Raw genomic sequence first — 278,163 nt, 5'->3', positions numbered from 1 at the left:
ACATCCATATGCATTTAGTAAAAAGCGGTTATTATAATATTACAAACAGACAACCCAAATTTATTTATTAAAATTTCTAATTCGTTTACTTTGAGCAAGCAAATGTTTTGGTTGGACTAGTGACGTATATCTAAGCGTCTCGTTTGCAATCTGACAACACTTTTCAACATCCTACCACCAGGGAGCTCGTGAGATGTTTACATATTTAATATATCCATCATTTTATTTTTATTTTTCAATTAGACTGTCAAACCAGTATATGGTAAGCCAACCAAGAATATGTACACTTACATTAGAAGACGTAAAATATCCACAGGAACTGGTTAATATTAGGTACCACCACACAAACACATCTCTGCTCTTTATCATTATTATTTATCAGTCATGTTTTGTAAGATTGAGATACTTTCTAGTTGGATTGCTCATTTTTAATCAAAACGTCTCCTACAGAAAGTAATAGAGACATAGTAGAGCAAGTACAGAACCTCAATGATTGATACAAAATGATTTACATATTGCCTAACTTTCAATCCCTATGAAAAAAAAATGTCATAAAACTCATAAAAAACATGGACAAATTCTAGACTGAAATTTCATAGTCTCTCATAATCGGTATGAAAATTCGGTCTGAAATTTAAAAAAAAATCCATAGGGATGTAGCAATGTATGTAACTTATTGCTTATATTGACTACTAATATTTAGGAAGGAACAAAAATGTATCTAATTTAATATAAATAGTAATTTATATTTTTAACAAGCTGCCCGGACTTCGTTCTGTCAAAAGTTAATAGTAAAAGTATATAATTTTTTTTACTTTAACGTCGGGTACATTTTACTATATTCTTAGAATTTTTACTATGTTTTTGTAACCCTCCTCTCATAGATAGTTGCAAGGAGAACAATTGTTACATTTAATATATCAAGTACCCCACCCTATTTACTCTGAATTGAATTATTCTCTTAATAACTTAAATTTTATTATAATTTTATTTTGAAGTAGTTAATTATGATTGATTGTTCGATTTTCTACTACTGTAATATAAAATCTTTGTAATTAAAAATTATTTTCTACTTTTTAGTTCGATTAGCTATAACAGCGTGGTTTTTTAGTTTTTTTTAAACTATCATTTATTAATTTTGTTAAGGTTGCCGTAAAGCACTCCTTCCTAAGTTTCCACCCATTTCCTAAGTTTGTAATATGCCTAATATTAAGATGTGGCAATTTTTAACTTTAAATTGACTGTTACGTTTGCTTTCTTAATTTTTTTTGTTAGTTTTTTTTTTCAAAATGTAGATTTTTTTCACGTTTTTAGGTGTTTAATATATAGGTAATAAATATTTAGATAATAAATATTCAGAAAATATTTTTTTTTTATTTTTTTTTATTTGGTAAAGTGAAAACAAAAGAAAAACTAAATAAAACCACCATAAAAAGATTGTGTCTATTCCATTTATTTATTTCACAATCATCATAAATTTGCTTACTACACTATAATTATGTTCACAAAATTCGCATGATGGTAAACTTACGTAACATTAATCGTAATTGCATTTAGGGAGAATAACAATTAAATGATAATCCACAAATTAAAGTTTAAACATCGTTACATAGCTTAAACTTTATAATTTCATAGTCAATAAGTAGGTATTATACATCAATTTTAGCCAAATAGTCTAAGTTATAATTTTTAAAATTAGAATTTATAACGGAACTTTTTTTAAGAAATTGATTTATCAAATGTATTAGAACAGATTAAATATGTTCATAAAACGTAACAAAATTGTTTTAAGTGTTTTATCAAAAAATTTATCCATTAAAATCAAGTATTACATTGCTTAAATATCACCAAAGAGGCTATTATTTTAATAACATTGAATAAATTGACTAATTAACATAGTGATATTTTTTATATTCTACGAAATTATATCAATAAATGAAAAACATTTTTGAAAGCCAGTCACGAAAAAATGAGAATTCAGAAAATAGTTATCAGTTCATTAGTTAAGTTATAAAATATATATTAATATAACATATTTTTAAATTGAAATTTGATAGTGTTCATGTTTACACTTTTTAGTTATAATATCCATGTTAATGACTACTACCCACGTTAATGAGTTACATATGTGTGAAGTAAAATATGTATGATCCGACATTTTATAGACCTTTACCTATTATAAATTCTATAGATATTACTAGAATACCTATCACGTTCAAAGTATGTTATATAATTTACTCACATTACAATTAATTTTATAACCTTTTTTGATATTTAAATGAATAAAGTTATATGAGTTTGCTTTTGATAAAACTGCTATTTCAATTTTTTTTTTATTATTGAAAGTGAAAGTTTAAGAAATATTTTGTGACTGAATGCGTACAGTCAAAACAATTTACTATTTTATATAACGACACATAATTGTATCTTTAATAGGTAACAAACAGAAAAAATGAAAAGTAAATTTATTCTAGATCATTTTTTAAATGTATTATGTACCAATACCAACTTTTTAAAATCATCTTTCGTGTTTCGGACAAAAAAAAAATTATGCCAACAAGAATATTAATTCAAACTTTAATTTGTGATAAAGGATTATGCTATACAAAAAAATAAGCTTAGAATAGTCACTTCCTAGATATATAAAGATAAAATCTATACAAGTCGTATTTAAAACAAAACCCCAGCCTTTATAACGTAATTTTTTTTTTTTTTTTTTTAATTATATTTTCTTATAATTGACGATTGGACTCTACAATAAATGCAATCTGAAGTTATTTAAAATTTAACAATGTGTTTAAACAGTCGAAACAATTTTGTAACAAAATAAGCTTGTTTAAAAAAAATAACCGTCATCTCGCAGCCATTTTGTTTTGAATCTTTGTCAACTACAAAAAAATATGTTTTTTAAAGAGTTTTAATACCTGTTTTAGCTTATTTAAGACGTGTACTGCTAGAGTATCGTTAGTATTAATAATAAGATCAAGCTTATTTCGTTAACAAATTTTTATAATACATAATTTTTTTTTCAAGCGCAATTTCATAATTTACAACTTCTCAATGTAGTATCCGTCGTTGGTCAATCTCGATCGCCTATAGTTGTCCATCTGAAGAAAAATACTTTTTTTTAGTACTGGTTACTATATTTATCTTACAAAAGGTTAGTTTCCACTACAGTAGAAAATTGGAGAAATTTCGAGTAGCGAGTGCAACGAATACAGTACATGAGTAAAATGTATATCATATCAATTGGACCACAAAAATTGTTAAAAATTATAAATACCTATTTTTAGCCGGTAAATTAATGTCTAGTCTCCTCAAACCTGTAAATGACCTATATCAAATACCCTGATTACACATTATACAAGTATCTATTAGACGTTTTATATTACTCACGATGTAATATTTTTTATACTAGTTATTAGCCCGATATTTTAGACATTCATAAACACCGCATCGTAAGTTCCCTTAGAATAATTTCGTTTACTTCCTTGTTAAATATTTTTTATTCGGTAAAGAAATTTTTAACTTTAATATATGCATATACAAAGTGCGCACAAGATTACAAAATAAAAAATACGATACCGAAAATAATTTTTATGTTTTTTGTTTTACTGAAGTCGGTATCAACTTTAATTTAAACATAATTCCAATTGCTAATTTCTTTAACAAAAAAGGTCGAATTATTTTTGCTGTTATTGCTAAAATATACATCCATGCCTTTGTGACAGAAATTACTAATTTGAAATCAAAATAATAATTACAAAAACGCAACATTCATTAATGCATATTCAAGCATTAATTCTTGCAATGTATTTAAAAAATTAATAAAATATATATATTAAAAGGTGTAACAGAATAAAGGTAATATTTTTATATAATATACGATACTCGATACCATTTGAACATTATCATTATACGTTTAAATTTTTTGTCTTAATTTTTTTTTAACTTTATACCCTTATTTAAAAATTTAAAATTAATAACCGTAAAAATAATTATATCGATAGTAGAAATTTTTAGTCCATCAAATAGTATGGTAGGTAAAACGCTGATCACGTTCTTATTTTTTAAATTCTTTAAATCGGAGGCACACGCATAACCACAAGAGGATTGTTTCTAGTTTAATCGTATAACTTAAAACCTCGATGTGACCAAAGAGAATTATTTTTTATTAATTTTAAAAATATTTAAATATGAAGAATTCAATTAAATGTCTCCCAAATATAAAATTTTAAATATTATTATAGTTTTTTTTATTTAATAAATTGTATCCAATGGTGTTCCTACCCAATATTTGAGAATATTCCGTAACTTCATTTTGACAGCGTCTCTCACGTTATTCTCCTCCCTGTCGTACACACCTGTAATAATTAATATATTATAAATCGTCAAAATAAAACATACGAGTATTTGATGTCATCTATACTATTATTAAACATCTGAAGAATTTGTTTGTTAAAGCGCGGTTATTTCTGTATCTACTGGTTCGAATTGTTTTTTTTTTTTTTGGTTAGTCTATTTTCAGAGAAAAGCTATAGACTATATAATAATTCAGTACATTCTTTTCCTTAAATAAACATAGGTGCAACCGCAAGACGTAACGCGGCATAAGTTACTGTACTTGAAAATGGCTCGAGAGCACTTAGGCTAAATTTTTATTCCAAGTTTTTTTTTTAAATATCATTTAGAATTTTCTTACGAAATGAAAAATTTAAAAAACGAAAACGTAACGAATATTTAAATTTCACGCGCTTTACAGTTCGCAAGACAGGAAAGCAAGTATTACAAGAGTCTGTAGAGTAATAATTATGATACTTGGTTTATTTGTTTAGAACGTTAAATATAGAAGCTAATATAGGAACTTTATATAATCTTTAAGCTATAGGTTTTAAGGTTGGCAATGCGCTTACGATACTTCTGATGTGTCAAACGTCTATAAGCTACAGTAATCGCTTACCATCAGGTGAGCCGTACGCTTGATTGCCGATCTAGTAGTATAAAGAAAGAGAAACGGTGGCTTTTTTTACATCGCAATCGAAAAATTCTGAAGAAACTAAATCAATTTTTAACACCATCAGTAAGGCAATTATAGATTAAAAAAATATAAGCAAAAAAGATCACGCTATGGCTCATAGAGGCGGAAAAGAAACCATTAATACTAACCAATCCGATGAGTATGAAAACTCATTGTGATACAAAGACGAATATCTAAGACTGAATAGAGTTTTGAAAAGTTTTGAACTCCAGTGTAGAGTTAGTGGCAAATAAGTCACACGACTTCATAAAGTCATAAATTTCGTCATAAAATCAATTCGCTCGTAAACACATCCTTTAAGGAATGATGGCTTTCATTGTTATTTCCACTTATCGCCTTTTAATGCCAGATTACCGTCAAAATTTATATTATCATACCGTATCGTAAATTGTTATCATCAGGTTATAATATACTTAAGATGTACATAAAAATCAGTTTTAAAAATATGTATTAATATTAAGTATGTGTAAAATATTTCAGCCTTTACATAAATAAAGAGATTATGCCTCAAACATATATTTTTGACCGCGGAGCAGCAATTATATAAAACTGTAAAATTGTAGACTAAATAAGCTCAAAAAATAAATTCGTAGCAACATCTGTACGTCAAAAATAAAGAAACTTTAATCAAAGTAATTAAATTTACTATAATTAATAATACTTAAGTACAAAAAAAAATACTGGAATTTGCTACAGCCATATCAGAGCAATATCTCTGATACTTCTGAAAATAATAAAGTACCTCCATCTCTGATAGGAATGATGTCGTCTCCAGGCAGGATTCCATAACCAGATTGCGGGTATATGGGGTGAGGCGGGGTCTCTTCCTGTCCTAGTTGTGGACTGTCAATAACATCCGAATTCGCTTGCTGTTGACAAAACATTCAGCATAAAGTTCCATATGTATTTTAATTTGTTTTGTATTTTGGGATACCATAACTATACTAATAAATGATATATGATTATACTGCGAAAACTACTGAACCGATCGGAATAATACTTATACCATAAGATGCAGCGTGTTACGGAGAAGGTTTTAATATATGTTATGTTGGTGATTACTTATCGCTTAAAAATATTTAAGGACAAAAGTCGCTAGTATTGTTATGTATAAAATTTAATACAGAAAACTATAGTTAACAGCAGGAATAGAATATTGTGCGTTGAACCCTTATTTTAGTTCTATATTTTATGGATGCAGATATAGATATTTCATAATCATCATTTCAGCCTATTGCAGTCCACTGCTGGACATAGGCCTCCACAAGTTCGCGCCAAAAATACGTGAACTCATGTGTGTTGCCCATAGTCACCACGCTGGGCAGGCAGGTTGGTGACTGCAGGGCTAGCTTTGTCGCACCTAAGACGCTACCTGTGTCTTTCAAAGCTAGCGGTTAGATGGTTATCCAGCCATCGGTCGGCTTCTTAAGTTCCAAGGTGGTAATGGAACCTTGTTATCCCTTAGTCGCCACATACGACACCCACGGGAAGAAAAACGGTGGATATATTCTTTGCTTGTGCTGCGTGGCTATAGATATTTAATGAGTACTAAATACTTTTTCATTTTATTTATTTTTAATTTTTGAAATGAACGCAACTTTTTTAGTTTGCAACCCATGAACGATGCCTAAAACGATTCCCACTGTCACTACGCGCTAATATCCATGCCATTACTTATAATACATTGAAACATTGATTGATTTAGCCAGTAAGATGCCATTGCTGGGCACGGGTGTATTCTTTTTTATACGAAAAGACTAAATTATTGATTCAAATGTATTAAGTAAATTATTTATATTGTTTTACAATAAATAATTGTGTTTACTTGCAAACGAAAAAACCGACTTCAATTAACATCGACAAGTAATAGAACTTAAGCATTCAAAAAATAGTACGAAAACAATATATATACTAGATCGTTCAATAAGTCCCGAGACTAACCTGGAAATGGCGCATATATTAAAAACTCTTTTGATTTTTAAAAAGTACTGGCTATCAATACAAGAATATGTGTCAAATTTTTAAAAATGGAACAATAAAATTATTGATTTTGAAACATTTAAGTGACGCTACGGTTGTAATTTCGATACAATGAAAAAAAACGAGTTTCGCGTGTTGATACAACATTGTTTTTTAATGGGAAAAAATACCGTTGAAGCACAGCAATGGCTTATAAAATGTTATGCAGGATCAGCTCCCTCTAAAGCAACCATTTGTCGGTGGTATGCCGACTTCAAAAGCGGTCGCATGGACACCAATGATGGGGAACGCTCAGGTCGTCCAAATGAAGCAGTGACTCAACAAAATATTAACCAAGTCCTCAAAATCGTATTGGAAGATCGGAAGGTAAAAGTGCGAGAGATAGCCGAGATAGTGAAGATTTCAGCTGGTAGTGTTTTCACTATTTTACATAAAAATTTGGCCATGAAAAAGCTTTTTTCTAAGTGGGTGCCGCGTTTGCTTACAACTAATCAAAAGGAACAACGTATCAATGATTCAGAGCGATGTTTGGCGCTGATGAATCATAATAAAAAGGATTTTTTTACGTCGGTATGTAACAATGGATGAAACCTGGATATACCATTTCACTCCGGAATCCAATCGGCAGGCAGCAGAGTGGAGAGCGGCTGGTGAAAGCCGCCCGAAGCGTCCAAAGACTCAGAAATCGGCCGGTAAGGTTATGGCGTCTATATTTTGGGATGCGCATGGAATACTTTTCATCGACTACCTTGAAAAGGGGCAAAACATAAATAGTGACTATTACATGTGCTTATTGGAGCGATTGAAGTACGAAATTGCGGATAAACGGCCTCACATGAACAAAAAGAAAGTGGTGTTTCACCAGGACAACGCGCCTTGTCACAAGTCCGTGAGAACGATGGCCAAAATTAACGAATTGGGCTTCGAATTGCTTTCTCATCCCCCTTATTCGCCAGACTTGGCCCCCAGCGATTACTGGCTGTTTGCAGACCTCAAAAAAATGCTTCAGGGTAAGAAATTTGACTCAAATAGTGAAGTTATCGCAGCAACGGAGGCTTATTTTGAAGCAAAGGACAAATCGTTCTACACACATGTGATAGAAAAGTTAGAAAAGCGTTGGAGGGACTGTATCGCTCTTGGAGGAGACTATGTTGATGAATAAAAATTAATTTTATAAAAAAGACCTTTTTTTAGTACTTAGTCTCGGGACTTATTGAACCACGTGTTATATGGAGTCATCAAATTAGCTATACTCAGTAAAAATGTATGAGGTATGAAACATAAAAAATAAAGTCGAATTTCTTTCATTTTTAAAATATCCTTTTTTGAAGTCTGTTTATAAAGAAAATTGTTTGTTAAAATTACAATAAATCTATTGAAAATACCTCTTATGAACTAAATAAATTCAAAGTGTACCTAAGTTAATAAATAACTAACAAATTTGTACAAAGTTTAGACCTGCGGCACCGATATATGTATACACATCTTAACTCGTAAGCCTCGTTTGTTGGTTTGTTAACAAACTGAGCAAGCAGCCTGCAGCGTTTATGGGCAGGACTGCATAGAAACGAAACTACAAACAAACAGAATTAGCTAAGTACATACTAAGTGGCCCACTCGTGTCTGATTTAAAGTTACGCATGTTTTTTCATGTTTTGATTTGGTTGTAAATAATTTTAGCGTTTTTTTTTGCTATTTATAATTCTAATATCACATACACTATTTCTGTATTTATTTGATAAATAAATAAACAAATAATAAACTAATACGTATATTTCAACGTTCGTATATTCGTTATACGTATATTCGTTATTTATATATTCTTATAATTTTTTTTTCTATTTTGTATATTTCTCTTTTTAACACAAAGTACCTGGGTGACCGAGCTTAGCTCAGTATTTTTAGTAAATTGTGTTTTTTGGAAGTCATTTTTAAATACGAAATACATATTGATAAATGATAGATCATTATTTTTATTTTTTCTTGTATACTGATTAGTTTTTTATTTATTTATTAAGAACTAACATTAAAAGATATAAAAATTACGTAAAACTTTTTGATAGATCCGCATTAAAAATTTTTGTACCTCATTAAAATATCTAACAAAGAAGGTTCTTAGGTTGAATACTTTTCGTGATTATACCAAACTTATCTTGCTTTATTAACATTTAAATTAACCGGCTAAAACATTTCAAATTGTTTCTTTCAACAAGCGACTAGAAAAAGTAAAGTAAAACATCTTAAGTTCAACGGTTATACTTAAATAGCTTAAATCCTGTGTCTGGGATTGTGAAACACAAACGTCTTAATCGCGACTAGCACTTACGCTTCAGCCTGTAATATCCCACTGCTGGGTATAAGCCTCTTTTCCTATGTAGAAGAAGGATCAGAGCTTAATCCACCACGCTGCTCCAATACGGGTTGGCATACTCCCTAGTATGAGTAACGATCGCTAACAGGTGTACATGATAACAACCGGGATCGATGGTTTCGTGGGCCCTAGCACGGTCATCAAAAACATTTGTATATAAGTCGTGGAGCTTTAAGCATAAATGATAATGAGCTATCACTACACATGCATTTGACGAGTCGCCCATAGCCTAGCAATGCCACCCATAGCCCATAGCATGCAAAGTTTCCGAATTTAGTGGAAATTTCCAGTTGGCAATCACCGTAAGCGTCTTATACAAATACAAACGTTTGTCACAAAAGTAAAACGCATTCGCGAATAGCGCAGCAGATTACAACTAAAGCCTATTGTTGCACTAGCGCTTAAATAATAATTAAACATTCTTTCTAGCAATATAAAAACTTATATTGCTAGACAGAACGTGAAAGAAATATTATCATAACTTACATCTACCATATTGGAGTCACCGGATCGTTTTCCATGACCGCCGAAACAGGAGTGACCGAAAGCGGAGCAGCCACCTGCGGAGTAAATTAAGTATTATTTATTTTTTTATTTCAATTTTTAATTTTTTCCATGAAGACCACTTCTACTAAATTATTTTATTTAATTAAAATTATACGTACACTAATATTGAAGATACAAACATTACTTGCATTAAGTTTTCACTACAAGACGTTTATTAACAAGTAGGAGCAATAATATACAGAAGTAAAATTAATTATAAATCCAATAGCTCGTTTGCGCAGTTTGTAGTCTTCTGCTCTATGGGTTGCGGGTTCGATTCCAGCCTGAGTCTGGGTGTAATATTTGTATTTATATATTTATATATGTAATATTTCTATGTATATTCATAAAAAAAGTATTTAGATATATCAGCCGGCTGTTACCTATAACACAAGCAGTAAGTTGCTTACATTAGGAACAGACGACCGTGTGAGTATGTTACAAGGCTTTTTTTTAGTTAACTCTTACCATGACACATGGAAATCGAAAACAAAATAATATAATCAATGAATTCCTATAATGTAGATATTTTAGTGTCAATTGTTACTCATGGCCTACATTCGTCAAATAATTTTACGCTATAATATGCCAAGTCACGATACACGTAATAATTAAAATAAAAACTAGCGTTTAATAAAATCAATTCGCTTTGTCACCTTATGTAGTTACATTAGTATTCTTTGGGTGAAAGCAAATTCAGCTTTTCAAGAAAAACCTACATTCACACAAGTATTGTTCCTACATTTTGCCCTAGAAATTATTTAATTCTAATATCTATAACAAATAAATTCGACCCAGTAAACTTTTTAAACTATTTTGTGACTTTATGTCGTTAATCTGGTCCAATATATTACAAATTTATTTCATTGTACAGCCAAAAACAATACCTTTAACATAGAAACGTTAAGAAAAAAAACACAAAAATATAGGCAGTCTTATCGCTAAAGCTAATCATAAGAAAAATGATATGAAAAGGAATATAGCGTAAAGAATAAAAAAATGTCAGTATAAAGCAATAAAAAAAATAATTAAAAAGTGACCCCAATAATACAATTTGAGATTAATTTCCCAAGTCTCAAACATCCATTTATTTTTATTATAAATTGACATATATTGAGATTTTACTGAGAGTAGAGTAGTAGTATCTTTACTGTAACATATATGCAAGAAAATAATTTAATTTAAATTATTGTACTGTAATTACAACTAAACATGTAGTACATTTCCTTTCGCAAACCTAGTGAAAATTTAGTTGTCACGTACATCGAAATATAAAAATTTCTTACAATATTTCTTTGCCACATAAAACAAACATGAAAAATCTCTTTTCTTTTTTATATTCCGAAAACATGACGCAGGTATTCTAAAGAATCAATCGAACCCCTATAATAACAGAAGTCAACGTAGCGTTAGTATCACATTGTTATTCCTCCCATAACTTGAACAGTATAAAGAGACCAACTAAGCATATCCAATAAAACACTAAAAATAACAATACTTACCATTTTATTTATTTAAAGCATTATTTTTCACTTCTCTACATTTTGTCGAATTTGATTTTTAATGGAGTCGATGCTATCAAAAGTTTGACTAAGGAAAATTTATTTGATTTAAGTTTTCTAATAACAAGTATAAGAAAGTAATACTATGGACTTATTTCCGATTACTAATTTTTTTTTCTTATTTGATTTTATTTTTATTTTTTATTTTTATAGATTAGTGATCGTATTTTTACAGCCTTAGTTTTTGTAAATTTATATAGAGTTACTAAAACAAAACCATGTCTTCAAATAAAACTGATAACTTATTCTAACGTTATAAACATTGTATTCTATGTTTAGGCTTTTAAATTAGTATATTAGTATTTCCGTGTAACCAGTAATATTTATTTAAGCTGAACTAAAATAAAACCCTGCCCAACTCTATTCAAAATCACACACAACCAAAAATTCCCTTACAATACTTAACGCTACATATAAAATCGAGTAAATTACGTTTATATTATTTTAAGTAACTTAACTGAGGTAGAGCACAGCAGGAAATTTCCTGCTCAAAATATGGAGCAGCCTGGCTGAGGTAGTACCTCGACCTTCCAGAAGATCAGAGCTAAATAATGCTATTTTTAAGCAGTGTTGTGCTCCTGTGGTGAGTAAAGTGACCAGAGCGCCTGGGGGGAATTGGGGATAGGGTCGGCAATGCGTTTGCGATGCTTCTGGTGTCCCATACATCTATAAGCTACGGTATTTGCTTACCATCAGGTGAGCCGTGCGCTTGCTTGCCGACCGAGTTACATTTAAAAAAAAACCTTTATTTGTTAGAGCATTTTAAAACTACTTCTCAAGTGACTATAGTTTCAAAAATAGACTGAGGGATGGTCTGATATTCGAATATATGTTATAAGGATTAATTAGCACAATTTGAAACATTAGATATCTATATAATTTTGACGCCTTAATTACAATTATCCGCAAACGAACATAAACATTTTAATCTAATAAGTATAAAATATAAAGGAGAATTTAAAAAAATTTAACAGCAGAGTTTCTTGTCGAATCTTCTCTGCAGTATCTACATTCCGAATCAGTGGTAGCTTCACTTTAAACAACTAATTTATTAAAACAAATAAGTCATAATTTATAAAATAACGATTCAAAGGTCCCTTTGAACCCTACTTGAAGTCTTGGTAACTTTTGATTTTAAATTTAATAACACTTTAAAACATTATCCAAAAATTTATAACACAGTTGATAACCTGAACGCTTTCAAAAATACCCGTATGCTCATGGCAGTCGTTTGGATACAAGTCGTTCGTTTGGGTCAGTTTGCTTAGTTTATTTGGTGACGTGTGACCTTTGTGGACAGCCGTTGTTCGGATCGGTCAAACACACCCTAATTTTGCTATTGGAACTATTGGCTTTTGCCTTTGTAAGGATATATTGCCACGTTCATGAAATTCGACTTACATTCTAATATGGAATTATGACTCCACTTCATATTAGTAGGTTTTGAAATGAAACTTTTTTTTAATCTTTGCGATTTGAAACTGGATGAAACGAAAATGCGACAAGAAAGAAGCAAACACATAAATGTATAGGAGAGAATGAGATAGAAAACATTACACAGTACGGCGACTTTTCAGAAGTTTGAAATCGACTTTTACTTCCGTCGTGTGTAAATTACACACACACGCTTTTTTACCTGCTGTAATAATTTAAATGAGCTCAAAATTGAAATCTGTTGTACTTTTTCTGTTACGTATTGTAAATCTATACTTATATTTTAAAAAGAAAGCATGTTTTATATTTATATGTATATTAAAAAATCAGGAGTTTGTTGGTGTTTTTACTTAAATGTACTAAAACATTTTTTTTTCGACAGTCGACTAAACCCTGTTTTTAAGGCTACTTGACGTAGCTAACGTGTGCAAAGCTACTAATATTTTTTTTCAGACATCCAGACATCCATATTTTTGTTAGTTACATTTTTTTCTTAAAACTATGTTAGTTTCAAAATTACAATACTTAAAATTAAAATTAAAAATCAATGCCAAAATTCAATCAAAACTAGAATTAAAATCAAAAACAAAACAAAAACAGTAGTAAAATTCAAATTGAAATCACAATTAAATTAAAATCAAAATCCAATTAATACTAAATTTAAATTACAGTTACAATTACAGTATTTAAATATATTGTTTGTTAGTTTTTTTTTTTTGCGTAAATCTCTTAGTATACTAAAAATTCTTTATACCAAATCAAACTGTGAAAGTTGTTTTCTTTCCACGATCTATTTTTTTTTCAATAACGTAACGACAATGTAACGACATTTCACTTAAACCAATATTAGCAAATCGGATTGCAGGTACATAAGCTAATGGATGCCATACGCTCTGAAACAGTTAAATATACCTGTTAGATAACAAAGTGCAGTGATTTGTACACAACACTAATATCATAAACATTTCGAAGTGGACGTAGGCAGTGGATTAGCTCTAACGAACCCTAGGCTTAATCTTTTCAAGTTTAGTACAATTTATAAATGTTAGCGTTTAAGATTTAACTATTTTAGTAATTTTCTATATAAGTATCATGCTATTTATATTATCATTTACTTTTTGAAAGCCTTTGTAAACCTTCTTATAACAGTAATTTTGTTTGCTCGCAAGCCAAAAAAAACGACTACAATCACATCGACAAGTAATACAACGTAGGTAGACGAAAAAATAGTCAAGTAAATACGCGTTATCAAAGATTACTTAGAAAGTAATCATCAATTCTCGATCAAATTTAAAATGGAACTACAATTTTTAATATCATATCAAAAATCGACAGTTCCGTTTCGTTAGCGTATCGGTGCTTTAGCCAATTAAGCTATGGAACGATGTAACCGCTAGATCGAAATTTTTGATATGATACGACACGGTACGTCGGAGATGTAGGTTCGATCCCCGCTGGAATGGTCGATTTTTGATATGATATTAAAAATTGATTAGAATTTCCTTATGTGTGGGTAACACAAAAATAAATCATACGAATGGAACTACAAAACAAGTATTAGCTTTGGATTACAATCAGAATCATCAAAATCGATTTAACCAGTGAAAAATTATGCTCTATAATACAACGTAGGTACGTACGCAGTAATAGGTAGGTAATGTAGGTAAGATTTTTTTTTATTATTATTACAGCCTATACAGTCCACTGCTGGACATAGGCCTCCACAAGTTTACGCCAAAAATAACGGGAATTCATGTGTTTTGCCCATAGTCACCACGCTGGGCAGGCGGGTTGGTGACCGCAGGGCTGGCTTTGTCGCACCGAAGACGCTGCTGCACGTCTTCGGCCTGTGTATTTCAAAGTCAGCAGTGTAATAATAGTAGTAGTAGTAGGTAAGATATATCTCGAAAATTACTTGTCAAATCTCAATTAAATTAAAATGGAAACATAGTGGAATCCTTTCTCTTTCTATCCTCACTAACTTATATCTCCCTCTTAACTTTTTTGTCACAATTTTCGTAACGCTCTCGTCACGCATTCGAAAGCTAGCGTGCGTAAAGAAATTTTATTTCAAAACCTTCCTTTGGAAGTCAGTTAAAAATTACAGTCAAATATCTACCAAAACTTGCAAATATCAATTTTATCGCATATAATAACAGTAAATTTTAGATTTTCCGGATTCGTATGTAATTCATACCTAACACCACGATGTAGCCAAATATTTTAATCCTCAAACTCTATATAATGTAAGCAGTCACAACCCTAAGCGAAACACGACAATCGTAAAAGCTAGATAACTGATTTAATGCATTAATTTATGACACTAGTTATTATAGAAAATGAGAGCCCTATAAAACGCTACCACTTATAACTTGTCCCATACCATCACATTCGGCTGAACTCGCCACGAGAGTTGAAACACGTTGTATGATTCAAGACCTATGTACAGTTTAGTCATAACGACGTAACTGGTAAGGTCAAGATTAACTGGAGGATCAAGCTGCATATTGACACAGTCTAAGTCGAGCAAAATAATTCAAGCATGTTCCATGTTTGTTCGTAAAATTGTATCATGTTTACATATGTATATATACTAGTGACCTCTGTTTCTGTTCGTCCATATTTTTTTACATAATAAGTAATCATCAACATATATACTAAAACCTTCTCCGAAACACGCTACATCTTATGGTATAACAAGCATTATTCCGTTCAGTTCAGAGTAGCTTTCTCAGTATATCTAAACAAAAAAATCGACTCTCCATTTATTATTATACTTAAGTACTCATATCTTTACACATACACATACATCTAAAGTTCCTTTGTATCAAAAAGAACCTAATAACTAAAGCTATTATTACTGAATGCTGAATTATATCAATGATTATGTGTGGATTGAGTGACGCTGTATTTCATACCAAATAAAACCAATTTTAAGCCGTATAATATAGTGAAATTCGATAGTGACAAAGAATAATACATTAACGACTTTAATCTGTTGGGTATCGTTTATCCGCAACTGTTTAATACGCATATCACAGAGCAGCAATACAATAGGGATATATTATGTGTAATTACCATATAATATGTGAATATATACTGCACTAGTAGAGTAATGCGGTCACCAACCCGCCTGCCCAGCGTGGTGACTATGGGCAAAACACATGAGTTCACGTTATTTTTGGCGTAAACTTGAGGAGGCCTATATCCAGTAGTGGACTGTATAGGCTGTAATGTGTATGTAGTGTATGTGAATATGTTTTTTTTTTAGTAATTGGGGAGTCTTCTTCCTATTTTTCTCTGCAGAACCTACATTTCGAATCGGTGGTAGCTTCACTTTTAACAGTTAATAATTTAATTTGTAAAATGATGATTCGGTTGTTGTTTTGCTTAAAATTATTTTTCATTTTAATTTTATCACTTGTATGCATGTGTTTGTTAACGTATCTATCGAACGGTATCGTATATCTTGATTTTGTATTTTAAATGGTTAAATTGAATGGCACATTATTTACATTTTACGACTACGAGATGGTTTTGTTTTATTTCCAGGTTTAATTCTTTACACGCTCGGGGTTTCATAGCGCGGTTTCTGTGCCCTATACACCTGTAACGCAAGAAGCGTAACGAAAGCGTTGCCAATCCTAACCAGGCTCTAACAAAGCGCATCCCCAAGGAATCTTTTTTTCAAAATCTTAGCTATGACAGAAAAGAAAATAAATGTTAACCGATTCTCAAGCCGGGTAGACTATGCACATTAAAATTTCATAAAAATCTGTCCAGCCATTACAAAGTAGTATTATAATTAACATTGTGACACGAGAATGTTATATATAAGATTACTTGGATATAATCTTCTGGAAGGTCAAGAACTGCCATAATCAGCTGCTCCACATTTTAGCAAAATATTTCGTGCTGAGCCCTACCTTAATAATAATAATAATAATAATAATATAATCGGTTAGTAACTATAGTAATTAATATTCGACATAAAATAAGCAAATAATCTTTCCACTTCATACATAATACAGATAAAGTAACAATTACATAAGAAAAGAGGAAAAAAATACATCTCAAAACAATCACAAGTTTAGTTGAAGATGTTAAGAACAATCTTTTCAATACTTCAAGTGTTTTTGTTACTCGTATTACCAGAGACTACATACAACACAACCTTTGAGTAGATGGAGATAGCACGCGTTTCGTATTAAAAGTTAAGTCAGGTTTTTGTCACACGCACTCAATCTAAGATATTATGTCCCTTTCTTGTAACAAACTATAATCGTATATAAAAAAGACTAGCAGTACCCTGCAGTTTTACCCCTTAATTTGAGTGAAAAAAATAGCCTATAGCCTTGCTCGGTAAATGGGCTATCCAACACAAAAAGAATTTTTCAATTCGAATCAGTGGGCTTACTCTTGAAACTCAATCCTATTTGAAATAGGATTTTTGATATAGGATTAGGATCGAGAACTTATCATTCGGTACTCTTGAACACTACACTAGCGCACGATTTGACTCAATTACAGTGGAATTTTATGTAACTAATAGAAATTGGGATTTCTCGATCTTATACATTTTTTGCACTCTTGACGTTGACTATCGACCTGGAAATCGTGTTTGGGATCGAATTTACTCGATTCAATAAAGTTAACTTTTTAGTGTTCGATTGTGTATCTTAAAGTGTTTTTTATTAAGTAATGGTGAGACTGGCGCTTATTTTTAACATATAAACTATGTATTTTTTTTATATTATCAACAATATCACAATCACAGTATTTATTAAAATAGAACTAAATACTTAACAATTAGCTTTTTATCCTCTTTTAACCTAAGGTAGCAATTTTTAGATATAAATCACAGTATTTAAGCCTCTCATATCTTTTGTTTTAACTATATTAATAAGCTTTTGTGTTCACGAATTTAAGCTTAACACTGGTAAAATTGCAGAAATTATTACAGAAGTAAATAAAGAAAGAAGATAAGTTAATTATAAATATAAATTAAGAAAATACGTAACTGAGATAATTTGAAATTTAGAAGTCTCAAAATTGCGCCAGTCGTGAGCTTTTTTTAACAGCAACACACATTATGCCAGAATGTATAACATATCTTGCGTTTTTATGCTTAAAAAAATCAGTTTTAGGTTTAATTTAAGGAATTACAATATAATAGATAATAATTAATTATTGGAGACACATTATAACTTAAAAAACCTAAAATTTCATGAGTTGAACTTTATTTTCTTCTTATTTTTTTATTATAATGGCTACACCGGAAACCGATCGTCAATTCGATTCCAATTTCAATTCAATTGAAATCTCGATTTGGTCAAGAGTACCAAAATATTATAGATTGGAACCGGAACTGTATTGAATTCGTGTTTTTGTGAGATTGGGATTGAAGTCAAGAGTAAGCCTACAGTTCTGCCTGAGATGGTGTATCGATTATTTTAGTGATAGCAGCTGTTTGAATACACTCGCTTATTATTTATTGGTTTTAATTTTAAACAACATTTGTTAAACGTATTCAAATTGCTTACATATTATTTGTGGTACACCCAGTCAAAAGTTATAAATGAGTTGATACATAAAAAAAATAATAGTCCAATTGAGAAAATCGTATTTTTTTTTAAGTCTGTGAACAAACCTCTGTCAATTAAATAATGTTCACAAATATTACTTTGGATGACAACATGGCAGCACTAAGTGATTGGGAACCTTAAAAGCAAATAACAAATTAAACTTTACGGGTTATATGAGTAAAATTTGAAAATATCGTACATAATATGCAAATGTCTTGTTAAATCACAAAGGTACGCAAATTTTGACGTGACGAAACAAACGAACAATGTATTACTCTCATTCGTTTCATATATACTTGTTTGTTATCCACAAACATATGTAATATCAACTGGAAAGAATTTATATAACAGTAGAAACAATTAATTTAATTACTGGGAACAGTAAAAATATGTCTGACTGTAATATAGTATGTGTAATTTAATACGTTTTACTATCTTACTACTGGCAATGTGTTTTTATTTTTATACAACTAGCAATTAGCAATTACCGTAGCTTATAGACGCCTGCACCACCAGAAGCATTGTAAGCGCGTTGCCGACCCAATCCCTATTTCCTCCCAGGAGCTCTTCAGGAGGTCAGCTTACTCACCAACAGTAACACAACACTGCTTGCAAACATTATTATTTAGCTGTGATCTTCTGTAAGTTCGAGGTACTATTCCAGACGGGCTGCTCCATATTTTAAACAGGAAATTTCCTACTGTGCTCTAGCTCAGTTGTATTATAGATATAATATAAATGATATTATTTTTATACAGCAAAAAATACAAACACAAAGAAAGAGAAAAAAAAATAACAAAAGTGGGTCTTATCGCTAAAAAGCGATCTCCTTAGACAATCTTTGAACAAGGAAAGTAACAATAATAAAGCAAATTGCTGTAGCGATAACAATTGATATTGCAACAACCTCTTCTATCGCCATCTAACCTGCTTCTTAAGTGTCTCAGATTTTTTACACGAAATTCTTCACGGTAAAAAATAAGGTAAATCAGTATAGCATTCCTTTAAAGCCTGTACCTTTAATGTAACTAAGAGTTCTAGTAGAATTTAAATCTATCACATATTCATTTTTTTTTGTGGATTTTATTATTTATAGCTGTGCCCGCGACTTTGTCCGCGTAGAATTTTACAAAATAGTTATTGTTGAGTTCGCAGTTATAAAAAAAAACTAAAATAAAAGTATCTCCTTATTACATCAGCTATATGCCAGTGAAAGTCCCGTCAAAATCAGTCCCACCGTTTCAGAGATTAGCTAAACAAACAAACAGACAAATAGACAGACAAAAACTTATAAAAAATGTTATTTTGGTATATGTACCATGTAAACATATATTAATTTAGGAAAAAGCAATTATTTTAATATTAAAAACAGACACTTCAATTTTATTTATTTGTACAGTTTACCTTCAATTCATAAAAGTAACGATAGATAGAATTTGAAACAATTAAATTATATCAATGGCAAACGGAGCAGTGTTCTTAGAACAGTAGTAGATGTATACTTATAAATATTTTTTTAGTAATTTAACTTATGAGAAATTCCATATTAACGTATTTTTAAAAATGTGTATTTTATTTACCAATACATTTCTATTCATTTGTTTGAGTTCTATTTTTAAAATATTGCCGTAATTCATTAACTCGTCACAAGAAAACGCAAGAAAAATAAATGACTTTACTCTCAATTCCCATCTCAATTATTAGATCCAAAGAGGAAGCTGGCAAACCTCTGCCTCCGCTGTCTGTTATAAATTATTGAGGATCTATTTTTGAAAACATTTTCACAATTACTAATTTATTTTTCCGACGAGGAAAAACATGTCATTTGGCAGCTTAAATATTATACCTTCTAGCTTCTAAATCAAATGCAAAATGGTCCCTAAATATTTCCAAAATATCTTCGATATACTGAATTGGACGTATTACAATTTTATTAAAAGTATAAATATAACAAATTATTAATTATTAAAAGTATAAATGTTACTAGTATAGTTGGGCAAAGAAGACGAAAACACAAAACAACAATTTTTAATGCTTACCTGTATCACGTGCTAAACCAAAGTTACTCACAACACAAGAGGTCAATCTTATGTAATTTACCACTCTTACAAACTTAAGTAAAGTTAAAGCGAACTAGCTTAAACGATCTTTAAACAAGCATCAGCTGCTAACTTACGGAAGGCAACCGCTGAAAACTTGTACATACAACTACAGATAAGTACGTGTCTTAATGTTTTATGTAAAAACAAACACGCATCACCTAAAATCCCAAAATAAGATTGTATATCATAATGAAGGTACAAACGAAATTTCAATTAAAATTAAGAGTGATTAATTTTGAGTGAGTTGATATGCTTGAAGCTACGATTGTTGTTGAAGTAACAGAAAAATTTTGATCGTTACTTAACTGGAATATTTTTTCATCTTGGTGTGGTTCAAACTAAAAGTGACTCTATCACCTCCATAGTAATCATAGATGGATAACTGACGGATTCAAATACGGATTCATTAGTTTAAATTGTAGAATTCGAATTTAGAATAAGCTTTTTTCAGCTATTCAGCTTGATTAATTAAAATACCTATACGATCAATCGGTACTATAAAATATTATTTTTAGACATTACGTAAATTTACGAAAAGAAATAGAAGAGATTTTTACAAGTGAAAAGTAACAACAACATACCGCATAAAAATATAACGAACCAAAAATAAATTCAAAAATAACCTTTAAGAGTTTTCACATCCATTATTTTGTTTCCACAAATAGATTGAAGTAACAATATCCAAAAACCGAATTCGGTTTTACCATACACTTGGAGTAATTTTCAGCGAACTGAAAAGGGTCTAATCAAGAAAAATGCGCGAAAACATGTATTGATACGAGTACATTTGGAGATTATTTCTTTTGTTAAAATTCGTTGAACACGCAACGTAACATTTCATGCAAAACACGTTCTTCATTCTTTTGATAATCTATATCGATTGATTTTTTTTTTTTTTAATTTATCTCAGTTTGTACAAAGTAATGACCATAAATCTTAATTAAAAAGTTAACTCTATACATACATTTTTGTTAAATTTGTCCCATTTTGTAAATATTATGACAACGATTACACTTGTAATATAAATAAATACATTAAAACAAACAATCAATTTAAAAAAGCGTCTTCGGTGCGACTAAGCCAGCCCTGTGGTCACCAACCCGCCTGCCCAGCGTGGTCGCTATGGACAACACACATGAGTTCACGCCATTTTTGGCGCAAACATGTGGAGGCCTAGTCCAGCAGTGGACTGCAATAGGCTGAAGTGTGTATTTGTGTGTTTATATTAAAAAAAAAAAAAAGATTCTTTATTATAAAATTTTTAATTTTTTTTAAATCAATCGAATGACCATTGCATAAGTTTTAGTAAGAAGTAAAACTTCAAAATTGATTTAATGAAAGTTATTCGTTATATTTGCTTATAATGTGAGCAATATATTTCATATTCTAGCAACACTTACCAGTATATCTAAAATAGCAGGCTAGGTCTGCAGCGCACTACCTTCTACGGTTACCACTTATCAGCTGAACCATACCTTTTTATACCTCCTCAATATTATAAAAATCCAGAATCAAATGAGTTAAGCCGTTTTATAATAAACTGGATACTTACGTTTAGCGTTGACTCCGACGGTAATCACTAGTAAAGCAATGACACAGAATGGCAACAGGTTTTGCGCCATTTTTACCTGTAACAGAATTTTCTTCTTAAAAAATCATTATTATATTATGAATTCCATTTTAACCTTACATACCAGTCTATGCTTTCATTTGTCTATTAAGTCAATATATATATTTTAGATAATAATACATCGATTTCCATGAAAATTTGCATATACATATATCTTATAACATACACACAGGGTCGCCTGTTCCTATGTTAAGCAACTTAATCCTTGTGTTACAGGTAACAGCTGACTGTGATAGCTAGATAAATTTTTTTTAATAACGATACATAGAAATATACATAAATACACATAGTACACCCAGACTCATACGGGAATCGAACCCGCAACCCGCGGAACAGAAAGCAGAGTTACAAACTGCGCCAACAGGCTTATTCAAGTTAGCTTACAACCCTGGACAGGTGTAAAAACCTTAGTATTTTAGGAAAAAAGAATAATCGTTACAGAAAAACCATTAAACAATTTCATGTGTGAAACTAAAAAGATTGTAAGTTTTAACAAAAAAAAAACTTGAGAAAGAATTATTCATACACTCTAATCATCAATAAAAATTTGATAAAAATACATTTAAAAAATTATAATGTTAATGTACACTTAATAATTCACTGAAGATAAAGCCGGCCTTAGCTAATGTAATTAGTGATTATTTAACCTACTAAAATTTAAAGCACGTGTGCATTATTTTTGCCTAAAATAAGGCATTTCAATGGTGTATGATACAGTCTATGGTTGAGTGAGGAACGACGTGTGAGGGAAGGTTATGACGGAAACCAAACCCAATGAAAGTCGATCTAACACTAAGTTTATTAAGATTATTTTGACTATATATAGGCAAGTGTACAGACGTAATTCGTAGCAAATAAATAACAATTTCATTAGAAATCTACATCAGTCAAATAACTATTTCGTAAAAAACAAGCTAAATTAAGGAGGTTATTAGTTTGGAAGACATTATATTATTGCATTGCTATATTATATATTGCTCAATGTGCGTTAATCCGTACAAATGGAAAGCTCAAACTTAACTTGAAATTACTAACGACGATTTTATTTAAAAAAAAAACAATATCATCCGAAACAATATTCTTGTATCTTCCGTGATTTTCATAAATGATTGCTAGTAAAAATTATTAGTACTGTTTATTTCATTATCATCATCATTTCAGCTTACCGCAGTCCACTACTAAACATAGGCCTCCACAAGTCCGCACCAAATATGGCGCGAACTCATGTGTGTTGCCCATAGTCACCACGCTGGGCGGACTTTGTCGCATCTAAGACGCTGCTGCCCATCCTCGACCCGTGCATTTCAAAGCCAGGAGTTAGATGGTTATCCCGCCATATGTCGGCTTTATCAATTCCAAGATGGTAGTGGAACTATGCTATATTTAAATAATAATAAAATTTGTATACATCACTAAATAGTATAAAACAAAGTAGATTTCCGCTCTCCGTATGTTTAGATCTTTAAAGCTACGCAACGGATTTTGATTCGATTTTCTTTAGCATACTAAATATAGTGATTCCAGAGGAAGGTTTATATACATACATACATAATATAGTAGAGGAACTCTGGTAGTTTCAAAGGTTTCTAATTTGATGTCTTAAATAAACACATTTTTTGTGTTTACATTGCAAATATTAATTTTATATTTAGTATCAGCATTGTAACCGTACAAAGCCGGTGCGGGTCGCTAGTATTATAAATAAGCTATATTTAAAAAAACATTACAAAAATATTGTAATTATAATCAAATTAAAAATCAATCGAGTCTTTGTTCAACGAGCTTTGATTTAATAGGCTTCATACAAAACAAAACGTAAAAGGAAAATTATATATTTTTAACAAGTTATTTTAACCACCACAGAAAATTAAAAAGTTTTTACATCAAAAGGTAATACTTTGTAAATAATAACGGCCGGCGCTTAGATTATTTATTTTAGTTGAAAAACTTTGAAAATAGTATATGTATGAAAATGTAATCTTGTGTAAATAAAAATGCAAAATGTATGTACGCTAACTTCGGAAAAGCGTCAAATTGAATAATTTTTTTTATTCGTTACTGTCAGGACAAGATTAATAGAAAAAAAAATTAAAGAACATGATATTCATAAAAAAAATACACACGGTAAAAAGCAAACGGTAGAAAGTTCACCGCATTAGTTAATAATAATGATAAAACCAAAAAGTCAGCATAGAATATACACTAACTTTTTATACATAAAAACTATATTATGTATGTTACTTTATGCAAAGAATGTATGCGATAAAACTATGTGTTGTTATAACGTTCTAAGTCAGAACAGCATAAAAGTAATAAATCATAAGTTTCAATGCAACGCCATCTAAACATTATCGAAAATTAACATGAGGTAACCATGTGAAACCATGGGTGATTAACATTTAAAAACAAATAAGCTTCTTGTTTTACTTAAAACAGAAAAAAGTTGTAGAATACAAAAATAATTAGATAACAATTGTAAAGTTCTCATGTCTGTATTTCTGATAGTCAGTCTATTGCAGTCCTTTGCTGGACATAGGCATCCCCAAGTTCGCGCCAAACATCCCGGTATTTGTAAATTTTTACGTGTCCACCTAAATACGTAGAGACTTTTACTGAAATATTGTTTAAATGAAGCAATATGATGAATTTTCAAAATATTGTTATTATCATCTTTATTAATCATTTTCATTGATTATTATCTTTAATTATCAATTCACAATACACATAAACTCGAGATCCATTATGCTATCAGACAGATCAAGTAGTTTTCACGGCACTTAATCAATATGTGTATTTAAAATACAAACAAGCATTCTTATTTGATCGACTAAAATTCGAATCTGGACATTTCATATTTTAAATATTCAAAATTATCGTAAACTTAAATTACTAATTTAAAATAAAATATTGTATCATATATTTAATTTTTTACATACATATAAATACGATATAATGAGGTAGGGCACAGCATGATAATCCTGCTCAAATTTGGAATATTCTGTATTTGAAAATACGTCAACCTTTCAGAAGATCACAGCTAAGTAATACTACTCTCAAGTAGAGTCGGCAACGCGCTTGCGATGCTTCACAGACGTCTGTGGGCTACAGTAACTACTTATTATTATTATTATTTTATACTTTATTGTACACCACAAATAAATTATAAACAAAGCATAAAGATAGTTACAGACAGTGAAGTACAATGGGCGGACTTATGGCTAATTAGCCATTTCTTCCAGACAACCCATACATAGAAAGGAAACTTATTATATAAATTGGGTAGGTGGTGTAGATGTATAATAAACTTACATACAAATGTCTACATTCAAATACTTATAATAAAATAAAGAATTTATTATTATCATTAGCACTATCATAAAAAATACATAAATAAATAAAAAGAATAATAAAAATATATATATATATCAATTAACTACTTATCAGGTAAGCCGTACACTTTTTGCAGAACTAGTCGTATAAAAATAGAAAGAGCTAAATGAAATAACGGAAATATCTTGTAACTCAGGTTACTTTAAAATTATTAAGCAAAGCCACGATCATTGCTAGTAGTCTATAAAATGAAGTTTGTCTCTGGTTCGAGACCAGAGCTTATCCAACCGATCACTTCAAAATGGCCGCCAGTTAGAATTCCGAACGTAACTGAGTTTTACCGCCAGGGAATTTGATTATACGTACAACTTGGTATTATTCATACCGTATTATATTTTATTACTATAAATTAATCTAAATGTACTTGTACCGAAAAATATAAGTACTTTTTAGGAACATTTATTTCCGAACCAATATTAATAAGAATTCCTTTATAAATATATTAAAATTAAAATTAAAAGAAAAACGAACTTTTATTTTAAATGCGATAAAGTATTAGCTTTATCTTACTGCTAGAGTATTACTATTAAAACTTTACTATCAATATTAAACATAATTACACAATTTATTTGATTTTTTTTTTTGTCGTACCAACTTAGAAACCTTTGTGGGCTCATGCACAACACTGCTGAAGATCATGGCATGATCAAATGCATACTTTACGATTCTATAAAGGACATACAAATAAACAAACACTCATTTTTATATATTTAGATAAAAGCTTATCGCGAGATTTAAGACCATAACCTAAGATGAAAAATATTTCATCCATTAAGTAGATGGGTGAAGTTTGTTTCTAGTTCAGATCACCTACGACTAAACATTCTCAACACTGCTGATTTAGTCATGCATGACGTACAAAAAAGGACACGACCAATTAATAGTAAGTCTTACTTTAAAAGATATATAACTCTTAAACTATTACTAATAGTAAGAATGTTATGTATATAATTTATATTATCTGTTTATGATTAAGAAAGAACCGTACTCACTATCACCTAAGTAACTATTATCACAAAACTAACACAACATATTAATTACCGTCTGTGTAGACTTGACAATCTGCTTGTTATCCTACTCAAATATGATCTTCTTAATTATTTATACATTATTTAAATATTAGCATAAAAAATTAAATTAGAACTAAGTTAATATCATAATTAAAAATAAATAAAAAAAAAACTATTTTTTTTTTCATAATAATCTGTTAAGGTTTTTTTTCTTGGAATGTCAAATAAAATTTAAAAAAAAAGTATCTTTTTTATTTTTTTTATTTTTTATTATTTCCTGCCAAGTATTTTTTTCTGTCATTTACTAAAAATTGAAGTTAACAAGAACAAGAACACGTCGTTCATATTGACCGATTAAATCAAGCTGGAAAGAGAGAATATTTAAAACGATTTAATTGTTCAAGGGGCGTTGCTAAGTGACAGCAATGAGTCACTATTTTCTTAACTAGAATACGGGAGATTTCGTATTTATCTCTTCACACGCCAATAAACAAGTCCCTACTTGACGTTATACTTAAAGTCTTGAAAATCTAAAATCAGACTAAAGACGTTTAATGTTCTAAAATAATGTCTTCATAAAATCACCGATACCGCTCGTTTCTCACATATGATCATATGACTGAAAAATAAAACCACAGTTGTAACCCCGACGTGAACAAGTTTGAATATGAATATATCTCGTTTTTAAATCAACTGAGTGTTCTTATTTTCTATTCGCTTGGTCTTTGTACCTCGTTCCCTAAACCGGTGATACTAGGAAGCCCAATAAGGCCAACAGCATATACACATTTAAAAAACGGGAAAATAAAACGATTAAATCAATATATACATCTAGGATTAATTCTTTGAAAAATGGATTAAAGTGGTAAAAGACATTTTTAATCTCAAACTCCACCACTGACTCACTCTCTCACTCTTCTCATTTTTCTCTCTTAATGTATACAGCAACGGCTCCCTTATCTCTTTATTTCTCTTTTTGCATAATATTTGTGTGTGTTCTTGAAATACACGATTTTATTTTATCATGTGGCAGTGATTGTCTTACAAAAAGGCATGTTTTGGTTGCTACTAAGAGCACAAAAATTAATAAAAATAAAATTGAACGCAAAATTTCTTAAAACGATACTAAAGACTATATATTATGTAATAATAATCGTATAATGTTAAAACTTACTTGACGGCCTTCATACATTAACTTAAAATATATATTTCAATATTTTCCATAAAAATCATAATAAAGAATCAACAAAGCCCAGTTGATAAAACGCTAAAAGTTAACATGGCAAAAGTTTGGGCACTTGATTGAAATAAATGAGGCGAGTTTACGTATGATGACTTCATTTACTTAAATGTTAAATCCCAGTGGTTACCTATAAGACTGATGTCAAAAGTTATGTGTTAAGTAAGGACGGTAACGAGTAGTCACAGAAAGTACTCGTAGCTGTTGTAGTGGCGGTTACATGACGATTTCCTGACATGGGGTTGTCCATTAATCACGTGAGACTTAAAAGGGGGGGGGGGGGTTGGAGAAACATCAATACATATCACAAGAGGGAGGGGGTGTCTATATTGATATATCACGAGAATGTAGTTACGTCGCGCGATTTCTGAACAAAAAAAACAACCAACAATAATAAAATGTATATATATATATATATATATAATGTATGTTCGGAGATAACTTCGTCGTTTATGAACCGATTTTGATAATTCTTTTTTTTGTTGAAAAGAAGATATCCCAAGGGTAGTGATATGATAATATGATAAGGAAACCACGATCTGTTGATTAAATCCCAGAGAAATCGAGGGGAACCCCCGAAAATCGAAAGTGACGACTAGTGCGTTTATAAATTTTTTTCGTCTACTTACGTTGTATTTCTTGTCGATGTAATTGAAGTCAGTTTTTTTTCCTTTGTTAGCAAACACAATTATATTAATTTTTAATATCATAAATGAACTAAGTTCACCACGAGGGACCTCTAGTTACACAATATATGTAGTTGAGAAACTTCCTTCGTGAGTGTTCCACTCTTATCACAAGCATTCCTTTATTTTTAAATGAAGTTAAATATAGTTCTAACTTTCTCGAAAAACTTTGAACCGTACATTTAATTATATTTAGAGCTTAAAATATAAAAATGAAAGTAATTTGTACTAACTACTTAGGTATAGGTTACGCTCTATTTTTGAACGCAAATCCGCCGGGAGTATGAAAGAAACATTTAAAAAATTCTAGCTGACTCGGCAAACGTTATCTTGCCGCTAAACGCTATTTAAAAATAGGGGTTGGTGGTAGAAGGGTGAAAATTTAGGGTTGTATGTATTTTTCAACGCCAAATCATAATAAAATAAAAAATAAATAAATTATCTAAAAATTTAAAAAAAAATTAGGGGTGGACTACCCTTAACATTTAGGAGGATGAAAAATAGATGTTGTTCGATTCTCAGACCTACCCAATATGCACACAAAATTTCATGAGAATCGGTCAAGCCGTTTCGGAGGAGTTTAACTACAAACACCGCGACACGAGAATTTTATATATTAGATAATATAACAGTTACAGAATATTTCAAATTATACATAATATACAGTTTACATGTCATGCACAAACCACTAACTACAATGAATAAGATTGAACAAAACCGTCTATTTTTGTTTTAACATAATGCCTAGTTATATATTTCGTAATATTTATTTTGATCACTGTGATACTATTTTGCCCATATTCTTACTTTATATTGTAATATACTATTGTATCATAGCACTGTTGGTTTGCCAGTAAAATAAAATAAAAATAAAAAGTTATTAGAATGTGTTAGTAACAAATCGAAATTTTATCTTGGCACTAGCTGTGTACCCTGTGGTTTCATACGCGTCAATTTGAGGAAAAAATAGCCTATACCTTTCCTCGGTAACCAAAAAAAATATATCAATTCAAACCAGTAATGGACTTTAGTGCATTTAAACAAACAAAGAAATTTCCAGCTTCACAATATTAGTACAAAGATTGTAACCTCGACCACGCCGATCAATCTCCTTCGTGTATTCTTCATTCTATGTGACATTGTCGAAATCATCTGTGCTCATTTTGGCACTGTTGAAAGTTATTAACCCTAAAGAAGAATAAGAATATCGGTATAGATATATACTGCTCCTAAGATAGATGACTTAATTCCTATTTTAGGTAATAACAAACTGTTATATTATTATTATTATTTTTTTTTGAAACAAACGTAAAGTGAATAGCATATTGTAAAAGTTGTGACATTTTATAAATCGATGTCAATAAAATTAATTAAATTAATAAATAACTTAATTCATTTTTAATAATTTAAAAAATTATGTGGTGTCAATGGACACCAAGTAGAAACGAAGTTCCTTCGGATAGTATAGAAGCAACACAATTTGAAAAAAAAATGAATTTTATATCTAGTTCTTGATTTTTTTTTTAATTTTGTTGATTGATTTTTAATTAAGTACATAAAATTATTGAGGAAATTTAGTATTTTAGAAAATAACAAATATAGTAAAATAGTCAATCAAAATAATAATAATAATTCAAACCATTACTTAAGTGAAATAAAAAAACATATATCTTTATTTATTTATGTCGACAGTACAAAAGTTTACTAGTAATATTTTAGTTTTACAAACGTCATATTATACAGTCGTGTGACTGATATTACGTCACTTCCGTTATATATTTTTCTTTCGGTTTTAGTATCACTTTTTTTTCAGTTCGGTCGCCCAACCAAAGGTCAAACCTGCCGTAAGGAACTTCGTTCCAAAAAGAAAAATAATTAATTCGTCTCTAAGTATTTTTATATATTTCAACTCATTCACGAATTAATTTGACTAAACTTCAAATATATGATTTTTAAGTTCCGGAACTTGCTTTTCTAATTACCCATTCCAGTTTTGGAGTAGTTGGTCAAAAGTATATAAGCTGACCTTGGTCTCACGGGGTCATAACGCGGAATGTGTTTTTGCACAATGCATTTGTTAATTAACTTGACACTTCGTCTTTTCTCTAAGGACGAGTTACAATATATTATAACTGGACCGTTTGTGTTGTTCTAAGGCGATGAGTTTATAAAAAATAACTAAATAATAACCTATTTTTTCTACGGTCTTCAAAAGTCTATTGAGATGTTCTAGACTCCCACAGCTGAAAATAGACCTTTAACGTCTAAATCATAAATCATAATCAACAAAGAAATTTGATACGTTTTTAAGTTTTACTTAAAAAAGGAAAAATTGTGGCCCTCAAAGATGTATTTCGCTCTAGTCGCCTAGTTACGGATAAACGTGACGACATTTTTGAAAAAGTGGAGCTAGATCGACATTTGAGTAGTTAAGGTATACCGATGATATATGAAGATCTGAGAATTTACCATAAAACAGATTCCACCCATTTGAAAAAGGCTGGCTATACAAAAAAGGTCTATGTACGGGTGCCACATGAACTCACTGAAAGCCTAATGGACTTAACTGAAATGATTACTCATTTGCAATTATCTCTTAAGACGTAACAATATCGAACCATTTTTGAAGAGATTGATCATAGGTGACAAAATCATATACGATAAGAATAACGAAAAAGATCGAAGTCAAAGATCGGTCAAGCTGCACAGACAATCGCAAAACCCGAGTTGACACGAAATAAGCCGATCTTGAGTGTATAGCGGAAGAGCATCATTCATTATGAGCTTTTACCGCCTTATAATTTAATAGTTCAATAAACAAAATGTATACTGTATAGCAATCAAGATTTATAAGACCTGATACCTTAAACGATCTTACAATTGCAATGCTTAAGAGAAAATTGATTGATGTGCTGTTGGAGAAGATGTATTACGATGTTAATAACTTTTTATTACCCTGAATTTAGAATACTAATTTAACGACCTTAAAGATAATTATTTAAACGTGACATTTAATAAACATTTCAACTATTGTAATATTAATTAGATAGTTTTAGTAATAAATTATATCATATATTAATAATGTATAACTAATTCAATGATAAATAGTCTATTGTTAATAATTTAAAAAAAATATTGATTTGAACCTCATTAATATTTGTACCTTGTACAAGTTCAATACCATGTTCTTGCAAATAAACGTTTATTCTTATTATTATAATGCCACTTATGTACCTTGGAAATTTAATGTTATGCCTACTTAAGTACATATTAATATTTATCTTTTATATTTAAGTTACGCTAAGACCTTCCTAACAGAAGCTTACAATTTTCTTATACCAAACTTTTATTTATTTATTTTCCTACATCTAATATTACAGGCATAACCCAATTCAACTTAAAAACTTGATAAACTTAAATCCTTTTAAACAGCTAAAGGTCAAAATAGCGTTAATTTAAAAACAATTTACTGTATAGTAAAATTAAATTTTAGACATAATTTTATATTCTAAAAGGGGTCACACGGTGAACTTAGAACGAAAGACTAAAAGTTACTGATTTGGCGTTTTAGTAGAAAGTAAACAATTAGGAAAATACATATATGTAAAGAGCAATATTTGCTTGTTCATATAAAATTAGAACTAAGAGATACTTCCTATATTTATGTTATGATTCGGAGAATTCTTCTGCAATCATTACTCTCAGTGTGTTATTTTTATATTAAAACTAGCTGTGCTCGCGACTTCGTTTACGTGGAATAGTTACTTTAGATGTTCAACTTGATTCTTTAAATTAGCATAACTTTTTTATTTATGAACCGATCGACATGAAACATTAAATGTTAATCTTTCCACAATATATAATTAAAAACCACATCTAAATCTGATAAGCCGTTTCTGAGATTAGCGGGCACAAACGCACAGACAAACACAAAAATTCTAACAATCATTGTTTTGGGTGATATAATGGTCCAATAATATTTTTTCTCGTACATCTTAAATGTACAGACAGCGACCGTTACATTTTTATTAGATGTATTGATTACCCAATGAATTTGTTAACACCAGTAGAGTGCATTACTTTATTTTATTTTTATATATCTAAGTATACCTACTTTTCAAATTGAACCAGCGACCAAATTGTTTTTTTTTTTTTTTTTTAATTGAGGTATATTGATATTTATTCTTTAAACTTTGTTTTTACAAACATTATTCTGACCATAACAAAACAAAAAAAGACTTATATATCATTCGGAATTTGTGCGCGTACATACTTTTTGGGCAATTCATATTTATTAATAGAGAATATACACAACAAATACACATAGCCTTAAGATTGCGTAACACAATGGGCGGATACAAGGTTTTTTAGACATTTCTTCCAGACAACCCCAATTACTACATCGTCATTTTTATATTATAGATTCATAACTGCATAATATTATGAAAGAATAAATCACTTATTACGACAGTGATTGTACCACTAATTTTACTGTTGTCTAAAATAAAAATACGAGTACTCATCAAAGGACCCCGCACAATTTGTATGGAAAATGGCTCTCGGCTAAATTGGCTGAAATTTTGCATAGGGGTAGTTTTCAATATGCTGATCAAAAGTCTCAAGGGGCACAAACCCCCAAGTTCAATCCACGACCCTCTACAACCCCCCAAGCCCCCCAAAATGCAATAATCGAAATGTTGAAAACTACCCCTATGCAAAATTTCAGCCAACTTAGCCGAGAGCCATTTTCCATACAAATTGTGCGGGGTCCTTTCTTACTTTCATTTATTTTAAAATATTATAAATTATTGTACCTGCAACAAAATTATCTTTTAAAAGTATTGTTAGCAGTGAAACTTAATAACTTTTTTTGTTATGAAAAAAAAGACCGATGTACAAATTTTAAAGGTAACTAAGTAATATAACACTCTTGATGGAGGATACGCATTTAACGTCCTAATTGTATTTGACTTACATAAACAACTTACTCATTAAGGCGGTTTACGGTAAAAGGTTTAGGTATTTATTACGCTGTAATTAATTCATTAAATAAAAGTTGAAAATAAATGATTTTGAATTTTTATGTATAATAAAATCCACTTTTTCTGACTTATTTAAATTACCTTAACGTACATATATAATTATTCAAAATATTAACCATAATGAGGTTTTAATTTATCTCAGTTAAATCTTCGTTCTGATCGTCTACTCTGACTTTCTCGTTAAGTCTGTCAACTGACTCAGTCAACGGGGCAAAATGGTTTTCCCTTTGGCAGATAGGATTAGTATCAAGTTACATAATTCAAAAATTCTTCTCTACCCACTGAGGTATCACGGTTCACTAAATGTACAAGAAAAGAGTTATCAAAAAAACTCATGCATAATAGCTAATATTTTTTTCAATGGTTGATAACATCTTCCCATACAAACTAACTCCCAAGAGTTTTTGAATACTTGAAATCGTAATATCAAAGAAACGATACGAACTGTAGCGAAAGTAATACATTATTTATATGGAAAATAAAAAAATATACATATATAAACTTTTGATGAAACTTCTGCATAGTACTACCATTTTCCTTAAATATATTACTAACTTAACTCAGAAACCTTTGTGGGCTCATGCACAACACTTTGCTGAAGATCATGACATGACCAAATGCATAGTTTGCGATTCTATAAGGAAATACAGACAAACATTCATTTATATATATAGATCAAAAAAAAAAAAAAAATAACTTTATTCAAAGAGGCTTAAAAGCATTTTCCTATTGTCATTTTTGAAGTCTCCTAGTGAAACTACTATCGATTCAGAACGTTGATTCTGCAGAGAAAAATTGCCATATAAATCGGCAGTTACATTTTAAAAAAAAACCATAAAATATTCACATATAAAGCTATTACATATAAACCCTATTGTACTGCTGCTCTGTGTATTAAACAGTTACGGATAACGCTATTTGACGGATCACGATATCCAACAGATAAAAGCCGCTAATGTATTGTTATTTTTTACCGTCGAATTTTACTATGCAGTGAAATTATATAATATACAGGGTGTCCCAAAAAGTAGTGATAAGCGGAATTCCAGAGATAGGGCACCCCTTGGGGTATCCGAATCACCCCTATGTATGTTCAGCGATTTTGCATAGTTTTCGAGTTATGAATTTTTTTATATGTTTTTGAGAATTTTCCACCTGAACAACTTAAAAAAATTCTAAAAAAAATAATTGAAGACTTTTTAGAATTTTTGTTTTTGTATCTAAATAGTCATGAGCTGTAGCTTCCCGCTTAAAAGATTCAGCTTCTTAACTTTGATGGAAATTGTGAAAATCTAAGTGTAAAGTGAAAATTTTACGTTTTGAGAACTATGACTTCAATTTTCAACTTAGAATTAAAAATCTAAACAGGCGATTTTATGGTTTTTAATTAAGTTTAAAAACTTCTCCAAAGTCTCAGCTTTCATAATCATAAATAAAAAGTTGTACTTAATGGGGCTACTTTTGCTAAAATTTGTCTTCAAAGACATCAAGATGGAAAATTCTTAAAATTACCAATTTGAATAAAAAAAATTTTTTGCTCAATTTATTATTCCTTTAAGGTTAAATAGTTTTGTCGGCGCTCTAGCTGGGTCATACGTATAGGATTCGTGCGGAGGAAAATGATAAATCCGTAGACTGAGTGATATGGTTCCAAAACGATGGTGCTCCATGCCACTTTGCAAGAATAGTCAGACAACATTTAACAGAAAGATTTAGAGACAGATGGATCGGCCGTGGAGGGCCCATTGCATGGCCGCCGCGGTCCCCAGACTTGAATCCAATCGATTTCTTTGTCTGGGGATATTATAAACAAATAGTTTACGCGAAAAACATTAGCAACGTAGTGGAGTTAAGACGAAAATTGAGACAGGCAGAACAAACAATTAAAAACAACAGAATAGCATTCGTAAGACTCAAAGAAACCTTTTTAAGACGATGTAGAACATGTATCGAGCACGAAGGTCGACATATTGAAAACTTTTTATAATAAATAATTTTAAGACGATTACTTTTCGTTTTATTAATTAAACCTAAATAACCTCCAAATGTTTATTAAATCTTCGATCTTAGTTTTCTTATCATCTTTTGGTTGGTTAACAGACTAATTAACTCTTACGAATGCTATTCTGTTGTTTTTAATTGTTTGTTCTGCCTGTCTCAATTTTCGTCTTAACTCCACTACGTTGCTAATGTTTTTAGCGTAAACTATTTGTTTATAATATCCCCAGACAAAGAAATCGATTGGATTCAAGTCTGGGGACCGCGGCGGCCATGCAATGGGCCCTCCACGGCCGATCCATCTGTCTCTAAATTTTTCTGTTAAATGTTGTCTGACTATTCTTGCAAAGTGGCATGGAGCACCATCGTTTTGGAACCATATCACTCAGTCTACGGATTTATCATTTTCCTCCGCACGAATCCTATACGTATGACCCAGCTAGAGCGCCGACAAAACTATTTAACCCTAAAGGAATAATAAATTGAGCAAAAAATTTTTTTTATTTAAATTGGTAATTTTAAGAATTTTCCATCTTGATGTCTTTGAAGACAAATTTTAGCAAAAGTAGCCCCATTAAGTACAACTTTTTATTTATGATTATGAAAGCTGAGACTCTGGAGAAGTTTTTAAACTTAATTAAAAACCATAAAATCGCCTGTTTAGATTTTTAATTCTAAGTTGAAAATTGAAGTCATAGTTCTCAAAACGTAAAATTTTCACTTTACACTTAGATTTTCACAATTTCCATCAAAGTTAAGAAGCTGAATCTTTTAAGCGGGAAGCTACAGCTCATGACTATTTAGATACAAAAACAAAAATTCTAAAAAGTCTTCAATTATTTTTTTTAGAATTTTTTTAAGTTGTTCAGGTGGAAAATTCTCAAAAACATATAAAAAAATTCATAACTCGAAAACTATGCAAAATCGCTGAACATACATAGGGGTGATTCGGATACCCCAAGGGGTGCCCTATCTCTGGAATTCCGCTTATCACTACTTTTTGGGACACCCTGTATAAAAAATATTTAGGTTTAGTGGTAAGAGATACATTTAGTTTTAAAGATATGATACATTTCTATATGCAAAAATGAATCGATAGTTTATTAAGGTGAAATAGATCCTTAAATCAGAGTTCAAAATCAGATGTCAGTAAGAAACGGAGACTAAGATTTGTCGTGATAAACTAATAAAAACTATTATATTCATTATTAGAACTAACATTCTGCGAATATTCCATATATGAATACAATCAGGAGACATTCAATTAAACCGTATATTATATACCATTTATAAGCTAGATACAAAAAAAAACAGTCTAATAGACGCAGTAATTTCTGTTGAACAAATAATTTGTTCCTAAAGTATTCCTTTCTCGTGAATCACTCTATCTATTAATGAAAACCGCATTAAAATCCTTTAAGTACAATTGAAGTCGCGAATACAGTTCATCTATAAATAAAAGTTACACATTGTTTTATTTTTGAAGTAAAACTTCATTACGTACGCATGACTTGGGGGGTGAACGCATGACGAGAGTTTTACGAAAAATGTGATCCGGTGGGGCAACCGGAATTTGAGAGAGATATAAGTTTTTTTTTTAATGACAAATAGGCAGGCATTTGACCACAATCTCACCTGATGTTAAGTGACGATGCGGTCGAAGGTGGAGCATGCCTGCCTAATAACAGCCTATTCACTCTGGCCTTGAAGGCACCCAGATTGTATCGTTCGGGAAACACAGACGCGGGCAACGAGTTCCATTCCTTAGCTGTGCGCATCAGGAAAGTAAGTGCCAAAGCGTTTTGTAGGTGTCATATCGATGACATAAGGATGGAACGATCGACCGCGCCTTGTGTCCTGATGGCGGAAGGTTGTTGGAGGAATTAGATCGTGCAGTTCCTTCGCACACTCACCGAAATATGTTCTGTTGTGAAAATAGATAGAAAGAGAGAGTTACGTTTCGTAAGTTTTACTTCAGTCATCTGGTCCACTGTCTGTGGCACACTCGTTTTTTATTCAATATTGATCGTCTACGTTAAATTGTACTTTATAAAATGTTATACATATGATAAATAATAAAACGACATGTACTTTTTCATAATATTTACCTATGTCATGTTTTAATGGATTGTCGATGTCAATAAAAAGCTACAAAAAACATAAAAAGGGTCCTTAATAGTTTTAAAGACCCGTTCTATCGTACTTTACTCACTACTGCTATTTTATCCAATTATGCTACAAATTTTTACTGCAATAGGAATAGCAAGTGTCAATTTACAATTTTAATAGTTTTAAGGAATAAATTGCAATCGCATGAGAGAGCTAACAGACAATTTTCATTTTATTTTAATTATATTAATCGTAATAATTTGATCGATAATAAAGTTCTGGACATTTTTAAAGAATGTTCATCTCTTTCTTCCCTCCTTTCATTACCCTATAATCTATATATGTATATAAAATAAACCTTACTATTATTTTATGTTTTATATCTATTTTTTGAGTGCAATAAAGTATATAATAATAATAATAAAATCAATTTCTGTTCATTTGTCTCGCTAAAATAAGAGAATGGCTAGACCGACTTGGCTAATTTTGAACTTGAAATATTTGTGGAAACTCAAGGCAGGTTTAAAAGGTGAGAAAATTAAATAAGTAACGGAAAATACTAAAAACAACAATTTAATTTTCCAATACGAAATTTTCCTAGCTGTGAGAAGAAAAAAAATTCAAAACAATTATTAAAAATTATATTAAGTAAATTGATTACGTGTATAATGTAACACAGTTGTGTTACATTAAATGTAGATATATTTTTTAATAAGTTTTGACCACATTTTTCACAAATATATATATATATATATATATATATATATATATATATATACATATATATTTATTAGCTGACCCCGCAAACGTTGTTTTGCCATATATGTTATTAGCCCCTTAATCCCCCCTTCTATAGCTTAGGGATATGAAAAATAGATGTTGGCCGATTCTCCGATTTACCCGATATGAACACGAAATTTCATAAAAATCGATCAAGTCGTTTCGGAGGATTATGTTAACTAACATTGAGACACGAGAATTTTATATATAAGATATAGGTGATACGGAGTTCACTGAATCATCTAGTTCGAAATATAAATACCTTCACTTCAAGATAAAAATCTGAGTTGTCTAGAAGAAATGGCTGCCCATTGTACTTCACTGTCTGTAGCTATATCATTATGCTTTGTTTGTAATATATTTGTGGTGTACAATATAGCATAAAATAAATAAAATAAATTAAAAACTTGTAATAATACTTTAAAAAGCCATACTGTTCTACTCACGTTGAATAATTTTTTGACGTAAAAATATAACTTACAAGAAATATATGTATCGTAACACAAAAGATCATTTAGCTCAATATGTTTCAAAATACGTAAATTAGTTTAAACGGTGTTGTAGTCATTAACGCCTACATTCAGATTATAGCCTATAATCACCACATAAATATGTTCCAACATAAAATGTTTTAAAGATATGTATAATTGATCTTCTGATTACTCGTTTCAAAGTTTTAATGGTAGTAGAATTAAACTTTTCACGGAAATATAACATGAAGAACAAAGTAATTTGACAGAAACTATTACTAATTACAAGAAATATATATACACTAGCTGCTGCACGCGACGTCGTATGCGTGAACGCTATACAGCACCAAAAATACCTACGATTGTATCTTTTAAAATAACATTAATTTACCCGTTTCTTATTTACATTTCATATCTACAGAAAAATCTCATAGATGGCGCTGCTTTAAAATTGTCTTGTCTACTTATATTCATTTAATTATGTTTATCATTATTCATTTAATTATATTTATGTGTGAAGCTAGCTTATATAGCATGGTTATTAACATAATAACAACAACATCCAAATATGCGTCGTTGGATTACACGTTGTACAGAATGCGTTGAGAAAATAAAGGTTCGATGCTCGTTCCTGGTAGGTGATAGTATGATAATATGTAGCCTATATGTTGACCCGACTTCTTAATAATATTCGTGTCAAATTTGAAGTAAATCCATGCGGTACTTTTTGAGTTTATCCCGGACATACATACAGACCAACAGATAAACTGACAAACAGACAAAAATTCTAAAAACTATATTTTTGGCTTCGGTATCGATTGTAGATCACACCTCAAGTATTCTTTAAAAAAAATATTCAAGGTACAGTTTTGACTTTCCTACCATTTTATTACATGTATCCATGTATGCATTAATGCATCTTATATACATTTTAAGCTTCGTTGTTAATAGCTAGAATTCTTGTTCTAGCTAGAATAGAAACTGTGTGGTTACGGCATTAAAGAATATAGCCACCCCCTCTTTTAACGTGGATGTCATAAGAGGCGACTAAGAGATAACACAGTTCCTCTACTGCCTTGGAACTTATAAAGCCGACCGATGGCGGGATAACCATCCAACTGCTGCCTTTGAAATACACAGGCAGAAGACGGGCAGAAGCGTCTTCGGTGCGACAAAGCCAACCTTGCGGTCACCAACTCCGCCTGCATAGCGTAGTGACTAAGGGCAAAACAGATGAGTTCACGCCATTTTTGGCGCGAACTTGTTGAGGCCTATGTCTAACTGTGGACTACGATAGGCTGTGGTGATGTTACTAGCTAGCACTCACGACGGCTGAATTTCATAAGAAATTATTAGCCACATTTGAAGCCCTTTTTCGTAATAAAAATGTAATGTGTCCTACTCAATCTTTCTACCAACTTTTATCAAAATCCGTTCAGTGATTTAGACGTGAAAACGTAACAAATAGACCGAATTACTTCTACAAATATAATAATAGCGTGGATTGTTTGTATGTATTAATAATAACCATTGGTACCTACATCTTATTTTCGCATTGTTCTTTTATTTATATTCTTTGCCTAAAGGTTGTTTGGAAGCGATCGCTCTTTTAGAGTTAATTTTGCCTTTTGTAACATTAATACGTTTTTGATATTGTTATACTATTTTTTTACGTTTATTTTTTGGTATATAAGAAATAATATTTATAATTTTGTATATATATGAATAAAGTTACATGGGATTTTTAGGGCACATTTAAAATTATACTAAGAAAATATCAGTGTTCTAACTTACAAAAGTGCAAAGGCGGTCTTATTAAAATAAGTGATATCTTACAGACAAAGAGCTGACAATACAAAAAATGTAATGTTATGAAGTTTCATAATGTAAAAAAAATGAAAGATTCCATTCTTTCAATTTGTTTGGTATTTTCAAAGAAATCTATACATGAAAGAAAGTTTGTTGAACATGAGCGTATTATGCATTCATATTTTATTAGAATATATAAAGACGGGATAGTGTAAATGCGAATAACTGTTGAATAATTCTGCGCATCTGACAATAGCAGCGTATAATAATTTTGTTCTTATACCTTTAACTATAAGGGTCATTATACCGAATCTTATTATTCGTTATTTTACAGGATAGTTATGAAAAAGGCCACTTATTTAGATTGTATTCAGAACTATTTGTTTCGCTAGCAGTTAATATATATTTTTGAAGGGAATAATCGGCTAGACATAAAAAATGTTCATGAATTATATTGAGAATCGGTATATATGTACATTATATACTGAGCTGTAGATAGGAAAATTTTGTTGTGTAACTTTATGAAACAATTACAATAATTTTGACAATTATATATATATATATATATATATATATATATATATATATATATATATATATATATATATTGTAATAGAATTAGAAAATCGTATTTATAAAAATTTCATATCACGATGGTTGTAGGTAGTCGCACTTCGCCGAAACGGCTCGATTGTTTTTTTTTTTTCAATAATATTGTGGTAGATATGAGAATAAGAAAGTACTGCATTCAGCTAGGTGATTAGGGTGTATCCTGATTTTTGGAGTTTACTCCTTAAAAATCGGTTTTCATATAAAGGCTTCTGGGATGAAAAAAAATGTGAGGAGTAAAATCTAATGAACGAATGACCTTGTTAAGTTTTTTTTAACGCCATCTATCGGATATTGGATATGACTTTACGACGTTTTCTAATTGATTCATTTACCATTTCATATGGTGGCAATCTTTTTCTTAGACTATTAAGCATTTTTTGTGCCTACTTTACTTTTGTGTAGTCGATCTGAAGGAGTAAACTCCAGTTGTGCGTCGGAGCTGACACATACGCTTTTTTTATATAAACTTCACTCACTATCATTCATGAAAGTTTCCAAGACATGATATCATTATTTGTTGAGTCAACAATTTATCAGAATGTAGCATTGGCTATATAATGTAAAGTTACGACTCATGGTAAGGTAACAAGAACCATTTCGTTGGAGATGAAACCACGAGGAAAATCTACTCATTGAAATATATTTTTGTATAATAATGATTATTATAAACGGCACAAAAAAACCTAAATTTAATTATATTTTTGTTTGTAACATGATATTTTCCCAATTATGATCTAGATTTTAATAATTATTGTGTGATGAGAAGGGAAAAAAACATTTATAATTATTTCTGCTCTACTGTTTAAAGGGTATGTAGTGACGTCATTGCACGTTGTTGATGTCGTAATTTTGTTATTTAATTTTTATAACAAATTCTCTAGAGATTTGTGGCATCATGGCATATTTAAACTATTACTCAGGATATTACATATTATAATTGTTATTTAAAACGAAATGGCTTCCTATTAAAGATTACGTACAATGTACAGCCTAAGAAATTTATTGTAAAAATTATTTGAAGTCTAAGCTATCTTCATTTAGCTTCAACGCTCACTTTAAAACACAGTTTCACAGATAATCGTTCAAGGTATCTAACGTAGGACGGTATCCAATAGATAAATGTATGTGATGTATTTTTCTATTTAACCGATTTCCAAAAAAAAGGAGGAGGTTCTCAATTCAACTGTATATTTTTGTGTATTTACCTCAGAACTTTGACTGAGTAGACCGATTTTGATTATTTTATTTTAAATTGAAAGATGATGCGTTTCATGTAGTCCCATTTAAATTTAATATAGAAAGGACAAGTACTTTTCGAGTTATATCTAATAATGCGTATTTGTTTAACTACTTTTTCGTCGACGTACGCTACATTACACTATAACTTCTTACTGAGTGGATCGATTTTGATGATTCTTATTCGAAAGTGGATGCTTGTCTTGTGTCACATATCGAGTAATCTTTGATAACGCGTATTTACTTGACTATTTTTTCCTCTACCTTCGTTGTAATACTTGTCGATGTATGTTTTTTTTTTCATTTGCCAGTGAACATAATTATTTGCCCTTCTCATTCTAATTTATTTGTGGGATATTTTTATTCGCAATATGAATTCGTTAATTGAGTTGAAATATGTATAAATTTTACTAAACACCAATAAAGCAAACTCCATGCATATCAATTATTTACTACGATATTAATATTAAATATTAGATCTTATTAATATTTAAATTATACCATACAAATCGCGCTGAGTCAGCGTCTTCTATATATGGTCCAATGATTTGTAGCAAAATATTCAACATTTTTTTTTTAAATATATCAAAAATCGACCGTTCCAGCGGGGATCGAACCTGCATCTCCGACGGACCGTGTCGGTGCTCTAGCCAATTAAGCTATGGAACGATGTACTCGCTAGATCGAATATAAAATCATCATATCAAAAATTTCGATAATTGAAAATTCGAAAAAAAATGTTTAGAATTTTTTAATGTGTGGGTAACACAATAATAAAATCGTACAAAGCAAAATTTTAATTTAAAAATCTGGATAAATGACCTTTTTACCCGAATAGAATATTTAAAATCGGAGCGGTATATCTTTTACTTAGCTCAAAATTAAACTAAGTTCGAATGGTTAGCCGCCATTCCTCAGTGGAGCAGTGATTGAGCTCCACCATTCTCCTACATGGAGGAAGAGACCTATGCAAAACAGTAGAATATTAAAGGCTAAATCGTGAAACTAAGTATCAGGTTTTTTCAGCATCAAGTCGTGTTAAAAATATCTAAAAAACGTTATCACTTACAAATCACATCAAAATTATGATGATACTAAAATTATAAAAATTACGCTTCAGCCTGTAATATCCCACTACTGGGCATAGGCCTCTTTCTCCATGTAGGAGAAGGATCAGAGCTTAATCCGCCACGCTATTCCAATGCGGGTTGGTGGATATATTACCTACTATGAAGAACGATTGCTATCAGGTATACATGATAACAACCGGGACCGACGGACGGCTTAATGTGCTCTCCGAGGCACGGTGGGGAGACCCACAAGGACTGCACAAACACTCAGACCACGGCAAACATCTCTATGGCCAATAAAAATGTCTGTCATGTGCGGGGATCGAACTCGCAACCGCCAGCGCAACAGGTACAATCCATGACTGTAACCGTTGCGCCAAATGGGCGAAAATTATAACAATTATATTTATATAATGAAACAACTGTTTCGGATTTCATTGCGGTTTATTAATTTTTTTTTTAAATGCCCAACGTTTCGAATACTTTACAGCAACCATGGTATCGGACCGATTAGAAAACAATAAACTATATCTATAGTTTAACATCAAAGTACGTTAAAACTACTAACTAAAACTTCTAATTTTGAAGGTTTTTTTCTTTTCTTGAATTTTTATAAAGTATATTTAGGATTTGAATTGCAATTCAATTAATGTTTTTTTAAACTTTTAAACATCCACACTTGACTGTAACGATTGACTTAAAGTTTTATGTTACGATTATTAAAATTAGTTAAGGAGTGTAAAGAATGCATAATTCCTATACGTAATTTAAGTATAAATTTTCGTTTTATTTTGAATCTTTGAAAAATTAAATTGAAATTTATTTAATATTTTACTAAGAAAAGTTATTATATTTTTAAATCACGATATTTGAAACCACCGTAACTTGAGGAAAACTTTACCGATATCATATATCTTTTTTATCATTACTAACATTATATTGAAGATTCACAAAAAATAAAACATTCAGAAAATTACGTATTACACTAAAAAAAATTCGAAACCTTTACAGTATTTAAATTTGTGGCGTTAACTATTTCTTTTAAAACAGGTCAAAGTCTATTGAAGTAGTAAGTAAATACATAATATTACATTTCAAATTTAACACAAATTACTATCATTATTTTGTCTGAACATTGAACATGTGTCTATTGTCTTAAGGACTACATAAAATATACAATGTTGAAGCGATAAAAAGTGATATAAGTATGAAATATTATTGCATATAAAAACAGTAGTTAATAAAATCGTTCAACGATATTTCCACAAGAAACGTAAAACATTATTTGGAATGTCGAAACATTTGGCGCTCTGTTTAGAAAATTCTTTTAATAAGTTTTTCTTTTAATTTCTTTGATCGTATTGGAAACTTTTTGAATTATATTTTAATGTATGTTTTATTTTGTTCAAAAAAAACATAAGTTTAAAAATTAAGTTAACACTAAGTAAAGTTATCGTTGCTCTTGTTATAGTTATATTAAATGTTGCATTACTTTAGTGTTAAAAATATTAATAATTACAAAATGAATGAAACCTATAACAGATTCTTGAATTAATTTAGAGTAAAACCAATTAAATTTTTATTTCATAAAAAATGTTTAGTTACGTTATGTGAAAGTGCTATCATTGTTTCTTTATAACTTATTTCATTAGTTTTTTATTGATACATTTATGTAGATAATTAATATAAGTTTGAAGTAACGTTTTTTAACTGTCGTCTTATGAAAAAATTTAAAAAATTTAAAACTTTTCTAAACTTAGTTTCTAACAGATTACGTTCGTAACTCTTGAAACGGCGCACGTCTCAAAATATAAATTATTGTTGACTAAAACCAACACTTGAAACTTTATTTTAAATATATGTTTTCAGACGGAAAGGCCTTTAACAATAACATTTACTTTGTATTTGGAAAAAATGCATTCGTCATTTTTAATGAAATTAGTAATTTCGAACCTAATGTTAAATAAATATTTTAAAATAAAAAAGACTACCTGAATGCAATATTTCATCTTTTTAATTGTTTAAAATATTATTGAAAATTTCTGTTTTATCGTAATTTTTGTTACGAAATATTTAATTACTTTATTGAATAAATCAGCCCACCGTGTGTTAATAAATGCTAAAGATTTTTAATTATTATTGCTACTTTTTAAATTTATTTATTTAAAAAAAATATTGCTAAAGTACTTACGTCTTCAAGTTCAGGTGCAGGATCAGATGTGGCCACGTAAACGCGTGTGGAAGAGTGCGCCTGGGCGGGCAGAACGCGCGCTTTTAAGCTCACGCCATAGACATAGGAACGTTGATGACAGAGATCTTACAAAAGAAGATAATCTAGTAATAATTATTATTAAGGGATTTTTTTATATGTACGTTATTGAAACAAAACTTTCACGAATTATGATTATTATTATATTGGTATAAATCATTTTTTTTTTTTCTATGTGTATGTTACTGAACGGAATATATTTACTATAATTTGACGACGTGTTAGCGCTGCGGTCACAGCACTGACTTTTGTGTATTGGACGAACCGACCGACCGATACAGTATAAAATCCTACTGGATGCTGTTTGTACAAATATTCCAGTTAGGATGACTGTCCTTGTGGGTCTACCCACCGTGCCTCGGAGAGCACGTTAAGTTATCGTTTCGGTTATTATCATAAATACCTGACAGCGACCGTTACTCATAGTAGAACATATCCACAAACTCGCATTGGAGAAGCGTGGTGGATTAACCTCCAATCCTTCTATTACATGAAAAAAGAGGCCAATGCCCATCAGTGGGATGTTACATGGTGAATCATGATTCCTTTTATTTAAATTGTATTTCAACTATTGATAGCCTCTAATCTATGTACATCAAATAGCTAATTTTGAACGTAAATAAAAAAACAGTATTCAAATTAGTATATAAAACAATTAAAACATACTTTTCTTTTTCTTTTCAGTTTTATTTTAGTTTTATAAATATAAGTGCATCAACACTATACAGTAAATATTTAGTTACTAAAAAAAATCAATCATAGGAAAATAAAAATTAAGTTAAGTTTAAATCTAAGAAATATACACCCGCGTCTATATAATTCTAAGCTCTCGATCCCGCCCTACAGGCCACGATTTGTTCGGATTTAAGCCTCAGAGCGGTGCGAGAGAGACAACACGAAACCCTACACCCATCTCACTCGCACCCAAACTCACATCAAGTTATTAAACTTGCAATCAGTTGATTATGGTGTTGTTTTCAACTTTATTAAAGGAAGCACTCGAATCTTTTTAATTACGACCTCACAAACATGTACGTACATGTACATACATTTGTCGTCGTGAGTGTAATTAGTGTTATGATCGGTTGCTACACAATTTGTTTTCGTAAAGCAGTGATTTTAGTGGGAAATAATAAGATAAGGAATTACTGTAATTGTTTATAGATTAATTTGATAATTTTTAAGTGTTTACTTGAAATATATCTGAATGAGAACAATTTTTAATAGTAGTTTTGACTAAGGGAGATATTTGGGTAAATAAAATAATACAGATTTACTGTCTGAGAAAAACTTATCAAAATATATTTATGATTTTTTTTTCAATTTTCTTCGCTCTCATCTAAAGATGTCTTGCGATAAATTTAGTTAAAATTATTATTAAAAAATATATATATTTACTTGTTATAAATATACTAGCGACGCGCCTCGGCTTCGCACGGGTGCAATGTTGATACTGAATATAAAATAAATATTTGCAATTTAAGCCCAAAAAATGTATGTATTTCCGACATAACATTAGAAATTTCTAAAACTATCAGTATTCATCTACTATATTATGGATATATTATACATATAAACCTTTCTCTCAAATCACTCTACTTACTAAAGAAAACCGCATGAAAATCCGTTGCGTAATTTTAAAGATATAAGCATACAGACAGCAGGAAGCGACTTGTATTAAACTATATAATGATGTATTTTTACTTATTCATTATGATTGATATGATTGTATTGATATTTTTTCCTCTACACTAAAAATATTTATAATAAAACGGTAACGAGTCCAATTCTTTTTTTTATTTGTTCAAAAATATAAAAAACACATACTTAACACTTATACATAAGCTTGCCACGAAAAGTCACAAGAGCTTATCCGGACAACCCGAAATTTCTGGATATTGAAAAAATAAAGAAAGGAATATAAGGTATATTTTTTTTACCTAAACACGAGAACCTGTTGGCTAGCAAATACATTAAAAATTATTTTTATATGTTACTATAAATACTATAAAAATATTACAATATACATTTATATATCACAGTACAGTCGGATATAGGAAATATTATAATATAATAGGAATATTGTTTTCATTAAGATGATTCTAAGGTGGTCAGGATTTAAATGTTATTTATTTTTTGAATTCGAAATTTATAGTATAAGAACACAATACTTATTACCGATAATTGAGGAAATAGTAAGTTATAATTTTTGAACGTGTTCTTATTCATCTACTTTATTTATTGATATCACTTCTTTCTTTCGACTAATATCTCAAAATTACGATACAGTCTTTTTTACAAGATACACACTTTAAAAAAGAAAATATTAATGTTGAAATATAAGTATAATATATATATAACTAAAAAAATATTTTTTTTCAGTTGGTTTAGCGTGATACGACAGAAAAATATATATTAAATTTTGTTACTTTAGTGTCGATAAAATTATTCTCATTCACACCGACAAGTGCAAAATATTAATAAATAAATAAATAAATTCTACACACTCAATATTAAAATGAAACAAGCGTATTCGTTATAAAAGACAAATAAAAAATGTCTCGAGCACGTGGTAAGTTAAAGACGTAACGAATTTTCATGATTTAAATAAGGGTTGTAAAGACTATTGTTGACAATTTATTCCTTATGTGATGAAGCTATATACTTATAATAAGGAGCTTTGTTTAAACGTAACAATAATAATATATTCCTGAAATTCTCAAACTTTTGTCTTAATAATTGTTTTTGCTCGCAAATGAAAAAAACCGACTTCAATTAGGGTCATTGCGCCTGTTCGCGTCCACCGCCCAATTCGCGTCCATTTTACGGATCTCACTTTGAAAAGTCTCGAAATTAAGTATACTAAGACACCAATAAGTCGAAAAATAATTACCGGCTAATACCTCAATGTATAAGAGGCACGTACGCATAGGCAAAAGTTCCGTGTGTCCAAGCAATCCTGGGTAAAAAAAAATAGTTAGTGAGGGCTGTTCAACAAGAGAGCGCGAAGGCACGGAATAATGAGAAGAAAATAGTGGGCAGCGGTTCGTTTGAAGGTGAGTCTTTTATTGTTTTATGTCTATTTTGGATACATAGCTGTTTCTAGGCGTTGGTTATGATAAAAGGAATTATAATAATTATGAATTTGCTTATTTTTTTTATAGTTAACAGTTAAAATAAGGTGGACGCGAACTAATAAACCGAATTTATAAAACTTCCACTTTGCGTCCGCAATGGACGCAAACTATACCTAAAGGGATTAATAATAAAACTAAATCGCGTCCATTTTTTAAATTAATTCTATAAGTTTAATACATAAAACTAAAAGTTTAATACCTATTCTACTTTGAATGAAATAAGTAATTTCTTTCTTATTTTTTTCTGTTTAAGATGAGTTCTTTGCAGATAAGAAAGAAGATGGAAAAAAGAACATACACAGAGGAAGATTTAAGGGAAGATTTGCATGACATTCAAGAGAAGAAGAAATCGGTAAGACAGGCACCTATGCAAAAATATGCTATTCCGATATTGGACAAAATCAGTGGGTGCAGACCAAGAGGGTACAAAACTTATCTACACAAATAAATAAAATTGGAGTGTCTGTTTGTAATATTAAAGTAACAGCTTTTTACTAAATGCATATTGATTTATACACGGTACATATACCAAAATAAGCAATCTCTTTACTGTACTGCCCTAATAAGAAGTCAGCTTGAGTATAATGCGGTAGTATGGTCTCCACATGAAGTCAAATACAGTCTCATACTGGAACGTATTCAAAATAAATTCACCAGGTTTCTTTACCATAGGCTTTATGGCGTGTATCCCTTGTATCCAACATTGTTTGTATTGGGCATGGTTGGATACAACAAGTTGGAGACTAGGAGAGAACTGACTCTGGCAACTTATATTTTAAAATTATTCCGCGTTGTTGTCAATAATCCAGGGGTACTGCAGTGGGTAGGTTTGAGCGTACCCGACAGGTATCATCTACAACGCGACCGAGCTTATTTGCAGTACCTCACGGCAGAACCGAGCTAGTGCGCAACGGCCCCCTTGATCGTTCAGTCAGAACGCTGAACTTGGTGGCTGGTGGCGTGGTGGACACACTAGACTTTTTTTCTTGTTCGTAGAGTGAATTCGCAAAAGTTACTTTGTATATAATATGTTATGAGAAATGAATTTAATATTTTTATATTTATTATTGTTTTGTTTTTAGTATTATGTTCAAGTCAGCTAATTCTTTTTTAATTATAGTTTAACATTTTTTCTTTTTGCTTTTTGTCTCCTTTACTATGTCAAATGAATTGGGTTATGCCTGTAATATTAGATGTAAGAAAATAAAATAAATAAATAAATAAAAACATTTTTTAGAATTTTTGTCTCTCTGTCTGTCTGTCTGTTTGCTCCGGCTAATCACTGAATCGACTGGACTGATTTTGACGTTACCATCTAGATAGCTAATGAAATAAGGAGTAACTTAGGCTACTTTTATTTTAGAAATTTATTTATTTTGTAATTCTACGAACAGAACAATATTTTTTTATTATAATTATAATTCCACGCGGATGAAGTCGCGAGCACAGCTAGTATCAAATAAAACCAAGTAACGACGAAGAAAACAGCGGTATTATTAATATTTAATGCGAATGGAGATATGTGTCCACCTCGTATTTTGTTTCCATAATTATTATTAATCAAGGCTGATCTTTGTGGTGATGTGTGCTTACGGCATCAAAGAATATAAACACTCTCTTCCCGTGGGTGTCGTAAGAGGCGACTAAGTTCCACTACTACCTCGGAACTTAAAAAGCCGACCGATGGCGGGATATCCATCCAACTGCTGGCTTTGAAATACACGGGATGAAGACGGGCAGCAGCGACTTCGGTACGACAATGCCAGGCCTGCGGTTACCAACCCGTCTACCCAGCGTGGTGACTATGTGCAAAAAACAGGAGTGAACTTGTCGAGGCCTATGTCCAGTATTCGACTGCGAAAGGCTGCTGTGATTGTAATTGCAGGCTGATCTTTAGCTTGCTTAGATTCTTTTAAAATTCACAGAACAGATAATTGTTGAATTTTAAAAGTGAAATTACTATTTACTGACTACATAGGTACCTAATTTCTTTTTTAATTTTAAGTTCTATCAATGTTTAGAAGAATAAATAGGTGTATTATTTTCTTTATAGTGATTTATTAATGTTAATATGTTGATTTTTAAATAACTATAATTCTGCAATAAATAAATTATTAAAATCCAATCTCTCTTTACATTATCATAAAAATATCACCTCTTTATTCCTTTTCTAAGCTGGTGGACGCGAAGTGGTCCAGCGGGTGGACGCAAATTGGATTTTATGGACGCAAACTGGGTAAATCGCCTAATTCTGAAGTTTGTATTTAAATAAAATAATAACAAGATGTTTCGAACAAAACTGAAAATTAATCTTTAAATAGACTATATAATGAATACAGTAAATAAATTTTTCATCGAAATTAGTGCGGCTACATTTTTATTTTCTTCTTCAAACTTGCCAACTGCACTAAGTGGACGCGAACAGGCGCAATGACCCTACATCGATCAGTCAAATAACGTAGGTAGACAAAAAATAGTCAAATAAATATGCATTATTAGAGATAACACAAGAAGTACTGGTCAGATCTCAATCAAATTTAAATGGGACCATGTGACAAGCACTAACTTTTGATTTCAAAAGTTTTTCTGAGATCAATTTACCCATCAATAAGTACATAAAAAACAGTCGAATTGAGAACATCCTCCAGTTTTTAAAGTCGGTTTAAAATAACATAATTCGTTGCAGATTAAGAAATTATATAAAAAATCGTAATCTGTGTCTAACACGATACAAAATATTTTATTATTTATTTATTATTTTATTTTATACTTTATTGTACTCCACAAATATATTACGAACAAAGCATAAAGATAGTTACAGACAGTGGAGTACAATTGGTGGACTTATGGCTAATTAGCCATTTCTTTCAGACAACCCAGACATAAAAAGGAAACTTTTTATCAAAATTGCGTAGGTGGTGTAGATGTATAATAAACTTACATACAAATGTCTACATTCTAATACTTATAATAAAAAAAAGCATTTATTATTATTATTATTAGTATTTTTATAAAAAATACATAAATATTTTAATTAAGTTATAAGCCTAGACCAATTATTATTATTCAATTAATTTTGAGCCATGGCTTATTTTTCATATGCCTCTACCTACCTTTTTTAAAAAATCGAAGCACTTTCTATTGCGCTGGCAATTGCATGTTCGATTCCGGCTAATTTAAAAAACGTGTGCTTTAGATCACATGACTGGAGCAAAACTTCTTAGCTCCATCTATCATACATCTTCCTCTTATCTTCCGTTCACTTCGCCCGAAAACACTTTTCATAACGCTCTCGTTATTCATTCACCAACTTACTTCCCAAGTCAAGCCTGGGCAAAGAAGTTTTACTTCGAAAATTCTTATAGGCCATGCAGATATTTCTCGTAGTCTAAGCGTTTGGGTTTGTGTGTTCTGTGTGTTTTTGAACCGGCATTATTATGATTACGACAATACGTAAATATGGCAAAGGGTGTCCCCATTTAAAAGATCAACGTTTAATCTCCATTAAGCTGTAATTATTGACAATTTACAAGTAATACGTTAATGCTTCCTTTATGGTTGGCAAAACTCGTAACTATCTGGGCCCTTTTCAGTAAATAAGATTAGTTATTGAAAGGTTACGTGCCAAGGCTGTAATATCACCATCTTAGGCCACCTTATAAGCTACTATCAAGCTTAAATCGCTTGCAATAAATAAAAAAGTGTGTGTGAGAATACGTATACTATCATAAAACGTGTTTAATATAATATACTATCTTCATATACCAAGAAAGTTAATCTTCCACTTGATTACTGCTACGTGGGCCGGCACCTTGCTATCAATTGAATCTTTATCACACAACATTGCTAATTATAATGAAATGTTTGTATTATCGTTTAAATCAGTTTATTAAAAATAGGTTTTGCGTTTGACTGCGTTCTCTTCTTTTTGTTTTTATGTTTGTTACCAAATAACTTTTTGCTGGGTGTACCGATTATGATTGTTCTTTTTTAATCAAATGGCGATGCTTGTCATGTTGTCTCGTATTTTTTTAGGCCCTAATAATGCGTATATAATCAATATTTTTTCGCCTATGTATATTGTAACACACATTGCTTGTAGAACGCTTCAGTCTATAATATCCCACCACTGGGCATGGGCCTCTTTCCCCATGTAGAAGAAGGATCAGAGCTTAATCCACCACGCTGCTCCAATGCGGTTTAGCGGATATATTGCCTTCTATGAGTAACGATCGCTATCAGGTGTACATGATAACAACCGGGACCGACGGCTTAACTTGCTCTCCGAGGCACGGTGGGGAGACCCACAAGGACTGCACAAACAAACAACTTCAAAACTTGCTTGTAGAACGATCAAAAATATTGTTTTAACTAGTATATATAAAAATAGTTATTTATAGTTATTTTGTACAAAACCCTTTTTTCTAGAAAATAATGGATTAATATTATTCTTAATTTACGAATCACAGAAACTAAACCGTTATTTCGAACCTTAAATAATATTTACCTTAAAGAATATATACACAAGGACATTAATTAATTTATTGTAATATTTAATAAAGCGGAGGATTTAATAGGAAGGGTAATGTGTAACGAGACATTAGGATTTAGTGTTGATTAAATATTGTGACTAAGTTCAGGTTGCTAGATAACACTTGGTACATTACCTAAGGTTGTAGTGTACCAAATGTCTATATGTAATTTTTTTTTTTAAATTCTATCGACGTTGAATATAATTTGCTACCTTAACTTTTTTTGTGAATCTATATTTTTATTGACATTCGTTTAGTGTGAGTATGGCTTATTCATACCTAATAGCGAAACATAAAAATAAATAGTTTTATTTCATTTCATTATTAGGTGTCACGATTAAATCCAAGTATTCACGAGAGATGCCTTGTCGTCAACCAAACGTCTTTGTGTTAATGTGATCAACCGTAAAAGTTTAGTTATCCAAAGTAATAAAGGACCAACAAATCGATACTTGCTGGTAAGTAATTAATAACTAATTCGAACTGGAACAATTTACTAGTGATCATATATTGCTTTGCTTGCAAGGAATATTAATTTATTTGTTTCCGTTTGTTAAGATTGTTCTAAGTTGTACTTCACACGTTGCAATATGCTAAACAGGCGCACATAAACACGCGTATTTTTTTAAGTCATTACATATTATAAAACAAAGTCGCTTCCCGCTGTCTGTATGCTTAGACCTTTAAAACTACGCAACGGATTTTGATGCGATTTTCTTTAGTATATAAGAGGAAGATTTATGTGTATAATATGTGTTTAGTAGAGGAACACTGATAGTTTTTGCAACTGTGCAAAGCCGGGCAGATCGCTAGTGAATATATAAAACACTAGCTGTACCCTGAGAAGTAACTCGTGTTAATTTGAGGGAAAAAATAGCCTATATCTTTCCTCGGTAAACAGGCTATCCAACACAAATAATTTTTCAATTCGAAACAGTAGCTCCTGACACATGCAGTTTTGTAATTTTGTGTTTGTAGTTGTTGTGTACACACAGTTTTGTAATTTTGTGTTTGTAGTTATTGTGTACACATACAGTTTTGTAATTTTGTGTTTGTAGTTATTGTGTACACGTACAGTTTCGTAATTTTGTGTTTGTAGTTATTGTGTACACGTACAGTTTCGTAATTTTATTTCTAGAATTGATTTAAAATCATTTATAATGTTCACCATGAAGTCTCGTACCTGGAGTCAAAAGCATAATCACTAACCAAATGGACCAGTTATGTCAGTCTTTTCAGCCTATTGCAGTCCACAGCTATACATAGACCAGTCATAGTAAGTATACATACAAACAAATCATACAAACTGAAGTTTCGCATTAATACTAATAAAGTCGTAAATCTGAATACAGATTCAACAATATTGTTCTATCATCTAAGTACATACAAATATTATTGTATTTAAAGTAAAACTAGTTTACATTGTAACGTACATAGTACGTAGTGTAGCAAAAATTAGTGTACATAGATTTTTAATTATTTCTTTGAAGGCACTATGTAGTCAATAATTAAGTCAAAAATATATTTTTTGGATATTACTTCGTAGAAAATGATATAAGGCCTGAGGTATGAAAGAAATATGGGAAGTTCCATCATGTGAAACAGTAACGCTGACCTTTCCTAATGGTGATATTTAACCGCGGTTTCTCTTGTGTTTAAGAGAGAAAAATATATTTTTAAATATCGTTCTTAGATAATAAAGATGTGTTAACTTAGTGACGCTGTATTTCATTCAATTTTGTACTAAAACACAGTTTGTATACTATTTTCAAAAGAGTAACTGCGGAGTTTCTTTCCGATTCTTCTCCTCAGAATCAACATTCCGAATCGATGGGAGCTTTACTTTAGAAATGCTACTCCAAGGTCCAAGTGATTCGACTGCAAACGGCACAAAGATGTGATTTGGAATTAGTGACGAATATTTGTGCCGTTTAGTCGTTTCAGCTTTTTCCGCTGCGGCTCCCGCTTTTAAGGCTGTTTCCCTAACATGAGACGGAGCAAGTGTGTCAACGCAGGTTGCGTCCCACAAAAGCGCCCGTCCCCTTTCCCAGGGAACCAACGTCAATCCATCAGGTCTCTTGCCATCATTGCAACTAATTCTAGTAGGCTCGATAAGAGTAATAAGATAATAGTCTGTAACTAATATCTTTATGGTTTGTGTGTAATATATTTGTGGTTTACAATAAAGTATGAATAAATAAATAAAAATTCCAGTTCATCTCGAATGAATCATGTGTTCTATGACTAACCCTAATAACTCAAATTCTAAACTGTGTTTCAGCTTAGTTTCTAAATTATTGACATATTTTATTTCTTATCAATTTGAAGTCAACAAGCGCAGTCCAAACGATGCAGTATTTCAAACTTTGCTCGTGATATGTTATAGTAACTCCACTTGCGTTCGGTTAATCTAAATACATATATTTGAACCAGCTTAAATTCTCAATACAATAGTCCATTTGCTGTTTCTGATAATAAAGACAAGCTTAGTTTTAGTTGTGTAAACTGTTTCAATGTTTTAAAAGTTGTGACTTCATTATTTTTCATTTATATAGCCTTACTATTTTCAACTACAATACAATTACATAATATAAAAAATGACTTAATTCAATTTTAGATCTTTTATCTGCAAAAATAGAATGATTTACTAAATGCATGTCTAAGCGCAAAACTCGGAATTCGCTTGATCTATTCGACTTATTTTCTTTAAAGTTTGCTTTTTGTGATGTGTTTACGGAATGATATTATCAAGAAATTTTACACAAGTTATAATAAACTCCAAAAGCAAGAAAAAAGTGTGTGTGTCAGCTCCGACGCACAACTGGAGTACTTCAGATCGACTGTCTAAATAGGCATAAAAAAGGCTTACTAGTCTAAGAAAAAGATTAATACCATATCAAAAGGTTAATAAACGAATTAAGTAACGCCATCTAACCTAACACGGTTCAGATAGATGGCGTTACGAGAAACGTAACGAGGGCATTCGTTCAGTAGATTTTACTCATTCAATTTTTTTTTTATACGGAAGGTCTTTCATGAAAAACGACTAAGGAATAAATTTAAAAAAATGGTTCATATATACATTTATATACATGCTAGAAGTGACACCCACGTGTCCGCTCAAAATATAAATCATATCTCTAAATAGAAAACAATCTGTCAGTTCTTCAAGGCTTACAAATGACCACCTCAGTTTCTATTGTACTTTCCTTTCTGTACAAGATTCCATGAAAGCAGATCATAAGTTAGGAGAAAATGTTTCACTTGAGTAGTATTTATAGAGTTGTCACAAAATATTATTAGTAGTTACGCTTTATTTCAATCCCACTAAATTTTACTCACGTTAACACTTGGTTATTGTTTCCGTTCAATCTATACTAATATTATAAAACTGAAGAATTTGTTTGTTTGTTTGTTCAGGAACTACTGGTCCAATTTGAAAAATTATTTCTGTGTTAGATAGCCCATTTATCGAAACAGTCTATAGGTTATATATTATCACGCTTAGATCAATAGGAGCGGAGCACCAATGAAAAATGTTTCAAAATTGGGTATTTTTTCCTTTTAAGAGCTACCGCTGCGTGCGCTGCGTAAACAGTTTAAGTGCGGGTTAAAGTTAGCGTTAGACCAAAGTACCTTTTATACGCGGACGAAGTCGCAGACGGAAGCTAGTTACTTATATTACTACTCTCGACTGTATATTTAATATTATCGCTTCAGTCTATTGCAGTCCACTGCTGAACTTTGGTCTCCATAACTTTACGCTAAACTTCCAGGTTCTCCGCTAATTGTAATGTTCTCATATGTAATGTATTTATGTATTATACATTACATATGAGAACCTACATATCTTTTTGCAGAGTTTCTAGCTCAGAACATTACTGATATTTAAAAAACATTATAACCGTTAGTAGAAAATAATGTATACAAAATGTAGTGAATTAATTCCACTAGAACAGCCATCGTACCATGGGCGTACCCACAGTGGGGCAAGATGTGGAATTTACCCCATCTTAACTAGTAGTCAAAATAATAGGTATTTTAGATTTTAATAAGGTAATTTTAGGTATATTTAGCCAAAACTTTGCAAGCTATTATTCTGACTTCTATCTCCTACTTTCAATATTATACAGTCAGTAATTATATGGAATGATTACTTAAGTCTTTAAGCTTTTTAACATTTATCGCGATATTTTTAATAGCAGGAACGTGATTGTATTCAGTGTTTTAATCTGATTCAATAAGTTTTTAGTAAATAATGACCGAACAAATAAAAGCGTATATCTTTAAAATTTTAATACGAATTATTTCCAGCATCTGTATTTTTATACAAAAACTAACTTTTTACTGCGGCTTCGCTCACGGACTACACGATTTTAGCTGTTCCATTTTCTTCTCAATGATAACATAATATTTTACTAGTGAATGAATTTTTAAAATGAGTTTATCCTCAAACAAAATAAAAATCAAATATTTGCTTTATATAATATTAAATATTGAATACTTGGGTTAAAATCAAAATCAACTTTATACCTGATACCAACGGTACGGTCTCAATGTCTGCTAGACTCTTAAGTTGTTATTTTGTATATAAAAGCAAAATAAGATAGCCAATATTAATACGGTCATTCAACTCCCTCATTGAATACACTGCACATAGATAATATTGTTCCTTTGTAGCGTATAAAACTATGCAGTGATTTTTATTTATTTTTAACCGACTTCAAAAAAGGAGGAGGTTACTTAATTCGACCGTATATATATTTTATGTATGTTCGGCGATAACTTCGTCGTTGATGAACCGATTTTGATAATAATTTTTATTGGAAAGGGGATATCCCTAGTTTGGTACCATGAAAAGAAAACTAGGATCTGATGATGGGATCCTAGAGAAATCGAGGGAAACTCTAGAAAATCCACAATAACTTTTTACTAGGTGTACCGATTTTAATAATTTTTAATTTAATCGAAAGCTGATGTTTGTCATGTGTGTATGTTTGGTCACATATAAATTTTATTGAGATCTGATAACTGCTTTTTGAGTAATCTTTGATAACACCTAGTTAATTGACTATTATTTCGTCGATCTACGTCGATATTACTCGTCGATGAAATTGAAGTCGGTTCTTTTTTCGTTTACCAACAAACACAATTATTTAATCCCTGTTATTGTAGTTGCTGATATCAGTCAGACATATACTATCGTTATTTAAAAGAAAAAAAAAATTAAAAATAATCGTATGAACTGAATAAAAAGCTATATCTAAATCTACCTATCAGAGCTCAATTCGCTGTTGCTCCCCTACGAGTCCTATACAATTTCATTGCATGAGTAACGATCGCTACATCCTGGCTTCTATAGAAACAATAGCAAGAACAAAAATAATATGCCGAACAACCGTGACCGACAAAAGATGTGAATATTTTACTGTCATTTATAAAATATCTCTACATTCATATGTTTTCAATTTATTTAATACCATATGGGTTCTAGTGTTGAGACATCTAGAAGCTACGATAATCGCTTACCATCATGTGAGCCGTACGGTTATTTGCTGACCTAGTTTAAAAAAAAAGACTAAGTATACGGTCTACTTGATAAGGACCTGTAGACACCAGCAACAGCAGCAGCATTGCAAGCGCATCACAGCGCTGGATTGTGTCTGTTGCGCATTTGTATTTGCCATACAGGTGTTTGCCGTAGTCTGTGTGTTTGTGTATTGTGTGTGTTTCCGGACCCTCGGCTCAGGAGAAAGTTCTAGTAGGGGCCGTTGAGTATGAAGCGTTTATTTTTATTTATTGAGCTTTATCTAATATATAAAATTCTCGTGTCGCGGTGTTTGTAGTTAAACTCCTCCGAAACGGCTTGACCGATTCTCATGAAATTTTGTGTGCATATTGGGTAGGTCTGATAATCGAACAACATCTATTTTTCATCCCACTAAATGTTAAGGGTAGTCCACCCCTATTTTTTTTTAATTTTGAGATAAATTATTTTTTATTTTATTATGATTTGGCTTTAAAAACACATACAACCCTAAATTTTCACCCTTGTGCCAACCACCAACCTCTATTTTTTTTAGCGTTTAGCGGCAAGACAACGTTTGCCGAGTCCGCTCGTTGTACTATAAAAGTAATTTTTGTAAAGAAATTTTTTATTTTTATTGCTTTTTCTGTAGTATTAAACTATCTATATTAAACTATGTATAGGTATTCCTACGAATTTCTTGTTATCTTCTAATTCGATAGTCAAACACCGACCACAGCCGAAAATACACATTACAATCAATAGTTACAGACTAACACTATCATGCAAAAAACCCTTGCAGAGTCAGTAACGAGTATCACGTGGTGTGTGAGTAAAAAGTTTAATTAAAACAGAAACAAGTAGAAACAGTTATAATTTATGTATCAAAATCCACATTTGCATTATTTCGTTTGGCTCCCTCGCTTTTGAATTAGTCATGATAATCGTTCTGTGAATTCTTCTTACTTAGAATTTTTTCTCGGCAAAGTTTTAACTAAATAAATTTGAACATCAAAACGTAAATCGTGAGACTATTAATATTATTAAACATTTTTCGAAAATCATTTTCGTAAATATTCATTCTATAATAAACTTTTATTGTATATAAATATATATCTACCAACAATACCTGACCAACAGACATTGTTATATACTACATACGCATTAAGTTTAAATAGAAAATAAAATTTGGAAAAGAACACCTTAATCAACTGAAGGTATAAAATAATTTACGTTATATTCTTACCATATAAATATGTACAATAGATTTCATAAAAACCATTTAAACATAATGGATTTAAAAACGAAATGGATTTTCTTAACAAAAATAAATAGCAAATACTCATAAAAAACTTTAAACTTCAAATATCATTACAATTTTAATAATGTTGAACATACACATTATTGCAGAAACGCTAAATTTACTTACAGGCAATAGACAGTTAAAAAAACATTAAACAATCTCAAAAATCACAAATCGTTTTCCGAATCACTAGCTTCAGCAGACCGCTCCGGACCACTTGTTACTCCATTCTGTTTAGCATTAATTAATTGCATCAAATCAACCTTCTGCATAGCTACCCTCACTAGATCTCTTAGAATCTTTTTGATGTCCTCATCCTTGGAAATCAATGATTTGACATTCTCCCTTGTCAAAGCTAAACCTCTTCTTTGCGGAATAGGTGGTATGGATGGCATTTGAGGCTTTGTTTTTTTCCGTCTTTCATTTTGAGGTTGTATATTCGGTTGAGGGATCTTAGGCTCTATTCGATTCACCTCTTGCATTTGTCTACCGAAAGATAAATTCTGACTGTCAACGCATTGTTCTCCACAACACATTTTGCACTGCATCTTACATTCCTGCTGTTTGGGTGTCGCTCGTAATAATGTAGCCATTGTAGGCGTTTGTTTGTGATTACAGTCTTGATAATAGAGTATATTTTCTATACTTTCTGATGAAACATGTCTATATCGCTTTGGGGATACGCTTGTTAGATGCACTATTAGTAGTGTCTGTAATAATAAATATTTAATTGACTTCGTGAAATAAACATCAACGATAAAGTTGATTTCGTGACATTTTTTTTATACAACTAGGTCGGCAAATATACGTACGGCTCAACTGATGGTAGAGATTACCGTAGCTTATAGACGCCTGCAACACCAGCAGCATCGCAAGCGTTTTGCTGACCTTACCCCCAATCCCTCCAAGAGCAATGGTTCGCTTACACAACACTACTTGAAAGCAGTATTATTTAGCTGTGAATTTCTGTAAGATGGAGGTTCTTACCCAGTCAGGCTGCTTCAGATTTTCAGCCCTACCTCAGTTTAAAAAAAAACTTTTAAAAGGTTTTGGATGTAATAACATTGTCCGGTTATTGTTTTCAACTTACCATTCTCAATAATTTCATAACGTTTTAGAAAAGTATACGCCAACTGCCACATAATAGCATCGAAACATTGCCTATTCTTATCGTTTTAGAGTTAGAACAACATTGAGCGTGTATTTAGAAAATATAGCTGATAAGCCAAATTACCCGATATTTGACACGAATTTTGCTATAAAATGTGCTTTTTCTATTTTATAAAAATATGTCAAGGTATCTATAAGTGATAACAATCTGTTTACGTAGATTTAAAATAATTCAAGCCAAAAATAAATTTCAATGCAATCTTACAAAATTTAATAAAAGAATCATTTTAAAGAAAATGTTTAAAGTTTTTTAAAAATGTTATTTTTGAATCTTCTGTTCAATTCTTCTAACACGCGCTAACTGTTATCTATCTAAATTATTATGTAAAATCTAAGATCTCTCTCTTATATTCCTCAATATTTGAAAGAACTTACGTGCTGTATAAAAAAAAAAAGTATATTTTAAAAATATATGTAGATTCATTATTTTAAGGTTTTCTAGCCCAATTTATTGGGGAAATTTTGTTGTGTTCTCTACGCATGCCATTCCTTCGTATTAACTGAATCTTATTCAAGATCGCCTTGTGTTTTGGCAAGAAATGAAAATTCCCACGTTCTCTGGCTATCTTTATTTTCAAATCATGGCAGCCATGTGCCCACCATGGCAACAGTAATGAACCTGTCCATTTTTTCTCCATTTCGTAGCAGAGTTGTTTGTTCGGGAAGCTATATACTGACAAGTCCAGAGTTGGATCTGCTGGAATAGTCACCGGAGTGGGTGATGTTGATCGCGATATTCTTTTTGGGAAACGGCAATCAATAAACTGTGGCCATAAAATGAATAAAATATTTATCTGAAAATAACATTGTTAAAACGATTATATTTATTTGTGTATATTTAGGTCCAGTAGATCAACTAAAGAAAAATCTAATCCTGCAGGAAAACTTCCAAAATAATCTAAAGGCAATCCACATAAGGCCAAATATTTATTTAATCTGCTAATATGCCTAATATTACAAAGGTTTAGAAACTAAAAATATAAACGTTTTATAATATACTTACTTACATATGTTATCATATCGTGCGTTTAACAGCGAGTGAAAAAATAATCGTTTTTAATTACAGCAAAGTAATAACAATCAACAGTGGATTACGCTTTTTAATATCGGTTTTATCGCGATATGTGAGGGCATACATTTTATAATTTTAATTGCTTTGCTATAATCTAAGACTTGGGAAAAAAACAATAGTGAAGAGAATAGTGATGTTTACAGTATAATTCCAAATCACTAGATTAATCTAGAATATACAACTTTAAGACTCATGCATGAAGGCAATCGAATAAGAAATACCAACTCTCCACAAAATTGTCCACATAGGTACTATGTTGCATTAGCTATACGAAATCATATGTTGAGATAGATAAGCAGTATAACGCAGTTAGACCACATAAGCAACTCCTTCATCCGAGGCAGTCGCATGTCCGTGACATTCGAAGTAATGAAGCAGACATCAAATTATCTGTCTTTTAAATAAATGTATTATTAAATATTAAACAGTATTTAAACGGAGGTAAACCATAAAACCGCTACAATGCAACACTCACAAGTAATCACAATAGGTACTTACTATAAGAACCACAATTACGTCTTTGACTACAGAGGAAGAAAGGACAGGAAAAGGAGGGAGAAAATGTTAGCTTCCGGCTCCAACTCTTAGTACAAAATGAAACTAGCTTCACGACTAATTTTCTTTAGTGTTATGGAAGCTGCCCCATTTAAAGAACTATACAAAAGACCTTATACAACTATACAAGAATACTAATAAGAAAAGATCTTTTGATATTTTATACAACTAGGTTATACAAGCGTATGGCTCATCTGATGGTAAGCGATTATCGTAGCTTAATCCCTGACCCTCTCCAGGAGCTCTGCCTAACTTACTCGATACAGAAACACTGTAAGTCGGGGTAAATTACGACACGACGATTATAGGCACGACTTATCTTAAAGGTATTCAAAACAAAAACATTTCTATAATAAAAAAACATTACTAGAATAAGGGATCAATATTAATCAGTACATTATAGCTTTAATTAGATGATAAGTATTGACAATGTGAGAATTATTAAAAAAGTTATTGACAAATTGACATAGAATCGGTACAGATAAACGTAGAAACTTATTTTTTAAAGTCGGTTATGACGTAGGTGTTAGGCAGAATTGCTTTCATTTCACAAAAGGCGCTATTGTTAAGAAATATATATAGTAAGTGAAATGTTTTCAACAACAATACTGGGCTATTACTGTAATGAAAACAAAAAATATGTTCGGGTCAACGGTTTCGTCTTTAGGTTTGAGCCATTTTAATTTTTTATACCTTTTCTTATCACTTCAAATATTCCATCTTTTTAAGTATTCAAAATTTTATCAAATTTTACTTATTTTATTTTTTGCGTTGTTGTGCTTGTGACTACTATAAGTAGTTAAAATTGTAAAAAGAAGAAAAAAATAAAACCTATATAGTATTATTTTCCGTAAGGTTTTCTATTACAATTTTTCTTTACTTCCGACATAAAATTTTATCTTTATTAGGAACAGGAAACAGTCTTACGATATATTTTAATTTACAAATTACTTAACATTTAGCCAAATATTTTAAGTAGTTAACATTAAAATAATATTTATCAGTTATTTTACAAGATTTGTAATTATATTTTGGAAAATAATCACAAGATCGACACTTAATTATAATCTTTATTTGATTTTCATACCTTTCAGAGTGCTGTAATTAATTTGTATGGAGTAAGCTTTTATCAACCTTTACCACTAATGTATAATAGGCGTTAAAATATTTGCGTTAAAAAGGTCATTAATGTGAGATTCGTTAACGTCATTCTTAAAAGCTTTTTTATCCACAAATTAATTTAATGATAAATCGTTTTGGATACGACATTTATTAAATAAAAAATAAAATAAAAAACTTAAATCATAAGAAGTTGGCAATTTTAATTAAAAATGCATTGTAAAAATATTTGTCCATTTTGTATATCTTATGTTAAAAATTGAATTTAGATTCGTGAAAAAGTCTAAAATATTAGGAATTGCCTGGTCAGAGTATCTTTTTTATTTCTATACTCACTCACTCACTTCAGCTTACCGCAGTCCACTGCTGAACATAGGCCTCCACAAGTCCGCACCAAAAATGGCGTGAACTCATGTGTTTTTCATATAGTCACCACGCTAGGCAGGCGGCTTGGTGACCGCAGGGCTGGCTTTGTCGCACCGAAGACGCTGCTACCCGTCTTCGGCCTGTGTATTTAGAAGCCAGCAGTTGAATGGCTATCCCGCCATCGGTCGGCTTTAACAGTCTTAAGGTGGTAGTGAAACTGTGTTATCCCTTAGTCTCCTCCTACGACACCCACGGGAAGAGGAGGTGGCTATATTATTTACTGCCGTAAACCACACAGTCACATTTCTGTACATTTGTATGTTAATACGATATATGTAAACTGTACTAGCTTTTTTAGCACCACTACTATTTTAAATTATAAATTTTGTGTTCATTACTGACTTTTATCTGAACAATATTGATTATTTTAACTAAATTGTGTTATCGAAAGCGATATAAATTCCAACTTCTTATTAATTTCGTAATAATAACAATTTGAAACGTACTCTTACACGCAATCTTTGTAAATAATAAAATGCTAAACAGCTTCGATTGACACTTAAAAAGAATGGCCCATAAAAAATAACGAATATTATCTTCGTCACACAGATGTGAAAAAAAATATTATAACTGTCAATCATTTTGATATATTTTCGAATCTTAGTAACTTTACACTTCAGCCTGCAATATCCCACTGCTGGGCATAAGCCTTTTTCCACATGTAGAAAAATCAAAGCTTAATCCACCACGCTGCTACAATGTAGGTTGGCGGTTAGTTACTTTAAAACAAAAAAGACATTAGTATTTAAAATTGAAGTACCTATGAAATTATAAAACTTTTTAATTTTATTAATCTGAATTCACATATTAAGCTAAACTATACTAAGTTTATTATTATATTTTTGGTTTTAATTTTTCCTAACTTATATATAAATATAATACAATTACATCAGAAAATATAATTAAACTAACACTATGTATTGCATTAGAATTAACATCAATATTATTCAACAAATGTAATTAAATTTAATATTACAATATGAACCAAATATGCATGTTTTTTTTTTGCGTAACAGTAAAACCTTATTTTTGTATTTTTTTTTTTCGGCAATTGTTTTAAAAGAAAGCATTATTGTGAACATAAGTTAATCAACATATACAATGTTTAGTGTCTTAAATATCCAAATACAATAACAATAGTTTCCAAGATCAATAGGCTTTTACATTACAGCCTATACAGTCCACTGCTGGACATAGGCCTCCACAAGTTTACGCCAAAAATAACGTGAACTCATGTGTTTTGCCCATAGTCACCACGCTGGGCAGGCGGGTTGGTGACCGCAGTACTGGCTTTGTCGCACCGAAGACGCTGCTGCCCGTCTTCGGCCTGTGTATTTCAAAGCCAGCAGTTGGATGGTTATCCCGCCATCGGTCGGCTTCTTAAGTTCCAAGGTGGTTGTGGAACCTTGTTATCCCTTAGTCGCCTCTTACGACACCCACGGGAAGAGAGGGGGTGGCTAAATTATTTAGTGCCGTAGCCACACAGCACAACAATAGGCTTTTATTTGGTGCGAATATGCACAGATTACAATAACTCTTAAACTCGAATAAAAAGAATCCTATAATCTTAGGTATAATATCGTTTTTTAATTGTTTATAAAGACGATAAAAGAATGCAAAGTAGAACACGATTGTCGATGTTATAAACTAAAGCACAAAATTACTGTATGCGGTGCGACTGTTCACTGTTGAACGTCCACATGGACAGCGCGCATGAGTCGCGCCTCTGCCCGCGCTTTTTACGCGCCAATTTAAACGTCAAAAGTTTAATCTCCTTCGTGTCTACTCCACTTTACTTGACATTGGCGAAGTCAACCGTGCTTCAATAAAAAAAAAAATAATAATAATTATGAATAGAAACATACAGTGATAAACTAAAAAAAGAATTGAGAAAATATATTTATGTGATAAACATTGTGATTTATTAAATTCCCTAAATAAAATAAATAAATGTAAACTTTTTGATATATTTTTTTTTTAATTAATAATTGTAAACACAGAATATACAGAGTTAAATTAAAGACCAAAAAAGCTTTAGAAAATAACTTGTGTTATAACTATTGTAAACTAGCTTAATAATTAAATGAGAAAAATGTGTCGTGTTAGACAAAATTTAACGACTTTGTTAGTGCATGCGGGCTTGATACTGTTTATTGGTGTGCCAGTTTTATCTAATTCAGGTGAGTAAAAAAATGATAAATATTACGGAGAAATTCTTACACGGGAACGTAGTGTTAGGTTTTTTTAATGTATTTTTTTTATAAATATTTCATTTTAAAATATTAATCACGCAAAGGTACTAAAATATTAATAACGGGTATATTCTTCTTCAAATTTCAATTTTAAAATATTTGTCGGTTGATAAATTATTATTATTCTTCCTTTATTTATAAAAGCTATCTTAATATAGTAACGAAAAGTTTGCCTATGTTAGGCTTTAGTGAGTATAATTTTTTTTGTTTTTTTTTTTATAGTAAATATTATTAATTTTATACTAGACATCTCACGCGGTTTCACAAGTGTCAAGTTCAATAACTTAAAATTAATAATATTTATCTATTTTTTATGTTTCTCCCTCTATTGGGTGTTTTGTGTATTACATTATATGAAAAAGAAAATATATTGTTGTTATATAAATTATAATGTTAACTGTTGTTAACAGTAAACATTATAATTTATCAATTAATTTATTTTATTATTACTATTTCAATAACTACTATTACTACTAAACCACACACTCTAATTAAATCGCTCTTTTAGCAATAAGATCGCCAGTGTATATCTTTTTTCTGTATATATTTATATTTTGGTGTACTCTGAAAATAAATAAATAAATAAAACTAAAAATAGAGCCACATAACCAATAGATCAAGCAGTAATAAATTAAATACGCGAAATTACAGCTAGTACTTATTTTAAAACGTAATAAGCCGAACCGTTAAAAAATGCCTTACACAATCATCAGTTCATTATATCATATCGGCAATGTCTCTGCTCTCGTAATCGATGCACAGACATTTAATCACACGCCTTACATCTGTCTGACGATAATATTAACAACGTGATTAACACTATAACACAAAAAAACAATATTTAATAGTATTTTTAAGCTTGTATGATATAATATATTTTTTTTTTATTGTATATTAAACCGACTTCAAAAAGGAGGAGGAGGTTCTCAATTCGACTGTATTTTTTATGTGAGTTGTATTATATCTTTTACTGGGGATCGACATCTGACGAGTACGAAAAAGGCCGTAAATATGCTTGTAAAACGATAAATCATCATGACCAATCTCATGACCATTGGTTGACTGGAAGAGATCTCTTCTAGGGATAAGTCCCCCTTTGCCATCAACTATACATGTAATTTTCTGTATATTCTGTTTTTAAGTGCAATAAAGTATATATATTAAATTACTGTCAGCATAAAATTTGATCTTATTTAGTACTTTCCGGTTAAGGCTGAGAGAGCTGACATATCAACATTCGTTTCTTAAAAACTCATGCATAATAATTCAACGACTTTTGACTATTAACTCATGACAAGGATTCCTTTAATTTCCACGTGATAACCAAAAATGTTCAGTTAGCTTCAAAGGCACATTTAAGTCATCGTTTTACTTATTCCAATTATATTTTTTTATAAATGAATCTACTATCTACCACTGATTCGGAGTGTAGATTATGCACAGAAGAATCGCCAAAAAATCTTTTAAGGTTTAATTTTCGTTGACCTTGTTATCGTCAACATACATAAGTCATTACACAACCATCATATGGGTTCGAAAATATTTCAATACAACCCACATAACTATATTGTTTTAACATTTGGTAAACGCAACTTGATTAGATTAGCAAAAAAAATTACAAGAAATGTTTTTATATTGCATTCAATTAGAGTACATCTAAAATTGTATGAGGTTACTAAATTACTACTTATTTAAGGTTTTATACTAAAGCCACATATTATTTGTTGAAGTAGGGTACAGCAGGAAATATCCCGCACAAAATTTGGAGCAGCCCGACTGGGGAAGTACCTCACTTTTACCTTCACTACGTTTTACCTCTTACCTACGTTTTACCTTTCGACCTTACTTACGTTTTTACTACAACCTGACAACTATCAATCTTTAACCTATAAAACAGTGCACAAAATACCTTCTCTGAAACTGTAATGAAGTAATTACAATGCACTGGCTATATCAAGATAGCTTTATATTTAATTTATTGTTCTTTCCTCCACTCTTAATGCCTTATGCATGCATCGGTAGCTTAATGTCATATATGTCCTTTAGATTGACGTGCTAGGAAGTTATAAGCGAAATTAAAACAAGGTTGCATATACATATATGCGCTATTTTAAGTAGGCGTGGTAAAACGTGTCTATATTTTCGATGTAGGACAAAACCTGGAGACGACCGTCTGGTGAAGTACCTTAATCTTACAGAAAATCACAGGTACAAAATGAACTATAAATTTAAAAAAATACAATTAGTGATTTTGTGGTGAACTAGACTTTTGCAAAAATGTAATGATTGACCCGTTGATGCTGGATGGAAAACGAATCCACTGATCCAGGATCAGGATCAGGGCTTATAAAATATATAATATTATAAAATTGAAAATTTTATTCAAACGCGCTAATCTTAGGAACTTCTGGTTCGAATTGAAAAAAGTTTTTTTTCCAATATTCCATTTACCGAGGAAGACATTAAATAAATTAAAATTTTCAAACGAATCACATGATTTGCTTATATATTAATTGCCTATTGTGAAAAGTTCAAATATATATACTTATCTCCTTTTTCCTTAAAACCACTTATTTTAAATGTAAATCGCTTAAAATACTATTTGGAACATCTTGTGTTATTACTTGTGTAATTTAATCAAAACTATTGATATTACAAATTTCAATTACGTTGAGTTCTAATTTAAGATCTATGACTTATCAAAATACAAGATAACATTATTCATATTTCTTACATAATATTACAGGCTAAGTTTCAAAACTTACAATATACAAGCTACATTTTACGGCTTTACGATACGTAGATTTTAATATTATGGGAAAGTCGGGACAAAGAGGCTGTTTCACTGTCGATAACTAGCGATTTGTGTACTAAGTTTTATTTTAATATATGCAATATCCGTAAATAATTATATACAAACAAGCGTACGGCTCATCTGATGGTAAGCAATTACTGTAGCCATAGACAAGCTTGCAACACCAGAAGCATAGCAATCCCTCCTAGGAGCTCTGGCCACCATCTCACCACAGGAAAACAACACTTATTTATATCAGTATTATATAACTAATTTTCTCAGTCGGGCTGCTCCTAACACCAATACCAAAGTTTTCACATTTAAACACATTACAAAAATACAAATACAGTTTAGGACCATGCAACTTATTTAAAAAATAAAATTTAAACAATAAACATAAAAATAAAATAATGTAATTACTGAATTGTTTAGATTTACGAGCAAACAAACCTGCAATGATTCCTTTGTAAAACTGTAATAATGTGTTTGGGAGCAAATTAATGATCATTAATTTCTGTAATTACCTATTACTTACGTTATATGTATGTCAAGGTCAACTTAAGATTAAAGGGTGTCCCCAAGGTCGTTGACCTATTTTGAAAATAAATCACAAACGGATACTATTATTTAAGCGGTATTTTATATCTGTCCTCTACCTAAAGTTTTCTAGAAAATATCGTTAATTTAGTATTAATCTTGTTTTTATTAATTTTAGTGTCACTATGTATATCTGTACAGACATATTGATGAGAACTCTATCTTACTCTGCTCAGGGATAAAACACTACTTGACAGCACTATTATTTGTTTTTTTTTTTTTTTTTTTTGATTGTCTGTGATCCAACACTAATAAATCGTTAACGCAAATCCAGTGATGTTTTAAAATATTCGTAGTCACACATTTGTCATAATGTCTTAATCTTCTGAACGTTACCAAATCACCGATGCGTAATTTCATAAACTATATTATTAACAAATTCTGTGTTGTAATGTTCGTTTGAATTGCTAATACATAACTTTATAACTTATTCTACATTTTTTAATATATATTTTGGTGGTTTTTTTATTATTAACTAGATCAGTTACGACAAAGTTAGCATTACTGCTCCGAGCAAGAATCGTATTTTTCTGAATAAATAGATTTACAAAGGCTAAATTTCTGAGTTACCGAGACCATCATGAAACCGCACAGCACATTTGATGTGTGTAATAAGGTATTGAATAAAAATAAAATTGAAATTAGCAGATAAATCGGTAAAATAAAATTGTTTACAATCACTAGTTAGTATAATTTACGCTTTACTTCTCTTTTTAATTTCAAATTCACACTTCACAATTAACCGCGGATCACTTTAGAAATAATCGTTTTGATAATAATTAACTAACTGTATTATATATTATGTACAATTAATAAGCCGATCATGACTTTAAGATTTCAACTGGACCTGCAGTAGGTATTTTTTTTTTACGATTTATTTACGCCTCTTTCCCCATGTAGGAGAAGGATCAGAGCTTAATTCACCACGCTGCTCCAATGCGGGTTGGCGGATATATTCTCTACTGTGAGTAACGATCGCTATCAGGTGTACATGATAACAATCGGGACCGACGGCTTAACGTGCTCTCCGAGGCACGGTGGGGAGACCCACAAGGACTGCACAAACACCCAGACCACGGCAAACACCTGTATGACCAATACAAATATTTGTCATGTGCGGGGATCGAACCCGCAACCGCCAGCGCAACAGGTAGATACAATCCATGGCTGTAACCGTTGCGCCAACGCGGTTACGATTTATTTATATTAAATAAATTCTTATTATTATTAAAAGAAAGCATTGTAAATAAATTTGCACGATTGGGAAGAAAAACGGTCACACGTATATGCACCGATCCAGAATTAATTAAGTGGAAAAAGCTTTAAGCCTTTGACTTTATAGAAGAAAAATACTCGGAAGTAGTACGTTAACTCGTTTTTACAGTACAGTAAAACAATTATTAACTAAACAACTAACTTTTTACTTAACAAGCGTAACAAAACGAATATTTTTTACGGCACAAAACCACGGCTAGGTCATAGCCGAAGCCTAGAATGCGTACACTTATTATGTAATAGTTTCGTAATGTAAATTGTAAATTTATTCATAATAATTACAAAAAGTTACGTAATAAAGTTAATCTTATCATATCCCTCACTCGCTTTAAGTAAAAGTATATCGTCATATATTGCCAGACACTTATCGTATCGGTTCCGCTCATTGAGTCGGGACGTGACGTTTTATAGGCCATAACCTTTCACAATAAAACGCTTATCTGTCGAAAAGAATTCGTATTCACTTTAAAATACGCATTAACATTGTGTATTATACACAAATAAAATAAACTTGTAAAAAAAATCTACTCAAAATTAGAAACCAATTTTTTTTTTATATCACCACGTCGGCAAACTAGCGTACGGCTCACTTGATGGTAAGCGATTACCGTAGCTTATAGACACCTGCAACACCAGAAGCATCGCAAGCGCGTTGCCGACCCAATCCCCAATCCCCCAGGAGCTCTGGTCACCTTACTCATCAACAGGAACACAATACTGCTTGAAAACAGTATTATTTAGCTGTGGTCTTCTGTAAGGTCGAGGTACTAACCCAGTCGGGCTGCTCCATATTTTGAGCAGGAAATTCCTGCTGTGCCCTACCTCAGTTAAAAAACCATTTCTTTAGTAGGTAAGCTTTAAAAGCGCCTTTGATTCGTTACTTTCATTTATTATAATTGGTCCTTAAAGAATTTATTATAGCTAGTGTGAAACTACCAACAATTGAGAATTTTGATTCTGCAGATAAGAAACAAAAGAATCTTCGCAGTTACTATTTTCAAAAAACTGCCAATTATATAAAATTATAAAAGTCATATGTTGCATGAAATACAGCGCCACTAAACAAACACAACTTAACCATTAATAATATTAATCGTGATATGAATTATATTCTTGACGCTTCTTTTTCAAAGTATCTTTAAAATATTTTTTTCGGAATGAAGCCGTAATGAATAGGTTTTCGACGTATATTACATAATTTTTGATATTTCGCTTACACACACTTATAGTAACTACTACAGAATGTACGAGTACTTTTAATTAATATTGCAAAATATTTGTCTTGCGGTTTGATAGCTTGAGTCACCGTAGAATTTGTTTTTAAATATATATGAAATTCTTTCTCAACCGCCAATCGAACACAATAAAAATACATCAGAAAGTCCAGAAGAGAACAAAGCGTTTATCAAAGATAATATAATCAAGAGCATTGACCTTAACCTGAAACAGATTCGGAAACGAAATGCGTGATTCAAAAGCACGTGATTTTGTTACACGTAAAACTATGCACGCGTATTTTTATGTACATAATTTGTTTGTTACGAGTAATACATGCAATGATGCACGTGTATTTACGATTACCATTCAAATCGCAATAAATTGTAAGTCCTAATCGATTAAAATAAAATGATGACTCGGAGTATTTTAAAAATATTTATCTAAATGTTATTGTACGTGTTTTCTAATTATAAGCTTAGTAATGTTAATATTTAAAGAGTGGACTGCCAATCAATTGTTTGATAAGTATTAAGAGTCACACAAATAAAAAAATTAAAAACTATCATCCAAACACATGTCAAAAGTTAAAAGGATTACCCTTCACTGGTCAGCTCTTTAATTTTATAGATTTACTATTTAAGTTAATAAACTTGTGATGCAAATTAAAATATGAATTAATTAGCCTTTAGTTAACATCATAAGTGTGAAAATTTAATTTTGTGTAATATACTTTGACTTTTCTCCGATACAACTCGCCAAAAATTAAATTAACTTTAATTTTAAACAGCAGAATTCCAGTGATCTGTAACGTTCTAGAACAGGTGAAATATTTTTGGTTTTTGTCCGAGATTTTAATATATGACTTACATAAATTGTAATTATTAAATAAATAAAAAAACTATCGACTTGCGAACGCGTGTAAAATTAAAATTAGTATCGTAAACTCCAAAAATTACATGCGAAACCATTTATCTGTAGGTAACATTACATGTCAGATTTAGGACTCTTCTTTTATTGAAAATTTGCTCGTATTCTTACTAATTTGGTAATTCAATCCAATTATAATCGAACATATTATTTATTAAACAAAACAAATAATCGTCGTAATTGTCGTCACTGTCCGAACAAGACTTATGATAGCAGCATTAGCCATTTGCTGAGACCACTTCGCCAAAGTAACTTCAAAACTATATCAATTTTGTACTAAAAATATGGTAAACAAGCATACGCATACGCAACCCACCTGCTGTTATGCGGTTGCGTAGCCTATTAACGACTGCCCCCGACCGTCCCCAGAAGCTAAAAACATTTGCCATGTGCAGGGAATCGCCCCTAGGACTCAAGCACATCAGCCATTTACTGCATCCACAGTACCAACGTATAGTCAAATCTATATATATAAAAATTTCGTGTCATGATGTATAAACTCTGAAAATATTCAACCAATTTTTATCAAATTTTGTAAGCATCTGTAATTTGGTCCAACTTGGGAGATAGGGTAGTTTTTATCTCAATCGGACCCAGTAAGTGGCGCTGCTATTGGTATGTAACTCCGAAACTATGAACCAATTTTAATCAAATTTTGTAAGCATCTTTAAATTGGTCCAACTTAAGGGACAGTGTAGTTTTTGTCTCAATTGGACCCAGTAGGTGGCCCTGCTATCGGTATGTAGCTCCGAAACTACTGAAGCAATTTTAATCCAATTTTGTAGGCATCTGTAATTTGGTCCAACTTGAGAGATATGGTAGTTTTTATCTCAATTTGGTAGCTGTTTTCCGAGCAGGACAATGTCTGCTGGATCTGCTAGTTGACTATAAATCTTGCGCAAATACCATTAAGGATAATCATATGTACGAGATTGTCAAGATATTACTCATGGCTATTGCAGATTAAGGCCTTGGCGTTCTCGGATAAGCAATCAACTGCATTGTCTATGTATCCCTCGTCACATATATTTTACAACTTTTAACATCTTATTGCGAATATATTGTTATGTACAGACTTTATAACTTAATATCAATGCGTGTGGTTATTAAATTTTATACATATAATGAATAAAACACAGTATCTAAACAGTAAAATTGTATTGTATTGTCTATCGTCTTTACTTGACAAATATATCTAATAAAAACAAATTTTAATCTCTATGTGAGCAGTAAAAACTAAAATAATAATATATACTAGTGGTCGCCTAGTGGTCGAAATTCAACCACAATTCAACCACAGACTTTAACAATAAACAAAAGATGTGTGTCAAATACATGGTATTGTGTATAATGCTTTTTTTGTTGGAATAATGTATTTTATATGCATAATATGCAAAAAAAAATTAGCATTCTGCACTCCCTCTCTATATAAACTATAAGTGTGCGAAATTTCATACTCCTCCGTCCACGCAAACAGGGGTACAAAGTTTTTGCTTCACGTATTAATATTTAGATAATTTATCTATCATGATATATCAAATAATATCATAATTTGCTGCATCATAACGATAATACAGATTTTTACAGTTGTTATACTGGAAATCTAAGTTCCTAACTTTTAGATTTTGCTTTTCAGGGCACAAGCCAAACTGTGCATATCAGCTATTTAAAAAATAAGTATTACTTGAAGAATTTTGTTACAAAAATTTTAAAACTAACAGTTTAATGAGACCACTTTCGTTAGCGGTCAACAGCATTAATGATTATGATTACGGTAACGATTCTTCGACCTTTAAACCAACTTTCTCTTATGGATCCAGTTTTATTCTTGTTACACGATTTTTTGCATCTTTTTTCGTCTGGAATTCGAACCAAACATCCGGCCTACTTGACTTGCATAAAATAACTCTTTTTATCTCACAAAAGGATGTATGCATTATATATATATATTGCTTATGAGACTTTATATTATACAAATTTTGCTGTTTAATTTGCGTTAACACATCTTTATGACACTACTTCATGTCATAACGCAATTTTTAATAGCCTATGTTAGCTCTAGGAAATGTAGGGTTAAGTAGAAGTCTAGTCTCTTCTATTTCCTTCTTCTTTCATCTTCCTTTACAATCCAGTTTCAAAACTATTCTGAACTTTTCTGATTTTTAAAGCGTTACCATATGTTATCATATACATATAGATTCATTATTTTGTGTGAAATAGCTAAGCATGGGGTTTCATAGGCTAAATTAGAAAATCGCTTAGAAAGAAAATTACTGAAAGAAGCCTAGAACAAAATACGACTGGCGACACTTTTTCTTTTACATACGAATCTTCTTAACGCCGTAAAAGCTAAAAACGGTAGAAATGAGTAAGGGCGGAAAATACCAATTGTCTACTTTCAAGTTAGATGCAACGGCCACATAATATAAACTCGTATATATTAATGAAAATTTTGTTTTTAAAAATATGGTTTCAAAGCCAATGCCAAAATAACAATTAGTATTAAATAACGCAATGAATTCTGTCTGTCTAAATGAGAACAATTCTCAAACAATGTTATACTTAATAAACTGTTTCAAAATTTGAAAAAAGAATTCACAGTGCTCTGGGTAACCTTTTTGAATGTATTGTGTAATGTGAAACAAAGGGGCAATAACAAAAAAAATATAGCTTGAAATTCTACACTTTGACTTTGTACATACGTATTCAAAATGTTTTTGAATTAAATAAGCTTACGCAAGCATTTTTAAGGCATCAATCGTCATCACACAAATCACTTTCAGTTAAAAGTGAAACTACCATCGATACTAAATATCATCTTTACCTTTCGATTCTATAAAAAAAAAATGATTGGTCACTTTTACTCTGTGATAAATTCTCTATAATCACATTTTAAAGTAGAGTTTAAATCTGTGACATAATTATTATGCGTCTTCGGTGCGACAACGACAGCCCTGCGGTCACCAACCTGCCTGCCCAGCGTGTTGACTATGGGCAACACACACGAGTTCACGCCATTTTTGGCACGAACTTGTGGAGGCCTATGTCCAGCAGTGGACTGCAATTGGCTGAAGTGAGTGAGTGAGTGAGTGAGTGACAAAATTAAAACACTTTGTGAGATTTTTGTAATAGATGCTAATGCAAAGGAACATAAAGAAGATAAAGTAACTTCTAAAGACTTAATCATGAATTAACAATACAACAAGCTAAATTGACGATTTAATTATTTATATAAAGAGTATCTAAAGCTGAAAGAATAGTTGTGGGTTACCTACAAGACGTCAAAGTACGAAAACGATAAATATTTAAATAGTTGCTATGCCTCGCGGATTCACGTTCGTTGTTATTTCAATTTGAACCAGTATACTGGAATTAGTGCGTTTCAACAAACAAACTTTTCAGGTCTATAATATTAATATAAATAATAACAGCACAATCATAACACCAAGTGCAAAAACAGAAGATAATTGGAAAGCCATACACAAAGAACTATTATTCTTTTAAAACATACAACAGACATAACACTACTACAAACTACAAAGAGCGTAATCATTACGCTACAATTATTTCATTGCAAATAATCGATCGATCCACTAACACTGAACTCTAACGTGCAATAATATGCAATATAATTGCGTGCAAATATACGTGTTTGTAAATTATTTAACATGAATCAAGGTCAGTGTACTGCATTCTTGACATAGGAATTATTACATATCCGATTATTATAAACATGCATTCTTTTTCGCAAATATCGCTTAAACCTGTAATATCCCACTGCTGGTCCTCTCTCCCCGTGTGGAGAACGGTAAGCGAAGGACTGTTTGGCAAATATAAATTGACGAATTCGTGTACAATTTTCGTTTACATGCACCTCTTGGTACAAGTAAATGCGGAGTTTCTTGCTGATTCTTCTGTACAGAATCTACATTCCAAATAAGTGGTAATTTCACTTTTAACCATAATTTAAATTTTAATTTGTAGAATGATGATTGAAGCCTATTTGAATAGAGTTATGGTAATTTTGGTTTTTTGAATGCTAAACTCTTCTTGGACAACTAAACTTAGAAGCAGGAATATTCAACTTGTATATTCAAATTTCACACTTCAAAAATTAAACACTAACTCATTAAAAACATTAATAGACTATGCCAAAAACAGAGATTCTTGAGGAAATTGGGTCGGCAACGCGCTTGCGATACTTCTGGTGTTGCAGATGTCTATAAGCTACGATAATCGCTTATCATCAGGTGAGCCGTACGCATGCTTACCAACCTATTTATATATAAAAATAAAAATCAATATTTGAGTAAAATAAGTCTCCACATGGTTTTTTAATAATAACTTTTTAAATAATTACTTTTGGGTTAAAAATAATTAAAACTTTTTATTTTTAGAAAATCATAAAAAAATGAGCCTTAAGTCTACGGACGACCTTAACCTTATTACGATACTTGTTTACTGTTTTTCCTATGATCAGCGAAGAAGTCAAATAATGCTATATCTTAGGCTACTTTTATTTTAGAAATGTATTTATTTCGTTACTCTGTGAACTGAATAGTATTTTTTGTCATTCAACGCGCACGAAGTCACGGGCACAGTTAGTTTTTAATAGTTGAGAATCAACACTAACTTATTATCCTAACTAACATAATTATACAGTTATTTATGTGTACAAAGATGCGTATAAAAGTAAGCAATTATTTCCCACGCAGTTCTATCTCTTGCATAACACAGTGTCAGTTAAATCGGTATGTCAAGGTATGAATAACTGATGTTATAATGGATTTGAATCATAACGCCTTACGAAACCATGAGAAGAGGTTAGGCATATTAGGCAATAACAATACTAGACGACTCGATAAGTTTCACGTGCTTAACAATAAATTTAAAAAAAATAAGACGATAAATCATTAACAAACATTTAAGTAAGCTACTGGCGAAGTTGCAGATGACAAGATTGAGCAATGCATAGCTGACAAACTTAGACAAACATAGTCAGAAGATTATATTTACAAAATTTAGTCGAAACAAAGTTTGTCATCAAACAGACACAGCCTATTTGTAATAGAATAGTAATTTCTCATTATTTGCCCTACTGTAAATTTCGTCAGTTCGTTGATTTGTTAATATTAATTGTGTTTATTTCTCTTCTCCGTAAGTTTTAACGCCTTACTTTTCACAAAAAAAAAAAGTGTGTACTGTATACTTGTGTACGCACGTAAGAAGTTATACTCCATTGGCTAGCTAACTTCACGTTTCTAACTTCTTCTTCGTTGACTAGCTAACTTCAGGATAAAAATTTACTCTCATCACTTTTCCCTAACGCGCCAAAAGAGGTATAACTTCGAAAAAATCTATCTTAAGCCAAAATAATTATAAAATAATTTTGGCAACTCCTGTTATTATTATGTGTAAGCAACTTTTTTGCTCTACAATTATCCCAAAAGATAAATTTGATAAGATTCAAGATATCAATTTGATTTAAGCGTAAACTATTATCCATCCATTAGCTATAAATACATTCCAATGCCACATTCAAAACATCAGGTAATCACGAAAACAATAGCTACATTGCCTCGTTCTAATAATCGGCATATCGTGATGACGTGACAATATTGATGTCAAGTAAATCATCTTAATATCTACTTAAGCAATCATTTATTTATGCTAATACTGTAAAGAGGAGAGATTTGATTTTTAATGTTTTTGTAATAAATATTCTTCTTCATAAATATTCTTTCACAACGTTACGTTATCACTGAGAACGTAGATTTTATTTTAACGGGTGAAAACGAAATAATCAAAATCGGAAAGGACGCGGGTGAAGCCACAGCGGAATCTTAAAAAATGAATAAAATTTGCATAAAATTACTGAAAAATTTGAATAATGTTTACGAAATTATTGCAATACTTGAATAATATTTTACGATGACAATATATGTATCAGAAGGTCAAACAGACGTTAAGCGGTCAGCTCTGATTGCCAATGTCAAGATTACCCAAACTCCACTTCTGTTTTGTAATACTTCAAAACAACACATACAAAAATTATTACTATTTTATTCATGAGAAAGGAACATCCATTGACATTGACTAGCTCGTTGGCGCAATTTGTGGTGGCCCTGGTTTCTGCTCCGCGGGTGGCGGGTTTGATTCCCGCCTGAGTCTGTAGTATTTGAATTTATATATGTATATATGTATTATTTCTATATATATTAATCAAAAAAAATATTTAGCTTTACTTACCATAAAAACAGGTGACCGTGTGTGTATGTTAAAAGATATTAATCTATTTCTCCATTGTTTATACTTATTTGAAGAAAAAAACAATCCAATCCAAGTGAATGTTAGAAGAAATTTATTCACACGAATTATCATAAATATGAATACATATTTCCATTTATTTTAATATTAGCAAAAACGATGCAAAAAGTTTCAAAGATAATGTTACTCAAATTCTATCAGAACTATTTATTCCATTACTTAAAAAGATACACATGTACGCGTCGTATTGTAAGCTTAAAGCTAATTAAAATACACATACATATTACATATACTATGTTTTAAAAGTTATTCTGAATATTTGAAGTGATTTAGATGTGCAATAAAGAAGCATATCTTAACTGTCGAACCAAATTCGATGGTTATTTTTTATATACTAGGTCGGTAAACAAGCGAATGCCTGCAACACCAGAAGTTGCCGACCCTACTCCCGACCATCTCCAGGAACTCTAACCTACTTACTCACCACAAGAACACAAATTTACTTAAGAGCAGTATTATTTAGCTGTGATCTTCTGTAAGAGGTAATTTCTAAAATAAATAAATAATAATAATAAATTTAAGCTAAATTAAGCTAATCAATAAGAATTAGCTAGATAATGTAACTTCTCAATATATATATTTTTTTTGTTTGTGTTGTTTATTATCAGAACGACCTTTGTGTAAAAGATGTATGTATACTTTTCTATATATATATATATATATATATATATATATATATATATATATATATATATATATATAACAAAAAACAGTAGTATAGTGAAGTTGGTCGGGTCAGCTAGTAAAAAAGAATCAGCCTTGGCACTCGTTATGCAAATAAATTTTTGGAAATCTTTTGTACATGTCAGACTGAACTAGCTTGGATCATAGTCATGGCCGTTTTAAATTTTGCCTATTCTAGCATACGTTTCATGTATTAGCCTAGTCGGCAAAATAATGCATTAAAATCCACGAAATACTAAATCCATATATAACCGATAAAAATAGTTTATTTGGCTAAAAAAACCTTGACTACAATCAGCCCCTACATTATTAAAAAAATTCAGACAATGGTAAGAGAACCTTAGAATTTGATCCATCAAATTAAATTCATCAATCAAGATCAGTCGAGTTAACCTAAACACATTCGCTCTTGTATAGTTAACCGTGAGCCTAAGCACCGGCGGTCGCGGGTTCGCTTCCCTCGTGGAGAGGATAATTGTGTTTGTACAAATATTTCTTTGTCTCACGGATTAGTGTCTGTCCATGTGGAACTCTCCACCATGCATAGGAGAGCGCGTCAGCAGTTGGTCCTAGTTTTTATCATAGCCCCTGATTAAACAATTACTCATAGTAGGGAATGTATCGGCCAATATGTAGCGGCCGCAGAGGAACAGTGTCTGGATTAAGCTCCGACCCTACTCCAATATGAAAAAGAAGCCTATGGCCAGCAGCGGAATGTTACAGATCTGTGCAAAATATCTCTTCCCGTATAAGAAAGGTTTAACCATAACGTAATGAATAATCACAATAAAATAATTGTTCACATGCCATTTAACGAGATCACGGAAGAAAATTAAAATAAAAAGTGTATTTATTTTTTACAAATGCCACCATACTGCCATAATTTCCATCGATTTCAAGCATTGTTCAATTTTACAATTAATTAAATTTATCGATCGACGTGCCCATATTACCAACGTACATCCGCATTCATATCGGTAATCCAACTCATATTGTTTATTCCAACAGTTCCAACTTTTTTAATATATGATAGTTAGTAGTAATCATATATAATACTAGCTGACCCGGAGAACTTCGTATCGCCTAACACAAACTTTATCGTATGGTATTAAAGTTCAAATTGACTTTTAAGTATTATCACAAATCTTTTGTATGGGAGTATAGAAAAGTGTTGTTTTAGATTTTTTCAGGAAATTTAAATATTTTTTTTAGAATTTTTCTCTCCGTAAGAACCATCCTCGTACTTCAAGGAATATTTTAAAAAAAGAATTAGCGAAATCGGTCCAACCGTTCTCGAGTTTTGCGCTTAGCAACACATTCAGTGACTCATTTTTATATTATAGATGTAGGTACGTTAAACGAAGATTAAGCTGCGTGTGTATATGATATACAAATTCATAACTAGACTTGGCGGTCTGATTTAAAAAAAATTGTAGGCTATAAAACGTTTTTCTACAACTTAAATAGCGGTACCAAAAGTTAAAAAAAAAGAAATAATATACTTAGCAATTCACAGTAAAAAATATTTTTTAACAAATTAAATATAAATAAACTATACGATTAATTTTAAACACAACTAAATCGATTTATATTTTCATAACATTGTAAACGCAAAACGAATCAGTAATTTCATTCCCATTTTCATACACTACTGGTCCTTCGTTCAACATAGACTCCCTTTGTGTACAATTAGTACGATTGTTCGCTAACATCTAGTGCGTGAAATGCGCCTATTTTTTAATAGTGTGCATGGCGTTGCCATCACTCTACAATTTAGGTAATTGCTCTTTTATACGTTTGATAGTTTTAGATTATCTGAAACGTTATTAAGTAACTTTGTATATGAGTGTTTTACTTCATCATTGCAGTTACAAAACTTCTTTAGAGTTTGATCAAAATCAACCTATCAACTGCTGTGTGGTTACGACGGTAAAGAATATAGCCCCCCCCCCCTCTCTTGCCGTGGGTGTCGTATGAGGCGACTAAGGGATAACACAGTTCCGCTACCACATTGGAACTTAAAAAGCCGACCGATGGCGGGATAACCATCCAACTGCTGGCTTTGAAATACACAGGCCGAAGACGGGCAGCAGCGTCTTCGGTGCGACAAAGCCAGCCCTGCGGTCACCAACCCGCCTGCCCAGCGTATTGACTATGGGCAAAACACATGAATTCACGACATAATGTCGGGCGCGAACTTGTGGACGCCTATGTCCAGCTGTGGACTGCGATAAGCATAAGTGAACCTATGAACGTCCCGTAACCGGGAAACCGTTCATTTACCCACACACTAGACTAATAGACAAGATTAGTTTACAGCTAGACTCAAAAGGGAAACATCGATTTCGGGTGAACCCGAACCCGGTTTTTCGGTAAAATATGATTTAAATATGATTAATATAATATGATTTAAAGTAAGACTTCTTTACGCACATTTGACTTGGGAAGTAAGCTGACGAATGCGTGACGAGAGTGTTGCGAAGTGTGATCGAGCAAAGCGAACGGAGTAAGAGAGGAAGGTACGAGCACACATTTTCTTTCTCTCTTTCTCTTATATACAGTTATATTTCGTATATCTAAGACACAGTGCAAGCCTATTGCTATAGAAGTTTTACTTCAGTCGTGTGGTCTAAAGCACATTTATTATTGGGTTAATATAATACCATAAAAAGAGATATTATTATCACAGTCAAATTAAATTAATTCTCACATTGACCAGTATCACAAAGAATAAAGATTCGTTTGAACAAAGAAGAAAAATGATCGTTAACTTTATATTAATGCGATTTTAATATTTTTTTATCCTTAAAAGCTAAATTATCCAGAAGTACAAGCCTTAAAAACATCACAATGCATCTCACAACAAAATAAGAGGAACAAATGTTACCGAGATTTCTTTCCTTGTGAGATATTGACGTGTAGTGTTAAATATCAAAAATCTTGTGACATTAAAAGATTTCTTAAAAATTACAAGAATAAAACTATTGTATAATTTTGGTCACCTCATTATATAACATCGGAAACGACTTTCACGACAACATCAAGTTCCACGAGCGCGTTCATAAACTGTTTCAATAAAACTACAAAACATAAATGTTACTATACGGAAAAAGGCACGTAAAAGAAATCAAGAGTACAACGTAAATGATATCCGCGTGTCATATGAATGATGCCTTCTGAATGGTAATTTTGATTAATCATGAGAATAACATTTAAATATAAAAGTAATCTAAAAAAGTTGTATTCGCACGAAAAAGGTTTCACTACAATATGTTTATGATTACCAACTTTTATAACTCGTTTAATATTTATAGTGACGTTGCACTCTTTGTAGAGCTATCAAGTATTTTGTCAAAGAAACGGTCGTATGGGTACTAGTGTTAGACACACTAATAATACATCCGTATATGGTTTTCTGAGGCTAGCATAATTTGAGAATACAGACAATACTATTATTGTCTGTATTCTCAATATTGTAAAACCGTAATAAAGCTTTTAGGTAAAACTTCTTAACGCTTAACTTGGGGAGTAAGCAAGTGAATGCATGACGAGAGCGTTACGAAAGGTGTGATCGGGTGAGGCGAACGGAAGTTGAAAGGGAGACCCATAGAAAAAACAGAAAATTTAAATAGTTGTAGAAAAATAATATTTCATTCATGTATATAATATACATATAAACATATGTATATTATACATACATATAGATGGAACTAAAGAAGTTTGGTCGAAAGGAAGAAGGTCTATGGCACACTCGTTTTTTTATATTATGACGGAATGGTAAAAGTTACACGCACAAATCATAATTAGGTAGGCATATAAATATTAACACTAGAACCTTCCTATCTACCATTTCTACCTTACACTTTTTTTGCTAAGCTAATGTCACTCTTCTTGTTTAGAAAGAACTTAATGCAACACGCTACTTCACTGTACATAGACGGATATATAGATATACATATACACCCCAATTGTTCTGATACATAAAACATAACAAGCATATTTTCGGCCCTACCATCATCATAATCTTTTTACTACATTTCGACACACAGCGTTCAGCTTATTCTTCGTCACATCTCTACAGATTGAATGGAAAATAATAACCTAATTTTATTTCATTTACAGATTTACCGAACCGCCTAAACTACGACTACATCTACAATAACACCAACTATGCACAATTAAGCCATAACGTAAGGCCATATGATATATCAAATAGTAATAAACCTAAGAATAATAGCCACAGATATGCAGACAGAGGAAGCGACAACAACAAATATGAAATCTTTAATAATGATAATATGCTTGTGGGATTCGCTCATGATCCGTTTAGGTATTCTATACCAGAAGCTGATTATTTAAGGGGCGTTCGGTAAGTAATTATTTTAAATTTCATCGTAATGAAAACATGTTTCTATCAACTAATTTAGAATTACTTTGAATAACTAACTAACACCACTCTGCCACACGCCTAAAAACCGGCGGTTTGCGGGTTCGATTCCCGCTCCGCCCGCCGCTCTCCGATTTGGATGTTTGTCCTTGTGGATCTTCTCACCGTGGCTCGGAGAGTAGATTAAGCTATCATTCCCGGTTGTTATCATATACACCTGATAAAGATCGTTACTCATAATAGAACAGCGTGGTGGATTAAGCTGCGACTACACGAATAAAGAGGCTTATGGCCAGCAGAGAAAAGTTGCAGGCTGAATCGTAAATCGTAATCGAAATAAATAACAATGAATCAAAATAAAAGTACAATAAGTTTAATATTTGCATAAAAGAATACCGTTATAGCATTATTGTTTGGCAAGACAACCCGCGGAAATTTACCCTAGATTGTAGTTACTATTATCATAAATCGTGTCGTGACGTCATATTATAGTATATACTCCTATAATCTTTTTTAAAATAGGAATTTTATGTAAATGCAACTTTTAAAATCGGATTGGTATTTAAATTAAGCTATTCAAACAAACTAGAGAATTCTCATAATATAGATAAAGGAAATAATGATTTTCAAATATGATTGTAGGGAAATGGACCCAAAACAATTTTCCAATAAAGGTGATCGAGGCAAACGTGGAGTTTTCCACCTCTACAACATGCTGCAGTGTGCTACTGGATGCGACCCCATCTCCTACAAGGGCTATGGATGCTACTGTGGATTCCTTGGCTCTGGCAGACCTACAGATGGGATTGATAAGTAAGAAATAACTTTTAATAATAATAATAAATAACTTTATTGCACACAGTAACATATAACAATTACATAAGTATAAAGTTTAAAGGGAAAGAGAAAATAATAATTACGTCGCATGCAACGGGCGGTCTTATCACTAGATAGTGATCTCTTCCAGACAACCCACAAAACAAACTTTTAGATAGAAATGTTAGTGAAAGTATAGACTTTTTAATGGTCTTATGAGAACCAAAATTGAAATTAAATTTTTCGTAATTTCAAGAGTATAATTATCGCTTATTTATATAATAAGCGATACGACGACGCGTTGGCGCAACGGTCAGAGCACTGTTTTGTGGCTGTTGCGCTGGCGGTTGAGTGTTCGATCCCCGCACATGGCAATCATTTGTATTGCCCATACAGATGTTTGTCGTAGTCTGGGTGTTTGTGCATTCCTTGTGGGTCTCCCCACCGTGCCTCGAACAGCACGTTAAGCTGCTGGATCTGGTTGTTATCATAAATACCTTATAGCGATCATTACTTATAGTAGGGAATATTTCCGCCAACCGACATTGGATCAGCGTGGTGGATTAAGTGATCCTTCTCCTACATGAGGAAAGAGGCCTATGCCCAGCAGTTGGATATTACAGGCTGAAGCGTTGTAAAAAAAACAATTATTTTACAGTTAAAACCTACTCTACAAGATCTATCATACAAGCTTTAAGTTTTGTCTTTATGAGCAAGAATTAAAACCGAGTACGATTAACTTGCCTTAACACCCTAATGTAACTGTACAAATATCTGTTTTTTGTCTGAATGTATGTCATTACGCCGTGTCTCAAAGAACGCGTTAAGCCGTTGGTCACAGTTCTTATCGTAGATACCTGATAGCAAATGTTAGTTATAGTCGAAAAATTATCCATTACATCGCAGTGCAGAATAGTGTCAAATAAGTGCGTTTGGCTCAAATCATTCTCATACAAGAAGAAGCCTTTAGCCAAAAAAAAAGGACTTTAACAGGCTGATTCAGAGCAAGAATGTTTTCCATAAAGTCAATAACATAACTGCATTTTTTCCAAAGAAATAAAACTCACCAAAAATCTTTCAAACCCATCAGTTGCTGCAGACTCCACGACGAATGTTACGAGAACGTCTACTGTCCCGCAAACACAGTGTACTTCCAGCCATACTACTGGAAGTGCTTCAACAGACAACCTCACTGCGCCCTTGGGTACTATCAGTCGCGTCGCCAGGTTGGCAATAGTTGCTCTGCCAGATTATGCGAATGCGACAGGAGATTTGCTATGTGTGTCAGAAAATATTCCTGTCCGCGCAGTCGAACATTCTGTAAATCTGATCCGTTAAGGCTAATACAGAATATACTGATGTTTAAATAAGAATTTTTTTAATTAAACTTTGTTAATAATAACTGTCTAAACATGTTTTGTCTAACTGATCTAATTTGAGCTCGCTTGAGCCAGCAATGTCGCCAAAATATCGGGAATTCCAAAATGACAATACCGGCATGTCCCATAGAACCAAAAGTTTTCAATAAAAGCTTCTCTTCACCCCAAAATTCGTCACTAGGGAATTTAAATGCACTCATGCGCTATTGTGCTGTCAGAAATTAAGAATTTTACCTCCTCCATGACAATTCTAGTAAAGTTTATGAAAATAGTAGACATATCAAAAGAATTGCGTTAAAATTGGTCGTAATATTTCACAAAACAGTGAGAAAATTCGATGTTGTTTCTATCGACACCACTTTCTACGATTAATGGCGATTTTTATTGTACGTTTAGTGGATTTTATATACACCAATATATAACGAAATTTATTACATAAATCTCTATGTAATACATATTTAGTTATAATAACTATATTCTTCGAACATTGTTATTTAATTGTAAATATTATTTCAAGAACAATGATCATCTTTGTACATATACATATAATTTTAAGATTTTATTTCATGCCTTTGTTTTTTTTTTTTTATTCTAAGTATATTTACTAACAAGAATCGTGGGATTAATAATTGCAAAAATATTATACAGTGATTAAATTGTAGGTCGAATCTATTAATTTAATCTCTTAGACAATGACGCAATTCGAATAAATTAGTATTTATAAAAAATGAACTTGTAAATTTTGATTGTATGAACATATTATATAATCATGTTTAGCTGTGATTTACATACATTATACAACGTTTTTTCATGACATATTATAATAACAAGAACAAGATTGTTACGTGCAAAAAAAAAATACGTATATTTTTGTAACCAATGTTTTATTCGATATCAATTCTTTGTTTTGGACTTTTAAATATTAGGTCGGGGAAAAATCGTAGATGATTCGTCAGCAGTGATCAATCTTTTCAAAAATTACCTCTTAAGAGAGTATCGCAAACGAATAAACGGTATATTAGGTTTTTTTTTCAGTTAGCTCATGTGGCACTATATACGTATATCGAGCTTTTTTGTACAGCCAGAATTTTTCAAATAGTCCAAAACTGTATATGGTCAATTCTCAGATCATCAGCTATATACTAACTAATGTTGATTTAGCTCCACTGTTTCCAAAACGTCGTCACGTTTATCGGTAACTGGGTGACCAGAGCGAAATACAAAATTTCCTGACTGAAAACGCTTAAACCAATTTTGTGCTACTCTAAGACTGAAACTACAAACGTCACTAATTTCTTTCGCGGCTCGAGTTGCTTTTTCCCTTTTTTAAGGTAAAACTTTAAAATGTATCAAATTTCTTCATTGGGTTCAAAAATTTTGGCGAAAGACAATGAACACTTGGCTGGAAACTATTTTTTTCTTTTTAATTTCATTTTTAAAATGTTACTTTTTTACGGTATCAAAACCAGGCAGTTACAAACGATACAACCAAAAAGATTTTATTACAAGTTTTTACTAGAAAATACGAAAAGACTTTTTCCCCAACCTATTATTCACGTGTTAGTCGTTTTAATTTGCATACAGCATCATACATCATTTTTTAGTAGAATTGGGCACATCGTAAAAAAATTCATCAATTTAAAACAAGATATCAATAGCAAAATTATAAAATACAATTTCCATCACTCAGTTTAATATGCAGAAGCTGGACAAGATTATATAAAACAGATGCTTTTAAAACTTGTTAACTGATTGAAAATATTTATCAACCAGATAACATACTGTCACGTTTTATCAACAGGAAGTAAAATGATGCTTTACGGCCTGTTTTAGACCAAATAATAAGTCCAAACAATAAGTCCTCAATATAATGGGTTTTGAAACCCCTGAAATTTGGAATCCCTGTTTCAAACATACAATAGTTTACAATAACTTCCCATACAAATCATCGTTTTTTATTTGGAATTTTCAGCAGGGTTACACACAGTCAAAAAGTTACCAAGAAGTTAAGTCTAAAAAGTTTTTCCTTTATTATAATATTTTTAATACATATATGTGGCATAAAATAAAATGTATATTACCTCCAAATGTAAATACATAATGTAAATGATTAATATAAATTGTATATTTGTATATAATATTGTAAGTAAGTTGCGATTATGTTAGTCCATTTATATATAATTTAATTATATTTTTAGTCATAATAAAAAGAAATATTAAACATTTTGTTTTTTTTTTTTCTAGTTTTATTCATATTAAATTTTTTATTTGTAACAAACAATAATAATTATGTAATTCTACATTATTTTACAAGATTTTCTTTCACACACTACTCGTAAGAAATTCGCGTACTTACTAATGTTATTATCGTTCAAAGTTTGATAAAGAAATTTTCAATAAATTTGGTCAAAATTTCCGCAAGCTATTATTGGAAGAAATAGTGTAGATTGTGAATAAAAATAAATGGTAAATATAGGGTTGTAGAAAGTATTACCTAAGCGTTTTAAATTTCTACTACTTATCGAGTTTATACTTTTATTTTAGTCTGCCCCATCTTTTAAAAGATTCTGGGTACGCCATGGTCAGATCCAATTGATCAATTCTACAATTTAGCTTGACCAAAAATACTTCTAAAAATCCCAAATACTACTTATAGATTTTTGCAACACAAATTATGAAACAAAATAAAAATTAGGTTACCATTTATTATAACGGAAATAATTTCTCTCTATAATCGTAAACGCACGACTGATCTGTACCATCGCTACCAGAGTGGATTTTATCGTAAAATCTGTTCTAAATTTAGTATTATGTCATAAAATGCAACAATGACTTGCATATTTCAATGTGAGGATTATCTTTATACATGTATAATGTTTCTGTACGTATGTATGTATGTCATTGAAGTATTCAGTATATAATATATAGATAGCCAATAGATGGTTTTATAATCGTCCTACACTTTTTAAGAGCTAAACAACTTTTTTGAGACCTCATGTGTATCAAAATAAAAAACTCACGACATATTTAGGTATACAAAAGTTTTGTATATTTGTAAGAACGTTATTCGAGCTCTCCTAATTATAACTACTAAAACACAAAAGTTAGAACTAGAATACTTACAATTTTTTGATTAAATATATTCCTAATAGCCTGATCTAAAATACAAAAAAAAATTTAAGATTGTTCTTTCTTCTAAACGATTTATGATGAACTCAAGAAATAGATTAAAAAAATAGGATTAATTATATTTTCCTTTGTCAGTTGCTCATAGAAATATTACAAGATAATAAAAAGAATAATGAAAAAAATCGTGTTTTTATCATTAATTAAATTTCTTTCCTTTTTTTAATTAACTTTTATTACACTATTACCTAATAGACTAACCAAATGATAATAAATCTTTCTTTTATTATGCGAGTAATTGCAAATTCAAGGGATAACGTGCAAGTAATTGAAAAGCAAATTATGCAATAAGAGATCAATCTAAGTGAAAATTAATTGATTTTACGATAATCCTTTTTCACTTGAAAGACGCTTAAACTGAACGCATAATTATTCTTAAAACTGGAATTGTGTATTCAAATAGTTTTCTTCAAATTGTTGAATATTAATAGTATCCTAGTCAAAACGTAAGTTAATTTTATTAATTTTTTAAGACAAAGTTATCTGCAGCTTATTAAAAAAGCAAATTTACTTCTGCCTATTGCAATCCACTGCTGGACATAGACCTCCACAAGTTCGCGCCAAAAATGGATTGAACTCATGTCTTTTACCCAGCGAAAGCGGTTTGAACTCGTGTGTTGTCCTTAGTCACCACATTGGGCATGCGGGTTGGTGACCGCAGGGCTGGCTTAGCCGCACCGAAGACGCTGCTGCCCGTCTTCGGTCTGTGTATTTCAAAGCCAGCAGTTGGATGGTTATCCCGCCATCGATCGACTTTTTAAGTTCCAAGGTTGTAGTAGAACTGTGGTATCCCTTAGTCACCTCTTACGACACCCACAGGAAGAGACGGGGGGGGCTATATTCTTTACTGCCGTAACCACACAGCATGAAAAAAAACAATTGAAAAAGCAAATTAACTACAATTAAAAGAATTTACCTGTATATCGTAGAATTTATAATCAACCTAAGGCCGCAAAAGAACTCTATTAGTAAGACTGTTTGACTGTTCATCAATTCCTACGTACGTCATAGTTTAAAATTAAAAAGAATGGCTTTACAAAAGAACAGCACTGTATTCAGATGATACAGTGCTACAGATGACAGATGCAGCACAAGCTGGGTGAAGGCCTTTTTGGGGAAAAGTATTTTAGATCTAAGTTATTTTAATTGCTGTTGCTTTTTTCGATTTGTTTATTCCGTGCTCCGGACCCCCGATACAGGAGTCATAATACTTGAGCTCTTTGAGTGTGAAGTGTTTATTTACGCTTTAGCCTGTAACATCCCACTGCTGGGCATAGGCCTCTTTCCCCATGTAGGAGAAGTGTTTGTTTATTTATTAATTTTATCGTGGTGGATTAAGCTCCGATCCTTCTCCCACATGGAGAAAGTGGCCTATGCCCAGCAGTGGGATGTTACAAGCTGAAGCGTAGATAACTATTTTTAATTAAAAAACTCTTGTCTATGACTAATGCTATCTATGCTATTTTTAGATGACGTCATTATCTTCTATCAATTTGTCAGTGTTATTTTTGACATGTATTATAATTCTACTAAATATATTCACCGCTGCAGAAGACTCACCTTCCAATTGTGTCGCTAGACGGAACGGAAACAAAATTAAATACATCTGTTACCCATATGCTTACACATCCAAAGAAAATGTTTTCTACTACCCATACTACTACTACCCATATTATTATTACTACTACCCTTATGTCTATGGATAGAGGACAATTTTAATAAAAAATTTTTTTAAAAAAATCTTATTTTTATACTATTTAGGGCCCAAACAAACTTCCCGCGTACATAGTTACATACGTGTTTAATTCATTCATTAAAGAAATAAGTGGTATTATTATTAGAAAAACCAATTAAACATTTTTGTTATCAAGCTGAAAGCAACATATTATAATTTTGCTTTTAATATACCATTCTTTACATCTTTTTCGAGGTTTAATAAAAATAATATTATCTACAAAATTAAATAGCCATTCCAACATATTCATATCATCATCTTTCATCATCTTTCAAATTTGTAAAAATAATTTTTCTTAAATATATGTAAAATGTAAATGTGTTAAAACGTCCTAGAACAGTCAGCATTGAGCCAATAAAGACGAAAACAAGGCAAATAAAAAGTAAATTTTAATTAACCAATTAACAATTCTTTTATTATTAAAACAATTTTTTACGTACATTTTTATATTAATTACATAAAAATAGAAAACAAGCAAAAACAAAAAACAGTAATAAAATTACTAAGCCATTGACTATTTAAAGGATAAAAAAATACAGCTACACAAGAAATTAAATAATTGTGTTTGCTCGCAAACGAAAAAAAAACCGACTTCAATTACATTGACGAGTAATACAACGTAGATCGACGAAAAAATAGTCAAGTAACGACGCGTTATCAAAGATTACTCAAAAAGTAGTTATCAGATCTCAATAAAATTTATATGTGACCATATGACAAACATCAGCTTTCGATTAAATTAAAAATTATTAAAATCGGTACATCCAGTAAAAAGTTATTGCGGATTTTCAAGAAGTTCCCTCGATTTCTCTGGGATCCCATCATCAGATCCTGGTTTCCTTATCATGGTACTAAACTAAGGATATCTTCTCTCCAACAAAAAAAAATTATCAAAATCGGTACACCCAGTAAAAAGTTATTGCGGATTTTCAAGAATTTCCATCAATTTCTCTGGGATCCCATCATCAGATCCTGGTTTCCTTATCATGGTACTAAACTTGGAATATCTTCTTTCCAACAAAAAAAGAATTATCAAAATCCGTACATCCAGTAGAAAGTTATGTGGTATAATACAACGCAGGTCGACGAAAAAAGCGTCAAGTAAAAACGCATTATTAGATATAGCTCGAAAAGTACTTGTTAGATCTCAAATAAATTTAAATGGGACCAATTGGCACACACCACCTTTCGATTAAAAGAAAATTTGTCGAAATCGCTCCACCCAGTCAAAAGTTCTGATGTAACATACATAAAAAAAAAAAAAAAAAAAAAATACAGTCGAATTGAGAACCTCCTCCTTTTTTGGAAGTCGGTTAAAAAAAAGAAGAGGTCATTAAGGCACTAAAAGGCTTTATTAAATAATCATTTAATAAAATTCCTTTATACAACAATTTCACATCCATAAAAAAATATACAGCTCCATCATATATTTTCACTGACCACTTTCATTTTTCATATTACAAAAACTTGACGCCGCCGATTATGTTCACTGGCCTTCCCTTGTATTTCTTTGAGATCTCACTTTGAATCTACAAGAAAACGAACATTTTTAGAATATAGTATAGTATATATTATTTATACACGTTACGTGGGGCGCTTGATATATTAAATGTAACAATTATTCTACTTGCAACTATCTATGTGCGGAGAGTTATAAAAAAATAGTAAAAAGTTATGAAAATATAGTAAAATTCACCCCACGTTTTTTACTCTGAATTGAATTATTCTCTAAATAACTTAAATTTTGTTATAATTTTATTTTGAAGTAATTAATTATGATTGATTGTTCGATCTTCTACTACTGTAATACAAACTCTTTATAATTAAAAATTATTCTACTTTTTAGTTCGATAAGCGTGGTTTCTTAGTTTTTTAAACTGTAATTTATTTTTAAGTTGGTTAAAACATAGTTCAACATAAGCATAAAGCTCTAAAACATAAAGCTCACGTCATCCTGTAGTTCCTTAGTTCGGGCGATGATCCTGGCTAACAGCGGTCTCAGTTGATCAGCTCGTTGGCTGGCAACTGCTTGCCGGTCTTTCTCCCGAGCAGCCAGTGTTGCCAGCTTGTCACACAACGCCAGTTTTTGCTGCAACTGTGCTGTTAGTACGTCCACGTATCTACAAGTAGTTGGGAATATTAACTATTACAAACATAGCTCGATAAAAATTTATAGTATAATTATAGCAAACAAAAATAAATATTTTTGTATGTTAATAAGCCCTAATTCCGGCGATAAACTGATAATTGTAAAAGTTTTTGGTCCAAAATAAAGAATTATTATTATTATTATAACTATAACTTATGTGCCGCCTACTCATCATCATTGAATTCACTGAAGTTTATATCATAACTGACCTGCCAGACTTCTGCCATATGAATAGAGACACTATTATCACCTAAAGGTATAAGATTATACGTACCTAGGTGAATGCTTTACATTATGTAAATATGTAAACTCACTAGCTGTTAAAGTTATGGAAGCACTTTGCACAAAAGACAACATGGCAGCGAAGGCACTCTAACTCTCTGTTGACAACGAAAGACAAGAAATGTCTGGTTCTACTAATTGGGTATATACAAACCTAGGTGAATGCTTAACATTATGTAAATGCGTTATTTCAGTAGCAGTAATGGCTGAAGAAGCACTTTGTACGGCAGACAACATGGCGGCGAGAGCGCTCTCACTCTCTGTCGGCAATTGCTCTATGAGAGAGAATGTCTGGCTTTCGTTAGCCGCGTTCGTTTCGTAGAGTCGCATCTTCAAGAATGATTCTAGCTGAAAATTATAAATAATCATGTGATTGTCTAAAAATAAAAAAAAATAAAAAAAAAAGAAAAATACCAAAATTGTCTATGAAATTGGTATTAAGAAAATTTTGTGGGTTCTTTATGGTAAAGATGTTTGTACTATTTTATTTAATATGTACCCATATCTATGAATCTATCTACAGACGATTCACTTATTATGACTTACTTAAATTTATTTTACATGTAGTTTTTTTTTTTTAGTCATTCAATTTTCTTATCAACAATCACAACAGAACTATTTATACATACATACTAGTGGTCGCCCAGTAATCGGAGTTCGAATATTATTAAGGTTCTGTTGTCAAAGACTATACTTCTATAATAATAAACAAAAGAGTATAATTATATGCGTGTGTGTCAAATACATGGTAGTGTGTAATTTATTTTATTAATTTCATGTATTTATTGTGCATAATTTAAAAAATATTAGTATTCTGCACTACTTCTCTATATAAACTATAAGTGTGCGAAATTTCATACTGTTCCGTCAGCGCAATATCTGTAAAATGGGGTACAAAGTTTTTGCTTCACGTATTAATATATAGATAATAGATATTACCTCAACAAGCTGGTCAATAAACTGGTTCCTTGTGGTGGTGTTATCTAGGAGGCTCAAGGCTTCCCTCCCCCGCGCCACACCACCTCCCACCCCCTGCTCCTCTACCACGATACCGGATTCAGCAAGAGATATCGCTGCAACATCCGCTGACACATCCTGAAATACAATATAATTTCATCACCGCATCTTTGTTGTAATGATGTCACTTTAAAGCTGTGAACATACACAACAACAGGGCACTTTCGAACGATGGGTTTTTCAGATAACGTAACCACATTTTTTTTTATTAGAGTAGGTCGGTAAACAAGTATACGACCTACTTAATGATAAACGTTCACTGTAGCCTATAGACGTCTGCAACACAGAAGACCCTCCTCTGGATCTCTGACCACCTCACTCACCATGATGTTAGATGTAATTCTGTAAGGTTGAGGTACTTCCCCAGACGGGTTGCTCCAAATTTTAAAAGTGTGTTCAGAAAGTACCTAATACTTATAACACCTAATTAAACTTTTAATAGTCATAAATAATCCGGCTTGCATTTATCACCTTTAGCTAATGTTATTGACGACGTTCTTCTCTAACTATTCTTTTCTAATTATTCACTGCAAATATCTCTACAAAGATTAAATAGCGTTAAGTAAATTATTCTTCTTCTTCTTTAAAGAGTATGGCTCCATCAGCTTTTCGCTGATGATTTTGCCAATGGCAAGTGCTGAAAGTGTATTGAAGTCCAGAGACAGGGTCCATTTTTGACAGTACAATAGAAGGTTAAGCCGCTTAAGCTGTGGTTAATTGAAAATATTTGAAATGATTATTTAATTTTGATTCTAATAAAAGCAAATTATTATTCAATTACTAAAAGGGTATTGCGTGCTCCTTTTTAAAATAAAATCATATTTTAATACACTTACAACATCTGGAGGCGCCACATCAATGTTACCCCAGTCTATCTCGCCTCCTGCATCCCCATCACCAAAATCTATTTCACCTGATGGTGTTTCCCCACCAAAATCTATTGCATTGTCTCCAAAATCGATCTGTAAACATAATAAATGTGATATGTGATGTGATGTGTGATAAACTGTGATATTAAAATGATAATGATATTATGTTAAATTGTAAAAAAGTTTCTTTCAAAAATAAACAATTCCCAATATTAAATCTCTAAGTATTCAATAAAATAAATTTTAATTAATTAATATACCTGATCACCACCAGCTTGGTCCTTATCTTCTAATTCTATATGCACAGGGTCAGGCTCAACACTCAATGGTGGCTCGCCATAACTCCACTCATACACCGTAGTATTCCCATGTTCGACAACATACTTCAGAAGTGGTAATACTTCCGAAGCCTGCTCCCCGAGTATATACTTAGTAAACGCTGAATATAATTCTATAGCAGGTTGTAGGGGCTTGAGTGATTTACCTATCTGTGATTAGGAGAAAAATTGTTACTTAAAATTTTATTAAGGCCTGGCTTTGGATAACAGAATGACATTGAATATTCCACAAATAAAAGTTTATGAGGGTTTCTCCTACATGGAGAAAAAGGCCTATACTGTGGAATGTTACTGGCTGAATGCGTAATGTGTAGTTTATTCTGCTATAAATTAGTTAATTTAAAAATAATTGAAGCCTTAAGCAATTACAGTAACTAACCTTGTCATATATTTCAGGCAATCCTTTTAACCGTTCCACGAGTTCTCTCTTTATTTTATCACCCTTAATACCAAGCTGTTTACAAAGAGTTAAAAATTCTGTTTTACTCGACGCTTCATTTTTTAAATAGTCTACATGTTTTTTTTCACACTCCTGAAAAAATTTTTTTAATTCAATATAAATAAACTAATAAAGCAGGAGATGGTTAAAAGTGCTAAGGTTGTTTACTACTGAATTAGGATAAGTTTACATATTAATAAAATATACAATTTTGTTTTCTTTTCTAGAGTTTTGAGATAAATTACAACACTACTAGTTTTAATATTGTATCAAAATTATTATAAGTTTATTATCAGCTTGTCAAGGAAATAAATAATCACAAAAGTACTTACTGTTTGCAACTGTTCTTCTTTTGCAATCTGCTTTTTTAAGCCAGGAATTTCGTAATTAATATTTCTGACCAACATTTGTGCGGCTTCAGCGAGATATAAGTTTTCTTTTTCATAACTCCTCACAACATCCTGCCAATCCTTCATTCTTTGAGAACCATATCTACCAAACAAATTCTTTGTGTCCGCTTCTGTTTCTTTCAGGATTTCAATGATTTTTAGACAGTGAAAGTAATTAATGTAGCTGCCTGATAGTAAAGCAGCTATGTCTTCGTGTGCTGGCATGTCTTGAATGGCATTATTTATCTTCTCTCGAACAGCTATGATACTTTTCTGCCATTCCTTGTTTACATGTCGCCGACTCACTAACCAATCTTGAAGCTTACCTATATTTATATCTATGGGTATATTGCTTTCCTATAAAACATGATAAATTTATAAAAAATATATCTTATTTTAAAAAAGCTCTCAACTTTTTGATAAAAACTTACATCCATTTTATAGTATTATAAAAACTATATAGATTTTACTTCTTTTTAAATTTATAATTTTTTTTAATAGGTATGTGTACTAAGAAATGCTGTAATTTTAAAATTTGCCATAAAAGTGTATAAGCAAGTTATTTTACTCTTTGCATAAAAGTGACGTGTCAATCACAACACAACAAAATAGGCACTTTCGAAGAAGTCTTATTTTTGAGGTTCTGTCAAATGTTGGTAAGATGTTAACGTTGCAAAAACGGAACGGAATTTTAAATATATTAATTTTATTGAATTAGGTAAAATCCTGTAAAAACTTTAAAAATATATACGTATGTTTACTTTTTCATTTTATTCAAATATTGTTCCATTGGACATTCTGTATTTTATTTATTTTCTTATTTCAATTGATTTTTCTTTAATTAAAGTTTAAAATTATAGAAAATGCAGTTTTCACTGCTGTTGTTACTTTCATCCACAACAAAATTTTATTATTTTAAAACTATGTAATATATATGTAGTAGTCATGTCGTACTTGAAATTTTTAATTGAGTTCCAAATACCTCATGTAAATTTAAAAATATTTTTTTTACTACGTATTTAATTATGTAATTAGGTCACTATACGGTAATTAAATGAATTCTAATAAACTATTCCCTAAAAATAATGCAGAACTGGAACATGTCATCTAAACTATATAATAAATGTAAACATTTTCTTATCTCCCTATTTCCTTACGCTCTAGTTCGATTGATAACAATTTGTGTTATCATTAGGTTATAAGTTGTACGAAATGCTTTTAAATATTTAATATAAATCATAATAAAAATGGAATCCGATACAAACGAGTAAGTGAATGTTATTAGTTTGTATATTTTTTATGACTTACTGTTTTATTAAGACTACAGTTAATTTTTAATTCGTAAAAAACTTTGTTTACATACAACAAATTTTTCTCGATATGCCATTTGGAGGCATACATTAATTGTCATGAGCTATTTTTCGATCATTTTAGGCCTCTTCCCCCCTTAGGTGAGATTTAGTGAGATTAGCCTTGACCCCTACGCGAGATTAACGCTAAAATATTTTAAACTAAATTTATTTTTATTATTCGGGAAAATAATAAACCGTACAGCTATACTTTAGTTAATTGAAATTAAATTAAATTCAAAGCAAAAACTAATTAGCATTTATTTGATTATTCTTTTTCATATAAATAAACAGTTTCCCGGCGTATTTGCTTAAGATTTTTTCGGTCTAAAATCTTACTTGATAACAATCCACAAACTCTAATAGTTTACATTGGGTGACTTCTTAAATCTTAATACTCAAGGAGGTACCTAAGTATCTAACTCTTTTTCCAATTTTCCATAAGTCAGCGCCACAGAGTAGGTATGTATTTTTTATTAGTATTTTTAAAAGTCAGCCTTAAACCACTGCCACTCAGCTGTTTGTCAAAATAAAAACAAAACTTGATTCTTATGAGTTATGGGTAGCACGTTGATATTGCATCTAAAACTTGCCTAAAATTTTATTTATATAAAATACAACTGGGTAGTGAAAAATCAATAAGAGATAAAAATTTATTTATTTTATTAAGCTATTTAGATCAAATTGCAATATTATTTTAATTTAGTACTGAAGTGCAATTGTGCGATTTTACTCCAATTAACAATACTTTTACCAAGCAGTTGCGACGGTGGAGTGATTACAGTCGATGTTTCAAACAGCATTCTAGTGGATTCTGTTACTGCAATGGCGCAAAATCAGCTACCAGCTGCTTTTATACAGTAAGTTTTTTTTATGGATATATTTAAATGCCAACGTGTCTCATTACCATATTATTGCAATAATTATTTTTAAAAAAAACTTCTCATAGAAGGAATTACGATTCATATCTACAATGTTTTTCTAAAAACAGGGTACCTATATATATTTTTCTTTTCCCTCTACTATTAAATATAATAAGACTTTTAAGAAAGTTTTATGAGATATTTGTGAAATGAGCAATGTAAAATTAAATAATTTTAATTTGCAAAATGACCATTCACAAGTGCTTTTGAAATATATTTGAATAAAGTAATTTTTTATTTTGATTTTTAGCTTTATTGAGTAATTTGATTAATTTATAATAAAATTTTACTTTTTAAGAATTAATTTTGTATTAGTTAATAGTTAAACTAAATAACTGTACTTTAACTTAAAAAGGGTACTTCAAGCAGGTAAATAACCTGTATTACAACTTAATTCTAATTGTCATATTTTTCAGGTCCACAGAAGATTTAAATGACCATGATGAAACCACAAAATTAACTTTAGCATATGAAAGACTGTACGAGCTGCCTACAACAATTATTGAAAGATTCTGTGACCATGTCCAGTATTTGGATATAAGTCATAATAAAATAACGTGAGTGTACCTATAACACAAGCTTATAAAGCAACTTAATTTTAATACTGTAAGAACAGACGACCGTGTGTGTATGTTATAGATATTTATTTATTATTATTTTTTACTTTATTACTAGGTACTCCGATAGGTATTGTCCTGTCAAGCGAATTAAGAACTTTTTATATTGTATTTATATATTTTAAAAGGAAAAGTTGAATAAAATCAATAAAGCCATAAATTTTACAAGTTATATTTTATATACAGAGTATGTTTGCATTAATTTCTCGACAGTATTTATATCCCACAGAGGATCGTTGACTGTGAAGTTTTTATATGGTTTTATATTTTTATATGGCTGTTATGCTAGTTTTTCTGTTTAGTTTCTTCTAACTAATATTTGTGTGGATGTTACCATTTAAGTATTTTTTGCAGTCGGTAATCGAGGAAATTGTGTTTTTTCTGTATGTAGTTAAAGATCTTCATGCTTGGGCCTGTTAGGTGGGACATGTTTATTTTTGTTTTTTTTTTTTTTATTTGTATAATTTTTGTTACAGAAATCTAGATGGGTTAGTCCACTTCAAACTCCTGACAACATTAATAGCAGATGACAATCCCATAACTGAGAACTGCAGTTTTCCTCCCATGCCCAAATTACAATTACTGTGGTAAGAAATAGCTATTATACAATTTATCGGTGATTGTTTGACTTAAATCCAGTTATAAAACTATATTTTTTTTCTTTATACAATCTTTCCACTATTATTTGCTATAAAACTATATTATAAAGAACACATCAATTTGTAATAATTTAATCAACTATGAAGTACAATTTATATGTTTTTTGTCATTTTTAACAGACTTCAAAAAAAGAATAAGGTTCTCAATTGGACTGTATTTTTTATCTGTGTACTCATAACTTTTTTACTTAGTTTCATTATATTAATCGAAAGGTGATAGTATTTTATTTTAATCGAAACTTGGTGCTTTTCATGTGGTCCCATATAAATTTGATCTAGCTAGACCTGACGAGTATTTTTTGAGTTATTTCTAATAATGCGTATTTAATTGACTCTTTTACCGACTACCGACTACCTACTTCGTATTACTTGCCGATGTAATTGTAGATGGTGTTGGTTTGGTGTGATGTTGTAATTGTATGGGTTGTCTGGGAGAAATGGCTAATTAGCCATAAATCCGCCTATTGTACTTCACTGTCTGTAACTATCTTTATGCTTTGTTTGTAATATATTTGTGGTGTACAATAAAGTATAAAATAAAATAATAAATAAATAGATGTAGTAAAAAAATTATTCTTCTGTATTTATAAAGTGTGTGCTGTGTGGCTACGGCACTAAAGAATTTAGCCACCCCCTCTCTTCCCGTGGGTGTCGTAAGAGGCGACTAAGGGATAAGGTTCCACAAGCATCTTGGAACTTAAGAAGCCGACCAATGGCGGGATAACCATCCAACTACTGGCTTTGAAATACACAGGCCGAAGACGGGCAGCAGCGTCTTCGGTGCGACAAAGCCAGTACTGCGGTCACCAACCCGCCTGCCCAGCGTGGTGACTATGGGCAAAACACATGAGTTCACGTTATTTTTGACGTAAACTTGTGGAGGCCTATGTCCAGCAGTGAACTGTATAGGCTGTAATGATTTATAAAGTGTGTTTTAAAAAAGTAGGCATTTCAATTTCTAAACGTAAAATATATTTTGTAACAGTTTCCTCTTTATGTAACCTTCACATTGTTTAGTATATGTTTTTTTTTATTGTTATATATTCATATTTTAATTACAATTAGGCCCGGTTCGTACCTTGACATAAAAATGTTCGCTCGCAAACGAAAAACACCGACTTCAATTACATCGACAAGTAATACGACAACAATAACTCTTAAGTAGTCGGTAAAACAGTCATTAAGCATACGCATATATTATTAGTGATAACCGCCAGCTTTCGATTAAAAAAGGATCACCAAAATCTGTACACCCAGTATAAAGTTATTAGGTAACATACATAATTGTGTTTGCTCGCAAACGAAAAAAAAACCGACTTCAATTACATCGACGAGTAATACAACGTAGATCGAGGAAAAATTAGTCAAGTAACTACGCGTTATCAAAGATTACTCAGAAAGTAGTTATCAGGTCTCGATAAAATTTATATGTGACCACATGGTAAACATCAGCTTTCGATTAAATTAAAAATTATTAAAATCGGTACACCCAGTAAAAAGTTATTACGGATTTTCGAGAGTTTCCCTTGATTTCTCTGGGATTCCATCATCACATCCTGGTTTCCTTATCACGGTACCAAACTAGGGATATCCCCTTTCCGACAAAAAAAGAATTATCAAAATCGGTACATCCAGTAGAAAGTTATGCGGTATAATACAACGTAGGTCGACGAAAAAAGCGTCAAGTAAAAACGCATTATTAGATATAACTCGAAAAGTAGTTGTTAGATCTCAAATAAATTTAAATGGGACCAATTGGCACACACCACCTTTCGATTAAAACAAAATTTGTCGAAATCGGTCTACCCGGTCAAAAGTTCTGATGTAACATACATAAAAAAATAAAAAAAATACAGTCGAATTGAGAACCTCCTCCTTTTTTGGAAGACGGTTAATAAAAAATATAATCGAATAATAATAATAATAATATCTTTATTTCACAAACTTAGAACTATATTACAATGATAATGTGGCAACAATATCAGAAGTAATGAGATTAGCATCTGTAACCGAACTAGGCATAGCCTGTATTTCGGCTATCAGCACCATTCCCTTCCAGTAATTATTTATTATACCATAATAGGTGCCAGGAAATATATATCTTATACATTCATTTAATATATACATTAGCTTTAAGTTTGTAAGACGACGATTACATAAACTTCTAATTTATTTCATGAATTGTTTTAATATGTGAGTTTGTGAGTGTGCGTGTTCCGTGTGTGTGTGTGTGTGAGAGAGTGTTATGTGTGTCTGTATGTATGTATTAAGTTTGTTTGTTAGTAAGCTATGTAAACTCTTTTTATAATTTGTGTTATTAAGTCAATATTTGCTGCAGTAAATTCTATTTGTCCACAATACAATACAAATATACTTTATTGTTTTTAATTAGTTTTTACTGTGTTATTTTTAATAGTTTTTCTGTTTCCACGTAACTTAAATTTTGTAAGTATTGGTATACTTTTAGTTTACATTGTTTTCTTGTCAAGGGGTATATATTTAGTATTCTATTAATCTTATTGTAAAGGTAAGGGCCTAGAAAACTCAAGAATTTTTTAACGAAGTGCGTATTAAATGTAGTTAAATTATCACATACATGATGTTTACGACGTCTTTGCAATAGCAGTGGATTGTAAGACTGTTTGTTGTGTTCATTCAGGACTACTCTTAGTATAAATAGCTGTCTGACTGTCAAAACCCCACACAACTGAAACAATATAACAGTAGGAAAATGTACCGGCTTAAACATGCTGACTTTCAGAATAGCTCTTTGCGCGACCTCCAGTGCCTTCAGCGTGGTACTGCAGATACCCCCCCATGACGAAATACAGTAGGAAATAAGCGACTGACACAGAGCCTGATATATTTGTTTCAGCAATGATGGGCTTGCTACTTGACGTAGGTTTTTGAAGACATATACTAATTTTCGTACTCTATTACAAAGGATTTTAACATGTTCTTTAAAGTTAAGGTTATTATCTAAAGTAACACCAAGGTATTTTAGGGAATTGACACGTTCAAGAGATGGGCATGCGCAACTATCTTGCAAAATGCATTTGTGTGAGGTAATTTTACGATCGCAAGAAACATAACCCGTCCGTCTAATGCTGAAACAAATATACTTAGTTTTATCTACGTTTAAAGTAAGCATGTTACTCTCCAGCCATCCCTTTGCCCTATCAAACCCATATTGTGCATTAGTAAAGACCTCCTCCCAATTATCACCTTCAAACACCAAAGAAGTATCATCTGCGAAAGAGATAATCTCACCTTTGGTCAGTTTGAGATTAGTGAGCTCATTTATGTACACGAGGAATAGTGTGGGACCCAGTATACTCCCCTGAGGAACGCCATGTGTAACTGGGAGGTGTGTACTTTTATATTGACCAACTCGAACACACTGAGTCCGCCCAGAGAGATAGCTGTCAAAAAGCTTAAGTTGGGTGCCCCTGACACCCAGCGTCTCTAACTTGTTGAGTAAGAGGGAGACAGAGATCGTATCAAATGCCTTGGCCAGGTCGAGAAAAATGCTTATACATTTTTTTCCTTTGTCTAGTTTTGAACTTATAAATTCTACAAGTTTATTGACTGCCTGTTCAGTAGATTTTCCTTGGCTAAAATCATATTGGATTACAGATAGGATTTTATTTTTTTTAAGATATTTTACTAAACGAATGTTAATGATTTTTTCAAGAATTTTAGATATTGCTGGTAGAATGGAGATCGGCCTGTAGTTATTTATACGACTTCTGTCCCCGTTCTTATAGACTGGAATCACTTCCGATCGCTTTAAGGAATCCGGGAAAACTCCAGATCGCAAACAATCATTAAAGATCTTTTGCAAGGGATATACTAGAATATTTTTGTGCTGTTTAAGGAATCTACTGCTTATATTATCACATCCTGGTGCACAATCTGTTTTTAGATCCAAGATAATATGTCCAACCTCGTATATATCTGTATCCATTAAAGCAAAGGAGTTTGAAACCTTGCCCTGAGTGCAATAAGTTAATGGTAGATTCCGGGACCTGTTATTTTGTTGACAGATTTTATCAGCTAATGACCTTCATGTAGCATTCATGTGACCTTGATGCTTCATGTAGCGATTGGATAGGAGAAGATGAGCTATTTAATAGCTCTTTAGGGTGCTGTGTAATTTTTGACGTGTGTGTGATGTTTTTGATGACTTTCCATAACTTTTTATTATCTTTCCGTGCTTCTATGATTTGGGATTGTTCGTAATTTATTTTTAATCTTCGCAATAAACTGTTACAGAAATTTCTGTATCGTTTATAAGTTATTTTCAAGACTACGTTGTCTGGGTCGGTGGTAGTTTTTTTGTGTAATCGGTCCCTGTTTCGCATGCATAGTAGTAGTCCAGGTGTTATCCATGGCTTAATGATTTTTTGACGTCTGGAAAGTGTAATAATTTTCGTATTCTTCTCTATAACATTTTGTAAGCATTGTGTTAGGTATTGTAAACTAGTATTAGGGTTATTTGTTTGATAAACGAGATCAAAATTTATTTGTAGTAAGTCATTTCGAATTGAGACCTTTTTTCTTTTTTTAACGTGAAAACGATTAGTTTTGCATCTGGTATTTAATGCGTTTAATTCGCAGACATTTAAGTTTCGTACTTTAGGATCAATGAAATGAAATGAAAATATTTGTTTAAGTTGATTATACACAATTAGCGAAAGTCAAAAAAGCCTATATTAAAAAAAAGTAGTGATGGTAGCAAATTAGCAAATTAAGAAATAATTTCAAAATTCCTATAATTAAACATTTACATTACGAACTTATAATGTTTTATGTAGAAATCCTAAGTAAATTACAATTTGATTTTGCTCATCTCTTGTGTCTCTGTAGACACCGCCTGTCTATTATGTCATCGGCTTTATTAAATATTACAACAAATTACTTAACCTAATGAAGCCTAATGTTGGCCTGAGTGAGAGGATAAAAACTCGTGAAATTAAACCGTATATTCATGTTAAATACTAGCTGACCTGGCGAACTTCGTACCGCCATATTTCGTATAACGTTAATTAATCGAAATAAAATATAGCCTACATTTTAATAGTCGGTCCAGGTCCAATGATTAGCCACGACAAAAATCGTAACACAAGATTTATGTACATACTAGCTTTGACCCGTGGTTTTACACGCGTTAATTTGAAAAAATAAATAGCCTATAGCCTTCCTCGATAAATGGGCTATAAAACACTGAAAGAATTTTTCAAATTGGACCAATAGTTCCTGAGATTAGCGCGTTCAAACAGACAAAAAAACTCTTCATCTTTATAAATATTAGTATAGATATATGATGTTCTGTACTATTTTAGGTTAAACCGTTGCAAAATAGCATCACTATACCCCTGGGTGAGCAAACTCAAAGAGTCATGTCCTAACCTCCAATACTTGTCTCTTATGGGCAACCCGGCAGCTCCCAGCTACTTCAACGGAGGCACCTTCTATGAGTATCTTCAGTATCGGTAAGTTTATCTAGCATTTTATAGTGAAACTTATTCTATCGCCCCCAATATTTTTTGTTCATCTATCACATGTCGCATGTCGAAAGTGTTCCGCGGTATTCGTGTGTTTGGATCTGTATGATAATGTAAATGTTTTTATTCACTAAATTTTCACATGCATCGTGGTTTGATAAAACCACACATTTTTTTTACTCGTTTTTTTTATATTTAATTATTTATTTAATTTAAAATTGTACACGATTGGTAGGACTCTTAGAAAGAGAGATTTGTGAATCATTTTTTTATGCCTTTATAAATTCACACATTCCATTTAACTGAACTGAATGGCGTACGTAAATACACAATGTACAATATAGATATAGCTTGAAACGGAGACCGTGTTGAATTATTACGAAACTTACAAGAAGCGAGCGATAACAAGAATTGTGCAATTATTGCTGTTATGATGACCAAGCGATAATGCTGCAAATCGCAGTTCTGTAAACTTTACTATAAATTTCAATATAGACTGTGTCTCCGTTTCGTTATTATTATTTTCATATGGAAAATTTCGATTACATCAGATTTTTAAAGAAAAAAAAACTGCATCATCTCATCATCATCATCATCATCATCTGTACAGACATAGTCAATCTCTTATTTGTAACTTTTAAAACCTCTATTTAATCAAGAATCAAAATCAAAAACAGCTTTATTTAAATATTCCCCGAGAGCACTTTCGAATCGTCATTTTACAAATTAAAACTTTAAATTTTTTTTTTTGTATACAATGATTTAATTTACAAATTACAGAGATAATAAAAATATATTACTCAAATAATACAAAATATTATACATATTTACAATTCACAACTTACGAACTAAATATTTACAGATAGTTTTGGTATAAATCATGTCCGCGTGGAATTGTGCCAAGAATGCTGGCAGCATTTCCCCGTTGAATCGCTATGCCGATTCTCAGGGCAAAAAATGCACCAGCCCTCTTGTCACCAGTGGAGGCAATAAGGCGAGGTGTTATCTCATTTAAAAATTAAAAAAAAAATTAAATGAATTAATTATTACTTTAAAAATAAATTATTATTTTTGTAAAAGTAAAGCTACCACCGATTCGGAATGTAAATTCTGCAGAGAATGATCGGCAAAAAATTCCGCAGCTACTCTTTTGAAATATAAACTGTGTTTTACTGCAAAATTAGTGACATGTTGCATAAAATACAGCGTCACTAAGTCCACACATCTTTATCAACTATGTAATCCTGCTCCGAGTAATAAGTTGTATCTATTAATTTTTTTTTTAAATAAAAACTTTAAATTTATATTGAGACAATTCCAAAATCGTTTGTGGGATTTTATTATACATGCGAATACCACAACTCAGAAAGGAGACGTTCACTTTGCGCAGTCGGAAACTTGGAGTTACAATTTTGTTATTCCTTCTCGTGTTTACAATGCGATTATTACTATTTATTTCAAAACAATGAATATTCTGGTGAATATATATAATATTGCTATAAATATACTGCGACGCAATTGTTAATATGTCTACCTTTTGGAAAACATCCCGTAAGGAGACTCGAGCTCCAAGATCGTAAATGCCGCGAATAGCCCTTTTTCGCAAGATAAATATAGTCTCAATATCTGTAGCATTACCCCACAGTAACAGCCCGTCAGACATAACACTATGGAAATAGCTAAAATATGTTAGACGTGCAGTTGCAGTTGTCGTACTTTTCTAACTGCGAATGCTGCGGAGATGAGTCTACCATTCAACGATGACGAATGGGAATTCCACGGACGTTTTGAAAACTGTATCCCTAAGAAAACTGTAGTATCATTGACAATAAGCCTCTCGTTATTTATTATAAAATTATAATTTCGATGCTTAACATTAGGTAACGAAAACACAACGCACTTGGTTTTTTTGTCGTTCAAAACCAAGTTGTTTGTTTTAAACCAATCTTAAATTCGCGACAAAGAAGTGTTCACGTCATCATCATTTACTTTTTTCCTATCAACTTTAAATATAAGAGATATGTCATCTGCTAATAGCACTATATCACAAATATACTTAATATAAAATGATAGATCATTTATATATATTAAAAAAAGAAATGGACATAGAATCTACCCCTGTGGAATGCCCATTTTTAGCACAGGTCCAGAAGACTTCGTTCCGTTTATTGATACGTGTTGAATTCTATTAGATAGATATGAAGCAATTAGATTAAGACCTTTACCATTAACGCCGTAATACTCAAGTTTACTTAATAAAATCCCGTGGTCCACGTAATAAGATCTCATATCAAAAAATTTAATTTTACTTTCAGGTTGTTCGTAATATCACAATTTCCTTCGCTACTTCACCTCGATGATAGAAAAGTAACAGACGATCAGAGAGAGGAATCTCAGAGACTGTACAAACGTCCATTTCTAGAGAGAATAGTGAAGCCGGGCTCTAAAGGTATGCAACTAATAAATGGCTCACTAAACTGGAACTCAATGCATAACAAACTTTCTTTATTTTGGAACAAGGAGAAGGTACAGAGAAGAAATTTACTCATTTAGACTAAAAAGCAGTAAGATTTCCTCCAAAAATGTAATGAAATTTGCTATGACTCTGCATAATGGATCAAATTTGCTCAACTATTCGTTACAATATCTGCAATTTAGTTCTTATTCTAAGTACCTTGAATAAGTTAGGTGCCAAATACTATTGTTCCAGTAATACGCGAATAATTTCTAAGAAAATCTGTCATCATACATTTCGTATTCGACCATTATGTTCAATATATAAATAAATATTAAATAGTAATTTATATTATATAAGTATATAAGTATGTTATTAACAGAGCTTCTGTAGATAAGTTAAGAAATTTTTGATTGCGTCTTATTAGATATTTACACAATGTATTGCTTCACTTCTCCTAAATACACATAATAATTTATGGGCATAAACACTATATAGAATTAATATATATAAAAAAGTGTTTGTGTCAGCTCCGACGCACGACTTGAGTTTACTCCTTCAGATCGACTGTCTAAATAGGCACAAAAAAGGGTTACTAGTCTAAGGAAAAGATTAAAACCATATCGAAAACGAATCAAATAACGCCATCTATCGGAACCCAATAGGGTTAGTAGAAAACGTCGTAACCCCATCTCCGATATCTAATAGATGGCGTTAAAAATGTAACGATGTCATTCGTTCAGTAGATTTTACGCTTCATATTTTTTTCATACCGGGGGCCTTATATGAAAAATTGATTCTTATGTGTAAACTCAAAAAGATATTTAAAAGGTAAACTACATTGTTTTTATTATTGACTAATGTTACATTGCACCATTACTCAAACATCACATCTACTTTATGTGATGCATCATTACATATATCACCCATGACCCAAATACCACGCTTATTGTCGAATAATCATTAGTGCCTTTGTTTTAAGACTCATATAAGCTATACATAAGTTCAAATATACAAAAGTATCTTAAGATTGGAATGTGTTGTGATTTTAAATTATCTTTATTGATAAATGACAGTGTACACGTGACTAGTTTCATTAATCTTTAAAATTTTGACCATGTGTGTTTCTCAGTCAATGCAGCCAGGGTAATGAAACTACTGTGTACCCGGAAAACGCGTAGCACTTAATTAAAAATATTGGAACGAAGTTCCTTACGGCAGGCTTGACAAACTGACCGAACTGAAAAAAATGTGATACTAAAACCGTAAGAAAAATATATAACGGAAGTGACGTAATATTAGTCACACGACTGTATAATATGACGTTTGTAAAACTAAAATATTACTAATTAACTTTTTTAAATTATTTATGTAATTTTATACTGTCGACAAAAATAAATAAAGACATAATTATGTTTTTTTTATTTCACTTGATAGTTCGAATTATTATTATTATTATTATTATTATGTTTGATTTATTTTATTTTACGGTATTTGTTATTTTCTAAAATACTAAATTTCCTAAATACTTTTATGTACTTAATTAAAAACCGATCAACAAAATTAAAAAAAAAATCAAGAACTAGAAAATATATATTAAATCCAACATTTTTTTGTTCAAATTGTGTTGCTTCTATACTATCCGAAGGAACTTTGTTCCTACCTGGTGTCCCATGACACCACATAATTTTTTTTCTTAAACTATACGAGTATCTTTGTGGCTACGGCAGTAAAGAATATAGCCTTTCCCTCTCTTCCCATGGGTGTCGTAAGAGGTGACTAAGTGATAACACAGTTCCACTACCACCTTAAAAATTAAAAAGCCGACCGATGGCGAGATAATCGTCCCACTGCTGGCTTTGAAATACACAGGCCGAAGACGGGCAGCAGCGTCTTAAACATAATAAAATCAGGCAGTGCTAATTTATATAAGTGATAGTAAAAGTGATAAGAGTAACAAAAGCGTGTGTTTCAAAAGCTACAGTCAAAGATGTTTGAGTTTGACTGTGAGGTTTTAATAACGTGTTGACAGTACTCGGACATCAAACCATGTTGTTCACTCAACAACACAGATCTATAGATTATGTATAGATATTCTCTGTTGTCTATGATTGTCTATTTTTAAAGCTGTAGATGGAACTCTTATATTTTTTTTTTCAAAATACGTGACAATGACATCAGCGATCTTGGTCTAAAAATTCCATAAATCTGATCTGGTGAATAAATGTATCTTATTATATAATAAATGTTACTTCTGCACGCTTATTTCAATGAGTTAGGATATGAGAAACATTTATGGTCTGTATTATTATGTAGGTCTTTGTGAAAATATTGTTTTAAATATATAATGATTATTATGATTGTTCATTTGTTACATTTTTATACGATTTAAGTAAATAGAATTAGGTAATTTTATTTTTCCATACGTATTCGATTTTAGATTTAATTATTTTGTTATTTCATTCCTGTTGTTATTTTTTTTTTAATATTGTTTACTCACAAATTGTGTATACATTTTTTCAGTGATTTTTATCACTCGACATTGTTATTATGTAAGCATTTTTAGTAACTAGTCTGATTTTGTACGCAGTACAATTTTTAAATTATATTTTAGCTATGTAATGATTTATTAAAATTTTACAATAATAAAACATACATAAAGATTTCAAAGGTATTTTATTAACATAACTTAAATATAAATAAATTACATTATTTTTTTATCACACAAACATCATTGCCACTTTCAGAATAAAATTATAACAATATTGCTACATTCAAATAATAAATTCTTGTCTTAATTTTTAATTACGTTTTTACTTTTTTCTGAGTTAAAGATTTTTATAGTTATTATTATTAAATAAATTTCAAAAGACCATTCATATAAAAATCTAATTTTAGTTTCAACAACATTATAATAACATATAATTTTTTTTTTTTTTTTTCTAAATAAAATCTTCAGTCATATAATTCAAATTTAGGCCGCTTCCAAGCTGTTAGATCTACATAGGGTATGGCGTTGTAATCATCACAGCTGTATTTCGGGTTGTAGGAACTCTCCAATTCGAATGCCTTTTTCTGAATGTATTTGACATTTGTGTTATCACAGATTAAGCGAGCCATAGACGCTTTCTTTATTTCTTTTAGTTGATCTGTGAAAAAAATGAGTGAGCTTTAGACCACACGATTGAAGTAAAACTTTCTATCTTTACTAAAATATAACAATCTCAACTTTCGTAACGCTCTCGTCACGTTTCATCAGCTAACTCCCCAAATACATTCATGAAAATAAATTCTTGTGTAAAAAAAATACGCGATCATAACACAACGTATAAATAAATAAAATAAAATTTCAAGATATAAAGAGTAGAACCTACACCTACATAAGGTATAATTTTAAATAATGACTAAAACAATTTTCTTTGACTTAAATATCGAGGCATTTATAACTATCATTAAAAATTACGGCTGTATGTATATTTCTAATTTCTGTCGAAATTATTACGTCGTAACCCCAATGCGGTTACTATTGGCATCAATTGGCGTTTCTTTTTATGTTTCAAAGTAGATGTGGTATGTTTGAATGATATCAAAACAATACAGAGATGACTTTACGAAAAACTATACTAGCAATTAGACTGGTCTTATGTTATACTAGAAATATTTTAGAACATTTTGTTCAGAACGTTTTTCATGACACGTTGGCGCAGTGGTCACATCGCTGTACTGTTGTACTGTACGGTTGTTGTACTGCTAGTCGCGGTTTTGATTCCTGTTCGTGGCGTTTGGGCGTTTGTCGTTGTGTTTGTGTGATGAATGTAAGGTGTTTGTGAATAAAAAGCTTTTGTTTTGTTGAAGTTTTTGAGATAGGTATTTATGAAGAAAAATCGGTCACCAACCCGCCTGCCCAGCGTGATGACTATGGGTAAAACACGTGAGTTCACGCCATAATGTCGGGCGCGAACTTGTCGAGGCCTATGTACAGCGGTGGGCTGCGATAGGCTGAAGTTATGAGGATGATGAAAGAAAAATCATATACCTGGAGTGAACGAATGTGGCATTTCACTGTTATCATAGAAATATCTATCTCCAACACGAGTGCGATAGAACTGCTCAGCCACAATGCATTGGAACGTTTGACCGAGGATGGAACCTGGGACATCTGACTCCATAGCACCACCAACAAACAAGTCTATATCGTCCACAGATTCGTAGAATTTGGAAAGCGCATTGATCCGCTGTAAAGGAAACCGTTATTTTTGAAATGTTATTTTATAATCCTTATTTATTTCTGAGTAAATATCCTTTGGACAAAAAAAAAATTATCAAAACAACTGAGATAAAAAAAAATGTTTAAAGGTTTGTATTAACCAGCCCTGAACATAATTGGACTTGAAAATTACTTGGAATTATATTTATACCTTAGAAAGCCTTTTTATTATGGTTTACAGGCTATAAAATATTACATACAATAAAAGGAAGTGTAGTAATAATAGTAAACCGCTGTGAATACGTGCGGATTTTCTTAATGCTTCCATTTATTTGTTACTAGCTTTTACCCGCGGCTTCACTCGCATTGATTTTTTTGTAATAAAAAGTATCCTATGTTACTGCTATTACCTCCAAGAATATGTGTACAAAGTTTCATGATGATCGGTTGAGTAGTTTTCGCGTAAAAGCGTAACAAACAAACTTACATTCAAATTTATAATATATATAGTAGGAGTATATTAGAATTAATGACGTTCAATTATGCCAAAATATATCAGATGGTATTTTTCAATTTAACGCAGAATGGGAAAGAAACAAAAAAGGTAAAAATTTTGAAAACGACTTAAAATCGTACTCAACTTACTTCTTGTGACATTTCACCTGCCAAGTCCTGGAACGTCTTTGCCCTTTTCAAGCCACATGTTTCTCTGTAAGATACAGATATATTATTTTAATTTTATGTGAATTAAAGGCCATTTGTATAATAACTATGTGATACTTTTTACTATGTACTGTACTGTTATTCATATGAAAAGATCAAAATCCTCTATTTTATTCTACTGCTAATGTAGATATCCTGTTTCGTCGCTGACCCGATCTTTTCTAGTCAATGCGATTATCCAAAATATATAAAAATCCCTCTACTAAATTCCGATCGATCAATTTTTAATAAGTCCCTGATCCAAAATGATGCTGTACAAAAATTAAGCTTATACAATATACACACAAATTTTCTTACCTGTAATCATTATATGAAGCAATGCCATGATCTCTCCCCCTTTGTATGTCCATAGCGATGAGATCTAGCCCCCACTTGTTGTCGGACTTGAACAGTAAGTTAGTTATCTCTCCTGTGCAGTAAGGGTCAGCCTCGCCAGCCCGGTTGGTGACGATACCACGGATGATATCGTCAAAAGATTCTGGAGTAGACTCTACCAAACCCGGATTGAAGTAATGATCACTTAATCTAAAACGTTTTTCATTTCTCAGAGGTATTTATATTCAATAAAATGTTAGATAGGTCTTTTAATAATTGTAATGTGATCTCATACGATTCAATCAACTATAGGTAAGTTTTGGCTGAATATGGGTTCAAAATGTTACATTACATTATACCCTGCATATTAACAAACTTATCATCGTCAATCAATCAGCGTTGTAGTTGCGTGATTGACGATTTTTTTTTTTTTTTTTAATTAATTGATTACGCATTGGGATTTTTATTTCGCAACGGTGATGTGATAAGAGGTACAATTTGTTAATGAGAATGTTGAAGGTACGCCCCGGCTAGTGAATTATGAGTCTTATTATTATTTAATTAGTAAAAAGGAAAATGTAAATTAACGAGAGGCAATATAAATTTAGGTAGCCCTAGTGATTTTTAATGACGTGGTGACTGGCTATGGGAACGAGTGGCCTGCGATTTGATTACAGTTGGTCCCTCCCACATAGCCAAGTATGTAAATGATAATTTGTATATGAATAGAGTTACAGCAGACAAAAAAGCTTGGAAGATTTAAAAAAAAACACGCTGATCCACTTCAAGCAGGATCAAGGTAGAGCTGGGAAACAGACACTTTCTTAATCTAAAGATTAGGATTTAACTAACTTATACAGATAAGCAGTTGTGTAACTTGCAGGGCAACTCATTATGGTATCAGGTACCACGGTATGTAAGAATCGAAAGGCGGCAGCTCCGAAACCATTGATGACGCCTGGATTCACCTTCTCATTGTAGTCACGACTGTAGAGAGATGTGGGAGATATCCGGTAGTAGCGAAGATAGCCTTCCCCTGAATAAATAATTGAGAAGAAATTATTTCAGTCTATAGTAACAACTGCTCGATTATTGACCATAAAAATGTATGTATGAACCATACAGATGGCTTTCGTGGTCTGGGCGTTTGTTATTTGTCTTATGTGTTTTCAGACCTCCGATACAGAATTTACGACCAATTTAAACGGAATTGTTTATTTTTGTAATATCCATTTTTCATTTTTTTCACTTGAAATGTATTTTTTCTAAGAAAAGTGAAGTAAAAAAAAGGCTTTTAAAGATTATATGACAAGGTAGCGATACTAAATAATAAAAAAAACTTACCAAAATTCAGAGGTAACCATTCTTGATAAGTAATATGCTGAATTTCCGCTATGACAATCTTTCTCGTCTCCTGGTATAATTTTTCATCACTCCACAATGGGTTCAACGAACTCAAAATGTCTGCTATCCTGTTGTGTTCTCTGAGCAACAATGTATGAAGGACAGCCAAAGTTGGTGTTTGATTAATTCTGCTATCTCCTGCAATAATATTATTACGCATACTGTTTTTTCAGAATTTGTTATTGAAAATATTTAGTAAGACTGCTGTGTTCCATATTTTTCTTTAGTGAACTTACAAATTAAACATATTTATCTTTGTGACTCTAGAGTATGTCTTGTTGTAGTTGTATTTTTATTTCGTTAGAAATAACAAAAGACAATGTCCTTGCGGAGAAGAAATTCTAAAAATTACATTTTAATGTCATACCAGCCAAATAACAAGGCTCCGATACATTTCTTAAATCACAAACGGCGAGCTTGTCATCAACTGAGGGCAAGAAACCCCCTTTACAATTCTTCTTCGTATCCTCGCGTAATCTCCCACCGCATTTTGTTCGAAGCTTGCTAGCAAGTTTTGGATCAGAACCGTATAAAGGCGATCCATCTAAGAAACTGGTTACAGTGTTCATCTAAAATATAAAGTCATTTGATATAATTGTTATATGAGATAGTATAGAATCGTCAAAAATATTGAAGAAGAATTTCTGAATATAGTTTTGGGTCTATATTAGATAGTAAGCCAAACATACTTGCTCCGCGTGACCTAAACTGCAATCATCTCTAGGTGTGGTGACACTTCTCACAAAGTTAAGGCACTTTATACCGTTCTGTTTGTAAAAAGGGTCATCATCTGGTACGCATATTGGTATACACTTATCGTTCAACATATCTTGAGGAAGAACGTCTCGACCATTCCCTAAGCAACATTGGATGCCACCCTCATCTGGAAAAATGCACAGTAACCAAAAATTTGTACACCCGTAACCAAAAATTTGTACACCCGTAACCAAAAATTTGTACACCCGTAACCTTAGAATTTAGTAGTTGTTATTTTTTTTGACGTGATAACGTCTTATAAATCGATGAACACTGGGTACACGCATGAAAAAGTGTCACGTTCCGCCTGAGCGTGCAAGCGAGAGCGCGGAAGCGGTAGAGAGGCACAATCGGCCCAAGCATTGGCTTGTAACACATTTATCTTTCTTCTCGCGTGACGTCAGAGCTAGCAATTCGAATAAATAAATGTTAATTTATCGAAAAAATCTAATTTTCAATTAACTCCTTTATATTATACAAAATTATGATAATTCTGTAACAAGAATTCCATTCAATTCATAAAAGTATGCAATTTTTTATCGATGTTTTTTTATGACGTTATCACCTAAAACTATCATCCGTAAACCGACTTTACAACAACAAACAACTAATTTTTTATATATACAACTAGGTTGACAAATAAGCGTACGGCTCACCTGGTGGCAATTACCGTAGTATATAGACGTGTGCAACCAGAAGGATCGCAAGGGCGTTGCCCACCTTAGCCCCATCCCGTCCAGGACTCTGATTACCTTACTCACCACAGGAACACAACACTGCTTGAATGCATAATTATTTAGCTGTGATCTTCTGTAAAGTCAGGGTACTTCCCCAGACGGGCCGCTCCAAATCAGTTCTTTAATAACAAAAGTATGTACCTGTTACCTCCATAACTGCGAAGATAAGGTCATGTGTGACAAACTGTCCCCATTGAACGTTGAGGTGAGTTAGCAGGCGGCTGAATATTGACCGATCTGCAAAGAGCCGCGTTGATAGTATACGAGGATTCGGGAGCGGTTGACCGCTTGTTGCAACTGGCATCGCGTAGATACCTGTTGATTTTGATTGTAAAAAAACACAACATACAATTATGTAGGAATATAACAATAATCATAAAAATATTCGGTCTTAGTAATAATACTTTCTTTTATTGAATTATTTATTCTATTTATTTTACAGTATATGTATATTATTTGTGATCAATGTAATGAATCCACTTAAAAATAAATATAGAATAATAATTGTGTTTGCTCGCAAACGAAAAAAAGCCGACTTCAATTACGTAGACAAGTAATACAACGTAAGTTGACGAAAAAAATTAACAAACGCATTAGTCGTCACTACTATTTTCGACGGTTTCCCTCGATTTCTCTGGGATTCCATGATCAGATACTGGTTTCCTTATTATAGTACCACACTAAAGATATCTCCTTTCTAACAAAAAAAAGGATTATAAAAATTGGTTCATAAACGACGAAGTTATCCCCGATACTCCTTTTAACAGTTCATTAGAGATATCACCCGTCGAAGATAACAACTCTAATGAACTGTTAAAAGGAGTATCAGGGACTATCTTGGAAACACTAACAAAACCTTTTAACGAAATTTTAAAAACAGAATATATACCCCTTCAATGGACCACATCTACAATAATCTTACTTCATAAGAAAGGAAGAACAGATAATATATCGAACTACAGACCCATTTCGTTGATATCAAACGTATACAAAATTTTCTCCAAGATAATACTGGACCGGATAACAAAAACTATAGACGAGAATCAGCCGAAAGAACAGGCAGGGTTTCGAAGTGGTTTTTCAACCATCGACCATATCCACACCATCAAACAAATGATCCAGAAATGCAATGAATATGGAATAACTACTACTTAGCATTTATAGACTACAATAAAGCATTTGATCGCTGAAACATGAGAAAATATGGGAAGCTCTCGCCGCACAATGGGTCCTCAGTAAATACATAAACATAATAAAGAACATATAGATAAATATGACAGACAAAATACGCACGGAAAAGATAAGAGAATGTTTTCTCATTAAGAAAGGAGTTAGACAGGGAGACCCCTTATCAACCAAACTGTTCTTGGCAACCTTAGAACATATATTTCGACAATTGGATTGGAAGGAATACGGTATTAATGCTAATGGAGTATTACTAAATCATTTTAGATTCGCAGATGATCTTATATTAATATGTGGTGATCCAAACATTCTGCAGGTTATGATCGAACAACTGATAAATAAAAGCGAAAAGGTAGGATTATTAATAAATACCAGTAAAACAAAGTTAATGACAAATTACATCAAAATTCCCATTAAACCTGAAAATGCTGCTGAACTGGAATATGTAAATGAATATACATACTTAGGTCAAATAATATCCCCAACAGACATCACAACAAATGAAATTCAAAATAGAATAAACCTAGGATGGAGATACTGGGCTCTAAAAGATATTATGAAAAACTCGGAAATACCAATAGAAGAGAAAAAGAAAATATTTAATACATGCATTCTACCAAGCATGACCTACTGATGTCAGACATAAAGTTGTACAAAGAAAAATATCAAATCACTAGAAACCTGTCAACACCGAATGGAAAGAAGCATACTCAAAATAAAATTAAAAGATAAAATTAAGTTAAAAACAATCAGAAAACGAACTAAGGTTAAAGATATAAAATCCCAAATTAAACAACTGAAATGGAAATGGGCTGGACACATAACAAGAAGTAGGACAGAAAAGTGGACAAACGAAGTGACGGAATGGTGCCCTAGATATAATAAGAGAAGTAAAGGCAGGCAGTATCGAAGGTGGGAGGATGATATCAAGGAGGTAGCAGGACCATGCTGGATGAGGATAGCAAGAGATCGATCGTTGTGGAGAACACTTGTGGAGGCCTATGCCAAAGAGCAAGACAATCACACAACCGGTGTCTAATACAAATAATAAAATTAATTACGTTGCTTTCATAAACAACCATATTTAGTATTAGTAAGTAGTATATATATATATATAAAATAAAAAAAATAAGCTTAAATTATAGCTACTGTTCAGCGACCTACGCGGCTCTTTCGTACAATTTTGAAAAACACATCCATCCACCTTAATGAATAAAATGAAACATAATTTATGTCGGGAAAGATTTTAAAGCTAAGTAAATTAATGTATTCTTTCATATTTTCTTCTATTTTATGTTATGACAATTTGTGTTAAGATTAAGCAATGTTACCTACCAAAATTCTCGGACATGTATGTTGCGAGGGTGTGTCCTAAAAGCCTCATAAGCTTCACCATATATTATATAGTTACTACGTCATTATATTTTTATTTCGCTTTCAGTCACCTAAGAGTACTTCAATAGGCAGTTGACCTACCTACAGTGTTATGATATTATAATTTGATTACGTTTTTATTCATTTTCCCGAGTGCCTTGTTTAATTATCATAAAAATTAACATCGTCCCATTTAGTATTGTGAAATATTTACTGGGTCAACTTTCTTTGATACAGTGGAACTAAACTAGGTAGATATATATCGATTGAGGAATTAATTTGTGGGCAAGGCAATTCAAGGCCATCTGTTGTTGTTCTTAGTCACGGCAAACACATTTTCATTTGTGAACTTTTTTATAGGTACGAAAGAGGATATATAATTCGACTACATTTGTTGATTGCAAGAAGGTTTTTTTTTAGAGTACAAGGTATCTTGCATTTATATATGCCCAATGTGTAAGTAATAAATAAATAATAAATAACCGCTTCACACTCAACAGCCCCCAGTAGGATTTTCTCCTGTGTCAGGGGTCCGGAAACACCACACAATACACAAGCACAAACGCCCAGACCACGCCAAACATCTACATGGCCAATACAAATGTCTGTCGTGAGCGGGGATCGAACCCGCGACCGTCAGTGCAACAGCCAGTGCTGTGACCGCTGGGCCAACGCGTCGTCAAAGTAAGTACGTAAGTTTGACGTATTGTAATATAAGATAATTGTAAAATCCGTTGTGGGATTTTCTTATAGGTACATGCAAACACTATATCCCAAAAAGCAAAGTAATGATAATATTGCCTTAAAATGTGAGTAGAAGTATACAAACCATCCGCATATCTTGGAGTTGTAATCCTAGTGAATGGAGCGCCTCGCCTGCCCCACGCTGGGTGTCGTTGATTGTTACACGTGCCATCTATAGTGCGGTACTTATCAGAGCCCATACAAGACACGCTGGTTGGCTTACAGTATAACTCACTCGGCTTCACGCATTGGTTCTCCAAAAACGATATGAAAGTGTTTGGAGTGACATCTGTCCTAAAAATTTAAATAAAAGTAAAAGATAAAATGCCTTTCGTGTAAGGCACGAGCGTTAATATCGACTATAATAAACAAACAAAGGCTCGAAATTTAACATAACACAGGTAAGCCTTAATTATTTTTTAAAACTTTCATATGATGGAGATTTGGAGCAGCCCAACTGGGGTAGTCCATCGACCTTACAGAAGATCACAGCTAAATAATACTGTTTTCAATAAATGTTGTGTTCCTGTCGTGAGTAAGGTGACCAGGGCTCCTGATTAGGATTGTGGATAGGGTCGGCAACGTGCTTGCGATGTTTCTAGTGTTGCAGAAGTATATAAGCTACGGTAATCGTTTATCATCAGGTGAACCGTACGCTTGTTTGCCGACCAAGTTATATATATATATATATTTCTCGTTGCTTCTTTCTTCAGCAATGCATAGAATATTTAAAAAAAGAAGCAATTAAGCAGCGTAACTCAGAAAACATGCAATTCGTTTCCTTCTATCAAGATTTGCTTTTTTTTTAAAGTATAATGTGTGTATTGTGTAGATATTTATTTATTTATACTACTTATCTCAATTCCGTGGTCTCCTGCCGATATTATCAAACAACCTACAAATCAACTAAATGTTAAAAAATCTTACGTCGAACATAACTTCATTTGCATAATCTTAGTCGCTGTGATCAACTCATTGGAGATGTCAGATGCCTTCTTGATATCACTGGGTAGCTTCGAAGAGAAGAAGTGGTGGAGCGATGGAGAACAGGCCTCCAGACAGACGCCATTTTTAACCAGACGATTAGCTCTTTTCTTCGCTTCTCGAGAGATTTCGCGTCCGCATTTTAGACTGTCTGAGATCAGGTCGGATGGTAGGAGACAGTCTTCTTCTGAAATACGTTATTAGAGCCATTATGCCGATATAGTACCTACTGCCAGTTATTATATTGATTCCAAGAATGCGCAGTTTTAATAAATGTGTGTTATTATATCGACCCTATTTTTAACATTTTCTGCTATAAAACTCTTTCATATAAGTAATTTTTTTTAATTAATTAATTATTATAAAAAACATATATTAGTTATTTAAGGTACACTATTTTATTTACTGAAAGTAATGGCTTTTAAGCATTCATTATAGTTTACAGAATCTTATCGCCAATTTTTTGAAGTGCAAAAGCAAAAGTGTTTTTTGTGAATCTTATCGCCATTTCATAACAGTTTTTGAAGATGAAATACATTTTATTTGGATGAAATGGAATGACGAAATGGGTATGTATGCAAATAAATTGAATAACGCATATAGTTGACATCGTAAGACATAGTAAGTGTCCATTCATACGAATCGTAAAACCTAATTCAGTTACGTATAAACAAAACAGTTTCTTAAAAAATATATCTTATCCTAATGAGTATATTTTTAGTCTTTCTTTTTTTTTACGAAAAATGACATCAAGCCAAACATTGCATTAAAAATATATTCGCATTAAATAACTGCATAAATAGTTTTTAAATCCTTATTACAGGAGTCTACAGGTGCAATATTTAATTAACTGTTTTTACGTCATTAATAACTTATTTTTTTATTATTCGTGAAAATTTAAAGTTTTTAATTTTTTAACGTACGTTTACGATTCCGAAAATACGTATATGGACCATAAATTCTTAGCAATAAAGTGGTGCACTTAAAAAGCTTGATAAAAATAATTCATACCTGAAGACGAGGAAAGAAAAAAATCTTTGACTTTAGATGTCGCACTTGATAAAATTGGACACACATCTGATAGAATATCTTCAAAAATATAATCCAAGCTGGAATCCAAACAACAACTTTCTGAAGCACCAAAATAGTACAGCAACACTAAAATCGTTAAAATGTTCCTGCTGGATAGTACAGTCCTTTTTGATATCATCCTTACGAGTAAATATCTCACAATATTTAATAATCACGAAATTAAATTAAAAAAAATTCTACATCCTCTTTCGCTCAAAACCTTAGCTCAAGTGACTGGTCTATAATATACCTAAATTACATTTAAAAAAAAATTAAAAAATTATGTAACCTAATAATCAGTAAAAAAAGTACAGGTTAAAAATAAAGTTCTTATTGTTATAAATTAAATATGGCGTCATCTTATCATGTCACGTATATTGCGTTAATTAATAAAAGAAATAGTATTTGGATAACGCTCTCAGTATCGTCAAACGTTCTTTCATAATCTGATTGGTAGAGTAATAAATCTAAGAAAACTTACAACACATAAGAATTTACAAATAAGAATTACTCATTGTTTCTTGCAATTATTCCCTAAATAATTGCATTTCATTTATGAACTTTAGACTTTTAAAGTGTAATCTATCATACTTTTTTTTATAAGGTGTAAAATATATTTAATATATTTGTTGTTATAACTATATTTAACTGAGGTAGGGCACAGCAGGAATTTCCTGCTCAAAATATGGAGCAGCCCGACTGGGGTAGTACCTCGACCTTACAGAAGATCACAGCAAAATAATACTGTTTTTAAGCAGTATTGTGTTCCTGTTGGTGAGTAAGGTGACCAGAGCTCCTAGGGGGATTGGGGATTGGGTCGGCAACGCGCTTGCGATGCTTCTGGTGCTGCAGGCGTTTATAAGCTACGGTAATCGCTTACCATCAGGTGCGCCGTACGCTTGTTTGCCGACCTAGTGACATAAAAAAAAATTAAATCGTAACAAAAAATGTTTAAAACTGCCTGCCTTTAACGTGAAACTACTAAGCAAGGGTATTTTCTATGCTATCATGTATATTTGGTAACAACCAGAATTGATAGCTTTACGTACTCTCCGAGGTGTAGTGGCGAGATCCACAAATGATATACGACCAGACCAGAAACAATGTAAAAATGAAGAAATCTTCTCCAAGCGGGTTATAAGCCCACTTAAAACGGTATTTTGGCGACTACACGCAACAATCGCACCATATGAAAATGATCAAACAATGAATTACCATTATTTCAAGGTATTAACCGACGAACGACCATCCTGTTTACTCCATTCTACATGACTTTGACAAAATAATCAGGGCAAGTTGTGCCAGACTGGCACAACTAAATGCCATATAAACAATAATTGAGATGTCACGATTGTAGTACAGACATGAATGTAAATGAAACGAAAATTATTACGATTTATAAACATTTTTATTTTAAAGTCAAAACCACCTACTGCTGTGATATGTATACTTACCCTGAAAAAACAACCAAATCCTAGAAACTATATGTAGTTTTTTTTTTAATTATAGTAAACGTGCTTACAAGTCCAAGACCTACCGCACGTGTGTTATTTTATTTACTCATTCTAACAAGATAAAGGTATTTAAAAATCAGATACAATGATACCAAAAAGTTAATATAATTATTTATGCCCGATTGAAAAAAATATATATCACTGTTATTTCTACATTCCGTGCTTAATTTAATACTATACATTAAACTTTCTTACACAAAAAATTGTCACTAATCCCTAATCTACACAAATAAATAAAATTGGAGTGTCTGATTGTAAGAATAAAATAACCGATTTTTACTAAATAGGATGTATACACGGTACATAACCCAAAATAAAAAAAAAATTAAACACAATTTTTGCCAGTCTGTTTGTTCCGGCTAGTCTCTGAAACGGCTGAACAGATTTTGACGGAATTTTACTGGTAGATAGATAGCTGATGTAGTAAGGAGTAACATCCCTGGCTCTTGGGGCCTAGGCCTCAGACTTAGGTCTGGGGCCTAGGCCCCAAAGGAAGGAGTTGCTGGACTTCTACCTGGGCGCGGTTCCCGTTTGGCGGATAAGGGAACGCCGCCTGCGGTTTAACGACTGCGGGTGGTAGGAGTCTTCGGACCCCCGCGGACCACAGGCGATGCGCTCCGGGTACCGCTCTGGTCATCAGAGTGGACCTGTGAGCGCAGGTGTGTTGGCACGGAGGTGAGGTAGAGTGTGTGGCGCTGTGACGGCGTGGTGACGTGGGGGTTGGTTCTTCCTTCCCCCACGTGGAGGACGGGGTGGGTGGGCTCGCTCGCCCGCCCTAAGGCGTGCGAAAGCGCGCTCTCGCGTCGAGGCCGCGGTCAGCCTGTGTGTGTGGGCCGTGGCCACCCTGGCCTTTGTCGACTCCGGTTGCCACTGTCCACCCCGGGCTAGACCTGGGGCGCCGGGGCGGCGCGAGGAGGTGGCGTCCTTGGGACGCGGTGCCATAGGCCACGGTGGGCGGGCGGGGACCAGCGGGCGATCGGTCGGGGGATTCGTCGTCCGCATTGCACGGTCCCAAGTCGGAAAGTGCGCTTCGTGTTCGAGCGCGCCTTTCGAGGTGCGTTGCACCGCGTTGGGCCCGCAAGATCAAGCGCCGGTGTGGTTTGCGGAAGCATGCTATAACGTCCCCGCGACCCCGCCACATAGGCGCCTAGGCGGACACACGTGGCGGTTTTTATTCAGTAATAGTCTGAATCCATGGTGTCCATGAGGATTTTCCCCACGCTAAAAAAAGTAAGGAGTAACATAGGCTACTTTTATTTTAGAAATTTCTTATTATTATTTTTTATTCCACGCGGACGATGTCGCGGGCACAGCTAGTAATATTATAAATGTGAATGTAAGTTTGTTTGTTACAGTATCACGCGAAAAGTACTTAATCGATATCATGAAACTTAGAACACATATTCTGGAAGATATTAGAAGTAACACCAAATATTTTTATTTAAAAAAAAATCAATTTGAGTAAAAGCTGCGGGTAAAATCTAGTTACAAATAAAACTTCACTATAATTAGGTAATAAAAATTATCAGAAGGATCCATAACACTTAAATTAAATTAAGTACATTACACTTTATTGTTTAATTAAAAAATTAAGTATTTAATAGCTTATTATTTGGTTCAATATTATGTTAATCAGATATGTACGTTAGGAAGATTTAAAAAAAAATACATTCGAATTGAGAACCTCCTCCTTTTTTGGTAGTTGGTTAAAAAAATGGTATCAGTTATAATAAAAATTGTTTACATTAACATATAAAAATACCTTCAGTATTATAAAATTTTTTAAGTAAAAATGCATTTAATTTCTATATTTCCAAGAACCTTTTACCTCTTGAAGTGTACAATGGTCAACAATAGTTCTGATTATTTGATATTTTTTGCATTATTGTTCTTCATATTGTTGAGCAATTATTGCGAATTAAATAAATTGGACCTTAATCCATCTAAGTGTTCACATTTGTCATTCTGTCGTCAGTCAGCCCACATTCCATCAGAATATCGACTAAAGGGTCATAATTTACAGAGACTTACGAAAGTGCGGGATCTTGGGGTGATCCACGATTCGAAGCTTCTCTTCGATGAGCATATTGATGAAATGATTAAGAAAGCCTCGAAAGCACTGGGATTCATCATGCGAACTTCAGAAAATTTTAAGGACATTAAAACTATTAAGATTTTGTACTGCACGTTTGTTAGGAGTATCTTAGAATATGGATCAGAGATCTGGAATCCCCGCTATAAAAAGTACACAAATAGAATCGAGCAACTACAAATGAAATTTGTTAAGTTTTTGTGTTATCGTCTAAAGCTACCGTACTCCTCTACTATTTACCTTAATCAATGTGCACGATTCCACTTGCTTCCTTTATACAAACGTCGTGAAATTGCTGACATTATTTTTTTAATAAAACTTATTACTAATAAAATTAACTCTCCGGAACTACTTTCTAAAATTAATTTCATTGTACCATTGAAATCAGTACGGCATTATACACCTATTCAACTACCTCTGGTATCCACAAATTACTGTCAAAATGCTTTCCTGTGGCGCGCGAGTAAAGGCTTAAATAATCTGTGTAGACAGAGCGATTTTGATGTATTCAGTTCGGGTGTGGTGGTGGCGAGGCGATTATTGAACCAGAATTTCTTTGCATTGTTTAGTTGATATATGTATATGTAATGTTTCAAAAAGGTTATGTAATAATATCTTGACGTGCAACTACTCTGTCCGCATGATATGTTTATTTATGTACTAGTTCTTATACGTGAAGACCTTTCATTAGCCAAATGTTGTTTAGTTCAATTTGCTATGTGTTGTTATTTGTGCTGTTGGTTTTCCGAATATTTCGTTACGTTACAGCCTATACAGTCCACTGCTGGACATAGGCCTCCACAAGTTCACGCCAAAAATAACGTGAACCCATGTGCTTTGCCCATAGTCACCACGCTGGGCAGGCGGGTTGGTGACCGCAGTACTGGCTTTGTCGCACCGAAGACGCTGCTGCCCGTCTTCGGCCTGTGTATTTCAAAGCCAGCAGTTGGATGGTTATCCCGCCATCGGTCGGCTTCTTAAGTTCCAAGATGGTTGTGGAACCTTGTTATCCCTTAGTCGCCTCTTACGACACCCACGGGAAGAGAGGGGGTGGCTAAATTCTTTAGTGCCGTAGCCACACAGCACAGTGCCGTAGCCACACAGCACAATATTAAATAAATAAAAAAATAAAAAATAAATATTACAATATGGTAACAATATATATATTTTTTTGTATCTAAATTATTATATCGTAACGTGACTTATTTTGTTTGTGATTAAGAAAATTATAACTAATTTTAACGTGCATAAGAATAAATATAATATTTCTAATCACATAATTTTAAAATGCATATACCTAGATAAACAAGCGTCTAGTAGGGGACAACACTTTGAAGAAAAATATTGTAATTTTTTTGCATCAGGCGTCTATTAACTTATTGTTTTCTAATGTTTACGCGAATTTTACTCACTGAAACAACTTTTTTGGGATTTTATCGCGGTTTATTATTAACTATTAATTTCTAAATTTTTTTCTAAATTTATTATTGTCTATTAACTTTCTATATAATAATTGACAGTTTAGTTAGGAGTCATAATAGTATCTATATTAATACGTTTTGCCCATTGTCACCACGCTGGGCAGGCGGGTTGGTGACCGCAGGGCTGGCTTTGTTGCATCGGAGACGCTGCTGCCCATCTTCGGTCTGTGTATTTCAAAGCCAGCAGTTGAATGGTTATCCCGCCATCGGTCGGCTTTTTCAGTTCCAAGGTGATAGTGGAACTGTGTTATCCCTTAGTCGCCTCTTACGACACCCACGGGAAGAGAGGGGGTGGCTATATTCTTTAATGCCGTAACTACACAGCATCAGTTATTATATAGAAGTTAATAGACGCCTATTACAAAAAAAAATACAATATTTTTCTTCAGGGAGCAATTTGGGGTAGGGTCTGCAACGCACTTGCGATGCTTTTGGTGTTGCAGTCAGATATAAACGGTAATCGTTTGCTATCAGGTGAGCCGTACGCTTGTTTGCCGACCTAATTGTGTAAAAAAAATTGGATATCTGAATTAATATTATTATAATAAACGTCTAAAGTAAATCAAAATATAAGGAAAAAATATATCTATAGGTATTAGAATTCATGTCATCATATTTCCGCCTTCCCGGTTATATATTGAAAAGAAATTTAAATATATAGATTCTATTTTTTTTAAGCTAATATTAATCAAGCTTATATTGGTTATTGTATGTATTACTAAATATTTGAAATTAGTGAATAAAATGTTATCATACAAACATAATTAGCAAAAATAAAGAATTTACTTCCGATTTTTTTTTTCTTGGTATTTCAAGTATCAAATTTATTTTATATTTGTGTTATCTAGTAAATATATCGATATTTTATTAGTATTATTCATTTATAGGCACAGAGCATAGTAATACCTACAGAAACTTATAGAATAAGGTAAAATAAAATCAAAACTAAATATTGTAATTATATGGCATTCCAATTGTTGTAAATGGTATTGATATTTTAAAGCAATGCTTGACAGTATGTCAATATTTAAACTAACAGATTAATTTATTTGGAATTCTTATATCGTTCTATGATAAGTCCTTATCCATAAATTAGGTCAAATTAATTTCATGATTCTATAACGCTTGCTTGTCACGTGGTCATATTATTTCGTATTGCCATTCCGCTAATTTAATCTTACATATTATATTTTTAACCGACTTCCAAAAACAGGAGGAGTTTCTCAATTCGACTGTATTTTTAAACGGTTTTATTTAGCTCACCCCGTTTGTTTTATTTTTTATTTATTATTTATTCTTGGGTCAAATTTAGTAATTCAAATTTCACCCTTTTCCTGTCAACCGATTAATCTGAAATTTTGTATACACTTTGGATTTTGGTGACAATACAATTATGTTTATTCATTATCATTATAAATTCAAGATGGCCGCCGTTACAAAATGGCGGATAATTTATGTTTTATTAATCCCATCAATATGGGTATCAAATGAAAGGGCTCAACAAGCAGAATACAATATACTATAAAAAATTGAAATCCAAGATGGCGGCCGCTACAAAATGGCGGATAACGTAGGTTTTATCAATCCCATCAATATGGGTATCAAATGAAAGGGCTCAACAAGCAGAATACAATATACTATAAAAAATTGAAATCCAAGATGGCGGCCGCTACAAAATGGCGGATAACGTAGGTTTTATCAATCCCATCAATATGGGTATCAAATGAAAGGGCTCAACAAGCAGAATACAATATACTATAAAAAATTGAAATACAAGACGGCGGCCGCTACAAAATGGCGGCTAACGTAGGTTTTATCGATCCCATCAATATGGGTATCAAATGAAAGTGCTCAACCAGTATAATCAATGTACTATATAAAATTAAAATCCAAGATGGCGGCCTCTACAAAATGGCGGATAACTTAGGTTTTATCAATCCCATCAACATGGGTATCAAATGAAAGGTCTCAACAAGTAGAATACAATTTACTATGCAAAATTGAAATCTAAGCTGGCCGCCGCTACCAAATGTCTGATAACAATTTTTTATCAATCCCACCAATATGGGTATCAAATAAAAGGGCTTGACAAGAAGAATACAGTGCACTATACAACCTCAATATTTAAGATGGGCCTTGCAATAATGAAGCACTAAATGAATTAAACAGAATGCGAAATAAAAACTAAAAACTAGAAAATAAAAATAGGTAAAAAAACTTTTTAAGTTAAACGGTTTTATGTTAAACATACATTGCAATGTTTAAGATAAATGTACTAAAAACCAAAAAATAATAAAATAGATACAGTCGTGGGAATTATAAACATATGCATAGACTAGACTAAAATAAAACCGTGGGGCACGTCAATTGTCTACAAGTTGAAACATCTCTTTTATTTACATGGAGTGTATAACTATTGGAATTTCCATGAGCAAGAAAATAGTAATTTCCTCACCGTCTGCGGGCCAACTGCCTATTTTAACGACGAATTAAACGATTCTTCTATCGCACATTAAGTCGATAATTTGTAGACAATTGACGTGCCCCACGGTTTTATTTTAGTCTAGTCTATGCATATGTTTATAATTCCCACGACTGTATCTATTTTATTATTTTTTGGTTTTTAGTACATTTATCTTAAACATTGCAATGTATGTTTAACATAAAACCGTTTAACTTAAAAAGTTTTTTTACCTATTTTTATTATAATTATTTTTTTATGTATGTCATTTCAGAACTTTTGACTGGGTAGACCGATTTCGATCAAAATTTTTTTAATCGAAAGTTAGTGCGTGTCCATTTGGTCCCATTTAAATTAATTGGAGATCTAATAACTACTTTTCGAGTCGTATCTAATAATGCGTTTATACTTGACTATTTTTTCGTCGACCTACGTTGTATTATACCGCATTACTTTTACTGGGTGTACCGATTTTGATGATTTTTGATTTAATCGAAAGCTAGTGCTTATCATGTGATCACATTTAAACTTCATGGATATCTGATCACAACTTTTTGAGTAATCTTTGATAACGCGTATTTACTTGACTATTTATTCGTTTACCTACGTTGTATTATTTGTCTATTTAATTGAAGTCGTTTTTTTTTCGTTTGCGAGCAAACATAATTATAAAATGAATACTTTTTAGTTTGTAGTATATTCCCTCTTGTCACACAATGATGTCATTTTAGTGAAAAGGATTATTTTTTAGAGGGCTTGGGCCTATACAACAACAAAAAACAGAGCTATAATTTTTTAGTTATCTACCCTAGAATTGGTTTTGGATAAACCAATGTCCTGAGGTGAGCATTAGATCATATTGAAGTGGTTATGGACCACCCCTAAAATCTCCTTCAATTTACACATTGTATATGTGTATGTATATTAAGATGATATTATATAATGCAGGTAGGTATATGGTGGCTTACAGATTACATAAATAAATTAAATACTCTAGTTTAATCTTGTAACTCATATATTTCTTTTACAATAAAATTTCCTTATCACCTTAAACGATAACTTATCTTAATTGTCTTTATTCATAATCTTCTATTTATAAAATATTAAGTTTGAAATTACTTTTATGAAACAGAAATTTTTTACAAAGTTTTTTTCTGAAAAAAAATGTATAAAAATACAATACTTTGGTCCCCCATTTAATTTGTAAATCTAAAGCAAGTGATAGTTTCTCTTTTGATGTAATATTATCTGTGCTCTCAACTGTCAAATTTTCTTTTTGTTGTGTTGTTTCTGTGGTCCTTCTTTCTTTCTCTTGCTTTAGGAATTTTGAACATTTGCACACATTCACTTTGATATAATCAGTTTTATCTGACTTTTTTTTAAATACGTTCACGGATAAAATCACAATTAAAATCACTAATATCGTTTTTAAACCATATACTAATTTACTTATTTCAATACATCCATATTCCACACTACCAGCGCAAAGCAAATCCTAACTTTTTTACTTTCACGATGGTTTTGAATACATAGTCCCATATTTTACAGCTAATGCCGTAAGCTGAAACAAAAGATAAAATAAACATATGTTAAATATAATTAAAGCCTGGAAATTTGTTTGGTCTTAACGATGCATACTTTTTAACAATGCTTTTTTTTTAAATTAATAAACGTGGAAACATTAATGCATGATTTTTTTTTTCTATACCTACACCATAGTGAAGTAAGTATAAAAATAAAATTAATATAAATCAGTCAATTAAACAATAAGTCGTGTAGGTACAAAGTTAAAATAAAAATATTTAAGAAAACATAAAAAAATTAAAAAAACACATATTAAAATTGTAAATTGTCACTTTAAAAAAAAGTGTAAATTTTTATGACTGTACTTTGACCATCATTACCTTTATCGTGGTTGATGAAATGATGGTTAGAGTGATACCGCTTCATTTCATACAAATACGTCCCGTCGTTCGGCGAGCCGTGGTGCACGTAGTAGTGTATCATGTCGTATATTAAATAACCTGCAGAAATAAATGCGTATATATTCTGATATAATTTTTCATATATACAGATATAATCATCAATACATATAATAAAAATGTAACGCGTCGCTGTCTGTACATTTAAGATATATGAAAAAAAAATTATTGGGAACTTTATCAACGCAAACAGCACCAAAAACAATGATTGTCAGAATTTTTGTCTGTTTGTCTGTGCGTTTGTGCACGATAATCTCAGAAACGGCTTATCCGATTTAGATATGTTTTTTACTAATATATTGTGGCAAGCTTAGCTTAACATTTATTGTTTGTTTCATGTCAATCGGTTCACAAATAAAAAAGTTGTGCTAGTTTAAAGAATCACGTTGAACATGTAAAGTCACTATTCCACGGGGACGAAGTCGCGAGCACAGCTAGTTTTTATAATAAACCTGACTTTATAACTAACTAACTGTGACATAAAAGTTGGCTATTAATTTAATCAAGATATACCTAAAAAAGACAATTGATTAAGTATAGCATTGTTTTCAAATAAAATAATACTATCCACTACATAGTATAAAACAAAATCCCTTCCCGCTGTCTCTATACTTAGACCATTAAACCGCATCAAAATCCGTTTCGTACTTTTAAAGATCTAAGCATACAGACAGCGAGAAACGGAAAAGGAAATAAGGCGTACATAACCCTGATACCCGTATCAAAAGGTACAAAAGTCACATTGACTAGTGAGTTACAATCATAGATTAGAAAACAAACGCTATCTTTTTATAGATTTTTGAGTACTAATATTATCGGGCTTGAGATACTCGTATCACAGTATCATATACGAAATCTATAGACGTCAAATTAATGTACTTTGACCCACAAAAAACAAATCGAAAACCTATACTATTAGAAACCTGAAGAGTTTGTTTGTTTTTTAGAAAGTGCAGATCTCAAGAAGTAATTGGTTTGATTTGAATAATTCATTTTGTGCTAAATATTCCATGTACATGTATGAGGCTATATAATATTATAGTACGCACAATCCTCATATTAACGCTAGTGAAACTAATCAATATACTTTTTATTGTACACACACATAAAATAAAACATACAAATATACAAAAGGTGACCTTATATATTTATTTATTTATTGGTTTACCAGCAGTTATTACAATAAAACATTCATTACAAAACGGAACATACATTACGTTTAATCTGAATGCACAACTCATGTAAACACCACATACATATAATTAATCAAAATTCAGTAGACAAACATAAAATCAGTTATCCAAAACAGTGACTACACAAATGCTAGGCACAAAACTTAAATCAAGTAAATCGCTAAAGAACGATCTTGTCTAGACAACATTTGGGTGAAGAGAATGAAGCTGAAAGAAGTTTGATCAATGTTAATTATAAATTTAAATACGAATAGTTTACCTATTAATCCTCCAGTCATCTTGATCAGTGGATAAGACAGCAAAATATGAACAGGCACGTAAATGATGCTTGCTATCAGCAAAGCAGGTATCGGTGGAAATACTTGTCTCAATCCGTCGAATGGAACCTACAATTAAAGAGTATACGTCATAAATTGTATAATTGTATGAAAAAAACCGGTGTTGGGGCTAACTAAACATTATCAGACTTTCTTTATTGACGTAGAACACTGCAGGAAATGTCGTGCTGTATCCTACCTGTTACATTTTTGGATCTTTCGTAGTCACTAAATTTATAATTTATATATAAACTGTACATCTAACTGTTGCGCTTGCGGCAGAGCCCAAATATCAGAAACTGTAAATGACCTACATCAAAAGTAGCAAACACATCACTCTAAAATATAAATAACAGTATTACTCATACCTATACTACTTACAAAATATGGAAATAATTCTTAGAAGCTTTTTTTTTATTACTGGACATTACATAATGTTCAAAAATGTTTCATAAGTATGCCGTGTGGATGCACCGATAAACATCAAAAAGTATACGACAATGATGTAGACTTTAGTAATATGATTATAACTATTACAACGACGTCATTGGAGGGATATAAAATTATTTAAGTATTCCTGGCCTATTCCATCAAATCGATCCAAGCAAAGAGTCCAGACGAGAAAAGGTATCTATTAAGTTATTATCGTAATAACTTATTAACTAAAATTCGCGATGGCGCGTCACTAGCGCGCGCCCTATCTATGGTCAGGGATTTTTTGTCTCCAGTTAAAACGTTTCTGATGTAATTAATGCTGTCTCTACCGAATACCGACAAAATCGTGCTACTTATAAACTACGTTCTGTTCAAAAACGTAACTGACCAACGCATCAGTACTGTTGCACAGTTGCATATATGCTTTAGCATTGCATCTGCGTCGCTATATACTCGCATGTGCAAAGTTCTACAGACTGCGGCTGACTTGCGTGCGTATCTCTATCGCTACAAATGCACTTTTGAAAAACTTGATGTACGCAGGCCCTAATATTAAAAATATATGTATTATATATGTAGCCTTCGTACCTTATGGTGCATCCCATGGATTAAGAAGTGTGCTTGAATTAATTTAATTGATGAGCCGGGATCATAGTGGAATACCCATCTGTGAAGAGAGTACTCCAACAGTGTCCATATGACCAAACCGGTCGCTATGTGTTGTAGAAATTGAAGTTTTGTTAGACTATGTTCTGTGCAATCTGAAAGAAAAAAATCTCTTATATAACATAGTCAAATAAAAACATATTATAGAATAAATAATTTAATTAAAGTTATTTGAAATAGTAGTTGCGGTCAAACCGTCAATAATTTTTTTCTTCCTGCTGGTAACAATATACCTTAAAAACGTACAACACTCTATCAGCAACCGTGGAATCAAATTGATAATACTTACTATATCACTACATAGTATAAAACAAAGTCGCTTTCTCTGTCCCTGCACATGTATGTACGCTTAAATCTTTAAAACTCCGCAACGGATTTTGATGCGGTTCTTTTTAATAGATAGATTGATTCAAGAGGAAGGTTTATATGTATAATAACATCCATTAAATAGTGGAGAAATACTGTTATTTTTGAGTTTTCTAATGTTATGTCGTAAATAATTATTATTTTTTTTCGCTTAAATTGCAAACGCAGGCTGAACCCTACGAGATTTATCAAAATAATGTACTAAGTATTGTACACATTGAAAAGGTCTACAGAAAACTCCGCGATGGTATATACCTATCTCTTATGGATATCCCACAATAACATTTTTTGTCATTTACTTTTTACGACAAATAATGGCTAATTTTCGAAGCGATTTTAACCAATACAGTATTAATCCTTATCCAATTAAATACCTTAAATATATTTTTTATTTAATATAGATCTATATGGCCCTTTACAGCATATGATTTAAATGAATATTTTCGAAGATATTACAGATTTAAAAATCGCGGTACGTAGCGTTTGCGGCGGTTCCGGCCGGCTTTTACTCTAAGTTAATGCGTGCGGGCCACGGACCGCATTATAGTCATTTTTTCAGTGAATGACATAGGCTATAATTATATTTTATACCCGTGCGAAGCCGGAGCGGGTCGCTAGTCAAGAATAAAATGCTGAATAATGTTAATTACGTTTACGTTTCTCATAACAAAACATAACTATCTAAACGAATATTTGCAATAAATTAATAATATGATTACATTTTATTCTAAGATGTATTATTAGTATTATGTAGTATTTTATGTCCGAATTTTATCGAGATATTTAATCTTTAATATTATTATATTAAATACAGAAAATTGTTAAGATTATTATCTTACAGATAAGTGTACCGGTATGAGTAAAATTCGTGCTACATTCACGCTAGCGGTCGCGGGTTCGATTCCCGCACATGACAAACATTTGTATTGGTCATATAGATGTTTTCGTGGTCTAGGCTTCACTGCTGATATATTGTGTTTCCGGACCTCCGGCCTCCAGGAGAGAATCCGGGATCGTTGAGTGTGAAGCGTATCGTAAAAATTGGACAAATTCTTAATCGTTTATCAATAAAAATACTTTATCAACTTACTAGGTCATCCCATTTTTAATAGGTTTTCATAAATGAAACGTACTAACCTTTACAAAGTACATGTTCAATGTACTGCGAAACTCCCAGGTACACGATGATCGGTATCCAGAAGAGGGGCACGAAGTACCACGGTGTGAAGGTCATACTCTCCAATATGGGGTTCGAGAATAGCCTACACTTCCTGTAAACCGCGCTGTTCATCCATTTCTGGTAATCTGGTGCGATCTTGTGCAACTGCGAGAGGAGAGGCTTTGACCAGTCGAGTCTACTCTGGAAAAAAATACATACGAATAATACATCAGACCCTGTACCTTTATAAATAATTTATTTTACTTGGTGGTCACTGAAGGCCGTAGTAGGACGGGTGTGTGTACAACGTTTGACGCAATTTTTAAAATCAAACCCAGATAATGTTTGAGTGTTAAAAACCGTTTTTAAAAAAAAAACATAATCAATTAACAAAGATCTAATATATATGTTACACAGGGTGGTCTGATCCTAAGCTAAGCAGCTTAATGCTTGCGTTATAGGTAATAGCCGACTGATATAGCTATTTTTTTATAATTTACATAGAAATAGTACATATATAAATAAACTGGCTGTGCCCGCGACTTCATTCGCGTGGAATTTGACAAAAAGTTATTGTTCAGTTCGCAGAGTTATAAAATAAATATTCAAAATAAAAATAAATTCAAAATAAAAGTAGCTTAAGCTACTCCTTTTTACTCAGCTGTCTACCAGTGAAAGTTCCATCAAAATCGGTTTAGTCGTTTCAGAGATTAGTCGGAACGAACAGACAGATAGATAGACAAAAATTGTAAATTTTTTATTTTGGTATACGTAACCTGTATACATCCATAACTATGCATTTAGTAAAAAGCGGTTATTTTAATATTAGAAACAAATTCTCCAATTGTATTTATTTGTATAGGTATAAATCATACACCAAGACACAGGCGTGAATCGACCACACAACCGACGAAGCAGAAAGCGTGAACTGTGCCAACGGGCTAGTCAAAATAGTAAGTTTTTTTTTTTGTAACGTGTATTTATTTTAGCGAACTACTTTTTCCAGAAGAATATGAGTTTAATTAAGCATTCCTTTTTTTTAATAAAACCATATATTTTTATGAAGTCAATTAAATCACGAACTTTACACACGTTTCACTCAAATAAAAAACCTTAAGAGAGTATGTTAAGAATGAGAAGTGTCAGACAAAAAAAAACAGTTTTAATAATTATAGGACGACGTTAAAAAAAAATATTAAAATATAATTGTGCACTTAAAAAAATGAAATTAAAATTCAGTAAAATAGCAATACCTCATTTAATTTCTGTAGTAATTCGGTTCAGTCGGTAACATTATATATTAAAACATTTTTAACTTTTTGTCAGAAAGTTATAAGTTTATTTATAGATAAAAAATATGTATATTTTTAAAGTACCTATTAAAAATGCACTACTATAGAAATACATTCTTTTTTTGCTACCTGTCTGATATATTCGACCCAATATCAACTATCTTATCAAATACAAATATAGTTAACCAAGATATGGACACATACTAACAATTTGTAAATTTACACGACAATTACAAAAATCTAAATAATTTATCTACATAAGCAATGCTATACAAATCTGTACTAATATATAAAGCTGAAGAGTTTGTTTGTTTGTTTGTTTGAACGCGCTAATCTCAGAAACTACTCGTCCGATTTGAAAAATTCTTTAAGTGTTAGATAGCCCATTTATCGAGGAAGGTTAGGTTAGGCTATATATCATCATGCTAAGACCAAAAGGAGCGGAGCGCCAATGAATAATGTTTCAAAAAAAGAAAAACCTTTTGAGAGCATCCGCTGCGTGCGCTGCGGTAACAGTTAAACTTTCGGAAAAATCATGTATGACAGTATTTTTCCCCTTTAAAAGTTCTAAAAAAAAGTCAGCGACAACATATATCTATCTTTTAAGGTTGGCCCACTATAACCTCTTTTATGCTAACCAAGTTTGTTCTAAAATAATGCATTATTTACGAGATGTCTGTATAAACAATATATTAATCCTTATCTAAATAAATACGTTATTCATCACAAGTATTTAATTTAAAAAAAAATAGCCTTTTACATAATTCGATTTCAATGAGTATTTCTGGAAATATCACAATTTTAAAATAACATCGCAGCAAAATACTGATCAAGTATTACGCGCGCGTCTGTTCCACGCGGACGAAGTCGCGCGTAGAACCTAGTATTAAATAAAAGCATAATAACATTTTGTGCTTATATGTGTTAACTGTAAAATTTTGTAAACTATTGCTTTATGGTAGCTCTGGTGTAGTGGTGCGTGCACCGTGTGTGTGGGCGCTCACACGTCGGCGATTCCAAGTTCGATTCCCACTCGGGATGGATATTTACAATATTAATTTTCGGTCTGGTTGTGGGTGTCGCCACCGTGCTAAGCAGATAGTCGTAGTTTTTAACTGACTTCCAAAAAAGGAGGAGGTTCTCAATTCGACTGTATTTTTTTTTTTTTTATGTATGTTACATCAGAACTTTTGACCGGATGGACCGATTTCGACAAATTTTGTTTTAATCGAAAGGTGGTGTGTGCCAATTGGTCCCATTTAAATTTATTTGAGATCTAACAACTACTTTTTGAGCTATATCTAATAATGCGTTTTTACTTGACGCTTTTTTCGTCGACCTACGTTGTATTATACCGCATAACTTTCTACTGGATGTACCGATTTTGATAATTCTTTTTTTGTTGGAAAGAGGATATCCCTAGTTTGGTACCGTGATAAGGAAACCAGGATCTGATGATGGGATCCCAGAGAAATCGAGGGAAACTCTCGAAAATCCGTAATAACTTTTTACTGGGTGTACCGATTTTGATAATTTTTAATTTAATCGAAAGCTGATGGTGATCATGTGTTCACATTTAAATTTTATCGAGATCTGATAACTACTTTTTGAGTAATCTTTGATAACGCGTAGTTGCTTGACTATTTTTTCGTCGATCTACGTTGTATTACTCGTCGATGTAATTGAAGTTGGTTTTTTTTCGTTTGCGAGCAAACTCAATTATTACCATAGATAACTGATAACAATCGTTACTATTAACTTTGTATAACTTCCCAACGCTGGGCATAGGTTTCATTCTCCATGTAGGGAAGGGGTTCGGGGCTTAATCCACTACGCTACTCAATTTCGGATAGACAGTTAATTCCCTACTATGAGTAACGATTGCTATCAGGTGTACATGATAACAAACGGGACTGACAGCTTAACGTGCTCTCCGAGGTAATGTCGGGATACCCACAAGGATAAACACCCAGACCGAAATGTAATATGTACACAAAATACAAATCTATCTCAAGCGGGAATCAAACCCATAATCGCCGGTAATTAAGCGCATACGCGGCACACACGCCACTAAACCAGAGCGATGTCATAGTAGGGAATATATCTGGCAACCGCCAACCTTTAATTGAAACTTCTAAATAGAGAAAGAGACCTATGCCCAGCAGCGGATTGTTACAGGCTGAATTGTGATCATAATGGTGGTATATTAATACATACTTTAAAATTTTAAAACTACACATTAATATTAAAGTCAGTGTCTTTATACTAAACCTGCAATTAAACATACATATCTGGTCACAGATATTATAAATACATTCTATGTAAAAAATTGTTTAGCGTCAAATGTTCAATTTCATAGTTTTTCGGTGGGTAATGACGGCCTTCGTGCAACAAGGCGATAATCAGATGGTGATAATGGGCGAAATTCAACGCATCGTTAAAAAACGTTTCTACGTTATGTTTATACGACTTGTTCGACAACCAAGCGCACAGCTCACTTGATGGTAAGCGATTACCGCAGCTTATAGACGCCTGCAATTCCGGAAGCATAGCAAGCGCGTTGCCGACCCTACCACCAATTCTAACCAGGAGCTCTTGTTGCCTTACTCACCACAGGAATACAGCACTGCTTGAAAGCAGTATTATTTCGTTCTAATCTTCTGTAAGGGGTTTTAGATTAAGAACCGTCGAATTATTTAAGCTCAAAATTTGACCGTTTACCGGCATAACTTCATTACAAAAAAAAACAACCCTAACCTATCTAATCACCAAATTAGACTGTTTATCGACATAATTTGGTTAGAAAAAAAATTAATTCTAACCTATCTAACTTCAAAATGCGATTCTTAATCTAAAGCCTAGCCTCGAAGTACTTAACCAGTCAGGCTGCTCCAAATTTTGAGCAGGATATATCCTGCTGCGGCTCAGTTATCTCTTACGTGACAAAGTAACGTCACGTAGGAGATAATAATCTAATATGCAAGACTTTCGGGATTTTTTTCGATTTTCATTTTTTATTTTTGATTCATTTAGGGATAACACAGTTCCACTACTACCTTGAAACAAAAAGCCGACCAATGGCGGGATAGCCATCCAATTACTGGCTTTGAAATACACAAGCCGAGTGACTATGAGCAACACACATGAGTTCGCGCCATTTTTGGCGTGAACTTGTGGAGCCCTATGTCCAACAGTGGACTGCGATAGGCTGAAGTGATGATGATGATGATGATGATTAAACCTTCCGTGGGCCTTAAGAAACATACAAATAAAAAATTGTCAAATTGTCCGAGCCATTCTTGAGTGCGCTTAGCAACATTCATTTATATTTATATAGATGACTTTTTAATATTGACTTCTTAAATTTAGTGTATTATTATTTTATTTCCTGTATTTAAATCCTATGTCCGAGAATAAGAAAAACACAATCCAAACAACAGGAGGTATTGTTAGCGTGTCGTAAGTACCTGCATGCCAACAACACCTCCGGTACCATCACAGTTAACTCATGAGTTCTTACTCAATATAGAAATACAACACTACTTAAGACAGTAATATTCTTTAAGAACTTTTATAATAATAAGGCTGGGATACTTCCAGTCAGGTTGCTTGAAGAGCAAAACATTTCCTGCTTCCTGTGTACTGTACTGTCCTGTTCCTGTTTCTCAACGATTTACCACAACACTAAACAAAATAAAAACAATATTATTTGACAAAATGGGAGCTTCTGCTAAACGGTATCCTTCAATATACTGATTTTCTTTCGAAAAGTCAACAATATAATCACTTTTATCGGTTATCAATATAACAAAATTTTACTACAAAAAATAGAGGTTTATTTCAAAAAATTAAATAAATATAATATAATGAACCTTACACGTTTACTTTGTAGACACAAAATTACCATGACTGCAACATACCTATGTTTTGCTTCTATCGATTACAATCAAAACAACTAGATGCTATATTTTACCATCATAATTATATGAAATTATTTATTATAATTTTAAATATCTATACAAATAAATGAAATTGGAGTTTCTGTAACATTAAAATAACCGCTTTTTACTAAATGCATAATTATGGATCTATACACGGTACGTATACCAAAATAACATTTTTACAATTTTTTCTGTCTGTCTGTTTGTTCCGTCTAATCTCTGAAACGGTTGGATTGATTTTGCACAGACTTTCACTGGCACATAGGTGATTTAATAAGGAGTAACTTAGTCTACTTTTAATTTTAGAAATTTATTTAATTTATATCTCCGCGAACTGAACAATAACATTTTTATTAAATTCCATGCGTAAAATAAATATGGTAAAAAATCTCTCGTCTTTAGCTATTCTTTGATAACGCTTAATCAATTTATCTGCGAATTTTACTAATAAATAAGTGACATATACGTGACAACACTTTTTAGAAGAAGAATTTCATGCCCTAAAGCAAAAAGATTAACTTAATGAAAACGGATCGTAAGCAAAATAGACAGCATTGTCCCATATTTTTTATATTATGAAAGTACACACAAGTTCGTATGTCCCTCGTGTGTCACGTATTTTAGATATATCAATATTTTTTCATTACAATTAATATTACTCGGGGTAAGAATCGAACCCGTTGTAGAAAATAGGGTTGATACGACCAGCGCAAACGGGCTAGTCGATCGATCGAATATTTAATATTCAAAGGAGACCTTATAGCGATTAATTTGCATATTTCCGCGATCGCTCCATTCTTGAAAGTTACGTAATAGCTTGACGGTCAATAGACAGTTTAACTAATTTCCACGTGATAACCAGTAGCAACTGGTCCACAATTATAATGTTATCAGAATAAATAATAAGTAGACACGCGTGATATGATAGCCTGTAGCATATATTTTTAATAGCGCCTGGTTTCGTTCCTGCTGATGTATAATAGCACAGTTATGCATTAGCGTTGCTATTTACTTTTTCTAGGCGACTGATTTAATTTTGGAATACCCTCGTATTGTATTACGTCGCGGTTCACCTTAGGGGGTAGTTGTGTCGCGACGCGCGGGGTATGCTAGGGTATATAAGCCTCAAGGCGAGTGTTTGCGGCCTTTTTTGCTTTTTTGCTCTTTGCTCTTTTTTTGGGTTGGATTCTCTCGCCGTCTTAAGATCTGAGTGCAATTTATTGTGGGTGAGTCATTGTAGTTTCTTATGGTATAAGCTTTGCTTAAGTGTAAGTTGATTTTGTGTGTTTTGAAAAAAAAATTAAGATTCTGTAGGATTTTTTTTACTCTCTCTCTTGTGTCTCGTGTTAGGAGTTGTGGGTGACTCTCTAACCCAGCAAACAATTTTTTAGCACGTAGCACTGGCGCCCAACGTGGGGCCAGTGCTACGTGCTAAAAAATTGTTAAATTGTTAATTGCTAACACTTAAGCAAAGCTTATACCATAAGAAACTACAATGACTCACCCACAATAAATTGCACTCAGATCTTAAGACGGCGAGAGAATCCAACCCAAAAAAAGAGCAAAGAGCAAAAAAGCAAAAAAGGCCGCAAACACTCGCCTTGAGGCTTATATACCCTAGCATACCCCGCGCGTCGCGACACAACTACCCCCTAAGGTGAACCGCGACGTAATACAATACGAGGGTATTCCAAAATTAAATCAGTCGCCTAGAAAAAGTAAATAGCAACGCTAATGCATAACTGTGCTATTATACATCAGCAGGAACGAAACCAGGCGCTATTAAAAATATATGCTACAAGCCGTACTTACAATCTAGAAATCTAATCAAAGCCGATTCAGGGTCGGTAAACATTGAATTCTTATTAAAATCTGTTTCGTAAGTTTTATTAATCCTCGTGCCATTTATATGTTTGTTTATCGTCGTTATGGTATATTTTGACCCTGAATATTCACAACATCACATTTTTACACGATTTGGTATCTATCTATAGATTACCTTATTATAAAATAGACAAGCTTTTCAATTAAAATATATTATTTTATAACACAGACTATATTATTTATTTGACTTTAAGTAGTATAAAAACACGTGGAACACTTAATAATTTTTTGTTTTTCTAAATGTAGTGCTCTTAAGAGTTAGAACGAATGTGGTGAAATGTGACCCTCGAATAAATACAAAAAAGTTCTTTGACATGACTAATCTTAAGTCTATTATAACACAAAATATGTATCGACACTTGAACGACTAAATAACTTTAAGACGTTAATATTTAAAAAAAAGGTTCGACCCACTTATACTTTTTATTTCTTCTTAAGCATTCAAAGTCAAATGACATTGTAATATTCACGTTCCTATGGCAAGTTACATTTTTTTTCATACCATTAGGGTAGCTAATGGTATGGCCCACCTGATGGTAAACGGTTACCACTGCCTATGCACACCTGCAACACCGGAATCATAGTAACGTTGCTGACCCTACACTCGCCCCTCCCCTGAAGCTTTGGGCACTTTAAACACCACAGGAAAACAATACTACTTGATAACCGTAATATTTAGCTGTTATTTTCTGTAATTTCGGGGCCTTCGAGTATACATTACACAGTCTGTAATGTATACTCTAAGTTCGGGGTACTTCCCCAGTCAGCTGCTCCAGATTTTGAGCAAGATATTTCCTATTGTGCCCCTCCTCAGTTAAATTATGAAATTTAAATAATTGTATATTCGTTTATTTACTAAATGTTACAACTTGTACTGAGTGTAATCCCCACCCAAACATATCGTTTCTTTTAAATTTTGCAGAATCGTTTTCATTCTCGAAAAACTTTTTTTTTTAATTTACTGACCAAAAAAGGTCATACAGACTTCAGCTAGGTTTATAGATAATTAATAAAAAAAATACTTCAACTACATTGAATGCAATAATTTTATGCTTTTTTACAGACTGCACTAAATTGCATAATTATTTTTTTTTCAAACGTTTGTATAGAATAAAGTTTTAAATAATAGTACATTTAGGAACAAAAATATGAATGTACGAAGATTGCCGATCAGTTAGTAGTTTAAAAACCTTAAGTACAATGTTGAAATATTTTTATATTCTTCTAAGATTTTATTTATGGATAATGCACATAAAAATGTGTGTTATTACTTAGTCATAAATATAGCAAGGTAACACTTAAACCAGAAGTAGGTACTTATACGATATCAGAATGGCTGTATTTCTTGTCCAATTATCCGTAGAAAAGAAATTATTATTTCAGAATTATACTATCAGTTCTCATATTTTTTTAGAAATTGAACCCTTTTAGGAAGCATAACATTTGACGGAGCTCTAAAATAATACAAAATCTACTTCTGTGTGCTATCTATATATTAATACGTAAAGAAAAAACTTTGTATCCCTTTTTTACGAAAATTGCTCGAACGGGGAGTATGAAATTTCGTACCTTATATTGTTTTCTAATGTTTACGCGAATTTTACTCATTTAATGAAACAACTTTTTTCGGATTTTATCGCGGTTTATTATTATCTTTTGATTCCCGACGTTTCGGATACTTTACAGCAACCATGGTCACGGGGGGACTGAGGTGTCAGACGTCCCAACGTTACAAAGTTATTCGAAACTACCCGACATACATCAATATCTTATACAGTCCTATCTACGCAGAATGTGCTAATTGAGTCTTTAATCTGTGGTGAATTATGCTTGGTTTTTGATTTAATTATATTAATAATGGGGTCCCAAGCAGGTGGTAATTGCCAGCCATCTTCTCTATTGAAATTTGGATGTTTTTTAATTTCAATAGCCTCACGGATCATCCTTGGTTGGAATCGGTGTTCTTTTGCGAGGATCTGTGGTTTATCGAATCTAATATAATGGCTAGCTGTGTCTAGACTGTGTTCACAGATTGCGGACTTAGTATAGCGACGATGTTTTAAGTCAGCTATATGTTCTTTAACGCGAGTTTTAATCGATCGTTTTGTTTGTCCTATATAAGAGAGACCACAGTCACAATCAAGCTTGTATACTCCTGCATCTTGTAAGGGTATATGACACTTGACAGATGGTAAAAATTGACTTATCGTTTTTGGCGGCTTGAAAAAAGTTTTTATAGAAGCTCGCTTTAAGATGAAGCCAATCTTGTCAGTGACCCCTTTCATAAAAGGTAGCACAGCAGGTACTCGTTCGACGGTGGCTGGTTTCACACGTTCACTGCGATGAGGACGCGGTACCCGAAGCTTGTTGTCTCGCAGTACTTGCTTGACATGCTGAAGTTCGGTCTCCAGGTGTCGCTCATCGCAGATCCCTCGTGCTCTCTGAAACAAAGATTTACCCACGGTAGCTAACTGTGTTGGATGATGGTGTGATTCACCGTTTAAGTACCTATCCGTATGGGTATGCTTTCTATACACTGTATATACGGATAGGGCCATACGGATAGGTACTTAAACGGTGAATCACACCATCATCCAACACAGTTAGCTACCGTGGGTAAATCTTTGTTTCAGAGAGCACGAGGGATCTGCGATGAGCGACACCTGGAGACCGAACTTCAGCATGTCAAGCAAGTACTGCGAGACAACAAGCTTCGGGTACCGCGTCCTCATCGCAGTGAACGTGTGAAACCAGCCACCGTCGAACGAGTACCTGCTGTGCTACCTTTTATGAAAGGGGTCACTGACAAGATTGGCTTCATCTTAAAGCGAGCTTCTATAAAAACTTTTTTCAAGCCGCCAAAAACGATAAGTCAATTTTTACCATCTGTCAAGTGTCATATACCCTTACAAGATGCAGGAGTATACAAGCTTGATTGTGACTGTGGTCTCTCTTATATAGGACAAACAAAACGATCGATTAAAACTCGCGTTAAAGAACATATAGCTGACTTAAAACATCGTCGCTATACTAAGTCCGCAATCTGTGAACACAGTCTAGACACAGCTAGCCATTATATTAGATTCGATAAACCACAGATCCTCGCAAAAGAACACCGATTCCAACCAAGGATGATCCGTGAGGCTATTGAAATTAAAAAACATCCAAATTTCAATAGAGAAGATGGCTGGCAATTACCACCTGCTTGGGACCCCATTATTAATATAATTAAATCAAAAACCAAGCATAATTCACCACAGATTAAAGACTCAATTAGCACATTCTGCGTAGATAGGACTGTATAAGATATTGATGTATGTCGGGTAGTTTCGAATAACTTTGTAACGTTGGGACGTCTGACACCTCAGTCCCCCCGTGACCATGGTTGCTGTAAAGTATCCGAAACGTCGGGAATCAAAAGATAATAATAAACCGCGATAAAATCCGAAAAAAGTTGTTTCATTAAATTTCGTACCTTTTTTAGTTTATATAGAGAAAGAGAGCAGAATGCTAATATTTTATTTAAATTATGCATAAAAATATATTAAATAAAAAAAAATTACATACACTAACCATGTATATTTGACACACTCACGCATATTATACTCTTTTGTTGATTGTGAATCAAATTGAATTTTTTTTAAAAAGAGTTCTTTATTTTCATTATTTTGTGTTTTTTTAATTTAAATTTTTAATTATAGTCGAATTTCGAGCACTAGGCGACTACTAGTTTTTATTAATAAGTAATAATTACAGTTAATTTATAATCGAATATCTGACGTAATTTCTAAAAATAATTAATAAATACCGTTTGACATCTTTTTAATTTCAAATTTGAATTTTAGTTTGCTGTAGTCTACTACAAGTTCAACTGTGCTCCATGGGCAAAACTGTAAGCCATTAAATCAATCAATCAATCTTCTATATAGTAATTTAGTATTTTTTTTTCAATATGTGGTCATATATTTTCATGGAGCATCAAAAAATACTTTGCGGAGGACACTTTGAGTATAGCTGATTTGAGTTAAGTACTTGTCGTCGATATAATGACAAACAATCAAATGCGAAATAAACAATTTGTACATATTAAAGCAGTTTTTAACATCTTTTTATTTTTAAAGTTGTGTTCCGCGAATTTATTTAACAAATTAATTTTATTTAACGTTATTATACGTTATTATCTATTGTAAAAGACTATACAGCCCATGGTTTCACCCATTTAACTTCCGATTTCGTAGGGATACTAGGGTAAAAAGTAACCAAGATTTAGGTTAGTTTTTTTTAGATCTCCAACTATCTACGTCTAGTTTAACTCATTTCGGTGCAGTAATATCAAAAGAGTATCAATCATACATCCATCCATCGATCCATCCAGCACCACAAATGCTCGCATTCATAATATACGAGATGCACATCGCGGTATCGCCCGCCTTACTTTGAGGAAAAACCATGCTAAAATATATAGCGATATTTTTTTTACACAACTGATGGTAAGCGATTACCATAGCTTATAGACGCCTGCAACACCATAAGCACCGCAAGCGCGTTGCCGAGCCTACCCCCAATCACCCTAGGAGCTCCGGCTACCTCACTCGCCACAAGAAAACACTGCTTGATAGCAGTATTATCTAACTGTGATCTTGTGTAAGATCAAGGTCCTCAGTCGGTCATGCATAATTTTGAGCAGGATATTTGATGCCGTGCCCTACCTCAGTTATTCTATTATTCAACATAAAATAGTTCTTCATATACGAACAAACAAACTCTTCAGCTTTATAATATTAGTTAAGATATAACACTTTAAATAATAAGATGTGTCCGCTTGTCGCTAAGGGACGTTTGTTCCAGTAAACGCGAAAAGGAACATTAACAGACAGAAACTAGAAGAGGTGTGACGATATTGAATTAATACATTGATATTACGAAAATATTTTTATTACATTATAGAGACAAATTTCGTTATGAATGAGTTATGCTAATCTATACAAATGGATAAAATTGGAGTGTCTGTTTAGCATATTAAAATAACCGCTTTTTACTAAATGCATATGGATGTATACGCTTCAGCCTGTAATATCCCACTACTGCGCATAGGCCTCTTTCCTCATGAAGGAGAAGGATCAGAGCTTAATCCACCACGCTGCTCCAATGCGGGTTGGCGGATATATTTCGTACTATGAGTAACGATCGCTATCAGATGTACATGATAACAACCGGGACCGACGGCTTAACGTGCTCTCCGAGGCACGGTTGGGAGACCCACAAGGACTGCACAAACACCCAGACCACGGCAAACACCTGTATAGCCAATACAAATGTTTGTCATGTGTGCCCAACCAAACGCCAACGTGGCCTCACCACCAACATGGATGTATACACGGTACATAAGCCAAAATAACTTTTTTTTACAATTTCGTGGAAAGTCGCGGGCACAGCTAGTTTAATAATATCGTTTAGAATCCAACACGTTTCAGTAGGCGATATTTTGAGATATGTAATATCAGTTCTCAATTTGTGGATAAAGCTACAAACTTTCGTCTCGGTAGAAGAGGACCACAGTCATGGATTCAGACATTCATTTATTTATTTAATTATTTACCAACTATGGCACACAACACAATCATTGTACAACATTAATACAATTTAATAGGTTTCCTAAATAAACACACCGGCATATTTAGCGGAACTTCGCTAAATATGCCGGTGTGAGTATATAAAAGTCATGGCTATTTGACAAAACTAGTACGTTGGTTTTAGAAAATAGAAATTATATGCAAGATTTATTATATTAATTATAACAAGTATTTCCTTATATAATAAACTAGCCTGAATGAAAACCCGCCCCGGCTTCGCACGGTTGCAAAAACTATCAGTGTTTCTCTACTATATTATGCATGTAATACATATAATCCTTCCTCTAGAATCACTCTATTTCCTAAAGAAAACCGCATCAAAGTCCGTTGCGTTGTTTTAAATATCTAAGCATGCAGACAGCGGGAAGCGACTGTTTTATACTATGTAATAAAGAAATGACGCGGAGAATCAATTTTGAGAAAAAGAAATAATAAAACGAATTTATTGCCACATAAGTATATTCGTATACAGGTTAACGTAACATGTTTAAAAACATTGAGGTGAGGCTCTATGTTGATGTAGTGGGTAAGACAGTAGAGACGTGAAAACTTAAAACCTGAACGTTCACGTGTCACAAATTAGGGTATTTTTCTGGATAATATTATAGCTTTTTCTGTTCTATGAACAAATTTTTTAATAGTTGTGAAGTTTGTTACTTCACAAAAGCTGGCCATTCAACATTATAGACACAAAAGAAATATCTACAGGGGCTTCTAAGAGGGGTCAAAAAGAATTTCATACACGTGCCCTTAATCTGGAAAATTAACTATGCTAAAATAACCAGTTAAAATATTATAGGGTCCGGTGCAACGCCTAGTCAAAAATTCAAATATCGTTTTGTAGCTTATCATTAAAACTAATAAATTCCTTTTGTTCATTTCCTTATATAGCTATATAGCCCCGTAGCACTTGAGCTTATCTAAAGATACTAATTTACAAAATTTAATTAATTTACAAATAAAGCTATGAACCTATTTTGTACCTAATAGACATTCTTATTTGAGTATCTTATCGATGTTACACCATACAAAAAAAAAAAATAACGTACAAAATTTTTCAAATAGGTACGTCAACTGATTGGAATTTAGTTTCTCTTTAAACGAAGTCTAATGTCTATTTTAACCGACTTCAAAAAAGGGGAATTTTCTTAATTGAACTGTACATTTTTATGTGTAAGACCTTCCTTTATTGCTTTGGCAAATTCTTGAACCGCTCTTATAAACAACACGCTATGAATTTCTAACCGGACGCAACATAAAACAAACATTTCTTTATCAACGTTATTCGATACTAATTACTAACTAGAATAAGGCGTACACTATGATCACAAATGCCCTTACGCGGCTCAATTATTTAGATTAACCTTGGTTAGACTGTGCTAGACTTTTAAGAGTACAATACGATTCAGCTTGTATCATTGCGTTATGGGCGTAGGTCTCTTTCTCCACGCAGGAAAAAGCTATACTTTTACATCTAATTTATTTCTTAGACAAATCTTATATATAAAATTCTCGTGTCACAATGCCAGTTAACATACTCCTCCGAAACGGCTGGATAGATTTTATGAAATTTTGTGTGTATATCGGGTAGGTCTGAGAATCGGCCATCATCTATTCATACCCCTAAGTTATAAGATAGGGGATTAAGGGGGTTAATAACATATATTATGGCAAAACAACGTTTGCGGGGTCAGCTAGTCTTAATATATATAAATCTCGTGTCACAATGTTTGTCCTCAATGGACTCCTAAACCACTTAACCGATTATAATAAAATTCGCACACCATGTGCAGTTCGATCCAACTTAAAAGATAGGCTATATTTTATTTTGATATATTATGTTATTATTATATTTCAGAAAAAAATAAGGTGATACGAAGTTCGCCAGGTCAGCTAGTAGTATATATTATTTGACACTCAATTGATATTGATTATTTTTTCTTTTATGTACTAACATAAATAGTTTCTTTGTAGCTTCGGTCACTTATAAAACACTTTATAGACACTTAACTCTAGTTTAATATTTCTGTTAATTTTACATTTTAATAGTAAGTATACAATTTAAATTGTAAACAAATGAATAACTTTGTTAGATAAGGTATTTTAAACTTTATTACATTGATTTAAGGCGTATTTATTTTTAGTTGTCATAATTGGTTTGTTCTGTCCAAATAGCATAAAAATTCGCCAAATTTTGATTCGATTTTTAAATTATTTTTGATTGTTTTTCACAGATAATATGTGTAGGTAAATCAATTTAATTGAGTCGCTAAAAGTGTTGATGAGTGCTTAAGTAGCTTAATTTTCCGTGCTGGCTAAATCCTAAAAAGGTGTTATTATTTAGCAAAATATCAGTTTATCAAAAAGTTAAAAAACGTAAAACATAAAGTTTTTTTTTTCTAACCATTAAATTAATATTTTTTTAAAAATAATAATGAATAGATTACTTGAATGGATTACTCGAATTTATACGTTGGAATATTATATTAATGAAATATTACGATTACTGGCCCACTAAGTTGTAACTAAATACTTAGTTTTGAAGTTAAACTTCTTTACGTACGATTAACTTGGGGAGTAATAAGCTAACGAAAGCGTTACGAAAAGTGTGATCAGGTAAGGCGAATGGAAGTTAAGAGAGAGATATACCAGATTTAGTGAAAATAGAAAGAGAGAGTTACGTTTCGTAAGTTTTATTTCAATCGTAATCTAAAGCACAGTCGTTTGTTTTTTCTCATTAGGAAATCACATAGAATAATATAAAATACAACTTTATTCAAATAGATCTTGTAAATAATAAATCATACAGAAACCAATCAGTTTTATAATTATTATACGGATACAAAAAACACGGATACATATACACATATTCCGGATATTTACAAAATACACACATTCCGGATACGGAAAATAAAGCTGCCTAATGAATGATATCTAATAATATTAAACGAGCAATTCTTGTATACGAGTATATATCGTTTCCGAGATTCAGATTATAATCAGGCTCCAATGATTTTCATGAAATTTAGTATGCAGGGGATTTCGGGGGCGTTAAATCGATACAACTAGGATTCGTTTTTAGAAAATGTCGTTTTATCCCTGTTTTGAGCAATAAAAAAATGGCTACAATATCGCTAAAATACGATGGTACATTTCGCAATTATAAATAGAGTTGTAATAGCTCAGGTGCGAAATGGACCGGACGGGATCGACCGAGTAGACCACGGTTCAAATCCCCATACTTTCAGATTGATTTCCAAAAAACACGATTTACTAAAAATACCGAATTAAGCTCGGTCACCCAGGTACTTTATCATGAATAACGAATTGCTGAATCTGAAATAATAAATAATTATATAAATTTACCGAAGAGATATAAATTATTTGCTTGAGTACATATTAATAATAATTGTATTATTTGTTATACTTACTATAAGTATGCCCATATTAATCTATACAATTAATTAAAATTCGAGTGTCTGTTTGTAATATTAAAATAACTGCTTTTTACCAAATTCATATGTATGTATACACGGTACATATAACAAAATACAATTTTTTATAATTTTTGTCTCTCCGTCTGTCTGTCTGTCTGTTCCGGCTAATCTCTGAAACGGCTGGTCCGATTTTGACGGGCCTACACTGGCAGATAGATGATGTAAATATTCATAAGTTTCACCATTCAGATCTTGTTTTTGCACATTATTTTTCTCACTCTCACCTGCATAAATCTTAAGTTGTTTCGCTCACACGCACCGGATTAACTTAAGGACAAAGCCGAGGGACCCGTTAGACCTACTACCTGAACCTTTTCAACTATGTTTTTTTCTATGAGTTTAAATACAACCCTAGGTTGTTATACCTCGTTGGATAGGTGATAAAATAAAGATATTTTTAAGCACATCTGCAGAGCAAGTGCCATAATAATTTTTTGAGATATCCAGAAAAGAAAAATATTTTTTTATAATTTGTACTTATTTTCTTAAGTTTCGATCGTCTACAACGACCTATTTAGTTAATTTACGTGCAATTTTAGTCATTGAGATCATTAAGCATCTCATTTTTCATGTAAAAAACCAAAAAAATAATCATAAGAGTCAAAAAAAATCAAAATATTCAATTCAATAGCCGAAAAATTGGGCATTTTCATAAAAAAATTTAAAACTCGAATATCTCGAAAACGGTTAAGTTTAGGATGGGGGGTTCCATAGTGAAATCATTCAGAAATAGTGTGTACTACACGCCCTTAACGGATCTAGGTCGACTTTTCCTGTAACCCTGTATATCTAAATATATTCTTTATATATATCTAATCTATATACATTTATTAAAATGGTAGGAAAGTCGAAACTGTACATTGAATATTTTTTTAAAAAAATACTTGGGGTGTGATCTACAATCGATATCGAAGCCAAAAATATAGTTTTTAGAATTTTGGTCTGTTTGTCTTTTTGCCTGTTTGTATGTCCGGGATAAACTCAAAAAGTACCGCATGGATTTACTTCAAATTTGGCACGAATATTATTAAGAAGTCGGGTCAACATATAGGCTACATATTATCATGCTATCACCTACCGGGAACGAGCAGTGAACCTTTATTTCCTCAACGCATTCTGTAACAACGTGTAATCTAACGACGCATATTTGAATGTTGTTGTTATTATATTAATAACCATGCTATATAAACTGGCTTCACATTATAAAAATCAGGCAATATAAGTAACTAAGCCGATAAACATAATTAAATGAATATAATATAATAGAAACAAGACAATTTTAAAGCAGCGCCATCTATGAGATATTTCTGTAGATATGAAATGTAAAGAAGAAACGGGTAAATGAATGTTATTTTAAAAGGTATAATCGTAGGTATTTTGGTGCTGTATAGCGTTAACGCAGACGACGTTGCGGGCACCAGCTAGTATACAATAAAGTTCTCGTGTCGCGGTGTTTGTATTTAAACACCTCCGAAGCGGCTTGACCGATTCTCCTGAAATTTTGTGAGCATTTTGGGTAGGTCTGAGAATCGAACGACATCTATTTTGCATCCCCCTAAACGTTAAGGGTAGTCCACAACTAAATTTCTTTTTTAATTTTTAGATAAATTTTTTATTCTTTATTTTATTGTGATTTGGCGTTGAAAAATACATACAACCTTAAATTTTCACCATTCTACCACCAACCCCTATTTTTAAATGGCGTTTAGCGGCAAGACAACGTTTGCCGAGTTAGCTAGTATATATATATTAATATCTAAGATTTTTATTTTTGTGTTACCCACATTAGGAATTCTAAACATTTTTGAATATCATATCAAAAATTGACCGCTCCAACGGGGTTCGAACCCGCGTCTCCGACTTGCCGTGTCGGCGCTCTAGCCAATTAAGCTATGGAACGATGCACCCGCTCGAGCGAAATTTTCGATATGATAATTTTTAATTTTCGGTTTAAGCGAACCGTGGCGCCGTCTATAGTGAGCTCTTTACAGAAACCCGTAACTATTCAAAGTTTCATATTACAATGAAAATCTTTGACAGGAGACGACACCGTGCTATTTTTAATATCTAAGATTTTTATTTTTGTGTTACCCACATTAGGAATTCTAAACATTTTTGAATATCATATCAAAAATTGACCGCTCCAGCGGGGTTCGAACCCGCGTCTCCGACTTGCCGTGTCGGCGCTCTAGCCAATTAAGCTATGGAACGATGCACCCGCTCGAGCGAAATTTTCGATATGATAATTTTTAATTTTCGGTTTAAGCGAACCGTGGCGCCGTCTATAGTGAGCTCTTTACAGAAACCCGTAACTATTCAAAGTTTCATATTACAATGAAAATCTTTGACAGGAGACGACACCGTGCTATTTTTAATATCTAAGATTTTTATTTTTGTGTTACCCACATTAGGATCGTTCCATAGCTTAATTGGCTAGAGCGCCGACACGGCAAGTTGGAGACGCGGGTTCGAACCCCGCTGGAGCGGTCAATTTTTGATATGATATTCAAAAATGTATATATATTAATGTTTGTTTGCAACTATACATTTGATCATGTTCATCTTCAGCAAAGTGTGCCCATAAAGGTTTCTGATCGCGCAGCGTAAGCATAGCAGCTTGTAGTTTATGAATGAAACACTGTTATATTATTACAATTCATAGAAACGAAACTGTTGTACTGTGCTGTAACGTCACGTCATTTGTAAACGTCCCACTGCTGAGCAAGTGCCTAATCTTCACTTATATTATATAGAGGAATTAATTTTTGCTTGTTGATTATACCTACTGAGTGACAGGATAAGAAATAGTGAGATAAGGAAACGTTGTGGTCTGAAAGAAGATGAAGTGACAAAAACTGAGAAAGGTATGTTCAGATGGTTTGGTCATGTCGAGAGAATGAGTGAAGAACGAATTGACGAAAAAAGTGTATAAGGCGAGTGTGGATGGAATGGTTGGAAGGGGTAGAACTAGGCGGACGTTCCGAGACCAAATAAGGGAAGTCTTGAAAAAAGGCCAGGTCAGGAATACCCTAAACCGAAGAGCATGTATGAAGAGAATAATGAAAGTGGACGAAGCGAAAGAAGTATGTAAGGATCGTAGCAAGTGGAAAGAAGTGGTCTCTGCCTACCCTTACAGGAAAGAGGCGTGATTATATGTATGTATGTATGTATGATTAAACCTAATACGATTATATACCGGATAATACCAGCTAAAGTAAGGAAAGTAAATATATACTAGAAACGCGTTTGTCTATTATAACCTGGCTAGCATGACTCGAACGACCAAAATAATGTAAAGATAAAAATCGGAATATCTGGGATTATTAAAAATCTATTTTTCATCTTATGGCGTGGAAATTATACCTTTTAAATATTAATGTTAATATTCCTTTGTTTATTTTAAGCAAATGAACAGTGAAATCTTATCTTATACTATTAAACGAGCAAATCTTGTATATATATATATATATATATATATATATATAATCTGAATCTCGGAAACGGCTCCAACGATTTTCATGAAATTTAGTATGCAGGAGATTTCGGGGGAGATAAATAAATCTAGCTAGGATTCATTTTTAGAAAATATCGTTAGAATAAGAAGGTAAATTTCGCATCTGTCAACAAAGTTCTAATAGCTCAGGGGAAATCGGCCGATCGCGCTCGGCCGAAAAGATCATGGTTCGAATCCTCAAGTTTTCCAGATCGATTATCGTTTTTTTTTCTTTTTTTTCTAAAAAAAATAAAATCGAAAAATATTATTCAAATTTTATCAATATGTAATTCGTATTTAAAGATTTTCAACAAACACGATTTACTAAAAATACCGAGCTAAGCTCGGTCACCCAGGTCCTAATGATTAAACAAAAAGTGTAAGTATTTTGATAGCCTAGACACGCACCACAATAGTAGACATTTTTAGAACATAATAAATAAATCACAATAAATATGACAATACCACGTCAAAGAGATAAAGAAGCATTTTTATTGTTTATCAAGACTGTATGTTTGACGCTGTATTGTGGTTAAGATTTTTAACGATTAAATTGTGTAAAACATTATTCACATTGGATGTATTCCAAACCCCATATTCTCAGGTCAGTGCTAATAACATCTTGGATCGTTATATCTTAAGATCTCAAGATTAATTTAAAACATCGCTAGCTCTGCTCATTATGATAAATTAAACTTCAAGAAATGCTACTAAATCTATCTAATTTATTTAAATAATCATAGTACCTATTGTAAAATTATTAAAAAAAAATTGATGTAAACTAAACCTCCGAGCAAGTTGTAAACTTAAATGGACTTTGAGTTAGATTTTTCGTGACTTTTATTTTATTTTTAACTGTTACACAAATAAAATATTTATTATTATTTCTAAGATATTATTTATAATATGTAGTTCTGTCTATATATTAAAATATATAGGATATTTTCTTAGTAACATTTCAACTCATCTGAAACAATAGTCAAAAAAAATATCATTGACCCTTTTGGAATAAAAACTGCTTTTGAAGTTGGTTTGCTTTTCAAGAAAGTGCTTTGTTGCGAACACTCGAATTAGTTTAACTAATAGCTTGAAGTACGTTCCTCATATTTTGTCGGGCATTCAGTCCTTGGCCTGTAAAAACATCTCGGAGACATTACCGCTCTACGCTGTGACACAAAATACTTTATTTCTGTAGGTATTGATTGAGCGATATATACGCTGTTAATAGAAAAAAAAAACATAGCTAACACAGTTGGATCACCTTTATCGCGTGACTACATTTTTATTGATTAGTTTCTTTGCCTTCGATTAATGACTAAGATATTTCATCAGGTGATATTCTGAAAGATAAATGACCAAAAGGGAAATTTATTTTCTTTCATAGCAAACAATAATAATTGTGTTTGCTCGCAAACGAAAAAAAAAACCGACTTCAATTACATCGAAGAGTATATATAAGAGTATACAACGTAGGTCGACGAAAAAAGCGTCAAGTAAAAACGCATTATTAGATATAGCTCGAAAAGTAGTTGTTAGATATCAAATAAATTTAAATGGGACCAATTGGCACACACCTTTCGATTAAAAAAAATTTGTCGAAATCGGTCCACACGGTCAAAAGTTCTGATGTAACATACATAAAAAAAAATACAGTCGAATTGAGAACCTCCTCCTTTTTTGGAAGTTGGTTAAAAAAGAAGATATACGCCAATAATTATCTAATATATAAAATTTTCGTGTCGCGGTGTTTGTAGTTAAACTCCTCCGAAACAGCTTGACCGATTCTCATAAAATTTTGTGTGCATATCGGGTAGGTCTGAGAATCGAACAACATCTATTTTTCATCCCCCTAAATGTTAAGGGTAGTCCACCCATATTTTTTTCTTAATTTTTTGATAAATTATTTATTTTATTATGATTTGGCGTTGAAAAATACATACAACCCTAAATTTTCACCCTTCTACCACCAACCCCTATTTTTAAATACCGTTTAGCAGCAAGACAAAGTTTGCCGAGTCAGCTAGTTCTAATATATAAAATTCTCGTGTCGCGTTGTTTGTTGCCAATCTCCTCCGTAACGGCTGGACCAATTTTTAATTTTGTGTACATATCGGGTAGGCCTGAGAATCGGCCAACATCAATTTTTTTATACGCCTATGGTAAGGGGGGTTAATTATATATATACAAACATACTAGCTGTGTCCACGACTTCGTGCATTTTACATGAATTTAGTAAAAAGCGTCTTTTAATTTTACAAACAGACAGTCCAATTTTATTTATTTATATAGATATATAATTATATAGTAGGGTTTATAGGTTACGAATAAAAATTATGACAGCTGAAATTAATTTGACGGTGAAAAAGCAACTGAGTACTTTTGTCTGTTACACTCTGGTATATACCCAACAGCCTTATCAGCAACCGTTGGAACAGGCCCCCATTATAATTTAACTCAATTCTAAATGTTTGGCTTTTAGATACCTATACCAAACTAGCACAGAAAAGTTTTTTGTTTTATAACTGTAATTCTGTTGTTCTGACTCACGTGTACAAGACATTCGTAGGCTCGTAGCCTAGCGACGAAATATCGAACTCCGCATAATGAAAATAAAAAACATGGTAAACATCCCGTTCTTTGAATAATTTTAGCAATAAAAATAACAATTATGATATTTTAAAATCCTATAAAGTGACTAGAATTCTGGGGAGGTTCGAGGTTATGGTCGGCAACGTGCTTGCGATGCTTCTGTTACTTAAAAACACTTTAACAACATCGACAAGTAATAACAACGTAAGTTGACGACAAAATATTCAATTAAATGCGTTGTCAAAGATTACTCAAAAAGTTGTCATCAGATATCGATCAAATGAATATGAGCCTTCAAGACAAGCATCAGCTTGCGATTAAAATAAGAATTATCAAAATCGGTCCACCCAGTACAAGTTCTGTGGTAAAATATATAAATTAAAACAAAAAGTACAATTGAATTGAGAAATTTCTCCTCTTTTGAAAGTCGGTTAATAAAGCGTTCTTCGGCTTAATTTTGAATCAGAATTGTCATCAGTTTTGTATTTTCAGCGGTTTAATAAAGGCAGCTAACTTTCCTGCATCCACTCCACACTGAGATTATTTATATATATATATATATATATATATATATATATATATATATATATATATATATATATATATATATATATATATATATATATTTATATATTTATATATTTATATACACTGAGATTATATATAAATATATATACATATATATATATATATATATAGCCGTTCCGTAAACCTTCCTCTTGAACCGCATGAAAATCCGTTCAGTAGATTTTGAGGAAATCGATCACATACACTTTTGGGGACTGTTTTATAATACACTAACTGTTGCCCGCGACTACATCCGCGTGGTTATGAAGATATGCATTACTATTAAGATGTTTAACGCATTTTATTTTATTTCAGTCACTTGAAATGCTTATCACACTGAGAACTTTTTAAAAGGCACAATTTAGTATAATTTAATACTTGTTTTTATAAAACCTCTCTATACACCACATTTTTAGTTTTATTTTCAGGCTGTATATGTTTCATACAAACTATCAACCCCAATTAAACCCCCTTAGCGGTGGAATATCGCTAAATCTCTCTACTCTACTACTATTATCTACTAACTATAATCTACCTCCCTGCCAAATTTCATCGTTATCCATCCTAGATGGATGGACCTTCCAGCTGTTTTTGGGTTCTCGTGATGAGTGAGTCAGTGACCTTTCTCTTTTATATATATAGATTACGATGTATTATTTGGACACCTCCTCACCATCTATAGAACATATATTTTAAATTTCAAGTCTCTTACTTCAAAGACATAGAACTTTCATACAAATTTCCAACCCCCGTTTTATCCCCTTAGGGGTTGAGTTTCGTAAAATTTGTTCTTAGCGGATGTTTACGCTCTATAAGGAACCTACCTATCAAATATCAAATTTGTAGCTGTTATAGTTTCGGGGATTTCGTGATGAATGAGTCAATGTACCACCCCCCGTTTTAACCCCGAAAGGGAGTTGATTTCTAAAAATACATTGTTTAGAGACCTCCTCACCATCTATGGAGCATACATTTTAAATTTCAAGTCTCTTACTTCAAAATCATAGGACGTTCATTCAAACTTGCAACCCCCATTTCACCCTTTTAGGAGTCGATTTTCGTAAAATTTGTTCTTAGCGGATGTTTAAGCCCTATAAGAAACCTACCTATCAAATGTCAAATTTGTAGCTGTTATAGTTTCGGAGATTTCGTGATGAATGAGTCAATCTACCATCCCCCGTTTTAACCCCAAAAAGTAGTTGATTTCTAAAGATACATTGTTTGGACACGTCCTCACCATCTATAGAACATACATTTTAAACTTCAAGTCGTTTACTTCAAAAACATAGGACTTTTATACAAAATTCCAACCCCCGTTTTATCCCCTTAGGGGTCGAGTTTCGTAAAATCCGTTCTTAGCGGGTGTCTACGCCCTATAAGAAACCAACCTGCCAAATGTCAAATTTGTAGCTGTTATAGTTTCGGAGATTTCGTGATGAGTGAGTCAACCTACCATCCCCCGTTTCAACTCCAAAAGGGAGGTTATTATTAAAGATACATTATTTGTACACTATCTTATCATCTATAGAGCATACATTTTAAATTTCAAGTCTCTTACTTCAAAAACATAGGACTTTCATACAAACTTCCAACCCCCGTTTTACCCCTTTAAGGGTCGAGTTTCGTAAAATCAGTTCTTAGTAGATGTCTACGCCTTATAAGGAACCTACCTGTCAAATATCAAATTTGTAGCTCTTATGGTTTCGGAGATTTCGTGATGAATGAGTCAATCTACCATCCCCTTTTTTAACCCCAAAAGAGAATTTATTTCTAAAGATACATTATTTGGATACCTCTTCATCATCTATAGAGTATACATTTTAAATTTCAAGTAGCTTACTTCAAAAACATAGGACTTTCATACAAACTTCCAACACCCGTTTTACTTCCTTAGGGGTCGAGTTTCGTAAAATCCGTTCTTAGCGAATGTCTACAATCTATAAGGAGCCTACCTGCTAAATTTCAAGTTTGTAAGTGTTATAGTTTTGGAGATTTCGTGATCAGTGAGTCAACCTACGAACCCCCGTTTTAACCCCAAAAAGGAGTTGATTTCTAAATATACATTATTTTGACACCTCCTCACCATCTATAGAGCATACACTTTAAATTTCAAGTCTCTTACTTCAAAAACATAGCACTTTCGTACAAACTTCCAACCCCCGTTTTATCCCCTTAGGGGTCGAGTTTCGTAAAATTTGTTCTTAGCGGATGTTTACGCTCTATAAGGAGCCTTCCTGCCAAATTTCAAGTTTGTAGATGTTATAGTTTCGGAGATTTCGTGATGAGTGAGTTAACCTACTATCCCCCGATTCAACCCCAAAAGGGAGTTGATTTCTAAAGATATATTATTTGAACACCTTCTCATCATCTATAGAGCATACATTTTAAATTTCAAGTCTCTTACTTCAAAATCATAGGACGTTCATACAAACTTTCAACCCCCATTTCACCCCCTTAGGGGTCGAGTTTCGTAAAATCCGTTCTTAGCGGATGCCTACGTCTTATAAGGAGCCTACCTGCCAAATTTCAAGTTTGTAGGTGTTATAGTTTCGGAGATTTCGTGATGAATGACCTTTCGCGTTTATATATATTATAGATTATAGATATATATATATATATATATATATATATATATATATATATATATATATATATATATACAAATATTTAATTTTTTCCTTATAAATTTAAAATTAACGTAATGTTTTTAAAATTATCTATTCTAACCTTGTTCAATATGAGGGATTCCTTGCTACTGGTTTGTGGCTGTTGCACTGGCGATTGCGGGTTCGATACCCGCACAATGCAAACTTTTGTATTGGACATATAGATGTTTGCCGCGGTCTAGGCGATTGTGCTTTTGTATTGTGTGTGCTTCCGAACCCCCGACACAGGGGAAAATCCTAGTGGAGGCCGTTCAATGTGAGGCGTTAATTAATCATACTCTAGTCTAGTCTACTGACGGAGTTACGTGGTCGTTACCGTAATAAACAGTAATATTATGCATATATGTAATAACTGAACAGTAGTCATAAGCGTAAGAAAGAGTACAACCGCGGGTGGTATCTAGTTAACACTTTATAAGAGTTTCGTACTAAACCAAGAACACTTTTTACTTTTTTTTTAATATTTAATGACCCGTAGCCCATTAAAGTAACGTAGTTTAGATAGATAGATACAAAATAATCGAATATATTTAAATTAAATGGCATTCAGGTTTCATATCACAACTAATATGAAATAAATTTACTTTATTTCATTATAAACGCTAAACAGGTGTTACTTTTTTTGTTTTATTAGATTGTTTATATAAAGATAAAAGAAAATAGAAAATATAAACTTAGTAGTAGTAGTAACTTTTTTAAACTTAGTAGTAACTTTAGTAAAATGTTTCTAGAAGATTTTAAAATTTGAAAACTATTAATATTTATATAAAACTATAAATAATACTATGTCCTTAATAATATTTATTAATTTTATTTTAACAACAATTAATAAAAATGTATCGTGAATTTTTGAAATGTATTGTGATTTTTTTTACGTATGTTAAGTCTGCACCTCAAGTTCGATTAGTTAAAAAACGGTGTTAATATTTAATTAGAAACAATTAGACAAGCTTTTTTAAATTAAAAGAGTAATTAGAATTTGTAATGAAAAAATAACAACCTTGAAACTATTCAAATATATCTCTAATCTTTTAATCAGTGGAAAATGTTAAAATATGCAATTTGCAAAGTATTTCGTTTGTAATTTTTTTTATATAGATTTGACTTTACCTCCAATTCTTCCAAGAAGGCGATTTCTTCGGCGTCCCGATCAGCTTCCGCCTTAGTTATAATTCTACCATTTTCACTAACACCACCAGTCAAATTCGCTTCGCTACCACTCTCAATTTTAAAATCACTCAATATATGATAGGCACTGTAACTATGTCCGTACATCTTCATAGCCTGCACTATAGACTTTCCTTTATATTTCTCTAAAGTATTAACACCTCCAGGGTGATCTTTTAGAAATTTTTTCAAATCGTATTTTTCGCCCGCGAACTGCACCGGGAAATCAACAGAGGCCATGTTCGTATGGTGGATCGTCGTCGACTGAGTGTGAACCGTGTACCTTTTCACAGAATCTTTTTGACTGATATATTATTATTATGAAGACACCTTTCGATAAATGACATACTGATACAGTTGGAGCCGTTATTATTCCGATTTAACAATTAATATGTTTTTTACTCAAATATTTCGGTGTTATCTTTTATGACATATCAGAGACTTGACATTCGATTGTATATACTGAAAATATTTGTACTAGTAAGGGAAATATGTATAATGACATAAATAGTTTTAGTACAAAGATACATGTGTGAGCTACGCTAAGGTCGACCAGCTAATGTCGTTTGGTCACATTTTACAGCACTCTTCCTATATATTAGAGCGTCGATAGAGGCTTTTTTACGCATGTAATACACGCAAGTCATATTTTATATGATTGCCGTAGATTTACATTCTATTAGCAATTGCTCTAATTGCCTATTAGGTGTCCGAGCGTCCTTGCAACCGTAGGTCATTTCCAACCTGTGATTATTTCAGAACGGACTACGTCATTTTCTTTAAATATACTTTGATTATTTAATTACTTTGACAATTCCAATTTGTACTTAATTTTTTTCCTGTTATATAAATACAATTTCACAATATACCGTATATTTAAACCGATTTTAAGCGAACATTAATTCAAATACACGTTAGATAAAGAACATATGACTTTACTTTTTGACCGACTTCCAAAAAAGGAGGAGGTTCTCAATTCGACTGTATTTTTTTTTTATGTATGTTACATCAGAACTTTTGACCGGGTGGACCGATTTCGACAAAAAATTTTTAATCGAAAGGTGGTGTGTGTCAATTGGTCCCATTTAAATTTATTTGAGATCTAACAACTACTTTTCGAGTTATATCTAATAATGCGTTTTTACTTGACACTTTTCTCGTCGACCTACGTTGTATTATACCGCATAACTTTCTACTGGATGAACCGATTTTGATAATTCTTTTTTTGTTGAAAAGGAGATATCCCTAGTTTAGTACCATCAGAAGGAAACCAGGATCTAATGATGAGATCCCAGAGAAATCGAGGGAAACTCTCGAAAATCCGCAATAACTTATTACTGGGTGTACCGATTTTGATAATTTTTAATTTAATCGAAAGCTGATGTTTATTATGTGGTCACATATAAATTTTATCGAGATCTGATAACTACTTTGTGAGTAATCTTTGATAACGCGTAGTTACTTGACTATTTTTTCGTCGATCTACGTTGTATTACTCGTCGATGTAATTGAAGTCGGTTTTTTTTTCGTTTGCGAGCAAACGTTTTGTTTGTATACTTATTTTACTGTGCTTTTGAACCACTTAACAAGCTACAAAGCAAGTTCGTTTTATATTACAATATAGTTACTAAATTTTAGAAAAAAAATTGATTAGGTAATTTTGTGTTAATAAATAATAAAAACTATTTTTGTTCGAAATCCGAATGTGATAAAGTCGAAATATAGTGGCTGTTTTTCCTGTTTTTATCTTTAATATGTAAGCCACAGTAGAAAGTATTTTGCTAAAAATATTTAGCAACTTTACAAGCGAAATACCTAATCCTCATAAAAACGGTATGAATTAAAATATAGATTGTTATTTTTTGATGGATTTTGTATCAGAATCAAAAATTATTTTGTTTACGTGGGCTTCAAAAGCACTTTTAATAATTTATGTACAAATGAAAATATCATTTGTTTAAAAAAAATATTAGTTAAGTAAATTGAAGCTACAGCCGTTATTAATTGCGCTACGTTAAAATTATGTAGGTATTATGCTACGTCTCAAATATTTCAGGTTTTTTAAAAGAAATGAGCTGTAATTTTGCAGACGTGTAAGGTACCTTATCGAAAATACATAATTATGTAGGTTTTACGTAAATCAGTTTTATTTTTAATTTAAATTGTATATTTAAATTTAAGAATAAAACCACGATTGTATTATATTTTATTTAAGCCTTATTATGAGATTAAAAAATTAAATTAAAAATCTTTTCCTTTATCATGTATGGACATATTTTGCATACAGATGTACATACTGAGAACTTTTCTTCAATCGATAGCAATTACGACGACGAGGCTAATCAATATGCAGTCTTCGTTTCTACGTAATCCACTTTTATACTTTTTTCATCAGTTTTTTTTTCAGTTTTTGTTGTCGACCACTTTTAGAAATATCTATAGGTATAATAAAAATGTGACTTTCCAACCTGGTTTACCACAACTGGTCCTGGTTAGATAACCGTTCAGGCGAAGTAGTCGCCTAAACATCAGGTTAGGTTTTTGTCCAGGGCATATACATATAAATATTCATATTTAAACGAATATTGGTTTCTGGTCTAGGTTATAGGTATACCCATACCCATTCCAGAAAATACGTCATTGTTGTTCTTCTCATAGTGCCTCGGAAGATCAAGTAAAGCCCTCGGTCCTGGTTAGTGTTGCCCAAATTCAGTCTTGGTCTTGCAGTCTTGGTCTTGTTCTTGCGTTTTTGCAAGACCAAGACCAAGAACAAGACCGCGTATTTTTAGCAAGACCAAGACCAAGACTGACCGTGCAAGACTTGAGCAAGAACAAGACATAGCCTGCAAGACTCTTGCGTCTTGCAGCTAGGACTTAGCGCTATTTCACTGAGTAGTTAGGTGTAACAGTTCGGTGTATAGGTAGGTACGCTTAGGAATTCTATGAGACGCAAAAAACTGTATCAAAGAATATGAAAAACTGGACTTATGCGCATTACGACTAATACCATAAACATAGCGAATAAAAAAATATCTATTAAAATCAAACTGAGTGCATGCATAGTTATGTTTTAACCATCGGCACTTTGATAATGCGGCATCAAAGGTTTTGTACTTACTTCTCAAAAAAATTTGCCGCTTTTCGGAAGTACATGGTTATGATACACGCGCCGGCGGCTTCTTTTGAAATCTAAAACAATCGTTGCCGCCACGCCGAAATCATAACATTTGACACTATTTGATTGCCGCCATAGGGCGTAGGTATACTCATGCAAAATAATTTCGAATTTTAAGAGTACCTACAGGTGTTCCAAAGAATAAATAAGTTTCAGAGTGCTTAGAATGAAAATGAATACATTATACTGATCACGCAAGTAGTATTATGATTAGGATAAAATGGTAAGGATAGGTAGTAGATGTCATATTAATTCATTCTAGTAAGTATATATTATAATATTGATTACTTATATGGTTTTAAACTAATTACTTAGGTACTATTATTGTACATTTAGTCATTATATTTCTTAAGTTTTTACAAGAAAAAATAGCAAAAAGTGTTCAAATATCACCCGTTTAATAAATATTGTAGCCAATTTTAAATATACTTGAAACGTGTAAAAAAATTCTACAAAACTAATAAAATAATATAAAAAGCGTAGGTACTTACCTACTAATAAAATAAAAAGCCTGCGATAAGAGTTTTGTATTACTTACCAGCCCGAATATCTCTGAGAGAGATGATGAGAGTAAGTATTTAGGTACTAGCTGTGCCCGCGACTTCGTCCACGAGGAATAGTAACTTTGGAGGTATAGTGACGTTCAGGACTTATTTATTTATTTTAAAACTTCTGTCATCAAACATACAAACGAACTCTTCAGCTTTATAATATTAGTATAGATGTACGCCAAAACATTCACTTATATGTAAAGAATAGTGATTGGCACTAATTCTTTACATATATTTTATTCACGCGTCGCGTCTGTACAAGTAGGTAATATTTAGTGTGTGTTTGTACGCCGCACGCGGCATTGTTTGATTTGCGGCGGCATCCTTTTCATAGAGCCGGCACGTGGCGAGGCGGCGCGGTAGAAAGCAAGGAAACGTACTATAAATAAAGGAATTATTTTAATTCCAGTCATTTCCAATTGAGCTGTGCTTCGAGTCTAACTTAATAATTGTTTTTACTAATGCTCGTTGTTTTCTAAAAACGTATCACGTGTACAATTTAATATGAGTGACGAAGATTCATATTATTCTAGTCCGAGTAACGAGAGTTTGAGTCACAGATCTAAAAGACCCAAAAGCAAATTTGAGGAGTTTTTCGAAATAATTCATGCATCCCAAACTGCCTTCTGTAAATTATGCCAACATAAAAAGATTGAAATAAAAATGAAAAACAGAAACACTTCAGGCTTAAGGAAACATCTAATATCTTTCCACAAAAAGGAATCAGAAATATTTCTTCCTGTTAAACCAAAATTAAGTGGAGATATCACAAGCTTTTTAGTAACCGCTGGAAGAAGTGGACAGGTAAGAATATTTTTTTAACAGTTAAAAGAATTTTAATTCTGCGTAGCTATTCATGCGATACTTTCAAAAACGCCATTAACTTACGTAAGTATTTTTGAATTAGTGGTGTTTTCATCTAGGGGTGCGACATATTAAGTATGTAATTATCGTCTTAAATATTTTTTATAAACACCCATATTTTCATTTAATCGGCCAGTAACAACTAAGTACTTTATTTTGGTAAATTACAGTACAGTGCAACCTTAATATAACAAATATCAATTTAACGATTTTCTCGATTTAACAACAACAAACCTCCTCCTCTTATACGCTCAAACCTAGTATGTTTTAAATAATAACACAAGATTTATTGTTTTGTTTCAGTCGGAAAACAGCAGTGACAACATCACGACAGCTACAGTTGATTGGGTGGTGAAAAAATATCTTCCCTTCTCATTTTTCGATGACGAAGCTACACAAGTATATTTTCGATGTATTTGCCCTAATATGGTGTTTCCTAAAAGGTCTACACTTAGAAGGAAAGTCAAAGAGCGATTTGAAGAGCTCCAATTGAATCTCAAGGAACGACTTCAACAATTATCATCTAAAATGTCTTTTACCATTGATGGGTGGACGTCAATTGCTGGTAGGAGCTACTACGGGGTTACTATTCATTCAGTTCAGACAACGAATGGAAGTATCAATCTGTAGTTCTTGATTTTATACCATCACGCGGTCGACATACTGGGGAAGATATTGCAACGATTTTCCATGAATGTTTATTGGAATATGGCATAATTGATAAAATACAAGGTATCACGGTCGACAACGCAACTGCAAATACCAAATTTATGTATGAACTGGGCAAACAGCTGCCGCCACACTTTGATTCAGACAATCAACATTTCCGGTGCTTTGCTCACATTTTAAACCTTGGTGTACAAGATTTATTAAAGACCTTAGCATTACACTGTGAGTCTGACACTAACGCGCAAGATCAGCAGTGCGAAGACTATGCAGACGAAACTGAGGATGAGGAAGATGAAGAATCTGCACCAAATATTGCTGACTCGCGTACATCTGTAACAAAGTTACGCAGTATTTTCAGTAAAATAAAAAGAAGTGAGATAGTGAAGAAGAAGTTTCAGTCTGCTTGTGAAGCAGCTGGCGTGCCATCAAATCTAAATGCCATTCTTGACTGTCCAACGAGATGGAATTCCACACATGATATGATTGGATTTGGTTTAAAAGTGAGAGCGGGCATTGACATATTGTGCAGTTCTGTCACCGAATTAAATGATTTTCAAATCACAGCTAATGAATGGCAGGTACTCGAAAAATTACATAAATTTCTAATAAACTTTAAACCCTTAAGTACAAAACTTGGTGGAGACAAATATGTTACATTACCGCTAGTCATTGTATCATTCAATCTCTTGCTAGATAAAATTGAATCCATGGTAAAACAGTTAGATGAGAAACCTAATCGATCTGAAGTGGATGAAAGGCTCATTCTAGCTTTCCAAGCAGCTCGAGACAAAATGCTTAAACATTACAAGAAGAGCAACTGGATTTATTGTACTTCTTTAATTTTAGACCCAAGGCATAAGGCTCAGACTTTTGACCTGACAATGTGGGGGAAGCAACTTAAAACAGAAAGTCTGCGCAAGTTCAATGAACTTTATGAAGAATATAAAAGTCTACACTCACTGAACCAATCTCTGGAATTACCAGAAAAAGAAAATAAAGTATGTGATGAAGATGAAGACGTAATAGACTTTGATAAACTCTATGAATGTCCCTCGACGTCATCTGGATCTTGTCTTCAAGGCTTAGTGATAGACGAGTTGGAGGAGTACCTGAGAAAACCAAGAACTGCCAGCTCGGAAGACTTTTTAGATTGGTGGAGGACGCCTGAGACAGAGTATCCGATTTTATCGAAAATGGCCCGTGATTTTCTCTCAATACCTGCCACTTCAGTACCTGCTGAGAGGTTATTTTCTAAAGCATCATTAGTAATTAGAAAACATAGAAATAGGTTAAGTGATGAGTCAGCCAGATGGTTACTTTGTATTAATTCTTGGTCAAAAAAATTGATATAAAGTATCATAACCTAATGATAAAGCTGTTGATTTGTGTTGTATTTTATTTTTTATTCAAATAAATGATAAATCGTAAAACTCTTTTATTAAATTTCTTATAAGTTGAGGGTTCAATCTCTTTCTAGACAGATAAGTATTGTTCTTTAAAATACAGTCAAGTTATTGTAATTAATTTGTTTTTTTACATGTTTTAGCAAATGTAAGCTTATAAATCATAAATGTTTATTAAGAAACAGTTACTTCCATGGAAAACGACATATAGGTCAGTTGATTTTTCGAATTTCTTATCAAATCTTCAGTTATTTATTAATCTGCTTGATCTTTACTATGGCTATCTTAATTCAAGCTCACAATGTTCCAATTCTAATACGTTTTTCTAAGATTTAAAGTAAACTTTAATAAATAGTAATAGACTAATAGGTAATTGCAAGACTTGCAAGACTCTTGCTGCAAGACCAAGACCAAGACCAAGACTGGGAGCGCAAGACCAAGACCAAGACCAAGACCAGGTGTATTGGCGCAAGACCAAGACCAAGACTGGCTAAGTCTGGTCTTGTTCTTGCATTTGGGCAACACTAGTCCTGGTTGTTGCCATAGGTACCTAATAGCTACCGATCATAATAATAATCTATACAAATAAATAAAATTGAAGTGTCTGTTTGTAATATTAAAATAAGCGCTTTTTACTAAATGCATATGGATGTATACACGGTACATATACCAAAATAACATTTCTTTAAATTTTTGTCTGTCTGTCCGTCTGTTTGTGCCGGCTAATCTCTAAAACATCTGGACCGATTTTGACGGGACTTTCACTGATTTATTTTATAACTCAGCGAACTGAAAAATAACTTTTTTGTTAAATAACACGCGGGCGAAGTTGCGGTCACAGCCAGTAACAATAATGAAGGCGTTTATTCACCAAACATAAAAAACAAAAGATTTCTTAAAGTCTCATTTATAGAGATTTTAGAAAAAATCATATATCTATAGTACCGATCATTACACGTGCTATGAAAATTATCCGCCAACACCTACAGCAGCGTGGTGGATTATGCTTCAGCTCCTCCTAAATGGAGAAAGAGGCCAGCAATATAATTAAAAGACTGAATCAGAAACTGGTTGATGTCTGTAAGAGACCATTTGTTTGTCACGAGAGATAAACGTAGCCGTACTTTTTATGTTATATATGGGTCTTTGTGAGAGTCATAAAAGCAAAACAAATATTTTTAGAATTATCATTTATTTATCTGCCTACCTGCATATTTTTCAGACATCACGAAAATAACCTACGAATTGTATTTAGGCTCGGATATACAGCTTGTAATTTCTCTCAATACCTGAAATGTTTTCACGTTTTTTTTTTTATTGATTTAGGACACAGCAGGAAAATATCTTACACGAAATTCGGGGTAATCTGAATGGGGAAGTAACTTGAAGTAACTTAAAAAATAAAAAAGCCTTTATTTGACCATGCTACAGTACACGAGAAACTGTTATTAATATATTATTATAAAGTTTTACTTGTTGCTTATAATTATTTACTTTTACTTATACTAAATTACTTAGGTTCAATAAGGTCCCCAGGTTGGGTAAAGGCCTCCTCCAATGATGCCCACTTCTCTCTGTCCTGTGCTATTAGCCACCACTTTGGGCCACCAACTTTTTTATTTCATCCTCCCATCGGGTAGAGGGTCATCCTTTCTTTACTTAAAGATTACCTACAGCTAAATAATAGTTACTATTCTAAAGTAGTATTATGTTATTATGGTGAGTATGGTAACCAGAGCTCCTGGGGAGGGTCGAAGATAGGATCGGCAACGCGCTTGCAATACTTCTTGGTGTTGCAGGCTACAACGCCAGACCCGTACGCTTCCGCAGGTGGCCCTTACGCTGCGTGTTTGCATCTATAAACCACATATATTGACTCCATTGCCAATTATTTTATACCACTGCAAGCACAGCTAATTTGCCGTTATATATGTATATACTGCATTAATGTCTTATTGAATGAATGACCTAAAATATAATTTGAAATATTAAGCAAATCATAATGCAAATCAAAATGAGACGCTCTACGAATTCTTTGATGAAATTATCACGTACAAGCTGATCCGGCGAACTTCGTGCCGCTATTTGTTTTTCGTAAATATATCGTTTTTCTTATTTTCTTTAATGCATAATAAAGATATAGATTCTAAACTATGATAGTAAAGTTAATGTTATAATAAACATGAGAGAAATAAAACACTTTGTTGTGTAACAAAATAAGCAATTACAAAGAAATATTGAAAACGCTTAAAAAAAACATGACCACGAGACATGACATGGCAGCATGAGAAATATAAACATAGACAATAATCAAATAGGTATAAAGTATAACGTGTACGATAATGTAAATTTATTTTGTTAGTCAAGTAAAAATAATATTTACAACTTCTTTTCTTTATTATAGTATTGGTAGAATATATTGAAAACTAAATTAGTCAGTCTACAAAATTTCGAACGCCTTTTCTGTTATCGAATACAACTTTATAAATCCGTTTACTTAATATTATTATTATTAACTATTTATTATTACTATTTCGCAAATCACTTAACTATATTCGATCCCAGTCCAGTACATAGATTTTTAAAACTATTTTTCTGAAAAAAAACTGTGTAAAGAATTTTTTTATTACAAATTATCATTATTTTTCGTTTCTCATCCGCTTACGTAACGAAATTTTATTTTTCACAATATTAAACTAAAATAAAAAATAATTTTCATGAATATTTAAATTAATTTCTTGTTTTAATCCGTGTAAGTGGATAATATTTTTTTAATGTAACATATATTTACGATAATTATTCGTTATTTAAAGGCCTTTTGAAATCGTTTAAGAGAGAAACCTACAATTCTCGTAATATAAAAAAGCTTCTCTATATTTGGTTTGCGGTTTTGCTTCTTCGATTGTGTACCAGAGACGTTTATTAAGTTAGGTTTTTGTTGCAATTTTTTATTTTATTATTATGTTGTATGTTTGTAACTTATTTCGCCGTGATATTATTAATATCGGTAATTTTGTTACCAAGAATGAACAGCTATAATCGGATCTAACAGATTTTTTTGCTCTCTACTGCATTCCAAAGATGTTGGTAATTGTGGCGTGAAATGGCTTAATTTGTGGCATTTGCTCTTCTTAACCCTCCACCTATTAACACATACATATAACCTTAGCATTAATACTGCATCTTAAATTAAATTAAAGAAGAGTTCAAATTAGAGAAAAAGATTGTGGTATTCTATCAAATATCATCACTTCAGCCTATCGCAGTCCACCGCTGGAGATAGTTTGGCGCGAACTTATGTATTTTGCCTATAGTCACCACGCCGGGCAGACGGGTTGGTGTCCTCAGAGGCTGGCTTTGTCGCACCGAAGATGCTGCTATCAAATATATCCGTTGCTACAATATCGAGTCGTGTGCCCAAAGATTATGTGGAAGAAATCGCTTTTCAGCGATAAGATCTACTCTGTTTGTTTATATTTTGGTGTACAATAGAGAATATTATTATCTATAGATATTTTATTATGTAATTTTGTATATTTTAAAGACCGGTTATTGTTTATATCACTCCAAAGATTGTGGTACTTAAAAATATTTAATTATAACTGGATATAATTGTGACTGACTAATAAAAGTCGATGTAATTACTTGAAAATGTATATTTACATCCGTAATAAGTGTTTAGCAACAAACTATTATGTTGTTCTGGTAGTTTCTGTTTTTCGATTCAGCCTGTAAGATCCCACTGCTAGGTCTGCATAGGTCTCTTTCTTCATGTAGGAGAAGGATCGAGCTTAATCTACCAGGCTGCTCCACTGTAGGTAAGCGGATATGTTATTTGATTGATATTCTGATTTTTTGATCCAACTCACGTTCTCTGCTATAGTTACAGAAATAATTTTTGTACGAAAACTGTTGTAGTTGTATTTATATAGGTAACTGTGTTAAAAATTCATGAATATCTATCGATATTTGTCAAATTGTAGGTACCCCTTTGTCAGTAATCAATCACTCTAATCGTAAGTAATCATCAATGCTTTTCGTGCTTTGTGATTAATGCGATTGTAAACATTTTTGAATATCATATCAAAAATTGCTTTAAAAAATATTTTTAAAAATTTCTTTAAGTAAAAATCTTCATATCAAAAAATTTCGCTCTGGCGGGTACATTGTTCCATAGCTTAATTGGCTAGAGCGCCGACACGGTCAATCGGAGACGCGGGTTCGAATCCCGCTGGAGCGGTCAATTTTTGATATGATATTCAAAAATGTTTAGAATTCCTAATGTGTGGGTAACACAAAAATAAAATCGTACATATTAATGCGATTGTATTGAATTTCACATTTAATTTCAGTTCATTTCTAATGATACTTTTTTTTGGTATCGCAGGGGAACCCACTTACGGGTGATATCCAGGACGCCCGGGTAGGCATTCCTAGACCGTATGTCGGCTTTAGCACTTGGGGGTGCAATACCGAACAAACCCCTGCGGGAGCCTTCAGCCGATTTAATTGGAGGGTCCCGGGCCTGCGGGCAATTCTAATGATACTGATGTATCTTGTTAATACCCTTTAACCTTTTAAACTTGCGTAAATAAAAAAAAATCAGGTAAATTATGTGAATAGGCCAGTGATTACAAAAATATAATTCTCAAGGATCATATCTTAATTTTTTGTTTAGAAACATTATACTAGGATCATTATTCAAGAGTTTACACAAAGACAAATTATAGATGTAAAGTAATTTAACTGTACAAGTATCATTTATCACATAACTTTAGCATTTAATAGTTTTGGCAACAGGGTTTATATGTAGGTATAGGTAGGTAACCTATCCTACGTACGTTGCGGTAATTCGGGCAACTGAACTTTATTGCTTTTTTTTTGGTTACGAAATTTACAACACGAAGGTATAGCAATAAAAATTCAGATCTTGTTTTTAAACTAGAGGTAGTGGATACATATTGGTGACAAATATCACTGACAGTGTTTGTAATTTTTGGTATTTATTTATTATTTTTATGTGAGTACAATGTGAGAGACATGCATTATATGTATATAATATATAAAAAATTTGTGTCACGATGTATGTTAGCGATAAACTCCGAAACTACTAAACCAATTTTTATCAAATTTTGTAAGCATTTTTAATATTAAATTTGGTCCAACTTGGGAGATGAGGGTAGTTTTTATCTCAATTATTGATTTCAATATTTTTTATTCCAAATTAATGTTTATTACGACTTTAGTGTGTATTTATCGGTTAGTTCTATAAAATCCTAATAGATGGCGGTTGGGCATCTAAGTTGCACAGATATCCGGTAGATGGCGCCATATTTCTATTTGTAGATTAAAGATGACGCGTTTGAATATAGAATTTACATATATTTTAATAAATTATAATTACTGAGCCACAGCACCGCATGGCTGGGTTAGCTAGTAATAATATAATATGTAAGAGACGATTAGTGACAATTGCTTAACACGTACTCCATAATTATCATTATTGAAGTTAGACTTCTTTTGGCGCGTTAGGGAAAAATTATGATAGTAAATTATTACGATGCTCGCGCACACTGTAAAAAAATCCGAAACCCTGAAGTTAGCTAGCCTATAAAGTAAAACTTCTTACGTGCGTACGTAAGTACATACACGCTTATTTTCTTTGGCCACCCACATTTTCTATCAACAATAAAATTTAGAACAGAAAATTGACATTTCAAACGTTAAAATTACTTACGTAATGCAATGTTGATGATTAGAAAAGATAGAAATTTTCCATCGTTTCGAACTCAGTCATTTGTTACATTATGTACCAACCATTTTACTTTATTTATAATCAAATCAAATCAAAAATAACTTTTTTCAAATAAGCTTAAAAAGCACCTTAAATCGTCATTTAACAAATATATTTTTTAAATTGATTACTATTTTTAGGGTTCCATACCTCAAAAGGGAAAAACGGAACCCTTATAGGATCAGTTTGTTGTCCGTATGTCGTTAAGACCCTTTTTCTCAGAACGCGTGGAGATATCAAACTGAAATTCATATCAAATACTCGTCTACTGTCCCTTGGAGTTGTGAAAAATCAAACTTCTAAACCAACGCAATTATAAGATACAGCCGTTTATGCTGCAAATTTTCGACACTTGCAAGGGAACAGGGGCGCTACGGGGTCGGTACTTCCCGTGAACTCAGAATCTTGAAATTTGGAACGAATTACAGAATCTTGAAATTTGGTCTTATAGCACAGATAAAGGAAAAATTGCGAAAAGAATAAATTTTTCGTTACATTACGTTTCATATAATAAAAATATTTTTAATAATTTTTGTACGAAACCCTCGGTACGTGAGTCAGACTCGCGCTTGGCTGGTTTTTTTAAAAGTAAAGTTACCACCGATTCGGAACGGATACTGTAAAGAAAAATCGGGAAAAAACCTTATGGTTACTCTTTTAAAAACAATATACATATAAACCACCTATGTTTTAGTACAAAATTGGTAGGTAATATTTTGCATGAAATATATGCACCCATAGGTACATTATTCATAAAATTTAACATGATTTTCTTACGCCGTGATTCAAAACAATAACAAATCGCTATCTTCATTAGATATCATCGCCTCTTGAAGAATACTAACATACTTGTATTTTATAATTGTGTTTGCTTGCAAAGGAAAACGACTTCAACTACATCGACAAGTAGTACAACGTAGGTAAACGATAAAATAGTCAAGTAATTACGCGTTATCAAAGATTTCTCAAAAAGTACTTATCAGACCTCGATGAAATTTAAATGAGACTATGCGACAACCATCAGCTATGGATTAAGAAATGTATCATCGAAAGCAATAAAAAGTTATACAACGAGGGTGGACGAAAAAATAGTCAAATAAATACGCATTATTAGAGATTATTCAAAATCTGCTCCTCAGATCTCGATTAAATCTTAATTGGGACCACATGACAAGAGGCGCCCTCAGTTCAACAGTTCTTATATGTTATTTAAAAAGTCCACCTTTATATACCATCGGTAACCACAATCAAATATTTTTTTTTTAAGTTCATGACCAATACTTTGGCGGGTGAACGCGTGTTATCGACTTTAATCATTGAAAAAAGGAGTGAGGTTCTCATCTCCACTGGTTTTTTATGTGGTACCTCAAAACTTTTATTGGGTGTTAAATTTGAGAGAGATCTGATGTGTAGTTTTCTCTTATAATGTGTATGTAACTTGTCGATATAAATTAAAGGCGGTTTTTTATTGTTTTCGAACAATTATTATTTCAACTAAAATAAATAATTTTAGTAATTTCAACATATAACTAAGTCATTGAGTCATTTTTGACATAAACTTACCAGACTTAGTTACTTGTTTACAAAAATCTCTAGATACAAAAACAATATCTTTATTTTTTTTAGTTATCAACTTTTAGTCCTATTACAAGAATGTTAAAATAAAAGTGAAACGCCGGTTACTAATTTTCAAGTGATGTCAATCGAAAGAACGATAAGAAAGGTGTTTGATTTATAGATCTCACAAACTTTATCTGTAATTGGCGTATCTTGATTATTGACCTTTCTGACTATTTTTTTTTTCTTTTCATTCTAAAGCAAAATAATTTTACTCTAATTTCTGAAGATAGATGAAAATTAAAAAAAAAACATAGTTGAATACATAAAACGTATGTTGATTGTATTTGACGTTCGTATCTTGATCTTGAAATGTTCCAGTTTCGACGCTGTAAAACTGATTTAACAGTTAAATTCAACCCCTGAATTATTAATATTCATGCATTGCAGTCGACGCTTATATAGATCAATAATAGCTTGTACCTTGACACCATGTTGCAAGTCAAGAAATTTCACATATTACCCTCATGAATAATTTAATTGTTTCTCTTACAAACGCTTAAGTTTCGATCCCGAACTACTTATTAGCTTGAACTAACCGACTTGTCTTTGCCGCTGGTGCAGTGCGCCGCATGAGATGGACAACCGCAATGAATGAAAATGTCATGCGTCCGTACTATAGGGCTGTCGGAGGGGAAACCGGGCGGACTGGCTACCAGGCGGTAATGCACCTCGAGTTCCTGCTGCTTAAGCCAAATGTAACTGTCACGGAACAGAACTTGGCAGATCGAGCTCGGTACATTTAACGAAAGGGTGTATTCGACGCCGCCGAGCTCTAACAGTTTCGACGTGAGGCTGCTCCTGAAGTTTAACCCGTGTCCACAGTGCGCAACGCAGTGTCAACGCAACAAGAAAGCGTTCGTAGCGAAGCGCCTGTGGAGGCGATCACTGAGGGAGCAGACGCCCAAAAAGTAGAACAGATGAGAGGAATCTTGCAAGAGGCGATTTCCGAGACTCGGGGTGCTCCTCTGGAACTGAGACCGCGACTTTCCCGTCTCCCCCTCAATGCTGCGACGCGGGAGTGCCATTGAGGCAGCCAACAGGCTGTTACCTCCCTATTTGGAAGGCAGCCTCGGCTTGGATAACACGGGTTTCATTCTCTTTATTAATTATTATTATGTCTATTTAACTGTGATTTTTTTGTGTAAAAACTGAGTGCGTTTTTGAGTGATGCTCCGAATAAATGTGTTTCTTTCTTCTTTCTTTGGTGCCGCTCTGGCGGTGCACCGCCTTGTCGGAGCTAAGGCCCAAGAGCCTGGACGCGCTACTCTTAAGAGTAGCGACGTACCAGCCTGGAAGAGGAGAATAGGACGCCGTATCAGCCTGGCCAGGGCCCTCATTTGTAGGCTGCTAGCCTTCAGGTCGGGCAACACAAGGTTAAGGATTGTGCACTCCGTTAGAATGGCCTTTAACGGGCTAGGCGTCAGCCTCAACCATCCTGACATAGCCGATAAACTAGCGGAGCGCATTGACGGCCTAAAGCAGAGACTGATAGACAGACTGACAGGCATTACACATTTACAGACCTCATCATTGGGCGCGTTCCATCTAAGGCCCACATCGCCATTGACCACAACTGCTGAAATTGCCGTTCCACTAACGTAAAGAACGCAGTGGGCGTTGTGGGCGAATTTTATTAGTGAAACGCATATTTGGGCGCTGTCAAGTGTCAGGTGTCAGCTGTGTGCTAACAATAAGGCGGCATAAATAAATAAATATCTTATAACATACACACACGGTCGTCTGTTCCTATAGTTACGATTGTTGCAGCCGCAGATGCCAAAAAAAAGCAATTTACTTATAATAATTTATTAATTTAAATTACAATTAAACTTATAACTAAAGAGAGGTGATTCCCTACTGATGTTAAGTAAAAGAATGATTAAATAAAACGAAGTTGAAGAAAGGTTTCCACGGTGTGGCCGTCGCTGCGGTGGTCTCTGCGGTGGTCGCTTTCCGTTGCTTGCCATCTTCATCCGAAATGATGTTGAAATCTTGCACGTGTGCCGTACAGAGAAAATAAGGCTGTGGGCACACCTGGGTTTCTTATATTCAAATATATTGTTTAATTATCTTCGTATGAAGTTAAGTCGGAGGCACACTGATACCGTGGGGTTAGGCTAGTGTAACACTATGGTAAGCAACTTAATGGTTGTGTAACAACAACAAACAAACACAAAACAAAGGTAACAGCCGGCTGATATAGCTAAATACTTTTTTTTTTATAAATATACATAGAAATATTACGTTCATATATAAATATAAATACAAATGTTACAGCCAGACTCAGGCGGGAATCGAACCCGCAACCATGCATGGCAAGGTGAAAACATGCTGTGAGGGTTGTGAGTGAATATTTCGCATAGATTGGAGTAAAACTTAATTCAACGTGGATTCCCGGATTCATTGACAGTTGTTTTCTTAAAGTTCCCGCCACGTGTTAATGAAAGCCAAATAGTTGGCTAGACCCATCTATCTTTTGTGGGCGATTTGGTCGCGAAAAGTGACGTAATCTATGACGTCGAGCGATCGCACGCGACGGCTATGACGGGCCTTAGATGGAACGATAGAATGGGCAATGGCATTGCAGGCGTTGCGGACGCTTAGTGGCAGTGTTGCCGTTTTAGCCATTTTGTGGCTAGATCTAGCGGATTTTCAACGGTTTTAGCCAAAAAACAATCCATTTTAGCTACCAAAATAAATCTAGCTACATCTGGCTGCTTTTTAGATTGTTACTACATACATATTTTTATTACTATAAAAAGTCTACCGACTAATACATACCACCATACATACGGTATATACATACGGTACCAATACTACCAAACTAAAATACATAGTTAATTTTAGGCAGCACCAATAATGTCCGCATTATGGCAGGGGGATTCCCGAATGAATGTTTATCTTTCACGTAATTTAGGTTCGATCGAATGAAAATGGACCGTATTGCTATTGCTGTTGAGCCTAGTTTGTTTTGCATAACGTCAATACTACTCATGTCAAAATGTCAAACGGAGGCAATGTTGTTATTGTTTACGCATACGCAATACGCATTTTTTTAAAATTAAAGCTTGTGAAACCGCGGGGCACAGCTAGTATATTATAGTTAGTAATTCAAAGTAAAATCGTCCTAGTTTTTTTAGGTGTATTTCAAAACTAATTCAAATTCCAATTAAGCATCAGCACAATTTAGCATTGTGCTTCACTGAGTCACATGCTCTTTAATTGGAAAACGCACACTTTAGCCACTTCTAGCGGAATTTCGAAAGTGATTTATTTACAAAACTGGCAACTTTTTTCTTTGATGTAGCCACAAACTAGATGACATTTATTTACATGACAGTTTTTGGTCAAGTCTATATTATTTTTAACTTCATTCAATTATTTTAATAATTGAATTCCTGGTTACCTTTATATACTCTTTGTTCCTGGTATGTTAAGACTATAAATACTTTTTGAATATATTGGAACTATAATTTAATATCCTCTTTTTTTCAGATTACACAGGTATGTCTTTTTTTTATTTGACACCAGTTAAAGGAGATTTACCGGTACATTTGTTGGAAACAATAATTCTTAAAAGATTGGAATTCTTAAAAATTATTTATCGGAAACAGGATATCGTCTACAATGAATATGTTGTAGAAGGAAGTTTATATGATTCCGTTGGCCACTACATGCTTTGTATTATCGTGATTTTACTAAATAATTTGGATTTTACAAATTTTTTCACGAAAGCAGAGGAATTTTTATTTAAGTACAGATTAAATACACTAGTAGCATATGATTTGAGATGTTTTGTTAAGAAACTTCTTCGCATCATAAGAAAACATCCTCACAGTCTATTATGTCTGGATCCTCTTAATATACTTTGCCAACATTTGATATTGAAACATGTAGCACAACATGTCTGCTCTGATGCTTGTTGTACAAACTGTTCTTTGCACACAATAAAAGTGCATTTTAAACATTGTCTTGCATTCATTGCTCGCAGGCAGGTTCCATTAGAGCACAGTGTTGCACACATTCCTTGCAGCAAATGGAAACTGTACTTAACAGTATTATTTAAAGATAATTTAAAAAATAGATTGAGTAGAACTAATTTAGGTAATATTAAACATGATCCAAGGATAGTAGATCTCATGAGCTTAGTTTGCAAAGAAATTCCTTCAATAAATAATCGTTGGAGTATTAATATTGTAAAAAATAATGAAGTTGATGATATATGTAAATCATTTCCACCATGCATGCTCAACTTGCATCGCAGCTTGCGAAACAAGCACAGATTATCTCACAACCAGAGATTTTCATATAGTTTATTTCTAAAAGATATTGGTATGCCAGTCGAAGAAGCAATAACATTTTGGAGAACTGAGTATCAACAAGCCCCTAGTGGAAACCATAATTGTTGCCACAATTGGCAAAATGATGAAAAGAAGTTTGTATATGGCATCAGGCACTTGTATGGATTGGAGGGTGGCAAAAAAAATTACTCCTCTGGAAATTGCTCACATTTTCAAAGCTTTACAGAAGGGAGCTGTCCGTTTAAATCATTTGATAATGAATCAATGATGCAGATATTAAATATTAAAAATATTGATCCCATGTTGTCACAAATCAAAGATTTTCAAGAACAAAAACAATATACTTCTGCGTGTATGATGTATCTTCAAAAAAGGTTGCATTGTATTTTAAACGATATCTGTGATAGTAGTTTTAATTTTAGTCCTGTTAAATATTATTTTGCATCAAGAAATATACATTTATGACATTAATGCACCAATAAATAAAAATAAAAGGATATATCATTTTTTATTGTAACCTGTAGTATTTAATTAATTATGCTAGGAGATACAATTAAGATGAGTGAAGCATACAGTCTTGTGATTCATTATATTAAATATTTTTCTCACAACCATACAGTCTTGCAAATTCTATTTAATCAAATTCAGATACGAAGAATAAATCAACGAGAAGCTTTTTTATCGCCATCTACCTTCTACTCCTCTCAACTTCCATCCGCCTTGCCCGATCACACTTTTCGTAACGCTCTCGTCACACATTCACCAACTTACTCCTTAAGTCAAGTGTTCGTAAAGAAGTTTAACTTCAAAAATATAAAGCGTTCGATTTCTGACTAGATGGGTGGTTAGGTTGGTGTTATGGATCACGTTCCACATGAAAAAAAAGTAGCTTATTTTTAAATTTTGTGGTGAAGCTAGGGTATAAGTCTTGACACAGATTACAATAGTTGCTATTTTACTGATACTTCACTCGGTACAAAATTTCCACTACCTACTGCTATATTAGCCTACTCCTTCGCGTCAGCAACTGCTGCATGCTAAAATATGCCTAAACACTCAAGTATACAGTTGTGATTGCTTCGCACCGCGCGATCCCACAGCAATCGCAGGCGCTGCGTCTTCGATAAAATGAAATATAACATAACTTTTTGTGTCTATGTTATTGAAAACAGTGAATATGTTCTGGCTATAAGTGGTTTAAAATTGTATAATTTATGATATATATTTTTTTTATGAATAGGTGCTGACTGTGATCAACGACGCTGGCGCTTGGAAGGAATACTTTACGGAAATCTTCCGCGTTTCCGATGACCCCATCAACACAGCGCCTATAGAAACATTGCCTCCGAGAACACTAAACATTAACTGAATCGTCCCACCAACCGAAGTTGAAATGATAAACCCGCTCCGCGCACTCAAGAATGGCGAAGCCTCCATTTATCTCATCGCCGCAGAAATACTGAAAGCAGATCTGGCCTCAGCCGCAAATGCCTTGACGCACCTGCTGCAGTGCATTAGGATGGACGAAAAGCTACCGGACGACTGGAACAAAAGCCTTCTCATCACCGTACCGAAAAGGGGAGACCTCACCTACACTCGCAGGCAGGTCAAATTGAGCGACCTACGAGATGAGGCAGCGAAGATGGGTCTCAAGATTAACACCCGGAAGATTCAAGAGATGAGGTGCGGAGCAACGAGTTCCTTTCCGTTGGTCATCGGCACAGAGGCAGTGGAGCGCGTCCACAAATTTACGTACCTCGGAAAGTGACGAAGAAGACATCACTTCACGGATCGCCAGAGCACGAGCAACCTTTGCGCAGCTTCGGCCGATACGGTAATCATGGAAACTGACACGGAGAGTCAAGCTCAAGATATTCCGGTCCAGCGTAAAAACCGTTTTGCTGTATGAATGTGAGACGTGGAAGGCCACCAAGGTCGCGCATCGGCTCCAGGTCTTCGTTAACCGGTGCCTTCGCAGGTATTTACTGACCCGACATAATCTCCAACGAACAACTTTGGGAACGCTGCAGTGAAAGCCCGAACAACCAGCAGATCAAATGCCGGAAATGGAGCTGGATAAGCCACTCTCTCCGGAGGGATTCTTACAATATACCAAGGCAAGCCCTAGACTAGAATCCCAAGGAAAGCGCAAACGTGGCCGTCCAAAACAAACCTGGCGGCAGACAGTCATTGACGAAGCCAAGGCCATCAGAAAGACCTGGAGTGAGATCAAGCGAGACGCTCAGGACCGCTCGGGATGGAGATGCAGTGTGGACGCCCTCTGCACCAGCTAGGGGCCGAAGGAATCTAATATATATTTATATATATATATATATATATTATATATGTACATATGTATATATATATATATATGTACATATGTATTTTTTATTCTTACTTTGTCTTAATGTACAAGCTAATATGTCAATGTACTTCTTCTTAACCGTCCAGTGAACCAACAAATAGATAACATTTTGCGAGGAAAAGAATTCGTTCAGATAAGAGCAGGAACGTCGATAGTGACAAGAGCTCTTTTTATGGTATCATTTAGGGAGAGTAAGAGAATCAAGAGGGCTAGTGCATTTTTTGCCCAGATAATCGGCATAGCGATTCAACGGGCAAATGCTGCCAGCATTCTTGGCACAATTCCACGCGGACATGATTTGTACCATAACTATCTGTAAATATTTAGTTCTTAAGTTGTGAACTGTAAATTTCGTGACACACAAGAACTCTTGGTGTATGTTTATCGATAAACTGGCTACAAAACGAAGGTAGTGATGGAAATGAAAAAAATACATCGATGATTTCCATACCTACATCGACTGTTTTTCTATAAGTTAGATATTTGTGTGGTTTAGATATAAAAAACAGACATCTATTAAAAAAAGTTTTATTGCTTAAGCTTACATTTTAAAATCTGACAAAAATTTAGAAGACAAAAAAAATCGATAAAATAGTAAGATTTTCGAATACCCCAATACTTCTTAGCAATACTTTGAAAAACAAAAGTTTGCCCAACCTTTTGCCCTTCAATCTATTTCTTTTTTTAGTCGTCACCTGCGCCTGCGCATTATATGCGAATTATTTTTGCAGGTTTGCTTGCTTCTTCGATGCATCAAATAAAAAAGAAAAAAAAAACGATATATAGTCGTTGTTGAAATACAATAACAATACATCGGCTTAATTCGATGCATCGTTACCATACATCGAGTGTTTTTAATACATCAATGTATATCGTCCATTCCTAAACGAAGGCCGAAACCAAAGACAAACGTCAAAAAAACGAAGCTTGTTATTTGATTACATACCTATTTACTTGTTGTATTATTTTTACAAAATCTCGGTTCAATCACAGCAATAATTGAATTGTCTAAGTTAAACTTTCAGTGGTGATTTAAATGATATCGGGGCAATCGAGTGCTTGTTATTCAAAGTGAATGTAGTACGCTATATGTATGTGCGTTGTTTAGCTGACGGTCTGTCATGTACTTATATTGGAGGTTTCCTAAATAGACCTTTGATGTCGGGGCTGTGTATAAAAATAACATTGGATTGTCGCGATCGGTCGGGCGGTGATACTTAGTTCTGCCTTCGCACCTTTCACGATGTCTTCGAAGATTTTACTGTTTATGTCTCTCATAGTACTAGGTAAGAGAACTAAAGTGCAACAAACATTACTATACCAATTATTCAATTGATACTGTTGACTCACAAATCGGAATAGTGAATGAAATTTTAATGAGTTGACTTGATTTTTCTTAAGTTAATATGTAATTATTAACCAAAGCAAAATTATGTCAGGTCATTAAAATTTCTTGTTTTATAACAAACATGTCAACTGTACAATATTTTTGAGTTTGTAACTTTGTAAGAATTTTTTCATTTATTCTCATTATAAACAGATTGGAAACAAAGAATTAAGACTAACGTGGCTTGTTAGTAACTCAGTACATACTATTTAAAAAAATAAAGTTTTATTTTATCTGTAATACAGTAAATAAATAATTTTGTATTCCAAAATACAATATGTCACATTTAATCTAAAAGTATATAAATTATTTTTTAAACTAAATTTTTTATATAAAACAATTAACTTATTTGGTGCCTTATTTGGTAAATAAACCCCTGTCAATCATAATTCACGTTTTTTCCGCATTTATCACTCACTTTCACAACACATTAGCTTACAGACATTTGTAAAACTCCATTTACTATTTATTTCACTAAAAACAAATATCAATTTATCATTTTAAAACATAAAAACTACTAAAATACGAATTCTGAGAGTACTAAACTAAGCTAATATTTTTGAATATGACATTTCAATATCTTTTTTTAAAAGGCCAGTAGGGATCTGGTCATAATATTTTTAGAGGTGAATGAGTATAAGTGAATGAACAGCATGAGTGATAAAATAAGCCATTAAATTTTCAAGAATTATAATTGGTTAAATAATGTTACTGTAAAGTGATTTGTTATTAATTTGTTGTTTGTTATTGTTTGTTTTTTTTTTCTTTTTTTTTTTATATTGAGCACAAAAAAAATGCTTATAAAATATTGCAAATGTCAATCTTTTATGGTAATGTGTTTATTGTAGAAGTTTTATTTTATATTATGAATATTTCTGAATATCAATTTCACGCTAAACATTTATAACGCTATCCCATATAATATTAAAGTACATACTATACTATATAGCAGTGGCATAAAAGTTTACTGTAGTTCACAGGATACTCTGTTCACTCTTTTATAAAGGTACTCAATTTATATATATTTTTTTTTCGTAATTCTGTACCTCTACTAATTCTTAGCAAATATATTCAATATATTATCAGGTTTTGCAATAATTTTAGCAATATGGTATTGTTAAATATTTGAACATAAAATAAATTTTACTGTCGTCTATGTCGTCGTGTGGCTTGTTGATGTTGATAAACACGAGCTGTTTTCCGCAACTCGACGTCTTAATGCGCCTATTTTGCGTGATTGGCTGTGGACACTATTCGTGCCAGCCTAGCTCATTGAGGAAGCCTAGCAGACCCTTCACGTTGCCGACGACTTCCTGGAGGACCTCGCTCTCCCAAGATGTAGTGCCCTGTAGTTCGCCGCACTACCGCATTCCAGTAGGATATGTGAGGCTGTTTCTTCTGCCTCCATGCGCGCTCTGCAGGGGGCTGTCTGTAACACGTAAATTGTGTAAGTGTTTGTTAAGCAAGGCATGTCCGGTAAGAGCCCCAACCAGTAGTCGGAGCTGAGCTCTCCCATAACCGCGAAGTTTGTGGGACAATCCTGTGTTGATCCTCGGAAGAGCTTCTTTGGTCTGCCTGCAGGTAGTTAGGTTTGTCCAATATTCTTGGTGCATTACCTTGGTTTTGTGTCGCAGCCATCCGAAAGGCAGAGACAGATTGGGTTCAGGTCCGTGGACCCTCATCTCCGATTCATTCCTCGCCAGTCGGTCGGCCGCGTCGTTGCCTCGCGATCCACTGTGGCCCTTTATCCATTGAAGGGTAATAGTGTTTGTTTCAATTACCTTCGTCAGAGCTCGATGACACTCGTATATTAGCCCTGATGTCATAATGTAGCTCTGTAGGGCTTGCAGGACTGATCTACTATCAGAAAGTATACGGATTGGAAAACCCTTTACCTCTCTAGAATTGATCGCTGTTGTTGCTATTATGATTCCCATACATTCCGCCTGGAAGACGGTATTGTGGATTCCCAATGGCGATGAGATGTGGATATTCAGGTCTTCTGAGTAAACCCCAGAGCCTGTACCTGTTGTCCTGGGTCTTCATTTGTTGTCTATCGCTTATTAATATAGTTCATTCATTTGTTCTTTGTGTCAGTTTACTAAGCTTACAATATTACTCTATTTTCTGTGGTCGGAAGTACGCCATATTTGTTTACTAAATAAGACTCTTTCAATAAATAAAAAAAAATAGAATATAAGTATATTTGTTATACATTAAATGTATTTCTGTGTGGGTTACCACACATTCAGCAATGTAATTATTTTTGCGATCTAATAAACTTCTTTAATTTAGATTATTTCTAACAAAATTGCTACTTAATTTACTACTTTACTATACCCTAAACTTCCATACTGCACATATGACGTCTTTACTTCTGTCTATATAAACTTACAAGTATCTCAATAAATTCAGTGTTAGAATGACTTTCATTGAATTTTGTTTACCTCATTGACCTTCTCTCACGTGTTGTCTCTCACTCAACTATGAACTGTACACATTACAATTATTTTGGTCCTTTGAGCCATTTTGTCACTTCAAATTTATTTATAATGAATAAAGTTTATTTAATTTTATATTTGTATAATCGAGGGGTGTCAAACTCAATTTTGCAGGCCATGTATATTAAATTTAGAATGGGTACGTGGATTAGATTCAGATTAAAAAAATGTAGTGTGCGCATATTAAAACTTCTCTAGAGGATTCGAGTAAAGTCATGATTCATCTTTCTGTGACACATTGTGATCGTAGCTGTATTGATATAGCCCAGGGGCTGGATACGGCCCGCGGGCTGTATCTGTGACATCCCTGGTCTAATCTCTTTTAGGCATTGTATTATTTCGCGTATTTGAAAACGTGGTCTGTCTTATAATAGATAAATATATCTAAAAGTTAAACAAGTCCCTTATATTGACTATATTGTTTAAGTATTTTATGTGTCAGGTGGTATAAAAGTTTATATGATTTATGTCCCCCGAAACTTTCGAAGTTTGGCTAAGCAATGTTTGATAACTCTTGGAATAGACTATGGCAATCCTCAAGACTGGTTACAGGTAAATATTATGGCAATATCCAGCCGTGTATTCCTTTCAAGCCATGGTTTTTTAAATACTCCGACCTAGGTAAAATAACTACGTCGATAATTATCCGTATACGATTGGGTTTCTCCTGTACACCTGTGTTCTTGGCTAAATTGCGCATTCGTGACAGTTCCTTGTGTGAATGTGGCTTGGAAGAAGGATCTCTCGATCATTTGTTTTCTAATTGTCCGAAATTAACTGTATCACTATATGCTCCCCAAAAACATTCTGCGGCCGGTTAATGTTTGTTTTCTTCTAACTTTTGTGCCAACTCCTTTTTGTGTTGTCTTAGCTAAGTTTATTAGAATCAATGATATAAAACTATAATTTATTAAAAAATAAAGTTACATAATCATTTCAAATATTTCCAATTAACCTTTAATACTTGACCCACTATTATACCCAAAAATCATATGAGTTTTTTATGCAATTATATACAATTGACAAATTTCAGAATATAATCATTAAATACAGATATGATCTGATTAAATTATGAAATATAGAATATCGTGACACAAATTTCTAGACAGGCATCAAGGTTGCAGGACTTTAGTTGATTGTTTTTTTTGGTTTAGAAATCACGCGTTTATTAAAAAAAGGTGTGTGTACTTATGTGCGTAGGTAAGAAGTAATACTTCAATATCTAACTAACTACACGTTGCTAACTGCTTTAGCTAGCTAAGTCATTGGATAGCTAACTTCACGTTGCTAACTTCTTCTTCGTTGACTAGCTAACTTCAGAGTGTCGGTTTTTTGTGACGGTGTGCGCGCGCATTAAAAAATTTACTCATCATTATTCCCTAACGCGCGAAAAGAAGTATAACTTCAAATATAAATACACCTGATATATATAAATAACTCCACCCTCTTGTGATATTTCATAATGATTTTCCGACTGGAGCCTCTCGTGAAAAATTGACGACCTCTTAATATGTATTTTTTTTTTTTCTGGATCTCCTGACACTTGAGAAAATCCTACTGAGGGTCTTTGAATGTGCATCGTTATTGCTATTATTGACTTATTTTAGTCTGTGTTGTCAGTTAGGATATTAGGTACTTTTTATCCCGAAATTCAGTCTGATTTCCATAACAAAGAGATAAAACAATAGTGAATGAAATCGCGGGTACAGCTAGTAGTTCAAATATAAATTGACGTCTCTGATGTAGTATGCACCCTCCATATCAATTTCATACTAATAAAGGGATAATACTCTTAAATGGGACAATAGAACGGTTGAGATGATAACATCTATGCATTTCCTAGTCATAGACATCATTCACGTCTATCACAATAATGTTTTAATTGAAACATTTTCTTGTAAAGTTTATTTCTATTTAAATATATGGAAGATATATTTGTAAAATTATAGAATGTTATATGTTCTTAATTGACTGAAATTAAGTAACACCAAATGAGTGTTATGTATAACTACTAGCTTTTGCTTGCGACTTTGCTCGCGTATGAATTGATTTACAAAGAGGTGCTAAAGTAGGATACAATTACCTGATTATAACATTACAATAATTGAGAACCTCTTTGTGTACGAAACTTCGACTTTCGTGCGCTAGAACTACCAGACTGCTCACAAAACATGCTCTAAGTCTTTGCTACTTAGAACGTGTACCCTGTTGTATGAATAATTTATTTGAAACGGGTTTCCCAAAAATATACATCACATCGAGATGTCATAATCTCGTAGTTTCGTAAGATCTGGAATAGAACTTATGTGAAATTCAGTCTCGTGAAATATTATTAGATTAAATTCCTTTCCCTAGCTTTATTTACTTACTAAACATTTTTACACCTATATTACTAACTACTTACTAAAATACAAATATGGTCTGTAAATTTTTATCAAGCCATTATTGTTATCAGGTATATATGATGCAGAAATCCAATCGGCCCTCGCTGCTCCGCCATCAGATGAAAATTTACCTCCACGCCCTAAAGAAGGTGGAGTCGAGACTCGCTACTGCGAATTCTTTAATGACAGTACCTCGCCGACCTGTAACAGCACTCAGAACACGACATGCCCTCCGAGAACTTTGGTAAAGGAACAATGCATGCCAATAGAGACGGACAAGAGCAATCACTGCTTTGTCTTGTGGGAGTTCGATAACATAACGAACAAGGCTACGGTCATGGTGAAAGGTTGTTTCCTAGACACCGTCGCTTGTAACGACAGAGCTTCAGCTTGTAGACTTCATAATATGAAACGACCTCTACTCCATTGCTGTTGCGAGGGTGACATGTGCAATGAGAATTCAACATTTCCCGGTCTAGAAGCTGGGATGTCAGCTCCCACCGAGCTACCTCCGGAACGCATCCCAGCCTCACCCTTACCGACTTCCGAGGATGATACGAAAGCGGTTATCGCTTATACATTGACACCTCTATTCTTGCTATTTGCTGTTCTAGTCGGATGTTATCTCTTGTACAGAAAACGGAAAGGTAGTTCGTTTGCCGAGTTAGGAAGTGCCGAAGCGTCGTTGTCGAGACCACCATCCGCCGGGGCGGGCATGGAGAATGAAACAGGTGGTCTGTTGAGTCAGGTGACTCTGTGCGAAGTGCGTGCTCGAGGGAGATTCGGCGCCGTTTGGAGAGCGAAGCTCGGTCAACGAGATGTAGCCGTCAAAGTGTTCCCGTTACAAGATAAACAGTCGTGGCTAGCGGAGCAGGAAATATACAGACTGCCCCGCATGGATCATCCAGACATATTGCATTATATCGGCGTTGATAAAAAAGGCGATAATTTGCAAGCCGAGTATTGGCTCATAACTGCTTATCACGAAAAGGTATTTATGATACAGATTTATCATAATACGCGATGCGTTCGGATTTTACATGAATTGTGTATCTTTATTTTTTTCCCCGTTGTCATGACGTATACAATTATTTTGATGCGGCTTAATCCTATTTGGTGGTACCAGCATTAGTAACAACTGTTTATTTACCCTTATTGACTAAATACTGTTTTTTGGTCTTGAGTGAATAATTACTCTTTATTTTCCTATAACTTATTTTTTTTTAAATAATATATAATAAATTAATATCGTCCTTCTTTCTATTACAAAAATTAAATTTTTACTGGATGACTTCCTTCAAATATATTTCGTTCTAGACTCAATGTAAGAAACTAGTTGGGTGTTTTTTTTTTTTTTTACTATTATAAAATTTGCTAACCCGTAATAATAATTGTGTTTGCTCGCAAAAGAAAAAAAAACCGACTTCAATTACATCGACGAGTAATACAACGTAGATCGACGAAAAAATAGTCAAGTAACTAGGCGTTATAAAAGATTACTCAAAAAGTAGTTATCAGATCTCGATAAAATTTATATGTGACCACATGATAAACACTAGCTTTCGATTAAATTAAAAATTATCAAAATCGGTATACCCAGTAAAAAGTTATTGCGGATTTTCGAGAGTTTCCGTCGATTTCTTTGGGATCCCATCATCAGATCCTGGTTTCCTTATCATGGTACCAAACTAGGAATATACCCTTTCCAACAAAAAGGAATGATCAAAATCGATACATCCAGTAGAAAGTTATGTGGTATAATACAACGTACGTCGACGAAAAAAGCGTTAAGTATAAACGCATTATTAGATATAACTCGAAAAGTAGTTGTTAGATCTCAAATAAATTTAAATGGAACCAATTGACACACACCACCTTTCGGCCAAAAAAAAATTTGTCGAAATCGGTCTACCCGGTCAAAAGTTCTGATGTAACATACATAAAAAAAATACAGTCGAATTGAAAACCTCCTCCTTTTTTGGAAGTCGGTTAAAAATATAGGATCTTCGATCTCGTTTTCTCATCATTTCCTTCTAAGTCTTCTAATCTGTGGTAGTTAGAAAATCTAATTTAAAAAAAAATTGTTTGTCTAAAACCTTTTTATATCACATCATTTTGTTTTTCAGGGTTCGTTATGCGATTACCTAAAAGGCCACACTTTGTCGTGGCCAGAAGCATGGCGTGTAGCTGCATCTGTGGCTCGCGGCCTAGCTCATTTACACGAAGAAGATGGCGGAAAACCTGCTATTGCTCACCGGGATTTCAAATCTAAGAACGTTTTACTCAAAGCCGACTTAAGCGCATGTATAGCGGACTTCGGATTAGCGTTGGTGTTTGTAGCGGGACATGGGTGTGGGGATGCGCATGGGCAAGTCGGTACTAGAAGATATATGGCGCCAGAAGTGCTAGATGGAGCGATTAATTTCACCAAGGATGCATTCTTGAGAATAGATATGTATGCGTGTGCTCTTGTTCTCTGGGAAATTGCGTCACGGTAAGTACTGAGAAATTATACGATTGTGGAATTATTCTATATCCATACCTCTATACTAGTGTGTTAAAGTGAAAGAATATTGGGTTTTATTTTGAAATGTACAAACTGAAACTGCTGAAATAATTTTAAAAATAATATGGAGAATATCTTGTTTACTACACAGTTATAGGTACTTAAATGTTTTCTTTTATGCAGATGTGAAGATGGTCCCGTGGAGCCGACAGCGCAGTATCGTCTTCCATTAGAAGAAGAGGTTGGGTCACATCCAGGTCTCGAGGAAATGCAGGAAGCCGTGGTCCAGAGGAAACTGCGACCGCATATACCGCCCCAGTGGCGAGACCACCCAGTAAGCTCTTTCTTACTGTATGGACAACTGATAGTTTTTTTTTTTTTCTGTGATAATTTTTAGTACCCAATTCTCTTTTATCATCATCATTGTCTATAATAATTATATCTCTGAGGTAGTCTGAGAGTGTTTTTGAGGTAAGGCACAGCAGGATATATTTTTCTCAAAATTTGGAGCAGTCCGACTCTGTCCTTACAGAGGATCACAGTTTTCAAGTAGTGTTGTGTTCCCGTGCTATGTTAGGTGATCAGAGCTCCTGGGAGATTTGGGGTAGGGTCGGCAATGCGCTTGCAATGTTTCTGGTGTTGCAGGCGTATATAAGCTACGGTGACCGCTTACCACCAGTTGTGCCGTAAATTTGTTTGCCAGCCTAGTCTATTATAAAAAAAATCTTGGCTTTGTCAAGAATACTTCTCCAACTCGATTTGTCTCTGTTTTTTCCCCACCAACTCCTTACATTAATAGCTTTTAGAGCCAGTTCAATGCCTTATGTACTTAACTTCGTGCTAACACTTTTATTTAAAGAGGATTTACCGACATAATTACTGCTTGATGCGGTCACATCATTGGCTGGTGGCTGGGTGTGTTGGCGGTCGCGGGTTCGATCTCCGTGTATGACAAACATTTTTATAGGCCACACAAATGTTTCCTGCGATCTGGGCCCTAGTGCTTGAGTATTGTTTGTGTTTCCAGACCCCCAACACAGGACTAAATCTTTAAATTTGATGTGAAGTAATTATTTATTAAATTTAATATTTCTATAGTTAGCTGTGTTGAAATTTTTTTATACGTATTGATATTCGTTTTTGCTTCCTCAGGGATTATCCGTCATCTGCGATACAATGGAAGAGTGTTGGGATCATGATGCTGAGGCCCGTCTCTCTGCCTCCTGTGTGCTAGAAAGAATCGCAGCCCAACGCCCCCCCACTGCTCCAGCTCCCCCCACCCCGGACACCACACCTCTACTCATCCACGAACTGCACCAGAACACCTGCTGACCACAGCCCGAAGACCTACCACTGATACAGCTGTGAGTTGATGTGACGATTCAGTGATATTTACTTATTTCAGTAAGTTAAGAGTGAGTTATCCTTTATATTGTTGGTTTAAACTGGTGTTTATATATACAATTATACTGTTTTACAAGTGTTGATAATTTGTTTAGTTATTTGTCAAACATTTGACAAGCATTATTGTATATGTTTTTCATATTTCAATTACTTTATTTTCATGTTGTGTTATGTTTCAACGTAAATATGAATGTATTTTGTGTCAGTATTCACTGTGTATAAATGAGACACAAGATTTTGTCTCTTACGATTAATGTAATAAAGATAACTTATTTTGTATTTTTTTTATTATAACAAATTTTTTTTTTTTTATTCGTAAAATCGTTATATCCTTCCAGTGTTGCCATTTTATGAGCACCTTTTTTATAACAAGTTTTAATTTCTTTATAAACAAATGTGGATAATTTATTCAAATATTTGTAACAATAAGAAAAATAAAATATAATAAAAAAATATATAAATAAATACATTTTAATTTTTGGGGCCAAACAATTGTTTAGTATTTGGCAACACTGCTTAGAGCTCATTTTTTCTATACTCCAGCACGGCCAAAACCGCTAAAACATATGCAATAATTTTTACTAATTAATGCATTAATATTTAGATTAGGCTATTTGCATGTCTATGAATCTACGCTAATGTTAATTGAAATACAATTTTAATAAATATCGTAAATATAGGATTTCCCAACTGTCATATCAGTCCATATGACATAAGTTAGTAACTAAGTACTAACGTAACGGAGGTATAAGTTATGAAATGACGCTAAATCTTGAATAAATGGCGTATCCTTAGCAAATAATCTGCACTTCGAGAGAATGTGAAACAGGGCTGCTATAATACCCTCAAAAAATATCATTCTGTCACAATATGGCAGATGACACAAGCATTTTTTTTTATTGATGCTGAAGTTTTGTAACATTTTAATCATGATGTAAATATTTTTTGCATTGTAAAAAACATTATTTCGCGATGTATGTGCATTTATTTTTTAATCTTTAATTTTATAGTTATAATACGTAAAATGGCGGTATATTGCTAAATAAGCATTATGTATCGTATTAGACTTATGACGGAATTTTATATTCCATGATTTATATACAGTCAATCTTAGTGGCCATATTTATTATTTTTACTAAAGTTTTATTTGTAAAAATAATAGTTTAAGACGTTTAATATTGTTTATATACAATAATACTTATATTTATTATTTTGATTATATTGTATAAATTTACGGGGTTTTTATACAGTATCCATCCGAATGTAGACTGTTATACGAAAGTATATTTAGAACATATCTTGCCTCATTATCACAGAGCCCCTTATAGCAAGACTGTCGTTCGTTTGTTTATTGGCTTTGATTATTTTTACTGTAATAATCTCGGTGAAGTAGAATAATTATCTGAGACGCTTAGTATAAATTTACTATATGTGAAGGTAACTTGTTAGGTCATTTTAAATTTTAATATCGAACATCGAAATTTAGTATAATTTATGTATTTTGTAACTTTCGATATAGATGTACATATATATCTTTTGTTTTAGCTGCCTTGTTTATAAATATTTTGTGAGTTTTTTGAACCTTTGGTTTTGTGAGGGTAGTTGTAAATTTTTAAATGTTTGTGATCATGATTGAAAATTAATAAAGCTTGAGAAGCAATATATGGGCACTGTCAATGTTGATGGTACCATGTAGCTTGTACGATAAATAAATATAAGTGCTGCCAAAAATGATTATATGAAAGTGTAGATAATCTTTGCAAAAAAAAAAAAAACACAAAATACTCATTTTTAACTTAATATGGTTTCGCCTAATCGTTGTTAATTTTAAGAAGACTTAAGCCCGTAAACTAGGAGCACAGATGTAAAATATATATCGAACGTAATGAAATTGTATCAAATTTATTGTGATTTTATATGCATATTGTAATGAATATCAATAGGAAATACGGTTTGATTTCCTACGCCGAGCATATCACCACACATAGACTAAGCGAGTTGCCAAATGTACATATTTTAATTTAAGATTGTCTCTGGACGTCACTGTAAAGTTGTGGACACATTAGCTAGCTAAATATATATTTCATTAGCGTGGCCTAATTATATTTCATTGCGATTACAATTAAACAGAAGATGAAGGCGACAGTATGTATACTTATGTACAGCTCATACAAAACTATATACAAAAACAAAGTACACTGGTTGCTTTCAATTTACTAACAGAGGGTCTCTGCCTTGCAATTTCTTTTTTTTTTTTTGTAGTGTTGGGTAAATCACCATCAAACGCGACTTTTCCATGTGTCGAACAGTGCACATCCGTGTTTAACAGTGCCGTTGATGGAAGGCGCTTCTTCGAACACTGTGTAACACAGCGTCGCTTTATATGTAATTGGAACGCAACCACTGTACCAAAAATGTCAGAATTGTCAAGTTATACAAATATTGGAGCTATTATAAATAATATACACAAGCAACTCTTAATTGACACACTACAAGCGTTAATACCATACACTATATACAAGCGTTAATACCACACATAGGTATATACTAAATAAAAAAAAATATATAGGGTCGAATTGAGAAAGCTCCTCCTTTTATGAAGCTGGCTAAAAATAACCAAATATATAATATCAGTCAAATAGAAGCAGTAGCTTAGACATAAAGTATGGTTACAACTGAAAAGTACTAAATACTTCTTATTTGATTGATGTTTAATATAAAGCTTAGAAACTTGCATCCAATCTGTATAAGATGGCAAAATGTTTTAAATTTCTTTATGTTATGTGTACTTCACTATATTTTTTCTGACAATCAATGTAATGTGAGTTTAGCATATTAGTATTAAATTTATTTTTAATATGTTATATATTATTATCACAATCAACACGCTTAACTGAATTTGCAATAAAATGTACAACATAAGCAATGTTAAAGCGGTAGGTTTATGTTATTATTGAATTTTAATTTTGTCATGGTATCGTTATTGTTAACTGTTATGTTGAATTTGCAACGTGTATATTCAGCTTTAAGGCGTGTTAAATCGTGTCCACAGCCTTAGAATAAATTATTGTAAGATAAAACTTGGTGAAAATTAGAATCGCATAGTGTAGGTACTTTTAGATGTTTTATGAGATTCTTCGATCGTAGTCGAATTCAGAGTGTCGTATCGTGAACGTCAACGATGTTTATCGTTTATTTTTTATTTTTAATTAAATACAAATGTCTGTTGGAATTTGATGTACTAAAATATATTTTCTAGACATAAAAACGGTTTTATTTTATTTCTTTCCTACAAAATTCATCATCCTTATCATTTTTCGAATTCAGACTGAAATCGCTGAAATAACACATTTTGCATCGGTATCTATATGCCTTTTTTAATTTTGATTAAATTTCCTTAGTGTTAGCAGTAGAACTAAACTATACGACTACATACGACATAAAGTATTACACGTAACTGGGGGTTTAACATATTATCTTCATCAATGATACTAAACTAAATTCCAAATTCTAAATACCCCACTCAACTTTCCCTGATCACCTAAAACATTTTAAAGTAATCTTAAAAGGAAATATCGTCATCATCATCTATCGCCTCATCAAAAATTCAATAAACTATCTAATGCTCTCAAGTGTTGTTGTATTAACGCTAGTCTCAGAAGCAAACTGTAAGTAAAAATTCATAGTGTTTGTCATATTGATTATGGCTAAATGTGTAAACTAAAATATTATAGTTACTGTGACTCGAAACCTTAACAAAGACCGAATTAACCCCATTTGACAACAATAGGCGTAAAAATTTCATAAAATATCTATGGCCTTTCTTTATAAACTTTGTAATTATTTTTATAAATAGTTTTAAGATATAGAACCAATTTTGCTCAGTTCGAGTTGGTATGTCATTATATCGAGTTTAACACTTCATAGAATCCACAGAATCAACTTAGGATATAATTCACTTATTTTTAAGCTAAGTAATACAGAAAGGGAATTTACAGTTTAAAAAAAAGTTCTATAAATGTATTATCTGCTACTTCAAATTACTTACACACAGATACTGAGCGTGTATAGGACATTTAGGACAGCAGAAAAAAAAAATCAAAGTATGAAAATCTGATTTTTTATTCAGTTATGCAATTTTGCACTGTACAAGGCGTACACGACGGGACATATGGCAACAATGTCAAGGAACCCGTTTCAAACGAAACATCTGTTACAATTATTTGAACACTATATGTACATCGGCTGAAACATACATTTAAAATGACAATTTCTCACATAGTTCGCAAGAGTTAGATATGAGGAAAAATCATTTTAAGCGAGTAACCAAGGAAGACTAGGGAACTATTACTTTGCAATCGCACACAAAAATGTGTATTGACATAATCATAAAAGTTTTAAAACGCAACTGGAAAGATTTTTATTGCTTTATTGTCTTATGCTATGTGATTAAATGTGTTTCAGATATTTCATACAAAAACAACAAATTTTACACTTAAATTTGAAACGTTTTAAAAAGAACGGGATCGTGGTGTGAGACTGGTCAGACGTGCGGTGATCCTTCCTAGCTTACGACAAAATCATGGACATCATTTTTAATTTACTGGTTAGTTATTTATTTCGCCTTGAAAACACCACGCAGTTTTTATTTCTTGAAAATTAAAACATTAAAATAATTACATACAGAGACATGTTTGAAAATATTAGAAAGGAACAACTGCTACATTTAATGCAGTTGAAAATTTTATAAGTTGAAGTGTATAATATGTTTCTGACGTGTCTGTCGCAGTGGCAAAAAGTGTGCGAGGGTGGTAAATAAGAATAATAAACTCAAAGGGAGAAAATTGTAGCGAGCGATTGCGCCACGTCTTGGAGTGATAGACTCAATTGAAAACAGGGCGTTTGTCTAATATAGAGGGTGTGAGGGGTGTGACGCCTTAACTGAAATAAAGGCAATTGTCTATAACAGGCAGAAGTTGGGACGGAAGCACTATGTGATAAATATCTCAATTGAAATAGGGGCTTTTGTCTATCGTAGGCGGAAGTGCACGCAGTGTCGTCACAAAACGTCTCAACTCAAACAAGATTTCGACACTAACAATTTATATTAAGCTAACTCATAAAAGTGAACTTCACAATAGAGGCACATAAAGGGGAAAAACGTGATTCCCTTTCGTTTGCGTGTTAATTAAGAAACTTATTTGAAATTCGGTATCTTTAATAGTTAATTCATTAATTGCAATTTCACAATTTAGTTATTGGATATAAAACACATTTGATCAAGTTCGCACCGTAGAAAGCGAGTGACGTACAGTTCGAGTCGGCGCAGTACAGACGGTAGGTGGCGGTAGGGGCGGGGCTGGGGGCGGGGCCGGGGGCGGGGCTAGGCGCGCTCGTCGTCGTGCGCGCGCGAGGCGGAGGCGCGCAGGCAGTCGCCGTGCGCCTTGTACTCCACGGGCACGGCGGCGGGCAGCTGCAGCACGCGCCGCAGCGTGTCGCGCACGCGCGCCGCCGCCGCCGCGTCCGCCGCCGTGCGGTGCCACACCGCCAGGTGGTCCTCCTGCAACCACACTCGCAGCTAAAGAACTTCCACTTCGGTCGTCTGCTCTAAGGTACACTCGTCTGATATACTATAATGGTGGCAAACAAGCGTGTGACCTATAGACATATCTATACATATAATAAAATGGTAGAAAAATCAAAACTGTACATTGAATATTTTTTTAAAAGAATACTTGGGGTGTGATCTACAATCGATATGCTGATGTGCTGTGTGGCTACGGCACCAAAGAATTTAGCCACCCCCTCTCTTCCCGTGGGTGTCGTAAGAGGCGACTACGGGATAACAAGGTTCCACTACCACCTTGGAACTTAAGAAGCCGACCGATGGCGGGATAACCATCTAACTGCTGGCTTTGAAACACATAGGCTGAAGACGGGCAGCAGCGTCTTCGGTGCGACAAAGCCAGCCCTGCGGTCACCAACCCGCCTGCCCAGCCTGGTGACTATGGGCAACACACATTAATTCACGCATTTTTGGCGCGAACTTGTGGAGGCCTATGTCCAGCAGTGGACTGCAATAGGCTGGACTGACTACAATCGATACCGAAGCCAAAAATATCGTTTTTAGAATTTTTGTCTGTTTGTCTGTATGTATGTCTGGAATAAACTCAAAAAGTACCGCACGGATTTACTTCAAATTTGGCACGAATATTATTAATAAGTCGGGTCAACATATAGGCTACATATTATCACGCTATGACCTACGGGGAACGAGCAGTGAACCTTTATTTCTTTAACGCATTCTGTAACAGCGTGTAATTTAACGACACATATTTGAATGTTATTGTTATTATGTTAATAACCATGCTATATAAGCTGGCTCTTCACATTATAAAAATCAGGCAATATAAGTAAATAAGCCGATAAACATAATTAAATGAATATAAGTTTAAAAGACAATTTTAAAGCAGCGCCATCTATGAGATTTTTCTGTAGATATGAAATGTGAAAAAGAAACAGGTAAATGAATGTTATTTTAAAAGGTATGATCGTAGGTATTTTTGGTGCTGTATAGCGTTCACGCAGACGACGTCGTGGGCAGCAGCTAGTTATTAATAATAGTAATTCGTGTGTGTTGACCTCAACTTTTTACAAAATTTACACCTTTCAGAGATTCTTTTTTTTTAAGTCGAGAAAGCTGGTGCTCGTCTTTAGTCCCATTTAAATTTGATCAGACACTGACGAGTACTTTTTGAGTTATTTCTAATAATTTGTATTTAATTTACTGTTTTACCGACTTCTAAGTTGTATTACTTGTCGATGTAATTGAAATCGATTGTTTTTCGTTTGCGAACAAACACATTTATTTCTTATACTTTAAAGGTGGCAAACAACGATACTGTCCGCACGTAGGTAAGCGGATATCTTAACATATGAACAGCTCCATAATTAACGGTTAACTCTAACTGACTACTAGAACAACATTCTTACGTCACACAACAACAATTCTACCTCGAATGTCTTAGCAACGAATAGAGTCAAACATTGTATGACAATGATGGACAAGTCATAAGTCATTAACAATTAACAAGTACATGTGCATGTAAATTCTATTGTTATTATAATAGAAAAAGTCATCACTATCACTTAGCTCAACTACACCAATTAAACCGTAGTAAATTAAAACGCCAAATTATCCGACTAAAGTAAGCCAATCCAGACAAGGATAGTAAATAGAGCATCGGACCTGGAACCGCACGGACAGCACGACTCCGCAAAGCTCAGCACCGACCATGAACTGCTCGCCCAACATCGCCATACACAAGTCTTCCCACGCACGCGCCGTCTGCGACTTTCGCAATCTCACCACCTGCGTTTGACATAAAAATTGTATTCTAAACATTTTTGAATATCATATCAATGAATGACCGCTCCAGCAGGGTTCGAACCCGCGTCTCCGACTGACCGTGTCGGCGCTCTAGCCAATTAAGCTATGGACGGCACTATAGACGGCGCCACGGTTCGCTTAAACCGAAAATAAAAATCATCATATCAAAAATTTCACTCTAGCGGGTACATCGTTCCATCATTTTGTCCTTCTGTTTGATCCATTTTATCGAATATGCTGTCTAACAACCATAAATTAAAACCAGCTAAAAATCGAGCCACAAAAAAAATTACATGTAAGTTTTCTAACTCACCCATTTGCCACCATTGACGTTGGCTGGGTCCTCCCACATAGGCTTGATGCCTAGCTTGAAGAGGTGCAAGTCTGAGAGCGGCGGGAGCTCCGCGGGCCGCGCTAGATGCGTGTACAGACCCCACCACTGCTCGACAGACGCCACGCGACCCACCAAACGAAGGGCCTAGAGTTACAAAAAAATATATTTATGTAAGCTTCTACAAACTGTTTACAGGCTACGCTTAGAACCGAATATAAAATCATCATATCAAAAATTTCGGTCTAATGAGTACATCTTTCCATAGCTTAATTGGCTAAAGCACCGACACGGTCAGTCGGAGATGCAGGTTCGATCCCCGCTGGAACGGTCGATTTTTAATATGATATGATTTTTTATAAAATTGTTTAGAATTCCCTAATGTGTGGGTAGCACAAAAATAAATCGTACTGTTATATCCCATTTTACAACGCAGTAAAAGCTTCATAAGCATTTATATTATACACTGTATTTTTCCTTTAGTTTTATCATTACTCAGCAATTGAATTATATTGTTTCTTCGTTAATATTATTTTTATTAAAAAACAGTCAGACTCAGAGCCCCGAGTAGATCGGACATCAATTAAAGTTCGGAAGTCAATTGTCCAACATTGTGTCCAATCTTTTGAATAAAGCAGTTAGCGGTGTAGTATAGTTTTTTTTTAAAAAGACAAACAGGGTCGGCATCCTAACAAATTGGTGTCAGAAGTGGGATCTTTAACGTAAGGGGCTTAATACACTAGAGTGCAAAATATTTAACTTTGAGAATAAAATAGCGTTTAAAGTTGTATCTAGCAAGTTAGAAATAGAAAGTAAGGAACTTTGAATTATATTTAGCAAATTATTTATCCTAGAAATATGAAGAAGCAAATTATTAGTTTTTGTAACTTGCGAAAATTTTTCATTCATGTTATTAATTTGGTTATTTAATCTTAACTCATTCTGGTTTAATTTATAAATCGTGGCGTTAAAATTATTTATTGTCGATTTAATTATGTGAATATTATCTCGAAACAAATTGAATAATCTGATTCACTTTTCCGACAGGATTCTATCGCGGCGTCATATTTTCTCGCGTCATCTGCGTCTAGAGTACCAAAGAAAAATTTAAGGATTTCCCCTCCAAATTCTAGAGATCTTTTAACTTTATTTGAAGATTGATTATTAATTATTATATGCTCTAAAGATTGTAGTTTAATGTAATTGTATTTTATTATTTCGCTAAACATACTATGTTATTTGCTAAATTCAATATTTTTGTTTAATACGTGTTTTATATTATTTTAGTTTAATTTCTAATTTTACTATTTCATAAAAAAAAACTAACATTTACTATTTCTTTTTGTACAATTTTGTTTAATTTGTATACAATTTTATTATTCAGTACACTAATTGTTTATTAAATTTTACTCTGTTTCTTTTATACGATTTAATTGTAAAACTGTTCGAATTTTTATACTGTTACAAAATTATTTTGCAATATTTTACTATAATTTTTATTTTCTATTTCTATATTTTGTAATGACTTCTGAACTCTAATGATTTTTCTATTTCGAAACTTCGCTTCATCTTAATTTAGAAAAAGCTCAGTCAAAAGGGGGGGGGCTGTTATATCCCATTTTACAACGCAGTAAAAGCTTCATAAGCATTTATATTATACACTGTATTTTTCCTTTAGTTTTATCATTACTCAGCAATTGAATTATATTGTTTCTTCGTTAATATTATTTTTATTAAAAAACAGTCAGTTAGACTCAGAGCCCCGAGTAGATCGGACATCAATTAAAGTTCGGAAGTCAATTGTCCAACATTGTGTCCAATCTTTTGAATAAAGCAGTTAGCGGTGTAGTGTAGTTTTTTTTTTAAAAGACAAACAGGGTCGGCATCCTAACAGTACGAAAAAAAGGCACAAATATTGTTAAAAAACCAGACTAGTGTCAGAGGCACAGTCTAATATTTTACGTAGAAATGAATACATAATGAACAAAAAGTTTGGTGTTATTTATTTATTTATTTATTTAACAATTTATGTACACTTGGATAGCAAAAGGAAATAGCTCTTATAAATAATGCTGGTACAAAGGCACTACTTATCCCATGATGGAATCTCTTCCAGTAGTCCTGCCAAAGGAAACTTATAAAACAGTCGCAAAATTAGCGTGTACAATCTAAACATATCTTTATATATGTTGCAGTCAAAACTCTTAACCAGTCAAAAGCACTATTGACTAGCAAAATCAGTCAGAAGTACTTTTGACCGTTTGCTTTAGTCAATAATACTTTTGACTAAAATAACAGTTAAAAGTACTTTTGCCCAATGGAGCTGGTTAAAAGTACTTTTGACTAAATGATTCCGTCAAAAGTGGTTTTGACTGGTTGTATCAGTCAAAACTCTTAAAGTTAAGGTGGTCGATAAAAATAACGACAAAAGCACATATAAACTTTTATATTACTCATTATTAGTGGAGAACGTGCTGATATTAGAACAAAAATGAGTGACTACGAAAAGAAAGAAGGCTTTTTGGAAAGAATTTTAGCGATGGAAGATATGAATGATAGTCATTTCAATGTGATGACAAAAGAAAAATTTAAAAAGTTTGCAATGGATGTGGAAGACGCGAAATTTAATGAAAAGGAAACACCATTACAGTACAGTAGACTACAACGCTTTAACACATTGAAGTTTGTGGTATAAAAAAAAATAGTTACAAACACAGAACCTGTCAAATATTTTTACCGGCTGAGGAAATCTACGACATTATTGATGCTGCTCATATTTCTATAGGGCATGGTGGTCGCAATAGACTTAAGCATGAAACGGTAAAAAAGTACGATAATATTACAAAAGAAATGAATATATGTGATAAATGATTATAGTATATTTATCAATGTGCGAAGTATGCCAAAGGAAGAAAAGCAAGAAAAGGATGGGTCAAGTTTAGAAACCGATCCTGCACACTGAAATGAACAGCCGCTGCCAAGTCGATCTGATTGACATGCAGTCGCAAGAAGATCGCGGGCATAAATTTATTATGGTTTATCAGGATCATTTGACTAAATTTATTCACATCTAACGAGTTAATAGTGCTTTTGACTGACGCTTTTTTGCAGTTAAAAATACTTTTGACGGAGAGCGTCAGTCAAAAGTATTTTTACCCGCGAATTTGCAGTCAAAAGTCCTAATAACCAATAATTTTCAGTCAAAACCACTTTTGACCAACTGGTCCAGTCAAAAGTACTTTTGACTGATTTCGCTAGTCAATAGTACTTTTGACTGGTTAAGAGTTCTGACTGCAACATATACAAAAATGAATCGCAAAATGTGTTGGTAAGCGTATAACTCAACAACGCCTGGACCAATTTTACGAATTCTTTTTTTTAAATGTTCGTTGAAGTCCAAGGATTGTTTTTACGGCGAGAAAAATTCGAATAAGTTCCGGGAAACCCTAAAACAGCCCATTTCTTTTTCCCATACAAACATTTTCTAACTAAAATGTAGAGTCAATTTGAACTTTATTGCTATTCAAAAAAGTTCATGTTAAATAATATATTAGAGCGCATTTTACGTAAGTTATTAATGATTAAATTGATCTTATTCGTAGAACGCATTTTAATTTAATTTACATACAGTAAAAATGGTATTAACTAGCTATTTCATATTACTTATTTTGTTGCAGGGGCGTTAACAACAGAAATTTCCCGTTTTTAAACTATAGCTCCTATCGATAGGGTAGTTTTTATCGTAATCGGACCTGGTAGGTGACGCTGCTATCAATATGTAACTCCGAAACTACTGAACCAATTTTTATCAAATCTTGTAAGCATCTGTAATTTTGTCTGACTTGGAAGGTATGGTAGTTTATATCTCAATTGGAGTCGGTAGGTGGCACTGCTATCTGTATGTAGCTCTGAAACTACTGAATCAATTATTATCAAATTTTGTAAGCATATGTTAATTTCGTCTAACTTAGAATATATGGCAGTTTTTATCTCAATTGGACCCGGTAGGTGGCGCTTCTATTGGTATGTAAACTATCAAATTTGGTAGCTATTTTCGGGCAGAACAACGTCTGCGGGGTCCGCTAGTTGAGATAATCTATACATATAATAAAATGGTAGGAAAGTCAAAACTGTACATTGAATATTTTTTTAAAGAATACTTGGGGTGTGATCTACAATCGATACCGAAGTCAAAAATATAGTTTTTAGAATTTTTGTCTGTTTGTCTGTATAGATGTCCGGGATATTTAGCTGCGATCTTCTGTACGGTAGAGGTTACATCCCCAGTCGGGCTGTTCCAGATTTTGAGTAGGATATTTCCTACTGTACCATAACTCAGTTAAAAACGAAAATACAAATTGAAAATATAATTATATTTTAATAACAACATTTTAAACGCTTACTGATAACAAGACCTTGTTAAATTATTCTTAGTTTCAGCCTGTAATATCCCACTACTGGGCATAGGCCTCTTTCCCCATGTAGGAGAAGGATCAGAGCTTAATCCACCACGCTGCTCGAATGCGGGTTGGCGGATATATCCCCTACTATGGTAACGATCGCTATCAGGAGCACATGATAACAACCGGGACCGACGGCTTAACGTGCTCTCCGAGGCACGGTGGGGAGACCCACAAGGACTGTACAAACACCCAGACCACGGCAAACACCTGTATGGCCAATACAAATGTTTGTCAAGTGCGGGGATCGAACCCGCAACCGCCAGCGCAACAGATACAATCCATGGCTGTAACCGTTGCGCCAACGCGGCGTCAAATTATTCTTACGACTTCACTTTTAACACTATGTATGTAATAAATATGATAAAATAGTTTTTTATTTACCGCATATTATATATTATTATATAGGTACAATAAGCTATCCTTAAAAAAGAAAAACTGGGATATTTTCAATGTACACTGCTTTTAATATCTCTAATGGAATAAGTTGTGTTTTCGATATAAGCTCCAGTACGACAATTTCAACATTTATCGTCATATTTAAAAGAATTTACAGAAAACTATACAAAATTATATGCACAAAATGTCCCTATGAATTACTTGGTCTATCGGCTATTTCCGTTACAATAAGTTTGTTTATTATAAAATAAAACATCAAAATGTGTGAATTATACAAAATTATATAAATATTTTTTGCATTATATAAATTTTCTGAGGTATATTCATATGTAGGAACAAAGGAGGTCAGACTGTTTAATTATAATGTAGTACCCTACACAAGATAGAATTAATATATATCAACAGGCTTTTGAAACCCATGTCCTTTCTTATTTCTAAAATGTGCTATTTTTTAAATCAAAGTAGGCGTTAGTCAGCAACATCATTGTTTAAGTTTGACAAACTTAATGTCTCCAACAGAGATGTGAGTCCACCGACCGGTTCTTATTCTAACATATGATACATTTTTTTTTTTTTTGTAATTATTCTATTATTTATTTTAGATGTATTTATTTATTAATACTTTATTGCACAATACATTAAAGAACTGTACAAAAGGCAGGCTTAATGCTAAAAGCATTCTCTACCAGCCAACCTTAGGAAGTACAACAGCAGACATTTGAAGGTGTGCAAAATGGAGTATTAGTAAAATTCACATTAAGAAGAAAAAAGGGAGGAATAATAAGGTACCTAAAACACGCAAAATAGGCGCAAAGTCGTCGAGTTGCGGAAACTAGCCCGTGTTAACCATAAGGTACCTAACGTTAGTGGCAATCATTATATTATATACACGAGCAATAATTCATATATATACCATACAAATATATACATACATAAACAGATTATGGGCAAAAATAAGGTATTCACCAAGTGGAGCTTTGCCTTAGTTGGTAAGAAATGCTTAAAGTGTAGTAAGGGATGCAATGTTGAGAAGAATTTACTTGAAACTTCATTTACTTGATCGGACCAGGAAAGGGACTTATCAATAATTATGCCCAGATCCTTAACCTTTATAGTAAATGGTATTGTGTATCTATCAAAAATCAGGTTCGGTAAAGAATTTGTATCAATCCAGGCCAGTTGCCGAGAACTACTATCTATATTGGCATAAAAGTGGTACTGGCATTTTAAATAAGATGTAATTGAATTAATAAAAAGAGAAAATAATAAAGAAGATAATATGCCGCATTGAGGAACACCAGCACTCACTACGCAACAATCAGAGTTTCTCTCGTCAGTAGGAATAGCCTGCCTACGCCCGCGAAGATATGAAGAAAACCACTTGATAGCGAAATCCGAGATACAGTAACAAGTCAGGAATGCTAGAAGCAGATCGTAGTCGACAGCGTTAAATGCATTGCTGAAATCTATTAGGACTGATACCATTACAAATTTTTGAATATCATATCAAAAATTGACCGTTCCAGAGGGGATCGAACCTGAGTCTCCGACTGACCGTGTCGGCGCTTTAGCCAATTAAGCTGTGGAACGATGTACCCGCTAGATCGAAATTTTTGATATGATGATTTTATTTTCCGTTCCTGTCAAAGATTTTCATTGTAATCAGAAACTTTGAATAGTTACAGGTTTCTGTAAAGAACTCACTATAGACGGCGCCACGGTTCGCTTAAGCCGAAAATGTTGAACCGGAAATGTTGAAATGAAACTGTTTATACCAAATAAAGTTAAAACCTTTTGTTTTTTATTCAATTATATCCTGTTATTTAAAATTTTTACCAGTATTACTTAAAGCATATTACCAGAAGTACTTAAGAGTAGTAGTATTAAAATAAAATGAAATTAAATCTCAGTCTGAGTCATCGTGTACGAGTATTATAGTTTAAACTATATCGACACCAACAATTTATACTATGCCAACTCGAATTTTCGATAAGTTAGTTTTCTTAATGCAACTTGAATAAATGTGTTTTTTTTTTTTGTAATAATACAAATTGTGAAATTGCAATGAATAAATTAACCATTAAAGATACCCAATTTCAAATAAGTTTCTTAATTAATATAAAAGGTATCGTGTTTTTCCCTTTTATAAGCCTCTATTGTAAAGTTCACTTTTATGAGTTAGCTTAGTATAAATTGCTGGTGTCGATATTTCAAAACTGTGCCCGCAACTTTGTCCGCATGAAATTTAACAAAAAAGTTATTGTTCATTTCGCAGAGTAATAAAAGAAATAAATTTCTAAAGTAGCCTAAGTAACTCTTTATTACACCAGCTATCTGTCAGTGAAAGTCCCATCAAAATTGGTCCAGCCATTTCAGAGATTAGCTGGAACAAACAGGCAGACAGACAAAAATTGTAAAAAATGTTATTTTGGTTTATGTACCGTGTATACATCTGTATGCATTTAGTAAAAAGCAGTTATTTTAATACTACAAACAGAGACACCAATTTTATTTATTTATATAAAGATGGCTTAAAAATCTTTTCAATTTCAGATCAACATACTTTAAAGATGTTAATTTATTTATATCAATAATTTATTTTATTTATAATTTATTGCATATTTACATTACGAAATAACAATACATTTGTTTACAAAGCAATTATTAGTTAAAACTTTTGAGTAGGTATCAATATATTCTTAGATAACCGGCATAGTAAATGTACCTGTCCATAGCCAGTGGTGGTCGACGAAACCTCCCTGGAGGGAGGCCTCCGCGAGAACCACATCCAATAACTGTACTCCAGTTTGTGCTCGTGTGGCGGCACGTATGGCTGCAACGGGTCCTCCGCGTTACGATCGTCATCGTCATTGTTCGCGTGATTCTGATTTCCTGTCTCCCCAGATCGGCGTTCTGGCACATTTAAATTATAGAACTTGCACATTTTCCTTTCAGTCATGTTACGCCAATACTAACATGATTCCCCAACGGCCTAACCTAGGACACGTTGCTCTTTTAACTATTCGACTATTTACAAAGTTTCAATTTAAACTCTCTATTATACAAGTAAAAAATCAAACACTTTAATTATATGCTATTTGTTTTTACAATAATTTAATCATAATCAGCCTATTCCCTCTTTTTCTGTGTATAACCTTTTTCTTTCCGTCATCAAAATTCAAACTGTCAAATGACAGCATGGGATAAGAGATAAATGGGCCAAACGTTTTAAATTTAGATTTTGAAATAAATCGTATATGGCGATTAAATTGCTTTGCTAAAATTTAATTACAGTGATAAAATCAGATTTCAATTATAAAGATGTGTGTCGAACTTTAAATGCATATTTTAGTATGTTTTAAATGTTTCGAGTTTACATTTATCACTAATTATAGATAATTTACTCTATCGACTTAGATTTAAGACTTCACTGTCAAAGTCATAGCGAAATAAATAAACAGAAAACCGTTTTGTCTAAATTGCAGAATTATATCCTAATAATTTAAAAAATAACATTTAACACAGTAGATAAATAGCTAGTATTAAAGTTAATGTCATGGCAAAGGCGGAGTCTACAGCAAGAAATAATGTTGACTGCCTCAATGTCGATTTTATGCGGTCTTTAGTGAAACAGTATTCTGAGTTGGTTAGTACAAAACATAAACATCTATAAAATGTCTACAACATAGTTAAAACTTAATATGTTAGCAAAAGCTTGTTAAATATATTCAAAACCAAGTTATTATAAAGTTTTTTAAGAAATCAAGTTATTATAAAGTTTGACCTGTAATATCTAAGCTGCATGAATTGATGTTATTTGTCTTTTATATCGAAGAGGATTACGGAAAACCGGTATGTTTGGGGCGAACTTGGGAAGGCCTATGTTCAACAGTGGACTGCAATAGAATGAAGTGATTTATTTAATCATTTTAATTCATGAAAAGATATCGTTTTATTCATTCAAAATGTGTATTAAAAAAAAAAAACAGAAAAAAATCTTTGATGAAAAAGATTTGAATTAATATTTTATTTATTCTTTATTGTACACCAAAATACAGACATAGAAAGATACAGAAAATGATGTATGTGTAAAGAGCGATTTCTTCTAGACAACCCTTCTTCATTTCTTGTTAATATATGTACAATATTGTACATAATATAAGATTTGGTTCCTGTAGGAACTATATAAGAACTTACAAAATGTGTTGACATTATTTTAAATCCTTGACCACTTAAACACCATTAAGTACAGAATATTACAATGTACAATTACATAATCAATACAAAATGTACATAAGTGGTAACTGTTGCCTATAGTCGCCAGCAACGCCAGAGCATAGCAAAGCATAGCATTCCCGGCCTTTTCTCCGAACCTCCCCTGGAGCTCTGACCACCGTATCCAATCAAAACATTAAAATCAAAAACAGCTATATTTAAATATCCTTCAAAAGTGCTTTTAAATAGTCATTTTCAAATTAAAATCTTAAAAGTAATTATATTTTTAAAAGTGAAGCTATCACCTGTTCGGAATGTAGATTCTGAAAGAAAGTAATCGCCAAGAAACTCCAAAGTAACTTTTTTTTAAATTTATAAACTGTGTTTTAATATAGATTAGTAATATCTTGCATGAAATACAACGTCACTAAGTCCACACATCTTTATCATCTATGTAATTCTGCACTGAATAATAGGCATTAGCTATTCATTTTTTTTTAATGCAAACTAAATTTATGTTCAGACATGCGAATACCATAACCCAGAGAGGAGATGTTTACTTGACGCAGTCGGATATTTATTACGGAGTTCCTCTTCTTCTTAGTCGTTCACTCTTGACAGAGTGCTCAAGGTTGATGACGATTCCTTGACTAAAGCAGCCCCCGCTATACGCCTCCACTTGATGCGGATTTCGGCGTCTCGAGATCTCTGGACTATGGAGGTCTGTGTCGCAGCTTTGATGAGGTCTGTCCAACGCGTAGGTGATCGACCGCGTGACCGCTTGCCCTCTACCTGCCCAAGGACAACGAGTCGCTCCATGGATTGTTCGTTTCGAACAGCATGTCCGAAATTTTTAAGGATTCGAGTTTGCACAGTCGACGACAATCTCTGCTTGATTTTTAATTCCTGTAGGATCGAAATATTGGTCCTAAACGCTGTCCAAGAGATCCGCAACAGTCGCCGCCAGCACCACATCTCGAGTGTGTCGATTTTGCGTTGGTCTTTGAGTTCAACTGTCCACATTTCTGCGCCATAAAGAAATTTCGGGAAGATTAAGCTTATCAGGATCTTAGCGGACTTTCGTGGCTTTGATGATATTACGAACTCTTTTCACTTGTCAACGGCAGATCGTGTAATAGCACATCTCCTTCGAATCTCGTCTTCGCATCCTCCGGTGTTTGTGAACCGAGGTACACATAAGATTGGACACCCTCACAGTTGCCAATCATAGAGATGTCAGAATGGTTTCGTTCAGCTCGATCCACTATCATCATCTTGGTCTTGTCTCTGTTGACCGTAAGTCCGAAGGAGAGGCTTGTTGTCTCTAGAAGTGGCAGCAGGTGTTCCATGTCCTCTTTTGTTTGAGTGAGAAGAGTATATATATCATCGGCATACCTCAAGTTAGATATCTTTCTACCTCCCACTGAAATTCCCTTCTCCCATTTTTCCAGAACGATTCTCATAATACACTCCATATAGAGGTTGAACAGGAGTGGAGAGAGTCAACGTCGTCTATTCGAACAGTCGCAATTCCGTCTTCGTAAAGTCGACGTATGAGACAAACCAGGTGGATAAGTACTCCTATTTGAATGAGTACGTCCCTTAATATATGCCGTTTCACGGTGTCAAAAGCCTTGCGAAAGTCGCCAAAATAGATATAAAGTGGGATGTTAAACTCTCTAGACTTTTCGATTATTTGTCTAAGAATTAGGATCTTCTCTCTTGTTCCTCGACCCTTGACAAATCCCGCTTGCTCGATAGCTATTTCGGAATTCAGGAAAGCTTGCAGTCCGGTATTGATGACATGAAGGAGGACTTTGCTGGCGTGTGGAATCAAGGCTATAAGCCTGTAGTTGGCACATTTCTTCGTTGATCCCTTTTTGAGCAGTGGTATAAACACGGAGTGCGCCAGTCCCGAAGCCACTTCTCTGTTTTCCAGATGCGGTTGCAGATAATATGCATAATATCAACTCCATATTCACCCATCGCTTTAAAGACCTCTATTGGAATGGAGTCAGCTCCTACAGCCCTACTCCTCTTCAGGTGATCAATTGCGGTTCGAACTTCACTTTTCAGGATTGATGGTTCCATAGCATTCTGTGAAAGTGTACTGTTGTTATACGATAGTGTTATTCTGCTAGCACTAAAAAGTTGCTCGCAATATTCTCTCCACACACCCACAACATCCCTGATCTCGGTCACCGTTACCGGAGTTATGATTTTGTTATTCCTTCTCGTGTTTATACTGTGATTGTTACTATTTATATTAAAAAAAAAACTGTTAAAAATAACAATACACTGTAGTTTCATTTTTAACTCAAAATGTCGCGCACAACTATTTTTTATTCCTTATTTAAAATAAAAACTGCATAATAACTAACGAAACCGACACATTTGCTTGTATACACTAGAACGGCGACAATTGACGTGCCCCACGGTTTTATTTTAGTCTAGTCTATGCATATGTTTATAATTCCCACGACTGTATCTATTTTATTATTTTTTGGTTTTTAGTACATTTATCTTAAACATTGCAATGTATGTTTAACATAAAACCGTTTAACTTAAAAAGTTTTTTTACCTATTTTTATTTTCTAGTTTTTAGTTTTTATTTCGCATTCTGTTTAATTCATTTAGTGCTTCATTATTGCAAGGCCCATCTTAAATATTGAGGTTGTATAGTGCACTGTATTCTTCTTGTCAAGCCCTTTTATTTGATACCCATATTGGTGGGATTGATAAAAAATTGTTATCAGACATTTGGTAGCGGCGGCCAGCTTAGATTTCAATTTTGCATAGTAAATTGTATTCTACTTGTTGAGCACTTTCATTTGATACCCATATTGATGGGATCGATAAAACCTACGTTATCCGCCATTTTGTAGCGGCCGCCATCTTGTATTTCAATTTTTTATAGTATATGGTATTCTGCTTGTTGAGTCCTTTCATTTGATACCCATATTGATGGGATTGATAAAACCTACGTTATCCGCCATTTTGTAGCGGCCGCCATCTTGGATTTCAATTTTTTATAGTATATTGTATTCTGCTTGTTGAGCCCTTTCATTTGGTACCCATATTGATGGGATTAATAAAACATAAATTATCCGCCATTTTGTAGCGGCGGCCATCTTGAATTTATAATGATAATGAATAAATATAATTGTATTGTCACCAAAATCCAAAGTGTATACAAAATTTCAGATTAATCGGTTGACAGCAAGAGGGTTAAATTTGAATTACTAAATTTGACCCAAGAATAAAAAATAAAACAAACGGGGTGAGCTAAATAAAACCGTTTAAAAATCATGAGTACAATTAGAAAAAATTGGAAAAAAATAATCGATCTGGAGACATGGGGATTTGAACCGTGGTCTTCTCGGTCGATCCCGACCGGCCGATTTCCCACCTGAGCTATTATAACTTTATTGACAATTGCGAAATTTACCTTCGTATTCTAACGATATTGTAGCCAAATTTTCATTGCCTAAAAAAGGAATAAAACGACATTTTCTAAAAATGAATCCTAGCTAGATGGATTTATCGTACCCGAAACCTCCTATATACAGAATTTCATGAATATCGTTGGAGCTGTTTCCGAGATTCAGATTATAAATAGAAGAATTGCTAGTTTAAAGATATTAGATAGATTTAAGATTACCTATGTAATTTTCGTGGGAGTCCACTACACCAGCGCTCTTTAGGATGAGCCGGCTCTGTTAAACGCACAGTAGCAACTTCGGTCAATTGTCGAACTTTTCTAACTGCGAATGCTGCGGAGCTCTGCGGAGTCTACCATTCAAGGATGACAAATAGGAATCATCATATATTTAATAAAATCTATAAGAAAACTGTAGTATTGCTGACAATAACTCTCTCTTTAATTATTTCTAAATTATAATTTGGATCTTAACATTTAAACAACGCAAACACAACACTCACACGGTTTTATTGGCGCGTAGAACCAAGTTGTTTGTTTTAAACCAATCTTGAATTCGCAACAAAAAACTTCATATCATCATAATTTACTTTTTTCCTAGCAACTTAAACAAAATAAGCGATGTATCAGCAAATAACACTATGTCACAAATATCTTTAAAATAAAATAGCAGATGATTTATGTATATTAAAAAAAGAAAAGGACCTAGGATCGAGCCCTGTTGAACGCCCATTTTTAGCACAGATCCAGGAGACTTCATTCCGTTTACTGATACATGTTAAATTCTATATGTAGACATGAACCTATGAGTTTTCTAATGTTTACGCGAATTTTACTCATTTAATGAAACAACTTTTTTCGGATTTTATCGCGGTTTATTATTAACTTTTGATTCCCGACGTTTCGGATACTTTACAGCAACCATGGTCACGGGAGGACCAGTCCTCCCGTTAATAATAAACCGCGATAAAATCCGAAAAAAGTTGTTTCATTAAATGAACCTATGAGATTAAGAGATTTACCGTTAACACTAATATTCACGTTTCCTTAATAGAATCAAACGAAAACAACACTATGGAACTTGAATTTTCAAATGTCATGTAAAATTACAAGTTTGCGTTAGTGTGCGAAAGTCTAAATAAATAAATAAACACTACATGAAAGCAGTATTATTTAGTTGTTATTTTCTGTAAGGTTGAGATACTTCTTAAGTGGGCTACTCCAGATTTTCAGCAGGATTTATCTTTTATCAAAACTTTTTTTATATTATTATCTTTTTCTATTCTAGGGTCAATGGACAAGTGCATTCTTTTGGGCAGATGCGGCAGCTGCATCAAGTGGGTCAGCAGTGGCAAGTGGGGATGATATTTGGTTACTGGCCAGCGCTATGCTTGCTCGTGGTGAATTACACAGAGCTGCACATGCAGTCACTTCTAGAGGATTACATAGGTATATTTACTTTCCATACTTTGATTGATTCAGACTGTAATGTCCCACTGCTGGGCATAGATCTTTCATCATGTTGGAGAATGGTTGAAGCTCAATCTACCACGCTGCTCCATGTGGAGTAATGGATATTATATTCTCACTATAAGATCCCTATCAGGTGTTTATGATAACAAGCGGAACTGAGAGCTTTACATGTTGTAGTTGGCTAATTTTTTTTTTTTTTTTTTGGTGTTCAATGCAAGATCTTATTTTACATTATCTGGCAACACATGTCGTAATTCAAATTTATACTAAATATTTTAATGTAATGGCAAATTATTTTATAACAATTATTATTTATTACTATGTAGGAGACATCTGCTCTGCCTCGGCGTCGCGATGAGAGCGTATATAGCTGCAAAAGAGCCTACTACTACTTTGACTATTCTCGAAGAGTGTGATCCATCACTATTAGAACCCAGGAGCATGGACCAGACACACAATGTAAGAATAATATAACTTTATCTTTACTAATACTAGCTGACTAGGCAAAAGTTGTATTGCCGCTAAACGCTATTTAAAAATAGGGGTTGGTAGTAGAAGGGTGAAAATTTAGGGTTGTATGTATTTGTAAACGCCAAATCATAATAAAATAAAAAATAAACAATTTATCAATAAATTAAAAAAAAATTAGCGGTGGACTACCCTTAACATTTAGGGGGATGAAAAATAGATGTTGTTCGATTCTCAGACCTACCCAATATGCACACAAAATTTCATGAGAATCAGTCAAGCCGTTTCGGAGGAGTTTAACTACAAATTCCGCGACACGAGAATTTCATATATTAGATTATAAACCTGAAAAGTTTGATTGTTTGTTCAAACGCGGTACTACTGGTTCGAATTGATTTTTTTTTGTGTTTTAAATAATATATGTAACATTAAACGAATAATAACAAATTAATACGGATGTTACAGCGAGCCCTAGCAGGAGTGTTAGTGTGGCAAGCTCGGGCGTTGTGCTCGTTGGAACGAAGGGAGGCGGCTGCTGAGGCGTTAACAGCTGCCTTGAGAGCTGACTGCGCTTGCTATGAAGCATTAGATTTACTCCTGGAGCAACATGCCCTTACACCTAGTCAAGGTAGGAATTTATTTATTTAACTACTAGCTGACCCAGCCAAGCGTTGCTGTGACTCAGTAATTATAATTTATTAAAATACTATATTAAAATGCATATATATATATTTCTACAATAATGCGCCATTTTAAGTTTTTTTCCTAGATGTCTAATACTGTTAAGATTTTAGAACATTCAATTTTTATACGACTTTTTGATGTCCACTTTGGGCCTGAGACACTATGGAGAGTGGGCATTCTCCTTTTTGTATATATCGATATAAGCTTGCGTTTGACTATTATCAATCAATATGTGTATGATAAGTAGTAATGCAGCTTAACGAATTACAGTGTATTTTACGACGCGCTGGCGCAGCGGTCACAGCACTGGCTGTTCCGCTGGCAGTCACGGGTTCGATCCCCGTTTGGCCATATAGACGTTTGGTGTGGTCTGGGCGTTTGTGCTTGGGTATTGTGTGTGTTTCCAGACCCCCAACATAGGAGAAAATCCTACTGTTCGTTTTGTCGTTGAGTGTGAAGCGTTTATTTATTTCTTTACTTATTTATTATTTGACCCTTTAAGTATGAGTTCAGCATTTAGAAAATAACGTAAAAGAAGGCCTTGCAATTTCTATTTTATTTTAATTAGTTTGTTTTTTTTTTCATAATTAGAATACCACTCACATTGCGTGATTCTGAATCATATTGCGCTTTTTTATCATTTTGTATCATATTCTGTGCGTTTAATTTATGACATTTACTGTATATACACCACACAAATTTGGTCCTTCGAGCCGGATTAGCATATAGAAGATGTCTATTCATTCGCCCAATAAAGAATTCTTCAAATTCAATCTATTAACTTTACCACAGGTGGTATACAGAATGCAAACATTCCTAATAATAGGATGTGTAATTTTTTTTCTATTTAAATTTGTTTCAATCATATTAAGCTTCAATAATTATAGTGGATATATTTTTTCCCCATAAATACATTTTCAATTTTGATTTCCAATTAAAAAAATATTCTTCAGTATAATATTAGTAAACAAGTAATGTGTGAACGTTGCAGAGAGCGAATTAATCGAGTCGCTGCCCATCAATAACCAGATGAGCGCCTCGGAGGCTGCGCTACTACGAACCGCGTATCGAGAACGCTTGCGTCGGTACTCGCCACTGCCGCCCACTGAACCAGATGACACGGTGCGTATACACACATACACATACATGATAGTAGAAAGCCAACTGATCGAGTCATTTTCACGATAAAGATCGACAAGTTACTTTTTCCTAGTTTTCACCAATTCTCAGACAGCTTGTGCATCCATCAGCTTCAGCTGTAATTATAAACGCCTAATAACAATCGTTACTACGCGGCAGATTAAGCTCCAGCCCTTCTCTTCTATAAGAGAAGATGTCTTTTTTATACACAACTAAGTTGCGAAACAAGCGTACGGTTCACCTGATGGTGAGCGATTACCGTAGCTAATAGACGCCTGCACCACCAAGAGCATCGCAAACACATTGCCGACCCTACCCCCTATTCCCTCACATAGCTTTGGCTACCATACTCAGCACAAGATAACACTACTTGAAAGCAATATTATCTAGCTGTGATCTCCAGATTTTTTTCTCAATAAAGATGTATTTACCAAGTAATTCTATTACACAGTCATTAATGTTATCGTAATTATTGCAATAGATCAAAACAGCAGTCGACATAGCGCGCTCTCGCAGCGCCGAAGCTGCGGAAGCGAGGGGGCGGAGGCTCGCAGCGGCTGGCGAGTGGGGCGAAGCCCTAAAGGCCCTCGACGCCGCGGGGCCCTGGAGCTGTGCCGAGGTGCGCGCCGCCTGCCTTGTTGAGCTGAAGAAGAGTGCCGAGCTATTCGCCTTCGCGCATGCTCTGGTGGATGCTTATCCGCAGTCCTGGACTGCTTGGTACGCTGTGGGCTGCTACTATTATCTCATTGGTGAGTTGCATCAGTTTTTTTAATTAAATTTTTGTTTAAAAAACAATCCGAAGTATTATCACTTATGTTTTCTCGTATAATTAAGGCTGAAAAATCAATATCTACTAGTTACTAATCTGTGTTTACATCTATGTCCTTTGGAATATAATTTGTCAAACTTAGGCTTTTAGTTGTATACCTTATTATGTAGACGGCATAATAACTTCCTTTGATTAATATTAAAAATTTTTTTTGGGACATCCATTAATTACGTGAGCTCAGAATAGGGTGGAGGGGTCCAATAAAATCTTACTAAATCTCATTTAAACCGATCGAAAATCTCACCTGAACTTCAAAAAATATAAAATATTACACGAAAAAGTACAGGATGGTAAAAAGTAAAAATTAAAAAAAAAGCATTGTTTTTATCTGTTTTTGCTTTAAATTTTATTTAATTTGACTACGAGTATAGTGTACATGCACGGTTTGTTATTTTCTCGAATAATAAAAATATAGTTAAAAATACTTTTAGCGTCAATCTTATGTCAGGGGTGGGCAAATTTCTCTAAATCTCACCTAAGATGTAGGGGGGGTCTAAACTGATTAAAAAATAGCTCACGTAAATAATGGATATCTCCTTTGAAGTGTTTGATGTTTCAAGTTAACTTAGCGCGCGTAGCAACGGGTATGACAATATAAAATGGCATGTTGGCTGTGTAATAATTCGAAATTTGTTTGCTATGTACTACCTCATTCGACGACAACTGACCAGTAACACTTAAGCGCGCACGCGCGTCAGAAACGTACACGCACCTACTTTGACCCACACGCACGCACTCAGACACGCACTCGCACGTACTCCGACCCCCACACGCACGCACTCAGACACGCACTCGCACGTACTCCGACCCCCACACGCACGCACTCAGCTACGCACTCGCACGTACTCCGACCCCCACACGCACGCACTCAGACACGCACTCGCACGTACTCCGACCCCCACACGCACGCACTCAGCTACGCACTCGCACGTACTCCGACCCCCACACGCACGCACTCAGCTACGCACTCGCACGTACTCCGACCCCCACACGCACGCACTCAACACGCACTCGCACGTACTCCGACCCCCACACGCACGCACTCAGCTACGCACTCGCACGTACTCCGACCCCCACACGCACGCACTCAGACACGCACTCGCACGTACTCCGACCCCCACACGCACGCACTCAGCTACGCACTCGCACGCCGACCACACCCGACCACACCAGCCACACCGTCTAAGCGGGCGCGTACCGTAGGCAAGAGCGAGTTCGCGCGGCGCTACCTGGGCAAGGCGTGCGGGCTGGAGCCGGGCGCGGGCTGCGTGTGGCTGGCCTACGGGCACTCCTTCGCGGCCGACAACGAGCACGATCAGGCCATGGCCGCCTACTTCAAGGTACCGATCTGTGCATTCTGAACACCGGAGCCTTAGTGAAATGTATTTTAATATTGAGATGTTTGTTCACAAAGCGATATGGCTTCAAAATGTTTATTAAGTCCGTCGATGTTATTAATGTTGATTGAGCGCCGATTCCGATTGTAGGAACGGTAAAATATTACTGTAGTGAAATGCGTGGCAGTGGCCTAATTAGCTTTAACTCGAGGCCGTGCGCTTGCGATATTTTTTAGGTGTGTTGAAACACCTAAGTGTTTGGTCGTACAGCTAGCGTTTTTTTCTTTGTCTAAAAAATAAACTATTCATTTCCAGATCTTAAGATTGATTTCATTGACTGAAAGCTATTCCAAAATTTGATGGCCTTTTTATCTATCTGCCACGAAAATATAAACACTAGAATCACGAGTGTGATGTTTACGCTTAAACGGGGCGTTCGTTTCCTTCACAGTGTGTATGAAATGAAAAATGTCTAACTAGAAAATCGTAAAATAAATGTCCGCCATTAGAATATGACTGACTTCAAAATAGACTGATGGTAACAGTGCGATATCCACAGTTCTGGAACATGACCTTGACCCTTCCCCATCACGACAATTTGAATGTTATCTAAAACCTAGTTTCCTATATTGAAATATGATTCATTTTACGAGTACGTACAAATCGTTTAATTTAGACCATATATTTCTTAACTGGGGTCGGTCTCGTGTATAGGCGAGCCAGTTGATGCCGGGCTGCTACCTGCCGCCGCTGTATGTGGGCGTGGAGTGTTCCCTACTCAACAACGTCAGCATGTGTGAGCGGTTCATGACGCGAGCCGCGGCCCTGCATGGAAACGCTGAGGTTGGAAAGTTTTATGACTTCATTTGCTCCACTAATTTTTAAGAGTATTGGTTTTTTTATGGAATCTTCGTTTTTATATAATAGAAAGATTATAAAAGCAATAAAATACTAGAATTATGTTTTAAAACAATGCACGGGCAACTACGAGTCCGTGGATGTTGAACGATAAAAAAAAGTTTTTTTCGCTTAATATAAAATAAATGTATTAATAAATTAGTCAGTCTATTGCAATAAATTGCTTCCGAATTCTAGCAACAAATTTTCTGTATACCCTATTCTGACAAATAAAGAATTGTTTTTATTATTATACTTCGATCGCTCGTGCGCAGGGTGGTGCAGGCGAGGTGGGCGAGGCGGGGGAGGAGGGCGAGGCGGGCGAGGCGGGCGAGGGCTGGGAGCGCATCGCGCGGAGCGTGTCGTCGGCGCACGTGGCGCACGAGGCGGGCGCGGCGGCCTTCGCGGCCGGCCGGCCCGCCGCCGCGCGCGCGCTGTGGCTGCGGGCGCTGGCCGCCGCCGGGCCCGCCGACCAGGTGCGCCGCGCTCTCATGGGGCTGCGGGCCTGTCCGACCGGACGACGAGACTCGCGTGGTGGTCGAAACGTTACTGTCGTCCGGTGTTTATTGTGACAATTGGAGTCCAAAACTGACGTGACTAAACACGTAGCTCCATATGCAAATTTTTATCCAAACGGAAGTCAAATAGTCATAGAACTTTCCTAACCAACTCATCGAGAAGGTCATTATTGTATAAGTGACCTAAAAATATAATAAACCGAGTGTACGTTCGCGTCGACAGCTGAGCCCGTGCTGGGCGGCCACGCTGGACGCGCTGGGGCACGCGAGCCGCGCGCTGGGCCGGCCGGGCGAGGCGCTGCGCTGGCACGCGCGCGCGCTGGCGCTGCGGCCCGCGCGCGCCGCCAGCCTGGCCGCCTCCGGCCTGTGCCTGGCGCTGCTGGGCCGCGAGCGCGACGCCGCCGACGCGCTGCACGCGGCGCTGGCGCGGAACCCCGACGACGTGGTCGCGCTGGCGCTGCTCGACGCCATCGTCGACCGCCTCGACGCCGCGCTCACCGGTAGCCGCACTCTACCGCACTCTACCGCACTCTACTACACTCTAGCGCACTTTACCTGTGCCTGACCGCCTCCGGCCTGTGTCTAGCGCTGTTCATGCTTGTGCTACACTCTCTACCGCCAGAGCACAAAGAGTACCCTCGTATTCAGGACCTTCTATCACACTCAACAGTACTCTATTTTACTCCACTGGACATGAAGTCTACACGCTTGATAGAACTATTTATTAAGGTAGAACACAGGAGGAAACGTCTTATTCAAAATTTGAAATAGCTCGTCTGAGGAAGTACCTCACCCCTCCATAAGGTCCACAGCCAAATAATCTGCATTCAAGTAGTAAGTGTTGACTAAGATTGTCAATGCTCCTGAGGAAAATCGGCAACATGCTTTCATTGCTCTGCATATTGCAGACGGCTACAATTTAACGCAGTACCGTACCCATATTTGCCACCATTGTAATATATAAAAAAGTCTCTTTATTGTATACATATATGTATGTACACATATATTTTACCCGGATTTAGAAACATTCCTACATTTAAAACAATAACTTTTTTACAGAGCAACCTTATTAAATAATATCGTTAAAGTAATACCAAAATCTGGCCTTGAACTTTAAAAAAAATACATAATATGGCCTGTTAAATTACGTTTTTTATTTTATGTTAAATTTTATATGTTGTAAGATATAATGGTTAAAATGTCTAAATTTCTTTTGAACAGAGGAAGAAATACCCCAGTTTCCGTTCCCCGCTGTCACATTGGGTCCGCCGCCGGAACAAGAAGCAAATGAACGTGATCTCACCGATAGAGAACTGTCCGACATGAGCATGAGCTTCGACTGAATTATACACTGGCAATTTCACGTTCACCCTTATAAATCCCAATTTGGGATAAACTATGCCCAATATTTCAGACCATATCTTCAACTGCCCGACTACCGAGTTTCAGCACAAACGGTTAAATGGTGGAAGACGACAAACATCCAATTTCATTCATTTTTTTACGTAAATTTTGTACAAGTAGATCACTCACTAATAATAAGTATCTAATATCCAGAAGATGATTGACCAATTCAGCCTGTAACATTAAACTGCAAGGCAACTTATATATTATTTGCAGTATATATTTTTTTAAAATTTCAATATTACGATTTTAAGATCTATGATAGTCCCAAACCATAGTAACACTCTATACTTTGTAAGCTAAATCGTTATTATTTGTATTGAATCTAATGGTATATAGATATACTCATATAGATATAGATATATAACAAATTAACAATATCAATAAGCAAATATTGTTTCGTTTTGGAAACATTCGACTAAAACATTACTGTTAACAATGAAAAAAAATCTGAATATCCTATGGTTACGATTATCTATTACTATTAGAATGAAAATTAAACACTAATAATGACTGTACGTGTATTGTACGTGTAGAAAAACAATCATATGTATGTGTACTTATAAGCTTATCATGTGTGAAGTCTTTCAAAGAACTGTATAACACCAATTTTCGTTGCATTTAATTTGTACAGTGTACATTTTTAATTGTAAGAGTATTGAATAAAACTTTTCCATTTATTTTTTTGTATCATTTTATGTTTTGACCTGGCTCAAAATCATCAGGGTCCTGGAGAAGGAAAACTTTATTTGAAACCCAGAATGGGGTCTCCGTCAAGCATTCGTGGCACAGCTCTAAAATGCGAAAGACTCCTGCAGCCGAACTGGCTCCACACGTATCGACTCGTCGTTCCTGTGGGCCAGTGAGGTCGAGAGGGTGGCGCAGAGCTTAGGCAACTCTGCGTTTTCCTGAAGAGTGACCTCGGCGACACAGTGTCTGTCTGACACTGTATAAATCGTCTGCAATAGACGGACTAAGATGAATGATGATGATATATATATTTTATGTACGTTCGGGGACAACTTTGTCGTTTATGAACCGATTTTGATAATTCTTTTTTTTGTAGGAAAGAAGATATCCTAAGTGTGGTACCATGATAAGGAAACCAGGACCTGATGATGGGATCTCAGAGAAATCGAGGGAAACCCTCGAAAATCCGCATGAATTTTTACTGGGTGTACCTATTTTATCACCTTCGAAACCGACCCACAAAATTGTTAATCAATTATTTTTTAATCTTTAATACATACGCTGTTTATGTGGAGTTAGAGTACTGAATCACAAAATACGCCACGGGGTCTAGTTATTTTATGAACATGCGCAGAAAATTTTTGTTTCATTTACATATTCAGCTATGTGGTTACGGCAGTTAATATAGCCACAAGAATATAGCCGCCCCATCTCTTCCCGTGGGTGGCTTAAGAGACGACAAAGGGATAACACAGTTTTACTACCACTTTGGAACTTACAGCCTTAAGCCGACCGATGGTTAGATAACCATCCAACGGCTGGCTTAGAAATACACAGGCGGAAGACGGGCAGTAGCGTCTTCGGTGCGACAAAGCCAGCCCTGCGGTCACCAACCCGCCTGCCCAGCGTGATGACTATGGACAACACATATGAGTTTACGCCACTTTTGGCGCGAACTTGTGGAGGCCTGTGACCAGCAGTGGACTGCGATAGGCTGAAGTGATGACATTTTCAGACGCTGGATATTAGACATCCCTAAAGATACTCATTTAAGTCTCCCTAACGTTACTTTACACAGCAAAATTTTACATAAAACATTGCCGTTTTTTTAATTCGAATCCATATTTGGAACTAAAGTAACATCTTGGACAAACAAGTTCTTCTAAAAATAACACTAAACTGACATGGTAAATGAACTCACACAAAAAAAAAGATGATCGCTAGGTTAAAAGATGTTTATATCTCCTACTCAATGTTTGAAAACTGATAAAATCTGGCTACACTATTGGAAAAATTCAACTTAACCCTCTAATTTTCTTTTTGGTTTGTCTGTGTAAGAACTATTGTAATCAATAATTCAGTAAAAACTGATGGAGAGTAAATAGTCTTAAATTCTTAATGCTAGTTTTAGTCAAATTGCCGACTTTTAGATACGGGCAACACATTTTAGTCCGCATTAAGTTGAAAAGAGTGGTAGAATGAAATAAACCTGGGAGAAAGACTTTCTCCAGTGGAATAACTCCAGACTTTAAAACTTAATATCTGCTGTATTAAGTTTGGATTACCAATCACATTTTAAAAAAAATATGAAATAGATTTTACAATTTTCATAGTTTTTTTTTATGTAAGAGGTAAGGAAATAAAAGAAAGGTATATCATAAATTAATTTATTCGTAACAGTATATATTGTACTGTACATTCTAAAATCAATTAAGCTACTTCAAGATAAAATCAACATTTAATTTTGTTTCACCTAAAATTCCCATAAAAATTACCCGATTTAAAAGCGGTTTTTTAAAAAGTTTCTTTAAAAGTAACAGCGAATATCGCCTAACACTACAGGCACCTTAAAAATCCGTTTAAAATCTCCTATAGGCACAGTATACTAGTCTAGTCTCTTAATAACAGCTTAATTTTGCGGGTACAAAAGCGATTAACAAAAAATAATACAATAAATTTTGTCAAGCAAAATCTATCTCGAACTAATTTAAATGAACAACGATAACAATCAAATGATTTATAAATTATAATAATCAACGAGAACAAATCATAGTATATAATTAAACGAAGCTGGCTGACAAAGCGCCCAACTCAATAGCGGCTCGACAACTGCCGGGTGTTGTTACTCGGTAGAGCGGTGTCAGCGCGCCTGCGGCTGCGCCCACCCCCCGCCCTCCTCGCCCGCCGCCTCGCAACCACTCGCCGTGGGGGATGGTGTCGCTGGAAAGATTTATATTAACTTTACAAAACTATCACCAAGAGAATTTGTGAACTTGTCAAGTTTATGGTACATATAAAATAGGATATTGACTATTTCGCAAAATTTAATGTGGAATAAATCCCTCCTTGTTGTGTTTTAAACAATACTTTACAATAACTTTCCATACAATCCATCGTTCTTTATTTGGAACATTCAGCAGGGTAATTTTCAAAGAGTCATCGCTAAATTTTGAGTAAACTTTTGAAATTTATCCACGTTTGGCGTTTAAGATAGATAGATAGATACTCTTTATTGTACACAACAACAATCAACACAATAACATATTACAAATAAAAAAATAAATAAAAATAAAACAGTGTACAAAGGCGGTTAAGGAGAAAAAGAAACCCTTGAACCTTGCGAGAAATCCTAGAATCTTTTATGTTATATATTTGGTAACAGAAGATTTTATTGCCAACTTTTTGGGCAGTAACCAAGACTAACATCACCAGACTTAAGGTACCGTCAAGGAGTCAAGTCTCGCAACTCACCGTCCCCGACGAGGCCGAAGCCGCCGTTGTAGAGCGCGTCGGCGGGCGGCGAGTGGCGCGCGGGCGGCTGCGCGCTCTTGGAGTTGCGCATGAGCGGCTTGTGCGCCTCCGACGAGTGCTGCCAGGCCCAGCACGAGCGGCAGAAGTACCTGGGGCACATCCGTAAGAAACAATCGAGCAAGCTTTTAATGAACTAACAATATTGTCCACCGTTGGGACTTAATAATGGTCGGAACAAAAAAAGCTTAATTAACGACAAATTTTGAGAAATAATCGGAACATATAAAGCCAAATCAACAGATTTGTCCACTGCAGTTTAGGCATTATCAAACTCGAAGTACATTGAGTAACAAATTTGTCGGTTTTAGTTATTGGCATCGTCACATCTCTTTGTCAAGAAGATTTTGGATTTATTTAAAAGCTCTATATAACCTATGTTTTTCAGTACTTGTACACCTTAAATATGAGTTTTTAGATGGGAACAAATTCCAATATAATAGTGCTATCAAACTTAGTTTGAAGCACGTTCAAGACCACGACTTAAACAAAACTAAACCGGAATAAGATTCGAATTTTTTTTTCCTTACCTAAAACAAACGGGCTCGCGGCAAAAATATGGTCCCTGCTGAAGATTACACACCGAGCACATCGAATCTTCTAAGTAGGGATCGACTTGGACCTGTAATTCATAAAAATGACATTTTACTATGTACACGATAATATAGAAGGCTAAGGTTGGACCGGAAAAGGACGCCCTTACGACAATAGTGAAAGCCGAAAGTACCTTTTTCGTGAACTTATCAGTGCGTATTTCCACGTACGCGGCGGAGATGGCGCGCACGTAGGAGCGAACGTTATTGAATGTGACGCGACCCGAACCTATCGGGTACTTGTTCTTGTCAGTGTCGATTCCTGGAAAGACATTACTTTTAGAGACAAATTAGTCATGTTCTGTAGCATATTAAGACGAAAAAAAATTGAGTAAGGCGCAATATGTTCTTTCGAGGGCGCCACATATTGTGTGTGACACCATATAGTTTATAACAAGACATTACACAGATAAGTTCAAATGATACCCATTTATTTAAATATTACAAGTAGTTTGGGAGATACGAAGGAACTGATGATCGTAGGATGATAAAGGTGGATTATAAGCTCAAAACTTGGAAGAATAACGAGATAAAACCACGCTTAACAAGAATACGATCGTACGGTAGAGGTCTTTACTCCCGTTTCTGTTTGACCCGATTGGATTAAAGCCACTAGAAGTAGCAAATGATTACCCGCATACACGACGCCGGAGAAGAGGTCGTTCATGATGGTCGCGAGCGCGGAGGCGGAGAGCATGCCGTGCAGCGCGCCCACGAACACGGTGCGCGCGGGCTCCAGCCGCACCGAGCCCGCGCCGCCTGCGCCGCCGCCGCTCACCCAGTTCGAGTCCGCCACCGCCCACGGGATCACTTGCACCTGCGAGCCACCACGCACTTTCATTCCATGCGTCATTTTGGTTAGCACTAGCCTAACGATACGCGTTTAATGTAAAGGGGACCAAGATTGCTTCCATAAACAAGTTAACCATTACCGAACTTTGGACAGTTTTTGGCCTTTTCTATCAATATGGTTGGGATAAAGTTTGCATCTTATCAAAGCTCAAGATTTTTTTCCGCGAGTCGCGCTGTATAGAACAGTTAATCAAATTCAACAAAATAAAACGTTACAGAATATGAATACTTTCTAACTGGCACTGTTGGGAGGACTCTTCGTTTTAGAAAATCTTTGGGTCATATATTTAGCAAGAAAGCTGCACCCACCTCCTTGGTGCGCATGTTCCGCGAGGCGATGCGGTAGTACCAGTCGTGGCCGTCCCGGCGCGCGGCCGCCAGCAGCGCCCGCACGCGCCGCTCGCTCTCCAGAGTGACGTACGCGTAGCCGCGCGGCGCCGCCCCGCCCCCCGCGCCCCGCCCCGGCCACTCCACGCTGGGGCAAGGCATACTCAAGTAGAACTACGTTCGTCTTCTAAATGGTTGCCAAGAGGCGTGGTTGGTGACCATTTTGAGAAGGATCTTTTAATATATTATACCACCTCTTGCGCTTTATTTCTAACGAAAAATTCAGTCCAATGAAATGTTTTATCTAGCCCAGAAAGAATGTCTTCGTTAGAGATGCTTCGCTAGATTAGTTGAATATGCATCATTTGCTCACTTTTTGGGTCCGGGATAAATAAAAATTTTTGAAGAATTTCTTCTCACAATTTAATGCAAATCAGAAATAAAGTTTAAGAGTTTAATTTAAAGTAATTTAATTTAGTTTAAGAGTTTCATTTTTTATGAATACAAAATGAACATCTTAAATTTAGCCACTCCGTGTAGCAAGTTCAGTAGCGGAAACTTACCGCACTGGCTGGAAGTGTCGCAGAGCGTGCATGAGTGCCTGCTCAGTGATGTCCCAGGGAAGACCACCCAGAAACACCTTGGCAGAGAAGCCACCGCTAGGGTCCAAACAGCGAGCTGGTAGCGTACCACTCCAGCTGAGCGCGTCACCACCATTCCGGCCCGCCGCTACAACACCACCTACATCACCAGACCCAACATTATTTATGATATATATATCGACCATATACTTTTTTTTCAGTTAAGATGGAATTTATACCTGTGGAACTCTGATTAGGACGCTACTGATCTTAACTTGCAATTTCCTTAAATTTCCAACCAAGAAAATTTTGGCAACTTTGAGAAGTTTTCTATACCCATTATAAATTGATTAAATAAAATAGTGTCTATATCGAAAAAAAAAAAAAAAAAAAAAAAGTATAATTGTTCACAATACTTCAGCGTGGAATAGAGAAAAATTTTCGTGGACTAACAAGAAAACTAAAAACTAAAAAAAAATGACGTACAAAAAGATGCACGGCGTGGCAGCGCTCGCGACTGTTCGCGCGGTTGCGCACGAGCTCCTTCGGGCGGCCACGGCGGCTCTACCTAATATGAAAATCAATCATTAATACTGTCATTTTAATATTATATGTTTATCCATTTTATTCAAACGTGCCCAAATATACTCATTGTACTTACAGATTCCAAGCCATCGCAACTGAGTCGAGTTTGATAAGCATTGGAACGCGAATTAGACGCCGGTGGCATCGCCAAGGCCTTCTGAAACATGAACCTCACTGGACTTATCTGATAAAATCCGATTTAAAAACGACGTATATAAAAACATAAGCAAAAGAAATCATTATGTCAAATTTCATTTCCTAATGAAAATTTACCAACACGGGACGACAAAGTTGTAAAGTTAAATTATACATTAAATCCCGATTTTTACTTGTGTCCGACTTAAAGAAAACTGAAACTTACTAAGGAAGCCACAAGGTCCGTTATCCCCTGCCCGGGGGAGTCGCCCCAGCCGCCCGGGCGCGCGCTCTCGCTGCAACAATGGACCAGTTTTAACTAATTATCTTGTGGTACAAATTTCTTGGTTTTAAGAAATTATATATATATTTCACAAGATACAGTCAGATAAAGATAGCCAGGACAACAATTTATGTCATTTGCCCTTCCTAGCGATTTTTAGGAGACTTCATCACTGCAATGGTGTTTTTGCTCGAAAACAAAAAAAAATCAGACCTCAATCACATGAAGTAATACGAGAAAGACATAAGTAAAACCTGCCAATTACGCGTATTGAAAATATGCTAAAAACATAGTTCTATCTCTATAGAATTGATTGGACCATATTACAAACAAGCTTTCTATTTAAAAAAAATAGATTTATTACAAATCGGTATATCCTGTCAAAAGAACAAAAAATACAGCCCAGTTGAAGACTTTCTTTAGACTGACTTCAAATAAACAATTTTCAAATAAAACAAAGTACGATCGCAACTCGGCCTGTAAAATCCCACAACTGGGCATAGGGCTATTTTCCATGTGGGTGTGGGAAAACGCTTCGAGCTCACCACGCTGCTCCACTGCGGGTTGGCGGATATGTTCCCTACTATGAGTAACGATCGCTGTCACGTATTTATAATAACCGGGACCGACGGCTTAACGTGCGGGAATCGAACCCGCAAACAGTCGATGCTTTAGGCGACTACACGCATAACTATACAAGAGCGGTTGTTAATACAATGAAATCAAATTACCATGAAACAATTTATTTTGATTTCAAGATTACCTGTAACTGGCAAAAGCGGTAGGATGCCGCGGCGGGAAGCATGTTGGCGGAACAAGTGTGCGCGGAGTCTGTGCGGCCTCAGGGCTGCTAGGGCTTTCCCAGCGCCACTCGTCACCACCCTCCTGTTCACAAACCAACTGAAAATGGCTCGCTTTACTTATTAACTGAACGAAACGAAAGCACTTGATTCTGTTGATCTGACAGCGTATATATATGTTTTAAATTATTTTTACATATTATATATTATCACCGACGATTATTAGACGAAAAAATATCTAATATTATCTAGCAAATTCCATTTCATATAGAAAACGACTTCATCGTGTACGGTAAAGGAAAAACAACGATATATTATGATAATCCAGCTCGTCTAGACTGACGGCATACATACAGAAAATAGGTTTTATCTTTGCAAATTAGTTCCAATGGTATATTCGCCATTCAGATCTAATTAAGATTTTAATTTTAATAGTTTATTTACAATTTATACAGAAATAATAATAAAAAATCGAAAAATTATCAAAACTACTCCTACGTAAAGCACATATGTAGATCCACTAATCACAAGCAGAAAGTTGATTAATCAAGGAACGACCTTTTTTGTATCAACGAATGTGCGTAAATTTTCCAATTGCCTCTCGCGTCACTGATCGAACGGGAGTAACGCTGGCAAGCCAGACACAAATAATATTAAATTGCCAGCTCCTGCCAATAGCCGGTTCGGCAGAAGTCTGCCAAATAAGTGATACAGAAGTTTCGACTTTACTCAAGGCGACTACCGATTAAGTTCTGGCATACTCGTCGATAGATTGTTTATACTTAAAAGAAGCTATCAACGCTTTTTACGGTACTCGAGTCGTGAATATTTGGCTGGCAAAGCATCAATAATGAAAGTAAAAGTTATTATATAGGAAATAGTGTTCGCACAAATAAAATTTATCGAGTTTTTTTTTGAAACTATTCTAAGATAAATCTTATATTAAATAAGGGTAAATAAACAAGTTTTTAATATTTAAATTACTTTCACGTGTGCCATTAATTCAGAGATCTAGTTCAAACTGCGAGGGCGACGGTTTTTTTACGTAGCAGGTACCTAATTGTCCTTGTCTGGTTGAATTATTATTGTCTAGTAATATGGACCCTTTAAAGTCGGAGGGGACATTGTTTAGATGTATTGCCATTCGTAATAGAGGGCTGGAGGTTATTTCGGACAACATTCAGAAGGCAAAGGTTGCGCAAAAATTACACCCTTTTTGTTTATTTCGATAGTACATGATTTTCAAATTGAATTATTTAACAGAACTTGCTAATAACACTTCATCCGAAAAATTTTATAACGCTTTACAGCCATGTATAAATAGAATATTGAAATCAACCGATGGAAATAAGCGCAGTGTGAAGATGCGATAAATTAGGTCGTAGCTTCAATTAGGAAACTACCTTCGCCCTAGCGAAGCGATTAACTCACGGAAGTAACGATAGATTAAAAATTACATTTGCTTCCATATTAAGAACCACATCCCTGGACCTACCTAATGTTAATAATGAACTTTTATATTCTACTTTTAAAGCTATAAATTCTAATTTGCATGTCTAATTTTAGCTATGAAATGATAAATCATGTATATAGTGTTAGCAATAAAGGCTTAATAATAATAAGGGACCTACCCATTTGATTCCAGAATTAAATTGTCACTGAAAGAAATACACACCTACATTCAATAAACATTTAATGTTTACAATAAATGTTATCAAGTGAACCATTTATAGCCCTTAAAATGAACAGTGCAAAGATAGGTATTATCCTCTAGTCCTTAAATAGACAAGTCGATATCCAAGCGATGTAATTAGGTCATAACAAAATAAAGGTTACTAATTCTGTGACTTAAGAGAGGATTGGCCTTTATAACAATATAAAAGTACTACTATCCTTAGATACTTGGACCGGTAATAAATGGCAATTTTATTTTAAATATATTCTAAAGAAAATCGAATATATTATTTGACCGTGCTAATCTTAGAGCATATTTTGATTTTGAACTACGTTAGAAAATGTGTATTAGGAAAGGTTAGTGACCCTGGGTCGAAATAGCAAGAGTACCTAATAAATATGTACGACCAATACGTAGAAATAAACGTAATCTAAAAACACTACGTTACCGTCTACATTTAGAAACAGTTCGATAAAGTATTTCTGGAGTCAATCGTAGTTTCTTTAATTTTTACTAAAAGTTTCAATCCCAAAAAGAAAAAAATTCAGTATACAATTTATTAGGCCTTCGTTGAATGCTAAGAAAATAAACGGCTAATAAAATTAAAAAGAAATAGGATTGGCGCCATTAAACTGCGCACATCGTATAAATCATCGAATATGAACAATTTGATCGTGAAAGCTATTAAAATGAGATTGTATTACAGCACTTAAAAGGACAGCTCTGAAATTTTAAGATGCGAGTAAAAATACATTACATTGTTTAGATATATTGAAAAATATTTCAAGTACTACTGCTTAATATAACGAAAAATTACTCATTTTAAATACAAAAAAGGCTTATAAAAATTTTACTTTGCAATTCTTCCAATATTAGTAATTTTCAAGCGAAAAATATTCCGATGTTACTCTGTAAACTTGGCATGGGATTTACAAATTCAGAAATAAATACCAATAAATTTGAAAAGTCGTTGCGAGGGTCTGCGATTTTATATTTTACAACTACCCGCAAGAAATATTAATATAAAAGACATGAGTTACGATCTGAATTTAGCTTTTGTTGGTGTACGCGAGCGAATTTTTAGAAATTCGCGTTTCAGTGCTGATTATATATGGGAGTATTAAGAAATTCTGAAATCCAGGGCTAATGCAAGCTGCCGGCTGGTCGCGGGTGCATTATTTGGCACGGCGCGCCCATTAATAGGGGAGCTGGCAGCCGTCTCCCAGACATTAACTGGCATCAAAACGGATGTCGTACGGACATTATGAACGGACAATAAAACTGTCGAGTGCTTTGTACTCAAATATCGAGCCTTAAGGCATACAAATGCATTAAGTGGGACGTTTTTACGATGCACTCAGTATAAGCGAATTAAGATGAAATAATTTTAACTCTTAAAAACGACGCAATTCAAGTATAAATAAGCCTACTACAAAAATAATTCTTAATTTTGGCGCCCAACATGGGACTAAGTTTATGATAGCGAAGATATTATGCGTATAGCAATATAACTGAACAACGCAAAACTACCCACATTTAAAAACAAACTTCGGAACGATATGTCTGTTGCAACAGTTGCCATTTTAAACCCTTATTTTAAAGCGACTGAGTTGTATTATTGCACCGATAATGGACTTCGAAATTGAAAAAGTATTTGAGAAGCATAAGGCAATATGCAAGTTTAAAAAAATACGTTATATATAGTTCATAAAAAAATATAAGCGTTAATAAAAAGTAAAAAATTTTGGAACTTACATTTGGTCTTGCTCTCGGAGCTGCTGCTTCGGCGAGCTGAGAGGTATCGAGGCCTAAGAATTCCGCCAAAGAGCGACGGTTTTCGCGCGACCCACCGCCACCGCGACTATTGTCCTGTTTGATAATTACCATATTTATTAAATAAAACCTTTAAATTTCAACTGGAAAAAGTTGTAATTAAAATTTGTAAAAGGGAGGTAGTTTAATATTTGTTTATGTAGGGTAGTGTGACTTTATAACATACTTTACATCACCGCTAGGAGTATATTTTTCAACAAAATTTAAATACATTTAAACAAAAAAAAAATATTAGAACATGAAAAAAAAAATTACCTGATGTAAAAGCGGCATAGTTGCCGCAAAGTTTTTCAAAGTTACTTGATACGATGCGAGCGGACCAAAATCTGTACAGACTTGTTGCCTCGTCGGTAGCACACCGTCAACTACCGGCGAGCCGGTGCGCAGCGAAGCACGAAGTCGCACCACTCCCCGGGGAGGGGAGGGAGGACCCTCCACTTTCAAAATTTTTATAAGCCACGCCCCCTTTTAACTACTTTTTAAAATTTACTTTCAATTAATAGTAAATGAAATTAGTTTTTAAAACAACCAATATTCTTTTAACGATTTTTAATGTGAAAACACCGCTTGGTTTAGGAATTTTGGGGTTAAGATATACATTAATAAAACTAAAACCGACTCTTACTTCCCGCCTCAACGGCCATTGGTCGATAGTGCCATAGAGGGCGCATGCGTGGAATTTTAATGTCAGAAAAGTTTCCATGTTGTATATGAAATTGTTTTCATTTACTTTTTATTTATTACCTTTGTTTTTTTTTGTATTTGTTGCTTTTGAGGTTTGTGAAACGTCTTTCTTTAATCTAAAATATATTTCTATATGTGTGCAATGGGTTTTATTCGAATTTTTATATGATTAGAAAATGTCGAGCATCAAATACCAAAACACTCAATCCAAGTGAGATTCCATTTATTTTAATTTGACAATTTTTAATTATTTATGTATCATATCATAAATGTATGTATTTTTAATTTATCTTATTGTAATTTTTAAAATGCAAACGTTTAGATTAAGTATTTTTTATTTACACAAAACATTTTAAAACCTAATTTAATAATTGAGTCATATATATTCTATATAGGTCATAAATATAATTAAAAGAAAAAGAATGTTGGTTTTTTTTCTGTAATTGATAAAATCTTGAATTTAATAAACCAATCAATTATCTCATCGGCGGTAAAAATCGGAAAAGTAGTCATAAATGTAGTCAAATGGCGTATTTTTTTATTTGAAATCTTATAGAAATGTTCATTTCCATTAACTTTATAAATCTATATATCTCTATAATATAAAAATGAATCGCAAAATGTGTTGCTAAGCGCAAAACTCGAGAACGGTTGGACCGATTTCGCTAATTCTTTTTTTAAAATATTCCTTGAAGTACGAGGATGGTTCTTACGGAGAGAAAAATTCTAAAAAAAAAAAATAATTTTAAACTTCCTGAAAAAGTCTAAAAACAACACGTTTCTATACTCCCATACAAAAGATTTGTGATAATACTTAAAAATCAATTTGAACTTTAATACCATACGATAAAGTTTGTGTTAGGCGATACGAAGTTCGCCGGGTCAGCTAGTAATAAATAAAAAATAATGTTGCTAAACGCATAACTCAAGAATGGCTCAACCAATCGGGCTAATTTATTTTTTGTATGTTCCTAAGGCTCACAGGAGGTTTATAGACAAAAAAAAAAAAAATTAAAAAAATAATAATTTTTACCATTAACTTTTGACAGAACGAATTCTGTCCGGGCTGCTAGTATTTAATAAATGTCAATAAAATATTAAAATTACATTTTTTATACATATTTGTCAATAATATCGATGTTTGGCCATTTCAACTTTCTTAGAAAAGTGCTAAAATATTAAGAATCAAAAATGACCAACGCAAACCTAATTAATATATCTTTTCATCGTAGTAAAAAATATAGCTTTTAACAACTACACAAATATATTTCAAGTTTGGATATTTATGAAATAGGTACAAAAATAAAATATACTCTATAATAATAACATTTTATTTTATAAGTTCCAAGTATATTTTTGTCTCAAATCATACAGAAAAGTTGTTAATACTAACGAAGGATCCGTTCAGTGACCGTCAGTATCCGTCAGGTGACCAATATTTTTGTCCAAAATTTTTTCATATTGCTTCATTGGCCCTGAAAATAATAAGAATGTTATATTTATTGTACTATACTTTTGTAGGTTTCAAGGATGGCAGACGAAGATTAATTAATTACAACTTAATAGAAAAACAAAAAATTTAAAACTATACAATTATATTTGTAAGATTTTTTGGGTAGAATATAATTCTCTTCAAATTATGTTGATATGAACAGTTTACGCTGAAATAAATTATGTAAAAAAAATTAAAGCCTATGAGTTACCTGATGTTTAGCGCTAAGTTTAAACTTTATACTATTATATACAATTACGAATTTGCTATATCTTGCTTTGCTATATCTTCTATACCCGTGGTAGCTTAGTGGTGGTAGTAACAGTTATAATTTTGTAATAATCTAACGATAACTTTTAATTTGATTGAGACAATCATCTCATTAAACAACATATTCTAAACTTGAAATAACTTTTTTTCCTATCCACTCATCCCCATTTTAACCACTCGAAGCGTGTAATTCATAAAACATCATCTTTAATTAACAACCTGAATATAAATTTTCACGTAATTCCATACAGACTTTCAATCCATATTTAAACTCTTTACTAAGAGATTTTTCTAATTTTTTTATATATTATCATATATATATATATATATATATATATAAAATATTAAGATGTTTGCCTCCCTTTTTAGAAAAAACTTCACAATTACTTCACATAAATTATATATCATTTTATAGATTACTGCTTAAATGCTTAAGTCTGCTTAAATTTATCTTTTGTTGTCTTTAATTTAAATTTTTAATTATGGTCGAATTTCGACCTCTTTGTGACCACTAGTATTACTTAAATATGCCTACGTTCCAAATTTTTACTTCATAGATCCAGAAGTTAGCTTATTAAGTGAATGAATGTCAAGCAATCCACATTTAAACCTTATTAAGGGTACGAAACATGCGCTGCTTGTTAGAAAAAATCTGGAATATCAAATTCCTGGACAACAATCAACTGATAGACAACGGCAATGCAATATCATGCCACCTTTCATAACTTTCTTTTATACAACTAAGTCGGTAAGTTTCTGTTATACAATAAGCGTACGGTTCACCTGATGGTAAGCGATTACCGAAGCTTATAATAGCTAAATATAGAAGTCAGAGCTGAGAAATTTTGCTGTGTGGTTACGGCAGTAAGAATATAGCCACCCTCTCTCTTCCCGTGGGTGTCATAAGAGGCGGCTAAGGGATAACACAGTTCCACTACCACCTTGAAACTTAAAAAGCCGACCGATGGCGGGATAACCATCCAACTGCTAGCTTCAAAATACACAGGCCGAAGGCGGTCAGCAGCGTCTTCGGTGCGACATAGCCAGCCCTGCGGTCGCCAACCCGCCTGCCAAGCGTGGTGACTATGAGCAAAATACATGAGTTCACACCATTTTTGGCGCGAACTTGTGGAAGCCTATGTCCAGCAGTGGATTGTATTAGGCTGAATTGAGAAGTTAGAGACGCTCTTATGATAAGATCGGTTACGTGCGACCGTGATTATCCACAATACGGACACGGTACGTCATAGGTACGCACACTAGAGTACGCTACATAATCGGATTGGACACTAGTGACGTTGTGATAACTCCACGAGCAAACAGGACTAATATAGTGGTCCACTACTAGGGGAATAGACAGCGTAATTAGGCGTTTCATTAATGATTTTTTTGGTTAATGGTACTTGCAGTCACCTTAACACAGATGGTCACGAATTCAATATTTAGTCAGGACAGATATATTTGTACAGTGGAGCCATATTAAGCTTTTTTTTGTATAGAGAAAGAGTTCTTTATCAGCAGTGAGAGGCTACAGACTGGTCCAATTCAACAGAATGCATCAATCGTCCATTAACAACGTGACATTTTTCATCAACTTTAAACCCTACCCAAAAATCGCGTGTATTTTTTGTGCAAAATATATTGACATTTTTAGAATATTATCTTAAAAATGAAATTTTGCTAAATTAAGCGTCGTGTTACAAATAGCCGCGATTATAAATAAGCAAACTTAAATTTACAATTACAGGACGGTTTCTGCAGAACTACCTTAACTAACTTACCTACTCAATTTATAAACTGCTAACTAATTTACATTTTTCAGGTATATTACTTTTCTCTATGTTTAAATTGTCTGGACGCAATTTAATTGTAATAGAACTGCTCATAAGATGTAAATGTATTATCAAGCATATGTACTGGGTCATCTATACATATAATAAAATGGTAGGAAACTCAAAACTGTATATTGTATATTTTTTTAAAAGAATACTTGGGGTGTGATCTACAATCGATACCGAAGCCAAAAATATAGTTTTTAGAATTTTTGTCTGTTTGTCTGTTTGTCCATAAACTCAAAAAGTACTGCATGGATTTACTTCAAATTTGGCATGAATATTATTAAGAAGTCTGATCAACATATAGGCTACATATTATCACGTTATCACCTACGGGGAACGAGCAGTGAACCTTTATTTCTTCAACGCATTCTGTAACAGCGTGTAATCTAACGACGCATATTTGAATATTGTTGTTATTCTGTTAATAACCATGCTATAAGCTAGCTTCACGCTATAAAAAAAGACATCCTGTAGTATATTTAGTGTCAGCATTGCACCCGTGCGAAGCCGGGACGGGTCGCTAGTCATCATTAAAAACAAAGATCGATCGATACAGCCTTCAGCGGCCACTGGCGGCGGATATCGAGACGCGCACTCACTCCTGCAGGCCAAAGAGCGGCGCCAGCAGCAGGCCGGGCGCGGGCGCGGCGCGCGGGCGCGGCGCGGGCCCGCGCTCGTCCGCGTACACGAAGGGCAGGCGCAGCAGCCAGTAGGCCGACGCGCTCAGGCGCAGCGCGCCGCCGCCGGCCGGCTGCGGCGTGAACACCGGCCCGCCCGGCGCCGGCTGCGCGCGCGGCGCCAGCGTCACGTGCACGGGCGCCTTGGGCGTCACCACGTGCAGGCGCGTGAGCTGCGCCGGCGCGTGCGCGCGGCACACGCACGCGGCGTACAGCGGCATGTCGCTGGCCGCCAGCCGCGCGCCCGCCGCGTGCGCCTCGCGGGTCCACGCGCCGCCGCCGCCGCCGCTCACCACCGTGTCCGGGGACGACATCATGAACCTACAGCATTCGATCGTATTTATACCTTCACGAATACTTTGTGTAAGCTATGGTGAATTGCCTACCACGCAATCGTATAATTTATATTAACTTAATTAGTAACTTTGTGGGCACTGGTCGTTATCCTTGACATGACATATTTGTCGAAATATCTTTTCAATGTCAGCTGCTACGACATAAGAATATCCGGCTCGAAGGACCAAATGTAAAGGTACTACACTTTACATACTACATTTACACTACATCTTACATACATTTTTGAGTGGCCAAGACCGAAGTGATAAAATGATAAGAAATCCATGACAAGCATAAGATTATCTCAGTTTTTATTGAACTCTAAAATAAAATTATAAATAAAGTGCAATGAAAATGTACATATTAGTGTTTAGTTTCGTATCGCGGGCATAACTTATTTTGTAAACATTCGATTACTCTCAAAAGTCTCATTAGGTACAACATATAATACATTAAAACTAATCTCGTTTGCAGACTATTCCTAACAAAAAGAAAAAACGGTCACCTGTGTCCACGCGGGCACTCGTACTCGAAGCCGATGAAGATCTTGACGGTGAGTGGCGCAGGATGTGCAGGATGTGGTGGGTGCAGGTGTGCGTGTGAATGCGGCGGGCGACGCGGCCGGGGCCTCCATTCGAGACGGACAGCGCAGTCCCACGGCAACAAGTAGTTCGTATGTGGTAGAAAACCAGGCTGTAAGTGCTCGGGTAGACCGGCGCTATGTGAGTACAGCGAGGATGAACCCAGACACAGTAGTGACCAGCTTGGAAAGGCCGGGAGCAAGGCCGCGGGGCTGCCCGTATGCAGCATGCCTGGTAGGTACTCCGTCGTTGACGGTTGTCGGCTTATTGATTTCTCTGTGACGTAATATGACATGAGCTTAATTCTTAAAAATCTAACTTTAAAATACAAAGCTTCTATGTATACTGTCGTTCAAAATGGGAGTTCTGTATGTGTTATAATTTATGTTCTGAATGAAAATTATAATATATCCCTAGCATTTATTCAGTTTTACTTTGCCATAATATACGAAATTTGCATAATATATGCGATTGCGTCAACTGCATCAAGCCGTCCAAATGGGCTATGACAAAACTTTCACAACTTTACATAAGCTCCGAACGGCAGCATCAAGTTACATCATTTTTTTTTGCGTTATTATCAGAACAACGTTTATATTTAAGAAAATAAACAAAATAAATTTAAATTTACACAAAAAAAAATATATAGTGGTCCAAAGTTCAGGGGATCAGCTAGTTTGTGATACAAAAAAAAATCAGTCAACTAACCATTTGTGGTTCCCTGTACGGCGACGAGTTCAAGAGTGTCGTTACAGGGTGGCGGCTCGTCACCGTCACCATCATCATTGTCTTCGTCATCGTCATCATCGTCACCATCACCTTCTCTTGCCGAGCCTGGTGACAACTCGTCAGGTGGTGACCACGATCGCGATGGTGACGTCAGCGCCGCGTGAGACTCCTCGTCAGCGGCGTCTTTGTTGTCAGCACCATTTTCTTCAGTTGCGGATTTGACTGACGCGGCTCTGAAATTGGTTATTTGCCCGGATTAATAACGACCATTTGGTTGGTTTTGGCTTAAGGTACATACGTGCTTACAATTTAAGTTGATAATTTAAATACTGTTGATTTAAAAATGTCCTAGTGCCAAAAGTGGGGCAAAAGCATCTTCTACTAAATAAAACACAACTTCCGTTCAAAACAGTTTTGCGAAGGACACTAACAAAATTATTTGCAAATTAGTGTTTTAAGTGTTTCTTCTAATGTAAAATGCCCACACTTAACCCGGACGACCTCTAAGTATCCGCAAAGGAGAATGGGACTTTTGGGCCAAAATGTAATGAGTAGAGATATTGTTTAAAAAATTGGTCATATTTTTTTATTTTAAAATATAAAATATCAGCTCAATTCTGAATCTAGAAACGGAGAAAATTGAGAAAGATAGTTTTCATCAAATTATTTGGGTATCGATTCAACTATAATCGATTACAGAATTAAAAAAAAAAAGGTTTGCACTAGTTAATTAATTCAAGATATTTAGATGCACAATTAAAGCTGTAAACAATAAAGTGCATTTAAATAAAGTTACATTAATATGGACAATATCAATTAATATCTGATAAACCAAAATGATTATCGATTTCATATCGATTTAAAATAAATCATATTTTTAATGACAGCTTTGAAAGCTGACTAACAATAATACTGTGTCCGTCACTCGTTTCGTGTTTACTGTTTTCCAATGCATTCTGAGCCCATTCCTGATATTTATTTATGGTTTCAAGTGTATATCAATATTCGTAGTGAGTTTTCAAACAGTCTTGACTAAATATAACAGATATTAATGCTACAAGAACTTAGTGATCGGGTTTTTTATAGACATTGTAACATAACCTCACTTTTACAAAAAGTTTAATAACTCCACTCTCAGATAGCCAAAATATAGATAATTTTCAGCGAGGAAGCAATAAGCCTAAATGCATTAATTGATACCATTTTCATTTCATTACATTTTGGCCCAAGAATGTATGGAATCGTATCATTCTCCTTTATCTAAAACCTTCAAAAATTAGTTTTATTTGTATTTCTTCTTATACAAAATACCCACACTTAACCCCGACGACTATTAAGTATCCACAAATTCCTTAAAACCTTCGAAAATTAGTTTTTTTGTGTTTCTTCTAATGCAAAATGCCTACACTTAACGGGTTAACGAGGACCTCGAAATATCCGCAAATTGTTCTAAAACCTTCGAAGTAGGCACAAAGCCAGAGAAACTCCGACAGATAACTCGAAACCTAACATACTAACTTCTTACCTAAAGCTAGGGGTAGAAGGCTGGAAAACAGGAAAGTCGATGCTCTGCAGGGTGTTGCACACGCCGCACTCCTCTGCCGCGTACACGTAGAAGGTGTAGTTGGCCTTCTTCACGGTGTACGGGTCGTCTCGCGAACATTTCGTACGGCCGCAGTTACAGGCGCTCACGTAGCGCACGCCCGACGAGTGTTCTTTACTGCTGTCACTGGAAGCGGTGAAGTGGGAGTTACTTCAAGGTCTCCGTTTTGTTACAGTTGAGTATACATGGGAGGTATATTAGCGAAATTAAATTAGATCTAGCCAGTAGCCGCTCTAGTCAGTAAGCACTCACTGCTGCGGGTGGACGCAGGGGTGCGCGGTGAGGGAGGGCGCCTCGCACAGACGGCGCGAGCGCCACACGGCGCCGCAGGCCGCTCTAGTCAGTAAGCACTCACTGCTGCGGGTGGACGCAGGGGTGCGCGGTGAGGGAGGGCGCCTCGCACAGACGGCGCGAGCGCCACACGGCGCTGCAGGCCGCTCTAGGCAGTAAGCACTCACTGCTGCGGGTGGACGCAGGGGTGCGCGGTGAGGGAGGGTGCCTCGCACAGACGGCGCGAGCGCCACACGGCGCCGCAGGCCGCTCTAGTCAGTAAGCACTCACTGCTGCGGGTGGACGCAGGGGTGCGCGGTGAGGGAGGGCGCCTCGCACAGACGGCGCGAGCGCCACACGGCGCCGCAGGCCGCTCTAGGCAGTAAGCACTCACTGCTGCGGATGGACGCAGGGGTGCGCGGTGAGGGAGGGCGCCTCGCACAGACGGCGCGAGCGCCACACGGCGCCGCAGGCCGCTCTAGTCAGTAAGCACTCACTGCTGCGGGTGGACGCAGGGGTGCGCGGTGAGGGAGGGCGCCTCGCACAGACGGCGCGAGCGCCACACGGCGCCGCAGGCCGCCTGCAAGCGCGCGCGCGCCGCCGCCGCCAGCGGGCCGCGCGCCATCGCCTCCACCACGCCCAGCGCCACGCTCACCTATCCCGTAAAACCAAGTCAACGACACAACGAATGTGCTTTAGACCACACGACTCAAGTAAAACTTTTGCACAATAGACCAGCACTGTGTCTTAAATATACGAAACGTAACTGGCACAATGAGAGAAAGAGAGAAAGAAAATGTGTGCTCGCACCTCTCTCTCTTGCTCCGTTCGCCTCGCCCTCCCCAAGTCAAGTGTGCGTAAAGAAGTTTTACTTCAGCAAAATACATGATTTTTAAAAATTTCAGCAAAGTGATTCAATTATCTATATATACTCGTATATAAGAATATATAAGAATGGCTTTATGAAGCAAAAAATTACAGAGATTTAAGCATTTTTTACTATCTGCAATGAAGAGGATCGGGATTTTTTTTTACTTTAATAATAGCCCTATGTGTTAAAAATTGGAGTTTAAAACTTTTATCAAACGAGAATATATTCGTTAAGTGTATAAAATACACAAAAAAAAATGAGACGTATTCGTTTTGGCGTATACCTTAGCGGCCGCGCGGAGGCCTATTTTCAGCGTTAATTAAAAATTATAAATAATCGAGATAGAACAGCGGGAGTTAAAACTTTTTTTGGAAATTTCCTTTTCTTTAAGGAGCTTTTTTTTAAAATTTCTTAACTGATATTAGTTTCGAAGTTATTAACAAAAAAAAATCCTTTTTTTAATAACTGCAATTTTCGCGTGCTAGAAAGTCTTTCCGACCCACTTTTCTAAACGTCATTCTGAATCGAATTAGCTTTGGCTCATATTTTAAGGAGCTTTGGCTCATATTTTAAGGAGCTTTACCTCTATTTATCACGATTTTGAGCTTGCTGACTAGACTAATAGACGCCTACAATATCAGAAGCATCGCAAGCGCGTTGCCGACCTACTCCTGACTCTCCCCAAGAGCTCTGACCACCTTCCTCATCACAGTAACACATTACTTGAAAGCAGTATTATTTAGCTGTAATCTTCTGTACGGTTGGATTACGACTTCCCGAGACGGGCTAAGATTTTGAGCAGGATCTATCCTGCTGTACATTATATCAAAATATTCCCTTCGATACAAGCTTCAAAAGAAACAGTTCAGATTTTTTTCTATAATCGCCTTAAATATGAAAACAAACTCACCTTATGTGCATGGTGTTGACTAGAGTAATGAGGCGGTAAGCCCTCAGCATAAGAAGCTTGAGCTATTGGTAACACCTGTAATAGTAAATATTTATTTATTCTTTGTACACCAAAATACAAACACACACAGAAAAAAGATTTAAAAAGGCGACTTTATCGGTAAAAGAGCGATATATATAATTTAATATAGGCTAAATAAATCTAATTATTCTATTCCTAATATACTACTTTCCTAATTACTCCTTTTCTAGAGAACTTCAAGTTAATAATATTGACTGTTTTAGTCAAGTATTTTTTTTACCTTATATACTTTATAGATACAATGGACGAAAAATAGTGAATTTCGAATAAAAATATAAATTATTTTTAAATATGTTTTGGAGAAAGTATAATTATTTTCAGGTCAAGAAACAAAAAAACATTTAACTTAATTAGTCTCAGTCAGTTAGTGCAAAACAATACAACAACGTTATTATATAAATTTACTTTCAAATATAACGAAAAAATAAATTATATAAATAAAATAAATATGTCAGAAGTGGGATTCGAACCCACGCCCACAGAAGTGGACTGCGACCTGAACGCAGCGCCTTAGACCGCTCGGCCATCCTGACGATAAAAATTTTAATGAAATTAATATACAGTTTTACACTCTAAACCAGGGATGTCAATGATACGGCCAGGAAGCCGGATACGGCCACTATCGTAATGTATCACAGAAAGAAGAATCATGACTTCAGTCGATTCCTCTACGGAAGATGATATTATAATTCAGTAAATTTTCTTTTTTATCTGGGTCGCCTAAACATTCTAAATTTAATATATGACTCTCAGCAAAATTGAGTTTGAGTTTTGTTATCCCTTGGTCGCCTCTTACGACATCCACGGGAAGAGAGGTGGTGGCTATATTCTTTGGTGCCGTAGCAACACAGTACACAAACCATTCATTAAATTGAAATCTATTTTTGGTGTAAAATTTCAGCGCCCACGAAAGCTTTACGAAAAGTGTGATCAGGCGAGGCGAACGGAAGTTGAGAGGGAGATATAAGTTAGATGGAGCTACAGAAGTTTCACTTCAGTCGTGTGGTCTAAAGCACACTCCTTTTTTATTTAATAACAAACAAAGTTATTATGTACTCGGTTAACAAAATGCAGAAGTTTAGCGTAAGTTGAAGTATTGGTGGTGTTACCTTGGCGCACCTCGCCTGAGAGAAGCGCACGTCGGTGGCGAGCGCGTCGAACAGCGCGCCCGGCTCGTGCTCGCCGCGCGCCGGCCGCAGGTACACGGGGGCCAGCGCGCGCTCGGCAGTTTAGCGTAAGTTGAAGTATTGGTGGTGTTACCTTGGCGCACCTCGCCTGAGAGAAGCGCACGTCGGTGGCGAGCGCGTCGAACAGCGCGCCCGGCTCGTGCTCGCCGCGCGCCGGCCGCAGGTACACGGGGGCCAGCGCGCGCTCGGCAGTTTAGCGTAAGTTGAAGTATTGGTGGTGTTACCTTGGCGCACCTCGCCTGAGAGAAGCGCACGTCGGTGGCGAGCGCGTCGAACAGCGCGCCCGGCTCGCGCTCGCCGCGCGCCGGCCGCAGGTACACGGGGGCCAGCGCGCGCTCGGCAGTTTAGCGTAAGTTGAAGTATTGGTGGTGTTACCTTGGCGCACCTCGCCTGAGAGAAGCGCACGTCGGTGGCGAGCGCGTCGAACAGCGCGCCCGGCTCGCGCTCGCCGCGCACCGGCCGCAGGTACACGGGGGCCAGCGCGCGCTCGGCAGTTTAGCGTAAGTTGAAGTATTGGTGGTGTTACCTTGGCGCACCTCGCCTGAGAGAAGCGCACGTCGGTGGCGAGCGCGTCGAACAGCGCGCCCGGCTCGTGCTCGCCGCGCGCCGGCCGCAGGTACACGGGGGCCAGCGCGCGCTCGGCAGTTTAGCGTAAGTTGAAGTATTGGTGGTGTTACCTTGGCGCACCTCGCCTGAGAGAAGCGCACGTCGGTGGCGAGCGCGTCGAACAGCGCGCCCGGCTCGCGCTCGCCGCGCACCGGCCGCAGGTACACGGGGGCCAGCGCGCGCGCCGCCAGCCGCCACGAGCGCGCGCTCGGCAGCTGCAGGCGGGCGTTGCACTCAATTACAAATTATTAGGTCTATTAACAAAAATAATGACAAAAGTAGTGTTGGACGCCCTCCAGCCAGATGGGCCGATGGCCTTACATTCAAAAAAATAATGAAACATGTCGAAAATTTGCGGGACAACCACTAACACTAAAGAGTTTTCAAACCATTTAATATTCGAAAGATGATCGCAGCCACTGACAATTATTTTTTCTTTTTGGCGCCAATCTCATTTACGACACAGATAATAAACACATATAATAAAAATGCAACGGGTCCGTAGGTAGGTAGGCCTCGGGTGCTAGTTTTACTTTTAAAAATAATAATCACTTAAATTCTCGAACGTACTTTTGAGACCTATTTGAATAAAGTTATTTTTTATTTTAATTTTAAAATAGAAAACGTCTGCGATTCAAATACGATAATTTACATAAACAGTGTAGTAAGTAATCAAATATGGATACTCACCTCAAAGAACGATGTGCTCATGGCATACTTGCCGACATTATCATCAAAACCTTCTCCAAATGCTAAATCCAAGTGACCTTGAAGAAATTCCCTGAAGGTGCTCCTCTGTGGAGGCCCCTCGGGCTCTGCCCCCGCACACAGCTGTACTAACCCACGTATAAGAGAGCTGACGTCTTGTGCGCAATATCTGTCGCTTTCAGCGCTAATATATACAAACTCTTCGTTTTTAGGAATCGCAAATAATGACTTCGCACTGAAAAAAATTAAAAAAGACTATAAGTACAACACGTAAATATATGTTTGAATATAAAAAAGTAGCCAAGTGAAAGTGACTTTCAAAAAAGGAGGAGGTTCTCAATTCAACTGTTATTTATTTTTATGTATGTTACATCGGACCTTTTACCGGGTGGACTGATTTCGACAATTTTTTTTTTAATCGAAAGGTGGTGTATGTCATTTGGTCCCATTTAAATTTATTTGAGATCTAACAACTATTTTTCGAGTTATATCTAATAATGCGTTTTTACTTGACGCTTTTTTCGTCGACCTACGTTATATTATACCACATAACTTTTTACTGGATGCACCGATTTTGATAAAAAAATTTTTCGTTGGAAAGTAGATAGTCCTAGATAGTCTATAGATAGTCCCTAGTTTGGTACCACGATAAGGAAAAAAGGATCTGATGATGGAATCTCAAAGGAATCGAGGGAAACTCTCGAAAATTCGCAATAACTTTTTACTGGGTGTACCGATTTTGATAATTTTTAATTTAATCGAAAGCTGATGTTTATCATGTGGTCACATATAAATTTTATCGAGATCGGATAACTACTTTTTGAGTAAACTTTGATAACGCGTAGTTACTTGACTATTTTTTGGTCGATCTACGTTGTATTACTACAATGTAATTGAAGTCGGTTTTTTTTCGTTTTTAACTGACACATATTCTTAGATTTCAGTATAAATTTATGGCTAAGATCTAGACTAGGAAAAACCGAATTAGAAAAACCGAATTATGGGGTTTTTGGTTGTGGAGGGCGGAGGGTGTAGGGGAATCTATACAAGGTAACACTGTCACACCTCAAAACCCCATGGTTATGGAGATATCCATGGTTAAAGTTTTGAGGTTAGAAGAAGAATTTAAAGCTATTATAATACCTTTGAGCTCGTATTGTTTGCATTGTGTGACAAATCGACACTTTTAAACAAAATAACGCGTCAGACATAATATTCTAATAAAATTAGTAACATTGCGTGCTAGAATATAGGTTTAGAAATTCGAAAAATACCCAAAACCGAATCGGAGCACCCCACTGTCCACGTGGTCTTGGTCTGTCCTACCGCTAGAGTGTTTTTTTTATGCCGCGGAGGCGCGGAGGGAGCCAAGCGTTCCTCTAACTTTCGAAATTCTTCTTCTAACCTCAAAACTTTAACAATGGATATCTCCATAACCATGGGATTCTGAGGTGTGACAGTGGTACCAGGGGTAGCGTTCCCCACCCTCCCTCCCCTCCCCCCACGGTCCCGAAATTCGGTTTTTCCTAATCTAAAGCTTTACCAAATTTATATTTATAGTCCATTCACATGAAGAAAATAATAACTCATTACTTTAACTTAGCTAAGCCCCTTGACCAATTAAATTTCAGTAAGTCAGTCGCAGTCCACTGCTGGACATAGGCCTCCACAAGTTCGCACCAAAAATGGAGTGAACTCATGTGTTTTGCCCATAGTCACCACGCTTGGCAGGCGGGTTGGCGACCGCAGGGCTGGCTATGTCGCACCGAAGACGCTGCTGACCGCCTTCGGCCTGTGTATTTTGAAGCTAGCAGTTGGATGGTTATCCCGCCATTGGTCGGCTTTTTAAGTTCCAAGATGGTTTTGGAACTGTGTTATCCCTTAGCCACCTCTTACGACACCCACGGGAAGAGAGGGGGTGGCTATATTCTTTACTGCCATAGCCACACAGCAGAAGAAGAAATAGAAGTTAGAATACCACATTCAAATTGATCAGCTGAAGTAAGCCATATAGAGAGTGTCACTCATTATTATTTTAATGCCAATAGACTAATTTTTCTTTGTGATAAAAAAAGCAATAGAAATTTCATAAAATAAAATATTCTTACCAGACATTAGTAATAGTCCTTGATTTTCTAAGAATAAAGTATATTTGATCTTCGACTGCATGTTCAAGTCTTTTGAGTGCAGCTGGTGCTTTCCTCAATGGAGTGGGGGCGCGGCGAAAATGAAACAGTAGCCGAGGACAACATGGTCGGCCATGTGTTTCCCATGCACCTCCTGCTCCGGATGACTGTAACTCCTCAGCAGTTTCAGTTGCTAGTTCGGCCCTGTAAAGTAGTAGTAGTGTTTGTTTGATAGTTACACATAAACATGCAATGCATGTTCTATATCACTTTAATTTTAATATACCATTGAAAAGCTGTTAAACACAAACAAGAGAATGGTAATCATGTTTTTTCAATTATTTAATAATTATTCTGGTTGTATGGAAATTGCTTTGTTTTTAAACTTGCTATTATGTAAAAAATAGGTCATTCAAAATTCGACCATAATAAAAAATTTAAATTAAAGTTATAAAATTAAAGAAAAAAAAGTAATGAAAATAAAGAACCTTTTTTAAATTTTTCAATTAAACAGACTTTGACAACCAACAAAAGAGTATAATATGCATGTGTATGTCAAATACATGGTAGTGTGTGTAATGTTTTTTTTTTTTTTTTGTTGAGTTAAAATATTTTTATATATAATTTTAAGAAAATATTAGCATTCAGCACTCCTTTTCTATATAAACGATAAGTGTACGAAATTTTATACTCCTCAATCTACACAATTTTCATAATAGGGTACAAAGTTTTTGCTTCACGTATTAATTTACATTTATAAATAAATCCTTAATTTGACTTTTTATGTCACTCGATGAATTATCACTGCTACATTAGTAGCATTCTAGTGAAGAATATAAAAAATCAGTCCAATATTTGACGACTTTATCCATCACAAATAAAAAAATCTTTTTATAATATTAGTACAGGCAACTGTTTAGTTCTTGCTTGTTATATTAGTATTGCATACCTGTATCCAGCAATAGCCTTAAACAGCTGTAAATAACCAAGATCAAAGACAGATGTTGGAGATGACAACACCACTATATGACAAAGGTGGAAGATCAATGCCAAAGCCTTGCATGACTCTATAGCCAGTTCCCCAGATGCCACCAACCAGTTAGCTGCATCTGCATCCTTTACTGTACTATCAGAATTCTCATCCAAGTCTTTAGCCAAAGACACCAGTCTCGTTGTGTCCAGGTAAGTTACTGCGTGAAGATACAAAATACCTTTTCTTTCATCCCAGTGGCATTCTATACCATTCTAAAATGAAAATATTTTACTTTTGATTAATTAATGATAATTTCAATGTAGGGTATTACTAAAAATCTATCATAACAGATGTATCGCATTAAAATAATATTTATAATTAAATTACAATAAATTAAATATTTTAGAGATTTATATGTGTATGCAATAAGGATAATTATAATAAATTTCTCAGTAAATAGAATTCCCAATACTAAGATTGATAAATTCGTACGTATTCTGAGATTAGTGCGTTTACAAATAGACTCTTCAACTATATAATGTAAGAATAGACTTAATTTGATTGTAATAAAAAGTTTCTTACTTCTTTACATTGTACATTTGGTATGAGAGGTGTTGTTTTATTAGGATAGCGGTAAGGTGATTTCCCAATAACGCCCACGACAACTATGCGCTCCTTTTTAGAAAACTCAGGAATATCATTAATGGAAAATGTTTTAGTCATTTTATATCATATCAAAGAACTAATTATTTTAAAAAATACAAGAAGTGTTTACTTTTGTTTACTTTCAATTCGCCAATGTCATGTATGACAAAGTCAAAATGACGTTTTTCCAAATTAAAATGATCAAAAATCACAAATGCCTTATTTCTAACGTTGGTAAATTAATTGAGTTTTAGTTTATCCCAATATTACTTTTGCACGACATTCAGAAAGAAAGCTGCCTACTGCTATAGCAATGTGTTCTGCTTGGCATCTTAGCTTTAAAATATTTCTGTATTGCAATACACTTATTTTAGATAACTTGTCAATTGTGACAATTTCATTATGAAATGACGTTTCTGTCCACCGCTCAGCTGTGCGTTGGCTATCCTTTCGATATCAAGGTCCACGAAGTTGTCGTGGAGATTTGGAGAATGGGGAAATGTAGCAGTTATCAAGTAATAATCTGCATGTTCGCACGTGCTGGACTTACAGATTTTTTAGTGACACTAGATAAGTTATCAGTGAAATAAAGATACAGTATTTAGTTGCGCTACAATGTCATCGTTAGTGGACGATATTTGTGAACTATTAGATAGTTATAACGGGCGCGACAAGGTAAATAATGCGGAAATATTGCAGCTTTAATGTAAATTGTATTGTACTAGAAATATCAGTCAATAACCTGTTGATCTATGAAGTCTTTATTTCCTAATACACTTTTAAGAACCAATTAAACATTTCTCAAAGTATATATATATATATTTTTTTTGTTTATTAAAACTCTAGTAACAAGTAATTAAACAGATTATAAATAATTTAATTAAAAAAATTCTCTTATATTTATAGTTCTTCTTTAATCTTACAATTCTGTAATATATATGAGTATTCTTTTGAATTCCTTAAAATTTTAACTACATGTTGATTGATCACTTTGAATTTATAACATCTAAAATTTTATGTTATATTATAGGTTGTCCGTCTCGCATGCTATGCTTGCAAATTGTATGGTTGTGTACAAGGGGAGAAGGCATGGCAGGCAGCTGGCTCCCGACTTTCCAGTGCTAGATTGATGCTCCGACTATTCGATGATATACCTATGATTAGACACACATATAATTATGGCTTTGGGAGACATGTAAGTATCACTGTTGGCTTTTTAAATACTAATATAAAGGTGGAAGATTGGTTTGCTTGTACATCAACCTTTAAAGGTGAAAGATTGGTTTGCTTGTACATCAACCTTGAAATCATTGTCCTGATTTTAAAATTTCTTTCCATAATTTAAAGATATAGAATTGATGTACGCTATAAAATTTTACATTATGGCTTGCTATAGGCTACCTTTAGTCAAGGATGTATTTAGATGAATTATGTTAGTTCTATACACTTATAATTTTATAAAGATAACTAGCTGACCCCGCACATGTTGTTTCGCCATATATTTTATTAACCTTCCCCCCCCCCCTCATAACTTAGGGGAATGAAAAATAGATGTTGGCCGATTCTCAGATGTACCCCATATGCACACAAAGTTTCATAATATTTTATTAACCCTCTTAACCCTCCCCCTCTTTATAACTTAGGGGTATGAAAAATAGATGTTGTTCAATTCTCAGACCTACCCGATATGCACACAAATTTCATGAGAATTCCGTTTCGTAGGAGTTTAACTACAAACACCGCAACACGAGAATTTTATTTATTAGATAAAATAGATTTACCTTATCTTGAAATATTTTTTATCAGATGCAGTTACGTATTAACATTCTCATATCTTTGTTATTATAATAATTACATTGGTTTTAAAAAAATATTGATAATTCACAGTAAATGTAAAAAATGTTGAAACATAAACATACTCATTATCTAAAGTTAATAATTGAGGTTTGAATATAAACAATAATCTATACAAGTAAATAAAATTGGAGTGTCTGTTTGTAATATTAAGATAATTACTTTTTACTAAATGCATATGAATGTGTACATGGTACATATATAATAATAACTTTTGTTACAATTTTTGTCTGTCTGTCTGTTTGTCTGTTTGTTCCGGCTAGTCTCTGAAATGGCAGGACCAGATTCTATGGGACTTTCACTGACAGATAGGTGATCTTATAAGGAGTAACTTAGGCTACTATTATTTTAGAAATTTATTTATTTTATAACTCTGCAAACTGAAAAATCCCTTTTTTGTTAAATTCCACGCAGACAAAGTCGCGCGCAAAAACTAATAAAAATTTTAAAATATAAAGTATACCTATGTATGTTTATTTGCATAGGAATCTACAAAAATTGCAGCCTTCCTAGGGGTGCTTGCAAATATGGTCGACCAAGTCTTTCTACCAGTTGAAAAAGCATGTTGGCTCAATGAAGTGGGCGTTCTCAAGCTATCAACAGTGACAGCGGACAGACTTGAAATATTAAGCACAGCGCTATGGGCAGCAAGTTTATATATATCATTAATACAGTAAGTATAGCTAATAATATTTACAAAAAATTTGGCATAAATGTTACTTTACTCCAATCATAAAATAGAAAAAAATATGTATCTGTATTTGGTATCTTGAAAGTTTACAAAAACTAATTTGTGATTGGGAGCTTCCTTACTTGAATATTTTGTTTATCCTTGCGATAGGTTGTAGCCTATCAGTATAATACTAGTTCTTACAGTTTATTATCCATACAATTGCTTAAAATTAATCTTGCTAAAAAAATCATATGATTTGATCAAAACTCTATGTCTATTCTAGATGAATCTGTTTCAACTTTCTAAATACCTTTACTTGTTAATCACTTCATAGTATAAAACAAAGTTGATTCCCGCTGTCTGTATGCTTAGATCTTTAAAACTACGCAACGGATTTTGATGCGGTTTTCTTTAATAAATATAGTGATTCGAGAGGAAGGTTTATAGGTCTAGCTGTGCCAGTGGCTTCGCCCGCGTTGAAATCAGTGTGTTACAAAGTTTTCCCAGCAAACTTCCAGTGCAACTCTCATCAAAATCGCCTTAACCGTTTCGTAAACCTTTCTCTTGATCACATACATTTTTGGGAACTTTGTTTTATAATACACTAACTGTTGCCCGCGACTACGTCCGCGTGAAGCGCGCGTCGCGTCGAACCAAATGGTTCGTTGAATTCGTCAGAATTGTGGTATGAAATAATGTAGTAATAATATAGTATTGTAGTGTAAATGTGTTTAAAATATACTGCATGCAATTTAGTTTTTAATATAGTTCTACGTAAATATATGCCACGGAATAGCGTAACGCACCCTCCTCCGTGACTCCGTGACGACAGGGGTAAATAAAAAAGTATTCTAGTAACGTAAAGGTTGGATATTGTAAAAAAAATTTTTTTTTTGTACTACTTAAAGGTGATCAATATAAATGTTTCTTGAACACATAGAGTTGCAAACGCGGTTATTTTCCTTTAAGCCGACCCTCCTCTATATGTTTCATAGAAACTATCAACCCCAATTAAACCGCCTTAGCGGTGGAATATCATAAAATCCGTTCTTAGCGGATGTCTACTAACTATAATCTACCTCCCTGCCAAATTTCATCTATGTCTATCCTGGATGGATGGACCATCCAGCGGTTTTTGAGTTCTCGAGAAGAGTGAGTCAGTGACCTTTCTCTTTTATATATATATTACGCTGCCAAATTTCAAGTTTGTGACTGTTTTAGTTTCGGAGATTTCGTGATGAGTGAGTCAACCTACCATCCCCCGTTTTAACCCCAAAAGGGAGTTGATTTCTAAAGATACATTATTTGGACACCTTTTCACCACCTATAGAGCATACATTTTAAATTTCAAATCTCTTACTTCAAAAACAAAGGACTTTCATACAAACTTCCAACCCCCGTTTTATCCCTCGGGGGTCGAGTTTCGTAAGATCCGTCCTTAGCGAATGTCTACGCCCTATAAGTAACCTACCTGCCAAATTTCAAGTTTGTGACTGTTATAGTTTCGGAGATTTCGTGATGAGTGAGTCTACCTACCATCCCCCGTTTTAACCCCAAAAAGGAGTTGATTTCTAAAGATACATTATTTGGATACCTTTTTACTATCTATACATACATTTTAAATTTCAAATCTCTTACTTCAAAAACATAGGACTTTCATACAAAGTTCCAACCCCCGTTTTACCCCTTTAAGGGTCGAGTTACATTAAATCAGTTCTTAGCATATGACTACGCTTTATATGGAACCTACCTGCCAAATGTCAAATTTGTAGCTGTTATAGTTTCGGAGATTTCGTGATGAGTGGGTCAACGTAACATCCGTTTTAACCCCAAAAGGGAGTTGATTTCTAAGAAACATTATTTGGGCACCTTGTTACCATCTATAGAGCATACATTTTAAATTTCAAGTCTCTTACTTCAAAAACATGGGACTTTCATACAAACTTCCAACCCCCATTTTACCCCCTTAGGGGTCGAGTTTCGTCAAATCCATTCTTAGCAACAGATTACGCCCTATAAGGAGCCTACCTGCTAAATTTCAAGTTTGTAAGCATTATAGTTTCGGAGATTTCGTGATTAGTGAGTCAACGTTACATCCCTCGTTTTAACCCCAAAAGGGAGTTGATTTCTAAAGATACATTATTTGAACACCTTCTCATCATTTATAGAGCATACATTTTAAATATCAAGCATCTTACTTCAAAAACATAGAACTTTCATACAAACTTCCAACCCCCGTTTTACCCCCTCAGGGGTCGAGTTTCGTAAAATCCGTTCTTAGCAGATGTCTACGCTCTATAAGAAACCTATCTGCCAAATTTCAAGTTTCTAAGTGTTATAGTTTCGGAGATTTCGTGATGAATGACCTTTCGCGTTTATATATATTATAGATAGATAGATAGATGTATAGATAGATAGATATAGATACATACATAATATACTAGAGGAACACTGATACATTCTATCTAAATAATCTGATTAGTGAAGCCTTCATTTACTCATTTTGTAATTTATTTTTTTGCTTTTTTTAATTTATATAATTTTAAAATGATACTCTTTTAATGACTCTTAATTATACTTTCCGGGTTCATCAAAGTAACCGTGACATCATTGTAATAATTATGTATTATATAAATTATTTGAAGTTTTTGCAATTTTCTTCAAACATAGCAAATTGCTCCATATATGTAGTTAAATATTTTTTGCTTTTCAATAAATCAAGTAATTTTTGTTTTAGATAAATTATTGAAAATATACCAATTTTTTGTTATTATTATCTACGACACGTCTCTTTGTGTGATGAATGCAAGGTAATCAAGTTACTTTCACACAGCAAGGAGTCACTGTCAAGGAGATACTAGATATAGTTAAGCAGTTTCCTAAAGGAATATTTGTATGAACATTAAAAGATCCGTAAAGATCGTTTTTATCTTATAGCTAAAAGAAAAAAAGTCAAAGAGAGAAAATACTGTATTATAAATACATCCACATATAAATCCACATAAAGAAGTTTAACATTAAAATAAGATTTTAGAGTATGTCCCTTACAATACATTGTAATTTTTTAAATAAAATTGTACGAGTATGTCATTATATTTAAATATATAGGGCAATCATTTACAACTCAGTAATTAGCAAATTACTATTTTATTATATTAAAAAAAAAAGAATAACGGTCGCGAGCGGAGTGGCGGACGTCAGCGGAACACATGCGAGACGTAGCGCGGTTGCAGGCTCACTTCTACGTACAGACGTTTATTCCGCGCACACGACTGTTCTCTGACTCGACGATTCCCTCACTGACTACTCTAACAACCGAGCCGGGATGCGCCGGCGTCTACCGCGGGAGGTGCAGGGGGGAGAGGGACCGCGCATGCACGAACTTGTCGACGAAGTATTACGCGCTATATCCTCCCCCTCCAAGCCAGCAGGAACAATGGAGGCTGGCTTGGGACCTGTCGATTTGGTTCGTGGCCGTCCCTTCTTACGACTGTGGACGACCACGTCGGTATTCCCAACATAAGGTGACAGAAGGCTGACATGGTATTTGCCACGTGGTGTGTGTTCTTTATCTACAACCTCGTAAGTGGTAGGAGAAGCTTGTTTGCTGACCCGATAGGGACCCTCACGCCTAGGAGCAAATTTACTACTAAACCCTTTGGCTGCTTGACTAACACGATGGTTCTCCACAAGGACGAGGTCACCCTCCTCATACGTAGGGCCGGGACGGCGGTGTTTATCAGTGGCCTCCTTGCGAACTTCTTGCTGACGTTCAACTCGCCATCTCACTTCCTGAAGGCGGTGTGCAAAGGTCCGGAGGTAAGGCGTTATTTGAGGCACGTAGTTTTCCTGATCAACAATTGTACGCAAATCGTTGACTATATCCACTGGAGACCGGAACTCACGCGCAAAAGTAAGGTAGGCAGCCGAGTGTCCGGTGCCGTGGTTAGGCGCCGTATTCAGCGCGAAGCGCACCGCCGGTAAGACTTCAGGCCATCGACGGTGCTCCGGGTCTACGAGCATGGCCAACATCTGTTTCATATCCCGGTTCTTTCGCTCTGCGGGGTTACATTCCGGGTGGTAGACCGGAGATAAATTTTGTTGTATTCCTAAAACGTGCATAGCCTTCTGCATTACTGCAGATACGAATTGTGGACCGTTGTCCGAGATAATTCGTCTTGGGAAACCGTAGCGCATGAACACTTCTTCGATAAGCGTTCTGGCACAGTTCTCGGCGTTGGCCTCGACCAATGGGAACAGCTCTACCCATCTACTCGCAGTATCTTCGACTAAGAAAATCCACTTCTCGCCTTTACTTCCTTCGGGTAAGGGACCGAACAAGTCCATAGCGAGGACTTCGAAGCGTTGCTGCGGAACAGGAGTCTGTAACAGGCCAGCCGGCTTTAAATTGGTTGGTTTGAACTTTTGACACAGTTCACACGCTTTTAAGTAATTAGTAACATATGATCTCATATTTGTAAAATAGAATCTGTCCTTAATCCTCTTTAGGGTACGTTCCACACCTAAATGGCCAGCGGTTGGGGCATCATGGAACTCCTTCATGATCTCGTCCCGCATTGCCTCTGGTACTACTAATTGTGGTTCTTCAGACTCCCCATATGGATCAAAGCGAAATAAAACACCTTGCGTTACATAGTAACCACGATCTGCCCATCGCGCAGCAGCATCATCATCGTCTTCAAAAGCCGTAAGTATTTTCTTTACTTCAGGGTCTTCGAGTTGAGCTGTCCGTAAATCTTCGGAACTACGATGAGGTAAGTCTACTGAAATTGGACAGATGTTGCAGGTGGTGGCCTTATCTTCATCAAGCTGACGAACCGGACGACTTAAGGTATCAGCCACCACATTCACTTTACCAGGTGTGTATTCTACCTTTAGATTATAAGATTGTATTTTCAGGGCCCATCGCGCCAGACGACCACTTGGAGTCTTCAGGGAAAGCAGCCACTTCAGAGGTTGGTGATCGGTGGCTATTTTCACCGGAGATCCTTCGACGTATCCTCTAAACTTCTCCAAAGCCCATACAACCGCCAGAGCTTCCCGCTCTGTCGTATGATAATTGCGTTCGGCAGAGGTTAGCAATCTGCTCGCATACTCAATGGGTCTCTCGTCCTGAGTGTCTTCACCTTGCACAAGGACAGCCCCTAATGCATACGCACTAGCGTCAGTTCGGAGGACGAAAGGTTTTTCAAAGTCTGGCTGTCTAAGAATGGGACTTGTGGTAAGCCGTAATTTAAGCTCCTCAAAAGCTCGTTGCTCACTCTCCCCCCATTGCCAGCGTCTTGACTTCTTTGTCAAATCGGTGAGACATCGCGCCACATCCGAAAACTGCGGAATGAACTTGCGGAACCAAGAACAGGTTTGTAAAAACGTTTTTAACTCTTTAACGTTAGTCGGAGGCTTCATGCTGATCACGGCTTCAACTTTCTGCGGGTCGGGCTCAATGCCATGGGAAGAAACAACATGCCCCAGGTAAGTAACCCTGTCTCTAGCAAAAACACACTTACTTCTGTTTGCTTTCAGGTTAAACAGACGAAGACGATCAAACACCTGTTGAAGATCACGTAGGTGCTGATCCAAATTTGGCGAGATCACCAAAATGTCATCCAGATAAGCCAATACACAAATGTTATTAAGGCCGGACCGCATCCGGTCTATTAAACGTTGGAACGTCGCCGGAGCATTCTTTAAGCCAAAAGGCATGCGGCGAAATTGAAAGGTCCCAAACGGAGTTGTAAAAGCCGTCTTATGACGATCTTCTGGAGCAACCATGGTCTGCCAATAACCTGCCTTCAAATCTATAGTAGACATTACACAGTCCGCTTTGGTACTCTGCAATAATTCGTCGATAACGGGAAGTGGGTACTTATCAGTACGGGTTACATTATTTAACTTACGGTAATCTACGCAGAATCTTACCTCACCATTTTTCTTGGGTATTAACACCACGGGCGATGCCCACTCTGACTCTGCATCTTCAATAATGCCATCTTCAAGCATAGCTTCTATTTCTCTACGGATCATTTCCTTCTTGGCCGGCGAAACACGGTACGGAGGGCTAGTAACTGGCGCCGCATCCCCTGTGTCTATACGGTGCATAGCAAATGAAGTCGGTCCTCCCCCTGGAGTAAAAATGTCTTCATGGACATTCAAGAGATCGGAGAGCCGCTGCCGTTGCTCTAAGCTTAGGTGGGAACCTTCGTCGTCGCGAAGACCTAAAGAAGAGCAATTAATAGGCGGCGAAGACTTACACTCATATTCAATGGGTTGGGGCGTCTGATCGCATCTCAAATACCAAATACCGCGCTGAAAATCTAAAACCATGCCAATGTCTTGTATAAAATTCATACCTAACAAAGTTTCCGTCGCATTAGGAAGCATAATAAAATCTACACCTAACGTTATCCCTCTCAATGTTACGCGGACGTGCGCCACTTCAACGTTTTGTGCACATGCACGACCATCCGCATATCTAAGTTCAGTATGAACAATATCTAACTTATGTCTATTCTTAATTAAAAGGGCTCTAAGGCTAATACTTCCTACACAATGTTTTGCACCAGTGTCTACTAACACTTTACCACTAGCGCCATAAATACCTATACTAATCACTGGGCGCACACGCGAATCCATAGAGTCCACACTCGCCGAAACCGAATGAAAGTCACTACTAGTTGACGCCACTGGTTTATTCCCTTTACACGTGGCGCAATTGGAACGAATCACTCCCGGTGCACCACATCCAAAACAAGTCAACTGGGGTATCGACTCCTTTTTATTTTGCTGATTTTTATACGACAGCTTCTCACAAGCGTCTTTATTATGTCCAAATCGTTTACAATAGGAACACTTATTTCTATTTATCACTGGTACCTTAACTGGTTCATTAGACTCGGAAGAAGAAGAGGCAGGTGTAATACACTGTCTCTGACTGTACGCAACTTTTGATCTTTGACTGTGCGACAGATTAGGTCGATTGACTTCGACTCGACTCTCATCCATTAACTCTTCTAACCGTCTAGCCTGCGACAATAACTCGGAAAAAGACGTGAAAGAACTTCGTGGTACCTTTTCTCGAATCCGTTTACTAAGGAGACCGTATACCATATCCAATTGAACTTCTTCAGTCAAATGCGAAGGAGGCAATTGTGCAAATAGGGCTCTAATATTACAAATAAATATGTCAGTAGGCTCCTGAGTTTGCTCTTTACTAAAAATTTTCCGATAAATTTTATGTGGTGGTAATTGAGGACCAAATGTTTGTTTAAGGAGCTCTATTGCCTCTTGCCAAGTTTGCGTGGTAGGTTTTACCCCTTGCCACCACGTTGCGGCAAGATCCGTTAGCAGAATAGGAAGGCCTCGCAAGGCGATATTATCATCCATATTCACACATTCCTTATATGTCTCTATTGCATCAATAAAAGCGAGTACATCACTGCCTTTTCCGCCATCGAAGCGCGAAGAACAAGAAGCAAAGTTACCTGATACAGCGGTTACCAATGGTGAAGTAGTTGGCGCGCGCAGCAATCCTAATATCTGCGCCAGCTGCTGATCTGACATTACCACTTGGCTACCGGGTGCTTGCATGTGTGATGCCGACGACGGTGACTGCGCATACGGCGCAGTGGAGCAGGCCTCGTCCAGGCCAGTAGGCGGAGACGGCGGCGCATCCGACGCCGCTGGCGAGAGAGCCCTGTGCTCTCCAGCATTTTGCTGTGGTGCCCTCTGAGTCTCGTTACTATTTGCTCGCGACCGTGTAAGCACCATAGTGATGTAATATCAACACGCATGTCACGCACTATTAAAACTGTTTTAGTTCAAGTCACTTAATAAAAACGTTTATACCTATCACTTTATCCTACACTAAAACACTTACTATAGCTATATAAAAGTCAGTACTAAACAATACAAATGAAGCTTGTATTATTACCACACAAAACAAATGATTCTATTTCTTATATCTTACACACAATATAATAATTCGCTATTCATTATACTTACACCAAATATTCTAACAGAATAATAATATTATAAGAATAAGTAGTACCTAAGCGACACATCTATAATTATTCAGAACGCTTAGTAGTATTATTATTATTCAAAACTTATACATTACTTAACAAAATTAAATTCTATGCAACAGCGTTATATCTATACGCAATTTAATAGTTACACAAAATACTTTGATAGATACTATTATCCAATACAACAAACTAATAATATCATGAATCTACTACAAACAAAACTTATTATTAAAACCTTTCTAAACAGTACTGAAATTAAATTTTATACAACAGCGTATGTATTAACGTAAGTACTAACAACGATTTACACAAATACTTCGATACTTTTATCCAATATAACAAACTAATAATATTATCATGGATCTAATCGTAGCAAACAAAACTTATTATTAATTAAAACCCTTTAGACAGTTCTTTAATAAGAATTTATACAACGGTGTATGTATTAACATAAGTATCTACGTGCTAACAACGATTACACAAAACTCTTTAGCGAAGAATATATTATTATACAATATGACAAAATAATAATATTTAACAAACTTATGTAGCAAATAGCACGTAACTTGTTGTTATTTAACCGTATATACTAATAATGTTAAGTTTCAGTTCGACTCGCGACGCAATTCACAAACACTATCACATGAGTTATTATTTAAAAATGATTGCATCATCCTATAGGTACACGACTTTTCACATTCGGACCTCACGTTGGGCTGCCATTTTATAGGGCAATCATTTACAACTCAGTAATTAGCAAATTACTATTTTATTATATTAAAAAAAAAAGAATAACGGTCGCGAGCGGAGTGGCGGACGTCAGCGGAACACATGCGAGACGTAGCGCGGTTGCAGGCTCACTTCTACGTACAGACGTTTATTCCGCGCACACGACTGTTCTCTGACTCGACGATTCCCTCACTGACTACTCTAACAACCGAGCCGGGATGCGCCGGCGTCTACCGCGGGAGGTGCAGGGGGGAGAGGGACCGCGCATGCACGAACTTGTCGACGAAGTATTACGCGCTATAAATATAAATTTAAATTTTAAATACGTTCTTTCCCCCTTCCTACTGTTTTATGGAAATTTATGTAAATGTAAAAATTACAACTTTTATTTGTAGTAGAGTTCTTACGCCGTTTTTTACTGTAATTGTTTCGTATCTATTTCCAATTAAACATTGTTTTTAATATATTTTTATACATACGAGTATTAGGTATTATTAAAATTGCTTGTGATGTGTTTGTAAACAATAATTTGGTCCATAATTATGTAATGGTCATATAGTAAAATATGTTTTCATACCAAATTCTGCAACAGAAAAATCTCTTCAATAGATGATTTTATTTATTGATAAGACTTGATAACATTACTTTTCATTTAAAATCAAAGTACACACGACAACGATAAGACTATATAGTAACATAATAATTTATAAAAAAATAATAACTCTTTTTAAATTCCAGAACAATCCGTTCAATTCGACACAGCTGGTGGAGTAGAGATTGCCTCAGCGCAGACGACGCTTGCGAGGCGAGAAAGAATCTCGACACCAGACTTATGATCCAAGCGGTCACAGCCGGGAAACTGTGTCTTGATATCACACACGCAGTCAGCTGCCTTCCTTCTGGTTGTTTGTGGGGGGAGAAAATTGGGGGTACAAAAGTATCGGCGATAGCTACTGTATCGTCTGTCATTGGTATAGCGTTATACTTCGCTAGGAAACGACTTCTAAAGTAATAAATATCATAGGAATCTACAATTTTTGTATAATAACTTTCTGCCCGTGACTTCGCCTGCGCGGTTTAAACGATTTTGACTTCTTCCGTTAACATATAGTCTGTGTCTCAGTGATAACCTTGAGTTGTACTGGTGAAAAAAAAAATCTTTTAGAGTTCTATTAAGAACAAAGAAAAATCTAATCTTTCTTCTATATAGTATAGAAGTATAAATGCGGTTATTGTAACTATTATAGTTATAATGTGAAATTAATTATGTAAATTCTTCCATGATCCAGTGATTTTGATTTTTTTTTATGCATTCAAATTTTAAATTTATGTGTTCCTACGGAATAGGTTTTATTCTCACGTAAAACGTGATGTAGTTATGTTTTTATATTTATGTGTGTTTATTATGTAAATTGAACAATGTACGGGTGATTTAAAAAATTAAGTACAAATTACCGTGTATCAATAAATAAATGATTTTTAACGAATTAATGGAATGATACGAATTTCTTTCTAAAATAATTGTTTAGAACCGGTGTATGTAAATATAAGTCTATAAAATGTGGTGAAATGATTTGGTTTAACATAACAATGTTTTATAATTATATAACATTACTAGCTGTACCCCGCGGGTTCACACGCGTTAATTTGAGGAAAAAAATAGCCTTCCTCGTTAAAATGGGCTATCCGACACAAAAGGATTTTTTAATTTCTTACGAGTAGTCCATCTATAATATAAAAATGAGTCGCTGAATGTGTTGCTAAGCGCAAAACTCGAGAACGGTTGGACCGATTTCGCTAATTCTTTTTTTAAATATTCCTTGAAGTACGAGGATGGTTCTTACGGAGAGAAAAATTAAAAAAAAAAAAATTAAATTTCCTGAAAAAGTCTAAAAACAACACTTTTCTATACTCCCATACAAAAGATTTGTGATAATACTTAAAAGTCACTGTTAGGCGATACGAAGTTCGCCGGGTCAGCTAGTTTATAATATTAGTATAGTCAACAAATTTGCAAAATAAAAGTTCGTCACAACTACATTGATCTAATGTATTGTAATATTATACATCTGTATAATAATTTGAGGATTTTCGAAGTAAAACTTCTTTACGCACGCATAGCTTGGGGAGTAAGCTGGTGAATGCGTGACGAGAGCGTTACGAAAAGTGTGATCAAGTGTGGCGAACGGAGCAAGAGAGAGCTGCGAGCACACATTTTCTTTCTATCTTTCTCCCATAGCCTGGTGCAGACCTATTGTGCAGGCCTATTGCTAAAAAAGTTTTAATGCAGTCTTGTGGTCTAAAGCACACTCGTTTTTTTTATATATTTTAAACAGGAATTGTATATTTTTAAAAGAAGCAATATTAAAAGCATGTAATTTACATTACTCTAATGAAAAGTATTGACATAGCATTGGGAGGGAAGGTTAAACCTACTATAGTTTAATTTATAAGTCGTTTTACGGTTTTTAGTTACGCGAGATGTGCAATTTTGTAAGTCATTTTTTATGTTTTGTATTGAGATAATGACTAAGCATAGTTAAGTTTTTATAGTGATTTTTGAAATTGAATTGGAAAAAATGTTAATAGAATTGAATAAAAGTTTTGAAGTATAACTTCTTTAGAATCGTTGTGATTTGAAACTTGATGAAACGAAATAGTGTCACGGTAAAGAAACAAACACAAATGTACAGAAGAGAATGGGAATTCATTACACAGTATTTTATATTCTCGGCGAAATAAAAATGTATCGACTACTATTCAGAAGTTTCACTTCTGCCGTGTGTGAATTACACACACACTTCTTTTTATAAAATTTTGTTGTATATAAAATAAAATATTATTGAGAATTTTTTTTTTATTCACATCCTTTTTTACCTTAAATTTTAAATGATTGTATCGTGAAAATGGAGTGTATAAACCGAATTAAAGAAAACGATTTAAATTTTTTCAAAATATTCTTGTAACTTTAAATACTTTTAAATTGAACTTCTAGGTAATTAATATCAATTTATAATTAATGCACGTAATTATCTTAATACGTAAACTTTATTTGATATTTAATTATGTGAATTTATAACTATTTATTTTATTGAAACCTTATACATAACTTCGTCACCATAATTTCTATGAGGTCGTCTTACTCAAGGGGAAAACAATAAATATCAAATCAAAATACACATAATTTGACTTTTAATTTTGAATGATGACGCATTGCCATAGCGGTCACAGCACTGGCTGCTGCGCTTGCGGTGGAGGATTCTATCCCCGCACATGACAAACATTTGTAATGACCATATACATCTTTCCGGATACAGGAAAGAGTGGGTGAAACGTTTATTTATTTAATGTTATAAATTATGGGACTATCTTTAAAAATAAAATAAAATTAACTTTGTTGTTTCGATGTTTTAAAGATGTTTGGTTCCAGAGCGATTTCTATTCTTAAACGCTTCAGCCTGTAATATCCCACTACTGGGCATAGGCCTCTTTCCCCATGTAGGAGAAGGATCAGAGCTTAATCCACCACGCTGCTCCAATGCGGGTTGGCGGATATATTCCCTACTATGAGTAACGATCGCTATCAGGTGTACTTGATAACAACCGGGACCGACGGCTTAACGTGCTCTCCGAGGCACGGTGGGGAGACCCACAAGGACTGACACACAAACATCCAGATCACGGCAAACGCCAATACAAATGTTTTTCATGTGCGGGGATCGAACCCGCAACCGCCAACGCAACAGGTACAATCCATGGCTGTAACCGTTGCGCCAACGCGGCGCGGCGATTTCTATTCTTACTAAATGAAAATATTGGTTTAACCGTGGACAATTGTCTGTTCCTTTTTTATACTATAGAGGTAGTAAAGAAGCTTATGGTCCACGTGTATATGGTAATATATGGTAAGTAATGACCGTAGCTTATAGATGTCTGCGATATCAGAAAGGTTCCAAGCGCGTTGTCGACCTTACCCTCTATCCTCACCAGGACCTTTCTCACCAGTGAAATGCAACACATTATGCCAAGAACAGTAGGTATAGTTCAAGTGTGATTTTCTATAAGGTTGATTGTACTTCCCCATTCGGGCTAAATGTCTTTTAGCCTAAATTCCTGGGTCTTTCAATAGTTACTTAAGGTACAAAGACGAGGAAACAATTATTCGTTAGTTATTATATTTTAGTCTTTTATTGTATCGCATCAGATGAGTGATAAACGCTGAGAATGCTGATGAGAAAATCGATATACATGTCAATATAAATATATAAATTCCTTACAGCCAATGTTAAGATTTCAACCCTGTGTTGAGCGTCCAGAAATACATCTAATACAAACATTAATTCCACTATCACGATAAACGTGTATAGCTTATCGAACCCGCGACTATTAGCACACGACCAGTTGCGGAGCCACTCCACCGATAAGTCGTCAAGTAGTAAATATGATTTAAGTTTATTAGATAGGCCAGATCAGAAGCTTAATTATTTTTATTTTGTTTTTGCACTAATACGTATACGTTCAGATCTCTCTGATTACTTATCACTTAAATTATTATCTAATCTGAAACGAATGATAATGCTTTTCGTCTTGAATATTTTATTAGTTTCCGTACATCAGTTCTGAAAGTCGTGTATTACTTGTGATAATTTAAAATACCCAAACATGGATGTGGTCGACGAAATTTCTAATTTATTGCAGACTTATGGCAATCGCGATAAAGTAAGTAAACATATATAATTAATTTATCTAATTCTAATCAAATTTAAATAAACTAAACCGAAGGTGCATATATTCGACTAGCGTATTTAGATAAATATTTACTAGATAAGTTTTGTCAGAACACATTAATGTTAGTGGAGATAGACGTGTTTTCTTATGTAGAATAAATCGAGTTTTATGCAACACGTTGACCCTTACAGTTGACGGATATGTATGCAATGCTTGTGAAAAATCTGTAATAGGTTCTTTTATGTCCACAGTAAAAAAAAGTATCTACCTATGTTTTTTTTTCTGGTTTGAATTCTACAATCAAAAGTGACCCCAAAAAGTCTTTGTAATGAGTTCTTAGTATGAACTGGGACTCTTCACACTTTCCCGATATTAAGAAAGGAGGAAGGGTAAATGTTCACTCAGCAGAAAGTCAATGATATAAAATAAAACTTCTGTTGTACAGGTGGTATCTCTTACTAGCTACATACTAAAGCTATGGGGCGCGACTTCAAAGCGACAAAACCTCCTGACAGCGAGTGCAAAGCTTGCGAGCGCGCGAGCTGCTCTAAGGCTTTTCGATGATGCTGCTGTGCTGAAAAACTTTATCAATTATGGACTTGGAAAACAGGTAAAGTAAAAGTCACATTAAACATACTTTTTTAACATTGTAAAGGAAAGTAGACGCCGCGTTAGCGCAACTGGCGGTTGCGGATTCGATCCCCGCACATGACAAACATTTGTATTGGCGTTTGCCGTGGTCTGGGTGTTTGTGTGTCAGTCCTTGTGGGTCTCAGAGCACGTTAAGCCGTCGGTCCCGGTTGTTATCATGTACACCTGATAGCAATCGTTACTTATAGTAGGGAATATATCCGGCAACCCGCATTGGAGCAGCGTGGTGGATTAAGCTCTGACCCTTCTCCTACATGGGGAAAGAGGCCTACGCCCAGTAGTGGGATATTACAGGCTGAAGCAAAGGAAAGTATGGTAGTGTAGACGCCTTTATTAAGGCGAAGTTTGTTAAGCTTAACTCTACTGATCTCATCTGGATTGCTAGAAACATGGCAAATTTTCCTAGTAGATCTTTGACATTTTTGTAATAGTCAAGATAAGATAGCCTTATTCATAGCCAGATAAGCCAGATTCGAAGTGTCATATGTTCGTTCAAATTTTTTTCTCTAGAGGTCTTATACATCTTACACTTCTCAAGATTTTTAGAAAAAATAGGCTTACCCTATGGAAATAATCTCTGCAGACCAAATTCTTATACCGAGTTATAAGAATCTATCATATCTACCCTGTATGAGAATTTGGTCTGCATTTGTCCATGTTTTATGAGATTTTTTCCATAGGGTAGTGAATTTATTTCAAACGTTTACTGATTACGTCTTTCTTGTACAGGATGGTCCGTTTTGGGGTTCTCTGGGCGTATCAAATGGTCTGTTCACGCTCGCATACTTGCAGGCTGAGAAACTAGTATTTTTACTTGACTCAGGGGTATTAGTACTGGATGAAGAAAAAGCGTACAAAGTTAGGACCGCGCATAAGCTATTCTGGTCGTTATATGCGTTCATTGGATTTATCAGGTATTAAAATTGACTTTAACTATAGTTTAAAAAAAGACATTAACACGAAAATAAATTTAAGATTTTGGACTTACTTTAATTTATTCTTAATACTACGACAAGATATTTTAATCTAATATATAAAATTCTCGTGTCGCGGTGTTTGTAAGTAGTTAAACTCCTCTGAAACGGCTTGATTCTCATGAAATTTTGTGTGCATATTGGGTAGGTCTGCGAATCGAACAACATCTATTTTTCATCCCCCTAATTTATAAGGGGGGGGGGGAATAAGGGGGTTAATAACATACATGGCAAAACAACGTTTGCGGAGTCAGCTAGTTTACCTATAATAATGTTTGACTTATTTGTCATTTAATTTTAAACAACAGTGCTAGCTCAAGAGTTCATTTCAAGTGTTTACTTCACTATATTTTAATATAATTAAACTACAATCCTCCTCCATTATGGAGAAAGAGGCCTGGCCCCGCATATAGGTTGTTAAAAGCTGATTCAATCAATCAAAAAACTTAACTAAAGCGTAGGCACCTAACTTGAACATAAGAGATGTATCAAATTATCAATAGATTCTTGTGATGAATTCATAATCTTAAGCCACGTTAAGTTATCCATCAAGATCAAAGATAACGTATCCTAGCACGCGCTACTGGCTATTAGATAAAAAGGAGACGGACAGCAGGAAATATCGTACTAAAATCTATAGCAGCTTGACTTGTACTATTCCAGTATTTCAACGTTACAGTCACAGAATTTCATACTAAAAAAAAACGAGTTTGCGAACTAGACCACACGACTGAAGTAAAACTTCTTTAACTGTCCATAAACTAATAAGCGAAACGTAACTCTCTCTCTTTCTATCTTCAACAACTAATATCTCCCTATCAACTTCAGTTCGCCTTGCCCGGTCACACTTTTTGTAATGCTCTCGTCAGACATTCACCAGCTTACTCCCCAAATCAAGCGTGCGTTAAGAATCTTTACTTCAATAATACTGTTCCCAAGTTGAATTGTGTTCTTGGGGTATTTTCCACAGGTACCAATTTATTTGTTCCTATATATTTATATAAACAAAACCTTGCTTACGTAACCTTTACTAACATTTTAAGTAAATACTTTACATTTACAATTTTGTGACGTAGACGTTTCCTATTAATTTATTTATTTTATTTTGATTTTGATTTATTTTGACCTACACTAGTCCCTACTAAACCATCCTATTTAGTCATTAAATAAAATGGTTTGTCATCATTTAAAAATTAATTTTCGTATCCGCAGGTCCATTAGAGCTTTACAAATATCTGCTCGAGAATTAAAAAGACCAAATAAGCCAAAATGCGCCCAGGCTAGGTTCACCCAAGCCTCGTTGACCACTACGAAGCTCCTACTGGACGTTATTCACGCAGTAAGCTGGCTGCCTCGAGGTTGGTTGTGGGGCGGATCACTGCAGACGACCCAAGCTGCAGGCATAGCGACTTTGTCTGCTGTACTGGGTTTAGTTATACATTATAACGGGAAACGACTGTTGCCACGATAGAGTCATTAATTTAAGCATTGGCTAGTAATATTGTTAAGATTTATAGCAATTTAAATTTGTTGCCTAATTTTAAGACAGAAAGAAAGGAGTTACGTATATTTACTTTGCTTTCTCCTCTATTATAGATATTATTATTTTTCGAGATAAAAATGTGTATTAGTTTAGAACAAGGATGAACAACACGCGGCCCGCTGGCCGCTTAAGGCCCGTTAAGCATGTTTATGCGGCAAAACAGTGCCAAATTTCTCATAAAAAAATTTCATGTAAATTTGTTTTTCTGTACTTTTCTTGTTTGTTTTTATCTTGCATTAAAATTTGTATATATTTGTACTATATTTTTTTATTCTAATATTTATTATAAATAAAGTTACGTAAATTATTAATAAGAGTTAATTGATGTGCGACCCGACAAAAAAAAATTAAAATTAAAATTCATGGGGATTCATTCAATGGGACATTGATTAAAAACGTTGCTCACCACTGGTTTAGAGGATGGCAATAGTTTTTCAAATTTGAATTAAAATTCTCCTGTCATTATTTTTGATATGACATGCTGCAATTTTTTGGCTCCTTGTTGAAATTATTTGCCAAAATGAATGCTTTTATATGTGTCGATTAGAATAAAAATCAACAATAAAAATATTATTGGCGTATAAAATTCAAAGCAACAAAATACAATAAAAACATAATAATTGCAAATTTGTTGTCATTTAAACGTTCGGGCCTCGGAAAATACTCTTGTCCGAAACGAGCTTCAGTTATCTCGAATTTAATCCAAGTATTTTAATGGCGTGGTCGTAAAGATAGTATTACGTTATGTTATAAATATGAGTTTTCTGATTAAATACATAAAAGTGATAATTTTTCCAAAGATACGAAATCCTATTGTTTGACAGAAATATTTAGAAGATTTATAATACAACTTTTGCTTAAAATTAAATCTAATTTTGAAATTAAAAGTATTGTCAGTTTAAAGTAGTTACCTAGTATAAAATGATTGTTTCTATATCTGACGTCAAATATTATGACTGTTATTTCGTTAACTATATTAACCCTCCCCCGCCCGTGAACTTGGGGTTGGAACTGTAAATGTATGACAACAAAAGTAAAAATAAAAATATGGACTTTTTACCTACAATGTTAAATTTACTTACTTTATTAGTTAAAACATAATATTTGATTACTCACGATTAAGAATGTAATTAAAACTAAAATATTATTTTTTCATAAATATTTATTTTGATAAAATTTCAAAATTATCTAATACAATTTGTTGCTAGACATTTTAAGATAAGAACAATGTACATAGAAAAAATATAATTATTTGAAATATACAATCTATATCTAGTCTAAAAATATCTTTTATTTGAACAGAATAAAACAAACAGCTCATTATTTGTGTTATTCTGTTAAACACCATATGTCGAAGAGGCGGCTTGATTTCTATAAACATATATTTATATCGACAAACACCTTCCAAATATTGTTAATAATATCTTTATTCCCATTACCTATATACCATTGTTTGTAAAACTTTGGGTTAAAATTTCTTTGGAATCCTGATCCCTACAATAGGAAAACCCATGACTGAGTGGCCAGTGGCTTCTCAAACAATGGTCTCATAACATTTCATTCAAAGAGTATTCATAGTGACATGGATAATTTCAGTCTAAAATTTGCGAATAGAGATCTAGTATAAGTAAAATTAAAACATTCGCATATGTATCACATATTATCTTACATAACTACTTCATTTGTAGAGCTTAGCTGCGGGTAATTGCTGTCGGTGTCTACAGCTGATTAGCTAGAAATGAAAGTACACTTAAAGGACATCTTGGCTACAGCCTATTGGCTAGAAGTGGCAGTACAAATACGGAACATCCTGACTTTAGACTACAGTCGATTGGCTAGAAGAAACAGTGTATTTATAGAGGTTTGTCTATGGCCGATTGGCTAGAAGTGACAGTACACATACAGGACATCTTGACTACAGACTACAATCGATTGGCTAGAAGTAACGGTACACTCATATGACATCTTGATTAAAGGCGATTGGCTAGAAGAGACAATGCATTTATAGAGCATCTTTGCTATGGCCGCTTGGATGGAAGTGACAGTACACTTACATGACATCTTGACTACAAAGGATTAGCTAGAAATTGTAGTACACTTACAAAACTTCGTAAAGTGGCTATCATAGTCACAATTCGTGAGAGCGAGATATTATTATCTCTTCTCCTATTTCACTCTTTAGTTCTCTCCTACACAAAAAAAAAACATTTGAGCATTTTTCTCCTTTACATCAAGGTCCTATTAACCTGTTACTTCGTGAAATTTTACAGTTTTGATATTTATTTAGCATGCTTACTTTTTCTGCCTTGTTTGAAGGTTTATAATGGATAGTTAAATATGAGATATGTATATAGTATAGGACTTGATTTTTCGGTCAGAAGAGAAAAGACCATTTTAACGGCACGTACCCACTACAATCTTGAATTCTCGTAACACTTTGTACCTCGTAATGAGTAATACATGTATTTTTATAAGGTATTTCGATGAGTATTATGTATATCTTATATAGGGAAGATTATGCTTTAACTCCCCATTCCACTCGCCCATTAGTCGGTTATTTCCCTCATGGAGTTTCTCTATAACAGAATGAGGGTCTAGGCCAACCGTCCTACAGTAGGCCACTGTTTAGTGTTCCTCTTCAAAACCAGGCCAAGAGTTCAAGTGGTGGTTCTCTACTCGTCCGGTGTTAGATCCGGTGTAGTCCGGTAGTAGAAGAAGAAGATGGTCAAAAGAAAAGATTGTGCTATTAACAACTTCCATTCACCCCACTTTTATGTATTAGTCTTTTTTTTTCTTTTGACGACCTTCTCCAAAGTAAACGGAAAGTTCAGGCCGACGGTCCTAGAGTGGGTCTCTACTCAATGCCCGTCTTCCAGACCAGGTCAAGAGTTCAGGTGGTGGCTTCCTACTCATCTGGTACTAGTCTAAGCTCATGTGCGAAGTAATGTTCCTTCTGGGGGTATAAACGCGAAGCAAGACGTGGAACTGTACGCATGCGCAGTTCGGTTGAAGCGAAGGAGGCGCCACTAGCTGCCGCGCATGCGCTGCGAGCTGACTCATACGCGCGTCTTGAACTGTCGTCTGGGTGAACCACATATAGTGCCAGCCGACATAGTAGTTGGTGTCTGTGAAGGATATAGTCACATATATGATATTTTTAACACAATGCAGATGAACATAGTTTAGTGTGCTTCGTTTCATTAAAGAAAGAGATTTTAATGAAGTTCTTATTCTAAAAATGTCCAATTTGGGATCGGACTTAACAAAAGGTATGAATTCAAGTGTTTCGATAGTCATAGATACTTCGATATACAGGATGATTTGAATTTGAAAACTTTACCTATTTATATAGATATTTTGTGGTAGGATACAAGCGATAAGACATGCCATATGTTATATACCGTTTTTAAGCTCAACACAAAAATCCTGAAATAGAAGCAGTAGTGTAAACATAAGACAGATTTACAACTGAACTTGACTTGCTCAGAAATGATATGCAACGTATGTGGTCAAGTGTTCCTTTCGCTTATAACCCTATATAAACAGATGATATATAAATAAATATAAATGTTAATATCTCACAGCGCTGTGGGGCAGCCAGATGCGGACTGCAGTGTGACGACCTGTAGTAGCGAGCGGCGTCGCTCCGCCCAATTCGAAAGCAGCTCTCGCGCCGCTTCTGCGCACTCATCTACTTGTTCCGGCCCGCCCACCTGTGCCGCCCCGCCTACATGTCCCGCCTCGCCCACCTGCACCGCCCCCGCCGTCGCCACGCGACACGCGACGCAGATCCAGACGGATATGATCACTTCGTTCTGAACACTGAAATTGAATAAATTAAAAAAAAAATTGTATTTAATATTATACATTACCGTTAAGCATTTTTTATTTTCTTTTTAATTAAATCATTTTTTTAAGAATTTATTATTCAAATATATATAAATAAAAAAAATGTGCTTTAGACCACACAACTGAAGTAAAACTTACGAAACTTAACTCTCTTTCTTTCTATCTTCACTAATTTATGCCTCCCTCTCGACTTCCGTTCGATTCGCCCGATCATACTTTTCGTAACGTTCTCGTCACCCATTCACCAGCTCACTCCCCAAGTCAAGCGTGCGTAAAGAGTTTATACATACTTCAAAATGTTAATTTTACTTATGAAGCGTTACAATTAAAAGACGTTTCATTCACAATGTAATAATCGTGAATATGTGACGGAGTGTTTAAGGAGCGGACTCAACACTGCCAGGCCGCACTCACAAGTCGATCTCCAGCGCCCGCAGCCGCCGGCAGGCGCGGCGCAGCAGGTCGCGCGAGTGCGCGTGCGCCAGCAGCGCGGCGTAGGCGGCGTGCAGGCGGCCGCGCGCCACGAGCTCGTCGGCGCGCCACGCGCACGCGCCCCACTGCGCGCTCAGCTCCCGCCAGTCCGCTGGCTCTGGCGGACGGACGCGGGTTTCGGGTTTAAACAATATTTAATTCTCATTAAAAACATACACTCACTTGTATGAAAAATTATCAACAATAATGTGGATAAAGTACAAAAAGTGTCCAGCAGTACAAAGATACAAAGGCTATGTTTTTCGCGTGTCTTGTATGTATGCATGTAATAGTCTTTTTTACATCATTGACGTAATTAAGATATCGTTAGCTTCTGTTTGATAACCCAAGTGTTCTTAGATAGGTGACGTTAAAAAATGAATTTGACGACTGTGAGACTCGAGAGTAGTGTAGATATTAGTAATTTTTGTTATTTTTAATTGAGAAATTACTAAAAAAAATATATCGTGACTCATTGTTCACTAAATGTCAAACAGTTACCCGTCTCGCTCATGACAGCCTGCGCAAGCGCATCTGCCAGTGTCGCGAAGCTGTCCAAAGCAGTGAGCGACGCCAGCGCCGCCGCGCATGCGCGCCGGCTTTGACATGAGCAGTCGCGCACCCACTGTTGCCAAACCTGGTGTATCGTTGGAAATACATTATTACGAAGCTTTTTTAATTTTTTTATAACAATTAACAACTTATGTATACTGAGGGTGGGAGAAGATTATTGGAGTATAGTGTATCGCTATTTTAAAACAATAATATTCAGTAAAAAAGAAGGTGTTTTAAACCACACGGCTGAAGTAAAACTTCTTTAACTCCATCTAACTTATATCTCCCTCTCAACTTCTATTCGCCTCACCCGATCACAGTTTTCGTAACGCTCTCGTCACGCATTCACCAGCTTACTACCAAGTCAAACGTGGGAAGAAGTTTAACTTCAAAAACAATTCATCATCATCATCATTCCAGCCTATTGCAGTCCACTGCTGAACATAGGCCTACACAAGTTCGCGCCAAAAATGCGTGAACTCATGTGTGCTGCCCATAGTCACCATGTTGGGCAGGCGGGTTGGTGACCGCAGGGCTGGCTTTGTCGCACCTCAGACGCTGCTGCCCGTCTTCGGCCTGTGTGTTTTAAAGCCAGCGTAGATGGTTATCCCGCCATCGGTCGGCTTCTTAAGTTCCAAGGTGGTACTGGAACCTTGTTATCCCTTAGTCGCCTCTTACGACACCCACGGAAAGAGAGGGGGTGGCTATATTCTTTGGTGCCATAGCCACACAGCACGAAATAATTAAAGATAGGTAATATATAATAATAATAAAGTGCAACGAACACACCGGGAGCGCCAGCGCGTCGGCGGGCTGCACGCACAGCACGGCGAGCGCGCGCGCCAGCAGCCGCGGCAGCTCGCGGGCCGCGGCCGGCGCTGCGGGAGTCGCGACAGGAATACCACGCACGTTAGTGAGGCTAACCACGGCTGCTTTAAGGGCTTTCACTGAGGTGGGGCACAACCTGACATTGCCTGCTCATAATCTGGAGCAGCCCCACTGGGGATGTACCTCGACCTTACAGACGATCACAGCTATATAATGCTGATTTTAAGCAGTGTCATGTTCCTGTGGCGAATAAGGTGACCGGAGCTCCTATGGGGGATTGGGGTAGGGTCAGCAACGCGCTTGGGATGCTTCTGGTGTTGCAGGCGTCTATACGTGACGGTAATCGCTTACCATCAGGCGAGTCGTACGCTTGTTTGCCGACCGAGTTGTATAAAAAAAAACTATTTTCTTAAGTTACTGTACCTACAAGTATAAGTCATGGAAAGCAAATTTAAAAAACCATAGTTTTGATAAGTATGGTAAGACTATCATTATCGACTCACCCAGATTCTCTAAGGTGTGGAGCAAGTGTTGCGTGTGGCCCGCGACGTGCGGCGCGAGTGCGGGCGCGGCCGTGACCCGCGCCCACTGCGACACGCACAGAGCGCGCTTTTCGCTATCGCTCGCACTGTCCGCGGCACCGGCACCGCCCGCCACCAGTTGGGAGGCGACCAGTATCAACCTGCGGGGCATTCATCACCTCCCATTAGTCTCATCCTAAGTCTCAATTTGGTCTCGTATCATTTGGTCGCCATCTTATAATGTTAGGAACGAATACGAGAAATGATTGAATGTGTCCGTGAAATTCCACTGCTCGGAAATTGGGAAATTGCCTCATCCAGCTTAATCGACCATGATGTACATGAGATAATCGATCCCGTGACCTCCAGTATTATTATCTCCACTATATAAAAACGGTAACGTTCATGTTAAATTACAGTAAATAATGCACAAGTATTTGTTTTGTCCTGAATCTCATTGATGACCGGACTCGAGGGACCAAGGAAACGTTCTAGTAATTTTAATTCTCATTAAATTAGCTAATAATGTAATAATAGGCGTACTTAAAGTGCGGCAGTTGGTGGTAGGGCAGCGTTGGGTTGTGGTGTTCCGCGAAGTAGCGCTCGAGGGCCGCGTCCAGAGCAGCCAGTGGGAGCCGCTGCCAGGGCAGCTCGCAAGCACCTTCGAGAGCCTTAGACAAGTAAATAAACGGTTTACCCTCAACGGTTCCCAATATAATGAAAGCCTATATCGGTTATTTGAAAAAGCTCATAATACAATTTAAAAAAAAACGCACACACCACGATAACTATCTCTAGAAAAATCTGAAAAAATTAGTTAATTTATGTAATTACTGAGAGAACTCATCAAATATAATTATGCGATCAGGTTATTTAGTAAGCCTGTTGAGTTAGTAGTTGTAATGTATTTTTTTTTAATCACTGCTTCTTATAATAGACACACCAATAAACAATTCTAGTTTAAAATAACCATCAATGTAAGTTAGAGGCGACTAAGGAATAACACAGTTCCACTACCACCTTGGAACTTGAAAAGCCGACCGATAGCGGGATAGCCATCAAACTGCTAGTTTTGAAACACACAGGCCAAAGACGGGCAGCAGCGTCTTCGGTGCCACAAAGCCAGCCCTGCGGTCACCAACCCGCCTGCCCAGCGTGGTGACAATGGGCAAAACACATGAGTTTACGCCATTTTTGGCACGAACTTGTGGAGGCCTGTGTCCAGCAGTGGACTGTGATAGGCTGAAATGATGATGACGATGATGATGATGATGATGATGATGATGATGATGATGATGATGATGATGATGATGGTGGTGGTGGTGGTGGTTATGATGGTGGTGATGATGATGATGATGGTGATGGTGATGATGGTTGTGATGATGGTTGTGATGATGATGATGATGGTGATGGTGATGATGGTGGTGATGATGATGATGATGGTGATGATGATGATGATGATGATGAGCAATGTAAGTAAGCAACTGAAAATATTAAAACATAAATAAGCATAATATAAGTCGTAGAGTGCAGCACTTACGTCGGCGGGCACGAGCGCCCGTCCCGCGGTGAAGAGCGCCAGCAGCGTGTCGAGCGCGGGCGCCAGCTGGGCGGCCGGCACGCCGCGGAGCCAGCACGCGCCCGGCACATGCCGCAGGAGCTCGCCGAACCACGAGCGCGTCTCCGGGTCCGCGGCGCCGCACAGCTGGGGGGGGCTTATTGTGTTGGTTGTGATTGACTCATGAGAATTATATCTCTCTATCTCTATATAATAATCATTATTTATTTATTTATTTCCAAACTAAATACA

At 34.1% G+C, this 278,163-nt stretch overlaps 14 protein-coding genes, 1 non-coding gene and 1 pseudogene across 15 annotated transcripts; 8 read left to right on the top strand and 8 right to left on the bottom strand.

The window, feature by feature from the left end:
* Positions 1-3,047: 3,047 nt before the first annotated feature.
* LOC123658077 (neuropeptide CCHamide-2-like) lies at positions 3,048-22,240 on the bottom strand. Its single transcript, XM_045593552.1, has 5 exons — positions 22,171-22,240; positions 9,876-9,949; positions 5,781-5,907; positions 4,291-4,364; positions 3,048-3,107 (listed from the first exon to the last, which is right to left on the bottom strand). The coding sequence occupies exons 1-5, from the start codon at positions 22,238-22,240 to the stop codon at positions 3,048-3,050; spliced, it is 405 nt and encodes a 134-aa protein (XP_045449508.1).
* Positions 22,241-66,902: 44,662 nt separating this feature from the next.
* LOC123658000 lies at positions 66,903-87,494 on the top strand. Its single transcript, XM_045593478.1, has 4 exons — positions 66,903-66,990; positions 85,007-85,253; positions 85,914-86,084; positions 87,178-87,494. The coding sequence occupies exons 1-4, from the start codon at positions 66,903-66,905 to the stop codon at positions 87,455-87,457; spliced, it is 786 nt and encodes a 261-aa protein (XP_045449434.1). The 3' UTR covers positions 87,458-87,494.
* A 6,223-nt stretch (positions 87,495-93,717) lies between these two features.
* Positions 93,718-98,209, bottom strand: LOC123657743 (CDK5RAP3-like protein). The gene is made up of 8 exons (XM_045593257.1): positions 97,814-98,209; positions 97,422-97,574; positions 96,965-97,192; positions 96,672-96,797; positions 95,758-95,913; positions 94,973-95,166; positions 94,336-94,507; positions 93,718-93,916 (listed from the first exon to the last, which is right to left on the bottom strand). The coding sequence occupies exons 1-8, from the start codon at positions 98,093-98,095 to the stop codon at positions 93,845-93,847; spliced, it is 1,383 nt and encodes a 460-aa protein (XP_045449213.1). The 5' UTR covers positions 98,096-98,209; the 3' UTR covers positions 93,718-93,844.
* Positions 98,210-99,973: 1,764 nt separating this feature from the next.
* Positions 99,974-109,805, top strand: LOC123657812 (leucine-rich melanocyte differentiation-associated protein-like). Its single transcript, XM_045593323.1, has 5 exons — positions 99,974-100,079; positions 100,559-100,699; positions 101,236-101,346; positions 106,764-106,913; positions 109,241-109,805. Exons 1-5 carry the CDS (start codon positions 100,045-100,047, stop codon positions 109,476-109,478), a joined length of 675 nt encoding a protein of 224 aa, XP_045449279.1. The 5' UTR covers positions 99,974-100,044; the 3' UTR covers positions 109,479-109,805.
* Positions 109,806-112,299: 2,494 nt separating this feature from the next.
* LOC123657999 (peroxidase-like) lies at positions 112,300-123,019 on the bottom strand. Its single transcript, XM_045593477.1, has 12 exons — positions 122,821-123,019; positions 121,753-121,996; positions 120,911-121,119; positions 117,664-117,837; positions 116,719-116,912; positions 116,397-116,598; positions 115,970-116,167; positions 115,478-115,661; positions 114,608-114,835; positions 114,233-114,296; positions 113,417-113,615; positions 112,300-112,529 (listed from the first exon to the last, which is right to left on the bottom strand). The coding sequence occupies exons 1-12, from the start codon at positions 123,017-123,019 to the stop codon at positions 112,336-112,338; spliced, it is 2,289 nt and encodes a 762-aa protein (XP_045449433.1). The 3' UTR covers positions 112,300-112,335.
* Positions 123,020-131,425: 8,406 nt separating this feature from the next.
* On the bottom strand, positions 131,426-163,515 carry LOC123657740 (fatty acid 2-hydroxylase). The gene is made up of 7 exons (XM_045593255.1): positions 163,219-163,515; positions 136,525-136,747; positions 135,271-135,273; positions 134,944-135,116; positions 133,863-133,989; positions 132,333-132,452; positions 131,426-131,989 (listed from the first exon to the last, which is right to left on the bottom strand). Exons 1-7 carry the CDS (start codon positions 163,513-163,515, stop codon positions 131,904-131,906), a joined length of 1,029 nt encoding a protein of 342 aa, XP_045449211.1. The 3' UTR covers positions 131,426-131,903.
* A 17,342-nt stretch (positions 163,516-180,857) lies between these two features.
* Positions 180,858-182,132, top strand: LOC123657739 (DNA primase large subunit-like). The gene has a single exon (XM_045593254.1). It carries the CDS (start codon positions 180,858-180,860, stop codon positions 182,115-182,117), a length of 1,260 nt encoding a protein of 419 aa, XP_045449210.1. The 3' UTR covers positions 182,118-182,132.
* A 913-nt stretch (positions 182,133-183,045) lies between these two features.
* On the top strand, positions 183,046-183,946 carry LOC123657998 (annotated as a pseudogene).
* A 4,485-nt stretch (positions 183,947-188,431) lies between these two features.
* On the top strand, positions 188,432-194,488 carry LOC123657997 (activin receptor type-2A-like). The gene is made up of 6 exons (XM_045593476.1): positions 188,432-188,457; positions 188,615-188,721; positions 190,361-191,280; positions 192,416-192,783; positions 192,979-193,129; positions 193,948-194,488. Exons 1-6 carry the CDS (start codon positions 188,432-188,434, stop codon positions 194,125-194,127), a joined length of 1,752 nt encoding a protein of 583 aa, XP_045449432.1. The 3' UTR covers positions 194,128-194,488.
* A 3,815-nt stretch (positions 194,489-198,303) lies between these two features.
* LOC123657709 (eukaryotic translation initiation factor 4E type 2) lies at positions 198,304-209,964 on the bottom strand. Its single transcript, XM_045593227.1, has 4 exons — positions 209,505-209,964; positions 201,903-202,067; positions 201,449-201,571; positions 198,304-199,759 (listed from the first exon to the last, which is right to left on the bottom strand). Exons 1-4 carry the CDS (start codon positions 209,736-209,738, stop codon positions 199,583-199,585), a joined length of 699 nt encoding a protein of 232 aa, XP_045449183.1. The 5' UTR covers positions 209,739-209,964; the 3' UTR covers positions 198,304-199,582.
* Positions 209,965-210,335: 371 nt separating this feature from the next.
* LOC123657870 (cell division cycle protein 16 homolog) lies at positions 210,336-223,863 on the top strand. Its single transcript, XM_045593367.1, has 11 exons — positions 210,336-210,425; positions 215,722-215,882; positions 216,233-216,365; positions 216,840-217,002; positions 218,050-218,180; positions 218,680-218,947; positions 220,231-220,367; positions 221,079-221,207; positions 221,552-221,737; positions 222,003-222,279; positions 223,001-223,863. Exons 1-11 carry the CDS (start codon positions 210,336-210,338, stop codon positions 223,120-223,122), a joined length of 1,797 nt encoding a protein of 598 aa, XP_045449323.1. The 3' UTR covers positions 223,123-223,863.
* Positions 223,864-225,531: 1,668 nt separating this feature from the next.
* On the bottom strand, positions 225,532-234,618 carry LOC123657996 (cytoplasmic polyadenylation element-binding protein 1). Its single transcript, XM_045593474.1, has 13 exons — positions 234,601-234,618; positions 234,268-234,381; positions 230,801-230,937; positions 229,981-230,050; positions 229,696-229,803; positions 229,521-229,602; positions 229,017-229,194; positions 228,436-228,601; positions 227,908-228,091; positions 227,409-227,536; positions 227,212-227,303; positions 226,625-226,773; positions 225,532-226,093 (listed from the first exon to the last, which is right to left on the bottom strand). The coding sequence occupies exons 1-13, from the start codon at positions 234,616-234,618 to the stop codon at positions 226,014-226,016; spliced, it is 1,506 nt and encodes a 501-aa protein (XP_045449430.1). The 3' UTR covers positions 225,532-226,013.
* A 4,606-nt stretch (positions 234,619-239,224) lies between these two features.
* On the bottom strand, positions 239,225-251,010 carry LOC123657995 (protein SMG8). Its single transcript, XM_045593473.1, has 11 exons — positions 250,870-251,010; positions 250,264-250,559; positions 249,297-249,518; positions 247,171-247,423; positions 246,552-246,695; positions 244,607-244,681; positions 243,323-243,480; positions 242,478-242,681; positions 240,932-241,185; positions 240,148-240,499; positions 239,225-239,627 (listed from the first exon to the last, which is right to left on the bottom strand). Exons 1-11 carry the CDS (start codon positions 251,008-251,010, stop codon positions 239,225-239,227), a joined length of 2,502 nt encoding a protein of 833 aa, XP_045449429.1.
* Trnal-cag lies at positions 245,137-245,220 on the bottom strand. Its single transcript has one exon. It is a non-coding gene; the product is annotated as a tRNA-Leu (tRNA).
* Positions 251,011-251,547: 537 nt separating the features above from the next.
* On the top strand, positions 251,548-263,264 carry LOC123657994 (peroxisomal membrane protein 11C-like). The gene is made up of 4 exons (XM_045593472.1): positions 251,548-251,607; positions 251,963-252,127; positions 253,272-253,459; positions 262,972-263,264. Exons 1-4 carry the CDS (start codon positions 251,548-251,550, stop codon positions 263,243-263,245), a joined length of 687 nt encoding a protein of 228 aa, XP_045449428.1. The 3' UTR covers positions 263,246-263,264.
* A 3,631-nt stretch (positions 263,265-266,895) lies between these two features.
* Positions 266,896-270,057, top strand: LOC123657730 (peroxisomal membrane protein 11C-like). The gene is made up of 4 exons (XM_045593245.1): positions 266,896-266,952; positions 267,407-267,571; positions 268,342-268,526; positions 269,799-270,057. The coding sequence occupies exons 1-4, from the start codon at positions 266,896-266,898 to the stop codon at positions 270,055-270,057; spliced, it is 666 nt and encodes a 221-aa protein (XP_045449201.1).
* Positions 270,058-278,163: the final 8,106 nt, after the last annotated feature.

This window comes from Melitaea cinxia, chromosome 11 (genome assembly GCF_905220565.1).
Source record: "Melitaea cinxia chromosome 11, ilMelCinx1.1, whole genome shotgun sequence".
Taxonomy (NCBI): Eukaryota; Metazoa; Arthropoda; class Insecta; order Lepidoptera; family Nymphalidae; genus Melitaea; species Melitaea cinxia.
The sequence above is the reverse complement of the archived record's forward strand: the minus strand, read 5'-3'. Positions and strand labels throughout refer to the sequence as shown.

Excerpts from the sequence above, each read along its gene's own strand:
- LOC123657739 (XM_045593254.1), top strand. The coding sequence starts at position 180,858 with ATGTCTTTTTTTTATTTGACACCAGTTAAAGGAGATTTACCGGTACAT.
- LOC123657996 (XM_045593474.1), bottom strand. Across the intron at positions 230,938-234,267 it reads CTCCGAGAGCAAGACCAAAT|TTGGTTTGTGAACAGGAGGG; the intron begins GTAAGTTCCAAA and ends AGCCATTTTCAG. Across the intron at positions 228,092-228,435 it reads GGAACATGCGCACCAAGGAG|GTGCAAGTGATCCCGTGGGC; the intron begins GTGGGTGCAGCT and ends GGTGGCTCGCAG.
- LOC123657730 (XM_045593245.1), top strand. The coding sequence starts at position 266,896 with ATGGATGTGGTCGACGAAATTTCTAATTTATTGCAGACTTATGGCAAT. Across the intron at positions 266,953-267,406 it reads CTTATGGCAATCGCGATAAA|GTGGTATCTCTTACTAGCTA; the intron begins GTAAGTAAACAT and ends TCTGTTGTACAG. Across the intron at positions 267,572-268,341 it reads ATTATGGACTTGGAAAACAG|GATGGTCCGTTTTGGGGTTC; the intron begins GTAAAGTAAAAG and ends TTTCTTGTACAG.
- LOC123658077 (XM_045593552.1), bottom strand. The coding sequence starts at position 22,240 with ATGGCGCAAAACCTGTTGCCATTCTGTGTCATTGCTTTACTAGTGATT. Across the intron at positions 9,950-22,170 it reads CGTCGGAGTCAACGCTAAAC|GTGGCTGCTCCGCTTTCGGT; the intron begins GTAAGTATCCAG and ends TTTACTCCGCAG. Across the intron at positions 4,365-5,780 it reads CATTCCTATCAGAGATGGAG|GTGTGTACGACAGGGAGGAG; the intron begins GTACTTTATTAT and ends TAATTATTACAG.
- LOC123657997 (XM_045593476.1), top strand. The coding sequence starts at position 188,432 with ATGGCAATCCTCAAGACTGGTTACAG. Across the intron at positions 191,281-192,415 it reads TAACTGCTTATCACGAAAAG|GGTTCGTTATGCGATTACCT; the intron begins GTATTTATGATA and ends TTTGTTTTTCAG. Across the intron at positions 192,784-192,978 it reads CTCTGGGAAATTGCGTCACG|ATGTGAAGATGGTCCCGTGG; the intron begins GTAAGTACTGAG and ends TCTTTTATGCAG.
- LOC123657740 (XM_045593255.1), bottom strand. The coding sequence starts at position 163,515 with ATGGCCTCTGTTGATTTCCCGGTGCAGTTCGCGGGCGAAAAATACGAT. Across the intron at positions 136,748-163,218 it reads CCTTCTTGGAAGAATTGGAG|AGTAGACTCGACTGGTCAAA; the intron begins GTAAAGTCAAAT and ends ATTTTTTTCCAG. Across the intron at positions 132,453-133,862 it reads GATGACTGGAGGATTAATAG|GTTATTTAATATACGACATG; the intron begins GTAAACTATTCG and ends TTATTTCTGCAG.
- LOC123658000 (XM_045593478.1), top strand. The coding sequence starts at position 66,903 with ATGTGTCGTGTTAGACAAAATTTAACGACTTTGTTAGTGCATGCGGGC. Across the intron at positions 85,254-85,913 it reads GATTATTTAAGGGGCGTTCG|GGAAATGGACCCAAAACAAT; the intron begins GTAAGTAATTAT and ends ATATGATTGTAG. Across the intron at positions 86,085-87,177 it reads CCTACAGATGGGATTGATAA|TTGCTGCAGACTCCACGACG; the intron begins GTAAGAAATAAC and ends CAAACCCATCAG.
- LOC123657709 (XM_045593227.1), bottom strand. The coding sequence starts at position 209,738 with ATGACTGAAAGGAAAATGTGCAAGTTCTATAATTTAAATGTGCCAGAA. Across the intron at positions 202,068-209,504 it reads CCACCACTGGCTATGGACAG|GCCCTTCGTTTGGTGGGTCG; the intron begins GTACATTTACTA and ends TTGTAACTCTAG. Across the intron at positions 199,760-201,448 it reads TGCTGTCCGTGCGGTTCCAG|GAGGACCACCTGGCGGTGTG; the intron begins GTCCGATGCTCT and ends GTGTGGTTGCAG.
- LOC123657812 (XM_045593323.1), top strand. The coding sequence starts at position 100,045 with ATGGCGCAAAATCAGCTACCAGCTGCTTTTATACA. Across the intron at positions 100,080-100,558 it reads CTACCAGCTGCTTTTATACA|GTCCACAGAAGATTTAAATG; the intron begins GTAAGTTTTTTT and ends CATATTTTTCAG. Across the intron at positions 100,700-101,235 it reads ATAAGTCATAATAAAATAAC|AAATCTAGATGGGTTAGTCC; the intron begins GTGAGTGTACCT and ends TTTTTGTTACAG.
- LOC123657999 (XM_045593477.1), bottom strand. The coding sequence starts at position 123,019 with ATGATATCAAAAAGGACTGTACTATCCAGCAGGAACATTTTAACGATT. Across the intron at positions 116,599-116,718 it reads GTTTAGGTCACGCGGAGCAA|ATGAACACTGTAACCAGTTT; the intron begins GTATGTTTGGCT and ends TTTATATTTTAG. Across the intron at positions 113,616-114,232 it reads CAGGTGAAATGTCACAAGAA|CGGATCAATGCGCTTTCCAA; the intron begins GTAAGTTGAGTA and ends TTTCCTTTACAG.
- LOC123657995 (XM_045593473.1), bottom strand. The coding sequence starts at position 251,010 with ATGACTAAAACATTTTCCATTAATGATATTCCTGAGTTTTCTAAAAAG. Across the intron at positions 250,560-250,869 it reads CAAATGTACAATGTAAAGAA|AATGGTATAGAATGCCACTG; the intron begins GTAAGAAACTTT and ends TTTTCATTTTAG. Across the intron at positions 247,424-249,296 it reads AGGACTATTACTAATGTCTG|TGCGAAGTCATTATTTGCGA; the intron begins GTAAGAATATTT and ends AATTTTTTTCAG.
- LOC123657994 (XM_045593472.1), top strand. The coding sequence starts at position 251,548 with ATGTCATCGTTAGTGGACGATATTTGTGAACTATTAGATAGTTATAAC. Across the intron at positions 251,608-251,962 it reads GTTATAACGGGCGCGACAAG|GTTGTCCGTCTCGCATGCTA; the intron begins GTAAATAATGCG and ends GTTATATTATAG. Across the intron at positions 252,128-253,271 it reads ATTATGGCTTTGGGAGACAT|GAATCTACAAAAATTGCAGC; the intron begins GTAAGTATCACT and ends TTATTTGCATAG.
- LOC123657743 (XM_045593257.1), bottom strand. The coding sequence starts at position 98,095 with ATGCCAGCACACGAAGACATAGCTGCTTTACTATCAGGCAGCTACATT. Across the intron at positions 97,575-97,813 it reads AAGAAGAACAGTTGCAAACA|GAGTGTGAAAAAAAACATGT; the intron begins GTAAGTACTTTT and ends AAATTTTTTCAG. Across the intron at positions 95,167-95,757 it reads TTATTGACCAGCTTGTTGAG|CTAGAATCATTCTTGAAGAT; the intron begins GTAATATCTATT and ends TATAATTTTCAG.
- LOC123657870 (XM_045593367.1), top strand. The coding sequence starts at position 210,336 with ATGGCAAAGGCGGAGTCTACAGCAAGAAATAATGTTGACTGCCTCAAT. Across the intron at positions 210,426-215,721 it reads TGAAACAGTATTCTGAGTTG|GGTCAATGGACAAGTGCATT; the intron begins GTTAGTACAAAA and ends TTTCTATTCTAG. Across the intron at positions 217,003-218,049 it reads TGCCCTTACACCTAGTCAAG|AGAGCGAATTAATCGAGTCG; the intron begins GTAGGAATTTAT and ends TGAACGTTGCAG.